Source organism: Triturus cristatus, chromosome 4_2 (genome assembly GCF_964204655.1).
Source record: "Triturus cristatus chromosome 4_2, aTriCri1.1, whole genome shotgun sequence".
NCBI classification, from domain to species: domain Eukaryota; kingdom Metazoa; phylum Chordata; class Amphibia; order Caudata; family Salamandridae; genus Triturus; species Triturus cristatus.
This window is the reverse complement of record NC_140586.1, coordinates 619,011,718-619,300,075: the sequence shown is the minus strand read 5'-3', so window position 1 is coordinate 619,300,075 and position 288,358 is coordinate 619,011,718. Positions and strand designations below refer to the sequence as shown.

The 288,358-nt window shown below is 46.2% G+C and overlaps 1 long non-coding RNA gene and 1 pseudogene across 1 annotated transcript; both read right to left on the bottom strand.

Annotated features, from left to right (window-relative positions):
• Positions 1-87,659: 87,659 nt before the first annotated feature.
• LOC146834756 (homeobox protein OTX1 pseudogene) lies at positions 87,660-88,756 on the bottom strand (annotated as a pseudogene).
• Positions 88,757-150,653: 61,897 nt separating this feature from the next.
• Positions 150,654-272,595, bottom strand: LOC146834755 (uncharacterized). The gene is made up of 3 exons (XR_014960334.1): positions 272,497-272,595; positions 150,899-150,947; positions 150,654-150,780 (listed from the first exon to the last, which is right to left on the bottom strand). It is a non-coding gene; the product is annotated as an uncharacterized LOC146834755 (long non-coding RNA).
• Between the last annotated feature and the right edge of the window lie 15,763 nt (positions 272,596-288,358).

Here is a 288,358-nt window from a genome sequence, read left to right as displayed (position 1 = left end):
CGAGCTAGTACGCTGCTGTGCCTCTACCTCTGCGAGCTACTACACTGCTCTTCATTTGGGAGCGGACGGCTCGTAGTTCTGCCTCTGTGAGTCGAGCGGACAGGCCACAGTTGTCCCTCTGCGAGCCTGGGTACGAACTGTTCATAAGGCACACTATATGAGCATTGAAAAGCCATTTTGTGATTCAGTCTGTCAGCTGGCATCTGTCCGAGGCATTTCTGAAAACATACCGGAGCTCTTTCTGTGAGAGATACCCCTTTCACGCTGCGTCTCCCCACATTAGCAGGTAACGCACCCTCTTCCCACATCACCGGCATACCCCTAACAACCTTCTTGGGCCCGGAAGTGTCCCTCTACAAACTATTAATAAAAAGATGCTTGTGAGGTTGGAGAAATAAGAATCTTAGTCATGTATAGATTTACATATAAAACATTTTATTAAAACAAAACAACAACAAATAAAACTATGTACAGCTGTGGAGTGTCATCGCTGGTCCATTTGTGATTCACAGCCTGAAAGACAAAAAGAAAGATAAGATGTTGTGTCATGCATCCAGCAAAGGAGATAGAGAGAGAGAAAGAGTGAGAGAGTGGAAGAGAGAGAGAGGAAGAGAGAAAGAGGGAGAGAGAGAGGAAGACAGAGAAAGAGAGATAGAGTAAGAGAGAGAAAGAGTAAGATACAAGGAAGAGAGAAAGAGAAACAGTGTGAGAGAGAGGAAGACAGAGAGAGAAAGAGTGAGAGAGAGAGAAAGAGTGAGAGAGAGGAAGAGAGAAAGAGTGAGCTACAAGGAAGAGAGAAACAGTGTGAGAGAGAGGAAGACAGAGAAAGAGAGAGAAAGAGAGAAAGAATAAGATATGAGGAAAAGAGAAAGAGAGAATCAGTGTGAGAGAGAGGAAGAGAGAGAGAAAGAGTGAGAGAGGAAGGGAGAAAGAGTGAGAGAGAGGAAGCCAGACAAAGAGAGAAAGAGTGAGGCAGAGAGGAAGGCAACGAGAGAAACAGTTTGAGAGAGAGGAAGAGAGAGAGATAAAGAGAGAAACAGTGTGATAGAGAGGAAGAGAGAGAGATAAAGAGAGAGAGAGGAAGAGAGATAGAGAAAGTGAGAGAAGGAGAGAGAGAGAGAGTGGGAGAGGAAGAGAGAAAGAAAGAATGAGAGAGAGAGGAAGAGACAGAGAAAGAGAGAAAGTGTGAGAGAGAGAAAGGAAGAGATGGAGGAGTGTTTACACTGGAGAAAATCTTTGCAGCTCTTCTTTGTGCCACCGGTGTGTCTCCAACCACGTGCCGGGACATAGTGCACCATCAAGTTTAGTGATCTGAAAGATAGTATAGATTTAGTTATTGCAGAGTACATACAACTGCACACGCGTAATTCTCTGTTTCAAGGAAGAGAGAAACAGAGAAACAGTGTGAGAGAGAGGAAGAGAGAGAGAGAAAGAGTGAGAGTGAGGCAGAGAGAAAGTGAAAGTGAAAGTGAGAGAGGAAGAGAGAAAGAGTGAGAGAGAGGAAGACAGACTAAGAGAGAAAGAGTGAGAGAGAGGAGGAGAAAGAGTGAGAGAAAAAGAGAGAAAGAGTAAGATACAAGGAAAATAGAAAGAGAGAAACAGTGTGAGAGAGAGGAAGAGAGAGAGATAAAGAGTGAGAGAGGGGGAGAGAGAGATAAAGAGTGAGAGAGAGGAAGAGAGAAAGAAAGAATGAGAGAGAGAGTAAGAGACAGAGAAAGAGAGAAAATCTTCGCAGCTCTTCTTTGTGCCACCGGTGTGTCTCCAACCACGTGCCAGGAGATAGTGCAGCCCTCAAATTTAGTGATCTGAAAGATAGTATAGAATTAGTAATTGCAGAGTACATACAACTGCACACACGTAATTCTCTGTTTCGCTAATGCACAGTGAGGCTGGTGCACCCCATCCACTCCCACTGCTCGGAGGTGTCTGTGCACTCTTGTGCGCCCAGACTGTTGCACAATATCCACTCGCACCGCCCAGAGGTGACTGCCCGCTGCTGTGGAAAGAAGTCTCTCTGCTCAACTTCTACCACCGGCGTGTGTGTAAGAGGGTTCACCACATGCCGAAGCAACTTTGTCATGCGTTCAGGATGGCCACGCATGGGGGGGCGTGGCTTGGCGCCCGCGAGTGATGGCGGCGTCCGTGTAAGCTCCGGAGCGGCACCGGGAGACTAACCGGTTCCTGCTTTCCATCCCTGGGGACGAGCGGATGAAAAAGCGTCGGAACATGCCCTGATCAAATTGGACGTCGGCTGAAGCCTCTTCGCGTCTCCGCAACGCTGAATTTGCCGATTGACAGCTCCCTCAGACTTCTCCTGATGCGGCGGCCATCTTAGCTCTGCAGATCAATGTGTGCCTTCCTGAGGTAACTGCTTCGTCAACTCGGGGCTACGAGCGCTCGATATTACACATTATTTGGGACCCGTTTTTCACTTTCCTGATTATTTTTCCTCTTCACATTGATTTCTGCAATGCCTACCTTCAATTTGGAGCGCCAGTCACACATACTGTATCTCAGTAATGTTCATTCATGAAGCGCCCTTCTCTCCCATGGTTATCGCTGAGCTTATTTTCCAGGCATGATATTTTCAACGCTCCATTAGGATCCCCTCATGCCTTCACCACGAGTGCGCACCTGGCTGTTTTTATATCACCAATACTATTAGCTGTTGCAGGCTTCTTTGATGTGCGTGAGAAGTCATTTCGCTTCATATCAGATCTATCCCTTATACCAGTCAGAATCGTTTTTGGTGAAGCACAGAGCATGTGCATTGTATTCAGTGCTCCCTGAGCAAAAAGGATCGTTTTTTGTGATTTTTAATTAATTTTAAAACTGTGTGATTTTCATGTTGTAAATGCACTCAGCATACCTCTGATACACTTGCACGCATTTTCGCCCATCTATCACGGCGCTAGCTGCCGTTAGAGCTTCAAACCGGGCTCAGGCTTCTCTGCACTCGGCGGCCATCTTGAGTGGGGGCTAGAGTGGTGGGAGCGCTCTAGTGTACCACATATAAGGAGCCCTGAAGCAGCGCTCGCGAGATCTATCCCTTATACCAGTCAGAATCGTTTTTGGTGAAGCACAGAGCATGTGCATTGTATTCAGTGCTCCCTGAGCAAAAAGGATCGTTTTTTGTGATTTTTAATTAATTTTAAAACTGTGTGATTTTCATGTTGTAAATGCACTCAGCATACCTCTGATACACTTGCACGCATTTTCGCCCATCTATCACGGCGCTAGCTGCCGTTAGAGCTTCAAACCGGGCTCAGGCTTCTCTGCACTCGGCGGCCATCTTGAGTGGGGGCTAGAGTGGTGGGAGTGCTCTAGTGTACCACATATTAGGAAACAGTGTTCCACCGCGCTAGCGGTCGCGTTTGCGGGGGCGCCGTCGCTGCGCCGGAGTCTCGCCTGAGTCAGCCCGTCTGCGCCCGTCAGCGTCCCGGAAGCGCTCGGGAACGTTTTCTGGTGGGTTCCTTTTAGCTCTTGGCTCGATGTACACTAGAGATGATCTTCTGTCTTACAATGTACACACTGCTTCATGTCAGCGAGCTATCCCCTACTCTGCTGGGGATATTACTAAGTGCCCCACGTGTGGGTGGATGCCGGACCCCACAATTCCCTGTCCTGGCAAGCTCCCTCTTTTAGGTACTAACTGCGCCTTGTTAAATACTAGGTCTCTTCCTCAGCACGCTCTCGACATATATAATCTCTTAACACAAGATGACATAGATTGTCTCTTTCTCACAGAAACATGGCTCGGTGAGGGCTCGGAACCTGATCTGGCTATTGCCATCCCTCCCTCATATGCTATTTTCCGTCGAGACAGATGCAAGGGAAGGGGAGGCGGAGTGGCACTTATCATTAAAAGGCACATTCCTTGTACCATCTTGTCGACGGATGATTTACCTGACTGTGAAATCCTTGCCTTCTCCCTGGCCCTATCCCCCCATCAATCCTGCCTGGGGCTTTTGCTTTATAGACCACCTGGCCCTCTTGGCTCTTTTACTGAGGATTTGCTATCGATCATCTCCACACTGAGTCTTAGAACAAAACACTGCCTAATACTCGGGGACTTTAACATCCACATGGATAAGGGCGAGGATCCTGAAGTGCAAAAATTTCTGGATATGACATCGTCGGTGGGACTGCATATGTATTTACAGTCCCCTACACATGAGAAGGGGCATATTTTAGATCAAATTTTTTCGACCGTTCCGGTGGTCCTTTCCTCCCTTGCCCCAGTTCTTTGGTCGGACCATTTCCTAGCGGATTTCACGCTAGGACATCAGCCTGTGGCCGCCCGCATTTCGCAGCGGCTCGCTGCTCGTAGTTCTAGAGCCTTCCACAAAGTCACCCCGACCATGATCACCCAGGCTTTAGATACCCATCCTTGTGTTTTTACGGGCAGACTGGAGGATGATGTGGTGTGTTTTCAGAATTGGCTCACTGCACGTTTGGAAGCCTTGGCACCATCTCGCCAGGTTAGATCTGAACTGGCACGAGCATCAGCCCCGTGGTTCTCTGCTGCCTTGGCGGCCAAGAGAAGGCACTGCAAGAGGCTGGAGAGAATTTGGAGGAGGCACTATGATACATCGGCTAAGCAGTCTTACAGAGCAGCAGTGAAAGAATATCACAGGGAGCTCGTTGCAGAGAAAAAATCCTATTTGGCCAGAAGGATCGAGGAAGCAGATAGCTCCTGCAAAGAGATCTTTAAGATTGTTAAAGAATTCATCTCTCCCTCCTGCTGCACTTCTGCATCTGCTTTCTCGGAACCTTGGATCATGGAGCTTGCAGTATTTTTTACTAATAAAATACGTACTATCCAGTCAGCGTTACAAGGAACCCAGATCATCTTGAGCAAAGGTTCAGAGGTCGATGGCCTTTCCAACCCCTGGTTATGCCCACCAGCTATGCATATGGATTCTGTGGGCCCTACCCTGCACTGTTTTCCCTCTTTAGAGCCTCAGGCCTCGCTTGACCTTTTGTCTAGCCTGAAATCTGGCTCTCCTCTGGACCCTTGCCCCGCCAAGTGTCTTGCGACCCTGGCACCTGCCCTTAATCCGATCATCAACCCTCTCATCAATGCATCTTTGAAGTCGGGCAAAGTCCCCTCCTCCTGGAAACAGGCCTTAGTTCTTCCCCTCATTAAAAAACCAAATGCAGATGCTAAACTGCATTCTAATTATAGGCCAATCTCGCTGCTTCCTGCCCTGGCCAAGATCACTGAAAAGTGTGTTCATACCACCCTTACCAACTTTGTAGAGGGCAACTCCCTTTTACATCAGTCACAGTCTGGATTTAGATCTAACCTGAGCACCGAGACCGCTCTTCTTGAGGTTACTGAGATTGTGAAGGAGACCCTCGATAGGGGTGGAAAGGCCCTGCTTATCATGCTTGATTTGTCGGCGGCCTTCGACACCGTCCCCCACGACCTCCTCCTAATTAGACTCTGGGAGATTGGGCTGCGGGGTACGGTGTTCGCATGGTTTCAGTCTTTTTTGGCCGATCGGACACAAACGATCTGGGCCCCCCCTTTCTCCGCCCGGATGCCGCAGCTTAAGGTAGGGGTCCCGCAGGGCTCCATACTGAGTCCTTCCCTCTTTAATATCTTCCTTACACCTCTTGCGGCACGGGTGGAGGAGCTAGGGGCCCAGATCATATCCTATGCGGATGACACACAGCTCCTGTTCACTTGTGACAGGGGCTGTGACTTCGATGGAGCAGCCATTCGGAAGTGTTTGGAGTTTGTGTTTGACTGGTTTGGGAAAAATGGCCTCAAATGCAACTCCGACAAATCCGAGATATTGTTCTTTGGCTGTCCTGCAGACCCACGTTGGAAGCTATGGTGGCCTTCGGCCATGTCTCCCCCTGCCAGCGATTCGGTTACAGCGAAGAACCTGGGTATGATGGTCGATAACACTCTTTCCTTTAAAACCCATGTTGCCGGCTTGACTGGGAAGTGCTTTGCCATCTTAAGGATGTTGCGCAAGTTTCTGCCCTATTTATCTTTGGAGCATAAGAAAATTACGGTGCAAGCATTAATTGGCTCGCGCCTAGACTACGCCAACATCCTTTACTTAGGTCTTCCTGAGTATCTGCTGACTCGTCTGCAGATAGTTCAAAATTCTGCAGCCAGGGCAATCTTCGGTTTAACTAGAAGATCTAGGGCCAGCAATCTCCTTGTCTCTCTGCATTGGTTGCCGATTCGTAAGCGTATCTTCTTCAAGACCCTAACTACAGCTTTTAGGGCGCTTCATAATTTCGGCGCTGAATATCTGCAGAGAAGGGTCAATTTCTATCTTCCATCTAGACCTCTGAGATCTGCTGCCCAGGCCAAGGCTATTGTTCCAACAGTGAAGCGTGCTCGCTGTGGAGGTCGCTCCTTTAGTTACCTTGCACCCCGCCTCTGGAACACATTGCCCTTGACGTTGCGGGTGTGCACCAATCTCTCGGTTTTTAGGAAACGACTTAAAACCTATCTGTTTGCTTTGTAATGCTGTTATGGTTAATTCTGGTTATGTTTTCTGCTATGGCTGTTTGTTTGCTGCTGGTATTTGGTGTGATGATCTTTAGCGCCGGGACGCTCTTTGGAGCAGCTGAGCGCTCTACAAAACAAACAGTAACATAACATAACATAACATATCCTGCCAATCTGCCTAAGAATATTCTGCGCAAGTGATGTTATCGACATTCTGTAATACAGTGCCTCACTAGCAGCATCCAGGCATCACCACAGTTGGTTCTTCTGTTTGAATATTGCGGAGTTGGTTGCTTTCTCTGCTTGACGTACTTGGCACCTGCGTACTCCTGATGCGCCTTCTCCTGAGCTCTCTTTGTTCCAGCTCTTTGTGACCTATAACAAGTCAACGTTTATACGGCTTTGTCATATGGGCAGACTCAAATCAATGTCGCATTCATCTCGCCCGCCCAAACCTCAGATTCTGAAGAACTCCAAGGTTTTTTCTGCTTTTTCACAATTGGAAGATTCTCTTAACTCGTCTGACTCTGCTACGCCAATGCATCCTTCCAGGCACTCGCCGGATAACTCTAAATCTAACACGAAGAGGCTTAAATCGGACTCCCTTTCACCTCCAAAGCACTCTGGTTCAGTGTCCATGGAATTGTTGTTAGAAGAAATAAGATCCTTACGTCCTTTCATGGAAGAGACAAACAGTAAGCTCCAAGTCCTCACGGACAATTGGTCGCAAATGGAGACGAGGGTCACATCAATCGAGAAATCCGTTCAGTCGTTCCAAGAAACTTCCTCTGTTGTCTCAAACCTGAAATCCCAAGTCTCGGATCTTCAACAACAAGTAGAGCAGTTGGAAAACAGAAACAGACGCAACAATCTTCGTATTTATGGCCTAGTTGAAGGACTTGAAGGGTCTGATCCAATTGCTTTCTTCAAGACGTTTCTTCCCAAGCTCCTCCATCTGCCACAAGACAAAGTTCTCAATATTCAGCGCGCTCACAGATTGGGTCGGCCACCTTCTTCTGCCTCCTCCTCACAGAGACCTAGAGGGGTCATCATCTACTTTTTGGAATATTTAGATCTCTTGATGGTTTTGACGGCGGCCAAATCCTCTCCGAATCTGTCCTGGTCTGGCTCATCCCTATTCTTTGCACAGGTCTATGCCAAAGCCACCGCCAACCGTCGCAAGGTTTTTTTGAGCCTGAGAGAAGATCTGCGCGCAATGGGGGCACGATATGGCCTTTATCACCCATGTTTATTCAAAGTTACATACAATAATAAGACTACAACCTATGAAGACCCTGTCCGTTTACAAAGCTTCATCAATGCGCACAAATCATCTACCATGGATGTCTCCGGACCATCATCCTCTGCTCCTGGTTGACTAGTGCCTATATGATTATTTGAAGGCGCTCTCTATCTCATTCTTGTTTCATGACCTTATTGGGTTGCAGTTGCTCCTAGTTTTTCTGATTATCTAAATATTCGCTAAGCCGATGTTCTATTGTTCTATTGTTCTATTGTTTATACATGATGATGTCTCTTGTTCTATTTGTTAGTTTTAGTTTGTCATAATCCCCTAATATGCTTTAATTTTTTGCTCTTCTTTTTCGTCTCACAGGAATTCTTTTCGTGTTCAATGGTGTCTCCCGGTCCCTGCTTCGTTGCTCGTGGATGTGCTGCCTCACCCATGTGGTTCCTTCCCTCCCCCACCCTTTCTCGCTCCCTTCCTCTGTAGGTATGTTTTTTCATTACTCCCTTAATTGTTTTCCCCGTGCATCCGCTATTCTTCCCCTATATTCCTTCCTATTCTTTCTTCCCTTGTTCCCATTTTTGTTCATTTGTATTCATTTTGTCTTCCTACTTCTGATTGGAACTTTTAGTATGTGTAAGCAATGCATCCTCTGTCTCTTTACATACATTTGTTTCTCAATTGTCTTCTTACTTTTGGCTTTCTGCTCAAATTTTTGTACTCCTTCCTCACACTTGTCCTTTCTCGACAACACAAATGCTCTTATTTGCCCTTTTTTCCTTCCTCTCTTCAATACTTTCACGCTACTTTCTCTTCTCTCTTTATATCTTTTTTTCTTTTCATGGGTTTTTTATTCATTACTCATATTTTTCACATTTTTTGTTAAAATATTACTTTTATGTCATTAAATATATTGTCATGGAATGTGAAGGGTATCAATTCTCCGATTAAGCGCCAAAGGATTTTGTCACACCTAGCCAAACTGAACGTTGATATCGCATTTCTCCAAGAAACGCATTTAACGGATATTGAATCTGTCAAACTTAAACGTGGTTGGGTGGGTGAACTCTTTTACTCGCAGGGTGACGGTAAGCGGAATGGTGTGGCAGTCCTTTGTCGTAAATCCCTCCCCTTTCAGGTTCTTACTCAAGAATCTGACGCTTTAGGCAGGTGGGTTTATGCCAAGCTATCACTCAGAGGTGTTCCAATCTCTCTCCTTAACGTGTATGGCCCAACCACGGGTGAACCTTCTTTCTGGTCCAATTTCTCCCTACTCCTAACTAAATTTATGGACCACAATTTTATTTTGGCGGGAGACTGTAACCAACCGTTGGATCCCTTTATTGATAGATCATCCAAGACCCCCTATACTCCTAACAAACCCCACAAGCTATTTAGTCATGCTATTTCACAACATAAGTTAGTAGATTCTTGGCGCCTATGTAATCCAAAATTGAGGGAATACACTTTCTATTCTCCTTGTCATCGCTCCCAATCACGCTTGGATTACATTTTTGTTTCCCACAATCTCACTCAATCGCTCTTACATTCCGAGATTGGTCCGATTTTGCTTTCAGATCATGCCCCTGTTCTCACAAGTGTTGATGTATTCCCTAAGATTGCTGGTCCCAGAAGGTGGCGCTTCAATAACTCCCTCCTTGCCGATTCCAAGTTTACAGCTGCATTCACCTCCTTTTCTGTCGATTTTTTTTTGACTAATGACGACGCCACCCTTCCAGAGCATACTATTTGGGACGCCTTTAAAGCAGCGGCACGTGACTTTATCATTAATTATGTCGCAAACAAACGTAAAACTGCTCGATGGCACACCAAAAACCTCCTTTCAGATATTAAGAGATTGGAACATACTTATTTCACATCCCACTCTGCTGATAGCTTGACGGCCCTTGTTGCAGCAAAAATGAAATTTAATGAGAAATCTACAGAAGATGCTTCCCTGTATTTGCTGAAGTCGACTGCTAAATTTTATGGGGGTAGGAACAAAGCGGGGAAACTCCTAGCTAACTACTTGAAGATTAAACATAACAAGTTAAATATTGAATCTATTTATGACCCTGATGATAATTTGAAACATGTGGATGCTGACATTCTTGCTGAGTTTTCACGTTTCTATGAGACTTTGTACACACCGGGGACTCAACCCTCTCCCAGCTCCCTTGTCCACTTTTTTTCTTCTATCCGCACACCCGCCAATTTCCCTCTTGACCTCTCCTCCTTAGAATCACACAAAAAGAATTGCTCACTGCTTTGCAATATCTCAAACTCAACAAGGCTCCTGGTCCAGACGGTTTTACCGTTGAATTTTACCTTCATTTTTCTAAGTTATTGATTCCACGATTGCATTCCCTTCTTCATACTTTTATTGCCCAAGGTGCTTCCTCAGGGACGTTTTCAGATGCCCATATTTGCTTGATACCCAAACCTGGGAAGGATGCTAAGTATTGCAAAAATTACAGGCCTATATCCTTAGTCAATATTGACTACAAGCTCTTTGCTAAGGCATTGGCGATTCGACTAGATCACCTTCTCCCTGATCTTCTGGGTGAAGAGCAGTCCGGATTTGTCAAAGGCCGACACATCACGGACAACACAAGACTCTTATTTAATATATTGTCAAAATCCTCCCGCTGTCAACACTCCCTTGCAGCAGTTGCCCTTGACGCTGAAAAAGCGTTTGATCGTGTTGAGTGGCGCTATCTTTTTCACACTCTCACTTGGTTTGGTTTTGGACCCAGATTCATTTCTTTGGTCTCCCTGCTGTACTCACACCCTAGAGCTGCAGTATTTGCAAACGGTCAAATCTCTTCTTATTTTGATTTAGGTAGGGGCGTCCGTCAGGGTTGCCCTCTTTCCCCCTTTCTTTTTAACCTTGCTTTAGAACCTTTTTTGTCCAAACTACGTCAGAACCCCGCTATACATGGCTTCCAGATTGCAGATTCTCAAATTAAACTCGCTGCTTACGCAGATGATATTTTACTCTTTCTTTCTAATCCTGCAGAATCCCTCCCCGCTTTCCTGGATGAAGTTCGAAATTATTCCTCCATCTCTGGATATAAGCTCAATCATGATAAATGTGAGATCCTACCCTTGACTAAATTTACTTTCAAACAAGATTTTACTGTCTCCCAATTTACTTGGTGTCCCTCCCATATTAAATATCTGGGATTGTACATCACTTCCTCCATTCCAGGCACTGTCTCTTTATGCATGTCCAAATGCGCACAAAAGATTGCGGACCTCACTGCAAGGTGGCATCCTTTATACCTGTCCTGGTGGGGTCGCCTGGAGACTATTAAAATGATGATTTCCCCCATTATTCTTTATACATTATCCAACATTCCAGTATCAATCCCATCGAGATTCTTTAAAAAATTTAACTCACTATTATCCTCATTTTTATGGAACTCAAAAAAATCCAGAATGTCTCTTGCCAGACTTATTCGCCCTGCCTCTGAAGGAGGTGTCAACTTCCCTGATTTTCCTGCTTATCAGAAGGCCTTTTTGTTACGTCAAGCCTCCCTCTGGCTGCAAGATCCCATCTCTCCCTGTCCTCTGTGGGTTAAGGTTGAGCGTAATCTCCTGTCTCCGTTTTCTTTTGCAGAATATCTTGCTTTCTCCCGCAAACCCTCTTCGCTTCCCACTCCTATTCACAAGCACACTCTTAAGCTCTTACTGTCTGCTACCCCTAATCCACCTCTGACCATTGACGATTTCCTCTCCTCCACCATCTGGCATAATAAATACCTTTTAATTCGTAATAAGCCCTTTTACTGGAAATCCTGGAGAGCCCGGGGTTTGATTTGGATCTCGCAACTCTTTTCCGGTCTCACCTTTCTCTCTTTTTCCGATATTTGTTCTTTTTTTGGTCTACCCTCATCCTTTTTCCCCAAATACCTTTTACTTAAAGCTGCTATTCTCGAGACCTATGAGCGGATATTGAACTCCCCGCCTCCCCTTGTTTCACGCGCCCCTAGCTCTCAGCTTCACTCTCTCCTTCGTAACACCCCCAAGGCATCTCTTATTTATAAATACCTTCACACGCATGAGCTGCCCAGACCCAAATCCAAGATAGAACATCAATGGGAATCAGATCTCGGAATAGATTGGCCGATATCTACATGGGATAAGGTTTGGGCAAAACTCCGTAAAACCTCCAGAGCAGCCTCCCTGACACAATCCTTATTTTTTATTTATAACAGATTACTCCTCACGCCTTCTACACTAAATAAGCGTTTTCCAAACACCCCAGATTTATGTTGGTCATGTGATACCCCTAATGCTACCTTACTCCATATGCTATTCCTTTGTAAACATGTGCATGACTTTTGGTTACAGGTGTGGGCTCAAATTAATGTTATTTTCCACACTTGTATTCCGTTTTCTCTCTCTCACCTCTTCTTAGGAAGCTTATCTTCTAGCTGGGATAATGTAGATATGAATGTCCGCATTGTTGACTTATTATTAGCTGTAGCTTTCCAACAAATTACTGTTAATTGGAAAAACACATCTAATGTTTCCCTCAAAGCATGGTGGTACAATGTTTGCCACAACCACAGACTTGATAATGCCTTTGTTTTTCCTGTTCAATTAGCAGCTAAACGTGCAGACCTATGGCTTCCCATTACGTTGTATTTAAATAATTGTACTGCCCGTTCTTTCCGTCCATTACTTGTTCAACAAGAAGTTCCTAAACCTCCGTGATACCCTTTTCACATTCAAGATTCACTAGCATATTGTTTTGTTTTTATTCCTTTAATGATTTGCTGTTTAACTTATAACGGTTATGCCTTTTATGATTCCTTCTCTAATGCCCATGATTACTGTTCCATTGTATTTTTCTTGCCTCTTACATTTTGCATTTGTTATTCCTTCCCCCCCCCTCTCCCTCTCCCTTCCCTCCCCTCCCCTCCTTTATTGCTGACATTTTGTATTGATTCTTCTCTTTTCATTCCTTAATAAAATCTTATTGAACTTAAAAAAAGGATGGCCACGCATCATCACAGATTTTTCGCGCGTTCAGCTTTGGTGGTGTTGGGGGGGTGAACGTCGATTCGTGATTCACAGCCTGTTAGATAAAAAGCAAGATAAGATTGTGCATCATGCGTCCATCAAAGGAGAGAGGAAGAGAGAGAGAAAGAAAGGAAGAGTGAGCAGAAAACAGAGAAAGAGAGAAACAGTGAGAAAGAGAGAGAGAGAAAAACAGAGAGGAACAGTGAGAAAGACAAAGAGAGAAAGAGAAACAGTGAGAGAGAGGAAGAGAGAGAGAAAGTGTGAGAAAGAGGAACAGAGAAACAGAGGAAAAGTGACAGAGAGAGAAACAGAGAGAGAGGAGAGAGAGAGAGAGAAAGAGCCAAACAGTTTAAGAGGAAGAGGGAGATAGAAAGAGCATGAGGGAGAGAAAGGAAGAGATGAGGAGAGACACTGAGTGCCCACACTGTGTATAAAACCATCACAGCTTACCTTTAAGCCACCGCTCTGTCTCAAACCACGTGCCGCGACCTAGTGGAACTCTCAAGCTCCCACATCTGAAAGATAGTACAGAATTAGTAATGGCATGGTTGGATTAGGATTCAAAATCTGCCCGGGCACGCTAAGTAAAAAAGTGGCCCACATTTGCATATTGCCTTTCCTCAAAACACTGCTTTGGCGAAATTTTATTTAAAAAAGGTGGGGTGGCAGAGATACAAAAAAATGTACAGACTAGTTTACACTGGTGACTTAAAAACAAGTGAGGCCACTTCCACTCAGACCCCCTGCCCTGCTAGGTATGCATACATTAATGGGCGGCCCTGCGAGAGAAAGAAAGTGACACCTCTGCCTGTTGCTAAACATGAGGTAATGACACCCATCTTCCTCCAGAAAGGCGATTCAGACACCCACTGGGCCGCTGGCTGTATCCAAAAAACAGCGACACTGCCCAAATCTTCCCCCCAGACTGCTCCAAAAAGCAGCCCACAGTTGGAACTCCGCACCGACTCCTCGGGCATTGCACCAGTGCCCGCGTTACCAATCTGATGCTGTGGCAGAGTATATACGAGTGCGTACACCTAAATCGCTATGCCGTCTTTCTGCATTCAGGCTGCTGTACCCCATCCACTCCCGCCGCCCAGAGGTATCTGCTCAACGCTGAGCAGCAAGGACTCACTGCTCACCTTTTCACTGTCATGGCACCCTCCACATCATGCAGCTCTATTCTGCAAGCTAATAGGTCTCACATTTGGTACTGAGTCTTGATAGCGCCATGGCAGAGGACATACTAGTGCACCTATCATCATCGCAGGTTGTACACCCGCTCAGTGCTTGCGGTGCTACTAACTCAGTGAGAAGTGAGGCCACGCACGTGGTGGTTGGCCCTCGCTGTTGGGCTCAGGTCTACACTGCGGTGCAGCAGAGCACACAAAACATCAAGTGTACGGACCACCGGGATGGGCCATCACTGTGGCGGCTTGACTGTGCTGGCTGCAGTGCGTGCATTGCGAGCAACTCTAAAATGGCGTAGAGCACGTGCACCCGGTCCATTTATTAGTAGGGTCATGTGTCCTGTGACGCCTGTGCTGGATGGGTGTGGTGTAGGTGTATACCAGCCGTGAGGGAGTGGCTGTAGCATCAGTGTTGCCAGATTGGGCTAGATCACGCACAATTGGGATATATTTTGCCAGTTGTGTGGTAACATTTTGGTTTGTGCTAGTTGCCAGATTATAAATATATATACAGCGCTCCAGCATAGTAATATGTTAAAGCGCTTTATTAGACAAATATTTACTTGGCTTCCTGCTGTAACATCAACTCCAATGCATTCACCGCCTGCTTGACGCTGTCCCTGCCCCTCCTTCCCTAAAGTAGCAATATTGGGCTACTTTGGGCTACTTTTTGGTTGGCTTCGGGCTATAGAAAGCTTAAAAATTCTGGATACAGGTGTCCGTGCTGGAGTGCTACTGGTTGAAAAAGCCAAAGTGTCACTCTGTGAGCCAAGTCCAACAATATGGCCAACATGGAAGGTATGGGGAATTACTGACCCTATATTCATCCATAGTTCCACACAAGAAAGATGGTGGACATGAGACATCTGTGTGGATATGAATGTTTATTGCACATTCAGTGGAGTGTTGCAGCTGTAGCAATACAGGGCCATAGAAAGTTGAAGTTTCAGTTTTTGGCACATGGAGGGCAGCCAATTAGAGACAAGCTCGTTGTCGGAGTTAGGCTGCGCCAACATATGTACTTATACAATCTCTGCGACGATCCTCACGCACTTATAAATTCACTATAAACTCTGCTTGCAGTACTTTAATGATGCAGTCTCTACGTACGTACTTGTACAATGACCGAGACAAAGTTACATAACTAAAGTTTTCCTGCACTGTCAAAGGTAAGATGGTTGCATGCGCTATCCATAGCACTATGTAATGTGGTAGGGCCAAGGGGCAGCATGTTGCATACATAATGAACACACAGACACAGATAGATAGTGGAACTGGGTACTGGCACGTGCGCTTGACTCCTTTATATTACCAGGGTCACATGGATGGATGCGTGTGGGGTGATTGTAAGCCAACCCTCCGGGAATCGTTGGTGCTGGCAACAAGTACAACAGTAATCATTGGATTAGACACAGAGATTCAATCAGAAAGGGTCAATGATTTGTGCTGCACTAAGGTACGGGTACCAAATATGAAATCATACAGAAAAGATTCTATCGTAAAGGGTTCATGACTTGTGATACACTGAGGTAGGACAGCAGATGTGAAATTATACACAAAATATTGTATCAGAAAGGGTGCATGAGGTGTGCTGCACTGAGATAGGGGCATCAGAAGCATTTAGCGTCTGCGCAGCCAGCGATGATGCGTGGTGTGGCCGAGCCACAGAATCGCAACTCGATGTGAATTGTGAGCCCTGCTATCGCTAGTGTACATCGAAGGCAGTAGTCAGCACAGACATCGAGGAATGTTTTTAGTCACTTCCTCTTGACAAAGTTTGAGGACAAAGAGTACAATTCTCTCTAATAAATAAATCAGGTTTCAATTTAAATTGTGAGCTCTGCTGACCGCAGTGTAGGTGTATGGAACAAAAGATGAAACATTTATGGAATACACTGAGGAAATCTTGGTTGTTCTGAGTACAGTTGTAAAGTACGGTATTCTGAAGCTAAGAATCTGAACTGGTTGTTCATCATATCGTCTACCTTTTTCAGTAGGGAAGAGCTGTGGAAAAGAACGAGCTTCCAAACCTGTTTCCCACACACTCATGGGAGTTTGTTTTGCTTTTTTCATCTGGAACAATTCAATAATATGTCCTATCAGTTCTTTTGAATGTAGAGGATGTATAGTATAATGTTCATAAATTTCTTCTTTTCTTGAATTGTCCACTTGAAATATGTGTTTCATCTTCTAAAGTCATTTCTTCTCCTTCTACATTTACAATTTTATAGTAAATATTGTTTTGCACCAGATATAATGTAGCCTTTTGGACTTTCGTGACATGTACTAACTCTTAGTTACATCAACGAGGACATTGTTCCATGTTGGAGGTGAAACAAAATTAGTGAACACCTACTCAACAGGAAAAGTGAAGAAATGGCAAAGAGGAGAGAGAGAGAATGTAGAGGGGAGGAAAAAGGTAAAGGGGAGGGAGGGGTGGAGGAGAAAAGAGGCAGAGAGAACTATCCCCAGTATCAAGGATCCAATCCCGAAGGCAGCCGCTGGCAGAGGGTAGGTGCTGAATGAGCCGGCCCCCGACGCAACCCAAATAGGGTGCGGGCAGCCAACGGCAATACCTAGGAAGCCCTCACTAACACTAACGAGGGTAACACAAGTTCGGTACGTTCTGAAGAGATCATTCTTAGACTCACACTGCTGATTAGGTCATTGCACCCCGCAGTTCTGTACCAAACACTACCTTTCTTTTACGCGGGTTACCCCTCCAATTCCTGGAACCCCCATCTGTATCGTGCACATCCCTTCACATAGCTAGGTCCTGAAGAAACGCCACTGACCTTCACAGGCTAAGCAGGCGTGAAACATGTCGACCTTTTTATGAGTCACATGAGCACCTTGCGCTCACTAGTGACTCCCTGACCTACCGGTCTTTTTACTTTACCAGGGTTCCAGTATCATTAAAATAGCGTATTTGCACACCCCTAGGTAATTTTATTCACACACTTTGCACGCACGCAACCATCTGTCTCTTGGATCCACCACCATTTTATCCCACACACTCGCACTCACCTATCGGCTTTTCTCTTTAAAAGACCTCCGATAAAGAGACCCTTCGGGGGACCGTCGGGCATTGCAGTGCCGGCCCGACGAGGAGCAATAAAAAGCCCGATGATGAAGCAAGACATCCTTCGCGGGGTGTGTGAGGGCCAACAAGAGGCTACATTGAGTCCTCCCCTTCGGGATTGGATCCTTGATACTGGGGATAGTTCTCTCTGCCTCTTTTCTCCTTCACCCCTCCCTCCCCTTTACCTTTTTCCTCCCCTCTACATTCTATCTCTCTCCTCTTTGCCATTTCTTCACTTTTCCTGTTGAGTAGGTGTTCACTAATTTTGTTTCACCTCCAACATGGAACAATGTCCTCGTTGATGTAATTATCATTGTTGGAGCACGGACATTGGACCATAACCAGCTCCTGGTCCCCCTCTCTTTTTTTGTTGATTTATGTACTAACTCTTGCCATATTTTCCGACTCTTTGTGGCTACACCATTAACAAGAATGACTACAGGTTCAGTATCATCTCTTTCTACACTAACAGTTTCAACATTTTTCTTAAAATCTAAAGGTAAATACACAACTCTTCCTTTTAAACCTCTTTATAGATCTGTTGAAGGCAGCTTACCTGTTTTAGGCTGCATATGAATTATAGCCTGAAAAGGGTGCACAGATAGTAGAAGGATGGCCTTATATATATTTAAATCTGTAAGTTTAGGAGGTATAACAACTAATTCTAAGTCATTATGGACAGCTCTAGCTGGCATTTTGTTTTGTTCTAATTTATTGTAACAATATTTACAAATACATTGTACAGTGCGTAACTTAAAACGAGCTTCCACAAACAGATAAGCAGGAAATTCTTTCTATTTATCATTGTTATCCTTTTCACTTTTCAAAAACACATCTATATTTCTATTTTGAATTTTATAATGCGTACATCGAGAACAAATACAAACATAATTGGGATTTTCAGCAAAAACTACTTTAAGCTTTGTTATTTCTTTTTCAAACTTCACATCAGTATTATCTTCCGTCTCTTCTTCAACACGTACACTTATCAAACTGTTATTTTCTGTACACTTCTCTTGACTAGCAAAGAAATGTAACTCTATATCGTCACAAACTTGTTTTATATCATTTATATTAAAACTTGATTTCGTAGACTTATTCAGATGATTCCTCTTGACTTCGAATATAAACTTGCAGATGTCTATCGATCCGAACATTCGTAGGATCCAATTTCTCGATGTGAAAGCATCTTCAAGCTGAAGCTGTACAATTTTTTGCTAAGTGTCTTCTCCTGTGAAATTTCTTCCCACATTTCTTTCAATTCTGTCTTCTCAGACTTGGTAATATATGACGTGACATAGCGAGAAACAGCAATTGAATTATCTGCAACATATTGTATGTCCATATTTGCATTCCAAATCTTCAAAATCACCGGAATGTAATCATTAATGTACTTCGTTTCTTCTGTTCTTTTTATATTACAAGTATTTTTGGGTGATTTTCGAGTGATAGTATGCCTCACTCCTGACATAAAACGGTTCACTCTTCCTTGCGATGACTTATGATGCACTGAGTTAGTAGTACCTTTGGCGATCAGCGTGTACGTATCCTGTGATGATGCGTGGTCCGGGAGGGCTGCACTCGGACCAATGTCTTTTGTCTATTGAATTCTGCCTCAATAAGGCCACGTGGCGATGACTTATGGTGTACTGAGCTAGTAGTTCCTTTGGCGCTCAGCGTGTACGAACCCTGCGATGATGCGTGGTCTGGGAGTGCTGCACTCGGACCAATGTCTTTTGTCTATTGAATTCTGCCTCAATAAGGCTACGTGGCAATGACTTATGGTGCACTGAGTTAGTAGTATCTTTGGCGCTCAGCGTGTACGTACCCTGCGATGATGCGTGGTCCAGGAGGGCCGCACTCGGACCAATGTCTTTTGTCTATTGAATTCTGCCTCAGTAAGGCCACGTGGCGATGACTTATGGTGCACTGAGTTAGTAGTACCTTTGGCGCTCAGCGTGTACGTACCCTGCGATGATGCGTGGTCCGGGAGGGCTGCACTCGGACCAATGTCTTTTGCCTATTGAATTCTGCCTCATTAAGGCCACGTAGCGATGACTTAAGGTGCACTGAGTTAGTAGTACCTTTGGTGCTCAGCGTGTACGTACCCTGCGATGATGCGTGGTCCGGGGGGCCGCACTCAGAGCAATGTCTTTTGTCTATTGAATTCTGCCTCAATAAGGCCATGTGGCAATGACTTATGGTGCACTGAGTTAGTAGTACCTTTGGCACTGAGCGTGTACGTACCCTGCGATGATGCGTGGTCCGGTGGGACCGCACTTGGACCAATGTCTTTTGTCTATTGAATTCTGCCTTAATAAGGCCACGTGGCGATGACTTATGGTGCACTGAGCTAGTAGTAACTTTAGTGCTCATCGTGTACGTACCCCGCGATGATGCATGGTCCGGGGGGGCCGCACTCGGAACAATGTCTTTTGTCTATTGAATTCTGCCTCAATAAGGCCACGTGGCGATGACTTATGGTGAACTGAGTTAGTAGTACCTTTGGCACTCATCGTGTATGTATCCTGCGATGATGCGTGGTAAGGGAGGCCACACTCAGACCAATGTTTTGAATTCTGCCTTAATAAGGCCACATGGTGATGACTTGTGGTGCACTGAGTTAGTGGCACCTGAAGCACTCAGCGTGTGCGCACCCTGCGATGATGCGTGGTCCGAGAGGGCCGCACTTGGAGCAATGTATCTTGCCTACTGGACTGCATCATCTGCAATCGCTACTCCATCTGAATTGTGATGCCTGCTGTCCGCAGTGTAGATCGAAGGCAGTAGTCTGTACAGACATAAGTCTGCGGTGCTGTGCCGCTGGGTTCGCAGGGGGCCTGTGTTGAGGAGACCCGCGGTCATGGCAGCAGCCCCGTGGCAGGGTGAGGCCCGCCGCTCTGGCAGACTCGTTGGTCTTCACAGTTCACAAGTGAACCACACCCAGAGCCCCGGCTTATTTATTCATACTCCTACGCTGGAGTGGCGTACGTTGGACTAGCCCACTGCACTTCCGCTTCCAGGGGAGGACGACACAGCTACATGTCCGGGGTTTCTTTCCCACTGCCTGAGGTAATATGGTTGCGTCTATTGTGCACAACACTACAAGCACCAGCAGTATATGTACAGATGGAGAGGTTTATTATCTGTATAGTGAGGTCGGTCCAGCACATCACCGCTACACTTGGTATTGTGTGCATTATTATTATTGATGGATGAGTTGCGTCATTCACACATATTTGCTTGCCGTATCTGCCAACATTCAAGTATTGTGTGGCTGAGGGACCATGCCGTTTTTGGAAGGTCTGCTGTTCTGTTCTGCGCTGCCTCGGGGGTAGTAGGGAGGGAGGTGGTCTGGGGGGACGTCCTGAGGCTGGTGGCAGTGAGTGTTGTGGCCTTTATGGGTGTTTGAGCTGCGTGATCAGTAGCTCTATGACATATGTTGCACTTCAGATGTGATTCTGGGCCGCAATCCCTTTCACATTGTTGGTAGTCGTCTTGGTTTACACCAGTAAAATGCAGATGTTAGATACCTACTGCAAACATGGCTTATTCCCTGTTTTTGGATCGCACCCCAGATTTGGCTGCTCATTGAAAATATCGGGAACTGGTGCTTTTGTGTTACTTTTTGCACGGGGACGTCTACTCTGTATATATTACCGTTAGTTGTTGTTCTCATTTGTACCGAATTTATTTTTGTGGAAGCTATTGCTGGAAAACTGGGGATATTGGCTGTTTTCACTAGGTTGACAATGAAGTGATAATTTAAAATCACTGAAAAAACTATAGGTTTCAGGTACGTTATAGTTACAAATTAGCATTTAAAAAACCTTTGAAATTCACTGAAAAAACCATAGGTTTCAGGGACGTTATAGTTAGTTGGACATTTTACTCATAGAAATTACGCCGTTATAGTTAGTTGAGCTAACTATAACTCGCGCCCCCACAATGCACTGCTGATGACGTCACATATTACATCATTCATGACATGGTCAGTGACATCACTGATGACATCTCAAATGACATCACTGATGACATCACTGATGACATCATCCACATGACAATCTGATGCACCTCTTCACAACCTAATATAACCTTTGATACACCCCCTGTAAAATACAGACTACCATTTTCAAAACCATCGACACACCAATACCAGTTACTACAAACGCACTCACTAATTCCTAGGTCTACAGACACATGCACCTATTCATCCATACAGCCATTCATACATGTAGTCACTGATCAATACAACACTATCATATGCCCTCATACACCTATACAAACACTCACACACCACCACTCATCCTAGTCAGTCATGCACTTTTCCTAGTCAGTCATGCAAAGAATCAATCACAGTTCTATTTACTCACCTACACAGTTATACACACACCACCTGATTTATTCATACAGATACTAACACATACTTACTCTCGTATTTCATTTCATTTCATTTATTCCACTTGTAACGCGCTCGGCTACTCAAGAGTGTCCCGGCGCGAACCGGAAGGGGGGAGAGAGACAATCAGGCAAAAAGGAATGTTTTAGGCTTTTTCTTAAAAGCTGCGAGCTCCTGGGTAAGGCGAAGATCAAGAGGGAGGGCATTCCAGGCCCTACTGGCTCTGACCACCAAAGAGCCACCTCCAATCCTCTGAAGTTTATAGCGAGGGACCAAAGCCAGACGGAGAGCTGACGAGCGCAATACCCTTGCAGGGGCATAAAAGGCAAAGTGCCTTTGAAGGTAGAGCGGGCCCTGCCCATGAAGAGCACGATGGGCCAGGACCAGAGATTTAAATTTGATCCTGGCCGCAATAGGTAACCAGTGTAGAGAGTACGAGTGAGCAGTGACGCTCGACCTAGATGAAATACCTAAGACTAGCCTGGCCGCCGTGTTCTGGACCACCTGCAGTTTCTTAATCATATAACCAGGTGACCCAGTAAACAAGGAATTGGCATAGTCTAGCCGGGAGAGAATCAGCGCACAGGTCACTGTTACTCTGGCTGCCTGCGGGATAAGCGGGAAAAAGTTCCTAAGGGTTTTAATAAGACCAAAGCAACAGCCGGCCGTTTTCTTGATATGAGTAGAAAACGAGAGATTCTTCTCAAACCAAACACCCAAGTTCTTGGTGGGCTGTCCTTCCGAGAAGGGAGGAGGAAGCTCCTGAGGCCACAGCTGTTGACGAAAGTCAGTTGGAAAAGCGCCAAAGAGCAATATCTCAGATTTCTGCTCATTACACTTGAGCTGAGCATCAGCCAGCCAAGCGAAGATGGAGCGTAGGCACTGTTGGGCGGCCAGGACAGAACTGGAGGCCCTATCCCACGTAAAGAGTAGCTGGGTGTCGTCAGCATAAGCCAGAACCTTGGCACCAAGATCTTCTGCTAGATGAATCAATGACGTGACATAAATATTAAAAAGCAAAGGGCTAAGGGCAGAGCCCTGCGGGACTCCCGTAGTGACCAAATGAAGGGAGGAATGAAACGGAGGGAGCCAGATCTGTTCAGCCCTTTCCTTAAGAAAAGACCTAAGCCAGCCCCACACGGCCCCAGAAACACCAATCTCAGTGAGACGGGTCATCAAAAGGTCGTGTGGGACCGTATCGAAGGCCGCCGAGAGGTCCAGTAGGATCAAGGCTGCTCTGCCCCAGCATCCAAACATGTTCGAACCGCCTCAACCACCTCAACTAGAACCGTCTCGGTGCAGTGGCCTGTCCGGAACCCCGATTGTGCTTGATGTAAAATACCCTCTGTCTCCACGAAATCCGACAGCTGTTTATGCACCACCTTCTCACAAACCTTAGCAATAGCTGGCAGGAGGGAGATGGGGCAATAATTGGCCGGATTAAGCGGGTCCAAGGAAGGTTTCTTCAGCAAAGGAAGAATCTTAGCCAGCTTCCAGACCTGAGGAACCGCCATAGACTGTAGGGAGAGGTTAATAATCAGATTAACCTCCAGGTAGATACTATCAGCTGCCTCTGCTAAGAGTCTGGCCGGGCATGTATCAGCAGGGGATCCCGATTTAATCCCTTTAAGAATTTTCAGAGTTTTTCCAAAGGGGAGACCGGGGTGAAAGTAGACAATGAGGTGGAAGGCGTAATCAGGTCATTCCGTGCGCCAGCCCGCGCACTACTGTCAGGGAAAAAGGATGCCTGAATGGCCAGGATTTTATCTCTGAAAAACCCAGACAGGGTATTGCACCAATCAAAGGAAGAGGGTGTAGCACTTTTCTGGGCCAGTGGAGAGGTAAAGCTCTGGACTATGGCAAAGATTTCTTTGGAATTATTCCTAGCCGCCTCAATGCGGACCGCATAGAACTGGCTTTTAGCCGCAAAAATGGCGTCATAATAAGATCTTTGCAAAGTTCGAAGTCTTGTTTTTGCCACAAGGCAGTAGTTACTCTTCCGCCATGCCCGCTCCAAAATTTTGGATTCATGTTTAAAAGCTTTAAGAGCCGGAGTAAACCAAGGTTTAGAAGGGGATGCTCTGGCCGGTCTGATGGGTCGACGGGAGGTAATTGAGTTCACTGCTTTGGACATCCAATCCATAAATCCAGACATACACTCCTCCAAGCCCCCGGACATTACCGGCCTGGTAGAATCTAAGGCATGAACAAGATCCTGGGGGTCAATTTTCCCCAGGACAGGCTTCGAGAAGCCGGGCACCCAGGCCTCTATCCTGGAGACTGTCCAGGAGAAGTACGAGATATAGTGATCCGATCACGTCAGAGGGAGAGGATCATCTACCAAGATGGGGAAGTTGGAGCAAATAGGGTCCAATAGATGACCAGCCTGATGAGTTGGCAGGCGGACAAGCTGGACAAGTTGAGCCGTAGCAAGGTTATCCAACATGTCCATCACCTCCCTCTCTTGAGGCATATCCAAATGAAAGTTCAGATCTCCCAGCACCAAGTAATGAGAGAACCTGACCGCCCTAGCAGTAAGGGCATCTCCCCAAGTTTGGAGAAAGGAACCAGAAGGGCCCGGTGGCCGATAAATCAGGGAGGCCCCAAGAGTGAAATGAGCTGATAGTGGGACACTAAAGTCCAGTGCCTCGCAGCCGGCCCAATCCTGGGAATCGCCCACAAAAAGATCTCAGCAATCTTTATAGATGACAGCAACACCTCCCCCTCTTGACCCTTTGCGATCCACTCTCAGGATCTTATAACCCATTGGGGTCGCCAACGCGACTTTGGGGGCAGCAGAAGAATCAAGCCAGGTCTCAGTAAGAAACAGCATATCCAAGGCCCCATCCTCCAGCAGCCCATGAACTTCCGCGTGATGTTGTTTTAATGAGCGGACATTAATAAGTGCAGCTGAAAGCTGCACCGAGTTAGCTCTCCCCTTAGGACAAGGGGTTGTATTAGAGGGAGAAGCACAGCCCAGCCCTAACTGGAAGCCACAAGACCTGCAGAATCCTAGAGGTATTGCTGTCACATCCCACAGATGAGGATGTCGACAGACCGCCACATCCAAGCCCCTAAGAGCGGCGCCAGAGTATACCTCACGGGCAGCAGTTACAGGGGAGAACAGAGATCGTGAGGCAGCCTTTCTGGCGCTGGTCGCTACCGGGGCACGGACGGGCGCAGACGGGCTTGCCTTAGGCGCGCCTTTGGCGCGCCAGCGGCGCGCCCACTGCGCGCGTCCGCTGCGCGTCCGTGCGACGCGCATTAAATGCATCCCGGTGAAGAACAACTAGCGCACTGACCTGCGCCAGTGGCAAGATGGCGTCGCGAGGGAAGGAAAAGCCCTCCAACCCTCGCCGGGAACAGCAGGCAATGAGGTAGGAAAAGAGGAGTGTGCAAATAAGCAATATAATTTTAAAATGCGGGTATGAGGAAATAGAATATAGCAGTAGGCAAGGAAATGTTAAAACTTCTCAATCAGTTAAAACATCACACCATAGAAAATAACACACAATCGCAGTACGTGTCTCAGCCCAGGTAAACCCCTTCAGGCGCTGCGCGTCCGTGCGACGCGCATTAAATGCGTCCCGGTGAAGAACAACTAGCGCGCTGACCTGCGCCAGTGGCAAGATGGCGTCGCGAGGGAAGGAAAAGCCCTCCAACCCTCGCCGGGAACAGCAGGCAATGAGGTAGGAAAAGAGGAGTGTGCAAATAAGCAATATAATTTTAAAATGCGGGTATGAGGAAATAGAATATAGCAGCAAGCAAGGAAATGTTAAAACTTGTCAATCAGTTAAAACATCACACCATAGAAAATAACACACAATCGCAGTACGTGTCCCAGCCCAGGTAAACCCCTTCAGGGGTTTACACTGTATACACTCATCCATAAAGCCACTCCCACAATCACTGACTCTCACATATAGTCACATACACTGCCTTTTACTTTTGTACTTACTTGGACATCTACCACTGAGACATCCAGTCACTCACCAACACATCCACACACACACTCATTCACGCATAGAATAGTTTCTACATGTACTCTTAAAGTCATACACCCAGTCAATCAACCACTCACACACAGTCACACAGCCCCCACCCAACCACACACACACTCAGACTCCCATAAATTACTCAGGCAACTAATCAATAACCCATATAGACACCCGTGGAGCTAATGACCAACTGATGCAGCAGGTTATACAACAACAGAAGACATTCACACAGTTTAGTCACTAACCCATGTATTCAGTAAGACACATTTAATCACTCATTTAAACAGTGAGTCACACAACTACTAAATCTACAACTAATAAATCCTCCATCCAGACACTTATACTTCCACTCATTCTTCAATACAGCTTGGTATCTATATAATACAAATTTAAATTTTAAAGAAAAGCACATTCACTGGATGATGTCATCAGTGATGTCATCAGTGATGTCACTGACCATGTCATGAATGATGTAATATGTGACGTCATTAGCAGTGCATTGCGGGAGTGCGAGTTATAGTTAGCTCAACTAACTATAATGGTGGAATTTCTATGGTTTAGTCTGAGTGAAATGTCCAACTAACTATAACGTCCCTGATACCTATGGTTTTTTCAGTGAATATATATATATATATATGACCCAAACACATATCAATGCAAATTAAAAATAAAATCAGTGCAAGACCAACAATCTTAAATTATCAATAAAAAATGAAAATATACATTTTTATAAATAATTTAATCTAAAAAAATAAAAATAATATTCACAATGCTAACTAAACAATCGTAGGGAAAATTTTGGACGTTGAAGTAGTCAAAATATACTTTTCCAACTCCAATGAAAGTAACAGTAGTGAAAGTGTTGGACTTTGGAGTGGTCAAATTTATATTCTCATTCCAATGTAAAAAGTTGGGAAATTATTAAATGTTGGGTGGGTCAAATTTCCAATCCTACCTCCAACATAAGCAAAAGCAGGGAACGTGTTGACTTTGTAGGGGCTAGATTTACTATTCCCACACCATTCTGAACAACAATAGGTATAGTGCTGGACTTTAGAAGTGTCACATTCACTATTCCTACTCCAACATAAGCAAGAGCAGTGAAGGTGTTTGACTTTTGCAGGAGTCATACTTACTATTCCCACTACAATCTCAGCAACAGCGGAAAACTGTTGGACTTTGCAAGCGTAACATTTTCTATTTCTACTCCAATGTAAGAAAAAGTATGGACATTCTTGGACTTTGGAGGGGTTAGATTTACTATTCCCACTCAAACCTTAGCAACAAAAGTGAAAGTGTTTGACTATGATGGAGTTAGATATACTATTATAACTATAATCTGAGCAACAGTAGAAAAAGTGTTGAATTTTGGAGGGATTAGATATACTATTCCAACTCCAATTTGAGCAACAGAATGGGACAATGTTGGACTTTGGAGGGGTCACATTTACTATTCCCACTCCAATGTCTGCAAAATAAGAGAAAGTGTTTAACTTTAGAGGGGTAGATATACTATTACCACTCCATTCTTAGCAAACAGTAGGGAAAGTGTTGAACTTTGAAGGGGTCAAATTTGCTATTCCCACTCCAATCTGAGAAACAGTAGGGAATGTGTTGAAGTTTCAAGGAGTTAGATATACTGTTCTCACTCCAATCTGAGCAACAGTAGGGGGTCAAAATGAATTAGAAATCAAATGAGTGGCAAATCAACAAAATCAAAATATAAATTATATATATATACATATATATATATATTACCTACTGGCGGTCGCCAGTAGGTAGTTATAGTTAGGACCCCTTTTCCATAGGAAATCCGCAACATTCTATTTTGAATAACTTTGGCGCCGGTCGATGAATCCTCGCGAATTTCTCAAAATAGGTGGGGCGCTACGCTCCGCTCCTACCCTGAAAGTCTCGGGGGGATTCGTCAAGCGGGGGCTGAGATAAAAGGGGGGTCCCAAAACGCGTTTTTCCCATGCATTTTTCCATAGGACCTTTAGAACGAGCTACAGCCCGAACGGCTGAACAGAATTACTAGAAATTTGGCAGAGAGGTAGTCCCTATGTCAAGGAAGTGCCTTTTGTAGGTTTGGTGTAAATCTGTTCAGTAGATTCTGAGAAAATAGCCTTTAAATCAATATATATATCTGAGCCCGCTTACGGTACGCTTACCGTACGCTTACCGTACGCGTACGGTGGCGTGCGCGAGCGCGATTCTGATTGGCTCTTAGATCTTAGTAAACATTCGAATCGGCCGAAACCAGGAAGCGGCGTCCGCCATTTTGTCTCTCGCACTGAGTGTTATTTATCAAACATGATGCCCAAAAACATGTTACGGGGCTGTTTTGACAACTCCCTCCCACATAGTCATGTTGAGGGAGTCCCCAAACATCCCCCAAGAGCAAAAACGGTTTTATTTTTTTTTCGGCAATTTCGCCGAGTACGCTTACCGTACGCTTACCGTAAGCGTATGGTAAAAAATAGAAATAAAAAAAACACTATCCACACCTACCCCACCCCCTGTGCTTTCGGTGGCCGTAGGCCACCAAATGCGCAGGGCTTATTACATCAGTAAAAAAACTATATTTTGGCAACATGAAATTATAAAATCGAAATAAAAAAAACACTATCCACATTGACCCCACCCCCTGTGCTTTTGGTGGCCGAAGGCCACCAAATGTACAGGGCTTATTAAAGTTGATAAAAACCGTGCACGGAACGCACTGCGTTAAGTGGGCGCGCACGCCTCGAATGGCGTAAAGTAACTTAGCATTTAAAAAACCGTACAAATTCACTGAAAAAACCATAGGTTTCACACACGTTATAGTTAGGAATTAGCATTTAAAAAACCTTGCAAATTCACTGAAAAAACCATAGGTTTCACACATGTTATAGTTAGCGGAAATTTTACTGATAAAAAACCAATGAAATTGCCCCGTTATAGTTAGTGCTGGCAACTATAACTCACGCGACCGCAATCTTCTGCTGATGACATATGTGTCTTTATAAAAAAAAATATTTGTAATATATGTATAGCTAAAAATGTATGGAAGAAGACATGGGCAAATAAGTGTCTAAATACAGTATTAGCATCAGCAGAGGATTGCGGTCGCGTGAGTTATAGTTGCCAGCACTAACTATAACGGGGCAATTTCATTGGTTTTTTATCAGTAAAATTTCCGCTAACTATAACATGTGTGAAACCTATGGTTTTTTCAGTGAATTTATATATATATATGTTGAAAGCACATAAAAAAATCTAATAAATATTGACAATTCTAACTAAACAATAGTAGGGAAATATTGGACATTGAAGGACTCAGATTTTCTATTCCAACACAAATGCAAGCAACAGTAAGGAAAGGGTTGGATTTTTGAGGAGTCACATTTACTATTCCCAAACCAATGTAAAAAAGTAGGGAATGTATTACACGTTAGATGGGGAAAATGTATTATCCTACCTCCAACGTAAGTGAAAGCAGGGAGCGTTTTGGACTTTGGAGGGGCTAGATTTACTATTTCTACTCCAATCTCAACAGCAGGAAAGATATTGTACTATACAAGGGTCACATTTACTATTCTCAATCCAATATAGGCAAAAAGCAGGGAAAGTGTTCAATTTAGGAGGAGTTAGATTTACTATTCCCACTACAATCTGAGCAACAGCATGAAAACTGTTGTACTTTGGTTCGGTTAAACTTAGTATACCCTATGAAATCTGAGCAACAGTAGGTAAAGTGTTGGCCTTTCCAGGGGTTAAAAATACAATTCTCACTCCAATCTGACCAACAGTAGGTAAAGTGTTGGACTCTGGAGGGGTTATATTTTCTAATGCCACTCCAACCTGAGCAACAGTTGGGAAAGTGTTGACTTTCACTGGGTTAGTCCAATCGGATCAATAGTCTGAAAAGTGTTGGCCTTTGGGGAGGTCACATTCACTATTCCCACTCCTACCTAAGCAAAATCAAGGAAAGTGTTTGACTTTGAAGGAGTTAGATTTACTAGTCCCACACCAATTGCAGCCAAAATAGGGAAAGTGGTGGACTTTGGCGGGGTTGGATATACAATTCCCACTCCAATCATAACAATGGTAGGGAAAGTGTTAGACTGTGGAGGGGTCAAATTTACTATTCCCACTTCAACGTAAGCAAAAGCAGGGAAAGTGTAGGACTATAGAGGGGTTACATTTACTATTCCCATCCAGTGGTGGAGGGTGTCATTTCAAAGTGGGGAGGCGTAAAATTTGGGGATCAATTTTATGTAGCAAGCGAGTCTGAGTAACATAATGAAATTAAAGGTGGTCCCAACCCTGAGAAAAGTATGAAAAAACATAGCAGCAAATGGAGCCTTTTACAACTAATTTTACTGAAGAAATTTGAGAGAAATGAAAAATGTATAGAGAGCAATTCGGAATGTGAAGACTTGAAATATTTAAAAAGAAAGATCACCCCATATCGTAGTGCATTAAATATGCTCTCCATTGTTTATGCATGCAAATTGCAACAAGTAAGGTTTTTATTCATCTTACCTGCACGCACTCTGTCTCTGCAATGCATCTGCTTGGTGATGTACTCGCATTAACAGATCATCACATCCAGTCCATCTTCACACTAGTCCCATCTCCATCAATCACCTTCTATTCCAGTTCAAACAAAGCCTCAACATCCATATCTTAATGTTTCATCGGACCCTAGCACCAATTACTCATTATTGCACCTTCACGTTGGGGCATGGTGCTTCATCACAGCCCGCCTTCACCTTCAGTGTCTGTGCAGTGTGGCCCAGTACATCAGTGGACAACATGTGAAGAAATAGGTACTTTGGCTGAAGACACAGCAGGGACTGCAGGTAGAGAATTGTGAACTGCACCCATCGCACTCTCCCATCGTCCTTCACTCCGGGCCCTAGCTATCCTTCTCAACTGAGGTCCGTGAATGTAAAGTGAGTTTGGGAAACGCGAACACCATAATCCTGTAATGTGGTAAAGACGTGTTGATCTGATTTAAAACTGTTCTATCCACACCCAGATGGGGTACCCCGCCACACACTGATAGAATTGGTGTGGACTGGGCTTTAGAACTCACTGCTGACAATAACTGAAGCCCATATACTAACAAACACAGAATGCTTTGTCAGCAATAATGCCAAACCAGCAGCTTTTCTTCCCTCTCCCCAGGAATCCCCACACTAGGCTGTTTACGAGTGGGAGCAGTGCTTTCAACTAACTGAGAAAGAAGAGGGCACTGCTGATGGTATAATTAGAGCTCGTCTCCACAAAAGGACCCGTTATTGTTCTTATTTAAGACCCCATTGAGACAATAAACAACATTAGAAACTCTATGAAGTTACACAGATTGAGGCCATCAACAAAACCATTCCGCGGTCCCAAGAACTCCTAAGCACAGGCCTGGATGGTCACAAAAGAAAGGCAGATCTGTTACCAGATACGCAGAGCAGAGTTCAGGCTAAAGCTGAAATTGCTATGGACGAAGGCTGACTAAGCGTGTGGGTTGAACAAAAGGCTCTAGCACCGCAGGTGCAGTGGATTTCGAAACGGATGGAAGCCATGCAGCTGGTGAAATCAGCTCTGACAGGATCCAGTTTTTGAGAAAGGACAGCTAATGTATGAATTATTGAACAACAGGCTTCCACCAAGAAAAAACCAGGGCTACTTAATTTATGACTGCAACATAAAGGTGGCAACAAGATCTTACACACACAAGCTCACAAACACGCACCCACACAGATTTAAACACACACATTGCTCCTGCGTCGTACTGTCATGCACACTGACACAAACTGTTCTGTTACATAAACTATCATGGCACCACACTATCATGTATGGTAAAATATGCATGACATCGTCATTGATTCTGTGTGTAACAGTGTGCATCACAGTACATGTGATAAGCAGTTTCATGAAGTAGATTTGGGGTGTGCACTGACGTGACAGGTGAACCGTCTCTAAAGGCTTGCTTTGCACACAGGTAACAATATGAAGGTACACCCAACAAGCCTTAAATTTCTCCAGGAATTGATTGAAAATCGTCAATTCAGCGGACAGTTATTACAATTCACCATGCTGAAGACAGCATTTCGAGGAGAAGGGCTTACCGTGATAACACTTTTTTTTCTGCTGGACTGGTATCGTAGCAATATAAAACCATTCTATAGTTTACATTTGTGGATGCATCTGGTGAAAATGATGGTGAAATTCTGACTGTGTGCATTTTTATCGCCAGAGGCAGTCTAAGCCGTCTTCTGCAGTGCAGTGCCTGCCGGTAGCAGCTAGCATTGATGGGTTGCTGTTGTGTTATGTCGGGACTCAGCCAGAGTAGGAGCCGGAGCGGATAACTCTGTGAACTTGGGAGCGGTTCAACAGCACCAGGTCACGCCCAGTCAAAGAGAAGTCATTTTTATTTATTAAAGAATCATTTTCACCAGATGCAACACCCTTTCCTAACTCATCACAGGGTGGGGTCACACCCTCGCACTGTAATGAGCTGGGAAAGGGTGGGGTGCCAAGGCTCTCCACACTCTGATTGATGTGGAGGCTTAGCGATACCGGGCTTGTTTTTCAAACGCCCAGGGCTAACTTTGCATCCACGCAATCAGGGGGTAAAGACTGGGCCCTAAAGCTAGGTCTTTGCCGAGCTGATAACCTCACAGGCTTCAGGGCTGAGAGGTTGTCGGCCCGGCAAAACACTTCGGCTTCTTGGGCCTGCCCGGGGAGCAGCAAGCTTTGGAGAGTCACGTGATCTTGGTGAAAGTGTTCACAAGTCAATATCAGCTTCACGTCGTCCAGCTGGTTTTGGTGAGTGGGGCAGACAGTGCCTGTTTAAAATAAAAGAAATAAAGGGGGGATTTTTCTTTAAAGCTTTTTAAAACTAACTGTTTAAAACATTATGAGCATCAGCAGCATTGTGAATGTAACGGGGACGGTGCCCCGATGTCCTCCCGCAGAAACCGCCACTGTTCCCAACCCAATTTCATCAAGAGTAGGGAAAGTGGTGGACTTTGGAGGGGTGAGATATACTATTCCTACTCAAATCTTATCAACCATATGGAATGTGTTGAACTTTGGAGGGGTCAAATTCAGGGCCGTACTGGCCGTATTGGGCACCGGGCATTTCCCCGGTGGGCCGGAAGGGTGGGGGATGTTTTTTGACTGGTGGGGCCGTTTTTTTTACTGGGGGCTGGTTTTGCTGCAATGCTGCAAAATGGACCCCTTGTAACAAAAGTGCAGCAGCAGTGGTCCCGCCAGCACCCCCCCCCCCAACCCCACCACCTCTGGGCCAGTTGGACATAATTACCAGGGCTGGTTTGCTAACCCAGTCCGGCCCTGATCAAATTTACGATTCCCACTCCAACGTATGCAAAAGCAGGGAAAGTGTTGCACTTTGGAGGAGTTTGATTTACTATTCCCACTACAATCTGAGCAACAGCAAGAAAACTGTTGAACTTTGGAACGGTCAAATACCCTCTTCTATCTGAGCAACAGTAGGGAAAGTGATGAACTTTCGAGTTAGACATACAATTCCCATGGCAATTTGAGTAAAGTAGGGAAAGCTTTGGACTCTGGAGGGTTATATTTACTATTCCCACTCCAATGTAAGCAAAAGCGGGGAAAGTGTTGGACTTTGGAGGGGTTAGGTTTACTCTTCCAACTTTAAAAAAAAACCATTTAACTATAAAACAAAATGAAAATATTTGAACATATTTAAAATAAAATATATATTCATTAAAGATAAAAATTAAATAAAAAGCAAAAATAAAAAAATTATATTACAAATAAAATGAAAAAATATATCTAATAATAAAAATATTTAAAATAAATACACTTCCATCTCTACTAAGTGGAAATCCCAACAAGCCATTGAAATAAATACAAACAATTGTAAAATTAAACATTATTAAATAGTGAAGGCCCGGGGGTGGGGTGGGCAGGGGCCCTGCTAGGGGCCCCTAAACTCGCTTTCCATCTGCTATTCCATGTCGGTCGGACCGTCATGAAAAGGCAGTGGGAAAGGGACATCGTAATCCTGATGGCAGTGCCTGTGCAGGCACCTCTGCAATTCAGGGATTACCTGTCTGACCACTGTCCTGACGGGATCTCCGATCCTGTCGGAGGCGGCAGTCTTTTCCCCTGTCTGCAGTGATCGGACCACCAGCATTGTAATCCGGCAGTTTGACCACAGCTCTGGATGTCGGTCCGTATGACATCGTAATCAGGCCCAATATTCTTACCTTCTATACTCTTTCCTACAAATTATTTGAGTTGACAATATTTTTTAAACAAATATTCTTGTACCACAATGTTTTTATCACAATATTTTGGTGTTCAACCCTTGGGCATCAGAGGAAAATAACACCAGCCCTCATGGCTGAGGCTAAGCAACCCCTTCTAGTCCAGTTGCCCCCAAACGCAATCTGTCATTGGTGAATATAGAACATTAGCATTCTACTGGTTCATTTGAACTCTGTGGTGAAGCTACAAGTAGAATTAACTCCTGCTGCTGCTGCTGTTTGGAGTCCATGTTTTACTCAGTATGTCAGATATTTTTCTCACATGGAAGGGGAAAATGTATGAATTTATGGAAATGTGTTCTCATTTTAGCTATTGGAGCACTAATTATAATTTTCATGTGAAAATCATGAGAGTAAACTGTTTTTCTCAAAGATGGTTAACTAAATACCGGAAACGTTCCTAATTGTTTACATGTTGTAATCATCTTGGAACTCATCACAAATCTTAAATTTGGTATATTACTAACATGAAATTATTTCTGCAATGGAGTAAAATCTGTTATTGCCCTTTCTGCATGATGTTTTTTGTGACCCTCAAAATCAGGAATTCACTATGGCAAATTTTGGCAGAACAAAATTAGTAGAACCTTGTCACTAAAACAAACCAACAGTTTTAATTCCTTTAACCTTCCACCCAAATAGTACCATGACGAAACACCATCTAACAAAATTATTGTGGGCTCTTAGGCGACTTCCGCCATATGTGGTGGGACTGCCCCTCCATTCAACCTTTCTGGAAGGAAATTCTGTCCCAGATCAAACAGATTCTGGGATACCTAATCCCAGACTTCCTAGACCATGTCCTATTGGGGGTGCGGGACCCCAGTCTGAAGCACCAAACTCAGGGGGACCGTTCCATTATGTGGCTATGCCTGGGGTGGCCAAAATGGCGGTAGCAGCTGCTTGGAAGAAACCGGAGGCCCCCTCCCTCACCCGATGGCATGCCGGACTATGCCCTCGAACAGATGACGGATATCATAGTGGATTCCCGCTGGGTTTTGATTATATCTAGGGTCCATTAGTGGGTTACCTGTTGGAAGGCTTGCCACTCTTTGCCTATGGCCACAGGCTAAGGGCCCTTCACCTCTTTCAAACATAATAGGTCGGGACCCGGTCAGGATCTCATCAGGAGCCCTGGCCCTCAGGGCTTTCACAATCTCCTCATGTGCAGCCCCTTCTTCTTCCCTTGGCTGGGAGTGGCATGCCCCTTCAGCCTTCCTGGCGTTGGACCCCGCCCGCTCCACGCTCTCCTCAAATATATTATGGTCATGTATATTGGGTTCCACAGGATTATTTAGTTGTTTTTCACATTGTTTATTTTGTTAGCTCTCGTTCGTATTGTCCCAGAGATATGTAAATTGTAAGATATTTACAATGTGATGATGGGAAATTTTTTCCTGAAAACGCTGAGAGTCATGCCAAGAAATTGTGGAAAAACTGTGTTTTGTCTTTAGATGTCTGATGATCTTGACCTCAGACAGAGCTCGCTTCAAAAGTTGTTAATCTTTGTAAAAACCAATAAAAAGATTTTGATAAAAAAAATAATAACAATGTGTAAGGGGAGATAATGTTAGGGTTCAGAGGTAGCTAGTGGAAAAGGAAGATAAGGGTAGGGTTTAGGGTTAGGTAGTGGTAAAGTGAGGTAAGGGTAAGTTTAGGGTTTAGGGTTGGGTAGTGGTAAAGGCAGGTATGCGTAATTTTAGGGTTTAGGGGTGGGTAGTGGTAAAGGGAGGTAAAGATAATTTTAGGGTTTAGGGCTGGTTAGTGGTAAAGGAAGGTTAGGGGTAAATTAAAAGCAGGGGTTCTTGGGGTTTTTGCCTAGAAAGTAAAAAATGTAATTTAATAATATCATCAGTGATGTCATTTCAGATGTCATCAGTGATGTCATCAGTGATGTCACTGACCATGTCATGAATGATGTAATATGTGACATCATCAGCAGTCTATTGCGGGCGCGCAAGTTATAGTTAGCTCAACTAACTATAACGGCGGAATTTCTATGGTTTTGTATGAGTGAAATGTCCAACTAACTATAACGTCCCTGAAACCTATGGTTTTTTCAGTGAATTTCAAAGGTTTTTGAAATGCTAATTTGTAACTATAACGTCCCTGAAACCTATGGTTTTTTTCAGTGAATTTCAAAGGTTTTTTAAATGCTAATTTGTAACTATAACGTACCTGAAACCTATGTTTTTTTCAGTGACTTTCAAAGGTTTTTTAAATGCTAATTTCTAATTATTTTCTTCTTTAAGCCATTTAGTTTTTTCAGTGATTTTAAATTATCACTTCATTGTCAACCTAGTGAAAACAGCCAATATCCCCAGTTTTCCAGCAATAGCTTCCACAAAAATAAATTCGGCACAAATGAGAACAACAACTAACAGTAATATATACAGAGTAGACGTCCCCGTGCAAAAATTAACACAAAAGCACCAGTTCCCGATATTTTCAACGAGCAGCCAAATCTGGGGTGCGATCCAAAAACAGGGAATAACCCACTTTTGCAGTAGGTATCTAACATCTGCATTTTACTGGTGTAAACCAGGACGCCTACATACAATCTGAAAGGGATTGCAGCCCAGAATCACTTCTGAAGTGCAACATATGTCATAGAAATACTGATCACGCAGCTGAAACACCCATGAAGGCCACAACACTCACTGCCACTAGCCTCAGGATGTCCCCCCGGACCACCCCCTCCCTACTACCACCGAGCCAGCACAGAACAGGACAGCGCACCTTCCAAAAATGGCATGGTCCCTCAGCCACACAATACTTGAATGTTGGCAGATATGGCAAGCAAATATGTGTAAAGGACGCAACTCATCCATCAATAATAATAATGCACACAATACCAAGTGTAGCGGTGATGTGGTGGACAGACCTCACTATACATATCATAAACCTCCCCATCTGTACATATACTGCTGGTGCTTGTAGTTTTGTGCACAATAGATGCAACCATGTTACCTCAGGCAATGGAGAAGATCTCGGACATGTAGCTGTGTTGTCCTCCCCTGGAAGCGGAAGCGCAGTGGGCTGGTCCAATGTACGCCACTCCAGCGTAGGAGTATGAATAAATAAGCCGGGGCTCTGGGGGTGGTTCACTTGTGAACTGTGAAGACCAACAAGTCTACCAGAGCGGCGGGCCTCACCCTGCCACGTGGCTGCGCCATGACCGCGGGTCTCGTCAACACAGGCCCCCTGCGAGCCCAGTGGCACTGCACCACAGACTTATGTCTGTACAGACTACTGCCTTCGATCTACATTGCGGACAGCAGGCATCACAATTCAGATGGAGTAGCGATTCTATGTCAGGACCGGAGGCTCCGATTATGCTTCTCATTTCATTACTCTAGAAGCTCAGCAGCCAATGAAAATACAATAACAAAATCACGTGACCAACCATAGAGTATCATGATATATAAGGACTCAGCACAACCATAGTGTCCTCTTTCTTTGCTGCTCCGCAGCCAGTTAAGTGCCCTTTACTTTACTTGTACTGGGGATATGTTTATCTGATGTATGGTGGTTTTCTATCAGATGCTTGCGCTTACGATCGCTATTTGAAAGTCTTTTGACTAATTATACCTGCGTGACTGATTTTAACCTGTGTTTTTTTCCCTGAATATTGAATTTGCCATGCAGTGTTGTTAATCGCTTATGTGCGCTCACCTTCGCTTATACGGTGCCCTTTGCTGCTCTGTTCGTGGCTATTTACCCTCAGCGCTGCGCAGTACTTCTCCGACTTCAAGCGGAGATTGCGGTTACTTTGTGGAGCGGGAGGTCCCGGGGAGCCAGGACGCGCGTCTGGGTGACGCGTGGTCCTCTTTCTATTTCCACGAGCCTCTGCCACCGCACATGCGCGGCGGCCATTTTTGCCTTGAAATACACTATCGGACATTTGATGAACGCCGAAGCAGCGTTTTCATGTTTCAGACCCTCGTGCTTTTACAATTTAAAGCAGAAAAGGCTTGTTTTTGCTCCCCTGATGCCCTATTTGTTTGCAAATACTCTGGGGCTGCACAATAACACGTAGGCTTTGCCTAGAGTGGGTATTAAGCAAGCTCTTCCTCCCTACACGTCAGAAATTGGTATTTTACATATCCTTAGTGGATAGACCATCAGAAATTGGTATTTTACACATCCTTAGTGGATAGACCCATTGGGTCTATAGAACAAGACCTCGTGGAAGCACTGGACACAGGTGTCCAGCATTCCGTACATTCGGCACTAGTAAGGGCAATTGCACCCCTCAAACGTCACCTTTGCACCTATGCCAAGCAGCAAAGCTGGCTCCCCTCTTCAGGCTGTTGTGCCAGACCTGGGGGTAAAGGAAAGGTGAACCCCCATGCTGCAGACTTTGCTAGATTAGCCAAATCAATGGCAGATCAGGAACGCGCTCTGAGATATCTCAGGACGATGATGACCAGGACACATCCTCGGACCCTTCCACTGACCAAGAGGAGGCTCCTCACCCTTCCAAAAAGGCAAGGAAGGAGAAACATGCGGAACTGCCCCCCTCCCCTAGAGTCCTCAATTTTTAGCCTGCTGACATCATCCACCCGAATTCTACTGCTTGGCTCCCACCCCAAGAGGTGGCAGATTATGTCCAGTCCCACCTACGCCAGGCGTTTGATAAAGAAATACGGGCAAGACTTCGATCTGAGTGCCCTAGGCCTGATCTGGCAGACAAAGTAGCAGAAACCCCCGAGATGGACCCCGAGATGCTAACCTACCTAAAGAAATATTCAAAGGACACAAGAAGGGCCTTGACAGCTCTTGGAGGTCCTGTCAGGACAAATTATTGGATATAGCTGGGCCCCTGACCAAAATTCTTGAGATTGGCTTTAGAGCCAAAGAGTCGTCTCTCACCATTGATCCTGACGAGTTAATTGGCTGGGCCCAGAGGGCGGTGTGCCAACTTGGCAATGCCAACTGTGCACTATAGACTGAACGACGCTGGTTCATTCTCTTGAAATTGGACCCCAAACTGGCCGAGCTGTCCACATCTGAATCGGGCCCACTAGCCCAGGGACTGTTATTTGGACAACCTTTCTTGAAAGAATTAACCAAGTTTGTGGCTACTTTCAGTGGGCTTGATAAGGCCCAAGGATCGCCCAAACGGGCATTCCGCCTGGTTTTTGGTAGGGCTGGATGCTTTCGTGGGTGCTCGTTCGGCCGGGGTTACGGTCAAGGCACCCCGCGTGGTCAGCAGAGAGGAGGATATCAGGACAACAAGACTTCCAATACCTCCTCCTTCTACCCCACTCGACGGTCCCGGAACAAATTCCGCAAAGGAAGATTTGGTGGCAATTCCAGTGGTCGACAAGATTCCGGAAACTCAGGTGAGCCTGATTCCTTGTTCTGAAGTGATTTTGGGGGGCAGAGTAGGGTGTTTTCTCAACAACTGGCGCTAGATCTCTCAAGATGCTTGGGTGTTAGAAACAGTGCAGGGGTACAGAATAGATTTCTACGACTTCCCATCCCAGGACGTGCATCCCACTCCGATGTCTTTTTCCCAACGAGATCAGAGCTTTATCTCAGCAGAAATCGAGTCCCTGCTTCGGAAAGGTGCCATAGCGATCTCTACTCTCCACCCTCGAGGTTTCCTCAGCAACGTCTTCCTTGTGGAGAAGAAAAGGGGTGGATCCAGACTGGTTTTAAACTTAAAAGATTTAATTTCCTGGATTCTTTACAGGCATTTCAAGACGGAAGCCATCCATCTTCTACGCGATCTCCTTCCGGAAGGGGACTGGATGGTCTGGCTCGACCTGAAAGATGCGTATTTGTGCATTCCCATTTTCGCCCCTCACCGCTGATTCCTACAGTTTCTGTGGAAAGGGATTTGTTACGAGTACAAGGTTCTCCCGTTTGGCCTAGCATCAGCACCATGGTGCTTTATGAAGCTTCTTCGACCAGTGGTAGAATCTCTCAGAGCCCGGGGTGTACGCCTCATCGTCTACCTAGACAACATCATTATCATGGCGACATCCCCTCAGCTAGTGGACTTGCACCTCAATTGGGCGATCAATCCATTACAGAATCTGGGGTTCATTGTGAATCCACAGAAGTCGATTCTATCTCCCACTCAATTGATCGAGTTCCTAGGCTTCTTAGTCAATTCCCTGACTTGTCAACTCTTACTGCCAATGCAGAAGATCAGAGCTATCATTCGAGAATTGAGAGCTACTTTTCATAAACAGACGGTACCTCTGAGGTCCTTAGCCCGATTAGTGGGCTTGCTGGCTTCGTCAATTCAGGCTATCTTCCCGGCCCCCTCCACTACCGGGCCCTTCAACGGCTCAAGATCCGCCATCTCCAAAAAGGCCTCAGTTACTCAGAACAAATTCCCCTCTCAAAGGAGGCGAGGCTAGAGATGATATGGTGGTTACACCACATGGAGGCCTGGAACGGCCGAGCTCTATTTGGATCAGCACCGGATGTCGTAATCGAATCCGATGCCAGCTTGTGGGGTTGGGGAGCCCATTGCGGCTAGTTGTCCACGGGTGGTCTTTGATCGCTGTAAGAACTATCCTTATATATCAACTGCCTGGAACTGTTGGCTGGCTACTTTGCGATCCGATGCTTGTCTCCCCAGAAGACAGATTGTTGTATCCTTCTTCGGATGGACAATATTTCGGCAGTACGCTATGTCAACAAACTGGGCGGTATGAAATCCCAAATGTTGGCATTCGGAACTGAATCTCAGTAGTGGCGGAATATCTTACAGGTTACAGTAACGAAGTGGCAGACTGGCACTCCTGCCATCTGCAAGATTTCAGCGACTGAATGCTGCTTCCCCAGGTATTTCAGACTCGTCTTTGTCGTCCCTGTCAGATAGACCTATTTGCATCCCGTCTCAACAGACAGGTACCCAAGTTTTTCAGTTGGAGCCCGGACCCGGAGGCTCTTGCCTCGGATGCATTCCTACAGGAGTGGCCGTCGACCTTGTGCTATGCATTTCCCCCATTCATGATGATTCCCAGGGTTTTAGCACGAACCAGATCTTATTGAGCGGAACTCATCCTGATCACTCCTTTATGGAGAGCACAAGCATGGTTCCCGGTCCTTCTGGGCATGGTTTGTGCAGTTCTTATTCTTCTCCCTTGGTTAGGGAACCTATTGCTGGACCCTCTACAGAACCCCCATCCATTAATGCTATCGGTTCAACTTCCTCTTGTAGCTTGGCGGGTTTCAGGGACAGATGGAAAGTCCCAAGCCTTTCACGAGAGCCTGACAGATTTATCAACGAACCTGGTCAGCCAACACCCATAAAAGATATGCTTCCTCTTGGAGAAGATTGTGTGATTGGTGCTCTCAATGGAAGATGGATCCCGCTAAGGCACATGTCTCTCTAGTTGTTAACTTTCTAGCTTCATTAGCGTCTTCGGGTTTAGAGTACAGAACAGTCAACAACTTTCGGTCCGCCATCTCGGCTGGTCATATACCCATGGATGGTAAGCCCATTGGGGAGCATCCGTTGGTGTGTAAACTGCTTAGAGGTGTACGGATGGTGAAGCCCCTGTGTCCCAAATACTCTCAGTTATGGGATGTCTCCATTGTCCTTAAGTTTCTGGAGGCTTGGTCTTCTAATAAGTATTTGTTCCGGAAACAGCTTTCAGCTAAACTAACGATGCTATTATGTCTAGTTTCATGTAAACGAGTTTCGGATGTACGAGCATTGGATTTGGCGGGGCGTAGGTTTTCTCCGGAAGGGGTGATCTTCGCCTTATTCAGAAGGACTAAATGTAATACTGCAACTATTTCATACCCAGCTTTTCCCAATAATCCTAAGTTGTGTGTAGTGCAATGTGTTAAAGACTATGAGGTAAGTACTGCAGAATTTCGTGCTGATATGCAAGGTCAATTATTGATTGCTCTGCAGAAGCCCTTTCGCCCAGTGACTCCAGCGACTTTGTCTCGATGGATGCGTTGGCTCATGGGTGAAGCGGGTATTGATACTTCCAAGTTTGGAGCGCATTCAGCTCGTGGTGCTATGGCCTCTAAGTCCTATTCAGCGGGGGTCAGTTTGTCAGACATTATGAACGCAGCTTACTGGTCTACTGAAAGTACATTTAAGGCTTTTTATTACAAACCTATTGTGGATGTGGCTTCTGTGGTGGTGGCTAAGCTTTGAACAAGCATAATCAGAGCCTGAGGTCCTGACATAGAATTATACATTTGTGAACATTCGTGACAAGAATTTTCAATTCTATTAAGGACACGGAGGCGAGGATTATCCCACCCAAAATCTGTGATGTATTATATGACATGTGATAGATCAATAATGATGTTTATACTGCATATGTCTTCTTTCTCCCACCCTTTATTCGGCATTGTTGATGTTTCGTCTTTTGATGATGGACTGCTATTACGGAGTACTCCTTTACTATTTCAGGTGCAGATAATAAGTAAAGCCTGATTACTCATGCAGCTGCTGCTGGAGTTATACAGTTCTTCGTGTTCCCACGCTGATGGAGTTCCTGGGCCGTGTCCCGGTTCGAAGGACAGGCCCGTTGGGCCTTCAAGTTTTGATGGTTTGGAGAAACTCATGTCCGCCGGTTTGTTTTCAAGAACAGATCGTGCATGGACTTAACTACTATGGTTACAAAGAAAGAGGACACTATGGTTGTGCTGAGTCCTTATATATCATGATACTCTATGGTTGGTCACGTGATTTTGTTTGTCAGGAATCCCCTCCCGCACATGGATTCCCTCCCATGATGCCACTTCCGTGAACCTGGTGCGCTTGGAGGAGAGCGGACTACAACTCCCAGAATGCCCTCCGGCAACAATTGCCTTATGCAACTCAAGAGTTCTGGTTACATAACACCAAGGGTAACGCCTAGTTTTCATGTTATGCAACTTAAGAGTTCTGGTTGCATAACACCAAGGGGAACGCCTAGTTTTCATGTTATGCAACTCAAGAGTTCTGGTTACATAACACCAAGGGTAACGCCTAGTTTTCATGTTATGCAACTCAAGAGTCATGGTTATACAACGCCGAGAGTACTACTTAAGGAGAAGATCACTGGGACTCGGCGCCGGATATTCTGATCTTTGCAGGAGTACCTGGTTGAGGTACACGGACCCGTTGGTGAGTTGAGTGGCGGAAGGAACATTCTAAGGAGCGGAGGAGAGGTGCTGGCGTGTGCTTCCTGCCCGTGTCCTGTCCCGTTCTGAGAGCCGTATTCAACGTCATTGGGCACAAGTCCCGTTGGTAGAGCCGAAGCTCCCAACGGCCTGACAATTTGGAGAAAACGAGGTTGGTGCGAGTCGAAGCTCCCAACCCTCGCTCCTTGGGTAAACACACGCTTATAGCTAAGACGTTATCCAGGAGGTGTTTCCGCGTCTTAGCCATCGACACTCGTAGGAGAACTGGGATAGGTAGAGCGGCTGCTCCCATCCATTCTCTGCACCACCTTGGGTATCATCACTTAAACCCGGATACAAGAGACGCACACCAGGAGGTGTTCCCAGCGTCTTTGTGTTGTGGCAGTACTCTGGGGGATACTGGTAGAGCGGCTGTTCCCAGGTGGTAGAGAGCCCGGCCGGGTGACTCCCACGTGCCCCCCCGTAGATTCCACAACCTTGGAACTACCCTTCACAGCGGTCGAGTGGCATTGTCGGCCACTGCTTAGCAATGTGCCCTCCGTTGGAGCATACCGGGTCCGGTGTGCATGCGGAGGACGGTTAGACGAGCTGTGAATGGGTATTGTACTTTAACTGGTGATTCCAGTACCGGTATTCTTTGTTGTCTGTAGTTGTTTATCTGTTTATTAAATCATCCTTAAACCTCCATTTCTCTGGTCCGTCGTCTGTTTGTCCCAACCCCGAGAAAGCCAGGACGTTACATTGTTATTGTATTTTCATTGGCTGCTGAGCTTCTAGAGTAAAGAATTGAGAAGCATAATCCTCGCCTCCGTGTCCTTAATAGAATTGAAAATTCTTGTCACGAATGTTCCCAAATTTTTAATTGCAGATGACACAGTCCAGTACGCAAGATTCATTGCTTCCAGTGCGGCCCTCTCGGACCACACATCATCGCAGGGTGCGCACACTCTGAGTGCTTCAGTTGCCACTAACTCAGTGCACTACAAGTCATCGCCACATGGCCTTATTAAGGCAGAATTCAAAAGACATTGGTCTGAGTGCGGCCCTCCCGGACCACGCATCATCGCAGGGTACGTACACGCTGAGCGCCAAAGATACTACTAACTCAGTGCACCATAAGTCATCGCCGCGTGGCCTTATTGAGGCAGAATTCAATAGACAAAAGACATTGCTCCGAGTGCGGCCCCCCCCGGACCAAGCATCATCACAGGGTATGTACACGCTGAAACACATATTTGAAGGGGACAACTCAAGAAAAGAAGAAATTTATGAACATTATACTATACATCCTCCGCATTCAAAAGAACTGATAGGACATACTATTGAATTGTTCAAGATGAAGAAGAAAAACAAACTCCCATGAGTGTGTGGGAAACAAGTTTGGAAGCTCGTTGTTTTCCACAGCTCTTCCCTACTGAAAAAGGCAGACGATATGATGAACGACCAGTTCAGATTCTAGCTTCAGAATACTGTACTTTACTACTGTACTCAGAACAACCAAGATTTCCTCAGTGTATTCCATAAATGTTTCATCTTTTGTTCCATACATCTACACTGCGGTTAGCAGAGCTCACTATTTAAATTGAAACATGATTTATTTATGAGAGAGAATTGTACTCTATGACCTCGAACTTTGTCAAGAAGAAGTAACTAAAAACATTCCTCGATGTCTGTGCTGACTACTGCCTTCGATGTACACTAGCGATAGCAGGGCTCACAATTCACATCGAGTTGCGATTCTGTGGCTCGCCCGCACCACGCATCATCGCTGGCTGCGCAGACACTAAATGCTTCTGATGCCCCTATCTCACTGCAGCACAACTCATGCATCCTTTCTGATACAATATTTTGTGTATAATTTCACATCTGCTTCCTACCTCAGTGTATCTATCACAAGACATGAACCCTTTACGATAGAATCTTTTCTGTATGATTTCATATCTGGCACCCGTACCTTAGTGCAGCACAAATAATTGACCCTTTATGATTGAATCTCTGTGTCTGATCCAATGATTACTGTTGTACTTGTTGCCAGCACCAACCATTCCCGGAGGGTTGGCTTACAATCACCCTACACGCATCCACCACAGACGTCACTGGACATGTGACCCTGGTAATAAAAAGGAGTCGAGCGCACATGCCCGTACCCAGTTCTACTCTCTGTCTGTGTCTGTGTGTTCATTATGTATGCAATATGCTGCCCTTAGGCCCTACCACATTACATAGTGCTCTGGACAGCGTATGCAACCATCTTACCTTTGACAGTGGGGGAAAACTTTAGTTATGTAACTTTGTGTGAGGATCATCGCAGTGATTGTATAAGTACATATGTTGGCGCCGACAATGAGTTTGTCTCTAATTGGCTGCCATCCATGTGCCAAAATCTGAAACTTCAACTTTCCATGGCCCTGTATTGCTACAGCTGCAACACTCCACTGAAAGTGCAATAAACATTCATATCCACACAGATGTCTCATGTCCACCATCTTTCTTGTGTAGAACTATGGATGAATATAGGGTCAGTAATTCCCCGTACCTTCCATGTTGGCCATATTGTTAGACTTAGCTCACAGAGTGAAACTTTGGCTTTTGCAACCCGGGTGACGGTAGCACTCCAACACGGACACCCGCCACAGCCACTCCCTCACGGCTGGTATACACCCACACCACACCACCCCCATCCAGCAGAGGCCTCACAGGACAGGTGACCCTACTAATAAAAAAGACTGTCGCACATGCTCTACGCCATTTTAGAGTTGCTCGCAACGCATGCACTGTGGCTGGCACAGTCACACCGCCACAGTGATGGCCCGTCCCGGTGGTCTGGACATTTGATGTTTTGTGTGCTCTGCTGCACCGCAGTGTAGGCCTGAGCCCAACAGCAAGGGCCTACCACCACGTGCGTGGCCTCACTTCTCACTGAGTTAGTACCACCACAAGCACTGAGCGGGTGTACAACCTGCGATGATGATAGGTGCACTAGTATGTCCTCTGCCATGGCGATATCAAGACTCAGTACCAAATGTGAGACCTATTAGCTTGCAGAACAGAGCTGCATGATGTGGAGGGTGCTGTGACTGTGAAAAGGTGAGCAGTGAGGCCTTGGTGCACAGCGTTGGGCAGATACCTCTGGGTGGCTGAAGTGTATGGGGTACAGCAGCCTGAATGCAGAAAGACAGCAGAGCGATTTAGGCGTACGCACTCATATATAGTCTACCACAGCGTTGGATTGGTAATGCGGTCACTGGTGCAATGCCTGAGGAGCTGGTGCCGAGTTCCAACTGTGAGCTGCTTTTTGGAGCAGTCTGGGGGGCAGATTTGGGCGGTGTCGCTGTTGTTTGGATACAGCCAGCGGCCTAGTGGGTGTCTGAATGGCCTTTCTGGAGGCAGATGGGCGTCATTACCTCACGTTTAGCAACATGCAGAGTTGTCACTTTCTTTCTCTCGCATGGCCGCCCATTGATGTATGCATACCTAGCAGGGCAGGGGGCCTGAGCAGAAGTGGCTTCACTTGTTTTTAAGTTATCTAACAGGCTGTGAATCACAAATCGACGTTCACCCCCCAACACCACCAAAGCTGAACGCGCGGAAAATCTGCGATGATGCGTGAACGAATGACAAAGTTGCTTCAGCACGTGGTGGACAGACAGACTTCTTTCCGCAGCAGCGGGCAGTCACCTTTGGGCAGTGGGAGTGGATAGTGTTCAGCAGTCTGGGCGCACAAGAGCGCACAGACACCTCTGAGCAGTGGGAGTGGATGGGGTGCACCAGCCTCATTGCGCATTAGCGAAACAGAGAATTATGCGTGTGCAGTTGTATGTCCTCTGCAATTACTAATTCTATACTATCTTTCAGATCACTAAACTTGAGGGCTGCACTATCTCCCCGCACATGGTTGGAGACACACCGGTGGCACAAAAGTGAGCTGCAAAGATTTAATCCAGTGTCAACACTTCCTCTCCATCTCTTCCTTTCTCTCTCTCACACTTTCTCTCTTTCTCTGTCTCTTACTCTCTCTCTCATTATTTCTTTCTCTCTTCCTCTCTCTCACTCTTTATCTCTCTCTCTTCCTCTCTCTCACACTGTTTCTCTCTTTCTATCTTCCTTGTATCTTTCTCTTTCTCTCTTTTTCTCTCACTCTTTCTCTCTTTGTCTGTCTTCCTCTCTCTCACTCTTTCTCTCTCACTTTCACTTTCTCTCTCTATCTTCCTCACTCTCACTCTTTCTCCCTCTCTCTTCCTCTCTCTCACACTGTTTCTCTCTTTCTCTCTTCCTTGAAACAGAGAATTACGCATGTGCAGTTGTGTGTACTCTGCGATAACTAAATCTATACTATCTTTCAGATCACTAAACTTGACGGTGCACTATGTCCCGGCACGTGTTTGGAGACTCACCGGTGGTAAAATGGTGAGCTGCAAAGATTTTCTCCAGTGTCAACAGTCCCTCTCCATCTCTTCCTTTCTCTCTCTCACACTTTCTCTCTTTCTCTGTCTCTTCCTCTCTCTCTCATTCTTTCTTTCTCTCTTCCTCTCTCTCTCCCTCTCACTTTCTCACTTTCTCTCTCTCTCTTCCTCTCTCTCTCTTTATCTCTCTCTCGTCCTCTCTCTCATACTGTTTCTCTCTTTATCTTTCTCTCTTTCTCTCTCTCACACTGTTTCTTTCGTTGTCTTCCTCTCTGTCTCACTCTTTCTCTCTTTGTCTGGCTTGCTCTCTCTCACTCTTTCTCTCTTCCTCTCTCACTCTTTCTCTCTCTCTCATCCTCTCTCACTCTTTCTCTCTCTTCCTCTCTCTCTCACTGATTCTCTCTTCCTCGTATCTCACTTTCTCTCTTTCTCTATCTTTCTCTCTCTTTCTCTGTCTTCCGCTCTCTCACACTGTTTCTCTCTTCCTTGTAGCTCACTCTTTCTCTCTTCCTCTCTCACTCTTTCTCTCTCCCTCTGTTCCTCTCTCTCACTCTTTCTTTCTCTGTCTTCCTCTCTCTCACACTGTTTCTCTTTCTCTCTTCCTTGTATCTTACTCTTTCGCTCTCTTACTCTATCTCTCTTTCTCTGTCTTCCTCTCTCTCTCACTCTTTCTCTCTTTCTCTGTCTTCCTTTCTCTCTCGCTCTTTCTCTCTTCCTCTTGCTCACTCTTTCTCTCTCTCTCTATCTCCTTTGCTGGACACATTACACACCATCTTATCTTTATTTTTGTCTTGCAGGCTGTGAATCACAAATGGACCAGCGATGACACGCCACGGCTTTACATAGTTTTATTTGTTTTTGTTTTGTTTTAATAAAATGTTTTATAAGTAAATCTATACATGACTAAGATTCTTATTTCTCCAACTTCACAAGCATCTTTTTATTAATAGTTCGTAGAGGGACACTTCCGGGTCCAAGAAGGTGGTTGGGGGTATGCTGTTGATGTGGGAAGAGTGTGCGTTACCTGATAATGTGGGGAGACGCAGCGTGAAAGGGGTATCTGTCACAGAAAAAGCTCTAGTATGTTTTCAGAAATGCCTCAGAAGCCAGCTGATGGACTGAATCACAAAATGGCTTTTCAATGCTCATATAGTGTGACTTATGAACTGTTCATACCCAGGCTCACAGAGGGACAATTGCGGCCCGTCCGCTCGACTCACTGAGGCAGAACTACGATCCGCTCCCAAAGGAACAGCAGCGTAGTAGCTCGCAGAGGTAGAGGCACAGCAGTGTACTAGCTCGCAAAGGTAGACAGCTGCGAGCTGACGGACTGGCTTGTAAAGGCATAGCTGCGAAGTGGTGATGTTGGGCACAGGGAGCGTGAAAGGGTTATCTTCCTACTGGTGTCCTGGAGTGGAAGTCGTGCTGCCTGGCGCTCACCTGTTTCTCCTTTATTGTTAATAAATCTTAAACCTTCACTGCGTCCAAATCATCATTACACAGAGCTCCGCTATATTAAATTGCCCCGGAACCTTTCTTTTATATTTTCACTCGATGCGAAGCACAAGATGGCTGCTAACAGTTCCTGGTTTGAAGTCTTAGCAGCCAATCAGAGGACACTTCCTGCTTTGAAGTGTTAGCAGCCAATCAGAGGCAAGCTCATGCTCAGGAGTTAGGCACCGACCAGATATATATATATATTTTTTTCCTTTAATATCTCAAAAACTACTGAACAGATTTACACCATTTCTACAAAACCGCGCTTTCTGGACAAGACCTTTCTCACTGCCAAATTTGGCAGCAGTTTGACCTGAAGCCTTGTCTAAAGTTTCCTATGGAAAATGTATTGAGACACCACGTTTGGACACCCCCCTTTTTTCTCAGCCCCCCCCTTGACCAATCACCCCTAAACTTTCAAGATAGGAGCTGATCAAAAAAGAGAAACTTTTTGGAAAATTTCATAAAGAATCATCAAACGACGCCAAAGTTATAAGCAGATGGAGGGCTCCAGGAGGGGGGCCGCGCAACCCCCCTCCCAACTCGAGTGAAGCCCCAAGATTGCGGGGACCCCAGCGGGCCCCCACCGTCCCAGTGAGCACCCGGTATTATTTTTTAAGAAATGCCCCCGGGACCTTGCCCACCCCGAGGTCTCATTAAAATAAAACACGGGAACCCGCGACCGCAGCGCGAATTGCGCCGATTTTTTATTTTTTTTAATGGTTTTTTGGGCCCTTGGGGTCCTTCTGGGACTTCCTGAGCAGGCCTAGGGGGTCAGGGTGTTTCTACCCTGCCCCCTTCTCTTGTTTTCTACCTTTGTTTCTCTGTTTTCTAGCGACTCGCTTCTACCGAGCCACAAGATGGCTGCCAACACTTCCTGGTTTGGAGTATTGGGAGCCAATCACAGTGATGCTTATGCACGGGACTTGGGCTCCGCCCAGATATCGAAACTCTTATTTTTCTAATCTCTCAGCAACTACTGAACGGATTTACACCATTTAAAAAACAAGTCGCTTTCTGACCCACGCACTACCTTTGTGCCAAATTTGGGGTAATTCCGTTCAGTAGTTTCAGCTGTAGCCTTGCACAACGTTTCCTATGGGAAATTGATTTTTTGACTCTTATTTTTTGAATTTCTCAAAAACTGCTGAACAGATTTACACCATTTAGGCCACAATCAGCAAGACCATGGAGCACACTCGGTTCAGATCAATACTTAAATTGCTTTATTGGCAGACGCGTTTTGTTGATTCTGCCTTCATCAATGCCATCATGATTAATGTTCTTTTAGCTTCAAATTTAAAAAGACATTGCTGTCCTTTTCCAATGGACAAGCAACCTGTCATGGTGGAAAGCGGACCAAGAGGTAATTTCTGCGTTGTTCGTGTCCGTGTCTGCCATCTTAGCCTGTTCTTTGTCGATATATATGTATCTATATAGGATATATATATATCTATAAAGGACAGAGTCCTGAATTACCGCTTCTGACAACAAAAACAGGTACGGACCACAGCGTGTAGCTTAAAAGTGAGTGCTTTATTGCAGTTTCAGCATGATGCATTTCGGCCGTGTTTCCACGGCCTTGATCACATATATATATATATTTATATTACCTACTGGCAGTCACCAGTAGGTAGTTATAGTTAGGACCTATTTTCCATAGGAAATCCGCAACATTCTATTTGGAATAACGGTGGCGCCGACTGACAAATCTTCGCAAAATTTTCCAAACTTTTGGCCAGCTCCGGTCCGCTCCTATCCTGAAAATTTCACGGCGATTTGTCAAGCGGGGGCCGAGAAAAAAGGGGGGTCCCAAAACGTGTTTTCCCCATGCATTTTCCCATAGGACCTGTTGACGCAGCTACAGCCCGAACTGCTGAACGGAATTACACCAAATTTGGCAAAGAGGTAGTCCTCAGTTCAGACTCGTACCTTTTGCTTAAATGGTGTAAATCCGTTCAGTAGTTCCTGAGAAATTTTGAGTTAAAAAGATAGATATATCTGGGCGGAGCCTAACCACACATCTCATCGTGAGATCTGATTGTCTGTCAGTACTTCATCCAAGAAGTGTTGGCAGCCATCTTGGGACCAATATACATGATAGCACCTCATTAAAAAGCATTGCAGTTCATAGAAGGTTTTAAGACTTTAGTTACATTACAAATCATTTGTTGATGGTACCATACTCATTTTAGGAATTGTGGTGTGTTCTACGGTGATTTTACCATGTGAAAAAGCCTTCTGCTTGAGAGAAAACTATTTTCTCATGCTTTTCCCACAGAGGTTTGGAAGGTGATCTATAAGCTAAACTGAGAGCATATTTTCTGTAATTTCACATTATCTTTCTTAGTCATGTGAGAATAAAGTCTGACATTCTCAGTAAAACATGTACATCCAACAAGGGAAGAGACTGTCAGTTGATTCCTTTGTGTTCTACTGCAGCTTCCCAGAGTGTTCTAAAGAACAACTAGAGCACTAACAGTCCTACTTATGACAAACGTATTGCACACCTAAAGCCATTTTGATTGGAATAAAGTGGTAACTCTTAAAACATTTAATTTAAAAAGGAACAAAATGAGGGGGTTCATTTTGCCATAGAAATGATGATTAGTGCTGCAGAAAGAAAAATTAGGGCACATTTTGAGTGACTTCTCAAATCCTCTTCTATTTCATTAAAAAAGTCGGACATGCAGACTGAAACATGCACTTTCAATACCAGCAGCAGACTTCCCTGGTGAGCAGTAGCTTTACTACAGTGATCTAATAAGCAACTAGAGTGCTAACATTCAGAATTTATGGCAAATGTGTGACACATCTGAATGTCTTCTTGATGGAACCAAAGTAAAAAACTGAAAGTATTTCCTACTGAGGAGACTGTTGTAAATGAGGAAATTAGGAAACTTCAAAAAAAATAAGTCTCCCAAGATGGCCACCAGAGACAAAAGAGCCCAAATGTAGTCCAAGTATAGCCCAATGACAGAATGTCCCAGAGTGTTTTAAAGAACAACTAGAGCGCTAACAGTCTTTCTTATGACAAAAGTATGGCACACCTGATGCCATCTTGATTGGAATAAAGTGGTAGCACTTAAAACATTGAATTTGCAAAGGAACAAAATGAAGGGGTTCATTTTGCCATAGAAAGTATGATTAGTGCTGCAGAAAGAAATATTAGGGCACATTTTGACTTCTCAAATCCTCTTCCATTTCATTAAAAAATTCTGACATGCAGACTGAAACATGCACTTTGAATACCAGCAGCAGACTTCCCTGGTGAGCAGTAGCTTTACTACAGTGATCTAATGAGCAACTAGAGTGCTACCATTCAGAATTTATGGAAAATGTGTGAAACATCACATCAGCCTTCTTGATGGAATCAAAGTAAACAAGCATTGAAAATGCAATAGGTCTCGCCCTCGTTTAAGTTAAAGCAATTCTGTTTGTAATTAGGTGGCTTTTTAGCTTTGCTTGTATTAGAGTTTTTCAAACTTTCATGTACATACCATGCATATGTATGCATATATGTATATGTATATGTTTGCATGCATTTATATTTATATAGATATGCAGATTATATTTATATGTTTATATATGTATATATATATATATATATACACATACATATATATATATAAATGCATATGCATATATATGCATATATATATGTGCATATGTGTGCATGTACAGAGTGGTAGAGAGGTAGAGGTGTATAGGTAAAGGTGTAGAGGTAGAGAGGTAGAGGTAGAGAGGTAGAGAGTAGTAGAGAGAGAGGTAGAGAGTAGAGAGCGAGTAATAGAGAGTAGAGAGTGAGTAGTAGAGAGTAGTAGAGAAAGTATCAGAGAGTGAGTAGTAGAGAGTAGTAGAGTGAGTAGTAGAGAGTGATTAGTAGAGAGTGAGTAGTAGAGAGTGAGTAGTAGAGAGTAGTAGAGAGTGAGTAGTAGAGTGAGTAGTAGAGAGTAGTGGAGAGTAGTAGAGAGTGAGTAGTAGAGAGTGAGTAGTAGAGAGTGAGTAGTAGAGAGTAGCAGAGAGTGAGTACTAGAGAGTAGTAGAGAGCGAGTAGCAGAGAGCGAGTAGTAGAGAGTGTGTAGTAGAGAGTGAGTAGTAGAGAGTAGTAGAGAGTGAGTAGTAGAGAGAAGTAGAAAGAGTAGTAGAGTAGTAGAGAGTGAGTAGTAGAGTGAGTAGTAGAGAGTAGTTGAGAGTGAGTAGTAGAGAATGAGTAGTGGAGAGTGAGCAGTAGAGAGTAGTAGAGAGTGAGTAGTAGAGAGTAGTAGAGTGAGTAGTAGAGAGTGAGTAGTAGAGAGAGAGTAGAAGAGCGTGAGTAGTAGAGAGTGAGTGGTAGAGAGTAGGAGAGAGTAGTAGAGTGAGTAGTAGAGAATAGTAGAGAGTGAGTAGTAGAGCGAGTAGTAGAGAGTAGTAGAGTAGTAGAGAGTGAGTAGTAGAGAGTGAATAGCAGAGAGAGTAGTAGAGAGTAGTAGAGTGAGTAGTAGAGAGTGAGTAGTAGAGAGAGAGTAGAAGAGCGTGAGTAGTAGAGAAGTAGAGAAGTAGAGAGTGAGTGGTAGAGAGTAGGAGAGAGTAGTAGAGTGAGTAGTAGAGAATAGTAGAGAGTGAGTAGTAGAGTGAGTAGTAGAGAGTAGTAGAGTAGTAGAGAGTGAGTAGTAGAGAGTGAATAGCAGAGAGAGTAGTAGAGAGTAGTAGAGTGAGTAGTAGAGAGTGAGTAGTAGAGAGAAAGTAGTAGAGAGTAGTAGAGAGTGAGTAGTAGAGTAGTAGAGAGTGAGTAGTAGAGAGTAGTAGAGAGCGAGTAGTAGAGAGTGAGTAGTTGAGAGTGAGTAGTAGAGAGCGAGTAGTTGAGAGCGAGTAGTAGAGAGTGAGTAGTAGAGAGTGAATAGTAGAGAGTAGCAGAGAGTGAGTACTAGAGAGTAGTAGAGAGCGAGTAGCAGAGAGCGAGTAGTAGAGAGTGTGTAGTAGAGAGTGAGTAGTAGAGAGTAGTAGAGAGTGAGTAGTAGAGAGAAGTAGAAAGAGTAGTAGAGTAGTAGAGAGTGAGTAGTAGAGTGAGTAGTAGAGAGTAGTTGAGAGTGAGTAGTAGAGAATGAGTAGTGGAGAGTGAGCAGTAGAGAGTAGTAGAGAGTGAGTAGTAGAGAGTAGTAGAGTGAGTAGTAGAGAGTGAGTAGTAGAGAGAGAGTAGAAGAGCGTGAGTAGTAGAGAGTGAGTGGTAGAGAGTAGTAGAGTGAGTAGTAGAGAATAGTAGAGAGTGAGTAGTAGAGCGAGTAGTAGAGAGTAGTAGAGTAGTAGAGAGTGAGTAGTAGAGAGTGAATAGCAGAGAGAGTAGTAGAGAGTAGTAGAGTGAGTAGTAGAGAGTGAGTAGTAGAGAGAGAGTAGAAGAGCGTGAGTAGTAGAGAAGTAGAGAAGTAGAGAGTGAGTGGTAGAGAGTAGGAGAGAGTAGTAGAGTGAGTAGTAGAGAATAGTAGAGAGTGAGTAGTAGAGTGAGTAGTAGAGAGTAGTAGAGTAGTAGAGAGTGAGTAGTAGAGAGTGAATAGCAGAGAGAGTAGTAGAGAGTAGTAGAGTGAGTAGTAGAGAGTGAGTAGTAGAGAGAAAGTAGTAGAGAGTAGTAGAGAGTGAGTAGTAGAGTAGTAGAGAGTGAGTAGTAGAGAGTAGTAGAGAGCGAGTAGTAGAGAGTGAGTAGTTGAGAGTGAGTAGTAGAGAGCGAGTAGTTGAGAGCGAGTAGTAGAGAGTGAGTAGTAGAGAGTGAATAGTAGAGAGTGAGTAGTAGAGAGTGAGTAGTAGAGAGAGAGTAGTAGAGAGTGAGTAGTAGAGAGTAGTAGAGTGAGTGGTAGAGAGTGAGTAGTATAGAGTAGTAGAGAGAGAGTAGTAGAGAGTGAGTAGTATAGAGACAGTAGTAGAGTAGTAGAGAGTGAGTGGTAGAGGGCAGCAGAGAGTAGTAGAGTGAGTAGTAGAGAGTAGTAGAGAGTGAATAGTAGAGAGTAGTAGAGAGAGTAGTAGAGAGTTTAGTAGAGAGTGAGTAGTAGAGAGTAGTAGCGAGTGAGTAGTAGAGAGTAGTAGAGAGTGAGTAGTAGAGAGTGAATGGTAGAACGTAGTAGAAAGTAGTAGAGAGTGAATAGTAGAGAGTGAGTACTAGAGAGAGTAGTAGCGAGTGAGTAGTAGAGAGTGAGTAGTAGAGAGTGAGTAGTAGAGAGTGAGTAGTAGAGAAAGAGTAGTAGAGAGTAGTAGAGAGTCAGTAGTAGAGTAGTAGAGAGTAGTCAGTCAGTGTCAGTCAGTGTCAGTCACTGTCAGTCAGTGTCAGTCAGTCAGTGTCAGTCAGTCAGTTAGTGTCAGTCAATCAGTGTCAGTCAGTGTCAGTCAATCAGTGTCAGTCAGTGTCAGTCAATCAGTGTCAGTCAGTGTCAGTCAGTGTCAATCAGTGTCAGTCAGTGCCAGTCAGTCAGTCAGTGTCAGTCAGTCAGTGTCAGTCAATCAGTGTCAGTCAGTGTCAGTCAATCTGTGTCAGTCAGTGTCAGTCAGTCAGTGTCAGTGAGTCAGTGTCAGCTAGAGCAGCTCTACTGACCTGGTTCTCTGGCTCTAAAGCAGCTCTGCTGAGCTGGTTCTTTCTCTCTAAAGCAGCTCTGCTGACCTGGTTTCTCTGGCTCTACAGCAGGTCTGCTGATCTGGTTCTCTGGCTCTAGAGCAGCTCTGCTGACCTAGTTCTTATGGTACAGAGCAGCTCTGCTGATCTTGTTCTCTGGTTCTGCTGACCTGGTTCTCTGGCTCTAAAGCTGCTCCGCTGACCCAGTTCTATGGCTCTGAAGCAGTTCTACTGACCTGGTTTCTCCGGCTCTGCAGCAGCTCTGCAGACCTGGTTCTCTGGCTCTAGAGCAGCTCTGTTGACCGGGTTCTTAGGCTCTAGAGCAGCTCTACTGACCTGGTTCTCTGGCTCTAAAGCAGCTCTGCTGACCTGGTTCTATGGCTCTAAAGCAGCTCTGCTGATTTGGTTCTCTGGCTCTAGAGTAGCTCTGCTGACCTGGTTCTCTGGCTCTAAAGCAGCTCTGCTAACCTGGTTCTCTGGCTCTAAAGCAGCTCTGCTGGCCTGGTTCTCTGGCTCTAAAGCAGCTCTGCTGACCTGGTGAGTAGTAGAGAGTAGTAGAGAGCGAGTAGTAGAGAGTGAGTAGTTGAGAGTGAGTAGTAGAGAGCGAGTAGTTGAGAGCGAGTAGTAGAGAGTGAGTAGTAGAAAGTGAATAGTAGAGAGTGAGTAGTAGAGAGTGAGTAGTAGAGAGAGAGTAGTAGAGAGTGAGTAGTAGAGAGTAGTAGAGTGAGTGGTAGAGAGTGAGTAGTATATAGTAGTAGAGAGAGAGTAGTAGAGAGTGAGTAGTATAGAGACAGTAGTAGAGTAGTAGAGAGTGAGTGGTAGAGGGCAGCAGAGAGTAGTAGAGTGTGTAGTAGAGAGTAGTAGAGAGTGAATAGTAGAGAGTAGTAGAGAGAGTAGTAGAGAGTTTAGTAGAGAGTGAGTAGTAGAGAGTAGTAGCGAGTGAGTAGTAGAGAGTAGTAGAGAGTGAGTAGTAGAGAGTGAGTGGTAGAACGTAGTAGAAAGTAGTAGAGAGTGAATAGTAGAGAGTGAGTACTAGAGAGAGTAGTAGCGAGTGAGTAGTAGAGAGTGAGTAGTAGAGAGTGAGTAGTAGAGAGTGAGTAGTAGAGAGAGAGTAGTAGAGAGTAGTAGAGAGTCAGTAGTAGAGTAGTAGAGAGTAGTCAGTCAGTGTCAGTCAGTGTCAGTCACTGTCAGTCAGTGTCAGTCAGTCAGTGTCAGTCAGTCAGTTAGTGTCAGTCAATCAGTGTCAGTCAGTGTCAGTCAATCAGTGTCAGTCAGTCAGTGTCAGTCAATCAGTGTCAGTCAGTGTCAATCAGTGTCAGTCAGTCAGTGTCAGTCAGTCAGTGTCAGTCAATCAGTGTCAGTCAGTGTCAGTCAATCTGTGTCAGTCAGTGTCAGTCAGTCAGTGTCAGTGAGTCAGTGTCAGCTAGAGCAGCTCTACTGACCTGGTTCTCTGGCTCTAAAGCAGCTCTGCTGACCTGGTTCTTTCTCTCTAAAGCAGCTCTGCTGACCTGGTTTCTCTGGCTCTACAGCAGGTCTGCTGATCTGGTTCTCTGGCTCTAGAGCAGCTCTGCTGACCTAGTTCTTATGGTACAGAGCAGCTCTGCTGATCTTGTTCTCTGGTTCTGCTGACCTGGTTCTCTGGCTCTAAAGCTGCTCCGCTGACCCAGTTCTATGGCTCTGAAGCAGTTCTACTGACCTGGTTTCTCCGGCTCTGCAGCAGCTCTGCAGACCTGGTTCTCTGGCTCTAGAGCAGCTCTGTTGACTGGGTTCTTAGGCTCTAGAGCAGCTCTACTGACCTGGTTCTCTGGCTCTAAAGCAGCTCTGCTGACCTGGTTCTATGGCTCTAAAGCAGCTCTGCTGATTTGGTTCTCTGGCTCTAGAGTAGCTCTGCTGACCTGGTTCTCTGGCTCTAAAGCAGCTCTGCTAACCTGGTTCTCTGGCTCTAAAGCAGCTCTGCTGGCCTGGTTCTCTGGCTCTAAAGCAGCTCTGCTGACCTGGTTCTCTCCCTCTAAAGCAGCTCTGCTGACCTGGTTTCTCTGGCTCTACAGCAGCTCTGCTGACCTGGTTTTCTGGCTCTAGAGCAGCTCTGCTGACCTAGTTCTTAGGCTCTAGAGCAGCTCTGCTGACCTGGTTCTCTGGCTCTACAGCAGCTCTGCTGACCTGGTTTTCTGCACTCATGATGCACGCACCCGACTTCGCAAAAATATATTTAAAAATAATATAAGTTTATTATAAGTACAAATATATTATTTTGATGAATATCTTACATAATCTCTTGCCTTAATATGTATATTAAAGACACATACATATCATTTTGGAACATACATTTTTTTGCGGGAGTCGCGCAAACAGCGCGCCTCAGCACGTATATGATGTCACGCGGGACCCGCAATCGCACAAACATCTCGTACCGTAATGCGCATGTGTCGCGAATGCGCGGGAGCAGGAGTTGCAGACTGGTCGCATACCAATCGCACATATCACGTGATATTAAGAGGCCGATTCCGATCCTGGATTTTTTTTTCCTGTATGACTCGTATCCGTATTATTTTAAGTACGAATCGTACAAGTCCCGTACAAATGGCGAAGTACGAGTCGTACGTGAAAAATACATACGAATTGCCTTGGGAAAAGTCTACGAGACGTCCCCGGACAGTTTGACATACAAATCATAAAACTGAAGTCCGAGCGCGCAAGTACGATCCGTACCGCCCGTCCGAAAACACAAGCGCATGGAAAAGGCCCCGTACGAAGCGAACTTTGTACGACCCCTACCCCGAGAACACTGGTGCCCGGGGTACGAGTTGTACGGTCCCCCAGGCACCCACCTCTCCTGCGTACGTCCGTACCGTACCCCCCACTACCCCGTACGTACGGACCGTACCCCCCACCCCCGTATGTACGGACCGTGCCCCCCAACCGCGTATGTCCACACCGTACCTCAGGCATACCCCCCACCTGTGTATGTCCGCACTGTACCCCAGGCGTACCCTCCACCTGCGTATGTATGGACCGTACCCCAGCCGTACCCCCACCCACGTATGTTCGCACCGTACCCCAGGCGTACCCCCCACCCGCGTATGTACGGACCGTACATACATCAGTGATGTCATCAGTGATGTCACTGACCATGTCATGAGTGATGCAATATGTGACATCATCAGCAGTGCCTTGCGGGCGCGTGAGTTATAGTTAGCAGAACTAACTATAACGGAGGAATTTCTATGGTTTTGTATGAGTGAAATGGGCAGCTAACTACAACAACCCTGAAATCTATGGTTTTTTCTGTGAATATATATATATATATATATATTATCTACTGGCGGTCGCCAGTAGATAGTTATAGTTAGGACCGTGTTTCCATAGGAAATCCGCAACATTCTATTTGGAATAACTTTGGCGCCGGTTGACGAATCCTCGCGAAATTTTCAAAATAGGTGGGGCGCTCCGCTCCGCTCCTACCCTGAAAGTCTCGGGGGGATTCGTCAAGCGGGCGCTGAGAAAAAAGGGGGGTCCCAAAACGCGTTTTCCCCATGCATTTTCCCATAGGACCTTTAGTCCGAGCTACAGCCCGAACGGCTGAACAGAATTACTTGAAATTTGGAAGAGAGGTAGTCCTCAGGTCAGAGATGTGCCTTTTGCAGGTCTGGTGTAAATCTGTTCAGTAGGTCCTGAGAAAATAGCATTTAAATCAATATATATATCTGTAAGCGCGCTCCGTGCGCTTACGGTAAGCTTACCGTACGCGTACGGTGCCGTGTGCGAGCTCAATTCTGATTGGTGGTTACATGACTGGAAACATTTGAATCGGTCGAAATCAGAAAGTGTCGGCCGCCATTTTCTGTCTCTCGCACTGAAAAACAAAGGTGGATAACGTGAAAAGGGGGCAACGGAGTGAGTTGCAGACCCCCTAGCGTTTGTCAGGGCGTCCACGACGGACCAAAAAGTACGAAAAATACATTTAATAATTTAAAAAGAAAATCGCGGAGTTCGCGTACGGTAAGCTTACCGTACGCGCACGGCAAAAAAAAAAGAAAAAAAACAAAAACAAATAACAATCACATTTATTAAATAAATTGAAGGACCTGCAAGGGAAAAAAAAATTGTTACTGTGTAAAAAAGGCGAGGCGCGCACGGTATGCACTGCGCAATGTGCGCGAAGCGCACCGTGCGCGCAGGGTGTGCGCACGGTGAAAAACCAGAAAAAAAAATTAAAAATAAATACATAACTTAGCATTTAAAAAACCGTACAAATTCACTGAAAAAACCATAGGTTTCACACACGTTATAGTTAGGAATTAGCATTTAAAAAACCTTGCAAATTCACTTAAAAAAACATAGGTTTCACACATGTTATAGTTAGCTGTACATTTCACTCGTAAAAAACCAATGAAATTCCACGTTATAGTTAGATCAGGTAACTATAACTTGCGCGACCGCAATCCACAATGTGTCATTTCAGATGTCATCATTGATGTGATGAGTGATGTCACTGACCATGTCATGAGTGATGTAATATGTGACGTCATCAGCAGTTTATTGTGGGCGCGCAAGTTATAGTTACCTGATCTAACTATAACGTGGAATTTCATTGGTTTTTTACGAGTGAAATGTACAGCTAACTATAACATGTGTGAAACCTATGGTTTTTTAAGTGAATATATATATATATATATATATATATATATATATATATATAGTCACTGAAAAAACCATAGGTTTCAGGGGCGTTATAGTTAGCTGGACTTTTCACTCGTACAAAACCATAGAATTTCCCCCGTTATAGTTAGTTCAGCTAACTATAACTCGCGCGCCCGCAATGCACTGCTGATGACGTCACATATTACATCACTCATGACAGGGTCAGTGACATCACTCATGACATCGCTGATGCCATCTCAAATGACATCACTGATGACATCATCTAGTGAATGTGTGTTTTTCTGAAAATACATATGTTTTATATATGTATATCTCTAGGTCGATGGAAGAATAAATGGGTATATAAGTGTCTAAATGGATGATTTGTTTTTGAAAAATTGATTGTATAACTGACTGATTAAGTGTATCTTAGTGAATACATGGCTTAGTGAGTAATGTTTAAATATGTAAATATCTGTATCAGTCTCTCACTTTGTGTATAAGTGGCTGCATGGGTTGGTGAGTAGCTACATGAGTGTCTATATAGGTTATTAGTTGGTTTTTTGAGTATCAGTATAAGTGTCTGATGTCTGTATGGTTCGGTGGGGGGTATTACGTAGTGCATAGGTGCATGAATGAGTGACTCACTGTTTGTATGTGTTGAAGACAGCATGTGTGCAGGACTGTATGGGTGGATGAGTGTGTGCATGGGTGTGTTAGTGAGTAAATGACTGTCTCAATAGTGTCTCTATGAGTAACTACATATGTTTTAAACTAGTATATGTGACTATTGGTGTATATAAGTGAGTATATGTCAGAGTGAGAGATTGAAAGAGTTCCTGTATGAATAAGTATGTGTTTCTATAAGTGATTGTTAAAAAGACTAAGTATGTGTAAGTTTCTGTAGAAGTAAGTGTGGTGGTGTGTGTATAACTGTATATGCAGGTAAACGGATGTTTGATTCTTTATTAGCATGAGTGACTATGTGTGTGAGTAACTTTATGGATGAGTGGCGTTGTGTAACAGGATGTATAGGTGTATGAGTACATATGATGAGTGAGTACATGTATGAGTGACTGTATAGGACTGTTGGTGAATGAGTGGATGTGGATCTTACAATTACTGAATAGGTTGTTGTAACTGGTATTGGTATGTCCATTGTTTTGAAAATTTTAATTTCTATTTTTGAATGTGTGTATCAAAGGTTCTATTAGGGGGAGAGGAGGTCTGCCACTCTATCACAAGGATGATGTCATCGGTGATGTCATCAGTGATGTCATGAGTGATGTCACTGACCATGTCATGAGTGATGTAATATGTGACGTCATCAGCAGTGCATTGCGGGCGCGCGAGTTATAGTTAGCTGAACTAACTATAACGGGGGAATTTCTATGGTTTTGTACGAGTGAAAAGTCCAGCTAACTATAACGCCCCTGAAACCTATGGTTTTTTCAGTGAATTTCTAAGGTTTTTTTAAAGCTAATTCCTAGCTATAACGTGCCTGAAAACTATGTTTTTTTCAGTGAATTTCAAAGGTTTTTTAAATGCTAATTTCTAGCTATGCCTACAGAGATAGGACATGTGAAGAAAGAAGGAAAAATGCACAGAAAAAAAAAAGAAATGCAGAAAGAAGCAACAGAAGTCCTCAAAGACTAAGAAAAGTGCAGGAAGAAGTATAACGTGCAGAAAGAACAAACAGAAGAGCAGAAACAAGCCTTGTTGCAAAATCATCCTGTACCCTCAACTTTTTCAGACGGATACTGGTGGTAACTGAGTCTGACTAACCAGTCCTAGAGCCAGTGCTATGTTAAAAGACACTCAGAATACAGTGAAAACACCTACATACACTAGGGCACACTATGTGTTGGGGTCCCCCTGTGATTAGCATGACCTCCTCTGTAAGCCCCTAGTATATAATAGGGCAGGGGATTAAAACTACCTCTTAAAACGCACCACAGGGCGTGTTTGAACACGTCACCTCATGCCCCATCCCCTCCCTTCCCCACTGTGTAAACACGCCCTGTAGCCGTTTTAAGTTGGGAGATTAAGTCCCCTTGAATCCTGAGGGTCCCTAGGGTCCAACTAGACCACTAGGTACCTCCAGTAAGTGCCACAGAGCTGTTAAAAAAGTGGCACGGCGTGCACCACCTCTCTGCAACGCAGAGCAGTGGTGCTTACTGGAAGCACCTGGTGGGCTAGTTGGACCCCAGGGTCCCTCAGGATTGAAAGGGAATTATTCCGCAACTTAAAAACGCGCCACAGGGCCTGTGGGCGTTCTGAGTTGAGAGATTAAGTCCCCTTGAATCCTAAGGGTCCCTAGGGTCAAACTAGCCCACTAGGTACCTCCAGTTAGTGCCACAGAGCTGCGTTGCATGGAGGTGTGAAAAGGGGCGTGGCCTCAGAACACCTGTCTGCAACGCAGCTCCCTGGTGCATACTGGAGATACCTGTTGGGCTAGTTGGCCCTCAGGGACCCTCAGTATTGAAGGGGAATTAATTCCTCAACTTACAACTGGCCAGGGGGCGAGTTTGCAGAGTGCTGCAAGGAGGGGGAGTGGCCTCCGGCGCGATGCCGGTCTTTTATTTATTTATTTTTAAGAAGGAGGGCTGTGTGGCCCCCTTTCTTTTTCTAATTTATTAGCCCTGGGGACCCCATCCCCCAGGGCCTGCACCCTAATTTTTTTTGTTGAAAAAAATTAATTTGGCCCTCCCAAGGCCTTAATCGGCCCCGGGGACCCCAACTCCCAGGTCATGGCCTTTTTTTAATTTTTTTATTCTTTAGGAGGTGGGCTGTGTTGCCCCCCTCCTCAGGCCACTTATGGCCCCGGGGACCCCATCCCCCGGGGCCGGCCTTTGTTTTTTATTTAAAAAAAGATATATATATTTATAGAAACACCTAGGACATGCTGGACAAACCGTATGTACCTATCACCATGACGATTTGCGTGATATTCATTAAAAGGCGACTATGCATACAATGAATCCACGTAGAATGTATTCACACCGCTAGTGAAGCTCTGACATGTCTGACACCCTACCATGCCTGATCCCGGCACCCCCGCTGGTGGGTACTCTCCAAGTAGACACCCTTGTCGTTTATTTATATAAACATGGGTAGCTATTGACGGGCACATTTAATACACATGCACACCAAGCCATTCAAGGGGATTCGACAAAAATTCGACCAAACTATGCAAGAAACCCCCTCACGGTTAATAAAACACACATCCACCGCCGGATGTGTAATACTTTTTATTTTACTCTCTGGAAAGGAGACAAACCTCACTTGAGAGTCACAGCGTGCTCCTGGCTGAGCCCAATGCTGTGTTACACCCACCAGTGCCCGCCGAGTGCCACACACCTCTGTGTTGTATTCCACCAGCTAGTGCGTATGCTCTGGCACTCTCTAGCCCATGTGCACTGTAACACCACCCCGTGAATATGTCATGCCACACTTGCCTTCGCACGGGATATATTGCCCAATCTGACGTGCCTTCCTCGATGCCTATGTTATAAAGCACAGCGCTATGCCATACATATTACAATCTGGGATCCATATCTTTGTCACAGTGCATATGCAATGTTACACTGCCCAGCACATATTTTATATTACAACTTTAGAGACTACTTAGGTTACACAACACTGCCCTGTGCATATTACACTCCAAGGCGCATATCACATAGCAAGCGCTAGTGCCTGTGCTATCTCGCTCTCTCCAATGAATCTGTCATTGCGCACAATGTATTGCATATTATATTTCACGCCCCGGTTCATCTTATATCACACTTTTTGGTGCATAGTTTATACCATATACTATATCTAGTTTTCATTTTCAATCGTGCTCTCAGGACTATGTTCTATATAACACTGCGTCCACCTACCCTTTTCACGGGCATTACATTTTGCGATGGGGGGAGGAGGGTCAGGGGATGTTTCTGCCAAGTGAGCCCGGAGTCACAGTCCCAAACGTCCTCTTCTTCCTGAATAAAAGTGAGATTATGCTGCATACTTGTTCATATTTTAAGTAGTTCGCACAGACACACATTTTAAAAACAATAAAGTTCCTAATACCCACCTTCTATGAACAGTTAGCTTGCTGCCCCATCCACCTCCTCCCTATCCTCTGTTGTCTGAATCCATGGACTAGCCTCCTACCTCCTGCCATGCATGGTCTGATGTGCTGCCACTGCCCTGCATTTAGCATGATGTACCAGTCCACTCATCCTGCCCTCCATTGCCCAATTCTATGGCCCATCATTGACCTCCTGCTTAGCCTCTGTGCTTTGCTTGCTGCCCCAATTCTCCTTCCCCCTGCCCTCCGATGTCTTTTTGCATGCCCCTGCTCCATCCTTTTTGACCACCATGTTCCATGGACCTGCCACTCCTATCTACTCTGAGTGTTTTGTTGAGCTGCCACTCCCCTACCACCTGCCTAGCATTGTCAGATGACTGTAACCTGTCCCTGCCACCTCCACCCTGCCTGTCCACATGTCATGCCCCTATCCCCTTCCTCCTGTCCTCCATGGTCCATTTTACTGCCACACCCTTCTGCCCTCCCTGGTCTGTTGTGCTGCAACTGCTCCTCCTGCCTGCCCCGCGCGGTCTGTTGTGAGGCCCCTTCCCCTGAACTCTCTTGTCTGTGCCCAGGTCCTGACCCTCCCTTTTATCCTCCATGGTCCTTTGTGCATGCCCCTGCACCCTCCTTCTTGCCCATCATAGCCATTGTGCTGCCACTAACCCTCCTGCTTGCCATGCATGGTCTTCTGTGCTGCCATTGTGGTACTTTGAAATTTGGGACCGCGTAGGAGGCAGGGCCCTAACCCTATCTATTCCGGTATTAGCGAACCGCGAATGGTCAATGCGGTATGTACAAGTGCTTTATAAAGCATTTCATTGATAAGTGCACTATGTATACGTTATTATACATTGACTACGTGGGTTCCATCTTAGAGCGGTGGCCATCTTATGGTTGCCCTCACATAGGCTACATATCATGAAGCAAATATGGGCCTTTAGAGCACATGTGCCTTCCTTTGACTTCTCTGTGACCTGGGCAGCTTGGCTCCGCTGCCCCAGGTCAGTCCGGTCTCACGAGCTCCCCGTCCTGCGGCCACCTGTGATTAGCATCAGGGCTTGACACACCATAAAGCCTTTTCATCCCACACGAGCCTCCAGCTAATCTCTTTCACACCTGACTCTTCCTGTTTTATGGCTTGTTTTCCAAACAGGAGATGTTTGTGTTTATTGGGGCCTGTTGATATCTGAGGTGGGATCTGAGCCTTGCTGGGTAAATAATTATGGGCTGGCTTAACTGGAATGTGGGATGGTCATCATGACTCTGCCTTTTCGTTTGTAATGTATACATGTGAATGACCATATCGTAAAACAAGGAATGTGTGCCTGAAGCATGATATTTTGTATTTAAGGAGAAGCCCGTTTCTGTAAGGTTAAGCAGTCTCCTGAGAACATACATGCTGTTGTACTTCTCGGATACCTGTAATTGGTCTGCAGCCAATAAACCGATCTTTGACTTCACCCAGAAGACTCTGTGTTTCTGTAGGTCTGAAACAGGAAGAACCCGAAGTCTTAGGGTGTGTTCCCCTGCACCGCTGGGCTTAAAATTCCCAGTACTTCACCATGGCCCCTCCCACCTTCCCTGTGTGGTCAGCTAGCTGCTCCTGACCCCCTCCCACCTTCCCTCCATGGTCTGTGTGTATGCCATCATAGTCTCACTGTTGCTCTCCATGGTGTGTCTTGTTTCTAGTGCCCATCCTGCCTGACCTCCATGGTCATCTTGCTGCTCCTGCCCTGCCCTCTTGCCCCCAGCCCTCTGTTTCCATGTGCAGACCCCTATTCCCTCCCACCTGGCTTGTCGGTTCCATTGTAATGCCCCTGATCCGTCCCTCCTGCCCTTTATGGTCTGTTATCCTGCAGCTTTCTCTCCTGTCTGTCCATTATGGTCAGCTGACTACCATTGCCTCTTTCCCCTCTGTTGTCTGTTGTCCATGTGCAAGGTCCTGTCCCCTCCCCATTGCTTTCCATGGATTGTTGTGCTGCACTCCCGTCCCGCATGCCCTGTGTGGTGTATTGTGCTGCTGCAAACCCTGATGCCTGCCCTGTAGGGTCAGTTTGGTGCACCTCTCAATGTCCCTCCTGTCCTCTTTTATCCGAGTCCATGTCCCTACCCAATTCCTCCTGCCCACCATGATCCAATGTACCACACTTGCGAACATTTTGAACTTGGTAAGAGGGAGATTTTGAAATAAAACTGGGGTATTGATTTTCCCCTTTGAGTTACATTGAAAAAGAGAAGATTGTAGACAGGAAACAGATCAAGTAAAGCCCATTTGAGCTTAAAAACATTGGACGTTTCCTGGCTGAAACGGGTCTGTTGGCATGTATGGTTGTATGACCACTGCCTCTTCCTTCTGCCCACAATGGTCTATTATATTGCCACAGCCTCTCTTGCCAGTCCTGTATTGTTGGGTTGTTGCCTCTGCCCCCCTTTCCACTGCCCTCCATAGTCTGTTGTGCTGCCACTGCCCTTCCTGCCTGCCTAGTGTGGTCAAATTGTTGCCTCTGCACTTTCCTACCTGCCTTCAATTTTCAGAGTCCGTGCCCCTGGCCTCTGCCTCTCAACAGTATCCCAATGAACAACTAGATTGCTAAAATTCTATATTTGTTACAAAAGTGTGGAATGCTTGACGTCATCTTGATGTAATCAAAACTGTAATGCCTAGAGCATTTCCTTTAGAAATTACATATATGAGAGGGTCTTATCTGCATCAAAATTATGGTTAGTGCTCTAAAAAACTAAAATGAGGACATATTTTCTGAGTTTTCAAGTAGCGACAAAGAACTTTTAAATGATTTGTAATCTTAGTTTTTTTATCCAGTTGACCACTTGATTAAATGTTGCATCCAAGGGGAGAGGGTGTGGTGTTACTTCCAGAGCTGCAGACTTTGCAACTGGGGAACCAGGTTGGAGTTTCTGCTTCAGCTCAACATTCTGTGATTCTGGTCAAATCACTTAATCTCCCCATGTCTACAACCAAAATGAATTTGATCTTGTGTGATATAATCAATGTTCATGTAAAGCACTCCAATACCTGACAAGTCTGCACTATATAAAACTGCAAATACACAAAAAATAAGTGTTTTGCACACTTCTGTCATTGGGCTACATTTGGGCTACATCTGGGTGATATTTGGGCTACATTTGGGCTCTTTTGTCTCTGGTGGCCATTTTAGGAGATTTATTTGTTAAGAAGTTTCCTAATTTCCTCATTTACTGCAGTCTCCTCAGTAGGAAATGCTTTCAGTTTTTTACTTTGATTCCATCAAGAAGGTATTCAGATATGTCACACATTTGCCATAAATTCTGAATGTTAGCACTCTAGTTGCTCATTAGATCACTGTAGTAAAGCTACTGCTCACCACAAAAGTCTGCTGCTGGTATTAAAAGTGCATGTTTCAGTCGGCATGTCAGAATGTTTTTATGAAATAAAAGAGGATTTCAGAAGTCAAAATGTGCCCTAGTTTTTCTTTCTGCAGCACTAATCATATTTATATGGCAAAATGAACCCCCTCATTTTGTTCCTTTGTAAATTAAATGTTTTAAGTGTTACCACTTTATTCCAATCAAGATGGCTTCAGGTGTGCCATACTTTTGTCATAAGTAAGACTGTTAGCGCTCTAGTTGTTCTTAAGAACACTCTGGGACATTCTGTCATTGGGCTATACTTGGGCTACATCTGGGTGATATTTGGGCTACATTTGGGCTCTTTTGTCTCTGGTGGCCATCTTGGGAGATTTATTTGTTATGAAGTTTCCTAATTTCCTCATTTACTGCAGTCTCCTCAGTAGGAAATACTTTCAGTTTTTTACTTTGATTCCATCAAGAAGGCATTCAGATGTGTCACACATTTTCCATAAATTCTGAATGTTAGCACTCTAGTTGCTCATTAGATCACTGTAGTAAAGCTACTGCTCACCAGGCAAGTCTGCTGCTGGTATTCAAAGTGCATGTTTCAGTCTGCATGTCAGAATGTTTTTATGAAATAAAAGAGGATTTCAGAAGTCAAAATGTGCCCTAGTTTTTCTTTCTGCAGCACTAATCATAATTTATATGGCAAAATGAACCCCCTCATTGTGTTCCTTTGTAAATTAAATGTTTTAAGTGTTACCACTTTATTCCAATCAAGATGGCTTCAGGTGTGCCATACTTTTGTCATAAGTAAGACTGTTAGCGCTCTAGTTGTTCTTTAGAGCACTCTGGGAAGCTGCAGTAGAACACAAAGGAATCAACTGACAGTCTCTGCCCTTGTTGGATGTACATGTTTTACTGAGAATGTCAGACTTCATTCTTACATGACTGAGAAAGATAATGTGAATTTACAGAAAATATGCTCTCAGTTTAGCTTATAGATCACCTTCCAAACCTCTGTGGGAAAAGTATGAGAAAATAGTTTTCTCTCAAACATGGTTCGTGATATCACAGCAGAAGGCTTTTTCACATGGTAAAATCACCTTAGAACACACCACAATTCCTAAAATGAGTATGGTACCATCAACAAATGATTTATAATGTAACTAAAGTCTTAAAACCTTCTATTAACTGCAATGCTTTTTAATGAGGTGCTATCATGTATATTGGTCCCAAGATGGCTGCCAACACTTCTTGGATGAAGTACTGACAGCCAATCAGATCTCACGATGAGATGTGTGGTTTGGCTCCGCCCAGATATGTATGTGATTTTACTTTTGATTTTCTCAGGAACTACTGAACAGATTGACACCATATATGCAAAAGGCACATGCTTGACCTGAGGACTACCTCTTTGCCAAATTTCAAGTAATTCTGTTCAGCTGTTCGGGCTGTACCTTGGACTAAAGGTCCCTATGGAAAATTGCATGGGGAAAACGCGTTTTGGGACCCCCCTTTTTTCTCAGCCCCCGCTTGAGGAATCCCCCCGAGACTTTCAGGGTAGGAGCGGAGCGGAGCGCCCCACCTATTTTGAAAAATTTGCGAGGATTCGTCAACCGGCGCCAAAGTTATTCCAAATAGAATGTTGCGGATTTCCTATGGAAACACGGTCCTAACTATAACTATCTAGTCATAAGAAAACAGAAAAACAGAAAACAGAAAAACAAAGGTGAAAAAAAAGAAAAAGGGGCAGGGGAGAAACACCCTGACCCCCTAGGCCTGCTCAGGGGGTCCCACAAGGACATCCAGGGCCAAAAAAAGCATTTTAAAAAAAATCTGCTGAATTCGCGCTGGGGTCGCGAATCCGGCTGAGAAAAAATATATATATATATGTATATCATGCAGATTTATCCGCAGGTCACAGTAAATAACCTGCACGTTTTCTGTTTGAACTTTAAGGAGGTTTGACCAGCCGAAATGACTAATGGTGGGTAACGACTTCCTCCTGCGGTAAATTTGACGGAACACGGTATTCTGGCCCATGCAAAAACATGGGTTCGCCATTGGTCGGGAACTCTGACGCACCCTGAATCAGAGACGCAAGTGCTCAGGATCTGCTGAAAGTTAGCTCGGGTATCTCCGGGACCAAGGCTCGCGGGGAAGTATTTTCCGTGATATGTGTATTATCCTGCCGGCAATAAAGCGCGTTGTCCTTGGTCATCGGATGTGGTCTCACCCGGATGTCCTCACAGACAGACTCCCCCAGGCCGACGAGTGCAAGGCCGTCCAGAGAGAGGTCTCCCTACCACCGACGCCCTCTCCTCCTCCTGAAGTGTCTCTTTAGTCACAACGGAGGAGGAAGAGAGCAGTGGGCGCTTCCAAGGGCCAACCTGGGGGGCGTCGAGGATCCCGGGCCACTATTATTAGCGGGCTTTAATGCATGTTTGTGCAACAACAAAGCACCCAAGAGAGTGTGACAACATGCAAGTACTGTGTGCTTTCAGTTTATTTATTCCACATAGGCGAAGGCCGTGCTAGGTGGCGCGGCATGGCCTTAGATGCAAGAAGATCGGTACCGTGCTGCAGGGAGGGGCGCAGTCTTTGCGATGGTGGTATGCGAGATGCAGGAAAAGGTGCAGTGCTGCAGTGGATGATGTGCGGGATGTACTACAGGGAGCGGTGCAGTGTTTCTGTCAAGGTGATATGCGTGCTGCAGGAAACTGCAGTGCTGCAGTGAAGGGTGTGCGGCACGTGCTGCAGGGAACTGTGCAGTTTCTGTGATGAAGGTAGTATGCGTGCTGCACGAAACGGTACACTGGAGGAGGTGGGAGATGCGCTACCGGAAGCGGTGCAGTGCTGCAGTTGAGGTGACAGGTGTGGTGCAGTGGAGGGACTGGTGCTGCAGGGAGGTGGGATGGGTGCTGCAGGAAGCGCTGCAGTGCTAGTAGCAGGTGTACAGAAGTGGAGGTGGGGTGCATGCTGCAGGAAGAGCTGCAGTGCTGGTAGCAGGTGTGCACCAGTGGAGGTGGGACACGTGCTGTAGGAAGCGGTGCAGTGCTGGTAGAGATGTGCAGCAGTGGAGGTGAGACGCGTGCTGTAGGAAGCAGTGCAGTGCTGGTAGGTGTGCAGCAGTGGAGGGGGAGCGCATGCTGCAGGAAGCGTTGCAGTGCAGGCGGCAGGACGCGTGCTGCAGGAAGCGGTGCAGTGCTGGTAGCCGGAGTGCAGCAGTGGAGGCGATGGGATGCGTGCTGCAGGAGGCGGTGCAGTGGAGGAGGTAGGGACTTGTGCAGTGAAGGTGACAGGTGTGCAGCGGGAAGCGGCAGTGCTACACAGGAAGAGTGAAAAGTTTGCAGCAGGGACCGCTGCAATATGGCTGTGGAGAAGGTGGACGCGTGCGGCAGGAAGCGGTGGTGTTGTGGTGAAGACTGCACAACCTGCCCAGGCGGTGATTTGATGAGGAGTTGCAGTGAGTTTGGGGGCAGAAGCAGTGCGCTGAACTAACTCAGGCTGTGGGGCTGCAGCAGGGAGGAGGCCTACAGGATAACTGCAGGAGCAGGACTGTGGTGCCGCGAGAGGAGGAGAGCCCCGTCCCCCTCACTCCCCAGCATGCTCTTCCGCTGGCTGCTGACTCTTGTTTGCTGCATGACTACAGGGGTGGGTGTCTAAACCGCAAGCGCTTTAATGATTCCGACTTCATAAAAAAAATACACAAACTTAAATAGGCAGGAAGCATAACTTTTTGTGACCTTTATTTTCCCGGACACCGGTTGGTCTTGCATGTGAGTGGCAGCTTGTGCTGAAATGGGGTGGGGGACAGCAGGCTGTCCTGGGACAAGCGTGCGCGGGGGCACACAGGGACATGTGGCACACACAGGCCTAAAGGGCGCACTTGCAGCGTACTGCCAAGGCTGCCCGGGGGGCCGCGCAGCGGCCCCTCAAAAGGGCGGCCACCTTAGTGCCACAGGAAGGCACTGGAGTCATCCTTCTAGTTTCCCTGGGCCAAGATCCAGGGAAAACTTCCAGCCGACCCCACATCTGGGGAGGGGGGGGGACAGGGGTACTTATGCTGTCCCCCGCCCAACGTGCAGCCTCTTGGTCCCTGCCGTCTCGCCTTTTCGGTCGTGCTGGGGACTGCTGTTGACCACGAGGTTAGTCGGCTTCCCCCTCCCCCCCTATTGGGGTCTCACCACCCGGGTTATGCCCGGGAGGGACTCCGTTTCACCCTGGAGTTAGCTCGGCCCCCGGGAGGTCCGCGTTGCTGGTACCGGTGGGATTTGAGGCAAAGGGAGGGGACGGGGGTCAAGGGGGGTTGAGTGCATGTGGGTCCCGAGGCAGCAGACACCCGGCCGTAGCCGAGGTCACGGCCTCCAACGCCGGGGTAATTTACTCCCTTACACGGCCACCCGAGTGGTTGTTCATTGGGGGGCAGCGAGGTAGTGGGGTCTGTCCTATTGGGCCCCCATGTGGCAGCCGTCGGACTGGCCTGGCCAGCTGGCGAGGGGGATCCCCTGGCGGGTTCCCCCAATGGGATAGAGAGCAGCCGACCCTCGGCATCCAAGTCTTGGGGTCCCCTGGGGTGTAGCTAGAGCCAGGTCGGGATTATCAGGGCCTGGGACTCCCGATGTGTGGGGGAGGGGTGAGAGTAGGTAGCACCGTTGCCCCTCCTCTTTCTAGGGTTTAATGGAGCTTGCGGGGGCTGCGGCAGACCTGCGAACCTCCACTGTCTGGGGCGCACGCTTTGGGAGCATGATCCCTTCCCTGCAGCACTGGGGAGCTGATGGCTTCGGCGGAGGGAGCCGGCCAAGGGGCCTTCGAATGCGGCGCCTCCGGCGGCTGGGCACCGTTTGGGAAGGGCATCAGGCACTAGAACCGCTTGGGCGTAGGTCTTCCCTATGCTGCCCACGACAGGCGACAATACCGGTTGGCAGGGCCGGCCCAGTTGTGGTCGCGGGTGCACTTACTGTCGATCAACATCAACCACGCACTTTCTGGGCAGTCATGGAGAAAAGTTCCTGGTTCGCCACCTCGCTCAGAGACCGGCAACATAGCCTCTGCAACATTGCCCGAGAACCTTCCGAATATCGTCGCACTGCCTGCAGTAATGGCTAAAGATCCGTGGTTCGTGCATTGGCGTGGTATGTAGAATGTGAGTGGCGGGTCTGCCATGGTTTAGAAGCTGGGGTTGCTACCGGTTTCAATATACAGCAGTTCTTGCAGGCAGGCTTTATGGAGTTCGACTCCCTTGTTGTTTAAACGGAGAGAACAAGATTTGCGCGGGAAGTAGGCGCTTTAGTATATCAAAAAATCAGTAGTAGAGTGGATCACTGGTCCTGGGAAACCAGGGTATTGCATGGTTAGTACTTTGTACTGTTTAAGAAACCCTCATTCACGTTTGGTTAAGGATCGGGATTAGCGGTATATCTTGATTCTCCGCTGGATTTGGTATTAACGTGATCGCATAATCATTGGGTTAATCCAATGCTTCCTCCACCCGGAGGCTTTTACCACTGGTAATCACAGTAGTGATCGTGAATAAAAAAAAAAAAAGGTGAGGTGATTGTGGTGAAGAGAAAAGTTGTTTAAAAATCTCGTAAAGCCAGTAGATTTCTTTATTAGTACTGGATTCGGGATAGGTTAAAAAGAGTTTTTTAGTTGTGCACGTATCCGACTTATTATGGTCAAGTGCACTTTTTAAAAATGTGTCCAAAAAAGGTCGACATGTTTCAGCCCTCGTCAGCCCCTAGGGGTCAAGTGGGCTTTCTTCAGGACCTGGTGCAAAACAGAGTGACCTTAACTACAGGCACCCTTGTGGATGTGCAGGAATATTATTTCCTTCTTGGTTGCACATTCATTCTGGTCTCCTTCGTTACAGGCCACAATGGGTACTCTAGGGGGGTCGCTTCACGCTCTCTTTGGCGTCGGTCTGTGACCTGTGCTGACTCTGCCTCCTAGGACCCGGTGAAGATTCTTAAATCACTCTTTTCACTGGTTCAGCATTGGCTTTTGTAACTGACTGGTCAAACTAACAACGCTTTGAAAAGAGAGAGGGGTCGGCAAACCATTGTCGAAGTCAGATGAGAAGCGCCCGGAAAACGTTTTAAAAACGTTTCATTTGAGCAGCTGTTTAGGGGGTGGGTACCGTATCTCTTGCTGTTCAGCGTGCAACATTTGTCATGTCTTCAGTAAAAGTGCCCCAGCAAAGATTGCTCGACATATTAATTATCCTCATATCCGGCATAAAAAATTATCCTCATATCCTTGAGTAGCTCACCTGTACCTCCGTGCTACATAAATGCGCTCTACATCGACCCCTGGCGCGTGACTGATAGGTTAACTCGGGCCGGTCTTGCAATAGAGATATCAGGGCCAGAGTGTGTCCAATTGTGAATTGAAGAGGAACAGAGTGTTTTCAATTCTACACAGACATGGTAGACTGATGCGGACTTTTAATTGCACTAGCAGCAGGCTTGTGGGCCACGTTTTGGGAACGACAAACGATTGTTAATTATGGGAAAGGTATAATCATTTTACAATGCTGCTAGTTTACTTAGGGTAGGAGTGGTGTGTTTACGTTAAATCCTACCCCATACATTCAACTATGCACAGATGCGACACAAGTCAGGAATGTTCTAGATTTAGCTCACATGGTAAGGAATGTTTTTTACATACATATGAGACAAAGTACGCATTGTTCTTCTTTAAATTTGGTGTTGTCATTCCTGTCAGCACTGCTGGACAGTGGAGTGCTGCACAGTGCTGGTTCAGCAGCAATAGCAGCCAACAATTATAATCGGGAAGTCGGTGCTTCCCCCCCAATAGCCAAAGGCAAATGCAGCATTGCAGCTTACAATGTAACGGGTAAAAACAATGTTCATGGCAGGTATGATGTACATGCTGCATCATAAGCAATATTGTCTGTCAGCGCGCCCATGTGAAACTTTGCAATATTATTTTCAATCTCAGTTGCTGCTGATTATCTTATGCAACTATCAACCATTGACAAAGTCAACAGCCCTGACGGGTCGGGTATGAAGTTCTTGCTGGATCATTTATCCGCATGCATGACAGAAACAGCAAAATACCAGTCTGGCGGCACATCACCTAGGCACAGAATAGCTCCCTCAAGCACAGGGGGACCCGGGTGCAAGTACTTAGGGGGTGTCACCAGGGGCGGATGTATGACGTTACAATGCATACATTTACAACGCATGCACTTACAACGCAATTTTTACATCGCAACATCCACTACAACGCATTCCATTACATCGCATGACACTACAATGCATTTTAAAAAACTACCTTTACAACGCATTCCATTACATCGCATACTACCTTTACAACGCATACCATTACAACGCATACTGTTACATTGCATTTAAGGTAAGTATTGGATAGTATAGGGGTAAAAATTACTATTCTAACTCCAGGGGGTGCAACAGTAGGGTAAGTGTTGGATAGTGTAGGGGTTAAAAATTACTATTCTAACTCCAATGGTATGCATTGTAATGGTATGCGTTGTAATGCCTGCGTTGTAGTGACATGCGATGTAGTGTCATGCGTTGTAATGGTATGCGTTGTAATGGTATGCGTTGTAGTGTCATGCGTTGTAAAGGATGTTCCGTTGTAATGCCTGCATTGTAAGTGTAGTGCGATGTAATAGTTGCGTTGTAAAGGTTGTTTCCCCCAGGGGCAGGTGTACACAAGTTTTTATGGTTGCAGAGACACAAGAGGGGACACTGGGTGCGTCACTCATGTGTGGTCACGGTGTGCAAGCACACACGAGGTGTCTCGGCCTGCAAAGCAAGGCACGTTTCCTGGTAAGAGGACCAGCTTTGTCCTAGGGGAGGCCTGGGTGCTTTCGGCACAGTTACCCACTCTGGGAACACTGGTCATTAATTTAGTGTTCCCGATTCCCCAAATAATGAGCATGGGTAGCGGGTGCAAAATGCTCCTACCCTGCACCCCGGTGATGTTTTTTGCGGTTTTGGAATCACTTGAGGGTGCCTTGTCCCTTGGGAGGCCACATGCGTTTCTCTTCACAGTCGGCGGTTAATTCGACTATAATATATGGTGTTGATGTTATGCCTGTCCTCTGGTTGCCAATCCCAGATTAATGCGATGGGGTGTGCGTTTCACATATGTGCAGGGTGCCATTGCTGAGATTGTCAACCGTGTCCTCTGGGCAGCACAGTGGGATTAGACTGGCTGTGCAGTCCTCATAGGTGAGGCGAGAGGTTTAATATGCTTTGGTCAGCACCCGCCTTGGGGGAATTTTGACATATTTCAGTGTCAGCAAAGATGTGGGCTCACCGTTAAAATGGTTTACCTTTCGTAATGAGCTTGGAGCCCGTGTCCGCGCTACAGAATCGATCAGGCATAATTAAGTTGCTGTCACGTCGCCCAGGTTCCTTTTGCTCATTTCCAGCCTTCTCTGGTTTCCTGCTTTAGTATATGGAAGACTGCAGGGTGAGGGGCTGGTAACCGTCCAACCCTGTCAACGGAGCCGCTGTGTTACGCACTTTCCGGCTGTGCAGTAACACCTTAAGGGTGTAAGGAAGGTCTGTGCTCCAAGGTCTCATAGGCAATGAGGGGGGCTCTGAGCGGCAGCCGGCTAGAAGGTGGTCGGCTTCACCGCCAGCGCAAGGATTGTACATCACCAGTCAGGCGTCATAATGGCTGTTGCTTTCCAGTTGGGCCCACGGCACATGCGCATGTGACCCTGTTTTAATCCGCTTCTGTTGGTTCAGCTGGATAGCCAATAGATGGGCTTGTTGTAGGTAGTGCTTCTTTTGTAGTTAATATAGGGATGCATGACATGTGCTCAGTATGGCATGTAACTGGAGCTCATGTTTTACGTTTCAACACCTTTGCGTTCACATACATTTACATTTGTATAATTGAGATGTTATTCTCAATGCGCGAGAGATTAACGCCATGAATGGTGATCAGTCAGGCTTTTCAGTGAGCGGAACACCTAGTAAAGGCGCGGTGTGCTGGTGGCCGGTCTGCTTGCCATAGTCATTGCCTGAGCAAGCTGTGTAGCCCTGCAGATTAGTTAACTCTTAAACAATCCTTGAAGCCTGCGCAGGGCTCCCTCTGCTCTGTTGGTGTCTTTTATATTAGCCGTGTGCTCCGGGGGCTCTTCACCGCTGTGTCCGGGATCAGGTGGAAGGTGTACACATCGCCTGCAGCACCTATGCTAAGCAAAGCTTTAAGCTTAAGTGTTGAGGGTGATTTAATGTTCCTGGGTCTTTCAGAAGGGCTTCATAGGGTAGGATGACCCAGCGGCAAGGAGCAGCTAGGGTGGTTTATGTGTGCTTTATCGACTATGAAGAAAGTATGCATCGTGGGGCCCGGCTCACAATAAAGTGGGCAAAGATCACACACACCATAGGTGTCGAGGTCTGCACCAATGCTAAAGGCCTTGGTGTCCCAGTTCACGTCTGAATCGGCTATGGCTTCAGATGCTGAAAGGATGTCCGTTGTTATTTATTCGAACGTTAAATGATTAGTTACTTGCGGTGTTATCCGCGGGTGTAGAGTGTGAGGCTCCTGTTTTCTTTCCACTGTGTCTGTTTGATGCGGGATGGTTGTTATGCGAGCACAGCTGTGCGGTGGGTCTTTCCTCGTAAGATTGGGGTTAGCCTGACTTTAATCTCCCTGTTTGTCACACATGGTTTTTATGCGGGGTGTCAACAAGCCCTGTGCCGAGAGGCGAATGGACGGCATATAGTTTTCTGATTGATTTGTTAGACCTGTTATTAGTATTATACACACCAGGTACTAGGAGGTATTGACATTTGTACTCAAATAATGGTACTCCAGGACACATGTCCCCCAATACACACATCTCCAGACAGGACTGCCCCTCCCTGCCCCCCCCCCCTTTTTTGAGCAAAGGGTAGTAAATACTTGATGGGGTGGCAGGCTTTTACAGACGTTTGTGGCAAGCTCGCTCATGATATGTTGATTCCGCAGAGTTTGGGGGCAGGTTACAGGCCGCATCTTGTCTCTGTGGGGTTGAAGTGTGGTCAGGTCAATTGACTGAGGAGAGCCATTATCGCTTGGTATAGCTGGGCATGAAGGAATGCCAGGCAAGATCCTAACGAAGGCAGGTAGTGGTACTTATCGTGTATTTGATGTTTGTCTCACTGGCAGGCCGCCATGCAAGGGGACCATGTACCTAGGTCACACATCGGGCAGTGCCAGATTAACAGGGACGATTTGTACTAGAATAAACAGGAGTGGTTCCCACCACTGTTGGTTAAATGGGATGCTGTCATACCTTCCTTTTCACTGGATCCCCTTAATCCAACACTCCTAATGTAAGCTGAGGATGCCTGTTGTTGCTGGCAGACCTGCTATTAGTTATTAAAAACACCAGGTACTTGGAATTATTCAGTTCTACTCAATTCATAGGTACTTACAGGACACACATTGTTCAAGACATACTCCTTTGGACAGGACTGCCCCATCTCGATCAAGGGGAAGTGAACATTATATGGGTTGGCAAACTTTTGCAAAACATTGGTGGTTAGCTCGCACACTGGGTGTTCTGGGAGTTTGGGGGCAGGTTAGCATGCATCATCTTGTCACTTCTGTCAGAGCCAGCAGACCCCTAAGGTTACAGCGCGCTCAATTACATTTCATGTGGGAGGAAGGTACAGGATGAAAGGTTGTGCTGAGTGAGGCTCAAATCCAAAGCGATTGTGGGCCCTTTCCGAGGGGCACATCTGGTTGGGCAGATGAAATTTTAAAGTACAACCAGGGATCGCCTTACTTTATGTCATATCATGCTTATTCGTTGTTTCCGCAGAGTTTGAGGGCGGGTTACCTGGCCCAAACTGGTGGGTTTGATGTTTGGTCGGGTCAATCGACCGAGTACAGCCAATTTTGCTGGGTATATCTGGGCAGGTAGGAAGGCCAGGCAAGATTTTAGAAAAAGCGCAAAGGCAGGTAGGGTACGTATGGGTTATGTGATGTATTTTTCACTGGCAGGGTGCCAGGCAGGGAGACATTGTACCTAGGTCACTTACTGGGGCGGGAGTGTGCCAGTGCCAAGTGGGTGAGGGTTGCCTGGTTAGGGCTGATATGGTGGGAGGGAGCACTAATACGGACAACCACAAGAGCACCTTTTGCAGTCACAGAAGGTTAATTTAATAATTTCATGGCATGGAACCAGTTGCTTCAGTTATACGCATTTTCCTTGGCAATTGTCAGCGAACATTCAGAAAGCAATGTTGGTGGTTAGCCTGTTGTCATGCCTTTCAGATGTGTTTTAGCTCAGGCAGGGCCAAGCATGGGTTAGATGCCTGATGTCTGCCCCGTGATACATGTTCACAGGCAGGTGGAGCGGCAGAACTTAGAGGGGCTTGGGTCCGACCTCTGGTTCAGGTGCAGATCCTGGTAGGTTCGCTTAGTATCCCGTCCTGGAGATTGTTGAAACAGGCACTTTTGATTTGAGTAACGATAACGTGTAATTTCTCCCGCCCTCCAGCCTTGGCTGGCAGCTATGCAGGTTGTGGAAGTTGCCTTCCAACTAGGGCAATATGGTCCATATGTTTGGGGGGAAACGCCTGGGTTAAACTCAATTGGGCTACAAAGTATTAGAAGAACCCTTGGCATTCCCAGCATTCAAAAAAGAGAGGTCTTTATACTTTGGTTCCTCTCTGGTTCACCCTGTCCTGTCTGCTCCCTGTAATACTAGCAGAAGTTTGGGGGAGGGCAAAGCTTCTCATAGGGTGGTGACTGACGGAATGCGATGGACATACTCCGACTAGTGCTAGACTCAGATAACTGAGTGAAAGAGGAAGTAAGGCGGGCTTGTCAACTCTTACCTCCACCCGCATGGGCTTTCCTGGCAGGAGTGGCTTGTCAAAGGTATGGCTCTTCAGCCAGGCAATGTTAACATTGAACCAACACCTAATTATTGGTTTAGGTCATATCAGTCAAAAATCCACGGGGAGTTTAGAATGGATGGGGGCACCTGTCCAGAAGGGGCATGCTGGCCTCCGGTCCTGTATGGGCTAAGACTTGTGTGGCTGGACCTGGCAGAGGCCCGGTATCAGCTTGTTGGAAGTAAAGAGGCCTACCTTGGTACTTCATGCAGCAGCACAGCTTGGTGCTAAGCCAGGATACCCAGGGATGTCATAGCGTTGGCCCCTGGAAGAACTACGGCGCCCCGTTAGTCCTACGGGCGGTTGTGGGTCTGAGCAACCGGGGGCTGCCAGTAACGCTCCGCCCACCTCTTTCGGGGGGGCGTGAGTAAGCGAGTGGACTGGTGGTCCACGGATGGGAGGGGTGGCCCCTCCCAAGATTTGGCATGCACCAATTGGCGACGGCCATGGTGTAATTTGGCTTATCAGACGGGCAGGCGGCATATGGGTTGGCCTGCCCTGGGATCGCCCGTAAGATAACCCACCATGTTGGCATATTGGTTATGCTAATAAACCTGCAGCAAATTTCTCCACTAAACAAGGTGTCGTGTGGTTTATTGATGTATTGTGATGTTGTCATGTGACTACAGTTGTCGATATTGGCACTATGCCAAGGCTGCCTGGGGGGCCGCGCAGAGGCCCCTCAATAGGGCAGCCGCCTTAGTGCCACAGGAAGGCACTGGAGTCGTCCTTCTAGTTTCCCTGGGCCAGGATCCAGGGAAGACTTCCAGCCGACCCAACTTCCAGGGAGGGGGGGACAGGGGTACTTATGCTGTCCCCCGCCCAACGTGCAGCCCCTTGGTCCTTGCTGTCTCGCCTTGCCCGCCCCTCCGCTTACCTGGCAGACGGCCAATATAAGGTTTTTGGGGGGGGGGGCATAATTTCTAACATATTGTTTTGTGTTGCAGGAGGAGTTACAGGGCGATCCAGAGTCTGCAGATTCCAAGGGGTACTTCATGCAGCAGCACAGCTTGGTGCTAAGCCAGGATACCCAGGGATATCTTAGCGTTGTCCCCTGGAAGAACTACGGTGCCCCGTTAGTCCTACGGGCAGTTGTGGGTCTGAGCTGCCAGGAACGCTCCGCCCACCTCTTTCAGGAGGGGGCGTGAGTAAGCGAGTGGACTGGTGGTCCACGGATGGGAGGGGTGGCCCCTCCCAAGATTTGGTATGCACCAATTGGCGACGGCCACGGTGTAATTTGGGTTATCAGACGGGCAGGCGGCATATAGGTTGGCCTGCCCTGGGATCGCCTGTAAGATAACCCACCATGTTGGCATATTGGTTATGCTAATAAACCTGCAGCAAATTTCTCCACAAAACAAGGTGTCGTGTGGTTTATTGATGTATTGTGATGTTGTTATGTGACTACAGTTGCCGATATTGGCACTAAGGCCTGGTGCGTGTATGGAGCACAACATTACTGGGGCGCGCCTAGACACTGGCCTCTTGTTTGCCTCAGCCACGTCACTCAAGTCTCATTTGCTAGGATTATCAAGGTCTCAAGATACCACAGAGGGCAATTCATCTTCCATGCCAAGGCGAACGGACACGTCCACCCCAGGCCATTCCTGAATGCTCGCGCACTCCGCCGGTGCAATAACCAGGAAATAGCTATTGTTCAGCGTAACGCAGCTATCCCAGATATGAAAAACCCCACAGACATATGTTTACCCACAGTGGGTTGCTTTCGGTTTACATAGCACCCATGGCTTCTTTCCGCAACTTCGCGGAGGACGAAGTGCGCCTCCAACGAAAGGAGGGTTGGAGCCAGCTCTAGACATCCAACTACCGTAGAGCACCTCTTTCCTGTTTCTCTGAGAAGCGCCGATAGTCCGACAATCAGAAGTACCGTAAACCCGCAAGAAGTGCCAGCATTCTCCAGTTTAAGTCACAGAAGTGCATGTGCCCTGCCCCGTTTTTTTTAAAACGGCCAAGCACCAACATACTGTTAGATGCGGCTCAGGACTGAGGCGAACCCCAACTGAAGATAAAAATCAGGTTTTAGGTATGCTTTGCAAGAGCCAAATTCAGAGCATGCTGCGTACTGTGCTTGCCGCCCGGAATGTTGTATAGAACTACCGCGGGCTGTGAGGCGCTGTGTTTATCTCTGCGCTGGGCCCTAATGAAAGCTTCTAAATAGCGGTGTGTACACAAGGATTTGGAGCCTGTGCTCATTGTGAATCACTGTGCTCTGGGATGGTTTACAGAACAAAGGAACGTCTAAGAGGAAGATCACCTGCCAACGTCATCCCAACATTCACTCAAAAACTGAACTCCAGTTGTCTCACAGAACGTATGCACCGTACGTAAACAAATGGGTGAATAGTTGTGACAGTCACAGCATGATTATATTTCTGTAAAGCATACAGTAGCTTTCCAAGGCCCCTTACTATGTAAGACTCAACCCAGTACTCATTTCTTGTCCCTCAGAAGGAGGTGAGGCCGGGGTGGGTACAGAGGGAATCCAATCTGTAATTCGAGATACTGCTCCCAGACACCTCACATCCTGGTGCTAGGCGGAAGTAAGTACGCAATCTCTGCAAAGAGTGCTCATCAAACCAGGAGGCAAAATGTTTACAGTTTCCACCGTGGGGGTTAATCATTCTATTTTAAAGTGCCCCAGAAGTAAGGCGGTGTAAGAACTCAGAGTTAAAGACAGTGCGAACTCACTGGATTCTAAACTTTTTTTTTTTTTTACATAAAGGGGCAAGAATGGTTCAGTTACAAAACAACCAAACGAAATGTGTCCCTACTGCACTGTGCGAGATCTTCGCTTCCCATATCTTTGCGAGTTAGGAGGTTACTTGGCTAAGTGCACTTTAAATTAATATTTTAAAATCTAACTTCCGTTTAGGGTGCATTTACAAGCATGTGGAAAAGTCTAGCAGTTGCAGCCAATGAATATTGATACAAAACAAACATTCTTTTTCTAGGGTAAAAAAAAGTAAATTTTTCTGTAGCACTCGTAACATAGAGCATGGAAAAATAAGGATGCGCCCAGGGCCGGACTGGGAACCAAAACCAGCCCTGGCAAAGTGCTCGGCCGCCCCCCCTTACCCCCCTGCCCCAGGGGTTGGGGGTGCCGCTGAGCTCTTTGCCAGGGTCAGTTTTCGGCCGATTTTGTTACAGGGCCGATTTTGCAGCACGGCCCTGTAACAAAAACGGCCCCCAGAGGCCCAAAACCGGCCCCCACCCATGCAGCGCACCGGGGGATTACCCGGTGCCCGCTACGGCCAGTCCGGCCCTGGATGCGCCTGAATTTGAAAGAATAAAAATCCTCAGAGCGCTGAAACTTTGACATCCATAAGTAAGAGTCGCCCACAGCTGAGACGTGAGAGGGTCTGCAGGGCTCTAGAGTGTATGCAACCCCTCAAATATGTACATTATATTTAGTTCGTCCATAGACGTTATTGTAATCTCGAGAACACATAGTGAATTGTTTCCCACAGCAAACCAGAAAGCAACAGGCCTGAGAGTGCCATGTTGTTACTACTCGTTGAAATAATGTTGCACACACAGCAGCTGGTTTAATAGATTGCCTTTTATTATACGGGTATGTAAATAGGGGGTTGCCTTACACTGGAACACATCACTGTAGAGGCTGCCATGGTTTTACGATTATAAAACACATTCTTGCCTTCTCCGTCCCCTTAAAGAAGGGCCTATGGCCAGCCCGGACCAGCAGCAAGTGCTCTTGGACTCTAGTCCGGTGAGGAGGAGAAGCAGGTCAGAAACACTAGTGCTTCGAAAAACATACAGGACGTAGGGAAACTGCAACCGGCCTTTTAAATCAATTGCATCCAACAACAGTCCTGAAACTGCACTACCCTTTAACAAACAGCTTGGTCCTTTTTGCCTAAATGAGTAGACACCTCCCCGCTTGAGTGCTATACAGCCTCCTTTAGACTTATTCATATTTTAACCTGTTCCAATAGAACTTGCTTTCTTTGTAATAAGTAATAAATACAAATCGGTGTTTTAAACCTTGTAGGATTACAAGATTAGGGGGCATATGTATGAAACTCCCGTTTTGCGAATCTCAAATTGCGAGATTTTGCGATTTGCAGTTTGAGATTAGCAAATCGGTATGTAAAAAAAGAAATCGCAAATGTTTAGCGATTTCTTAATAATCGCAAAAAATTCTCAGAAACATCATATGCGATTTCTTATTTGCGAAATTCGCAAATTAAGAAATCGCAGAAACGGGATTCTGCAATACAGGTGCAGCCTGATGACATCACAAACAGGAAGTGGGAGTGATTTCCTGCACCTGCTTACCTGAGCCACACCCAGAGGCTGTTTGGAGAGTGTGAGGAGGCATCCCAGGAGAGAACAAACCCCAATGGAGTCCAACAAACAACATGAGGGCAAGGAGGAAGAGAAGAGAAAGAGAAAGCACAAGTTTTCTGACAAGGAGCAGGAGGTCCTCATAGAGGAGATGGTTTGCAGCCATGAGCTCCTTTTTGGGAAAAAGGCACTGCGAGTCCCAGAAGCAAGGAAATGCAAAATCTGGCTGGACATTCAACAGAAGGTGAATGCTGTGGGTGTGACTAATCGCACTATCGAGAAATTGCGCAAGCGATGGTACGATATGCGGCAGAGGTCTAAGGAGAGGGTGGCAGCCAGACTAAAGGATGCAAACCAGACCGGGGAAGGACCATCCACAGCAGCACAGCCAACACCCCACGAGGAGCTTGTGGAGTCCACTCTCCTGCCTGAGAGCGTCGGTGGTGTGGCTGACATTGACAGCTCCGACCCTGCATCCCGCAGCCAAGGTAAGATGCATACAAAATCAATCTGCACTGATCCCCATCCCATGCACACTTCCCCAAATGCGCTAAATATCCTAACAAAATGTTATTCCAGTCCAAGTCTTACAGCACACCCAGCAATGAATCATTGAACTTGTAGTAATATGTCTGACAGTGTGTCCATGAGACATAGGAAATCTAATGCAACATGTGGGATGGGGATAAGTGAATGATACAGTGTCAGAAGTTAGCCGATACAAACAGTAGAAACTTTATTGAGTGCAAATTGCAGACAAAGACACAAACTCATGTAGTCCCCTTTACATCCACAGCACAATCCAGGGCATGTGATCACAGTGCAGAGGGAGAGGAGCCTGCACATCCTGAAGACTCCAGTGATGATACGGAGCACACACCAATCCTGCGCAGGAAGCGCACACATGTGCCCCCACTGCCTCCAATGGAGGATGACATACAGGCCACAGGGGAGGACAGTGACAGAAGAGAGGGGAGTCAGGGTGTGTCACACATGCCCAGTCAGGACACACCAAGGCCAAGCATTCCACCACAGGAAAGACGCAGGTCAAGGCCCAGGAGCAGCACTGCCACTGAAGTGGAGGACACCGTATTTTCTGGGCTGGAACACAGCATGCTGCAGGTACAGCGCCTGCAATGTAAATCATTGCGCTCAATTAATAGGCAGCTATGCCGTATCAACATAAATCAGCAAAACATGGGGGAGGGCATCATGGCCATGGGGGGTGCCATACGTGACCTGTGTGACACTCTGAGGCACAACCAAGCCGCCAGTGACAGGGCTGGCCGACGTGCCAATGCACGCCTGAACACATATACTAAGGCCGTGAACTGCCTCTGCACCACCACCAGCACTCTGACACGTAGAAGCGTTACAATGCAGGTTGAAATGTCGCACTGCTGTCAGGACATAGCAAAAGGGCTAGCACAGGTCACCAGTGCAGTGGAGCAGCTGCAGACGGCCAACTCAGGTGGCAGCGCTCTCATGGCCTCTGGCGAGAGTGAGGAAACCTCCAGTAGGAGCAGCATCACTCCTACATTGCCTGGAGTGATGCTGCTCCTACCGTTCGAGACAGGGTGCAGGACCCAGGAACACCATGGAGGGCACTCAGCCTGGACGCCAAACACCACCAATGCGTCACCGAAGGAGGTGAACTGTCTAGTGACAATTAATCAAAAAAGGGTGATGTAACCCAACAATGCATATTGCACATTTACTTGTGCCGTACCTGCACTGTGTGCATAACATGTGCTGGGTACAGCAACACTTAATGATTGTGAAGTGTGAATAAACACAGCACACATTAGAATCATTTTTTATCTCAAGTCATCATTACTCACCTAGAAGTAGTTTTGTGTGATCTCAGTCCGTCTCTGGCGTCCAGCAGCTGCCCCGACTCCTGATGCTGGTCTGCCAGGGGGAGCAGGGCAATCGTCATCCAATGTGTCTGTATCGGTCACATCAATTGTGGTGCGTTTCCTCATAGCCATGCTATGGAGCATTGCACAGCTTGCCACGATTTTACAGCAGGTCTCAGGGCTGTATTGCAGTGCGCCTCCACTTTTATGCAGGCACCGGAACCGGCTCTTAAGGATTCCAAACGTACGCTCAATGACACAGCGTGTAGATCTGTGTGCCCTGTTGTATCTCCTCTCACTTGCATAGGCTGGATCCAGATACGGGGTCAGGATGAAGTCCCACACTGCATAGGCACTGTTACCTGCAGGGATAGGTAAGTCAATGTCCACACCCTCCAGTGATGTAGTGGATGTATGGATGTGTGCCATGTATTTACCTAGCAGGTATCCCTCCCCAGACTCTCCAGCACTCAGACGTCTGTGTATTCCACTGTGTCTAAAGATGAAAGAGTCATGTGTACTGCCAGGGTATTTGGGTACAATGTCATTGATGATATACTTTGCGTTGCACACAATCTGTATATTGAGGGAATGGTAGCATTTACGGTTTCTGTAGACATATTCAGTTGCTGATGGGGGTGTGATGGCCACATGGGTCCCATCGATAAAGCCAATGACGTGGGGGAAACGTGCAATCTGGTAGAAGTCAAGTTTTGTTTGCTGTAATGCCTGTTGGGTGGTGGGGAAGTATATGTGATGTGATAGCCTCTGTACCATTGCATCTAGAAAGGCATGAAAGAAGCGCGAAAGCGCACTCTGTGACACCCCACCAACCTCCGCTATGACCCCTTGAAAACTCCCTGACGCCAGGAGGTGCAGGGAGCACAGGACCTGCACATGTGTGGGAATTGTTTGTGTCCTGCGTGTAGGGTGTTCCAAGTAGGGTTTCAGCTCCTCAATCAGGTCCAATATGGACTGTGGGTGCAGCCTGTACTTGTCATGGATGACCTCTTCAGTGTGCTGGAACAGAGTGATGCGCAGACTGAATATACGTTCCTGTCTCATTCTCCTCTGTGCAAGAGCCCGAATACGCAGCCTCCTGGCTATCACAAACAGTGCTGCCATTGTGGAAGGTTCTGTTGCATTGTGGGGTGGTTTAAGTACCTTGCACCTGTTTACCACCTGCATGCAATTGGTTGCGATTTCTTAATTTGCGAATTTCGTTATTTCGCAATTAGCGAGTTTTTCATACATTTGCTTGCGATTTCTTAATTTGCGATATCCTTTTTGCGAATTTCGCAAATTGAGAATATCGCAATTTAAGAAATCGCAAGCAACATCGCAATTTTGGAGTTTCGCAGCCTAAGAAATCGCTAATTTAGCGATATCTTATTTTGCACTAGGATTGTGTGTCATAAATATGAAATTGCGAATATTTAGTCGCAAACGCTGTGTTTTGCGATTCGCAGCGTTTGCGACTAAAATTTGGTTTCATACATATGCCCCTAGATCACTTTTGGTTTCGGTATAAGGAGAGGGATTTCGCCGATTTCTTAATTTGCGAATTTCGTTATTTCGCAATTAGCGAATTTTTCATACATTTGCTTGCGATTTCTTAGTTTGCGATATCCTTTTTGCGAATTTCGCAAATTGAGAATATCGCAATTTAAGAAATCGCAAGCAACATCGCAATTTTGGAGTTTTGCAGCCTAAGAAATCGCTAATTTAGCGATATCTTATTTTGCACTAGGATTGTGTGTCATAAATATGAAATTGCGAATATTTAGTCGCAAAGGCTGTGTTTTGCGATTCGCAGCGTTTGCGACTAAAATTTGGTTTCATACATATGCCCCTAGATCACTTTTGGTTTCGGTATAAGGAGAGGGATTTCGCCGATTTCCCAGATTCAAAGAGTAGACCATATTCTTTAAAAGTATGCACCCGATAAAATCAACTAAAATAGTGGCCCCTGGAATAGGCCTAAATTATTTACAAACTTCCAGCTGCTTCGGGCAGCAAGAGTATATGCAGTCCAACATCATATAGCTTCATAAGTGAACGTTTATCTATACAAGTTTGATGCAGGGTGAAAAGCCCAAGTGACATTCACCTCTTCTCCACATATATATATATATATTTATAGATTTAAGTTGCATGATCAAAGAGCATTTTGGGCAGAACCTGGGCAAGTGACCTGGCAAAGAAAAACAAAGGAGTCTTCATGTGTCATACATTCGGGGTCTTTTAAAAATTAAGACACAGGAGGCAGTCCTTATGGTAAGAACACCAGAGTCCATACCCCTAATACCTCATGTCGAATAAATAGTCATCTGAAAAATGTAATTGCAGGTAGTACACAGCTTCGAGAAAGATGGACTCAACGTACATTGTTGAAAGTTGATAAACGCCCAGACTCTGGAAAGTGAAGTTAACAATATCCACATTGAAGCATGTGCAAAAAAAGTTGTTTTTATAGGAATCATCCATATTGGTTGAAAATCATCCGTTTTCCTTGGGAACCTCAACAACACAGAAGCCAATTGCCCATGAGAAGAATAAAAGGGTACCAAGAGTCCATGGATCCCTACAAGACCTGAAACCTCCAGGAGGCCTGGTCTTTGTAGTCCAGGCAGTCTGGAGAGTTGAAGTTGTAATCCAGGCAGTCGGGGGAGTTGAAGGGCAGTCCCGAGCTGTAGCCCTGGTGATGGTGGTGGTGATGGTGGCTGGAGGACTGGCTGAGGTGGTGATGGTGGTGGGCCGGCATGGAGGCAGGCGCCATTGAGCTAAGCTGGTGGTGGTGCGAGTGCATGGGTGCCAGGTAGGAGCTGCAATCCAGTCCTCCGAAGTACAGCGAGGCAGCCGGAGGGTAGGCCTGGCTGTAGCCTGGTGCTTGGCCATAGGACATGCGGTAGGAGGCTGCAGCGGAGCCCGAGTGCTGCATACATGAACTCACTTGTTCCGGGGCAGCCGAGCCTGGGGAGATTGAGGCCGGGCTCCAGATGGATGACGAGGAGGTTGGCATGTTGCTGCTTCCTCCAAGGGCAGCCAAGCCCGGGTTGCTGAGAGCCGGATGCGTGTTGTTGGAAGCGCTGGAGCTCGAAGAGGACGATGAGGCGGAGCTGGCGGTGGCTGGTGGGGTGTACTAGCCATTGCTCTCCGAGCCTGAGCTCTCCCACGCCGGCGAGGCCTTCTTCTTGGCCGGGCGGCTCTTGGTGCCACTGCCGTTCTGTTGTTGCTGCTGTCGGCACTTGGCCCTGCGGTTCTTGAACCAGACCTGGAGGGGACACAAACACAGGGGTCAGGCAAGGACGGATTGTTCTGTAAAATTTCTCAAACACAGGCTCTTTAGCACAGCCGAGGGAGGCCCTTTGGAATTTGCTGAAAGATACCCCATTTATTCCCTCTGGGACAATGCATATATTTTCACTGCTCTGGAGAATGTGCCATTTTGGCAGGACACTGTCCCGAGGCCTGCTTAGACGTCTCCATATACAGAGCAGCACCCTTCAAGATGGCACCGGCCTAGCGAACAGAAGATGGCCGCTCCCTGCGAAAGTCAAGACTACTGGCTGGTCAGCCGGAAATGACGCCCAATCATCTTAGCTGCGCACCAAAGTCAAACATAGTTTACCCAATCGTAAGATTAGCACAGGCCCAACACCCACACATAGTAAGACATGCGTGTTTAACACTTCGGGCCTGGGTGAGGGGGGATGTATAATCGAACTCTGTCCGTTACACTTTAGGATGACATGTGGAGTCTGCTTTTTGTATAACGCCGAATAGGTTGTGCTGGGTTAAGTGAGAAGATGACTTCTGTGCATCGTTTCAAGTTCACACACCCACAGGGTCCAATATGAATAGTACATGGTTTTAAATGCATGAAAAAAAGTGTTGGGTTAGCGAACATTATGACTTCCGAGTTCTTTTTAACAGATGTAGGACAACCCTTGCATATTATTGGATGCACTCTAACACATCCCCACAATCGGTCCTGAATGATAAATAAGGTCAATTCATTAAAATTTTAAAAATCAATACTATTCTACTAAAGTCGGATACCGGGAAAAGGCGATCTCTCCTTGCCCCTACAACTTTGACTTCTGGGAATAAGCATTGCGCTTTAACATTTGGATCGAATGTAGTAAAACTAATTTTCATTTAACCTGTGGCAGAGAAAGGGGGGACTGCAAGAAATAATCCTTAAATATAGATAAAGCATAATACAAAAAAAGAGAAAAAAGTACTTGTTTGAGGTCTTTACTAGAAAACTATTTCAAGTCCTCGTTTTCTGCTCAGTAAAACAGAAAACTATCCTGTGTAAAAAAATCAATAATATATATATATATATATATATATATATATATATATATATATATTCACTGAGAAAAACCATAGGTTTCAGGGACGTTATAGTTAGAAATTAGCATTTAAAAACCTTTGAAATTCACTGAAAAAAACATAGATTTCAGGCATGTTATAGTTAGAAATTAGCATTTAAAAAACCTTAGAAATTCACTGAAAAAACCATAGGTTTCAGGATCGTTCAAGTTAGTTGTTCATTTCATTCGTACAAAACCATAGAAATTCCGGCGTTATAGTTAGTTCCCCTAACTATAACTCGCGCCCCCGCAATGCACTGCTGATGACGTCACATATTACATCATTCATGACATGGCCAGTGACATCACTGATGTCATCACTGATGGCATCTCAAATGACATCACTGATGACATCACCGATGACATCATCCAGTGACTGTGTGTTTCTAGAAAATTGAAATATGTTTTATAAATATGCCAAGGTGTATAGAAGAATGAATGGGTGTATAAGTGTCTGGATGGATGATTTAGTATGTGTGTGTCTTACTGAATGCATGTGTTAGTGACTGATACAGACATTCACACAGTTTAGTTTGTCAGTTTGTGTTTAAGCAGTTGCATGGGTTGGTGAGTAGCTAAATGAGGATCTATATGGGTTATTGATTGGTTGTCTGAGTATCTGTATGGGTTCCTGAGTGTCTGTGTGGGTGGGTGGGGGGTGTAACTCTGTGCATAGATGTGTGAGTGGATGATTCACTGGGTGTATCGGTTCAAGAGTGCATCTGTGAAGAGCTGTATGGGTGTGTGAGTGCGTGTATGGGTGTGTTGGTGAGTGAATGGATACCTCAGTGGTACATGTGTGAGTAACTGCATATGTGAAAGGCAGTATATCTGAGTGTTGGAGTGTATAAATGACTATATGTGAACAGTGAGTGATTGTGAGAGTGGCTGTATGGATTAGTGTGTGCCGGTATTAGTTATTGTATAAGAGTGTAAGTATGTGTTAGAATATGTTTAAATAACTGAGGTGGCGTGTGTATAACTGTACAGGTGAGTAAATAGGAGTGGGAATGATTCTTTGCATGACTGACTAGGTGTGTGAGTAACTCTATGAATGAGTGGTGGTGTGTGAGTGTCTGTATAGATATGTGAGTGTATATGATAATGACGTATTGATGGCTGACTGCGTGTTTGAGTGACTGTATGGGTGAATGAGTGGATGTGTGTGTAGACCTAGGAATTAGTGAGTGGGTATCTACTAACTGGTATTGGTGTGTTTATGGTTTCAAAAATGATAGTCTGTATTTTAGAGTGGGTGTATCAAGGGTTATATTAGGGTGTGATGAGGTGCATCAGATTTTCACATGGATGATGTCATCAGTGATGTCATTTGAGATGTCATCAGTGATGTCATCAGTGATGTCGCTGACCATGTCACGAAGGATGTAATATGTGATGTCATCAGCAGTGCATTGCGGGGGTTGCAAGTTATAGTTAGGTGAACTAACTATAACGCCGGAATTTCTATGGTTTTGTACGAATAAAATGGCCAACTAACTATAACGTTCCTGAAACCTATGGTTTTTTCAGTGAATTTTTAAGGTTTTCTTAAATGCTAATTTCTAACTATAACATGCCTGAAACCTATGCTCAAATATTGATTTGAAGGCAAGTAACAAACCGGAGAAAGAGGGGTGGTAGCTGAATTTCCCTTTTTTCTGTTCTGTGTCGTTTATATGCAGCCGGAATATGGCACTAATCCAAGTAAAGGCAGTGTATGCATTATTAGGACACAGTTGAAATCAGGTGAAGTTTTGCCGAAAACATCATCGGAGATACTAAGTTTTGTGAGATATTCTTTGAGGCATTATGGGTATCGTGGTCCGAATGATGGCGATGTATAACATGCAAACGCAGGAATGGAAAGATAAAGCTAGTAACATCTGATCTACAAAGGAATTATTTCGAAAAAGAACTTGAAATAATATTTACCATCCCTGCTGTGTGAAAAGATATGCATATAAGAGCATGTGTATAAATGGACTGCCTCTTTAAACAAAGTACATGGACATTAGTCCTTCTTCGATGTTTAAGTTACGTTTTTTAAAAAGCTAACGAATCCACCGCTGATCTGTGGCATATGATTAAGAGGTGTTGACCTCGAAACGCGTTATGCTGTTCCCTGCCATAAAATAAAGATTTTGAAGAAGCACGATGGTGTGGCCTGTTGCACGTAGTTCAATGGTACGTGTTTTCTGAGGAATGTTGTAGGTGTCTGACACACCTGTTACAGGCCCTGACCCGAAAGGCTGGAATGCTCCTCTTTGTCAGGAACTACGTTGTGGATTTTGTGAAAGGAGTGCCCGCCGGCTGAGATACTTGCTCGTGGAACTGGATGAATGGAAGGGCCACAATGAGAGGCCCGCCTCACCTGTGAGATGAACTTGCAATCAGCCAGGGTTTGCCAAAGGGATTTCCTCAAGCACGACGTGCTGCTCAAATATTGATTTGAAGGCAAGTAACAAACCGGAGAAAGAGGGGTGGTAGCTGAATTTCCCTTTTTTCTGTTCTGTGTCGTTTATATGCAGCCGGAATATGGCACTAATCCAAGTAAAGGCAGTGTATGCATTATTAGGACACAGTTGAAATCAGGTGAAGTTTTGCCGAAAACATCATCAGAGATACTAAGTTTTGTGAGATATTCTTTGAGGCATTATGGGTATCGTGGTCCAAATGATGGCGATGTATAACATGCAAACGCAGGAATGGAAAGATAAAGCTAGTAACATCTGATCTACAAAGGAATTACTTCGAAAAAGAACTTGAAATAATATTTACCATCCCTGCTGTGTGAAAAGATATGCATATAAGAACATGTGTATAAATGGACTGCCTCTTTAAACAAAGTACATGGACATTAGTCCTTCTTCGATGTTTAAGTTACGTTTTTAAAAAAGCTAACAAATCCACCGCTGATCTGTGGCATATGATTAAGAGGTGTTGACCTCGAAACGCGTTATGCTGTTCCCTGCCATAAAATAAAGATTTTGAAGAAGCACGATGGTGTGGCCTGTTGCACGTAGTTCAATGGTACGTGTTTTCTGAGGAATGTTGTAGGTGTCTGACACACCTGTTACAGGCCCTGACCCGAAAGGCTGGGATGCTCCTCTTTGTCAGGAACAACGTTGTGGATTTTGTGAAAGGAGTGCCCGCCGGCTGAGATACTAGCTCGTGGAACTGGATGAATGGAAGGGCCACAATGAGAGGCCCGCCTCACCTGTGAGATGAACTTGCAATCAGCCAGGGTTTGCCAAAGGGATTTCCTCAAGCACGACGTGCTGCTCAAATATTGATTTGAAGGCAAGTAACAAACCGGAGAAAGAGGGGTGGTAGCTGAATTTCCCTTTTTTCTGTTCTGTGTCGTTTATATGCAGCCGGAATATGGCACTAATCCAAGTAAAGGCAGTGTATGCATTATTAGGACACAGTTGAAATCAGGTGAAGTTTTGCCGAAAACATCATCGGAGATACTAAGTTTTGTGAGATATTCTTTGAGGCATTATGGGTATCGTGGTCCGAATGATGGCGATGTATAACATGCAAACGCAGGAATGGAAAGATAAAGCTAGTAACATCTGATCTACAAAGGAATTATTTCGAAAAAGAACTTGAAATAATATTTACCATCCCTGCTGTGTGAAAAGATATGCATATAAGAACATGTGTATAAATGGACTGCCTCTTTAAACAAAGTACATGGACATTAGTCCTTCTTCGATGTTTAAGTTACGTTTTTTAAAAAGCTAACAAATCCACCGCTGATCTGTGGCATATGATTAAGAGGTGTTGACCTCGAAACGCGTTATGCTGTTCCCTGCCATAAAATAAAGATTTTGAAGAAGCACGATGGTGTGGCCTGTTGCACGTAGTTCAATGGTACATGTTTTCTGAGGAATATATATATATATATATACATACATATATTGCAAACAATCATTCCTGAACCTCCTGGTATGGCATAAAGGAACGGAGCGAACTCCTCTTAGTGGCAATAGAAGTTAATTTTATTATCTCTCAACTGCCTGTCATAACGCGTTTCGGCCGGAACGTCGGCCTTGATTACACATGGTAGCGTTTGCGGAAAGGTTCTTTTTTTAAATTGCTAAACCCCGTGTCACATGATCAGTAGACATGGAAAACAGACTGAAAAACCTTTTACAATGCATGTAGATTGAAAGACATACTGGCGAATAGTGCACAATAGTAAAATCATAGTAAAAAAAGAGTGATTTCATTGTTAATAACTAGAGTTATATGGCAAATCACATGTGTTATTACAATAAATAAATAAATACGCATTTAAATATATATTATATAAATAAATGAATAAATAAATGGATGTATGTCGTCACAACGCACACTTTTACAATGCATGCACTTACAACGCATTTTTTACAACGCAACATCCACTACAACGCATTCCATTACATAGCATGACACTACAACGCATGTTTAAAAACTACCTTTACAACGCATTCCATTACATCGCATACTACCTTTACAACGCATACCATTACAACACATAATATTAAATTGCATTTAAGGTAAGTATTGGATAGTATAGGGGTAAAAATTGCTATTCTAACTCCAGGGGGTGCAACAGTAGGGTAAGTGTTGGATTGCGTTGTAATGGTATGCGTTGTAAAGGTAGTATGCGATGTAATGGAATGCGTTGTAAAGGTAGTTTTTAAACATGCGTTGTAGTGTCATGCGATGTAATGGAATGCGTTGTAGTGGATGTTGCGTTGTAAAAATTTTGTTGTAAGTGTAGTGCGTTGTAATAGTTGCGTTGTAAAGGTTGTTCACCTAAATAAATATATCCCTGTATAAATATAGTTATAAAACACATAAGTTGATCCGTAATAACAGCATAAATGCAGGATGGCTACTTGGATGTAATAAAAATGTACATAAATATTGGTGCATATATGTTAAATGCAACACATCTATTCAACACAGTAAAAAGTCTAAAATATAAATAAAAGTCTGCAAAAAGCTCCATGATAAAATTTCAGCTGACCACCTCCTAAATGTGCAAAAAATGCAATAATTGTATATGTTACGCTGCTAACATTAATAAATTCATGTTAGTGCGATATTTAAAGTGCTTAAAGATGTGCAAATGTGCCAATTTCTAAAAGAGATATTAAAAATATATACATATGCAGTAACCAATAATGAGTTATGTGGAGACTGCAGAAGTAGAAGGAGGTGTCCTCAAATGTGATAGACATAAAAATTCTGATCATGCCAATAATAAATGTATGGATGTGGAGTACACTGAATATATATTATAAATCATACCCAAGTAAATAAATATATACATATATATATGGTGAGAAAAACATCTGACGAATGTTACAATACAGAAAGTTGAGGAAGCAGAAGAGGCAGAGGCTACAGGTCAAGATACACTACAGGTAAGTGTGCATATATATATATATATATATACATATATATATCTCAAATCCTCCTTTCGTAGAACCAGCCGGTACTATCAAAAGACACGGACACATATATGCTGGTGCAAAATAAAGTGCTCGGTTTATATATATATAACCTACTGGCGATCACCAGTAGGTAGTTATAGTTAGGGCCTATTATGCATAGGAAAATCGTAACATTCTATTCCCAATAACTTTGGCACCGGTTGAAAAATCTTCGCACAGTTTTCAAAACTAATGGCCCGTTCCGGTCAGCTTCTATCCTGAAAGTGTGGGGGTAATTCGTCAAGCGGGGCCGAGAAAATAGGGGAGTCCCAAAACGCATTTTCCCCATGTTATTTCCCATAGGAAATTTTAGACAAGGCTACAGCCCGAACTGCTGAATGGAATTACACCACATTGTGCAAAAAGGTAGCCCTTGGTTCGGAAAGCGCCCTTTTTTTTAAAATGGTGTAAATCCGTTCAGCAGTTCCTGAGAAATTCAAAAAATAGTGGTGAAAAAATCATTTTCCCATAGGAAACTTTAGACACTGTTATAGCAAAAACTGCTGAACGGAATTACACAAAATTTGGCAAAAAGGCACTGCTTGGCTCAGAAAGCCACCTTTTTAAGAATGGTGTAAATCCGTTGAGTAGTTTTTGAGAAATGAAGAAATAAATATAGTGATATCTAGAGGCCCGGTGGATCCACGCACCCTGCGCGCACCCTGCATGCACCCTCCCGCTCACAAGCTTCATGTTGATTGGCTGTCAACACTCCAAACCAGGAAGTGTTGGCAGCCATTTTGTACCTCGGTAGAACAGAGGCAGAAGAAAACCGAAAAACAAATATGGAAATCAAGAAAAGGGGGCAGGGTAGAAACACCATGACCCCCTAGGTGTGCTTAGGGGGTCCCACAAGGACCCCCAGGGCAAAAAAAAGCATTGTTTTTGAAAAATTGGCCGAATACACGCTGGGTGCTCGGATCCAGCTGCAAAAATGAAAAAAACGAAGCTTTGTTATTAATTAGCCCCCGGGCGGGCCAGTTCCGAGGGCATGTGTAAATAGTATTTGCGGGAGCCCAGGGGGACCCCCACAGCCCCGGGGACCGCCACCCCCCGGGGCTTCTTTTTTGTCAAAAAAATGTGTAGGGGGCTCGTGCCCCCCCACACGCCCTGGGGACCGCCACCTCCCTGGGGCACTAAGATGTTAATATGGAGGTCCTTTAAGGACCCCGAGCCCTGGGTACAGATTTGGAGGGGGGCCGCGTGGCCCCCTCCTGGAGCCTGTGGTGGCCCTGGGGACTGCTACCCCCATGGGCCGGCTCCTGCAGTGTCCCGGGGTGCCCACCCCCGGGACACTGTTGTTTGCAATGACAGGTCGGGAGCCTCGCGGTTCACAACCTGTCATTGCAAACTGCTTTGCTTCAGTGAAGCGAGAGCAGGGAAACCTGCTCTCGCTTCAATGAAGCAAAGCAGATTGCTTTTCGTCATGGGGAGCTGCATGTTAGCAGCTCCCCACGTGGAAAAGCCATGCCGTCTCCCGTAGGACTCGGGGAGCCGCAGGGACCGTGGCGGCATTGGGGCTCCCTCCGCGGTCCTCAATATGTCATATGGGCCCGGGGTATGGGGTCCCCGGGGCGAATAGAAATTAATGGTAAAAGCCGTTATTTTTTTACGGAAAGATACAGAGTCGCGTATGTAGCGCAGCGCTCAGCGTGGCCTCTTGTGTGCACGCGAGGGGTACGCGACTCCTAGCACAAAAAGCTATGCCTGCTCCCGAAGGTCGCGGGAAGCCGGCGGGACCTTGGGGCATTGGGGCTCCACCCATAGTCCCCAACGTGTTATATGGGCCCCGGGGGATGGGATCCCCGGGGCGAATAGAAATTAATGGTAAGAGCCATGTTTTTTTTTTACAGGAAAATACAGAGTTGCGTACCTAGAGCGGCGCTCAGCCCGGCCCCTAGTGTGCATGCGAGGGGTATGTGACTCCTAGTGCGAAAAGCTATGCTGGCTCCCGAAGGTCGGAGGGAGTCGGCGGGACCGTGGGGGCATTGGTGCTCCCCCCAATGTGTTATATGGGCTCTGGGGGATGGGGTCCCCGGGGAAAATAGAAATTAATGGTAAGAGCCATGTTTTTTTTTACGGGAAAATACGGAGTCGCGTACCTAGCAGAGTCTTAAGTTGTTGACAAAGACTCTGTTTCCCTCATCTGTGAAATGTACACCATCTCTTCTGTATGTGCCATCCATATTAAAATGCAGATTGTTGTTGTATATGGACCCGCTACTATGGTCTCTGAGATAAGCAGAAACAGCTTTATTGACATTTTTTCTAGCTTTCTCAATCTGTAGACAAAATTGATTGGACCTGTTCCATTTCTGTCTTTGGCATATGTTAGAGTACACAAAGGCAGTTTGGGGGAAAACCAACATCAATTCTGCAAAGGTGTTCTTCATTAGCATTCCAGAACTAACCCAGTCAATGTGCCTAGGTCATTGCCACCACAGTGCACAATCATGAGGTTAGGTGGTTGGAGATGCAAATAGGATTTAACCAATGGCATTAATTGGTGCCACTTTAATCCTCTCTGTCCAATCCATTGAATGTCTACATTTTGCAAAACTAGGTCTTTGTCAATACCTCGGCTTTCAGCATACTTTTTGCACCAGAAAATATAGCTGTGTCCAATAATCCATACAGAAAGCATCTTGAAGGGATGTCTGTAGGTAATTAGAAGATGTCTGCAGCTGAGGTAGGCAGGTGAAAGAATAAAATCTATCTAAAATGGTGGACAAGATGCTGTTTTTAGGAAAGTAGAGATTTGATTGGCTGTTTATATTCAAATATAGGGTGCATTTTACTTTGTTTAGAAAGCATGCTTCTTATTGGTTGTTAAGAAATATTGGAAAGGTACAGCAGAAAGGATAAGGTCAAGCATTGCAAAGCCAACCACCCCTTCTATTGTCATTTGCAACATTGTGTGGTGAACTTGTGACCTGGCAGCTAAGTTGAATGTTGCATGACCTGTTGCTATGGAAACTGACATTAAGGACAAGGGGTGAAGATGTAAGTTGAAAAGCTTTATTCTCTATGACCAATGGAATTTCGTTTTTCAATTTGAAAAACACTGGGAAGCAATGCCATTTGTTGTTTATGTCTATATGTATGGAAAAATAGAGGGAATGTCTGCCAATACTGGTTCACCTTTGCAGAGTGTGTTGATCTACATTCTCTGTGTGAAAAAGAAATTCCTGAGTGAGTGTGTGAGATTTTTCATTCTCATATTTCTATTCATTCATATGTTTTAGGTTAATTTAAAAAAGATTTGACATTTTTATGAAACTGTGTTGTTTGATATATCTTATAAAATGCAGAGATGTATATTGGGATTATTTTTATTGTACTAGAAGTTTGCTTAAAACACAATATGTACAATTAAATATATATTTAAAGGCGGAAGCAGGATGGCGGCTGAGTGAGGAGTGAGGAGTGACAGCCGTTTGTGCTCTCCCGAGCGATGTAGCAGCAGTATGAGAAACAATGATACTCCTTTGATTCAAGGATGTGGGACCCCTTTGAACTTTATAGGATAAACAAAGGCTGTGTGGCAATTGAAACTAGAAGCAATACAAGCGATACATGCAACTTACTCAGCTGGGCTTCAGCGTTGGCCCGACAAAGCTTTGTGCTTTATTTCTTCCGGCCATAGCTTCAATCGCAGCCTGCGCCATGGGGCCAAAATCCACCGCAAAAAATAGAGGCACAGCAGAGCGTCTTGCCCCCCCGGCACCATCCTCGGAGATTGAGCTTGCCCCCTCGGTCCGCGGGCGTAGATTGAAGCCCAGCACCCGCACAGAGATTCCGGCTGACAGGAAGGGGAGGGGTGGGGGCGCTCAGCCCCAGCCACACCGGCCCTCTGTGTCGGTGCTCGAGCTACTCAGAGGCCAGGGGGCCGGTGTTCAAGGTGCCCAGGAGGGACTTCCAAACGGAAAGAGCAACTAAGAAGGCGGAGGAGGCAGTGCCCTAGAATTGCCTGGTAAGGAGCGGAGCAGGGACAAAGAGGGGCATGAAGAGCTGGCATTTAATATCCCGGAGCAGGCGGCTTATGGTACGGATGGCCATACTATTGAATCGCCTCAGCCTACTACTGGAGGGAACAGCCTACTGGAAGAAACTGCACTCTTAGCTCCTCGGATCAGTGCAATCCCCTCTGAGGATAGCCCCGAACTTGAACTTGGCTCAGTGGTCGGTAAGCAAAATTCTCATCCCGTCCAGGCTCAGGAGATCAGTCTGGGGAATCTGACGGTTTTGCCAGAAATTGGGGAAAATCTTAATTTTAAACCACCTGATCGGAAAATAGGGCTCCAGGGGGGGCAGACCGAATTAACATTGGATATCGTTCGGAGTACTCCCCCTCAGCTGCCTGATGTAGGGTTAAAGCACAAAGGGAGCTCCAGGGTTCGTCGGACCGCATGTCGGGATTGGGATAAAGATATAGACTCTGAAGCCAATTACTTTTTCTCATTATCAGATACAACTTGGTCAGGATTTGGATCAGACTCAGGTGGGGAAACCCTGTCTAGTGACGAGATGGCAATACAACATAAGGATAAGTCAGCCTCCGCCTCAGGCTCTGCAGCAACGGTTCGTTCATTGAATCTCTGCTCTAAGAGACTCGAGGGACCAAAACAGGCTACCCTGAGATGGGATTATGCACTCGCAGACCAACTGATGGGTGCTACTAAACCTAATTTTAATAATGAATTAGAAGCTGGGTTTAATCCAGCTCCTCCAACTTTGGATTCAATTATGCAGTGTGTGGTTGCACACCGTGAGGAATCTCGGATGGAAAGTAAGAGATCGCAGAATGCCTATCGTAAACTTCAAGGGGCAATCAGGAAAGTCGCAAGGACTTGTAAGGATATAAGTGATCGAATGGCTGATATCGAGTCTCGAACCGATGCCCTGGAATCAGAGGTCGCCGGTTTAAAAGGCCAAGTGGACGCACATGAGGCATGAATAGTGGATATTCAGTGGAAGTTGGAGGAGGGTGAGAATTATCAGCGAAGGAATAATCTGAGATTTTTGGGTATTCCGGAGGGAAAGGATGGGTCCGATCCACGCACTTATATGGCTCAGCTATTACAGGCCTCCTTGCCAGATTGGTTGGATGGGACTGGCAGAAGGAGGTACAAAGGGCACACCGGGTCCCTTTCACTACTCGCCAACCCGCTCGACCTGATGCTAAGCCTAGGGCGCTTCTGGTCTATTTTGGAAACTATCTATTGAGACAAAATGTTTTTGAAAGGGCAAGACCAGATGCTCAACTAAAAATAGAGGGGTTTGCGTTTTTTACTAGACCTGACTTCTGTCATGTCACTGTAGAGCGCCGGTGGCACCTACGCCAGATGATTAAGCCTTTTCAAGAAAAGGGGGCACAGGCCTTCCTTTTAAACCCCGCTCGACTAAAAGTAATCTGGAAGGACACTACAAGTTTTTTCACGTCAGAAATAAAGGCAAAGGAGTTTTTGGAAGCGGGGGGGAAGTTAAATATTAGGTGCAATTAATTATTGTATATTTAGTTCTTCTCTTTCTCCTCCCTTTTTTTTCTTTTTCTTTCTATTAAAAAGGTGGGATTCTCCTTTGGAAGGATAGAATTGTGATAGATAGGGTCATTTGGTCGTGGGGGGACAGTATCTTGGATAAATAGGGGGTATTATGATAGATAAGTTTATACATCACTTCGGGAGAGCACATTATTCATCCACTACAGACCTGCCAGGTCTTTTGCTTTCATTTACAGGGTTGGGGGAGGGGGGGGGTGGCTGTGGCGCAGAGGGGTAGGGAGTGGGGTGGGTAGGGAAGGGGGGTGTAAAAAAAACTCAGGGAAACCAGAAGAGAGGCGAAATCCGTGGGACACTGGGATGCGGGAATGTGTTAAGACACTGCACTGGTATCAAAAAAATTATTGGGATGGGTAGGTTGAGAAATTGTTCGTTGAACATAGGGGGGCTGAACGATGCCGGTAAAAGATATAGATCGGCTGAAGCTATTCGTTCATGGGGGGCAGATGTTATCTGCCAACAAGAGACTCATATACCTTGGCAGAAGAGAGGGATAAATACTATTCCCGGGTATATGCAGGCGATCTGTTCACAGCAGACAACCACAACAAGAGGTGTGGCTATTCACACTTCCAAACGGATGCCTTTGGCTGAGCGAACTTTAGCGGATAAATGGGGGAGATGGGCAATAGCCTTATTACCTTGTAGGGCAACATTATGCACAATTTATGGTTCTAACCTGGATGATCCAGATTTATGGGCCAAGTTAGAGCTCGAGCTAGCTGCCTGGCCTTCCACACTTATAATCTGTGGAGATTTTAATATCCACCTAGGCATGCAGGATATGTTTGGGGGAAAGTATGAGGGGAGGAAGCCACGAGTATTTAAGGCTCTTAAAGCTTTAGTAGGAAGTCATGGATTAGTAGACGTGTGGACCCGAAAGGAAGTCGGAGATGCTGGGTATACATATTTTTCCTGCCCTCATCGGAAATATGTTAGGCTTGATTATTTTTTTATTTCTGCTTCCCTTATAGAGCGAGCTAATATACGGAAATTTCCCAGGCTGCTATCAGATCATAACCCTTTGATGCTGGAAATAGAGCTTCAGGAACACCTGAATCGTCCTTTAAAATGGTCTTTTGATAGGAAACTCTTGGTAACCGAGGGATTTATAGATCATATCCGGAGCTGGACCAAGCAATTTTTTGAGGCAAATCGGTATAGTGCATCAAGGGAAATTGTTTGGGATACATTTAAAGCTTGCCTAAGGGGGGAGATTATTAGTTTTGCAGGGCATCTTAGGAAAGAGCAGAGGGTGGTTGTGCAACAACTTATGGCTGAACTCTCTAAGAACGAGGAATTACATTTGCAAATTATTGAAAATAAACAGATGGAGTCATTGAGTCTAATAGAATTAAAAGTGATAAGTGTTAAAGCTAAAATAAACGGTATATATAACAACAGGAATGCTAAACTATATCAAACACGGGCTAGGGATAACTATGAATATGGGGACATGACTGGGAGACATCTTGCACTAATATTGAAACAGAGGACAGCAGCAAACAATATTTCGAAGCTAAAGAAGCAGGATGGGAATATGGTAACTAAACCTCAGGATATTCTTCAAGCTTTTGCAGAATTTTATGGCGATGTGTATAAATCTGAGACTGATCCTCAAATAGTAGCTCGGCTGGGATCAGCTATTCCCCCTCCAATTATACAGGAATTGGAAAAAGATATATCATTAGTTGAAGTTATTGAGGCACTACAGATCATGGCGTCTGGTAAGGCTGCTGGCCCAGATGGAATTCCAATCTAAATTTATAAAGCCTTGCAGCCGGAGCTAGTACACATGTTACTGGACTTGTTCTTAGCAGTACAGTATCAGGGCAGTTCACCTCAGTCCTGGCAGGACACTAATATAATTATTTTTTTGAAAAAAGGCAAATTATCTGAAGACCCCGCTTCGTATAGACCAATCTCCCTTATAAATGTGGACGAGAAATTATATTCTAAAATCATAGCCCGTAGACTTGCTAAAATAATTGCCTCCCTGGTTAGTCCATGGCAGCATGGATTTATTCCTGCTCGGGGAACAACTGATCATGTTCGTCGGGTGATCTCATTATTCGACATTACCGAACAGACTGGGGGACAAATGTCCCTGATTTTATTGGATGCTCAGAAAGCTTTTGATCAGGTTGAGTGGGCCTTTTTATGGCAGATCTTATGCACCAATGGCTTTGGCCCTCGTATTCAGACAGCTATAAAGGCTATGTACCAGTGGCGGCTCCCCCATTTGGGCGTGGGGGCGTCGCCCCACTGCTTTCTCGCGGTGCGAGAAGGCAGAAACATAAACGGTAAAAACTACCATTTACGTTTCTGCCTTCTCGCATTGCTTGAAAGCAGAAGTGCCTCTGTGCCGGATTGGGGGCGGGCGGGTGGGCGGTCCGGCTCGAGGGCAGGGGGGGAGTGGCTTACCCACTGTTGTGGGTACTGATCGTTTGGCCGGCTCCAGGGCCGACCAAACGATCAGTACCCACAACAGTGGGTAAGCCACTCCCCCCCTGCCCTCGAGCAGGACCGCCCACTCTCTTGTTCTCTAGCCAGACAAAATGTCCCGGCTGGGGCGCTTTCCTGCAGCGCCTACAATCACGACGATTGGCTTGTGGTAGGAGAGGGAAGCTGGCTGCTTCCGCTTCCTGCAGACAGGAACACGCGTCGCGGACCCAGCTAAGCTGCCGCTGCACCAGTACAGTGTGACCGGCCAGCAGTGGCGGCTCCCCCATTTGGGCGTGGGGGCGTCGCCCCACTACTTTCTCGCGGTGCGAGAAGGCAGAAACAGAAACGGTAAAAACGACCATTTACGTTTCTGCCTTTTCGCATTGCGTGAAAGCAGAAGTGCCTCTGTGCCGGTTTGGGGGCGGGCGGGTGGGCGGTCCGGCTCGAGGGCAGGGGGGGAGTGGCTTACCCACTGTTGTGGGTACTGATTGTTTGGCCGGCTCCAGGGCCGACCAAACGATCAGTACCCACAACAGTGGGTAAGCCACTCCCCCCCTGCCCTCGAGCAGGAACGCCCACTCTCTTGTTCTCTAGCCAGACAAAATGTCCCGACTGGGGCGCTTTCCTGCAGCGCCTACAATCACGACGATTGGCTTGTGGTAGGAGAGGGAAGGTGGCTGCTTCCGCTTCCTGCAGACAGGCACACGCGTCGCGGACCCAGCTAAGCTGCCGCTGCACCAGTACAGCATGACCGGCCAGCAGCAGAGGTGGTACCAGGCACTCAGGTAAGTTTTACTGTCTTTAAATATTTTATTTACCACCCGCGACCACCCCCCAGCATCCACTGAGCCTGTCACCTCGAGAACGGGCTGGCTGGGTCAGTAGAACCTCAAAATTGTCTCATGTATGTTACTGCTCCTATTGAAACACAGTGCTTCTGCCAAAATAGATCTTTTTTCTTGAGTCTTGGTATCTTGAGATATATGCATAGAAATCGAATCTATTCCACCTCTTAATGTATAAAATGTAGGCCGGAGCTATTTAGTTTAAAATCCATTTCGTTTTCTGCGTTGCCTGTAGTTACTTTCCTAAAATGAAATGAAGCCCTTTAAAAATAAACGTGCTAAAATAATTGTCCTCTGGGGTAGAATTAGAAACCGAAGGAAATATTGTCCAGCAGAGGGTGCGACTTGGAAGTGTTCTGCAACTTCCCCAATAGTGTGTTCCTGGGTAAATCACTTTGGTATCTTTCTAAACGGATACATCTGTGAGCTGCTATGAGTGATTCAGTTCAAAGTTTGCGCTTTAGAGAAAACATCATCTCATAGATGGTTATTTACTGTGCTTATTTTATTGCAGATTTTATATAGCGCGAACTCGACCCGAAGGTATTGGAGCGCTTTACATGAGCACCGGTGACTGTGCTTAGAAACGATAGTGTGCTATGAAGCACTATATAAAATAGGGTTTCTATTATTATCACAATGAATGGTGAGCGCCAATATGGAAAGCTGAAATTGCCTCAGGCAATCGGTTTACGGAGCTGTATTTACCTACTTGCTAAGTCCAGTGACAGTGTTAAGCGGGTACTAAGTCAAGGCTGTCAAGGTTCGTAGATTACAGGGAGCTGGTTTTTCACGCTCCCTACTGCTTATAGCTGCCGCCCGGGAACAGGGCACACTAGAAGGACTCTTATTGGCAATTGAAGTGCTCTCGTGATTGGACTTATCCCGCATGTATGCTTTCGTGGGCTAGTATTAGCACAGGAGGCAGGTCGCTTTGAAAAGCTGTAAACTGCATGCATACATAGCTGCCAAGTTTCCAGTTTGCTTATGTGTGACATTTCCAGTGATTGGGTTTGCTTATCTGTGACATGTGTGAGACTTTGAGTGACCCTTTATTGTGAATTGAATAAAGCCCATTCTTACCATGAAATAAGATAAATATTGGGAAACTCTGGCTTTGCATATTAAAATGGTTTAGAAATTGCATTAAAACAGACCAGAACGCTGAGGGATCTTCTGAGGAAAACAAGAACAGACTGAAGATTCTTTATTGAAAAGCGGTTGCTGGAAGAAACTCGTTTTAGTGCTGACAGGCCATTTAGTAAAAGCGCGGGCACTCTTCTGGTAAAATACGCAAAGATTGTCCTCTATAAGGCATAAAAATTGGCAATTTCTTAAATGATAAATATTTCAATCGTATTGCTTTATTAACCTTCCTGCTTCCTCAAGTTTGCTTGAAAATGCACCATTTGTCCACTCTTTTGTTCAAAATTTTCTTGGGGGAGAACCCCTCGAACCCCTCTTAAGTTGTTCGTGCTTGCTCGGTTGCCATACTGCAGTACGGCAAAAAATGTACGCCCCACTGCTTTCAAATGTCACCAGCCACCACTGCTATGTACATACAACCCTACGCAAAAATTCAATTGATGGGGATGGAATCCGGGATAATTAAGATCTCACGTGGCACTAGACAAGGATGTCCGTGCTCCCCTATTCTTTTCGCCCTTTATATAGACCCATTAATTAGAGCAATGCTCAACGATCAGGCTATTAAACCTATAGTGGTTAGGGGATACAATACCAAAGTTTTAGCACATGCGGATGACATCGCAATAGTTACCCCTGATCCTAAGGCAGCTTTGGACCGAATTGAGGTTTTGGCAATGGAATTCGGTAGTCAATCTGGTTATAGGCTGAACACTGGAAAAACTAAGATTGTCTGCTCTAAAAATACACAGTTTCACGATGTATGGAGGTCCTCGGAGGCTACATACTTATGGATAAATAGAAATGCGGCGGTAGGGACGATCTGGGACATTAACTCTGTACAGCTGATAAATAAGATTAGTACTGATTTAAAGCGAATGGATAATTTACATATTTCCATTATAGGACGAGCTAATGTCATAAAGATTACTATGTTCCCTAATTTTTTTAATCTATTTAGATGTATCCCGCTGGAACCCTCAAAAGGGTTTTTTATAAAACTTTAAGGAATATTTTCACAGTTCATTTGGGGCTATAAAAAGATTAGAAGATCATAAAGCTGATGACTCCCCCACAAAACCGTGGGGGTTTGGCAATCCCCCATATGCTATATTATTTTTGGGCTGTAACTTTTCAGCAAATGATTAGCCTTTGTCGGCCTAAAATCACTACAGGAATTATTTCGGCAGACCAAAGTAGGGAGACTCCCCCCTCTATTTATGAGTTGGCTTTGGGGGACCTCGCTTCAGGTGTTTTATTAAGGCAACTTGAGGGGAGTTATTATAAAAAAAACTCGGTTCAAGATAGTTAGAACTGCTTGGAATGTATGGAATAAAGTAAGTAAACTCCTGAGAATCCCTAAGGTTCATAGGTATCTTTCTATATGGCGTTCGTCATTGTTCCCCTCTGTTCTCTATGATAAATTAGGTAAAAATTGGGAGCAGGCAGGAATCAATGTAGTAGGGGATTTATTTGATCAATCTGAGTTTAAATCTTTTGAAGAGCTTCAGATTCAATTCGGTGTAGATACTAAGACTTTTTTTTAAGTATTTACAATTCAGGGAGATAATCAAATTAGCAATGGCCCAAATAACTGAACTGGATAATATACCAATACTTGACTGGCTGGGGCATAGGCAGCCACGGGTTAAAGATCTATACTTAATTATGTTGAATGCCAATCAAGATGATATTGCCAGTTCAGAAAGTGTTTGGGCAGGGAAGCTGTTGGATCAAGATGTGGACTTGTGTAGGTCTCTTTACCTGTTGAAATTTTTTTTTATGGCAGCAAATCTAAAAGCTCAACATTTTAAAACTCTGTTTAGGCTCTATTATACCCCTGCAAAATTATTTAGTTGGGGGAAAAGGGAAACCGATCGGTGCCCTAGATGTGATCATGGCCCAGCAGATATGATTCACATGTTTTGCGGCTGTAATAAGCTTGGTACCCTGAAACAAAAAATAGATAATTTTCTTAATCAAGTTATAGGCAGATTAGCTCGATTAACTCCTACTCTGATTATAATTGGGATTGATGATAGTTTACAGATGCATTCCTCCCAAATATATTTTTGTTTTATGCTAACTGCCATTTTTCGTTTAATTATTGCAACTCATTGGAAGGATGCTGAACCACCTTCCTTTCAGGAATGGTATGCAAGGCTCTATCATGTTTTTAACCTAGAGAAGGCGCTTTATAAATGTAAAGGGAAAAGAGCTAAAAAAAGAGGTCTTCGGGTTTGGGGTCCGATAGGGGAAGCTGATGAGAATTAAAGTAATAGTCTGGCGCTGTAATGAAGCAGCTGTAAGTTCTGTTGTTTTCTACCCTTCCCTATGGGATATATGGATGTAACATGTAATTTGTGAAATTTGTAATGATTATTCGACGGAATAGATTGTGTCTTTTTTTTCTCTCTCTGTAACAAAGTATGTATTGGTTTTCCTGATTGAAATAATAATAAAAATATTAAAAAAAAAAAAAAAGGAAAGACATATAGATGCATACAACTCGCATATAGGCACAATTGCACACTTCTACAGCTTGCCAATTGGTGCCGTATGATCAGCTAGAGCTTTGTTTTCGGCCAGCAACATTTTGCATGTTGAGATTTTTAAGCAGATACTTAGATTGATAAAAACAAAACTACCACACCTGCAAAGGTTTGTTGGCTAAGAAGTCAAATCTTGCTGACTGTCACTTCACAAGTAAACCAATGCACTAATTCTACACATGGATAGTAAAAAAAAATATCACATTTAGGGGCAGATTTACTAACAATTTGTGTTGGGTTTGCCTCACAAAAGTGACCAAACTGATGCACACTGTTGATTTAGGATTTAGTTTCCAGCATAGAACTTTATTTGTGCAGGATAGTAGCCCTACAATAATGCAAAGTAGCACTAGCACTGCTTTGAAGTTCTCTGGGTCAAGGCAGCGTCCCATGGGTAGCACCTTGGCTTTAAAGTGCAACCACCGATAGGTTTTGACACAGTCCTATCTACTAAAAATGGTAGACATGGTTTTGCACCCAAAAAATAATGCCTCTTTGATGCAAGCGTTAATAAGGAGAAATGTTTTTGTTTCTACCAACTTTACCAGCAATGCATATGTGCTGTAATGTGCATAACAGTCTTTTAAATTAAAACTGTTAAAGTGTGAAAAAAAAAATATATATATATATATATATATATATATATATATTTAAGTGTGTTGGGAGATATAGTTAAATGAAGGCTCTTATTTACTATTAATTGGTTAAATATGTAGTAAGAAGGTGTAATTTCAAAAATATTCATATAAGGTGTATTTTATTAGGCATGAATATTTCTTCTGTGTAAAAAGGTATAGTTTAAAAATATTGCAATATTATAGATAGTGTGGTAAAATGAGGTACAATTGTGCTGTTTGTAAAATGATCATTAATAATTATGAATCTGTTATTAGTTGGTACAGTTTGTGCAGTTTAAAAACTCCTTATAAAAAAGTGTTCTTTATTACTCTTCTTCATTAAATCTGTTGAGAGGTACAGTTTGAGGAAGTTGCATATTTGTAGATTTAACGGACAATATGTAGCTGCAAAGAAAGTCAGTACATGTTATTCTTTCTGGTGTGTAGTAGTTGGTATGGCATAAGTCAGGCATTTGTTTACATTATATTTCTATTTGTATGAATTAATGAGAGGTATCTGATACATTAGAGGATTTCACACGTGGTGAGAATGTGATTTTATAAGTGTATGACAAGTGGTTCTATAATGTCTAATTTCGTAGTTAGTATATAAGTAAATATGCACAATCTATGCGGTACCTTTACCTCCAGCACACTAGTGGTTCACTCCTGTAAAAATCCATACAGTAGCCATGTAGATAAGCAATCACACTGTCAGTCCCTGTCCACTGCTCCTATCATCCTGACAGCACTATGTCTGCATCTACTCTCTGTGCTGAAACACAAGCACTTGAAAACTCACTCTCCTGTCAACTACCAGCACTGTCACTATGTAGTCACTGTCCATACACCTGTAGAATGCCTCAGGCATTAAGACACATAGTGCTACAGTGAAATGTGCGCAATGTATGCAGGCCTGTAACCCCCAGCAGACTTCTGATTGACCCTTTCAATAACCAGGTAGTAGTTATGCAGTGCCCCAACCAGCCTATCAGTCTCTGTCCACTCCTGCAATTATCCTGACAGAAGCATGTCCTTATCTAATCGCTGTGCCAACACACAAGCACTTAAAAACTCACTCTCCTGTCAACTACCAGCACTCTCACTATCTAGTCAGTCTCCATACACCTGTTGAATGCCTCAGGCATTAAGACACAACACAGTACTACAGTGAAATGTGCGCAATGTATGCAGGCCCCTAACCTCCAGCAGAGTACTGATTCACCCTTGCTATAAGCCAGGTGGTATTCAAGTAGTGCCCCAATTAGACTGTCACTCTCTATCCAGTCCTGCAATCATCCTGACAGAACCATGTCCTTATTTACTGTCTGTGCCAACATACAAACATTTAAAAACTCACTCTTCTGTCAACTCATAGCACTCTCACTATCTAGTCAGTGTCCATACACCATTTTGAATGCCTCAGGCATTAAAACACATGGTGCTACTGTGAAATGTGTGCAATGTATGCAGGCCTGTAATCCCCAGCAGACTATTTATTCACCCTTGTAATAAGCCACGTAGTATTCATGCAGTGTCCAATCAGAGTATCAGTCTCTGTCCACTCCTGCAATCACCCTAACAGAAGCATGTCCTTATTTAATTTCTGTGCCAACACAGAAGCAGTTAAAAACTCACCCTCCTGTCAACTACCAGCACTCTCAGTATCTAGTCACTGTGCATACACCGGTAGAATGTCTCAGGCATTAAGACACATAGTGATACAGTGAAATGTGCACAATGTATGTAGGCCTGTAACCCCAACATACTACTGATTCACCCTTGCAATAAGCCCAGTAGTATTTATGCAGTGCCCCAATTAGCCTATCAGTCTCTGTCCACTCCTGCAATTATCCTGATAGAAGCATGTCCTTATGTAATCACTGTGATAACACAGAAGCACCTATAAACTCTTCCTGCTGTCAACTACCACCATTTAAACTATCCACTCAGTATCCATGCACTTATAGAATGTCACAGGCATTAAGACACATAGTGGTACAGTGAAATGTGTGCAATGTATGCAGGCCATATTCACCTTTGCATTAACAAGGTAGTATTCATGCAGTGCCCCAATCAGCCTACCTGTCTCTGTCCTGTCCTGCAATTATCCTGACAGAAGCATGTCCTTATCTAATTGCTGTGCCAACCCAGAAGCACTTAAAAACTCACTTTTCTGTCAACTACCAGCGCTCTCACTATCTAGTCACTGACAATACACCTGTAGAATGCCTCAGGCATTAAGACACATAGTGCTACAGTTAAATATGTGCAATGTATACAGGCCCCTAACCCCCAGCAGAGTACTGATTCACCCTTGCTATAAGCCAGGTAGTATTCAAGTAGTGCCCCAATTGGACTGTCACTTTCTATCCAGTCCTGCAATTATCCTGACAGAACCATGTCCTTATTTGCTGTCTGTGCCAACACACAAGCAATTACAAACTCACTCTTCTGACAACTCACAGCACTCTCACTATCTAGTCAGTGCCCATACACCTGTAGAATGCCTCAGGCATTAAGACACATAGTGCTACAGTGAAATATGCGTAATGTATGCAGGCCTGTAACCTCCAGCAGACTTCTGATTCACCCTTACAATAACTAGATAGTATTCATGCAGTGACCCAATCAGCCTATCAGTCTCTGTCCAGTCCTAAAATTATCCTGACAGAAGCATGTCCTTATGTAATCGCTGTGCCAACACAGAAGCACTTAAAAACTCACTCTTCTGTCAACTACCAGCACTCTCCCCATCTAGTCAGTGTCCATATACCTGTAGAATGCCTCAGGCATTAAGACACATAGTGCTACAGTTAAATGTGTGCAATGTTTGCAGGCCCCTAACCCCCAACAGAGAACTGATTCACCCTTGTTATAAGCCAGGTAGTATTCAAGTAGTGCCCATATTACACTGTCTCTCTCTATCCAGTCCTGTAATTATCCTGACAGGACCATGTCCTTATTTACTGTCTGTGCCAACACACAAGCCCTTAAAACTCACCCTTCTGTCAACTCACAGCACTCTCAGTATCTAGTCAGTGTCCATACACCTTTTTGAATGCCTCAGGCATTAAAACACATGGTGATACTGTGAAATGTGTGCAATGTATGCAGGCCTGTAATCCCCAGAAGACTATTGATTCACCCTTGTAATAAGCCACGTAGTATTCATGCAGTGTCCAATCAGAGCATCAGTCTCTGTCCACTCCTGCAATCACCCTAACAGAAGCATGTCCTTATTTAATTTCTGTGCCAACACAGAAGCAGTTAAAAACTCACCCTCCTGTCAACTACCAGCACTCTCAGTATCTAGTCACTGTGCATACACCGGTAGAATGTCTCAGGCATTAAGACACATAGTGATACAGTGAAATGTGCACAATGTATGTAGGCTTGTAACCCCAACATACTACTGATTCACCCTTGCAATAAGCCCAGTAGTATTTATGCAGTGGCCCAATTAGCCCATCAGTCTCTGTCCACTCCTGCAATTATCCTGATAGAAGCATGTCCTTATGTAATCACTGTGATAACACAGAAGCACCTATAAACTCTTCCTGCTGTCAACTACCACCATTTAAACTATCCACTCAGTATCCATGCACTTATAGAATGTCACAGGCATTAAGACACATAGTGGTACAGTGAAATGTGTGCAATGTATGCAGGCCATATTCATCTTTGCAATAAAAAGGTAGTATTCATGCAGTGCCCCAATCAGCCTACCAGTCTCTATCATGTCCTGCAATTATCCTGACAGAAGCATGTCCTTATCTAATCGCTGTGCCAACACAGAAGCACTTAACAACTCACTCTTCTGTCAACTACCAGCGCTCTCACTATCTAGTCACTGTCCATACACCTGTAGAATGCCTCAGGCATTAAGACACATAGTGCTACAGTTAAATATGTGTAATGTATACAGGCCCCTAACCCCCAGCAGAGTACTGATTCACCCTTGCTATAAGCTAGGTAGTATTCAAGTAGTGCCTCAATTAGACTGTCACTTTCTATCCAGTCCTGCAATTATCCTGACAGAACCATGTCCTTATTTGCTGTCTGTGCCAACACAAAAGCACTTAAAAACTCACCCTTCTGTCAACTCACAGCACTCTCACTATCTAGTCAGTGTCCATACACCTGTACAATACCTCAGGCATTAAGACACATAGTGCTACAGTGAAATGTGCGCAATGTATGCAGGTCTGTAACCTCCAGCAGACTTCTGCTTCACCCTTGCAATAACTAGGTAGTATTCATGCAGTGCCTCAATCAGGCTATCAGTCTCTGTCCACTCCTGCAATTATCCTGACAGAAGCATGTCCTTATCTAATTGCTGTGTGTTAGACCTGTCAGCACTCTGGCAGTTCCCTCCCCATTTTTTTATTATTTTTGTCCCTTTTCCCCTTCTCATTTTTTTTTTCCTGTCTACCAAACTTTTGGGGTGCTGATGTAGAGGTTCTGGGCGCCTCTTCCTCATCACTTGAGGGAAAGGCACAAGGTGCTCCTCTGAGGAAAATAGATGAGGAAGGTGAGATTCACAAAATGGTGGCTCCAACTGTCACCTCAGCACCTGGGCCATGACTGTCATGAGAGGTTCCGGAACCTTCTGGGCTCCTCTGGCAAGTCAGGCCCAAGGTGATAAATAGAGGTGGCAGGAGGGCAGCCATTTTAGGGTAGGTGAGGACTGCGGAAGGTTCAGGAGTAAGGCGCCTGTGTGAGGAGGTGGTTGTACTTAAAGGGGAACGGACAGGTCCAAGGGTCTGCACAGAGTCCTAAACCTAGTAACACCACCCCTGACCTTGTGACCGGTCCCTGACTGCAGTCAGTGAGAAGGAAGAACAGCGTAATTCCGGGTTTGTCGCTAGAGGCAGGAGCTCAGGAAGGGGGTCTAGGATTGTTGCCCAGGACCAATTCATCCCGTGTACCTTCCTGACAGGAGTTGAAGAACCAGACTGGCCTCGGCGGTAACCCACCCCCCCTTTTTGTCCTTGGTTGTTGAGGAGTGGAACGCCGGCCGCAGCAAGAGGACTGGGCCATACTGTCCAACTTTCCCGGAGCCTTCCTGGTAGCGTAAAGTGCAGCGCCAGACCCCCCCCCCCTCACTACCCCGTAATCTAACCGTGTCGAGTCCCTACCTGAAACGGACCCCATCGCCATGGTCGAGTGGCCGGTGGTCCTCTGATTGGACTTGCGGTGCCCGTGGGCTGAAGAGGTGAGGGGCCGGGAGTCAGCGACTCCGTTGAAGCTCTGGCGAGAGTTACTTCAGGAAGCAGGCAGGAAGGGGAGGGGGCGGGCCCGGCCTGGAGGCCTCCGTCCTCTGATCACGTGAAGAGGGGCCGAAGCGCCGCCCTTCGCCGAGGAGAGTGAGGAAGTCTGCGCATTGTATTGGTGTTCGAGGGGGAGTACGAGGAACATCCAGGGCCCCAACTTAAGTTACCGCGACTGGCTGGTAGCGAAGCCGTAGCGGATGGAGGCACTGGTCCAACAGTTGTGGGGGGAAACCTGTGGAAGTTCCCGGATACTTGCCGTCCATAGGGGAAGGATTCCTCGCTAAAGAACAGACCCGTCTCTCATGGTGTGAGGGGACAGCAGCTCCAGTTCTGGCAGAACACCCGGAGCGGAGGACAACGAGACTGTACCGTAAGCTGGGCCTGGTGAAGAGGGGAGGGGGAAAGTGAGTTCTGTGAGGCCCACAGCTGAATTCAGGGTGCGTGTAAATATACCCATTAATGTTATTCTCTTGGAAGCCGAGACCCCAGGGAGACAAGCACAGACCTCGAGGAGATTAGCGCCTATGCAACCTTGTTATGAAATGTACTGCTTGAAATGTCATTAATCTTAGCTGCCAGGACTGTTACCATGGCTACAATGAAAAGCATTAGTAAATTGATATTTAATTAAGCTGCTGGTAGACATCCGAGGTGCTGTACATAGGCCCAGGGAAAGTAGTAGTGGGGTGCCAAGTTGGCAATAACATTCCCTGTGGAGAGGTCAAGTCATACCTAGAAATACCAGACTGAAATGTGACAGGGGATTAAGCTTTTGTTTTTGAAAACACTGATTGAAAAGTTTATCGTGCACTGTAAGACCTAATGTTGAAAACACTGATTGAAAAGTTTATCGTGCATTGTAAGACCTAATGTGCCTCAGGAAATAGAGGAACGTTCAAATGTAAATGAAAGGTAATGGTTCAGGTGGTAATGTCAAATTGAAAACTGGTTTTTGACCAGAAACAAAGGAGATAAAGCCTTGTAGTGAACCTTACACATAATTGGTGTAGTGTCCTTTTTGAGTGGGGCTGCGCAAGATTGTGAGCTGGGTAGGATGCAAGCATGAGAAGCCAAGTGAAGATGTAAGCCTGTTGACCTGAGCCAAGCTACCCCTAGGACATAGGTCCGACAGATTGGTGCTCAGCGGTGGGATCCTTATTCAGTGCTTGCATCCGCTTAGTTGCAGTTTTGCGCGCGTCACCACCTACACCTGATTGTTTTAACTGGAGTTTTCTCCAGATTGTTCCTGATTGGAGGTTTTCAAAATTGTCCTGTGTTATACTTCCTTCCTAGGGGAAGTCTTCCAGGGTGAAGTTCTCTTTGACTGTGTTGGGGTCCCCTCTGGTAGGATGGAGTTCGAGTTGGGTAGGCTGGAGGAATATACAGTGACCCAATTGAAGGAATTCTGCCAAGAGCGGGAGGTATTCTTTAAGCAGGGGGCGAAGAAAATAGAGCTCCAAGCAAGCTTAAGAGCCTGGGTTATGGCCCACCCTAGCGGGAAACGGGAGGAGGAACCAGGACTAGACCTCCTGGAAGAACCGGAAGTCCTTTTTCCCCCTGGGAGCGGCAATATGGACGTTGGGTCCATGGCCCCATCAAGAGTGGGTAGTAGCGCTTCAGGGGGGAGCCTGTCTTCTGCTGATCTAGTTGACCGGAGGGAGGAGAGGCAGTTCAGAATGGATCTGGCCCGGTTGGAAAAGGAGAGGGAGGAGAGGAGGTTTCTCCATGAGCTCCATTTAAAGGAGTTAGAGCTCAAAGCCCTTCAACTTGGAACCCCCAGCAGTCCTGATGGTGGCAGCATACCGAGAGAAATCCCGAGAGAGTCCAGGCCCTACCTGCCCAAATACGTAGTCGCCAGCTATGGTGTTGGGGATGACATTGTAAAATGGCTGGCTGCCTATGAGGTCTCTCTAAGAGCCCATGGGGTCCCCGAAGCTCAGTGGGGGGGTGGCCTATATAGGTATATGCCTCTGGTGGGGAGGGATGCCTTGTTAGCACTAGAACAGCCAGACCAGACCAGGTACCCGATCATGAAGGTAGCCCTAGTGAGGAAATTTAGGCTGACCCCTGAAAAATTCAGGCAGAGGTTTCGGGGCAGTCAGAAGTTGGCCACCCAGAATTGGGTGGACTTCTTGGACTATGCCAAGAAGGCCTTAGAGGGCTGGGTGCAGGGTAGTGAGGTCAAGGACTATGAGGGACTGTATAATTTAATTCTAAAGGAGCACCTCCTCGAGAAAAGTTTTCCGGAGCTGCGTCAGCACCTGGTGGACAGCAAGCTAACTAATCCAAGGAAGCTTGCAGAGGAGGCGGATATTTGGGCAAGTACCCGGGTATCCTCAAAAGGGACTGGAGGGAATTTCCAAGGGGCTGGACAGGGCGCCCCCCAGAAGAAAGAGGGGGGAGACAAAAAGAAGGAGTTCTTCAAAGGCCCCCAAAAGAGTTCACAAGGGAAGGGAGTAGGATTCCCTCCTAAGGTTGGCCCTCTCAAACCCCCTTATCCTGACCGTGGTCAGCAGCCTAGGGTTGTCCGATGTTATGAGTGTGGTGAGGTTGGGCATTATAAGGGGGATGCCAAGTGTCCCAAGAGACCACACCCTCCCATTGGAGGAAAAACCCCTGGGGTGGCGAGTGTAGTGCTCGGGGAGGAGTTGCCCCTAGATAAGGGAGGTGAGTGGGCAGGGCTAACCTTAGTGTCCTTAGGGGATTGTGAGATGGTTCCTAAGACCCAGGTGCCCTCGAATACTACTAAGTACAGGCAATGGGTCACCATCAATGCCCAGAGGGTGGAGGCTCTGAGAGACACAGGAGCCAGCATGACTATGGTAAGGAGTCAGCTGGTGTCCCCAGAGCAGGTGGTTCCCAATGTAGTCCACCCGGTTGTGATGGCTGACAACCGAGAGGGTCACTATCCGGTGGCCCAGATTCCCTTTGAGTGGGGAGGGGTTGCGGGTCCTCTACGAGTTGCGATAAGCCCTGCCATGCCGGTCGACTGCCTGTTGGGAAACGACCTTGAACACTCGGCGTGGAAGGAGGTTGAGTTCAGGGCCCACATGGAAATGTTGGGGACCCCTGAGTGGACGTGTGCCAACACTCGGTCCGTGACTGCCCGAAGAGGGGATTCACAGAGGTTGGAGCCTGGGACAAAGGCCCAACCAGCTGCCGGAAAGGGTAAACGGGGACGGGGGAAGCCTGCCCTGGCATCTGACCCTCCAAAGGTGGATGGGGCCACTGAAGTGGTCCCGGAGTCTACGGAGGGGGATGTAACTTCCCTGGAGGGCTTACCGACCCCTGCAGATTGGCAGGTGGAGGGAGGACCTACTAGGGAAGAGTTTTGTCGGGCCCAGAAGGAGTGCCCTACCCTTGAGGGTTTATGGCGGCAGGCCGAAGCCCAGGCAGCGGGTAACGATTCGGGGAACTTCCACATATATTGGGAAGATGGACTCGTGTATAGCGAACCCAAGGCTCCGGTGCATGGTTGATCCCGGGCCTTGGTGGTTCCCCAGCATTACCGAGCCTTCCTATTGGGACTGGCTCACGAAATACCCTTGGCAGGACACTTGGGACTTGTCCCTCATTTTTACTGGCCTCAGATGAGGATTACGCCCGATACTTTTTGTAGGACGTGTGTAACCTGCCAAGCTAGTGGGAAGACAGGGGTGAAGCTGAAGGCTCCCCTGGAACCACTGCCTGTCGTTGGTACCCCCTTTGAAAGGGTGGGCATCGACATTGTCGGGCCATTGGATCCACCAACGTCTGCCGGTCACAGGTTTATCCTGGTTCTGGTGGATCATGCCACACGGTACCCAGAGGCTATCCCTCTGAGGACCATTACTGCACCTGCAGTGGCACGGGCCCTTATGGGAATTTTTACCCGGATGGGATTCCCCAAGGAAGTGGTGTCGGACGGAGGTACCAATTTCATGTCAGCCTATATGCGGGCTATGTGGAAAGAGTGTGGAGTCACTTACCGGTTCTCCACTCCTTATCACCCCCAGACCAATGGTCTGGTGGAGAGGTTTAACAAAACCTTAAAGGGCATGATCCGGAGTCTGCCCGAGAGCCTGCGGAGGAAATGGGACGTCCTCCTACCTTGTTTGCTGTTTTCTTACAGGGAGGTACCACAGAAGGGAGTGGGCTTTAGCTCCTTCGAGCTGTTGTACGGGCACCCTGTGCGTGGACCCCTCAGCCTGGTGAAGGATGGATGGGAAAAGACTCCCAGAAAGCTTCCCCCGGATGTGGTGAGCTACATGCTGGCCTTTCGTAGCCAAATGGCTAGGTTGTGGAAGCAAGCTTCTGAAAACCTAGAAGCCAGCCAAACGGTCATGAAGGAATGGTATGACTGAAACGCTCACCCGGTGGAGCTGGAGCCTGGCCAGAAGGTGTGGGTGATGGAGCCTGGAGAGCTTAGCGCCCTCCAGGATCGCTGGTCCGGCCCCTTTGAGGTGGTTGAGAAGAAGGGCAAGGTTACCTACGTGGTAGATCTTAAGACCCCCAGGCAGCCCCATCGGGTGCTCCATGTCAACCACCTCAAGCCTCACCAAGAGAGACCCGAGGTCACGTTAATGATGGTGACTGATGGGTCAGAGGAAGAGGAAAGTGAACCTCTTCCCGATCTGTTTGCGTCCCAAGAGAAGGATGGGTCGGTGGAGGGAGTGATCCTTTCACCGTCCCTAACTCCTGAACAACGGAAGGACTGCCGCCAGGTACTGGAGCAGTTTGCGACCTTGTTCTCACTTATCCCGGGGAGGACTCATCTGTGTACCCATGATGTGGACACAGGGGACAGCCCACCTGTGAAGTTCAAGTCCTACCGACTGTCGGATAAAGTGAAGGCTAGCATCCATGGAGAAGTTACCAAGATGCTAGAGCTAGGAGTGATTGAGCCTTCAAGTAGTCCATGGTCCAGTCCGGTGGTACTGGTACCCAAAGCTGCCCCACCGGGCACTACCCCAGAACTCCGGTTCTGTGTGGATTACAGGGGACTGAATTCGGTGACAAAGACAGATGCTCATCCTATCCCGAGGGCGGATGAGCTCATTGACCGGTTGGGAGCTGCCCAATATCTCAGTACCTTTGACCTTACATCCGGGTACTGGCAGATTTCCCTGATGGATGGAGCCAAGGAAAGGTCAGCCTTCTCCACACCCGAGGGTCACTACCAGTTCTGTGTGATGCCCTTTGGGCTCAAGAACGCCCCTGCAACGTTCCAGCGATTGGTGAACCAGGTCCTCTCTGGAATGGAAGCCTTTTCAGCTGCGTACCTGGATGACATCGCTGTCTTCAGCCGCAGCTGGGAGGACCATTTGTGTCACCTTCAGGCTGTTCTTCAGGCTTTGCAGCAGGCAGGTCTGACGATCAAAGCCAGTAAGTGCCAGATCGGGCAGGGGTCGGTAGTGTATCTCGGTCACTTGGTGGGTCGGGGCAAGGTGCAACCCCTCCAGGCCAAGATCGAAACCATCATGGCCTGGGACCCCCCAAGACTCAGACAGAGGTCCGGGCCTTCTTGGGCCTCACTGGCTACTACCGACGCTTTGTCAAGGGATACGGTACGATCGTAGCCCCTTGACTGAGCTCACTTCCAAAAAGCACCCTTGACGGGTAATCTGGACCGAGGGATGTCAACAAGCCTTTGACACCTTGAAAAAGGCCATGTGTGCGGCACCTGTTCTCAGGGCCCCTGACTTTGCCAAGGAGTTCATTGTCCAGACAGACGCGTCGGAGCACGGTATCGGGGCAGTGTTGTCGCAACTCAATGACGAGGGTCTAGACCAACCGGTGGTTTTCCTGTCTAGGAGACTACTCCCCCGGGAACAGAGGTGGAGTGCAATTGAGAGGGAGGCTTTTGCGGTGGTGTGGGCTCTGAAGAAGCTGCGGCCATACCTGTTTGGCTCGCACTTCCTGGTTCAGACCGACCACCGGCCCCTCAGGTGGCTGATGCAAATGAGGGGCGAGAATCCCAAGTTATTGAGGTGGCCCATTTCCCTACAGGGGATGGACTTTAGGGTGGAACATCGCCCAGGAGTGGACCAGGCCAGTGCTGACGGTCCATCCAGGTATTTCCGCCTTAGTGAAGAGGACTCCCAAGGGGTTGGGTAGCTCTCCCCACTTTCAGCTGGGGGGGACGCGTGTTAGACCTGTCAGCCCTCTGGCAGTTCCCTCCCCATTTTTTTATTATTTTTGTCCCTTTTCCCCTTCTCATTTTTTTTTCCTGTCTACCAAACTTTTGGGGTGCTGATGTAGAGGTTCTGGGCGCCTCTTCCTCATCACTTGAGGGAAAGGCGCAAGGTGCTCCTCTGAGGAAAATAGATGAGGAAGGTGAGATTCACAAAATGGTGGCTCCAACTGTCACCTCAGCACCTGGGCCATGACTGTCATGAGAGGTTCCGGAACCTTCTGGGCTCCTCTGGCAAGTCAGGCCCAAGGTGATAAATAGAGGTGGCGGGAGGGCAGCCATTTTAGGTTAGGTGAGGACTGCGGAAGGTTCAGGAGTAAGGCGCCTGTGTGAGGAGGTGGTTGTACTTAAAGGGGAACGGACAGGTCCAAGGGTCTGCACAGAGTCCTAAACCTAGTGACACCACCCCTGACCTTGTGACCCGTCCCTGACTGCAGTCAGTGAGAAGGAAGAACAGCGTAATTCCGGGTTTGTCGCTAGAGGCAGGAGCTCAGGAAGGGGGTCTAGGATTGTTGCCCAGGACCAATTCATCCCGTGTACCTTCCTGACAGGAGTTGAAGAACCAGACTGGCCTCGGCGGTAACCCCCCCCCCCTTTTTGTCCTTGGTTGTTGAGGAGTGGAACGCCGGCCGCAGCAAGAGGACTGGGCCATACTGTCCAACTTTCCCGGAGCCTTCCTGGTAGCGTAAAGTGCAGCGCCAGACCCCCCCCCCTCACTACCCCGTAATCTAACCGTGTCGAGTCCCTACCTGAAACGGACCCCATCGCCATGGTCGAGTGGCCGGTGGTCCTCTGATTGGAATTGCGGTGCCCGTGGGCTGAAGAGGTGAGGGGCGGGAGTCAGCGACTCCGTTGAAGCTCTGGCGAGAGTTACTTCAGGAAGCAGGCAGGAAGGGGAGGGGGCGGGCCCGGCCTGGAGGCCTCCGTCCTCTGATCACGTGAAGAGGGGCCGAAGCGCCGCCCTTCGCCGAGGAGAGTGAGGAAGTCTGCGCATTGTATTGGTGTTCGAGGGGGAGTATGAGGAACATCCAGGGCCCCAACTTAAGGTACCGCGACTGGCTGGTAGTGAAGCCGTAGCGGAGGGAGGCACTGGTCCAACAGTTGTGGGGGGAAACCTGTGGAAGTTCCCGGATACTTGCCGTCCATAGGGGAAGGATTCCTCGCTAAAGAACAGACCCGTCTCTCATGGTGTGAGGGGACAGCAGCTCCAGTTCCGGCAGAACACCCGGAGCGGAGGACAATGAGACTGTACCGTAAGCTGGGCCTGGTGAAGAGGGGAGGGGGAAAGTGAGTTCTGTGAGGCCCACAGCTGAATTCAGGGTGCGTGTAAATATACCCGTTAATGTTATTCTCTTGGAAGCCGAGACCCCAGGGAGACAAGCACAGACCTCGAGGAGATTAGCGCCTATGCAACCTTGTTATGAAATGTACTGCTTGAAATGTCATTAATCTCTAGCTGCCAGGACTGTTACCATGGCTACAATGAAAAGCATTAGTAAATTGATATTTAATTAAGCTGCTGGGAGACATCCGAGGTGCTGTACATAGGCCCAGGGAAAGTAGTAGTGGGGTGCCAAGTTGGAAATAACATTCCCTGTGGAGAGGTCAAGTCATACCTAGAAATACCAGACTGAAATGTGACAGGGGGTTAAGCTTTTGTTTTTGAAAACACTGATTGAAAAGTTTATCGTGCACTGTAAGACCTAATGTTGAAAACACTGATTGAAAAGTTTATCGTGCATTGTAAGACCTAATGTGCCTCAGGAAATAGAGGAACGTTCAAATGTAAATGAAAGGTAATGGTTCAGGTGGTAATGTCAAATTGAAAACCATTAGGTATGTGTCCCCCCGCCCAGGCATCGCTCGTGGCAAAAAATCTGGGAGTGAAGGTTGACAATAATCTGTCACTGAGCTCACATATTCTTGGCCTGGTGGGTACCTGCTTCGGCATTCTTAAGATGCTCCGGAAGTTCCTGCCTCTACTTACAGAAGAGCATAGAAAGATCACTGTGCAAGCCTTAATAGGCTCCAGATTGGACTATGCGAACGTCCTTTATGTAGGTCTTCCGGAATATCTGGTTCAGCGGCTGCAGGTTGTGCAGAACTCCGCGGCCCGGGCTATTTTTGGTCTCCATAGGCGAGCGAGAGCTTCGGGTCTGGTGCGATCGCTTCATTGGTTACCCATCCGGAAGCGGATTATGTTTAAAGCACTGACCCTGGCGCATAAAGCACTATTTGGCGCCGGAGCAAAGTATCTACAGCGGAGACTGTCTTTCCACCGCCCAGCTAGATCTCTGCGGTCGGAATCTTTGTTTCTCGCGGTGATTCCCCGAGTGAGGAAGGCCCGCATTGGGGGTCGCTCTTTTAGTTTGAGGGCCCCTCAGTTGTAGAACTCTTTGCCTCTGGACCTACGGTCCTCCTCTTCTCTCCTTCTGTTTAGGAAGAGCCTTAAGACTTGGCTTTTTAACCTCTAGGGTGTCTCTGTCTTTTTTCTTCTGTCTGTCGTATGTTTTTTTTTTTGTTTTACTGAGCTGCCTCGATAAAGCGCCGGGACACTCCTCGGAGTAGCCGTGCGCTATAGAAATAAAGGTTTAACATAACATACCATAACATAACAAAACTGGTTTTTGACCAGAAACAAAGGAGATAAAGCCTTGTAGTGAACCTTACACATAATTGGTGTAGTGTCCTTTTTGAGTGGGGCTGCGCAAGATTGTGAGCTGGGTAGGATGCAAGCATGAGAAGCCAAGTGAAGATGTAAGCCTGTTGAACTGAGCCAAGCTACCCCTAGGACATAGGTCCAACACTGTGCCAACACAGAAGCACCAAAAACTCACTCTTCTGTCAACTACCAGCACTCTCACTATCTAGTCAGTGTCTATACACCTGTAGAATGCCTCAGGCATTGAGACACATAGTGCTACAGTTAAATGTGTGCAATGTTTGCGGGCCCTAACCCCCAACAGAGAACTGATTCACCCTTGCTATAAGCCAGGTAGTATTCAAGTAGTGCCCCAATTACACTGTCTCTCTCTATCCAGTCCTGTAATTATCCTGACAGGACCATGTCCTTATTTACTGTCTGTGCCAACACACAAGCCCTTAAAAACTCACTTTTCTGTCAACTCATAGCACTCTCAGTATCTAGTCAGTGTCCATACACCTTTTTGAATGCCTCAGGCATTAAAACACATGGTGATACTGTGAAATGTGTGCAATGTATGCAGGCCTGTAATCCCCAGCAGACTATTGATTCACCCTTGTAATAAGCCACGTAGTATTCATGCAGTGTCCAATCAGAGTATCAGTCTCTGTCCACTCCTGCAATCACCCTAACAGAAGCTTGTCCTTATTTAATTTCTGTGCCAACACAGAAGCAGTTAAAAACTCACCCTCCTGTCAACTACCAGCACTCTCAGTATCTAGTCACTGTGCATACACCGGTAGAATGTCTCAGGCATTAAGACACATAGTGATACAGTGAAATGTGCACAATGTATGTAGGCTTGTAACCCCAACATACTACTGATTCACCCTTGCAATAAGCCCAGTAGTATTTATGCAGTGGCCCAATTAGCCCATCAGTCTCTGTCCACTCCTGCAATTATCCTGATAGAAGAATGTCCTTATGTAATCACTGTGATAACACAGAAGCACCTATAAACTCGTCCTGCTGTCAACTACCAACATTTAAACTATCCACTCAGTATCCATGCACTTATAGAATGTCACAGGCATTAAGACACATAGTGGTACAGTGAAATGTGTGCAATGTATGCAGGCCATATTCACCTTTGCAATAACAAGGTAGTATTCATGCAGTGCCCCAATCAGCCTACCAGTCTCTGTCCTGTCCTGCAATTATCCTGACAGAAGCATGTCCTTATCTAATCGCTGTGCAACACAGAAGCACTTAAAAACTCACTCTTCTGTCAACTACCAGCGCTCTCACTATCTAGTCACTGTCCATACACCTGTAGAATGCCTCAGGCATTAAGACACATAGTGCTACAGTTAAATATGTGCGATGTATACAGGCCCCTAACCCCCAGCAGAGTACTGATTCACCCTTGCTATAAGCCAGGTAGTATTCAAGTAGTGCCCCAATTGGACTGTCACTTTCTATCCAGTCCTGCAATTATCCTGACAGAACCATGTCCTTATTTGCTGTCTGTGCCAACACACAAGCAATTACAAACTCACTCTTCTGACAACTCACAGCACTCTCACTATCTAGTCAGTGCCCATACACCTGTAGAATGCCTCAGGCATTAAGACGCATAGTGCTACAGTGAAATATGCGTAATGTATGCAGGCCTGTAACCTCCAGCAGACTTCTGATTCACCCTTACAATAACTAGGTAGTATTCATGCAGTGACCCAATCAGCCTATCAGTCTCTGTCCAGTCCTAAAATTATCCTGACAGAAGCATGTCCTTATGTAATCGCTGTGCCAACACAGAAGCACTTAAAAACTCACTCTTCTGTCAACTACCAGCACTCTCCCCATCTAGTCAGTGTCCATATACCTGTAGAATGCCTCAGGCATTAAGACACATAGTGCTACAGTTAAATGTGTGCAATGTTTGCAGGCCCCTAACCCCCAACAGAGAACTGATTCACCCTTGTTATAAGCCAGGTAGTATTCAAGTAGTGCCCCAATTAGACTGTCACTCTCTATCCAGGCCTGCAATCATCCTGACAGAACCATGTTCTTATTTACTGTCTGTGCCAACACAAAAGCACTTAAAAACTCACCCTTCTGTCAACTCACAGCACTCTCACTATCTAGTCAGTGTCCATACACCTGTACATACCTCAGGCATTAAGACACATAGTGCTACAGTGAAATGTGTGCAATGTATGCAGGTCTGTAACCTCCAGCAGACTTCTGATTCACCCTTGCAATAACTAGGTAGTATTCATGCAGTGCCTCAATCAGGCTATCAGTCTCTGTCCATTTCTGCAATTATCCTGACAGAAGCATGTCCTTATCTAATTGCTGTGCCAACACAGAAGCACCAAAAACTCACTCTTTTGTCAACTACCAGCACTCTCACTATCTAGTCAGTGTCTATACACCTGTAGAATGCCTCAGGCATTGAGACACATAGTGCTACAGTTAAATGTGTGCAATTATTGCGGGCCCTAACCCCCAACAGAGAACTGATTCACCCTTGCTATAAGCCAGGTAGTATTCAAGTAGTGCCCCAATTACACTGTCTCTCTCTATCCAGTCCTGTAATTATCCTGACAGGACCATGTCCTTATTTACTGTCTGTGCCAACACACAAGCCCTTAAAAACTCACTCTTCTGTCAACTCATAGCACTCTCAGTATCTAGTCAGTGTCCATACACCTTTTTGAATGCCGCAGGCATTAAGACACATGGTGCTACAGTGAAATGTGTGCAATGTATGCAGGCCTGTAATCCCCAGCAGACTACTGATTCACCCTTGCAATAAGCCACGTAGTATTCATGCAGTGTCCAATCAGAGTATCAGTCTCTGTCCACTCCTGCAATCATCCTAACAGAAGCATGTCCTTATCTAATTTCTGTGCCAACACAGAAGCAGTTAAAAACTCACCCTCCTGTCAACTACCAGCACTCTCAGTATCTAGTCACTGTGCATACACTGGTAGAATGTCTCAGGCATTAAGACACATAGTGGGGTAGTGAAATGTGTACAATGTATGTAGGCCTGTAACCCCAACATACTACTGATTCACCCTTGCAATAAGCTCAGTGCCATTTATGCAGTGCCCCAATCAGCCTATTAGTCTCTGTCCGCTCCTGCAATTATTCTGATAGAAGCATGTCCTTATGTAATCGCTGTTACAACACAGAAGCACTTATAAACTCTTCCTGCTGTCAACTACCACCATTTAAACTATCCACTCAGTACCCAAGCACTTATAGAATGTCACAGGCATTAAGACACATAGTGGTACAGTGAAACGTGTACAATGTATGCAGTCCTGTAATCCCCAGTAGACTTCTGATTCACCCTTGCAATAACTAGATAGTATTCATGCAGTGCTCCAATCAGCCTCTCAGTCTCTGTACAGTTCTGCAGTTATCCTGACAGAAGCATGTCCTTATCTAATCGCTGTGCCAATGCAGAAGCACTAAAAAAATCACTCTTCTGTCAACTACCAGCCCTCTCACTATCTAGTCACTGTCCATACACCTGTAGAATGCCTCTGGAATTAAGACACATAGTGCTACAGTTAAATGTGTGCAATGTCTGCAGGCAACTAACCCCCAGCAGAGAACTGATTCACCTTTGCTATAAGCCAGGTAGTATTCAAGTAGTGCCCCAATTGGACTGTCACTCTCTATCCAGTCCTGCACTTATCTTGACAGAACCATGTCCTTATTTACTGTCTGTGCCAACAAACAAGCACTGAAAAACTCACCCTTCTGTCAACTCATAGCACTCTCACTATCTAATCAGTGTCCATACACCTGTAGAATGCTTCAGGCATTACGACACATAGTGCTACAGTGAAATGTGCATAATGTATGCAGCCCTGTAACCTCCAGCAGACGTCTGATTCACCCTTGCAATAACTAGGTAGTATTCATGCAGTGCCCCAATCAGCCTATCAGTCTCTGTCCACTCCTGCAATTATCCTGACAGAAGCATGTTCTTATCTAATCGCTGTGCCAACACAGAAGCACTTAAAAACTCACTCTTCCGTCAACTACCAGCACTCTCACTATCTAGTCAGTGTCTGCACACCTGTAGATTGCCTCAGGCATTGAGACACATAGTGCTACAGTTACATGTGTGCAATGTATGCAGGCCCCTAACCCCCAACAGAGTACTAATTCACCCTTGCTATAAGCCAGATACTATTCAAGTAGTGCCTCAATGACACTGTCACTGTCTATCCAGTCCTGCAATTATCCTGACAGAACCATGTCCTTATTTCCTGTCTGTGCCAACACACAGCAACTTAAAAACTCACTCTTCTGTCAACTCATAGCACTCTCACTATCTAGTCAGTGTCCATACACCTTTTTGAATGCCTCAGGCATTAAGACACATGGTGCTACAGTGAAATGTGCGCAATGTATGCAGGCCTGTAATAACCAGCAGACTACTGATTCACCCTTGCAATAAGCCACGTAGTATTTATGCAGTGTCCAATCAGAGTATCAGTCTCTGTCCACTCCTGCAATCATCCTAACAGAAGCATGTCCTTTTCTAATTTATGTGCCAATACAGAAGCAGTTAAAAACTCACCCTCCTGTCAAGTACCAGAACTCTCAGTATCTAGTCACTGTGCATACACCGGTAGAATGTCTCAGGCATTAAGACACACAGTGGTACAGTGAAATGTGTACAATGTATGTAGGCCTGTAACCCCCAACATACTACTGGTTCACCCTTGCAATAAGCCCAGTAGTATTTATGCAGTGCCCCAATCAGCCTATCAGTCTTTGTCCACTCCTGCACTTATCCTGATAGAAGTATGTCCTTATGTAATCGCTGTGACAATACAGAAGCACTTATAAACTCTCCCTGCTATCAACTACCAACATTTAAACTATCCACTCAGTATCCATACACTTATAGAATGTCACAGGCATTAAGACACATAGTGGTATAGTGAAATGTGTGCAAAGTATGCAGGCCTGTAACCCCCAGCAGAGTATTGATTCACCCTCGCAATAACCATGTAGTATTCATGCAGTGCCCCAATCAGCCTATCAGTCTCTGTCCACTCCTGTTATAATCCTGACAGAACCATGTCCTTATCTAATCTCTGTGCCAACACACAAGCCCTTACAAACTCACCCTTTTGTGAACTTCAAGCAGTCTCACTATCAAATCACTGTCTATACACCTGTAGAATGTCTCTGTCATTAAGACACATAGTCCTATAGTGAAATGTGCGCAATGTATGTAGGCCTCTAATCCCCAGCAGACTACTGATTCACCCTTGCAATAAGCCAGGTAGTATTCATGCAGTGCTTCAATCAGCCTATCACTCTCTGTCTACTCCTGCAATCATCCTGACAGAAGCATGTCCTTATCTAATTTCTGTGCCAACACACAAGCACTTAAAAACTCACACTCCTATCAACTACCACAACTTTCACTATCTAGTCACTGTCCATACACTGGTAGAATGTCTCAGGCATTAAGACACATAGTGGAACAGTGAAATGTGTACAATGTATGCAGGCCTGTAATCCCCAGCAGACTATTGATTCACCCTTGTAATAAGCCACGTAGTATTCATGCAGTGTCCAATCAGAGTATCAGCCTCTGTCCACTCCTGCAATCACCCTAACAGAAGCATGTCCTTATTTAATTTCTGTGCCAACACAGAAGCAGTTAAAAACTCACCCTCCTGTCAACTACCAGCACTCTTAGTATCTAGTCACTGTGCATACACCGGTATAATGTCTCAGGCATTAAGACACATAGTGATACAGTGAAATGTGCACAATGTATGTAGGCCTGTAACCCCCAGCATACTATTGATTCACCCTTGCAATAAGCTCAGTAGTATTTATGCCTTGCCCCAATCAGCCTATCAGTCTCTGTCCACTCCTGCAATTATCCTCACAGAAGCATGTCTTTATCTAATCGCTGTTTCAACACACAAGCACTTAAAAACTCACCCTCCTGAGAACTACCAGCACTCTCACTATCTAGTTACTGTCCACACACCTGTAGAAAGCCTCAGGCATTAAGACACATACTGCTACAGTGAAATGTGTGCAATGTATGCAGGTCTGTAACCCCCAGCAGAGTACTGATTCACCCTTGCTATAAGCCAGGTAGTATTCTTGTAGTACTTCAATCAGCTTATCAGTCTCTGTCCACTCCTGCAATTATCCTGACAGAAGCATGTCCTTATCTAATCGCTGTTTGAACACACAAGCACCTAAAAAGTCAGCTTCCTGTCAACTACCAGCACTCTCAGTGTCTATACACCTGTAGAATGCCTCAGGCATTAAGACACATAATGGTACAGTGAAATGTGCGCAATGTATGCAGGCCTGTAACCCTCAGTAGACTACTGATTCACCCTTGCAATAAGCCAGGTAGTATTCATGCAGTGCCCCAATCAGCCTATCAGTTTCTGTCCACTCCTGCAATTATCCTGATAGAAGCATGTCCTTATCTAATCGCTGTGCCAACTCACAAGCACTTAAAAACTCACTCTTCAGTCAACTACGAGCACTCTCACTATCTTGTCAGTGTCTATACACCTGTAGAATGCCTCAGGCGTTAAGACACATAGTGGTACAGTGAAATGTGTGCAATGTATGCAGGCCCCTAACCCCCAGAAGAGTACTGATTCACCCTTGCAATAAGCCAGGCAGTGTTCATGCAGTGCCCCAATCAGACTGCGACCCTCTGTCTACTCCTGGAGTCATCCTAACAGAAGCATGTCATATCGATTCTCTGTGCCAACACACAAGCTCTTATAAACTCACCCTGCAGTCAACTACCAGCAGTGTAAATATCCAGTCACTATCCATGCACTTGTAGAGTGACTCAGGCATTAAGATAAGCAGTGCTACAGTGAAATGTACATAATCTATGTAGGCCTCTAACCCCTAGCTGTCTACTAAATCACCCTTGCAATAAGACAGGTAGTACTCATGTAGTGCCCCAATCAGCCTGCCATTCCCTGTCCACTCCTGCAATCATCTTAACAGAACTATGTCTTTATGTAATCACTGTACCAAAACCTTGGGATTTATAAATCCAGCATTCTCTTTTGTTGCAGTACTCTAATCATTCAGTCAGTATTTATGTACTTATGCAATGACCCTGGTAGTAATACCTCAATATTACAAAAACCTATCCAGTATTCATGCAGTCCTCTAAACACATAAACACTACTTATTTTGTCCTTCATTTTTCAAACTGCTACCTCTGTATTGCAGAAAATGGGTTGTGATTTCTAAACAAAGCATATAAATAATTTGTATGTAGAAGATATTTGTTTAATAATACAATAAATTATTTTATAGATTTATTTTAATAATATATATTTTTTCCAAAACAGATAGTGTTCATCATCATTACAAAAAAAATCACCTTGACTAAAAAAACAGAAAGAAGGAAACAACAAAAAAAGGAGTATTATTTCAAAAAAACACAACAGCAACATTTAGATGAAGAACAACATGTGGGAGAAAAAAAGAAATCTTGCGGTAAGAGAACCAAAGAATTTATTAAAAGACTTTCACAGCCTAGAAACAGTGTGCACAATGTGGAAAGTAGAAACTATGGCCCACATGCATCAAAGCAAAAACCAGTCGCAAACGGGCAGGTTCTCAGAATCTGCCCCTTTGCGACTGGGATTTTTGCATTTGGGATGCATCATCCCAAATGCAAAATTCGTAATTTAAGGAATCTCTAAATTGCGATTCCTTAAATTGCTATTGCATTTAAGGAATCCCAAATTGAGATTCCTTAAATGCAATGCATGAAAGTTAAAAAATTAGCGATTTCGCTAATAGGGGGAGCAAATTACCATGAAGTTGAACTTCATGGTAATTTGCAAAAACTTTGAAAAATGCACTAAAGTGCATTTTTCAAAGTTCCATTTTACACACACACATGCCCTTGGGGCATGTGTGTGCGCAAGATGTATTCATATGCAGATTTCAGGGGTGCAACAGGGTGTCTTTTTGACACCCTGGCACCCTTGAAATAGCATGAGCAATTTGCGAATCTCTAATTGAGATTAGCAAATTGAGAAAGTCTTCCCATTCATTCCTATGGGCCTCTAGGCCCATAGGAATCAATGGGGATGTATTCCTTAATTGCGACTCGCAATTTGCGACTAGCAATTAAGGAATGTTTAGAAATCGCTATTTTGTAAGCGATTTCTACATGCATAGCCTTTTGCTATTCCTTATGAGCGAATCCTTATTTTTCGCTATTAAGGAATCGAAAATGGCATTGTTGATGCATGTGCCAGAATGCCTCAATAAGAAAGAACAATAACAAGAAAAAAGGAGAAATTAATGGGAAATTAAATTTTCAAGAAAACATATATGGTAAAAGGAGAAATAATCAATTTACTGAAATAAGAAAAAGAATGTTTTATAATAGAGTTATCTTTAATTTGTTGAAAGATGTGAGGAAATATAAAAAAGATCAGCATTTTATAAAAGAAAAAACAGATTGAAACTATTGTTGAAAAGGCTTTTGAACTGAAAAGGAAATTATTCATTTTAGTATTAAATAGATTTCGATCATTAGATAAGCCAATATCTTTTATGAAGGCCAAAAGTAAAAGGAAGAGATTAATTAACAGAAGTAACTTTTGTGACTTTCTTGGGGTGAATGGAAACACAGTTCAAGTCCCGAGCCTTTTTTTAATGAAGAGAGTTATTTTCAAACCAATACATTGTTGAGTGCAGTTGATACCAGTGGTCATGCTTATGAGGTTAAAAACGGTTGCCCAATTGAAAAAGAAAAAATGGTTCCTAGAAATGTAGAGGAACTGGTAGCTGATGAAGTTCTAGGGAGACGTACTAAAGCCCCAGTGTATACTTGGGATTGTAGTAGCATATGCAGTATACGTCAGGAATCTATTGATATTTTTCGGAATTTCTTGCGAGTTTATAGTAAAAAAGAAGTCTTAAACAAAAGATTAAGATATTGCAAGGTCTAGATCCTTGCAGAGTGAGACAAAATACTGGTTTGCAAGGTGATTCTCTGGCTTGTCTTTCTAGAAAAGTATGTAAAAGTGTTTTTCATCATTTTAAAATGTTAGCAGTGCATCATTCTCAAATGCGGAAGTTAGTCAGAATCTTGTATTACGCAAAAAGTCCAGCAATATTTTTAAATGAATTAAACAGTGCACTTGTGCATGGGTCAGTATCAGATGTAAAAAAGGTTTGTGATGAAATAGAGTTTCGTTAATTTGGTCCTGAAGAAGAGAGTAGACAAAGTGAGACATTGATAGAAGTAGGCATTGAAGAAAACGTGGAAAAGATTACTACAGAGAAATTTGAAGAAGAAATTTCAAAGTTTAAGGTAATTTTGTGTGAAAGGCCAAATTATACATGTATTTGTTGTCGACAAACTCACTATAAGAATCAGACTAGGACTGTTGATCTGTATTTAAAAAGTGAAAAAGAAAATAATGATAAGTGGAAGGAATTTGCAACTTATTTGTTGGTAGAGGATTGCTTTGATTTGGGTACTAATCAACGTATTTGTAAATATTGTAATAACAAAATAGAGGATAATAAAATGCCAGGAAGAGCTTTGCATAATGATCTGGAGTTGGTAGATATTCCTCAAGAACTGATGGATTTAAACATGTATGAGTGTATTCTGATTCAATCTGTGCACCCGTTTCAGGCTATTGTTCGTATGGAGCCTAAAACAGGTAAATTGCCTCCCACAGATTTACAGAGAGGATTAAAAAGAAGAGTTGTATATTTACCTCTAGATTTAAAGAAAAATATTGAATTTATTGGTGTAGAGAAAGAAGAAAGTGAACCATTAATTATTCTAGTGAATGGTGTTCCTACTAAGAGTAAGAAAATCTGGCAGGAATTAGTGGATGTCAGAAAAGTGCAAAAGGCAACATTGTATCTTATAAAAACAATGATTTGTACAAAATTGTGTATGTTGAAGAAGAAGAAATACTTTTAGGAGACGATAGCGAAATGTCAAGTGGTCAGATTGAGAAAGTGGACATGGCAAAAACTGAAGAAATTTATGAACATTATAGTGTACATCCTTTACATTCTAAAGAAGTGTTGGGGAATACTATTGAATTATTCCAAATTAAGAAAGCGCAGGGGAATCCCTTAAGTGCTTGGGAAAGACTTTGGAAGCTCGTTGTTTTCCCCAGCTGTTCCCAACTGGAAAAGGTGGACGATATGACGAACGATTAATACAGATTCCTGCATCAGAATATCGGACAACAAGATTGTATGCAGAAGATCCTAGATTTCAACAATGTATCCCATATATATTTAATCTTTTGGTTGAGAGTGACTTGTCTGGACTTTCATATGCAGTCAACCATATATTAAAAACAGGAGTACATCTTTGAAATGTTTCTGCAAAGGAATTTATGGAAAAAGTACATCAGAGAGATGATCATTTGGAATCTCAACTGATTAATTTGATGGCATGTCAGAGTGGTACTAACGAGTATTGGTATCGTCGTCATGGAGAACTTAAATGCATGCTAAGGAATTTAGGAAATCCAACGTGGTTTCTTACCCTTAGCTGTGTCGAATACGCATGGGATGATTTGCTTCAATTTCTTCGAGAAGCAAATTCAAACATTTAAAACATTGAATTCAAGACTCCTGGAGAATTGTGTTCTTTGGATCCTGTTAATGTATGCAGATATTTCAATCATAGGTTTGAAGCTATGATGTCTTTTATCTGCAACAAAAAGAATCCTCCTCTTGGAGAAGTTATTGATTTTTTTGGGAGAAAGGAGTATCAAGCTAGAGGTGCTCCTCATATACATATGCTTCTATGGATCAAGGATGCACCCAAATTTGGAACTGATTCGGATGACACTATTTTATTGAAGATTATGTTACATGTGCTATACCTAAAAGAACAGAAGAAAACACCTTAAGGCAACAAGTGTTACGATTCCAAAGACATCGATGTGGGAAATGCTGTCGACGGAAATACAAGTCGAAGGAAAAGTTTTATACCAAATGTCGTTTTGGATTTCCACGTCCAGTAATATCCAAAGGAAGAGTGAACAGTTTCATGTCAGCGGTGTGACATACCATCACTAGAAAATCTCCACAAAATACGTACAATTTGAGAAGAAGTGAAGAATCGAAGTATATAAATGATTTTAATCCAGTTATTCTGTCACTGTGGAATGCTAATATGGATATACAGTATGTTGCGGATAATTCCATTGCTGTGGCTCGGTATGTAACATCATACATAACAAAATCAGAAAAGACGGAGTTGAAAGAAATGTGGGAAGAAATTTCCCACGAGAAGCGTCTCATTAAGAAATTGCATAACTTTAATTTGAAGGTGCTGGTACATCGAGAAATTGGATCGTACAAATGTTCGGATCGGTTATTGTCTGCAAGTTTATATTCAAAGTCAAGAGGAATTATTTGGGTTAGTCTAGGTCTTGCTACAACGCGAAATCGAGTACTTAAACCTATCCAGGAAATTGAATATTTAGCATTAAATGAACTGGAAAACACAGATAGAGTCAAAACAAACATGTTGGATACATACTATCCAAATAGAAGTCCTCATCTTGAGAACATATGTCTGTATGAAGTACTGCAATATTACAGTTTTAAGAGAAATACTACAGAGAATATAAATGAAGGAAAATATGTAGTGATTGGTTCAGAAGGATGTTCGGTGAAACATACTAAAGGAAATGTGTTTAATCACAGGAAACTGCCCTGTGATACTCCTGATAAAAGGGAATTTTACTATTTGGCACTTTTACAACTCTTCAAACCTTGGCGTACGGAACTGGAATTACTTGGAGATTTTGAGTGCTATGAAGATTCTTTCAATGCATGTAAAGATAGCATTGAATGCACCGTTTTTGCAAATTATCTCAAAATGTTGAATGAAGAAATTGATTAAGAAGCTACTACTGCAGCTGAGATTGTTAGAGACAGTTCTCAAGATAGTCAAAGTTCTGCTCCACTGAGTCAGGATCCTCTAGGACAACCAATTCTTGAAAATGAAGCAGCCATCGCCATGAGTGAAGTGGAAACAGCAATGCATCAAGCTCAAGAAGATATGATGGATTTGGGAATCTTAGAAGAACAACTAAATGTTGAACAGAAAGAAATATACCAGCAAGTGAAAGAACAGATCGACCATGGTTTTCTTCATGAAAAGAAAGAATGGAAATGCACATCATTTCAACCTATCCTAATGTATGTCAGTGGTCAAGCCTGGTACAGGAAAAAGTTTCTTAATGAAAGTTTTGACCAGTTATCTACAGAAAACAATGGACTCAGATTTGTCTTGTGTTGTAACTGCTCCAACTGGGTTGGCAGCACACAACATTAAAGGAATTACATTGCATCGTTTATTTATGCTACCTGTAGAGCTGAAAATAAATTGGAATGTCACAAGCTATCTGGAGAAGCTTGTTATGAAATTTCAAGAGTGCTAAAGAAAATGAAACTTCTAATTATTGATGAGGAGAGCATGGTCTCAAACTTAATGCTTGCCTTTGTGCATTTAAGAATGCAGCAAATATTAAAAACAGAATACGATGTATTATTTGGAGGAAAACATCTCATAGTTTTTGGTGATCTACTTCAACTCACTCCTGTAAAAGAACAACCAGTATTTAAAACACTTCAGCATGAAGACACCAGAAAGTCTTTGGGAAGCATTGGAAACATTAACATTTGGTCATATTTTGAATACAAAGAACTTACTAAAATACGAGACAGGCAAATGAAATAGATTATGGAACTATTCTTCAAGATATAAGAACTGGAGTATTGACAGAACATGGCAAACAAGCTTTGGAAAGTCGGCTACTTACTACCTTGTTTGCAAATGAAAATATAGTTCCTGAAAAAATATACAAGAAAATTGCAGAAACAAAATCTGTAATCTGCCGAATGCCGACACTACGAGAGTGTTCTATATTCAATGAAGAACTTTTAAAGCTTGAAAACGAACAAATAATAAAAATGGAAGCCACTGAGAAAATAGAGCATGAAGGAGTTACTATTATTTTAACAGAAAAATTACAAACAAAATTGGATTCTTTAGAAAAATCTATATCTAAAACTGCTGGTTTAGAAAAAAATGTATATGTATGTGTAAATTGTTGGGTCATTTTACGGCGTAATTTGAATGTGGAAAAAGGTTTAATAAATGGAGCAATGGGAAAAGTGGTTGAATTTGTCAATTATCAAAAAAGAGATGGGATTGAATCTTTAAAAATCAAATTTGATCAGATTGAAGAAGTAAAACGAATTGGTCATTGTTCTGCTCGTTTTTTGCTAGTTAAAGATTTGTATGTTCGTAGGAAACAGTTTCCTCTTTCCTTGGCATATGCAGTGACTATTCATAAGTCTCGAGGTTTAAGTGTAGTGCTTTGGTAAACATTGGGAGTACCATATTTAAAGAGGGTATGGCATGTGCTGCTTTGTCACGAGTCAGAACTTTATCTGGATTGTATTTGATTGATTTTGATGAGAGAAAGATTAGTGCATATTCAAATTGTATAAGAGAAACGGAGATATGAGAATATCTGTAGTGAAGTTAAAGAGAAGAAATGATCAAGATAATCTTGAGATTCCAAGCAAAAAGCACAAGGAGACTATTGAAGAGAATGTTGGATATCAATTAGAAAATAGTTCAGGTATCAACTGCTATGCAAATGTAGTGGTAAATGTTGTATTTTCTTTAGAATATCTGCAACAGCAAATTATGGAGCATCAAGAAAAACGTTTTTGTTTTTTATTGCATTCTATTTTTGAAAAATTGAAAACTGATAAAAGTAAAATCCAAAGTGTTTCTGATATTCAGAATCTTCTGGATATATGTAGTGGTTGTACGCAATTTACACAGAATGTGCAACAAGATGCTCAGGAATTTCTAATGTATATGCTTGCAGTAATGGAAGAGGAAGAAATAGAAATTGATAAACGATTTGGACTTCGTTATAAATAGGAACATCAATGTGAAAATTGAATATTTACTTCTACCACTAACATATACACTGAGAGATTCATATATTTGACAATACCGGACTGTAAAGCAATATGTTTAAAAAAATTAGTTAAAGCAGCAAATCAAAACATGAAGTGTAGCCAATGCAAATTAGAAATGTTATCAACATTATTTATAGAAAGATTTGGACAATATATAATTCTAATGATACAACGTTGTACAGCAGATGGAAGAAAATTGGAAACTTTAATTAAACATTTTGTAGCAAGTCAACTATCAATATCAGGAAGAACTTTTGTAGCAGTAGCAATTATTTTCCCCGATGGACCTTCAACAACATCTGGACATTACACAGTCTATTTAAAATGCAATAAAGGATGGACATATTGTAATGATGCTCATTTGGTTTTTAAACATCATTTGCCTAAGGAATTACCAAATTCATACCTAATATTTTTAAAGCCAAAGTTCTAACAACATAATTCGGCCTATTGGGAATATGTAAATATGTATTAATACCAATACTTTTGACAATTTCAGTATGAAGGATTTTAGTAATATCATTTGGCCTACAGGAAAGATATTAATAACAATTAAACCGTTTTTTAGAGATATTCTTTCAGAAAATATTCAAAATGACATCATTTATAGTATATGGAAATTATAAAGAATTGTTGATTGAGTTATTGTTTATCTTCTTTGATATTATATTGAGAAAATTCTGTTAGAAAGAAGCATTTTATATATACGAGAGTTGCATTATATACTATGTTATTCAGGATGTTATTTATATGCTATGTGGAGAGATAGTTGACTATGTTTAAAATATTTTTGACACAGATTTTTTTTTTTTAAACAATCTTATTGATTGTTGTTTTTTTGCCCGCTGTTATGTGATGAGTAACATTGAAATCAATATTAATAGTGAAATTCAATATATTCTGAGAACAGCAAAAAAGGCAAACTAAATAATTTATATAATGATAAAATGATGTTGTGTTGTAAAAATTATAAGATTATATATTATAACTTTATTTTTTCTTCTCTTTTACAGAACCTTATTCTAAATAAGCACAATGACTCAGTTATTAAGATACAAAGTGGTCCAGTCAAATGTGCACAATCTATGCAGGCCTCTAACCCCCAGCAGAGTAGGGATTCACCCTTGCTATAACCCAGGTAGTATTCATGCAGTGCCCCAATTAGATTGTCAGTCTCTGTCCACTCCTGCAATCATACTGTCAGAAGGATGTCCTTATCTAATCTCTGTGCCAACACAGAAGCACTTATAAAGTCAGTCTCTGTGCAGTCAACTACCAGCAGTGTAAGTATCCAGCCACTATGCATGCATTTGTAGAATGACTCAGGTATTAAGCCACGCAGTGCTACAATCAAATGTGCACAATCTATGCAGGCCTCTAACCCCCAGCAGAGTACTGATTCACCCTTGTAACAACCCAGGTAGTATTCATGAAGTACCCCAATTAGATTGTCAGTCTCTGTCCACTCCTGCAATCATACTGTCAGAAGGATGTCCTTATCTAATCTCTGTGCCAACACAGAAGCACTTATAAAGTCTCCGTGCAGGCAACTACCAGCAGTGTAAGTATCCAGCCACTATGCATGCATTTGTAGAATGACTCAGTTATTAAGACACGCAGTGCTACAATCAAATGTGCACAATCTATGCAGGCCTCTAACCCCCAGCAGAGTACTGATTCACCCTTGCTATAAGCCAGGTAGTATTCAAGTACTGCCCCAATCAGACTATCAGTCTCTGTCCACTCCTGCAATTATCCTGACAGAACTATATCTTTCTTTAATCTCTGTGCCAACATACAACAACTTATAAATGTACCTTACTGTTAACTACCAGCACTCTAACTATACCATCTAGGTATCCTCATGTGTATTTCATATGCTTCTCCATCACTTATCCACCACTATACATATCCTTTTACTCTGTCAATACCAACAGTATCTTCTTATCCTACACTCCGCCAATACCTCAGCATTCATAAATTGACCATGTATTGTACTTGCAGCACTGTAATCATTCCAGTTACTAGTAATATATTTATAGAGTGGCTTAGCTACTATTACAAGTACACCTCGTTTTTTCATCTTTCAATACATGCTGCATTCCACAGCACACATTGAAAGACAAAAATGCCTTTAGTGATATTTTTTGTGCAGTAAGGTATCCCTTCCTACACAAAAACAATCTCTCCACGACACAAACATCCTTGCACCATTTAAAAAAATATATATATATATTTTTATTAATTTTCAACACACCCAAACCCCCACATATAGGGCACATTGTCAGTGGGAGACATTTCCCTTGGTACATTGCCAAATTATATATTATTGACCATTTGAGTATCATCCTCATATCATGCCATGCTACAGATAACTATCCATCATCCTCATTTCCTGTTGACATTAACATCAGTATATACAATCGACTCAATGCTCTCAAACATGGTGCCCCCTACATGCTCTTGCCCCTCCCTCCCCTACCCCCTGACCCCATCCACCGGTGTGCTCCAAGTATTTTACCTAGAATAATCAGTCATCATCCTCGTGCTAGGGTGTGCGGACCTCTGAGCGTATGAAGGTCGCGCTCCCAGTTTCGTTAGCTCCGTTCCCGCTCCTTCTCCCCTGTAGCGCACCCAAATCTATCTATGCTCTGTGTACTCCTTCATTGTCCCCAGACGCCTCTAGGGAATCTGTATCCGAATCCGGCTCTGGGACCCTCAGCTGAGTAACCAATGCTTCCCATGCCCGTGCCGTTTCCATCGCTTTTTCATTATTCGCACTCCTGGCCTGTTGCAACCGAACCATACTCTCACTAGCCGCCCAGTTTATGAACTCCACCCTCCAGCGCGCTACTCTAGGGCCCTGCTTCGACTTCCACTGCCTTGTCAGCTCCCGTTTAGCCAATAGGAGCCCCAGGTCAATGAACTTACTCATTAGCTTAGTTTGCGCCGTGGGCGGAAACCAGTGCAGTATGCATGCCCCCATATCGGGCTCTATCTGACTATCTGTCACCCCACCCAGGACCTCAACCACCTCCTCCCAGTATGTGCCAAGCTGTGGGCAGCTCCACAGCATATGTCGTAAGTCCGCCGCCTTCCTATTGCACCTTGGACAACATGCTGAATCCACTTGAAAATATTTATTTATTTGCCCCGGGGTTAAATATGCCCTATGTATAATGTAAAAATGGATATGTTGGAACCTGGCGTTCCGCGTACCTTTCCATGCCCTTTCCACTATTTTAGCCCAGGTCGTCTCAGGGATGTCCTTCCCCAGATCTGCCTCCCATTTCTCACGCAACTGAGTCAGTGGCTGCAGTCCCTCCGTCACCATTCTCCTACCCAGACATGTTACTGCCTTTATTGTCCCCGCTGCCATTACCACATATTGACATGTCAGAGATATCTGTGGCTCCGAGAGCCCTTCACCCCAGTGTTTCTGAATCGCAGAGATCAGTGCAGCATGCAGTAAAAAGGCACCCCTATGTAAACCATACCTATCCTGTAATGCTTGAAAAGGCAAGAGGGCCCCCTCCTCATATAGGTCTTCAACCATTTGCAGCCCCATCTCCTCCCATTCTGCTAGCGCCGACCAGTCTCCGCCATGCGGTAAGGCCGTGCACATGCCCAGGGGAATCTCTGGAGCGTATGGGCGAATATTGCCGCTCCTGCACTTGCATCTATTCCAACACACTCTTAATGTTTTCTCCTCGATCCTCAATGATTCCACTCGCAGTCGCTGTCCAAGAACTATAAACGATAACACATGCCTCGGAAGCCAGCGGTGCCAGCGGTCCTCTGAGCCAACCGGACCCCTAAATTCCCGAGCCACCGCCTGTGTGAGCCACTGCAACTGGGCCGCTAAATAATACACCTCGAAGTCTGGGACTGCCCACCCTCCTTCCGCTCTAGGCCTCATCATCGTAGCCAGTGCGATTCGCCGCCTGCCACCCCCCCACAGAAATCCACCTACCATGGCTCTAAGTGTCTTAAACACCCCACCCGGGATCCAAATCGGCAGCGTCCTGAAATAATATAAGAGTCTAGGCAATGCCACCATTTTCAGTAGTGCTACTCTACGCGCCACTGATAGCGGCAAGGTACTCCAAAATGCCATACTCCCTTTGACCCCTCGCACTGCTCTATACACATTGCCCTCCAATAGGTCCGCCTGCTCATGGTATATGTTAGTCCCCAAGTATTGCAGGCAACAGGGCTCCCACCTTATTCTCTCCAGCCTAGTAGGGGGGGTCCATCACCCAGGCTGCCAGAAACAAGCAAGTCTTCTCCCAATTCACGCACAGCCCGATACCTCCCCAAATAACTGCAACAGTTCCGTCGCTCCCTTAAGCTCCTCGTCAGGACCGGCCAAAAACATCAGCAAGTCATCAGCGTAAAGCGAAATGTAATGTACTTCCCCACACATCTCCAGCCCAGCATAATGCCTCCCTGTTTAGCTTGCATCGCCATTGGTTCAATCGCCAATGCGAACAGGAGCGGTGACAACGAGCAGCCCTGACGCGTCGCACTTCCCACAGGGCAGGGAGGTGACACCATCGCCCCCGTTCGTACTCTGGCCGCCGCAGAGTCATACAGTATTCGGGCCCATCTCACAAATGCCTCCCCCAAACCCATCTTGCGCATCACCTGAAATAGATACTGCCACTCCAGGCTGTCAAACGCCTTTTCTATGTCCACTGATAGAATCACGGCAGTCGAAGTTGGAGCCTGATATTCCTCCAGTATTCACAACAGTCGTCTCACATTAATAGCCGTGTTGTGTTTAGGTATAAAACCCGATTGATCCCGATGCACCAACCTCGACATATGTGGGAGTAGACGGGAGACCAGGATCCTGCTCAGGATTTTGTAGTCGGTCGTCAACATTGAAAGCGGACGGTAAGCCTTCACATCCGTGGCCTCCCTCCCGGGTTTCAAGAGTGGGATGATAATAGCCTCCCTAGTCGTCTCAGGCAGCCTCCCTATTTTATGCGCTTCCTTATAAACCACCTGTAAACGCGGAGCCAGACATTCAACGTACTTGGCATAAAATTCTATGGGGATGCCATCCACCCCAGGCATCTTGTTGCGGGCCATGTGCTTAATCGCGCTCTTGATCTCTCCCACCGTAATCTCACTTCCCAGCACGTCTCCCTCGTCCTTACTCAAGCTCGGCAGAGCCACCTCTTTGAGATACTCCCCTATACTATCAGCACCCCTAGTCAGTTGAGTACTGTAGAGCTCAGCATAATATTCCAGGAACAATCTGTTTATCCCCGCCTGCGTATGCACCACCTCCCCCATGGGAGATGCCAAGCCCAATATCGTCGCTCCCCTGGGCACCGGGTTAGCCAACCATGCCAACAAAGCACTTGCTTTGTCTCCCTCCGCATGCATCCGTGCTCTATAATTCTTATGGTCGTAGGAGCGCAGTTTCTCCACCTGTACCGCCACTGCCTCTCTAGCCTCCAACACCTCAGTCCGCACCCCAGGCCACCTTGGTCGATCTCTCTCCGCTTCCCGCAATCGCCGTTCCGCTTTATCCAGGTCTGCCAATAATGTTTTCCTTACTCCCGCCACCTTACTAATGCAGATGCCCCTAACCACCACCTTAAACGCATCCCATTCAATTGATGCCGATGTCGCCGTCCCCTCGTTCTTTTCAAAGTATTGTGCAATACCCGCCCCCAACTCCTCGCTAAAAACCGGGTCCTCCAATGCCTCTGGTCTGAGCCGCCAAGTCGGTATAGGTGACCTCTCTTGGTTCCATCGCTTCCGCACTAATAGCGGGTTATGGTCTGAGATCGTTCTCGCTAAATTCTCGCTCCCTATCACCTTGGCGTTGACATCAGGTGTACCTAATATTGCGTCCAATCGCACATGCAGGTCATGGAGGCCAGAATAATAAGAGTGATCCCTCTCCTCCGCATGCTGGGCACGCCAAATGTCGACCAGTCCCCAATTAGCTTGCCATGCTCTCCTCGCCTTGGAGATCTTATGTACTGGGGCACTAGGAAGCGGAGGGTGGGATCTATCCCTAGCCACATCTTCTATGGAATTGAAATCTCCCCCCAATATTACCGCACCAGTTAAATAAGGTGCCAGGCTCCCTGACAATCTCTCAAAAAAGGAGGGTTGGCCAACGTTGGGAGCATACACACTGCACAGAGCCACTTCCACGCCATTTAGCCTCCCCATCACTGCTACAAACCGTTCTTCTGTGTCAATCAAGTGCTGCATTGGCTGAAAAGGGACACCTGCTCTGACCCACACCAGTGCGCCCCTGGCAAAGGCCGAGTAAGTTGTGTAAAATAATTGCCCCCTCCACCACTTCTTTAAAGCTGCCCCCTCAGAGCGACTGAGATGTGTTTCCTGTAAGAGCGCCACCTGCACCCCTCGTCTCACTAGGTAGGCATGCACTTTGTGTTGCCTGTGCATTGTGTGAAGCCCCCGCACATTCCATGTAATACATTTCAAATCATGTATCGACCCCATTTGTCCGACAATCCCCCCCTGCACACACCCTCCATCTAAGAGCACACCGGTGTCCCTAACTCCCCCCAACCACTGCCCAACCCTTCCCCAACTCCCTCCCCCCAGAACAGGCACTACAACGTTAGAACCCATCCAAACTACTGCTCAACTGCTCCCTCAATACCCTTAGGGAGCTACAGCCACACAAACTTATGGGAGGTATGCCCTTAGCTTCAGAGATTCGGACACCTAATAGGCCTCCAACCTGCGTCCGACCCCCGTAATAACGAACCAGCCCCCACAGGAGCCTCACATCAACACATCATCTTCCCCGAATTTTACACCACCCCCGCATTGCCCCCGGGCTGGAGCAAGCAGGCCCCCACCTGCTCAACACCCATCTAATCTCCTCCCAATCTTCCCCCAGTGATTGATTTACTGCCCTTTCCCATGTCCGGCCAGGGCCTACATCACCCATCCATTAGCTCATCCGCCGTCCCAGTGGTCACATGAGGCATTTGCAAGCGTCTGGCATCCGATTGTTCAGCGTCCTCTTCCAAGGACCCCCTTCGTGTCCGTCTTCGCTGGGGGTGACCCCCCTTCCACTTGAGAGATAGCCGAGACGGCCTGCAAAGCGGCCGCTCTCTCCCTGTCCGTTTGAGTCTCTGTCGGCTTCTGAGCCACTAATTGACGTCGCCGGTTACGCCTCAGTCTGCCCGGGCAAGGCCCCTCCGCCCCTACCCCAACTCCACTCCCCGCTTCTCCTATACCCACGTTATACCTCTCCAGCCAGTCCCAGGTCTCTTCTGGGCTGTCCTGGAAGGACATCTTGCCATCCACTGTGATCTTCAATCGGGCCGGATACACGAGAGAGTATTGGATACCCTCATCCCGGAGTGCTCTTTTCACTGCCACAAACGACATTCTGCGGCGCTGTACCTCAAGCGTATAATCCGGGAATAATGACATCCTACTGTTGTCCACTGTATATGGGCCCGCCAGCCTTGCCTTTTGCAACAGGAGATCCCTATCCTTGTAATGAAGCAGCCTGGCCATCACTGGCCTTGGCGGCCTCCCGGGTGCCAAGGGCCTGGCAGGTACTCTGTGAGCCCTCTCCAGCGTAAAGAATGACGACAATCCTTCCGGTGCGACAGTCCCTTGTAGCCACTCCTCCAGATAGTCCACCATGCTGGATCCTTCCACCCCTTCAGGTAGCCCCACCACCCGGATGTTGTTCCTTCGATTTCTCCCTTCGGCGTCCTCTGCCCGCCTCTCCAGAGTCCGCAGCCTACTTTGAAAATCTGTCATCGTCGCAGCCATCGACTTTTGAGCTGGTTCCAGGGCTCCTATGGCCGTCTCTGCTTGTTTCACCCTGTCGGCCAGTTTGGTGTGGTCTGCTCGGAGCAACCCCAAGCCCTGCGTCACATGTGCAATGTCCAGCTGCAGGGCCTCCCTGGTGTCTGTTATGGCCTTTAGTATTCGATCGACCTGTTGCTGGGGCAACCCCTCTGGCCGCTGCTGCTGACCCTCTCGCATTTCCCGAGAGGTGGTGTCCTCTTCCTGTTCCGCGGGCGCTCCCGCCTGCTTCCCTCTTGGTTTCCCCATGCTCCCTCCGATCACTAGTTCCGCAAATCCTCCAGGTGGTCGGCTATGCGTCACACCTCTCGGTGGGTCCTCACTAAGCGACCCCCCTCAGGTGGGTAAGCCATCCCTTCAGCGCTCTCCGCACTCTTCCCCTTCTATCGTCCCCACCTTTCTAGATGCCTGCTGCCCTGAATTCCAGATCCAGTTCCGCTCCGCCTGGGCCCCTCACCTGGTTCCACGACCGCTGCCCCTATTTCCACCCATCTCCTCCGTACCGATCCACCTCCAGCCAAGCACCTCTCCAGCCAGTTCCAGCCACCTGTGGCCGCTCTGTCATTGTCTCCTCCCCAGAGCTTGGGGCTATCTTCCCAGTGCTCACCAGTACCTCCTCCTCCGGGGCCTCCACAGTCCAGCTAATCAATCAGGAGAAGCACGGCCCCTCCCACGTTGCTCACTGACCTCCGGGGGGCCCAAGCCGTCCCCAGCTGCGCCGGCCTGTTCCCGCCGGTTGCCGCCAGACCACCAGTGCCGCCCTCAGGGAGAGAGTGGTGACATGGAGGGGATGGGCGCCGCCGCTCTCCTCACTCCTCTGACATCCGTGATTCCGCACCACCTGCCCTCTCACGTCACTGTCTCTGCGGCCGCGGCGCTCTTCTCTGGCTCCGCTCACAGCAACAGCCCCCTCATCGGCTGGTATGCTTCGCTCCCACCTCCATCTTGCGTCCTCACAGCCTCATAGCCCAGCCAATCGATCTAGAGGAGTGATGCCCCCTCCTTGTTGCTCGCCATCCTCCGGGGGCCCAAAGCGCCCCAAATCGCCCCCAAATGCGCCAGCTTAATCTCACTGGCCGCCAGTATGCCACCAGTGCTGCCCTCAGAACCAGTAAGATGGGGGAGGAAGGAGCGTCGTCACCCACCTCAATCCACTGCCAGCAGTGCTCCAGCTCCACCTACCCACACACTGCGCGATCTCCGAGGCCGCAATGCCCTCCTCGGATTCCACTCACAGCGGCAGCCTGACTGCATCATTAGTCGCTTCCGCCGCCATTTTGCGTCCCCACCGCCTCCAATGTCTTTTGTGCCCCAGGCGCTCCGCCATCCGACATCCCCTATTTGCTTCAGCGAGGTCAGTAAGGGCTTCCACTGGGGGGGTTCTTTCCTCGTTGGTGGCCCCTGCCCGTTATCTCAGGCTGCGTCGGTCCCGCAACCCGTCCGATCTCGGGTTTTCACGCCGCCATCTTGGGTCTGCTTCCCCAACTCAATCTTCTCTCGGCGGCGCCCCCGCCTACTCTGCTTTCATACCTGCTGTTCCTGGGTGCGAGTGCTTCAGGCTCCGCTCCCCTTCCCCCCGGGGGCTCGGGGGGCTCAGTTATTATTCCCAATCAGGATAAAAGACGGAGTCGGGCGCGGAGCTCTGCTCTCACACGTCCGTTCCCATCCGCCTCGTGGCCACACCCTCAAACATCCTTGCACCATGATGCAAGGGTGCCTGCAGAAGCACTTGGCAGCTGTTTGTGCGCCAGTGCAGGAAGAAGCTCAGAGTTGCGACATATTTATGTAAATATGTCACATCCCTGTGCTTCGGAAGTGGAGCAGCGCGGTGCAGCTAAAGAGCTTGCAGTGTCATGCTGCAGTACTTCCTTATAGATCTGCACTTATACCTTCACCATACACTACTAATGCATTCTTTCACTCAATCATGATCTACACATATATTCAACCAAACTTTCACACATTACCATGCAATTATAGTTCTTTCTTTCACCAGATAAGGTAGTTTTGATAAGAACTTTTCTTCTTTTTTCTTTTATATTTTTTTTTAATTTTTTTGAACAGTTTTGTATTTTTTTGGTGTTTCTTCAAAAAATGAACAAAAAAGAACGAATAAAACAGGAAACTTTTGGAATTATGTATCATTCCAAAAACCAAAAAAATTAACGATGATTCCGTTGCACAGCACAAACTGCATTTACTGACTGCTCACCGAAGCATATTCGTTTCTTGCACTTCACACAATGGGGGTCATTAGTATGGTGGGTGGACTTTGTCCGCACGCCATACCCCCGGGAAACAGGACCACCCGCAATGCATGCGGCGGTCCCGCAACTACAATTAGGATGCGCCCGCCACACTGGCGGGCGCATCCCGCATTTGTAACATTGCGGCAGGCGGTGCTGAAAGCACCGCCCGCCGCAATGCCACAAAAGCAGGTTGTGCCTTTCAATGCACAACGTGACAGGCACTGCGCGGTACTTGCCATGCTGTACATTGACATGCAGGGGGTACCATAGGTACCCCCCATGTGCACCCCCACCCCCCAGAATCCCTGGGGGCCTGCTACGGGCCCCCAATGTTGAAGACGGCATGTCCCCACCAGCATTCTAATATGGATGGCGGTGTCTACCAGACACCGCCACCATATTAACAGTTTTTCAGCCCGGTAGGCAATCGGATGGATTGCCTACTGGCGGAAAACCGGCGGACGGTCTTTCCGTCCGCCGGGGTCCCCCCGCCATAGTAATATGGCAGGGGGAGAATGGCATGCGGGCGGGAAAGAATGTCGGGCGATCCGCCCGACATTCTAATGGGCCTCAATGTTGTTCAAGAAACGCAAATTCTGGCCTAATGTCCGGTGCAGGTGTTGGTGAGGACGCTCCAGATGTAGTTACTGCAGCAGGTGAGGAGTTCATAGCTGCTCGCCCCATTTCCTCCCGAGCCAGGTTCAGAGGATGTATGGTTCTCAGATGTTTATACATTGTGGCAGTGCCGCAAGAATACTCCTTTTCACTACCTCTAGACAGGACTCGGTCACAAATTTTGCATTTGACCTTTGTTGAGTTCACTTTCTTCTGTTCTGGTGGATAAGTGAAGAATTTACATACAATAGACACCGGCCTCTGTGGCCGTGGTGTCTCTTCCAAAAATTCTTCTTCAGAAGGAACTTCCTCCTCCTGCTGCTGCTGTCCAGAGCCATTTTTTTTAAAACATCCAAAAAACAAGCAAAAAAGGGTTCTTGAAGGAAAAGAGATGTCTCTCTAAACAGGCTCCAACAAGAATGATTGAAATGGGTGGGGTCCTTCAATAGTTACAGTGGGAAATGTTATGAACCATACGAAGCACGCACCCGACGTGACTTCGCGAAAATATATTTAAAAGTGATATAACTTTATTATAAGTAGAAATATACTATTTTTATGAATACCTTAGATAATCTCTAGCCCTAATATGTATATTAAAGACACATACATATCATTTTAGAACATAAAACATTTTGCGGGAGTCGCGCACCCAGCGCTCCCCACATATGATGTCATGCAGGACCCGCCACCGCGCAAGCGTCGCGTACCCTAATGCGCATGTGTCGCGAATTAGCAGGAGCAGGAGTCACGCATCAGTTGCATACCTATCGCGCACAACACGTAATATTATACGTAGATCACGTCACTGGAAAACACGCACCCGTCGCACAACATACGCACAACATACGCGGATCCTCCACAATTTTTCCAATATGGTGGCTGTAATACGCACACCCATCACATTAGGTACGCTTAGGGTGCGCGACTCCAAAAATACTTTTTTTTAAAAAAAAGAAAATAATACAAATCTATTAAAATTTTAAAAAAAACAATTACAGTATATTTCAGTTTTAATTTAAAAAAAAAAGTTTTAAAACAATTTTCATAAAAGTATATAATATTGTTTAATAAATAATATATTTACAAATTAACATACGAGTATAACGTAACTGCATAACACGAACCCGTCACACTCCGTATGTGGATCTTGCATGACTTTTCCAAAATGGCGCCTTATATGCGCACCCACCGTGCTGGGTATGCTTTTGGTATATTAAACTAAAAAAAGAAAACAAAATAATTATACTATATTTTACTTTCAATTTTTTTTTTTTTTAAAAAGCAAATTTCAAAAACATATATAATATTGTTTAATAAATATTATATTTGAAAAAAAACAGTTTAAAAAGTCCAGAAATTCAGTACAAAAAACATAGGTAAAACTACTATTACACTTAAAAAATAGCATTTAAAAAAACCTTTGAAATTCACTGAAAAAACCATAGGTTTCAGGCACGTTATAGTTAGGAATTAGCCTTGAAAAAACCTTAGAAATTCACTGAAAAAAAAACCCATAGGTTTTTAGGGAAAGTTATAGTTAGCTGGACATTTCATAACTCCCGCCCCCGCAATGCACTGCTGATGACGTCACTTATTACATCACTCATGACATGGTCAGTGACATCACTGATGACATCACTGATGACATCTCAAATGCCATCACTGATGACATCACTGATGACATCATCCATGTCATAATTTCATGCATCTTCTCACACTCTAATATAACTTTTGATACACCCACTCTAAATGACTGCCATTCTCAAAACCATAGACACTCCAATACCAAAAATTACATACCCACTCACTGATTCTTAGGTCTACACACACATCTGCTCACTCACCTGTACAGTCACTCATACTTACGGTCACTCAGTACAGGACTATCATATGCATTGATACACCTATATAGACACACATCACCACTCATCCATAGAGGTACTCACATGCCTGGTCAGTCATGCAAATAATTAATCACACTCCCATTTACTCACCCATACAGTTATACACACACCACCTCACTTACTCAAACAAATACTAGCACATACTTACGGTCTTATACAATCACTGATACAAGCACACACTCATTCATACAGCCACTCTCACAAGCACACACTTTCACTTATAGCCATTTATATACACTAACACACATATATACTGCCTTTCACATATGTAGTTACTCACACATGTACCACTGAGATATACATTCACTCACACTAACACACTCATACATAAACTCACCCACCCATACAGTCCATCACAGATGCACTCTTGAAACCATGCACCTAGTAAATCACCCACTCACCACTCACACATCTATGCACAGAGTCACACACACCCCACCCACACAAACACTCAGGCACCCATACAGATACTCACACAGCTAATTAATAACTCATATAAACACTCATGTAGTAATTCACAAACCCATGCAGCCACTTACACACCAATAGACAGACGGATACAGAGATTCACACAGTTTAGTCACTAACCCATACATTCAGTAAGATATGTTTAATCACTCACTTATAGAGTCAGTGACACACCTAGTAAATAATCCATTCAGACACTTATACACCCACTCATTCTTCAATATGCCTTTCCCTATATATATTTAAACAGATTTAAAGTTTACAGAAACACCCAGTCACTGGATGATGTCATCAGTGATGTCACTGACCATGTCATGAGTAATGTAATACGTGACGTCATCAGCAGTGCATTGCGGGGGCGCGAGTTATAGTCAGCTGAACTAACTATAACGGGGGAATTTTACGGGTTTTGTACGAGTGAAATGTGCAGCTAACTAGAACTTGCTCTAAAACCTATGTTTTTTTCAGTGAATTTCTAAAGTTTTTTAAATGCTAATTCCTATCTATAACGTGCCTGAAACCTATGGTTTTTTCAGTGAATATATATATATCTATATATATATAGATATATATATATAGATATATATAAAGTGTAGGTCAACACTAGCAAACACTACTTAATTACAACAAACTGTGTGATCACATTTGCAAATACCTTCTTTCACTTTTGACTACCGTTTTTTAATTCATGTTTTGTCATACCCTAGACTTATATTTATATTTTTGCACTTTGTATAGGATTCGTGACAGTCTCGTTTTCGTATCCGGATTCTTGCACATTGTAATGATTTTAATTAATCCAACAATAAAGATTGATTCGATTTGATATGAGGTCAAACTTGTTACGAGAGCTTAGCTACAATTTATGTAAACCATTGTCACTGCTCACCCGAAACCGGATGTGCTGGCATAATCCCACGTTGGGTGAGAGTTTTGCTTCCTGTTCTCCTTCACGATTCCCTTTCCCTTTCCCTGGACGGCACAACAGTTCTTCCAAATGCTCCTCTGCAGTTCCAGCTCATTTCTTCATGAAAACCTCTCGTTTAGCCTCCTGTGATTAACGAGAGGAAAAAACAAATCCTTTAAAGATCGACATTATCTGAGAGACGGTAATCATGTTTTTTGCTACATCATATGATACAAGTATGATATACTTATCTGAGTTGCACCTTTCATGCTGAGTGGACTTTCAGTTCAAGTTCTGGAAGTGTTTCCTGGCTATAAAAATAGAACAAAGAATATTATCAGTATCCTAACGTTATAATGTACTAATGAAATCTTAGACTACATGATATTAGCTTCCTGATGTCTTTACTGCTGCCTTCAGTGCCGCCACAGAGACCGGGGACTACATTCCCCAAGTGCCCTAGCGCCAGGAGTCGCCAATGAAGTCCCAGATCGCCGGGGCACGCATAAAATCACTGGAAGGCTCCCGCAGTGCAGGAACCCTTAATGCTGCCTTCAGTGCCACCACGGAGACCGGGGCCTCCATTTCCCAAGTGCCCTAGCGCCAGGAGGTGCCAACGAAGTCCCAGAGCGCCTCTGAGTCCTGACAACGCATTCTCGTGGGCTTGTGACTCTACCGGGCAGCCAACAACAACCTGTTGTGTGCTCCCCACCCCAGGCATTTTCAGGAAGCTCTTCTTTTTCTTTGTGGCCTTCATCCCTGCAGCCCAGCATAGAACAAAAAAAATATCCTGAACCCTGGGTAACCATCCCCAACACGAACTACTGAGGAGTTCCACTGTGGCCATAACATCTTTAAAAGACTGAGTCATTTCCACTGCTACTAGCAAACATGGTAAAACGCACATGCATGGGGAAAAATCAATCTGAAGCCTTGCAACCTGCTCCCTCCTTACAACCAACCTCAATTGACAAAATGCTATAGAGGGCAATTGGCGCAGTTGCTACGGAAATTGAACTAATCGAAAGGCGCCTTTCATTGACCCTGGATTTAGCCCTACTTCCCACCATCCATGACCCTGCCAGCCCCCCTCTGCCTTAGCCATGGACTCACCAACAGACCACCCAAGGACATGCACAAAGGGCTGTGTAACATACACCATTGAGTTGCACCCGGAGGTTGCCGGCCCAAAAAAAGGGAAACAGACACTTGCCACAAACTCGGGACCCAAGCGGAAAAAACAAATGGAGATCAATGTAACAACCAGTGACTTGGGGGTAATTGGACCAGGAGCATTACCGCAAGTGAGCCTGGAGCAACCACCTTGGTTGTCTAACCTGGTGGTGGACCTTCAAGCTCAAATCAGGTCCATCGTGAAGGATGAACTTAATAATTTACTGGAACGGGTTGATAAACTATTGTCATTGGTTGACCTTTGGCTGGGCAAGGTAGAGTCAATTCGCATGGGGATTGAGTCAGCAAAAACCCCAGTTTCACAACCATCCTCTCTCTACTAGGCCAGAACCCCTAGCATCTAATACCTCGACCATCTCTACTAGGCCTAATCTAATTAATCAGGAGGTTGCTTATAAATGTTTGAGAAACCCATTGCCACAAAGAATAGACGCCAGCATTTATCCGCAAGGCGCCCCAACAAGGGACAGTGATAGGAAACACTCCTAGGCCACTTGTAGAAAGACCAAAAGCACCTGATCTCCAGCAACAAGGTCCAATCTATAGGGACAATTCAAGGGCAGCTACCCGCGAGGAACTCCCCGAAATTGAGACTGCCCTGCCATGCATTAATCTCCCCCCGGACTCAACTTCCTATGTTATCGTATCAACAGGAGTCCCAGAGTTGAACAGGGGGTGTAGGGAATCCCATTTTGAACTAAAAAATAAATGTATTTTCTGACTTGCTAAGAACATGCAATTTTCCTACAAAGACGCAAATGAAATTATACTGACACGTAGGGTAGGCTGGGTGGGATGGAGACCAAAAGATGTCCCTGGGTACTGTGTAGTGATAAATTTCAGAAACACACGGGTCATGGAAGCTCTCATAGACTGCAGTTACCAGAGGGAGAAGGGGGGCATAGGTTCCTTCCCCTTGGGATACTTCTTCCCCCCAGGGATTATGCCTCACAACATGAGAAGAGCAGGCCACGACTGGGGTGTGTGGAACCAAAATAAGTAATTTGCCAGTATGGATCAGGACATCCCAAGACCACTATTTTACAACCTTACTGTCTCAAATAGACACAGCCCACTAGCTCAGTAGACTGACTAGCATGTACTGGGCCCCTACTTGTGGGCCCCAGCTGTCAATTAGAGGTCCCAGGGGGACCAACGCAACAGGAGAAGCTTGTTCAGCGGAGAGGGTGTAGGAAGCAGAAAGGAGCACAGGTGATGGTCTACTTGGGCGGAGACATAGTTGCCAATAGTAGAAAACAGGAGAAGGCCCCCACCAGTCCCGATTGCATCAGCTATTCCGACAGGATTCACAGGTAACTAAAACCATCCAACCATTGGTAGTAAAGCCCCCTCCCGCCTCAGTTGGCGACCATGAATTAGGCATCGGCGCAAGTTCGACGGGGCGGGTGGGGACCATTGACCCACATCAGGCCCATATAATGGCCAGCATCACCCAACCAAACAATTCAGCTAATGAAGTGGACCCTTCAGGCCTGCAGTTACTATCCTGGAACATAGCAGGACTCACCTCCAAACTGGATAACCCAGATTGGGGGTTATTCATAGAACAACATGAGATCTGCATGTTCCAGGAAACCTAGGCTACGGCGGACACACACAGATTGGGCTATGCGTCATTCAGCATCTTAGCTACCCAGGGGAGCAGGGAAGACCATCTGGGGGACTGTGCATCAGGGTTGGCGTGCACTTGGGCTGTGAGGTTAAACAGGTAGAGACCTCATCACGAGGCATTTTTCTGACCTTCACCACAAAAACTAGAATTGCTCTGATCAATGTCTGTTCACGACTGGTCTGTTATGGCCAAGTTTCCCTCACCCTTGAACAATTGGCCACCTTTCTTCCAACAATCCCCGATAATTACTGGGTAATCATAGGTGGGGATTTTCACTGCCAGTTCGAACTTTTGAACGGCCTGGCCACAAGTATCTCCAGCGAGGAGGATTCACTGTGGGCCATTCCAGAGCCCAACATCTTGCCTATTCGTGCTTGGACCCCACTGGTACTACAGATGCATACACTCACACTGAGCTTTTCACTAAGGGCATGCAATCGCTGCTCAGCATCTGACAGCCCTGGCAAGTGCACCTTTAACAGACCAGGGCAGGCCTTGATCATAGATTACATCCTGGTAGACACCAAATGGTGGCACAGGGTCCTAGATTTTAAGATCACCCCTTGCCATGAGAGTGACCATAATGCTCTTGTTCTAGAGGTAATTTTACCACATGCCGGTAATACACCTAAAACAGCACCACCACCCAACCCTAGATTAACACTGGCCAATGGAGGGGGGAGAGTCCGCTGGGGGGAATTCTCCCAATCGCAGGAAAAGCTGGCCTCTTTATACCAACAATCCATCCCATTCCTTGTTGCTGCAAACCAACTCTCAGTGACCAATGGTACCCCAACTTCCCAAACTAGAATGTTTAACAACCATCAAGACCTACTCTCCATCTTGGCATCCTTCTTTTTACATTAGCAAAAGGTCAAGGCTGACTAGAAAACCACGACATACATGGTATAATGAATGCTGCAGTGCAGCCAAGTCAGTCCTTTTAGTTGCCATTAAAGCAAATGATAGGCCATCAACTAGGGAAGCAAGGGCAATTTATAAAACCACCATAGCGAAGGCAAAAAGCGGCTGGGAGTGTGAAAAATGGGATTCCCTCAGAAATGCATTAAACAACCATGACAAGAGGGCATTCTGGAACCTGATTAACACAGGATCCCTTGAAGGTAAACCAGCCATATCACCAAACATTGGGGAGGAAGTCTGGAGAGTCCACTTTGACTCCTTATATTTAATGGCAGATGATGAAGGCGGGCTTGCAGCTAAGAATCCCCCCTCCCCTGAGCCAAATCATCGAGACACCCCTCTGTTTTCCCTAAAGGAGATCACTGAAGCACTCGGCAAGATAATACCAGCTAAGGCGCCAGGCCTGGACAAGATCCCTGGGGATCTCTTCCGCTCTGAGCCTTCTGTCTGGGCCCCCTATTTGTGGTCCCTGTTCAATGCCATCCTCCAGGGTATGGCGTTTCCTACCACCTTGGCTGGGGCTGAAATTATTCCAATATTTAAAAAGGGTTCACCACTCATTCCCGCCAATTACCGCCCCATCAGCCTCCTAGATGTAATCCAGAAAATATTCGCACGTGCACTCTTGGGGTGGCTGGAGTCCTGGATAGAAGAGCACAATGTACTCACCCCTCTTCAAGCCGGGTTTAGGGCTAAGATCCCCACAATTGATCACATTTTCAGATTACAGCTCCTATTCTGGAAAACTGTGACGATAGAGGGTGGCAGCCTCTATCTTATATTTGTGGACCTTAAATCTGCGTGTGATCTTGTCCCGAGGGATAAACTTTGGGCAATATTATTGGACATGGGAGGCCCTGAGTACCTTTGCCACCAGATGAAACACCCACATCAGGGTAATTTTGCAAAAATCAGGTATGGAAAAAGTGGAGAACTCTCAGCTCCTTTCTCAGTAGAGAGAGGTGTACGCCAAGGCTGCGTCTTGGCTCCGACCCTTTTCTCCCTTTTTATTAATGGCCTAATCGAGTATTTGGCAGTTGGAAAGGATATTGATGTTCCTAGGCTAGCGAACTGCAAAATTCCTGCCATGATGTTCGCAGACTATACCCTCCTGCTCTCGAAATCCCCTATGGGCATACAAAGGGCACTTGATACTTTTAGTGTCTTCTGTAGAAACAGGGGTCTGGAGATCAATCTTCAAAAATCAAAGTATATGGTCTTTAATGCGAATAACAGAACTCGCCCAAACCCCTATTTATAAGGAAGGGCTCTAGAGAAGGTATCTATTTTTGAGTACTTGGGGATCACGCTTACTGATAAAATGGATTGGGGGGGGGGGCACAAATAAAGAAGGCAAGTCTGAAGCTGGCCCAGTCAGCGGGGTTATCTCAAAGGCATATAAAAGCTGCACCCATAAGGCGGTAGGCCCTGCGGCAGAACTCTATAAGGTACAGGCTAGGGGTGCCACGCTGTACGGAGCAGAAATATAGGGTCATAGTTCAACCGCCTCCCTATTGCACAGAGAGAACTCCTTTGCTAGGCAACTCCTGGGTCTCCTCTCTAGCTCCCCACTAACACCCCTCAGAATGGACCTAGGGATTAGACCTATTGCATACAAAGTAGCTCTCAGACCTCTTCTATTTTGGTGACACCTTTGGAGCACTCCCGAACAGGCTCCATACAGGGATGAGCTGAGAGAAGTTATGGGCCTTCAAGGTGCGGGAAAACTCCCATGGTTGGCATATATTAGGATTACCTGCCAGGCTCTGTGGAGGCGCAATTTGTGGAATACTGCAGAAGAAACCTGCCCTGTGACCCCTAGAAAGGTACTCCTAGAGACCTATAGAGAATATAAACTGGCCCAGCTATGGAGGGGGTCTATGCCTGGTCGTCTAACCCTTAGGTTTCTGGAAGTAAAAGCCCAATACAGCTTAGAACCGGTGTTAGACAATATTCAGCTGCTCCTTGCGAAGAAGCTATTCCTCCAATTCAGACATGGGGTGCTCCCGCTCCGATCATTTATCAACAAGTGGGCGGGCGCCCCCAGTCTGGTTTGCCCAGCATGCGAGAATGCAGAGGAAACTGAAATTCATGTGCTATTCTTCTGCCATGGGTATAGGAGGTCAAGGACTCGTTGCCTGCTACAGTTGTGCAGGTACCTGGAGTCCAGACACTGTTACGAGGTGTTTAGGTTACGTAAGTCCGACACCAATATGCCCATTGTATTTTCCATCTCGCGCTTTTTGTATTCTATGTGGTGTCCTCTTAGATCTATCTTAAAGAAGAGCTCATAGGGCAACTCCAGTTCACATCATGCCAATCGTGTCCTGTACTTTCCCTCTTAAAATTAATTAAACAAATTATTGTTCCCTATGCTTAGCACTATCTTAAACAATTAGTGTTTTATGACTTGCTGTTCTTCTTATATTGTCTTTTTTTACCTTTTCATACCAATTGTTGTAACAGTCTAGGCCTTTTTTCCTTGTAAACGCGCCAACCCCTGTCCCACCTGAGTCCTGTCTAGCATGCATGGCCCTACTTGCAATCTACAAACCTATTATAGACGAAGCTCTGAATGTACATCTTCCCGCACTCAGGAAGTGCAAGACAAGATGGAGGGCTCCGGGATTTAATGAATGTTTCTTAAATGTTTATGCCCACATTTTTATCCTGACATTGTCACTGTTTATTTTAATGAAATTCTCTTTTATACATCACAATTTGATACCGTGCTACCCAAAGCCATTCTTTTTGCCCCTCTTTAAGAGACCATATCTGAATGAAAATTATATTTTTGCTTAAAACCACCCGTGACCCCATTGTTCATGCACATGATTTTTACTTTGCGGCTAATGTAAAGGCCATACGCTGTGTGTATATTGTACAATCCTTTTTAGGCTGGCGGCAAGAGGAGTTGACCTCGCCAACCCAAAATCCCAGCTAGGAAACGTATATTTTTCCCCAAAGTACTATCTGGTCCTACATAGCCTAAAGGATATCGAAGCAATTTGTATGTAGTGTATTGTATTTATTTTACTTGTGCTTTTATGGCCCTAGTGTCCGAAATAAAGATCTTTGATACTGATACTGAAAACACTTGCTGACGTCATAGTGCGTACTGTGCTCGCACACTGAACACATTGTCCCGGCTGTTTATATTTTAAAGAGCTCTCATGTTCTAGTATGAACATAGGGCGCAAGAAGAGCCGGACAGGGACAAACGTAGGCCCAGAAACCAAGTTAAAACTGGCCCCCATTAGTGAAACAGATAAAAGTTTAAAAAGCGGCCCACTTTGTGAACCTTGGACGTTTTATACTTGTAAAGACAAGCTGTGTAGGTATTATGCAAGGTATAGCAGACTGCATGCATTTGTTCTTGCTACAGATAATGTGTATGGGAATATCCGAGACAAAAGTCAGTAAAAAACGGCCCACGAGACCATAAAACTGGCCCATAAACAGCCAGAAAACTGGCCCACACATTGACCTGTCAGGCTAGCCCTTTGGGCACTGCCTAATTGCCCAATAGGCAAATCCGACAATGGAGCAAGCATAATGTTTATTTATATGCAAATTTTGCAAGAATAGGCCAGCTTGTGCTTCCGTCAACAGCCAGGACAACAGGTTTGAGCAGGAAACTTTAATAAATGAGGCAACCACACTTCTAAAAACATAAAAAATGAAGCTCCGGGGTGGGTGGAAGAGAACCAGCCCGAGCATGCACGCACGCCTTTACAAACAAAACATGTATCAGATAAAAGTGAGCACTTCTTTTAGCTGTAAGCCGAGGGCATTCAAACATATTAATTAATAAAAGACTACGTGCAATGCAAGAGAAATCTTGACTGGTCTTAACAAAAATAACCAAGCAAATAAATACAAACAAGATTACGCAACGCTAGATAAAAATGTTGTTTTGGCTTATATTTCCCAGTTATCAGAAAATATAGTGAGTGTCAAACATAACCTTTGATATGTGACCCCAAGTGACTGTGGGGGGTGCGAAATGTTGCTCATCAAGAAAAAAAGGCTACTAAAACAGTAACACAAACCACAGATCCTGTGCGGAAAACATCTTCCAAGCAATTGATTTCATTGCATAGCGACAATATATTTGAGTACATTACCTGTCAGTTTAATAGTTCTCAATGAGCATTCCTGCTCTGGCAAGATCTATATGAGAGTCTTCATCAAGAGAAAAACAAACGTACACAAAACAAATAATGTCACCAAGTAATATTTAGCAGGCAACATGTATACATCCAGAACAGGGAAACATATCACCTGAGTCCAAAATAGACGGTACTTGTTAACTTAACCGGTACATCTTGTATTAGCTATTTTTTCAGAAAGCCATTTACTGAACAGCTACGAACTTTTTGTCTGGGGGACTATTTTTATGTCTATTTTGTTTTTCTGTCACTTCAGCGCATGTCTAGCTAGGCATCATTTTAGTTAATAATTAATTATGCCATAAGGATAACAATATTTAGTGGAAGCATAACTGGGTGAGTTCGGCCTTATGCTGTTTTGTGCTGGAAGTACCTGGGCCACCTCCGGGAAAGGTGCGTTAGACGCGTTCTCTCTTTATTGTTTGCTTACATCGCATTATTGTCAGGCAATATGTTGTTAATTTGAAAGGGTATGACCTCTACTAACGTAATAAAAACTATCTGGTTAGATCACATCACAGGTCTTAGAGAATCTCTGCTTAGCCAATAGGAACTATGGCACAAGAAGCAGGCAATCCCCAGAAAAGTACATATTAAGTTCAAGCAGTGCCAACTTTTTTTTTTTTTTCATTTCAAAATATCTTTATTGAAAAGTTTTATGAAACAAAAACATAGAAACAGTACAGGAGTTGGACTCAGGTCGCGGGCCCCCAATATCCATGACTGTGTTTCACCGGATCAGCGGATATTTGTCCACATTAGACGATCAACATACCAAAGATGCCCTCCCGAAGCTCCAACTCCCGGAGAGGGGGAGGAAAGGAAAAGAAGGAGAGAGAAAGGAGAGAGGGTGAGTGAAGAGACAAAGAAGAGGGGAAGAGAAGAACAGGAGAGATGTCCGGCGCCTCTAGCTACACAATAAAATACCGTGAAGCAACAACAAGTAACCATCTTAACAGTAACCTTGGTGTGATGACAATTTGCGACTTTTCTTCTAGAAAATAAAGTCATGGCGGCTTATGGGAAGCAAAGTAGTTATCCAGGGTAGACCAAATGTTCCTCGTGGGTGATTTCCAGGGCGACTGTTGTAGGACAATATTATCTGCTCCCCTGAGATGAATGACCCAGTTCATCCAGCACTTATACGAGACCTTGCTAGTGTCCTTCCAGTTGGTGAGTATCATTTTAACTGCAGAAATCAACAGTAGATCAAGGAGATCACGATCCCCCTCTGAATGCAAGTCCTCCTGTAAAAAAGCAGTTACTACGGATGACAAGGACCTGGGAAGAAGACAGTTAAATAATGTATACAAAAACAGATAAACTTTATCCCAGAAGGGTTTCACAATAGGGCAGTGTAGAATAAGGTGAGCCAAATCCCCTTTGTCTTGCTTACAATTCCAGCACATATCGTCATCCCGGATCCCCACGGAAAATAGCCTGGCTGGTGTCCAAAAGGCCTTGTGTAATAGCCAAAATTTCGTTTGGGAGAGGACTGGGGAAATCTTATTACGTGTGACTGATCTCCATATCTGGGGCCAGGCAGCGTCAGATAACTGAGTATTGGACAGATCGTTCCAGTAGCTTACCACCTTAGAATTGATATTGGATGATTTGGGGCGCAGGAGTCGGTAGATTTGGGAGACATGGTGACCAAGCCTATTAATTTTTGCTACAAAGTTGGGAAGCGAAGGGGAGCTGGGAGACATTCTGGATTTCGCAATGGCAGCCCTTACTTTCAGGAAATTATAGAATTCGATATCAGCCAAGTGGAAGCGGTTTTGGAGCTCCCTAAACGTCAGAGGATATGTGCCCTCCATCAATTGGTGTGGAAAAAAGATACCTCCTCTGCACCAAGAATCAAGGAGTAAAGGTTCGCCATTATAAAGGAACTTGGAGTTAAGCCAGAGTGACTCCATATCGGATCCCCTCATACTAACCTCCAAGGACCTGTCCACTTTTAAGAGAGCCAGTTTAGTGTTCCTAAAGATGGATCTGGAGTGGGTGGCAGTAAGGCGGTTGGCCGTGAGAACCGACAGAGGACGTATGTTCTGTAAGAGAGCCCTTTCTACCTCTAGCCACACCGGCGTATAGTGAGCAGGAGGAGAGACCCAGAGCAAACCCTGTCTCGCCAGGAAAGCATGTTGGTATAAACGAAAGTCTGCAAGGTTCACACCGCCCATAGACTTGTCAAGCCTCAGTTTACGGATGCCGATCCTGGCTTTTTTACCACGCCATAAAAAGGACGTTAGGAGAGTATCTAGTTTATGGTGAAAGGAGTCGGTAAGTAGCAGTGGCAACATACTGATGAGATAATTGACTAAAGGAGTTACCATCATCTTAATAGTCTCAATTCTTCCCCACCATGTGATAAATTTAGGGGACCAGGTTTCCAGGAGTGTTTTAATTTTCTGCAAGAGTACCTTCTCATTCTGATACAGGGTTTCCAAGACGTTATTACCAAATTCAATCCCCAGGTATTTGATGAAACTCGGTTGCCAAGCTAACCCAGAGTCCCCCAGTATGTTGCTAGTACAAAAAATGTTCAGTGGTTTAACCTCCGATTTATCTCTGTTAAGTTTGTAACCAGAGTGCAGAGAATACTCTGCAATCGTCTCCATTAGAGCAGTAATGGAGGAGTCTGGACGCTCTGTAACAATCAAGATGTCGTCCGCGTACGCAGCCAGTTTAACCCGGATGCCATTGATATCCACACCCGCAATATCCCTATTTAGTTTGATAGCCTGAAGAAGGGGTTCTAACGCTAGAAGGAAAAGTGATGGAGACAGAGGGCATCCCTGTCTGGTACCCTGATATAGGGGAAAGGGTTCCGAAAGAGCCCCATTGACAGCTATACGCCCAGTCGGTTTTAGGTAGAGTGACATAATCATTTTAATAAAGTCGTTACCCAGCTTAAAAGAGTGCAGACAGCGCTCCAAGAATGGCCAGGAGACTCTATCGAAGGCCTTCTCGGCATCTAATGTGATGGCAATCGAGGGCTCAGTTTTGGTTGCAGCGTTTTCTAGTACGTGGCATAACAGTCGTGTGTTATCATTAGATAAACGGTTACGGAGGAACCCCACCTGGGAGTTACTTATCAATTTGTGGAGGACCGAATTGAGTCTGACTGCGAGAATTTTGGCATAGATTTTGCAGTCAGCATTTATAAGCGATATTGGCCTATAGTTTTTTGGAAGAACCGGGTCCTTCCCCTCCTTGGGAATAACTACAATGTTTGCTTCAGTCATGGAGTCGGGTGTATGTCCAGAATCGGCCATATGGTTAAAAACCTGCAACATCACAGGACCTAGCTGGGTTAAGAAAGACTTATAAAAGGATGCCGTGAAGCCATCCGGCCCTGGGGCTTTATTTTCCTTCAAAGACCTGACCGTCTTATCCAGTTCCGAACTACTGATTTTCATTGCAAGCATGGCAGAGTCATCGTCTGAAAGGCATGGGAGATTAAGGTCACGGAGAAAGGCAGAGCACTTCTCAATGTCGAAAATCTGGTTATTTGAGTATAGGTCCTGATAGAATTGTTTGAAAGTGTCAAGAATGGCCTTGTGAGATGTGTGGGTCCGGTTATTAGCGTCCTTGATGGAAGAGATTACGTGTTGATTTTGTCTATGCTTGAGGTATGAAGCCAAGAGTTTCCCCGCCCTGTTGGCCTCGCAGAGATTCAGTGCTTTAAATTTATTAATCCACACCCACGCCCGTTCACTCAGTATCTTATTGTACTCATACTTCTTCTGTGTCAAAGTCAGGAGTAGATTGGAGTCATTCAAGGAGGCAATATGTGCGGACTCCAAGTCTCTAATTTCCCGTTCCAATTGAAGGAGTCCCTGGTTCAATCGTTTATTTATTTTAGTTTTTATCGCTATGATTGTACCCCGTATAGTGGCCTTAAGAGCGTCCCAGTGTGTGTTTATATCAGTGTCAGATACCTTATTGTGTTCCAGATATTCTGAGATGGCCTCCGTAATCCTTTTTTTATCTTCAGGGTCCGATAGGACATCATTGTTAAACCGCCACCGTTTGGGAGTTTGTTCTCTGTGGCTACCTGTCAGGGTCAGAGAGATGCATGAGTGGTCGGAAATCAATCGTGGAGCAATATTAGAGGAATCAATAAGGCTGGTGTATGCACCGGAGATAAGGATATAGTCGATCCTGGAATAAGAGTTGTGGGGGGGCGAATAGAAAGTATAATCCCTTGAATCTGGGTGTTGGAGTCTCCAGGGATCTTTAAGGTTAAATTTTGAGCAAATAGAGGTGAGCTCAGCATGCGCGCTTGTGGGGTGATATTGGCAAGTGGACTGTCTGTCAATTATCGGGTCCAGGGGAAGATTGAAATCGCCTGCCATTATTATCAAATCTTCTCGAGGGAGACCATCTAGCTTATCGGAGACGCCTGACCAAAAGGTGGGATCATCTGTGTTGGGCCCGTAAATATTGATCACGTGGAATACGTCTTCGCCCCTTCTCAAGTGAGTAAGCAAGAAACGGCCCTCATCATCGTGTTGGGAGGATTCTAGCGTGATGTTAGCAGATCTCGAGATTAAGGTTAAAACCCCTCGCTTCTTCTTAATTGCCGATGAGCATGCCAATTGCGAAATCCAGCTGCCCTTTACCAGATTACTGTCTACATCGGAGAGCTTAGTCTCCTGTAGGAGAACTATATCACTTTTGGTTTTGGCTAAGTACTCCAGAACCTTACGTCTCTTCACCGGGTGGTTAAGGCCCTTGACATTCAGGGAAGCTATCTTCAGATCATTCAGAAGGATCCCCTGCTTGTTATTGGTCATGAGTAATGTGTCTACATGGTGAATTCAACAAGTATGGATCGTAACATAAGAACAAATGTGAAGGTACTAATGACACCGGCGCAGGCCCAATGTAGACGCCAATATAAACATACAACCATGACTGTATTCCACATCTGGAGAACGGACATCCGCAACCCGAGCAAAGCATACAGTACATAGGCCACTTGTCATAACTATAGAGTAGGAGGCGCCAGGCAGAAAGAGGAGACAGGCGGAAGGAGAAAAGGGAAGAGAAAAGAAAACAACAGAAAAGTAGAAAGAGAGCAATTGAGGAAGCTACTGTGGAGACCAACAAAATGGTCGTATAAACATGGGCGCTCTCAACCCCATTTCCCCCCACACCCACCCATCCCACCCCACCCTCAAAACCTAGCATGTGAGAGGTGCGACGACAGAAGCGTCCACCCGCCCCCCAGGGGAAACAACATGTCGAAATATATACATAAACATAAGCATACCTTCCCAGTATCCCACTTTCAATGAGTCGTTGGTAAGAATGCAGCTCAAGTACAAATAACTATTGACATATCAGCATGGCAAATCCCACAAAGAAAGATCCATACCACCCATAGAACACAAATACCAAAAGAGCCAATATATCCCTTCGGACCGTCTAGATCAGGCAAGAGGAACAGAGGAGACAGTACATGCGTCACGCCGGGCCCGGTGAGGATTTTCTCTTGCTGGCCATAAGTTGCGACGAGTCCATGTCCTGAGTAGGAGGGCCTTCCAAGTAGGAGGCCAGAGCACCAGGGTCAGTGAAAAAGAGGTGTCTCCCCCCCTCGGTGATCTTGAACCTAGCTGGGCCTACAAAGGAGAACAGAATGCCTCTGGATTTTAGTTTGTCTCTCAAGCTTAGGAACCCCCTACGAGTGTCTACAGTAGGTTTCGAAAAATCTTGGGTGAAGATGATTTTGTTGCCCTTCCAGCTGAGGTTGTGATTTTTCCTGGCATGGGCAAGTAATGCTTCTACGTGGCGAAAACGGAGGGGCTTACAAATGATTGGGCGGACACCCTGCCTAGAGGAAGATTTGAATGCAGGGATTCTGTGTGCTCTGTCCAATTCAAAGGGCTGGTCGAACGATATGCCAGTGAACTTAGGAATCCAGTCTTCCAGAAAGGCTAAACAGGAGCCCAGAGGATCCTCTGAACCCTCCGGAATCCCAAGAATTCGAATATTGCCCCTACGATTGCGATCCTCCAACTCGGCCGTCTGTCTCAGGAGCATGGAAGATGTGTTCGAGAAGGCTTTCATCTCCTTACTTGATTTGGAAACAATGTCCTCGACATCACTGATTCTCTGTTCAGCAGCGGAAAGTCTGTTATTTACTGCGTTCATGTCTGCTCTGATGGCTGTTATCTCCAGTTGTATAGTGTCAGTAGTTTGTTTGGTCGACTTGGCTAAGTCATGGACGTCGGCCAGCTTTTTCAGAATTAGTTCCAAGGTGCTATTAATATCTGGTTTCATTTTGACAGGAGAGTCTGACTGAGAAGGTTCACCTTTGTTTCTCTTATGCACCAGTTTAGATTCGCGGTCAGCCATTCTGGAGGCCGTGGCAATAAGTGGAGGAGAAACTGTGTAGCTAGCTTGTGAACCCGGTCTGCGATATAGCAATATTGACAGTGTTGGCTATGTTGGCTATTTTGACAAAGGTGACTGTCGACTTCCAACAGCGTCGAGCACTGGAGAATAGAAAGGCTGATTTTGAGGAAGACGCATGCTATCCGTGAAACCTGCAGACCAAATGACCACAACTCTGCAGACGTTCAACCAGAGACAGAAGTGTTGGAGGGTAAGCTACCAAAAGGCCGTATGACGAAGCCTCTGAGGCAGCAGGAGCCTTAATGAGGTGGCCAACTACCCTTAGCAACAGGGCCAAAGTCGCACCCAGTCCGGTGACCCAATCCTACCCTCCGATGTAGTGTGATTGAGTCTCCCCCAGCGCGCATTGGACACGGGACCCAGCGCTGCAAAGGCCGACTCACAGGTCCTGCATTCCCCCAGTCTCCAGCCCAAGAGCATTTCCCAGCTCATGAATCCAGGAGTGGGAGCAGTTGGAGTCTACTTCCGTTGTTGTGGACTGCTGTCTGAAGCAAAACTGGACAGACAGACATCTATCGCGGTCTGGGGTAGACTGGCACCGGGGTCACACTGGCAATTCTGTGAGCAACCCACTCTATGGCAGGTTTTGTCAAGATAACATTGGCTGAGGTGGTAAAATCCATGCTAGGACTGCTTGTGGTTATTGGGTTCGCTCCGTCTCGTCGTCACATCCGCCGCCATTTTAAGGTCAGGCATGTCGACTAGAGACGATCCGCCGTAGAGACAAAGGCACCTATAAAATCGTGCCAGCAAGGCACCAGCAGTGAGAGCACACAGCCATACAGTCAAAGGAACAAGCAGGGTACTTGCGGCAGACCACGAGACTATGATCGAGGAGATTTCACTCGGTTCAGCGGGGAGGCGCCATCTTGTCTGCTTCCCCTCGGAATTCACCGCGAGGCAGGATGATCCACAACTCGCCAATGCAGGGACCGCGGCTGGCGTCAAAGGGCTCCTCTTGTGCCCGGCATCATGCGCGGCGGGATAAGCTCAACCTGAGCCACAAACAATCCCCACAGGATACGGGAAGGGCAGCATCTTCCCCCGGACCAACGGAGCGTCGGAATCAGGCGGCCATCCCGACTGCCGTCCAAGCCACGCCCCCCCCCAGTGCCAACTTTTTTAAAGTCAAGTCAAGAAAACAATAAAATAACATTCTTAAACTGATTTAAAAAAAACACACAGAGAAATTTAATGAGCAAAAAGCAAAATCATAAAGATATTTCTTTTAAAGTTTAATGGCAAAACACGCCTAAAAAGTAAAGTGCAATAGAAAAACATCAGTTCACAGGACACAACAATTCACAGTGACCAGAATCTAGGGGCCGATTAGGATGGCGGAAGTCCTGCCACCGCCAGCCGTGCGGTGGCAGACCCTCCGCCATCGGACGATGATTCCTTGTCTGCCAAATTAGGATGGCAGGAGGAATCGGACTGCGAGCGTGGCAGGTGCAAAGACCGCCCACCACGGATCTGCCACAGACAATCATTCCGATTGACTGGCGGAGTGGTCTGCATCTGTAAAATGATGGTGGTGCCTAGCAGGCACCGTCCCCCAAATTACGATGCTGGCTTCAGCCAGCCTTTTCCATGTCGGTGGAACCGCTATGGAAAGGCTGGCAACGGGCCCCCCTTGTGGTGGGGGAGGTGGTGGTGCACTGGGGGAGGGTACCCATGGTACCCCTCTGTATTTCCCTGCACTAAATAGCAGGCACCGTGTGGTGCCTACCATGTAGTGCAGGGAAACTCACTACATGTATTTTTAACATTGCGGCAGGTGCTGCAGCAGCACCCGCCGCAATGGTGAAGATGCAAGATGCGACTGCCACGGTGGTGGTTGCATCGTACTGCTACATGTGGGACCGCTGCCATACAGGCGGGTGGTCCCAGGAACCGCTACGATGGAGTGCGGACTCGGTCCGCCCACCATCGTAATCGACCCCCTAGTTACAATTTCAGTCCAACTGAACTGGAGGTGAGATACACCAAGCTGATTGTCTCAGTCAAAGTTTTTACTTATGATTTAGCCTTTGAAATGGAAGTCAAAAATCCTTCAGCAGATCAAGAGCAAAGACCAAGACCAGCGAGGGTCCTCCAAAGCTGGATATGTTCTTGTCAAACAGTTGCTAAAGTCATTGGTAGAGGTGACAAAAGCTCTCAGAAAGTCACTTTGTTGCTGAGATGGATTTGTGACTTGACCTGGATCAAAGGTAGTCACTTTTCCACTTTTTCACTTCTCAAACTCCTCTACTGGGTCAAGGCTGGAAGCTGTCTGGAGGCAGGGCTTCATGAGGCTGGATATCTTGTCTGCGAAGTTACGCTGACCTGATTTTAAGCATGGCAAAAAGCTCTGAGTGGGACAAAATTGTTTCTCTTGCTCGCCTTGGGTGGGACCTCCCTTGGCAAGCTGTCAAATGTGAGAAATTAGGGGCATATTATCAAGAAACCGGCGTTAAAATTATCGCCGCTTTAGCGGCAGAAAACTGCAGCTAAAGCGGCGATAATGGGCTTGATAATATGCCATTAAGAATTCCTATAGAAGCCCATGTTATGGTGTCAACATGGGCTTCTATTGAAATTCTCTGCGGTATTTTATCAAGCCCATTATCGCCGCTTAAGAGGCAGTTTTCTGCCGCTAAAACGGCGATAATTGTAACGCCGTGCTTGATAATATGCCCCTTCATAAGTATGATTATGGCCCCAACTGGTAAATTTATCTTGCACTAATTTCCCTAACAAAAATGTTTGGATTTTTGAGACGATCCTCAGGTTGGAAACTACGAACACTCTGATGTTAGTGGTGTTAGAAACACAGGGCGGATACAGGAGAAAAAGTGCCGGAGCAAGCTCCATCTTGAAGGTGTATGACTGCTTATATAAGATATTCAAACAAACGAAGGAGTGCCATATTGTGCAGGTACCTGGGTCACCGTTCTACTGTGCGTGGTTTAACAAATCAGGTTATCTATTTATATTTTCAGACATCTAACCATGATGCTTTGCAATCTTTGTGGGCGGAACACCAAGAACTTCATTTTGCTGATTTAGGATACAGCTTTGGTGTACTTGTGGTAAAGAAAATCTGTTGAATCAGAGACTTGCTGGTGGTCTGTTTGTGTTTCTAGATTTCACTTTGTTTTTAATGTTTCCATTCCTTGAGGATATATTCTTTGTGATGGACATTACTGATGGGAAAGAGTTGTGTTTTGAAGCAAAGGTGTCTCTGCCATTAACATGTCTCGCGTTCAAAGGAATACTTCGACTGGTTGAATCATTTTTGTGTTTTTAGTTTTGAAATGAACTGATTGATTGCCCAGAGATTTGATGCTATGTGTTAGACCTGGCATCATTGGCATGAGTCTCTCCTCCATTTTTTTCTGTTTGCCTCCTCTGTTTACGATGTTTTTGCTGGATTATTGCTTTGGGCACTGTGCCACTGCTGATCAGTGCCACAGTGCAAGTGCTCCCTATGTTAAATTGTTACATTGATTGGTGTTACCATGATTGGCTTGGTTGACTTACTGTTCAGACCCTAGTCTAGTGCACTGCGGGTGCCAAGGGCGTGTAAGTTAACTGCTGCTGGTGGGCTTGCAGCACGGGTTGTGCCACCCACAGAAGCAGCGTGTAAAATGTGTCTCAGGCCTGCCACCGCAGCGCCTGCGTGCAGTCCCTGACTGCCATGTCGACTTGGTAAGGAAACCTACTTACCAGTCTCTAAACCTTCCCTTTGCCACATTTCAGACACCTCTATGGTAAGCCCTAGGGCTGGGTGCATTGTGGGTAAAAGGTAGGTCATGCCCTGATGTGTGTGGCATGACCTAATAGTGAATTACAGCCATTTTCGTTTTTCACTATTGAAGGGCTACCTGCCTCCAATAGGCCAGACTGGGCAGACTGATTATTAACGCCATTATAATCTATCTGACTCAGGGAGCATGGTAGCAAGTCGAGTTTAGTATCCCTGAACTCAGAATTTAATAACACACCCTTTAGGATGGATGGTTTTTAAATTCTATGTTGAAAATAGCACTTTTAGAAAGTGGCTATTTTCTTGTCCAACTATCTACCGGTCTCTGCTGGGTTGGTGTGTGTGTCAGGGGCTGGGTGGCTCCAGAGGTCTGAGTGAGTCAGTGTGGGGTGAATGGGGCGTTTACACGTAGAGTGAGGGAAGAGTAGCCTGCCCTGCCTGACACAATACTGGCTCCGCCTCCTGCTGGGCGACTGATAGCCCTGCTCCTGCCAGTGACAATACTGGCTCCGCCTCCTGCTGGGCGGCTGAGGACTCTGCCCTGCTCAGTGAATAGGCCAGGTGCCTCTGCCTGGCAACACCCACGACAAACCTGAGCTGGTGGGAATCTCCCTGCTTGGACAAAGGGAACAAAGGGGAAATGGGGTATAAGAGAAGGACCCCTGAACCAAGAACTCAGATCACTTCTGACAAGGAAACCTGTACCAAGGACAAGAAGCCTGCTGATCTAAGGACTTGCCTCCCCTTTCTGCCAGAGTGCTGTTTTGCTGTGGAGGAACCTGAAAGCTGCTTCTTTATTTTTGCCAAGGAACAAGGAGAGAGGAACTTGGTGTGTACCCTCTGAACACTTGCTAGAAAATCTCCAAGGACTGGAAGAGTGCCAGTCTCCTGTTGAAGTCACAGGGCCAAAGGACTTCACCATCTACTGAATTGCTGAATTGCTGGAAAGTGTTGTTTCCAGTACACAAGGGAAAATCTGCAGTCTCGACGCCAGCAGCAACGCCAGTGAGCAGTGGGTATCGGCCCCGGCTCCAAGTGACCCCGTCTCGACGCCGGTATCGACGCCAGTGAGGAGTGAGTATCGGCTCTGCCTCCAAGCGACCCCGTCCCGACGCCGCTGCTGATCGCATCGACTCGACGCCCGTCTCGACGCCGTGAGCGCTGCTCCGGCCCGACATCCCTCGACGCCGCTGCGGATTGACCCGACTCCGAGGCACGATCGACGCCGACCTCGACGCCGACATCTCGACGCCGTGGATCATCGTTTTCTTCGTTTCTCAAGGTACTGTACTTGTGGGGTCTGTTGCGACTCCAGGCTTGACGTAGCGCTCCTCGCGGTCGACGCCGAACCTTGGGAATCTTGTAGACTCGACGTCGTGTGACTCCTGTGGGGGTTACATTGTTGCCAAAGAACTGTGCAGAAGAATACTTTGCTAAAGAACTATTTGCCAAGAAGAAACCTTACTTGAACTATTATTTTTCCTTCCGAAGAGTACTTATTAAGACTGTGGTATATTTTTGTCGTTATTTGGTCTTGTGCTAAGCCTTATATAAAAATACTATTTTTATAATAACTTTCTGTGTCGTGTCCATCTGTAGTGTATTCACTTTATTACTGTATGTGGTCATAAATGCTTAACACACTGCCTCTGAGATAAGCCTGTCTGCTCTGCCAAGCTACCAAGGGGGTAGCAGGGGTTATCTGAGTGTGTAATCCCCTTGCCCTGACTAGAGGTGGTTGGTCCCTATTTGTCAGAAGTGTATACCTCTGCCAACTAGAGACCGCCGGTTCTAACATTGGTGGTCAGCGGTGAGGATTTGAACTTTGCATTTATGACTCATGTGCAGTGATTAGTGTACGCTACATAGTGAAAGCAGACCATAACGCAGCCACAATCTGTTTTTGGTAGGATATTCTATTTTTGTTCTCCGCTTTCCTGGAGCTTATTTTCTTAAACATTGCCAGTTTTGACCATGGAGAATGCCGGAGCTGCTACACCTGTGGAGAATGTTGTGGGGGAATTCGATAAGGAGAAGATAGATTCCTACACGCTAAAAGATCTAAAAGGATTTTGCAAGCAGTTTAAAGTTCCTACCACAGGTGTCTCAAAGAAAGAGGGCTTCCTCAAAGCGCTGAAGGCCTGGTTAGAGGCCAGAAATCCCTCTGATCCGGTGGTGGTACCGGAAGAGGAAGAAGAAGAGGAAGAGGAAGAGCCCACAGGTGGGCCAGTGTCATCTCCAGGCAGTAGTGCGTCCTCTAGGAGCCTTTCCCCCGAGGAATTAGAAGACAGGGAGAAGGAGAGGGGGTACAAGTTAGAAATGGCAAAACTTAAATTAGGAGGGCAGTTGGAATTAGAGAATGCGAGAAGCAAGAGAGAAGCTGAAATGGAGAGCAAAAGATTAGATTTTGAGAGAGAGAAATTAGCGTTTGAACGTGAGAAGATGGTGAGGGAGATGGAGCTTAAAACTAAGAGTTTAGAGTTGAATCCCTCTGGTGGCAGCACTCCATCTGTGCCTGCAGAAAGTAGGTTTTATTTTCCTAAAGATGTGATCAAGGATTACAGTAAGAATGAAGATATTAGCCAATGGTTTAAAGCATATGAGTTAGCCTTGTTGGCCCACCGGGTCCCTGAGAAGGATTGGGGAACGGGGTTGTGGAGCCGCTTTACAAACGAGGGGAGAGATACCTTGTTGAACCTTCCTGCTGAGGATAGGATGTCTTATACTCATATGAAAGATGCTTTAATGCTGAGATATGGCTTAACTCCAGAAAAGTACAGACAAACCTTTAGAGAATGTAAGAAGTTGCCTGGTACTACGTGGGTTGAATATGTGTCTTTTTTCTGCAGAACCATGGATGGTTGGATAAAGGGTAGCAAGGTTGATAGTTATGATGCTCTTTATGATTTGTTCGCTTGGGAGCACTTGTCTAATAACTGTTTTCCAGAGCTACGCCAGCACCTTGTTGATAGCAAGCTATCTAACCCTAGAAAACTTGCTGAGGAGGCGGACCGCTGGGTCAGTACCAGGGTCCACAAGGGTCCAGTGGGAGACTCAGCCAAAGGTGGGCAGGGTCCCCAGCAGAAGAGTGGGGGGGACAGGGGTAAACAGAGGGAGTTTCAGAAAGGGCCCCAAAGTAGTCCCCAAGGGAACCAAGGGAAGGGTTCCCAGCCTCCCCCTGTAAAGAAGCCAGAGGCCCCGACAGGTAAACCTGTTCACAGGGGCCCCATGACCTGCTATGCCTGTAAGCAGGTGGGACACCGTTATTATGATCCCCAGTGTCCCATGAAGGATTCGAATGCACCGCCGCGTGCACCCCCTCGTCAGGTAGCGAGTGTAGCCCTGGGAGGGGATGAGATGGGTGCCCCCGGTGGGTGGGGTCCCGCAGAAATGTCCCTGGTCTCTTTAGGAGACGTGGAAATGGTCCCTCCAACCCCTCTGCCTAGTAACACTAAGAAATATAGGCAGTGGGTGACCATTAATGGCCATAGGGTGGAAGCTCTCAGAGACACCGGAGCGAGTGTGACAGCTGTCAAGTGTCACTTGGTGTCCAGAGAGCAGGTGGTCCCGCATGCATTCTACCCCGTTGTAGCTGCCGACAACTCACAGAGTCAGTGTGAGGTAGCTCAAGTTCCTTTTGAGTGGGGGGGGGTCTCGGGTACTCTTCAGGTTGCTGTGAGGCCCGCCATGCCTGTTGATTGTCTCTTGGGCAATGATTTGGAGGACTCCCCTTGGGCTAAGGTGGAGAGAAAAGCGCATCTGGAAATGTTGGGTCTGCCTGAGTGGGTCTGTGCGACCACCCGGTCCATGTCAGTCAGTAAGGGTGTTGATGGGGGCCCGGAGCCTGAAAGTATGGCCCAGGTCCCAACCGTGAAGAGAAGAGGCAGGGGGCGCGGGAAACCGTCCCCCATCGTTCCCGCGGTCCAGGAGGGAGCAGACCCTGAGGGGGATGCCCTGGAACCGACAGGAGAACAAGTGGCCGAACTGGGAGACCTGCCCGAGCTGACCCATTGGCAGCAGGATGGTGGTCCCTCCAGGGAGGAATTTTGTGCTGAACAGAAAGTGTGCCCTTCTCTTGTGGGTATGAGGCAGCAGGCCTCAGCCCAAACGACAGGTGATCAGTCAGGATCACATTGGGTCTACTGGGAGAACGACCTCCTGTATAGCGAGCCTAAGGCTGCTGAGCCTGGGTCAGCCCGTGTGCTGGTGGTACCCCAGCGCTTCAGAGCCTTCCTACTGGGGTTGGCTCATGACGTTCCGTTAGCTGGACATCTGGGGCAGGACAAGACCTATGACAGGCTTGTCACCCATTTTTATTGGCCTCAGATGAGAAGGGATTCAGATATCCATTGTAGGACCTGTCAAACTTGCCAGGCAAGTGGGAAAAGTGGGCGGAAGCAGAAGGCTCCCCTCCAACCTTTTCTCGTCGTCAGTACCCCCTTTGAGCGAGTGGGAATTGACATTGTGGGGCCACTGGACCCCAAGACAGCCATGGGCAACAGGTTTATCCTGGTCTTGGTGGACCATGCCACCCGGTACCCGGAAGCCATCCCTCTCCGAACAGTGACGGCCCCCGTGGTGGGACGGGCACTGATGGGTGTTTTCTCCCGCATGGGGTTCCCCAGAGAGGTGGTGTCAGACCGGGGCACCAACTTCATTTCGAATTATATGAAGTCGCTGTGGAAGGAGTGTGGGGTAACCTACAAGTTTACCACTCCTTACCACCCTCAAGGTAATGGGCTGGTGGAGAGATTCAACCGGACCCTAAAAGGCATGATCATGGGTCTTGAAGAACCAATGAGGCGTAAATGGGACGTCCTCTTGCCATGCCTGCTGTTTGCTTACCGTGAGGTGCCACAGAAGTCTCTAGGGTTCAGCCCCTTTGAGCTTTTGTATGGTCACCCGGTAAGAGGACCTTTGAGTCTGGTCAAAGAAGGCTGGGAGCAATCTCCCAGGAAACCTCCCCAGGATGTATATAGTTACATGCTGGCCTTTAGGAACCAGACTCGGCGCTTCAGAGAACTTGCTCAGGCAAATCTGGAGGCCAGCCAGGAAGAGATGAAGCGGTGGTACGATCAGAATGCCACTCTGGTTGAGCTTCAACCTGGTCAGAAAGTTTGGGTCATGGCCCCTGTGGAACCTTGTGCGCTCAAGGACAGGTGGACTGGACCGTTTGAGGTTGTGGAGAAGAAGAGCGATGTCACCTACTTGGTGGACTTGAAATCTCCCAGGAACCCCTTAAGGGTCCTGCATGTCAACCGGTTAAAGCCCCACTTAGAAAGGTCCGAAGTGGGCATGCTCCTTGCCACAGATGCTGGGATGGAGGAGGAGAGTGAGCCTCTTCCTGACCTCCTGTGTGCAAAAGAAAAAGATGGGTCAGTGGATGGTGTTGTCCTCTCTGACACACTGACCCCTGAGCAGCAGCAAGATTGTCGCCATCTGTTGGTACAATTCCCTGATCTGTTCTCCTTAATCCCTGGTGTCACTCAGTGGTGTGTCCATGATGTGGACACTGGGGACAGCACTCCTGTGAGGCACAAGGCCTACAGGGTGACTGAAAAGGTCAGAGCATATATCAAGGAGGAGGTCTCCAAGATGTTTGCCTTAGGGGTGGTTGAGTCCTCTAGCAGTCCTTGGGCCAGCCCAGTGGTCTTGGTCCCAAAGGCTGCAGCGCCCGGTGCTTCACCAGAACTTCGGTTCTGTGTGGATTACCGAGGACTCAATTCGGTCACCAAGACTGACGCGCACCCCATCCCCAGAGCTGATGAGCTCATCGATCGGTTGGGGGCTGCCCGGTACCTTAGTACGTTTGATCTAACGTCTGGGTACTGGCAGATCGCCTTGACTGATGGGGCAAAAGAGAGGTCTGCATTCTCCACACCATATGGGCACTACCAGTTCCGTGTGATGCCCTTTGGGATGAAGAATGCCCCTGCCACATTCCAGAGGTTGGTTAACCAGGTACTGGCCGGGCTGGAAGATTTCAGCGCCGCCTACCTGGACGATATAGCAGTGTTCAGCGCCAGCTGGGAGGAACACTTGCGCCACCTCCAGGAAGTGTTGTTGGCCCTGCGCAGAGCAGGCCTCACAATCAAGGCTAGTAAGTGCCAGATTGGGCAGGGTTCAGTGGTGTACTTGGGGCACCAAGTAGGGAGCGGCAAGGTGGCCCCCCTGCAACCCAAGATAGATACCATCCTGGCTTGGGAACCGCCCAAAACCCAGACTCAGGTGAGAGCCTTCTTGGGTCTCACGGGTTACTACAGGAGGTTTGTCAAGGGGTATGGCAACATTGTGCACCCCTTGACCTCGCTGACTTCCAGGAAGCAGCCGAGACTTGTGATCTGGACTGACGCCTGTCAGAACGCCTTTGACACCCTGAAAACTGCAATGTGTACAGCACCGGTCCTCCAGGCACCCGACTTTTCAAAAGAATTCATTGTCCAGACAGACGCTTCAGAGCATGGTGTGGGGGCTGTTCTAGCACAGATGAATGAGGAGGGCCGAGACTTACCTGTAGCCTTCATCAGCCGGAGGTTGCTTCCCAGGGAACAAAGGTGGAGTGCGATAGAGCGTGAGGCATTTGCTGTGGTCTGGGCGCTGAAGAAGCTAAGACCCTACCTGTTTGGGACTCACTTCCGGGTTCAGACAGACCACAGGCCCCTCAGATGGTTAATGCAGATGAGGGGTGAGAACCCAAAGCTGTTGAGGTGGTCCATTTCCCTACAGGGGATGGACTTTACGGTGGAACACCGCCCTGGTACAGATCACGCCAATGCTGATGGTCTGTCCAGATTTTTCCGCCTTAGTGATGAGGACTCCCTGGGTGAAGGGTAGTTCTCCCCACATTTCAGCTGGAGGGGACACGTGTTAGACCTGGCATCATTGGCATGAGTCTCTCCTCCATTTTTTTCTGTTTGCCTCCTCTGTTTACGATGTTTTTGCTGGATTATTGCTTTGGGCACTGTGCCACTGCTGATCAGTGCCACAGTGCAAGTGCTCCCTATGTTAAATTGTTACATTGATTGGTGTTACCATGATTGGCTTGGTTGACTTACTGTTCAGACCCTAGTCTAGTGCACTGCGGGTGCCAAGGGCGTGTAAGTTAACTGCTGCTGGTGGGCTTGCAGCACGGGTTGTGCCACCCACAGAAGCAGCGTGTAAAATGTGTCTCAGGCCTGCCACCGCAGCGCCTGCGTGCAGTCCCTGACTGCCATGTCGACTTGGTAAGGAAACCTACTTACCAGTCTCTAAACCTTCCCTTTGCCACATTTCAGACACCTCTATGGTAAGCCCTAGGGCTGGGTGCATTGTGGGTAAAAGGTAGGTCATGCCCTGATGTGTGTGGCATGACCTAATAGTGAATTACAGCCATTTTCGTTTTTCACTATTGAAGGGCTACCTGCCTCCAATAGGCCAGACTGGGCAGACTGATTATTAACGCCATTATAATCTATCTGACTCAGGGAGCATGGTAGCAAGTCGAGTTTAGTATCCCTGAACTCAGAATTTAATAACACACCCTTTAGGATGGATGGTTTTTAAATTCTATGTTGAAAATAGCACTTTTAGAAAGTGGCTATTTTCTTGTCCAACTATCTACCGGTCTCTGCTGGGTTGGTGTGTGTGTCAGGGGCTGGGTGGCTCCAGAGGTCTGAGTGAGTCAGTGTGGGGTGAATGGGGCGTTTACACGTAGAGTGAGGGAAGAGTAGCCTGCCCTGCCTGACACAATACTGGCTCCGCCTCCTGCTGGGCGACTGATAGCCCTGCTCCTGCCAGTGACAATACTGGCTCCGCCTCCTGCTGGGCGGCTGAGGACTCTGCCCTGCTCAGTGAATAGGCCAGGTGCCTCTGCCTGGCAACACCCACGACAAACCTGAGCTGGTGGGAATCTCCCTGCTTGGACAAAGGGAACAAAGGGGAAATGGGGTATAAGAGAAGGACCCCTGAACCAAGAACTCAGATCACTTCTGACAAGGAAACCTGTACCAAGGACAAGAAGCCTGCTGATCTAAGGACTTGCCTCCCCTTTCTGCCAGAGTGCTGTTTTGCTGTGGAGGAACCTGAAAGCTGCTTCTTTATTTTTGCCAAGGAACAAGGAGAGAGGAACTTGGTGTGTACCCTCTGAACACTTGCTAGAAAATCTCCAAGGACTGGAAGAGTGCCAGTCTCCTGTTGAAGTCACAGGGCCAAAGGACTTCACCATCTACTGAATTGCTGAATTGCTGGAAAGTGTTGTTTCCAGTACACAAGGGAAAATCTGCAGTCTCGACGCCAGCAGCAACGCCAGTGAGCAGTGGGTATCGGCCCCGGCTCCAAGTGACCCCGTCTCGACGCCGGTATCGACGCCAGTGAGGAGTGAGTATCGGCTCTGCCTCCAAGCGACCCCGTCCCGACGCCGCTGCTGATCGCATCGACTCGACGCCCGTCTCGACGCCGTGAGCGCTGCTCCGGCCCGACATCCCTCGACGCCGCTGCGGATTGACCCGACTCCGAGGCACGATCGACGCCGACCTCGACGCCGACATCTCGACGCCGTGGATCATCGTTTTCTTCGTTTCTCAAGGTACTGTACTTGTGGGGTCTGTTGCGACTCCAGGCTTGACGTAGCGCTCCTCGCGGTCGACGCCGAACCTTGGGAATCTTGTAGACTCGACGTCGTGTGACTCCTGTGGGGGTTACATTGTTGCCAAAGAACTGTGCAGAAGAATACTTTGCTAAAGAACTATTTGCCAAGAAGAAACCTTACTTGAACTATTATTTTTCCTTCCGAAGAGTACTTATTAAGACTGTGGTATATTTTTGTCGTTATTTGGTCTTGTGCTAAGCCTTATATAAAAATACTATTTTTATAATAACTTCTGTGTCGTGTCCATCTGTAGTGTATTCACTTTATTACTGTATGTGGTCATAAATGCTTAACACACTGCCTCTGAGATAAGCCTGTCTGCTCTGCCAAGCTACCAAGGGGGTAGCAGGGGTTATCTGAGTGTGTAATCCCCTTGCCCTGACTAGAGGTGGTTGGTCCCTATTTGTCGGAAGTGTATACCTCTGCCAACTAGAGACCGCCGGTTCTAACACTATGGATATGAACTTGTTAGTCTTATTAGAAAAGCAGATTAATATATTATAATAGATTCATAGATATTTTTGAGAAGACTATCCTTTTTGAACATTAAGGAGTAGTAGCTACTGTGTCAGAGTTTTTCTATTTTCTATGCAAGTATTTTCCCCGATAATTAGAGAGCAGACAACCAAGAGAGCAACTAGACAGATTGGTTAATACAAGATTGATCTATCTATCTATCTATCTATCTATCTATCTATCTATCTATCTATCTATCTATCTATCTATCTATCTATCTATCTATCTATCTATCTATCTATCTATCTATCTATCTATCTATCTATCTATCTATCTATCTATCTATCCGTCCATCCGTCCGTCCGTCTGTCTGTCTATCTATCTATCATATCGAGATGATGGTTCCTGTGGTGGTTTAGTTTATTTACAAAAAAACAACCCAATGCTATTCAGCATTGTTCGTGAGATATAAACACAGTTTTTTCACATAGCGTTTCCCTTTTTACTTTTCTAAGGTTCATGGGATATGTAGTTCATGTCTACCTAAAATGTTGTTGTGCTTTACATGATTATCTTAAACATAGCTCTGAATACATGATCACATATTTTATTCTCTTATACCAATTCATTGTCTGTGCTTGGTTGTTATTACTATCTTGTGATGATTGAAAATTATTTCATTAGCCCTAGTTTGTGTTTGAGCAATCTATTTTAACACTTGATGCAGCCCTCTGGTCCTCTGGTGTGTATGTATTTCTGTTGCCATGTGGTTTGTGTCTTTTTTCAATGTAATTCAGTATGCCCCCTGAATTGGTTAAATTCTTATTTATGTATTTCTTGGGTTAAATTGAGTTGAAAATGTTATGTTTTTAAAAAAAAAATTCATTTAATTGAGTCACTTGATGGATTCCATTTTTGTTCCACTGAGTGGTTATAAAAATGTCGATTGGAAGTCATCTTTTGTGTACACAGTTCCTTCCAAATGTACGTAAAATTCTTCATCCTGATTCAGACCAAGAAGAGTCATGGTTTTAAGTGAATTTATGTAGCTTGGCTCCATTTGGTGTTTTCTTTCTCAGTCTCTATCAGATTTTTGGATTTGATCTAACGCAAAGTATTTTAAGACTTCCTACTTGCTTTCATGACATTTTTCCGTTAAACTTGACACCCTTGGTGTGGTCTTTCCCCAAACGCTTTGTCTTCATCCCTCCTGTTTTCTGAATTTCCTTTTGTTTGCTTTAGGACTCTCTGCACTTTACCACTGCTAACCAGTGCTAAAGTGCTTGTGCTCCCTCCCTAAAACATTGTGCAAATGGCGTCTACCTGATTTGCATATTTAATTTGTTTACAAGTACTACATGCACCCTGTAAATTAAATGCTACTTATGAGTCTGCAGAACTCATTGTGCCACCAACCTAAGTAGCATTTTAAAACATGCCCCAGGCCTACCATTGCAGCCTGTTGTGCAGTTTTTAAACTGCCAATTCAAACTGGCAAGATAAACCTTTTACTTTAGAGATGGTAGAATACACACCAATTTCCTCTAAACGTTTTATGTTGATCTAAGGCAAAGTAGTGACGTGCGACCTTGGAGCGCACTTCGTCCGTTTGCGTGTTCATATGAGTCTAAAGTTGGGCCCTCGTCAGGTACCCCAATCCAAAATGCACAACCTAGAGGTAAATATGAGTTCAAACAATCAACAATCTTAATCCAGTTCCAATGTTTTTTCTTCGTTAATCCAAAATTATTAAACTCCATTTTAATTCACAAGTTCACAAATATGCCAAATCAGGCTTTTCTCACCAGTAGCTGGCAGTTCAACATTTCCCATAAATCAACACAGATAGTGTAGACCCAATGCATTTTGGGTAAACTGCCCTTCGTCTGGGGTAACTGTGATACAAAAAATCCTATCAAAACCAGCACTATCTGACACGTCATCAAAACATTGCTTTATGTCAGTTTAGTTACCACATGCATATCAAATGACTATTCGATGTTATGCAATAGACCCACAACCAAGAATGTATTGTGAATAGCAGTACTGCTGATAAATCAAATGTGTGTATAACAATTAAGGTTGAAATCTCTGAAATGCAGATAATCAAAATAAATTGATGCAACAAAAACGCATTTATCGAGTGTCACATGCTGTAACCCAAAATGTGTCCAAAGTCCTTAAAAAACATCCAGAAGACGTGGCTAATCTTAGAACCTGTGACAAAACCAAAACATTTAAGCTCCTAAACTGAAAGCTACACCGTAAATTGTGCACAAACCATACTCTGTGCCCCAGTACAGGTTTTGATAAGATTTTCTGCATCACAGTTACCCCTGACGAAGGGCAGTTTGCCTCAAATACATATGGTCTACACTATCTACGCTGATTTATGGTAATAGTGAACTACCAGCTGCTGTTGAGAAAAGCCTAATTTGGCATCTTTGTGAACTGGTGGATTAAAATGGAGTGATGACCGCCCACAACACAAGACCTGCTCTTTATGCTACAGCGACAGCCATCCACAATCCTCTCCCTGCGGCCTCTTCCACCTCGAACGGAACTCTTTGCACTGACTTTGAGAAGGTAACTTTTTCAGTGGGATTAACCTAGTCCATGTATTTGGCCCACACTCCATCACGGTGGACCTAAACTTTGTGACTTTCCCCTGGTCTAGCACAAATAGATGATCATGAGTGCTGCTTTGTGCTTTTAGGCTTTATATCTATTTAAAACTCTAAAACTGAATATTTCCGAACTATTGATTGAATATTTATTGTTCTAGTAACATTTTATTTATTAAAAGATTCCCTATTTGTGCCAAGGTAAAAAAAAAGTGTTTAGCGCAGGTTAAGTCAGTGACTTTTGTGGTTGTTGCTTGAGTAGGGTTTTCACTCCTTTAGCAATAACCCAGTTTCTTACATTTTCCATATGCTTGGCTACTGTCTAGCTTATATCATTAGTGTTATGGAATCCTTTTCTTGAGTAGGCAGGTAGAGCTTCCTACATGCTGCAAATCAGATACCAAACATACTGTTACAAATTTACTTTTGCATGTAATTTTCTGTTTCCTATTTCTAATTTGTCCTGAGACAATCTCTTGGTTAACACCTATTTTGTAAGGGTGCGAGGAACACGCAGAGTTTCACTCTGCGGAATTACATGGAGTTACATAAAACCTCTGTGAGACTCCGTGGAGATCCACCAGCTGGCAGAGTTCGCCATGTTGCGCTGCTCGTGCTGATTTTTAACGCCAGTAGCTTGTTCCACGAACAGTGCAAACTTCACTGCATGGTGCGCAAGAGAGCGCTGCATCTTTTTGCCACTCAAGTAGATTTTCTACTCGAGCGGTACCTTTCTCAACATGAACATGTGCAACCTGCATTGAGAAATTTCTCTGGGAGGCAGTCTAGCACCCAAAAATCATGCTAGGGGACACAAATTCTCACTTGTGCTTTGCAACTTAACTTTGGTGAGTCGCTCGTGAGAAAAAACTCCACTGGATTCAAGCTAGCCTGGCTGATGAAGAGTGTTACCCAGAAACCGATCCCAGAATGCTTGTTTACGGTCCAGGGAAGATCTGGCTTGGCAGTTGGGTCTGTCCTATTCCCATGAGGCACAGGGTCAAGACTGATTTGCATATGGCTGGGTCCGAACTGAGGTTGCGAATTGAGCTAAAGAACGATGATGAAATCAACCCAGATCTGTGACTGGAGGTGAGTGTCTGAAAAGTTCCAGCGCTCCGTCCATCTTCTCCTTGTGTTTGCTAGTGACAGAGCGTCTCTGCTCTGCGCTAGAGCTGCCCCTCTGTCTCTCTTTTTTGCATTTCTGCTTCTGCCTCTATCCTGCTCTCTTCCTCTCGATGATTCTGCCTTTATTCTGTATTCTCTTTTACTTTTTGCTTTTGCTTTCCTTTTTTGTCCTTGCTGCCCTTGCCCCTGCTATCACCCGCAGCCCCGCTCCCCTCCAGTGACCCTTTCTGCTCCTGGGTTTCCTGCCTCCCAGCAGTCCAGCCCCCCCCCACAGCACTACTTAATGGCGGCCACACTGCTGGGGAGCCAAAGCCAATCCCCTCCGTGCCGGACCGGACCTGGGCTTGGACTGCGCGCAACGCCAGGGACCCTGGTTCTTGAACCTTCCACCGCTACGATGGCAGCACCCTGTTTGCCCTAAGCTCAGGCCACCTGCCACCTTGCATAGCCAAAGAAGACCCATGGACCCTTCGCCTGCTGGAACTGCAGCCACACCTTCACCCACAACAGCACGCCAGCTTCTCTCACCACTCAGCCAACCAACAGCGCACCTCACTGACTCAACTGCATCCTTATCAATGTGCGATCCCTCAACAAACACACCCCAGAAATCTGGGACCTCCTCTTCCGACACCTCTTCCGACATCACCTCCTTCAAGGAAACCTGGGCCAACCCCTGTTCTAGACTAAACATCGTCATTGCCATCCCCGACAACTACAAAATCACCCGCAAGGACCACACCGACCAACAAGGAGGAGGAATTGCCATCATCCACAAGCACACTCTCTGACTGACCATACACTCAAATCACCCAACGACAACCATGGAACACCTCCAGTTCCACTTTCAGATACAGGCCAACCCCAACACCACCCTCCGTGGCACCCTCAACTACAGGCCCTTTATTGACGCCATCGTAGACCTCATCGCACCCGAGGCTCTTGCATCCACCGATTACATCCTACTCGGACACCTCAACTTTCACCTGGACATCCCCAGTGACCAGAACACTGTCTCACTGCTAGAGAACCTCAACAACATTGGGCTCAAGCAGCTAGTCACCTCACCAACCCACAGACTCGACCCTGTCTTCTCTGCTGGCAGGAACATCCCCCACAGCCTCACCACTGAATTCCTCTGGACAGACCACCATTGCGTGCATCTCTCCTTCGCCACACCCACCGTACACCACCGCCCTCATCGCTCCCCCATCACAGCTGGAACAAAGCCACGAAAGAACGTCTTGTCGATGTCCTCAGCACAACCACTCCACCAACACCAACAGATGTCAACACCACAGCGCGCGACCGTCACCGATGGATCTTTAACTGAGCCGACACTCTGGCACGCCTCAAGAAGACACCAGGCAAACAACACTCCAAGAAAGCCACCTGCAGACGACTTGAGAAGAGATGGAGGAACAACAAAACCCCGGAAACCGATGCGACATTCAAAACGGCTATCAACACGCACCACCTTCTCCTCGAAACCACAAAGAAAAGGACCCTCCAAGACAGAATCAACACCAAAGCGCACAACAGCAAAGAACTCTTCACCATCAACAAGGAGTTCACCAGGCCCTATAGCAAGACCACAGACGTTCCACCCTCCCAAGACCTCTGCAACAAGTGCAGCACCTTCCTCCACCACAAAATAAGGCAGATCTGCTACAGTTTCGACACCCAAGACCATACCACTACGCACGCCACCACCGCATGCAACCACACTTCACTCCAACAAGCCCAACTCAAAGGGACTCTGCTCGCCTCAGATGCCACACTCAAGACCATGAAGAGCATCCTATCAGGAGCCCCATCGGATCCTTGCCCCTTCCACATTTCCATAGGGCAGTCGCCTCCATCACCCCCCAGCTTCGCTGCACCATCAACTGCTCCATCAAAACTGCTACCTTCCCCGATGACTGGAAACACGCTAAGATCAACCACCTGCTAAAGAAGCCGTCCGCCGACCAGACAGACCTCAATTCAGACCCATCTCCTTGCTACCCTTCCCAGCCAAGGTCATGGAGAAGGCCATCAATGTCCAACTCTCCGAGTTCATCGAAGAGATCCACATCCTGGACACCTCTCAATCTGGCTTCTGAAGCAACCACGGCACTGAGATCACACTCCTCATCGCCACCGACGACATCTGCTCCCTCCTCGACCGGGGCCAAACTGCAGCCCTCATACCACAGGACCTCTCAGCCACCTTCAAGACCGTCTCCCACCACACCCTAATCACGAGACTCTATGACACTAACATCCACAACAAGGTACTGGACTGAATCCACTCCTTCCTCACAGGCCATACACAGCGAGTCAGACTACCCCCGTTCCTCTCAGAACCTACAGAGACTAGCTGAGGAGTACCCCAGAGTTCCTCCCTGAGCCCAACCCTCTTCAACGTCTACATGGCCCCCCTCACAGCCATTATCAGAGGCCATAGCCTCAACATCGTCTCCTACGCCGACGACACCCAGCTGATCCTTTCCCTCACCAATGAACCCACAGCTGCCAGAATCAACTTTCACAGCAGGATGAAGGCCGTTGCCTGCTGGATGAAAGAGAGCTGCCTCAATATCAACTCGGACAAGACCGTAGCAGTCATTCTGGAACCCACCCAATCAGCCTGGGATGACTCCTGGTGGCCCGCCGCACTGAGAACCCCTCTTACCCCTACGGACCACACACGCAACCTTGACATCACAATGAACCGCTAAATCAATGCAGTATCCTCATCCTGCTTCCACACGCTCAGCCTGCTTTGAAAGACATTCAGATAGATCCTCACAGAATCCAGAAAGATGGTCACCCACGCACGCACTCATCACCAGCAGACTCGACTACAGCAATGCACTCCACGCAGGTATCACCCAGAACCAACTCAGGAAATACAGAACGCTCAAAATACTGCAGCCAGACTGGTCCTCGATATCCCTCGCCGCGGCCACATCGCACAACACCTCCGACAACTCCAATGGCTCCAAGTCAACAAGAGAATTACCTTCAAGCTCCTCACACATGCCTGCAAAGCCCTTCACAACACAGGACCATCATATCTGAACCCCCGCCTCTCATTCCATTTACCCACCAGACAACTCCGTTCCACCCAACTCACCCTGGCCTCTGTCCCTGGGATCCACAATACCAGAACAGGAGGAAGATCTTTCTCCTACCTGGCCGCCTACACCTGGAACCTCAGGCAATTTGCGTCTTTAACCCAATTCAAGAAGGACCTCAAGACCTGGCTCTTCGAATGAACTTCACCACCCTGTGGGATCAGCAGCCCTCCCGCACAGCTCCTTTAGACCCTCACGGGTGAGTAACCACACTATACAAACCCCCTGATTGATTGATCATTTTTTACAAAAGCATATTCGCTCCTTCCCAGATCCATGCAGCCAGAGATGCATAGGAAAACATGCTGACTTATTTGATGAGAACTCAGAAAGAAAAAGGCTTTAGCTGACTTAAAACTAACAACCTTTTTTATTCCATAAGTTATAATGAAATAAAAAAGATAAGACTGCTTTCTGAAGTTGTGGCCTGCCAATTGCACACTATGGCAGACACATTCAAGTAAGGAGGAATTGCCATGAGTTTGGTCTACCATCAGAGCCAATAAACCATTTATTCTCATAACATTGGTGACGCAGTATCACTATTTTTAATTTGCATTTAATGATGTGCTAATGTACAACACGTATAATCATTTATCTACATATGTGTGTCGTGAGCCATGACATACATTAACACCCGTCTAGGAATGTTTTTTAAGAAAACCCATTGTAAGATTGCTGCTATGCACAGGTACGCATGCACAGGCATCATGGTGTAATTAAAAAAGCACTAGGAAAGCAGCAGTTTTACCTTTTGGAACCTAGACCTATTGACTTTGACAATGCTTGTTTACATGGTGTTGGATATTCGGTTGCTGTGACATAGCTTTTAGCTTGCTGGGAGATGTTTGAGAAGGAAGCTGAAATATTTTAGACATCATATGACAAGAACTTGTATGAAGTCGTAATAGCAGAATATGACATAATATATCACACACACACATATATATATATATATATATATATATATATATATCTATATATATTCGCAATTTCTTCCCGGAATGCGGGACCAACGTGGGCACTCCAGACAACATATCAATTTCGAAATTCTTTATTACAGCACGTCCGTCACTGACGCGTCTCAGCTGATCCCAGCCTTTCTCAAAGTGTGCGATATATATCATATTATGTAACGTAGCGTAAGATGAGATAACATAGCACAAAATGATCTGATATAACATAATGCTATCAATTATTTATAAATAAGGCTCCTAGTAAGAAACCTAGCCGCTGAAGCTGAGATTAATCTTCTTTCGTGAAATTTGTAAATGAAAACTGATATATTGTGAAACTTCTTTTGGCATGTGCTGGAATCATACACATCATAAAACATACAGACATGCAATACTTCACCCCAAAATATCAATCAGCATTTGTAGAGCTCTCACCTCTAGGGGTATCTGGGTGCTTAGGTGGTAGGTCTCTTTTGAAAAGCCAGGTTTTGAGGAAATGGCAGTAAGAGGGAAGAACAGAGGGCAGAAAAAGAAGTGAGCAGAAAAGGCAAGACAGAGAGCAGAAAAAAGAGCAGAAAGGCAGAACAGGGGGCAGGAAAAAGAGCAGGAAAAGCAAAACAGACCAGAAGAGGGCTAAACAGAGGGCAGAAAAGACCAAAACAGGGTATAGAAAAATGAGTAGAAAAGGCAAAACAGAGAAAGAAACGAACAGAGGAGGCACAAACAGGGGGCAGCTGGTAAACAGGCGGCAGGGGGTAGAACGGTCCCGGGGGGGGGGGGGGGCGGGGGCTGTCACAAGGTTGTGTTTAAAAGGGAGAGGTCTGTTGGCACCTTCTGTAGCAAAACATGTATTACTGGTTTACCTCTTGAAAAAAAGACACCGACATAATAACAGCTTTATGCAAACGCCTTGAGAAAAATGCTAGACAGCAATTGTCATTTCCGTTGACATTATTTATTTTCGAAAAGTTAAAATTATTACAAGGTTTGTTTTCCCTAATTCCTGCAGACAAAATGTACAACAGTGCCAGAAAAATATACAATTCGCAAGTTACAGGTTGGTTGTTAATTTGCTGACTGCTGGCGCCTTTTCAGACCACCCAGTCATGAACTTGTAAGTGATACTCCGGGGAGATTAGTGTGGTCTACGTGTTCCCCTGACAACATTCTGAAACCAAACAAGGCCTCACTAAATATATCATACAGTGTGCACATTCGATGAAGCATAAACAGGTACCTTCTCACGAACCCTACAACATATTATGTAATGCTGTTTACCCCTTTAGTTTAGACATATTTTAGAGCTAGACATCATAAAAACAGACCAAGAAGGCTAGCAGTCAACTCATTATTTCAATTTGCATTAATCTTATTACGTATTATTATTTATTTTTGCCTTGTGTCCCACCTACTAGGCTTTAAAAAATACTTTAAGAACTTTATCTACCTAAAAAGTGCTCATTTACTATCCTGTTCATTATATTACATTATATCAAATATATAGAAAATAGCAAAGTTATTTTGTATAATAGTCCATCTTAATTTACTATTTCTTAATTAAGGGACTAGTTCCCATTTATTAGTTGACTGTTTATTCCTCTTTTTGTTATCCAATCTATACTACGTTATTTGGTTTCATATAGTGCTTGTCTTCCAAATGGGAGTCGAAAAGACAGTCAGAATTATTGTGCGTATTATTTCATCTTTATATACTGAATAAGCCACTACTAGTACTCGTAATAGTGGACTGTTTATACCACTTTTTGTTATACAATCTATAATCCCTGTTATTTGATTTAATATGGTGTACGTCTTCCAAATGATAGTCGAAAAGACATCCAGAGGAAGAAAAAAGGATCGAGTTCCCCAAACCTCATTTGTACACAACAGACTGAACCATCCAGCTTATCCTACAGATTACTCTCATAGGGACTCGTTTGCATGGATACAAACATTAAATTGAAGCAAACATTGAAATATCTCCCCATCGCCCATGTGCACTGGACATAAAACCACTGGATTTCCCATCATCCGTTTGCACAGGAAGTGACACCACTGGATTTTTCACCATCCATCTGCACAGGAAGTGGCATATTTGGTTTATCTTCAACACTGTTTTTAAAAAAAGAAGTCAAGCAAGAGCACTTAATTTCCCATCACTCATCTGCACAGGAAGTTACATCACTGGATTCTCCATCATCCATCTGCACAGGAAGTGATATTACTGGTTTCCTGCCCACATCACTCTGCGCTTCTCTTCCATGTCAGGGCCTGCCTAATGCCGGCTACAGTATGGATAAGCAAGGGTGCGTAGCTGGTGCGCCAATGGTGCACCAAAGGTAAGCCTGTGTATGACTGGACCGCACCCAGCACCAGAAACCCTGGTTCTCCCTCCCCCCCATCTCTTCCCTTCTGTGCTCTTTTGTGCTTTCCATCCAGCCGCCGCTTGCTGCACTGTTGCCACACAGCACCGAAAAACAAAGAAGGAGCGTTCACATGGGCCTCCTGCAAGTTCTCATCCTATACTTCCGCAACAAAAGCTCCCCACTCGCTCACATTCACACAAACCAGCCACCCGCTCACATTCACACAGACCAAACACCAGAACACTGCATGCTGCAATCGCCTGCATGCTTTCCAACTGTTGCTTACTCACGAAATATCCCATGGAAATATGGGACCTACTGCACGATCACCCTCCAGGCCTGCTCTTACTCAAGGAAACATGGTTAAACCCAGGCTCTGTAGCAGTTATAACTACAGCCATTCCTGTCGGCTACAAACTTTTCAAGCAAGACTATCAGCACAAGCCTGGAGGTGGAGTCGTCGTCATATTCAAAGACACTATCAACTACGCCACCTACACGGACACCTCCACCAGCTATATGGAAGACCTTGCATTCAAGATACACATCACAGCCAACCTCTCCCTGGGTAGAACACTTGTATACAGACCACCAGGACCCCACACACATTTCGCCAGCAGGCATCACAGACTTTGTCACACCCTTCATCATCAATGCTAGCAGGTGCACCCCCTCAGGGATCTTAACTTTCACCTACAAGACCTCACCAACCCCAACTCTAAGGCTCTCCCAGAAAATATCACAAACATTGGCCTCACCCAGCCAGTTACCTCACCCACACACACATCACCAGATACCAATGTGACCTGATTTCCTCCTCAATCAGTAACATCACAGGATTGGAATAGAGAACAAGTTAAGACACTACAGATAAAGACATCTTCAAATCAGTTCTAAGTACTACCAACAGCAGATATGGACCAGCAAACGTTCAACTCTTGCAGATCTCGTCCACACCAGCACAAATAACAGCAAGGAAATTGATGTCATCATCTAAGATCTCTCTGCACCTCATGCCGTCCTCAGCAATATCACCCCCTCACAAGCCCTTTGCAACAAGATCTTCCAATTCTTCTGTAACAAAATCACCTCCATTAACAGCAATTGTGACCCTCAACCGGACCCTCTCACCATCGCAACTTATGGCCCATCATTACCACCATCGAAGTCGCTGCTACCAAGAAGGTCATTCACTTAGGGGTCTCACCTGACCCTTGCCCCCACCATGCCTTCATCAAAGGACTCCTACCGATCAGTGAAACACTGACACCCATCTTCAATGCTTCCACCAACTCAGCCACATTCCTGGACACCTGTGAACATGCCACTATCATTGCCTTGCTCAAGAACCCATCCACTGACACAGCCACAATTTCCAACTACAGACCCATCTTCCTCCTACCAAACCTGACAAAGGTCTTAGAAAATGAATCATCTTATGCCTCTCCAAACACCGACACCTTGATACCAAGCAGTTCTGATTTAGGTCCAACTACCATAAAGAAACAGCACTCATTGTCGCCACAGATGAAATCCGCATGACCCCTGACAGAGGAGACACAACAGCCCTCCTTCTCAACAGGCACCTTCACGAGATTGTCATCCAGTGACCCGCTCTCCACTGGATCTGCTTCTTTTTAACGGATAGATCACAAGCTGTCAGCCTAGCACCTTATTCCTAGGAAGGCAGAAAACTCATCGATGGAGTGCCTCAAGGTTCATCGCTCAGCCCCACTCTCTTTAACACACACATGATGCCTCTGGCCAATGTCATCCGCGCAGGCAGCATGTACATTCTTTCCTATGTTGATGACACGCAACTCATGTTCTTGCTCTCAGACATGACCTCCAACACCAGAAAGAAGTTCACCGCCTGCGTGCCTGAATTAGGTAACTGGATGAAAGCCAACGTTCTCAAGCTCAACAGCAACAAGTAGTGATCTCTAAAAAGAACACCTCACTATGGGACTCCAACTGGTGGCTGGCCGAACTCAAACCCATAACCAGCCTTGATACCAGGAACCTTGAAATAATCATCAATTGCAAACTGAACATGATCTCCCAAGTCAATGCTGCCACTGTATCACAGACTTTGAAGATGCAGAGGAAGATCTTCAAAAAGATCCCAAGCAACACTAGAAAAACTGTCACTCATGCCCTAGTCACCAGTAAATTGGACTATGTGAACACTCTCTACGCCGGGATCACCAATCAACTCAATAGAAGACAACAAAGCATCCAGCACTCGACAGCCAGACTCATTCTCAACCTCCCACGCAGACCGCACATCACACTACACCACACCTCAGGGAGCTCCATTGGCTCCCGATACACAAACATGCTCATTTCAACTGCTCATACACACACATTCAATGCACTACACAAATTAGAGCCCAGCTCCTTGAACAGTTGTATCTTCTTCCATCAACCATCCAGTCACCTCTGCTCCCATACATGCAATGTATAAACAGAACCAGATCAGGAGGACAGTCGTTTTCTTAATTCCCTCATAAAGACTGAACGGTCTCCCACTCCACATCGGAGCCTCTTCCGCTCTTCTTGAATTCTGCAGGAAATTGAAGACTTTGCTTTTCAATTAACCACCATAAGTAGGCAGCCGTGGCTTGTGCAGGTAAGAGCGGTGGGGCCAGGTTTGGGGAGGGATCTGACAGACGTCCATGAGGGAAAATTAAATAAATAATACATTTCCCCTCGTCGCCATCTCTCGAAATCTCCCCCACACGGGCTCACCGCTCACCGCTTTTACCTGCACCGGCCACGGCTGCAGGCAGGGCTAGCCATAAACACCTGCTCAGTGCCAGGATATCCTTGCGGGTGATAGCACGCTTTACAAATCCACACAACTTTACATAGCAAGTATATGTTATCTAACTCCTGAACACCTAATTGATGATTTTGTGTGTTAGCTAGTCGCTGTCGTGCACGGCTCCCGATCTGGGGTCCATTAACTCACGTGGGAATCTTTAATGTATTTTCATGTTTCAGCGCTTCATTTATTTAAGTAGTTCTGTTGTGGGCTGTTATGTTTTCTAGACTAAGAGTTTCATTAAAAATGATACTCATGCAGGGATATGTAATTTTATTTCCATGTACGAGATGGCACAGTTAAGAATATGTTTGGTTACACGGAAACTTTACGTTCATGTTATTTATTGGCTTATTTGACACCTTTTTTATTCATTTGTTGTTGAATGTTTAATTGATCTAGTAGCAGTTCAAATGTATCTTCCGTCTTCTGTGTCCATCTTGAACTCTATGTGCCTCAAGTTGAACTCTAAATGTGTAGTACTTTTTCAACTCTTGCAGAGGAAATTGATCCTGACTTTGCGGTGGAAGAAATGTATAACTATTGGAATATTTGCTTTTTTCATGCTTTCCTTCAGTTTTTGGCATTTTGGAAATGTTTCTATCCTCAGTGATCATTCATGCGAGACAGCCCTTATTGTTTGTGCACCCAGACTGGTTGCAGCTTTGTTGTGGCCTTTCTATGGAAACCTGGGCTTATTCAGACATGCTTCTCAGCAGTCAGTGCCGCCATTGGTCAGGCCCCGCCTCCTGGATGACTAATTCTGATTTACCTGGATGTCAATCTGCACTCATGCCTTCCTCTGAATGCCAGAGGGCTCGTTTAACTCGCTTGGCATGTCCACGCCCTTATGATCTACACTCCACGCTTGAATTTATTTCTGCTCAGGGGACTTGTTCTGTCAATTTTATTCTTCTGCTAGCACCTGGGCTCTGACCAGTGCTCTGTGCACTCATGCATATTTTGCACATCCTGTGTTTGTGTCTTATCCTTTGAGTTTCCTTCGACACCCTGAAACAGCTTTCTCCCTAATTTGCTCTTCCAATACGGTGTTCGGTCCATGTTTGAGGTCAGGTTATACCTAGTTGAAGGCTCTGATGTGATCTATCCTTTCAGATCATACGTGTACTATACTGAGAAATAATAGTATTCCAAAACTGTCACATCACCTTTCTTCCAATTTGCTCCACCTTAATGGTATCAAAGCTGGTTTGAAACTATAAGTCTTGTGCCCTTATTGGAGATACCTCACCCTTTCGTGCAATTACAACTTATGCAGCGCACCCCACTTGCCTAACTGCCGTCGGATCACAGATGCACAGTACCTACTGTCCATCTACGACCCTGGAAGCTTTAAACCTGCCACAGTGACGGAAACCAAGATTCCCAGTTCCCTGCTTAGCTGCAGTACACCTTCAGTGGGTCCGCTAGGAGATACCCCAAACCGCATTGGTCATGCAAACCTTGAATACACAATTTCCACTGGGCAACCCAGGAAGTAAACGTGCCCTTCAAGATACATCTACCCCAGCGCTGACTAACACGAATTTGGGACACAGGTTGCAGCAGGTGCCCCTTCCAGTCTCAGGTTCTAACCCATAGAAGGATAACCCAGAGGGCAGACAAGTCTGTGGGAACCAGACGGGAACATTCAATGCAAATGTTAAATGTTGTATACTTGTAAAGCGCACAGCTGCCCCAGCAAAGGGGCGTCCCGGTGCTGTATACCGCTGGGGAACCCATCCTGGCTTTCCCTGTGAGATGGTCCCTACTGGGCATCTCCAAGGTGAAGACAAGCATCCCCGGCGCTGATGGGGCCGTAAGTGGAGATTAAGCAAGCTATTGCCCAGAGTTGCTGAGTGAGATCCATGGCTAGAGTAGGCACCGAAGCGAGAATTATCGAGTCCGCTGACCTTGGCCCAAGACCCTGCCGCGTCGGGAATCGAACCCTGGTCCCGGACTGACCTCTGCTTCCGGGTCTGCCGCCTCTAACCAGTGAGCCACACCACTCCACTAATACCTGCCCTTTCCTGAATATTGAGAATGCAGGATGGTCAATAATACCCTGTCGCAATTTGGCTCCAACTTAGTGTTTACCAAACTTTTTTGCACCGCTGCACACTTGTTAGATGACAACTACACCACCCGCCTGCTGCCCTGGCTAAAGCGCGGGTGAATATGTCTTAGCTGAAGCGACCTGAAACCTGCCCTTGGTTGCAGAGGAATGCCCCCCAGTGTATATCTGGACCTGTTTCTATATGGTGCCAGCAGATGTTCCTCATAAAGGACATAGCTTTGGTTTGGTGCTAAGCTCAGTGTGCTGCTGGCAGGTATTTTGCGGCTTCTGACATTGCCTCCAGATATATAATACAAGACCACACTCCACCTACACCTACAACACGCCATTACCAAATGGCTTAACAATGCTTGTTAGTTGTATAAGATAACTGAAGCCACAATTCTGGCTTCGCTGCGTAGCATATTGAAAATGCTTCCATTCTGAAATGGTAGGACTGTCACCTTTATGTGTTGAACAATGCATTAAATGTCTCCCTTCAATGAATAGCAAGCTCAACCATGGCTTGTGCAGCAGGGACTGCGTCGCTATACAACCGATGTTACACTTAATAACGTGGCATGTAGGTAGTGTCATGTTAATGTTCCCTGCCTGACAACCCACAGAGTGCTTTGAGAACAGCCTACACCGTGTAAAGTTGTGCCTTCAAACATTCCAAGCCGCACCCTAGACCAAGGGGCGTTGCGCAGTGCCCACTACTCCTCACCGTGAGACCCTTCCTTGCACACAGTAAGAATTGAATCGCAGGTCAATGTCGCGTCCGGTTGATTCTGCCTTACACTAACGAAGTGTGGGAATGGGGGCCCTCCTATGATGACGAGGCTGTAGGCAAATCTGCCCGCGCAAGAACCGTCTGCAGGGAAACATATTCCCCAGTGATGGAGCGTTTTGTAAAAATCCGGTATATGTTACCCACACGCTGCTACTTATGTACCGCTGACCGCCCTTACTTAGATTGAGAGAATGCTTAAAGCTTCCTGAGGACTTTAGCCTTACTGCTCCAACCGAGTTTGGCCCCAAATTTGGGACACCCTCAGTAGTAACCATGCCCTTCTGGTGCTATCCCTAGCAGGATAACCCAGGGGCCAGACCAGTCTGCAGAAACCATGAGGGAACAATATGTGCAAATACATGCCCTTTCTTGAATATTGGGGATGCCAAATGATCTATAATACCTTGCCACCACTACGCCCGGTTTTCGCCCACCTTACTGTGCCCTGCTGTGAGCAATTAGATACCCCACCTATCTCTTCCTTATGAAAACCGGCCAAAGCACAATGCCCGGGCAGTGCGTGTGCCCATTGAAACACCCCCAGCTCTGTGTAGTACAAACCCCAATGCACTGTGTGCCAGTTTGTACATATCATTCTGGGGTGACTAAGCCCTAATGTGCTCCTTACCCTGGTGATCCCCAGTACGAGGGTACAGACTGATGACCAAGTGCTGCGCCAGCCAATAAACATGTTGACATGTGTGTAAAACCCAGCCGTAGCCTAATGAAACCACTAGAAGCAGTTAAACAGGGAAATGTAAAGACCACTGGAGTCCATCCACGCCCTGCGTACTGCCGCCACAGCCAGACAGGTCACCTGCGCGCATGCCAGGTGCCGAAACCAGAATGCAGCATCCCCGTTTGCAAACGGAAGGAGGCACACTCCCCACGTTGGAGACAAAGTTGACCATGTTATACTGTGAAAGAGGCATGTGCGGCACTCTAATGAGACAAAGTAACTGCAAAACAGAGCCTGTCCGTAACTATTGTCTATACTGGGACAAAAGATGAACCGCGATATTCTCACTGGTCAAGTCTGTGATGTCATATTTGCTACCTCTGGCATATTCTCTTAAATTGCTATATGACTGACACCGCACTCTCATCCTATGCTTTGTGTGATCTTGGCCCACTTTAGTGTGAGCAGTGCCCCGCGAAGTAAAGTTGGCTTCATGATCGATCATGCCCAAGTAAACCCCCCCTCCCACCAAGTTGGGTTACACAGTACATAGTAAGTGTGCAGTAGTATAGTTACACTCCTGAGGCCTCCATGCCCCTGCACTTGCGGCGCTAATGAAAACTTTGTCATTTTGGCTGTGTCAACGTTGTTGCCTGCGCCATCCTCCCTTCTTACTACCACACAATTAGGTGCTATGGATGAATGAGAAGCGCCTCCTAGGCAGACCTCAAAATGCCACTCGCTGAGTCTACCCATGAGGCAACAATGAACTCGATAAGTTTAAACAACTGATGCAAGCAGGTGTCCCGGGTTCTACTACCGTAGCCAATTTAGTGGCCAGAAGAGTGTGTTCCAACACTGTGACTAGCTAGGGCACCACAGCTGTACTGCACGGCGACGACTCTACCTGGTGAAGTCAGCGCTGTGCTTCCGAGAGGAAACCGTCACTTTGGCACAAGATGTACAAACCTATTATCCGTTAAAACCAAAAGTAACAATACTCGAAGAGCAAAGGCGAACGATTTCAACGTTGGCAAATATCAACACCTGTGCAAACAATGTACAACTAGCTGGGTGACCCCTTTCTTTACCTTTTCCAAAGCGACTTACACCAGGTACGAGTTATATCACCGGTCACGTGTTATCCTCCTGTACTTAATTTCACAAACCTTGGACTGGACACTAGGGCGAACCAAGGGGTGGTAAAGAGGACACTGCATCATCCTTGCCCAGATGAGCACTGGTTGCACCATCAACCTCCGTCTTTTAAAATAAGTGATCCTTCTGGTTGGCAATGCAAACGTTTCTGCGGAGGACAAAACAAGTTAGTACCCTTACACCCGTTTCACCTTTACTAACTTTAAATAGAGCTCTTCTAGAGCAAAAGCACTTAAAACACCATTGCCCATTTCGTAATGGTGAAAGTCACCTGTGGTCGTGGGCTGTGACCTTATTACACTGAAAATGCAGCAATGCGCCAACATTACACTGCCTTCCTCGGGTGTGGCTAACGTAATTAAGGGTATGGCGTAACTAAAAAGAGAAAGGCCAGTGGGTGGGGGAGGCCTATATACTGTCCCTCGCGCCCCGGAAATGACGCACCCTGCGCGCCGCAGCACCCTATCTGCCAGAGTAGGGGGAGTCCTCCCTGAGGGGTCCCCAAACCGAGAAGAGGGGGGGTGGGCTGGTGCCTCGCTGGCACTAGAGGCCCGCCCTCCTTAGGGCACCCTGTGGGCGCCTTGGGCAGCCGCATTCCCTTCGGGTATAATGTGCACCCAGGGAAGCCATCTCCTCGCCCCTTATAGTGCACTTTACTCTCAGAGAAGGAGCCCTGAAAACTGAATTGGACCCATTTTGAGAACCTAAAAACCTTTTCAAGCGCAAGAGTCATGCGTCTTGAAGGAGCCATGTCCTCGTTGCATGTAGCACTTTCGAAGAACAATTAATTTAAGCCTAAACTTGGGAACCGGGAGACCTACCTTGCAAAAGGCTTATCAAGTTTTAAAGTACATGAGATAGACAGCAGACAACCCTTTCTTTATTTCAACTTCCTGGCTTAAAATCTGTGCAGCATGCCACACAAACTATGACGTAAGCATTGTTATGATTGAATTCAATATAATCAAAATAAGAGGCAGTATATTATTATTCTCACATATCGATGCAGATCTGTGGAGTTGGGAAACGTATAATGGGGAGAGAAGGGGGGGGGGGATAAAAAGCACCCAGAGCTCCTTGTCGGCACCTGAGAGTACCTGCGCTTGTCTGAGACCAAGGACCCTTCTGTTGATGTAAATCAGCGGCACCTCACATGAGGAGTTGAAGAACTTCCCTCGGATGTTTTGTTTTTAATAAATTGAATGACTGTGTACATGTGTGAGTATCCTAAAGAGAAGAGTTGCTTTCCCTCGCCGACGATTGAAAAGTCCCTGCTGAATACAATAAATCCGAGGGAAGTTCTTCTACTCCCTATGTGAGGTGACGCTGATTCACATCGACAGCAGGGTCCTTGGTCTCAGACAGTTGAGGGGTGGAGGACAAGGGACGGAATATAGCCAGCCTACCTCTGTATCTTATTAAGGATCAGATGCACGTTTGAAATATCGGCATATACTTACTGAACAGGTTAATGTTTATATTTTAACCAGAGACGGCGTCTCATCGAGTGTTATTCACCGCTCTTATGAAAAACACGTAGGAGAGGAGAAGATATATATGCTTTTGTCCTGAAGAAGGTGGTTCCATTCGTCTTAACCCACCGAAAAGCGTCAATGCCTTGTTTATTGTTAAATTTGTACTACACATAACTACATTCTGACAAAGAACTGGTTTCTGGCTGCATGTTGGTTCTATTTACTTTTCCGAACTAACATCTTGATGATAAATGCTATTGTCTTTTCAGAGTCCTTTCTGATTTTTATATTATCAAATCTGTCTGACTTATGTTTTTTAGACTTTTTAATACTTAATATGATGAACATGTGATTGAAGGCTTTTTATTAAATTGAGTTTATAAGTGTTTCGATATCCTGCAAATCTGTGCTTCCATTGGGTTAGGTTCTGCGAATGTGAGTGGATGTGGAGTCGTTGTAAGATAAGTGCATCTAAAGGGAATTATACATTTGACATTTAAGAGATTACATACATGACAGAATGAAAAAAAGTGAAAGCACAGATAATAGAAAGGCGAGGGTGGATGTAGCAGGGACACCTTTTGATGGGGAAAGGTTTACAATGATAGCTTTCTGGCTTCCTCATCACTTCAGGAAGTGGGTCTCCTTACTTTAAGACAATTGAAAATTGCCTGCTCATCTACATACTCCTCGTTCGAGACCTAACTTGTGAGGCGTTTCTGCCTCCGACAAAGATTTCATCGCCAGGGATTGTAGATCCCTTCAGCTTAAGCTGTCTTCTATCTCTATGATAGAAGTATAACGCTCCCCCCACCCATCTTCCTGTATTTTTTCTCTGTCCCCGCTGTACACAGGTAAGCCACACTGTGTCTATTATATTTATGACATTTCTGTACTTTTCCATTGTATGATGCTACTTCTTTGTCACTGTGTGCGAAGGGTTCGTTCACTGTGGCCGGGACACTCCCCATCTCTGTGTTAAGCCTGAGATGGGGAGCTCATGGACTAACTGCACTGTCCGTCAGACTGTTGAGGAGCTGAAGTTACAACGTCAGAAGGCAGGAATGGTGTTGGATGTACGTGCCGTCCTGAAAGGCTGCACACTCTCTTGTTGGGCTGCGAGGTCTCGCAGGAGAGAGACTTCATTGCCAAGCAATAACGAATTCTTTGAAATGTGGCCATAATGGAGGGGAGAAAGCACTCTAACAAGGAGCATGATTTGGAGCTGCCTCCTGAGGAGGAAGTGGAGGAGGTGCTCCAGATTTCTTGGTCTGAGCTACAAGATCTGATTAAGGAAGCAGTTGATTCAGCCATGGAGGAATCATCCTCTGCAAAATGGCAAACACTGGATATGGCTGATAAGGACATTGACTTAGAACACAAGGGAAAATACAATTCAAAGTTCTCAATTGAAGGATCTTTTGTCCCACATTAGAGATGTCCTGAGATTTGGTCAAAAATGCCAACTGGAGGAGGCTTTTTCCCCCAGTATAGTGCTATTGGCTGTAATGCATTGCCATTTCATGAAGTGATTAGGTGTGTCCTTCCAAGGAGTGGAAGGAATCCTGATAAACAGTCAATTCACAGTTTTTTAAATGAAAGATATATGTTGTAGAACTTTGGGGAACCCTTCCCTCAGACCCCAAAGGTGAACACTGTTTTGGCAACTATGGTTTCCACCTCACGTCTGGCATCTGTAGATTCAATATTGTCTGATTTAGTCGTTAAAAAGGTTGAAGTTCTATTAGAAGGTCCTAGGCTGCAGCCAGTTTTTCTATTTGAGCCATTACTTATGCTGCCTATACCTCACAGTCTTTGCTAAAGGATTTTCAGGCTTGGTATGATGTACTGCAGACTGATGAAGATTATTCTCAGATTCTGGCTAATATGGAGTTACTCTCCCACTTTTTATCGAGACATTACATTTGATAGTTTGTGGGCAGCTTCCTCTATGGCATAGGTTTCAATTACTGGCCAGAGGTTGTTGTGGATGACATTGTGAAAGTTCAAGGTTAGCCAACGTTCCCTGGTAATGAAGCTTCCCTTCAAAGGCCAGAAAGTTTTGGTCCTGAACTGGACCAGCTCATACAAAAAGCAGCAACGGTAGAGACAATTTTTAAACCTTTTCAAGTGTCTGTGGACAGGAAGTCTTTTGTACAATGGAAACTGGCTCATGGCCCCTGCTGACAAATGTCCCTTTTGAGACCAGGCCTGGGGTCGGAGCACTGAGTTTACTGGTAAAAGCCGACCAAACTTCCAATCTGGCAAAGAATAGCCATCCAAATGCCTATCACAGGGTTGGAGCATGCCTGCACTATTTTTTGAACGGCTGGCGGGCTTACATTTTGGACAAATGGTTCCTACAGATCATCAGCCATTGCTATCAGATTCCCTTTTGGGGACCTCCTCCCCGGAATAAGTCCCTTACTACCCAATTGCCAAGAGACACATTAAAAAGACAGTCCATGATTCAAAGGGTGCGGGCACATTTGGACAAAGGAGCAATAGTTCCAGTGCATTCTGTTCAAATCCGGAAGGGGCTTTACTCCCTTCTGTTTTTGGGTCTAAAACACGATGGTCGACTTCGGCAAGTTCTCGTTCTCAAGACTCTAAACAAAGAATTGGTGGTGGAAGGTTTGAAGATGGTTTCAGTTCAGTCTATTCTTCCTTGGTGGCACTAAACGACTACCTTGTCACGTTGGATCTTCAAGATGCAAACTTCCATGTGCCCATCCATCTGATAAGTCAGAAGTATCTCCAGTTTGCTGTTGGTGGTCAGTACTTCCAGTTCCAGGTCTAGCCTTTTGGTCTGGCAACATCTTCAAGGATCTTTACCAAGGATTTGGCACCTATGGTGGTGCTTTTTCACTTGCAGTGTATTTCTGTTTTCCCATACCTTAATGACTGGCTGTTATCTGCTCCTACTCTTTTTAAGGCTCAGGAAGACATCGAGCTGGTTCTTCGTACTCTGCAGGAGTTGGGATTTCTCATCAACTTTCCAAAATCCCAGTTGGAATCACCCCAAATCAAGTTGTTCATTGGAGTCCAATTTAACACTGTATGGGTGTTGGCTCATCTGTCTACACAGAAGGTGAAGGAGATTCAGAACTCATTGGCTTACCTTCTGGGACAGAGCTCCATGTCAGCAAGAGCATGGCTGAAAGTTCAAGGCTTGATGACAGCCTTTATAGCGGTGGTTCTTTAGGCACAATTTTACCTCAACCCTTTAGTGAATCATGTTCTTTGCTTTTGGAGACCCAGCTCTCGCGACTATGACCATTTGATTCCAGTGACACCTGCAGGACAGGGAGAATTTGGGTTGGTAGCAGTCGTAGGCGAATCTGTCATGTGGCATGCCATTCAGTTCCCCCCCCTCCTGTGCATCTCACAACACTTATCAGCGTGTGGGGCTGGGAGTCGGTGCTCAAGGATCAGGAAGGGAAAGGTGCCTGGACAGTTTGCGAAGCAAGTCTTTCCTCCATTTTGAAGGAATGTCAGTAATATGGCAGGCCCTAATTCTCTCCTCAGTTGGTGGGGCAGAATGCAGTTGTTCGTATAGACAACCAGGTCTCTAGGGGTTATCTGAACCAACGGGGTGGGACCAAGAGCAGGTGTCGGTATTTCATTGCAGCTCAAATCTTTTCCTGGGCAGATGCTTATCTTCTAACTCTGTCTGCTGTTTATCTGCAGGGTTCTCTCAATGTCTGACTATCTAAGCAGGAACATGCAGTCTACAGTGTTGTATTATGTTAGACCTGGCACCATTGGCGTGGGTATCCCCTGCATTTTTTTCCTTGATCTCCTGTGTTTTTGCTGTGTGTTGGACTCCGTTTTGCTGGTCTAGATGCTTTGGGCAATTTTCTACTGCTGTTCAGTGCCAAAGTGCAAGTGCTCCCTTTGTAAATTGTTGTTATGGATTGGTGTTTCAATGATCAGCTGATTTGATTTACTAGTCAGTCCCCAGTACAGTGCACTGTGTGTGACCGTGGCCTGTAAATCGAATGCTGCTAGTGTGCTTGCAGCACTGATTGTGCCACCCTCATAAGCTGCTTGTAAATGTAACTCTGGTCTGCCACTGCAGAGCCTGTGTGCAGTCTGGTACTGCCATGTCAACCTGGCAAGTGCACCCACTTGCTAGGCCCTAACCTTCCCTTTTCATACATGGTGGTCACACCTAAGGTAGGCCCAAGGTTCCCCTGTGGGCAGGGTGCAGTGTATGTGAAAGGTAGGACATGCCCTGATGCGTGTGGCATGTCCTGAAAGTGAATTACTGCCAATTTCGTTTTTCACTATTGCAGGGCTACCTGTTCCCAAATGACAGAATGGGGAGTTTGCTTATAACATCTTATGAACATAACTACCCCTGGGAACAAGGTAGTAAAATAAAGTCTAGTGTGCCTGAACTCAGAATGTTAAAATGCATCTTTTAGTGAGGGTGATTTTCACGTTCTGTGTTTCAAAATACCACTTTTAGAAAGTAGGTATTTTCCCCATTTCTAACATATTACATCTCATAAACTGAGTTGAGTCGGGTATGTGCTGTGTCCCAGACTCCATTGATAAATCTGTTTGCGTCTCCACACAATGCGATGCTTCCTCTTTTTTGCTCCAAGACTCTTGCTCCCCAGGTACGGGGGAGCGATGCCCTCTGAGTTCCTTGGCCCAATGGGATTCTCTATGTGTTCCCTTCCATTCCACTTTTCCCGAGGGTGCTACAGAAGATTTGGGAGGAGAGGGCCAATGTCATTTTGATTGCTCCTTTTGACCGAAGAGACAATGATTTCCTCTGCTGTTGTCCCTCTCCAAAAGGGTCTATCTTTCTCTGTGTCTTCATCCTTCCACAGTGCAGTTACCCTCTCTTTTAGAGACACACTTCTGTTATCTTTGACTGACAGCTTGCATTGTGAAAGGTCAGGGCTGATGAGTCTTGGATGTTCTATGGTTGTTGCTGTCTACATTCAAGGCTCTTGTGAACCTTCTACCTTGAAATCATACAAACAACACTGGATCACTTTTCAAAGGTGGTGTGTCTCTAAGAATTTGAATCCCCTGACCTTGAATAGCTTTTCTATCCTAGCCTTTTTGAGAGATGGTTTCTTGAAGGGGCTGGCTCCCTCCACTTTTTGTACTCACTGGGCAGCCGTTAGGACTTTTCATATGCATTGTTTTTTTTTCTAAGTTTCCCCTCTGGTTTCTAGGCTTCTGAAGAGCTTCAGATTTAAGAGGCTAGTTTTGACTAAATCTGTTCCTTCTTGGTATTTGTCTATTGTTCTTAGAGGTCTCCAATTTGGTTCCCTTTGAACCCTTAGAGTTCTTTCTACTGTCTTCTAACCGGTTGAGTGAACTAGGGGCACTTCTTTCCACTATCCTTGTGGGTTTTTTTACTGACAAATTAGTGCTCCGGCTAGATCCCACTTTTATTCCAAAGTCTCCTCTTACCACTTGAATCAGGAGATTATCCTACCAGTTTTTCTCTCTGATATGAAGGTAGTTCCATCTACCCTGTATGTTGATTGGGCACTGTCTTTATATTTGTCAGGACCAAGGACTTTTGTAAGTCCATGTGTTTGTTTGTCTCGTTTATGGCTGTGAATCAGAGTACCATGGTTTCTTTCCAGACTATAGGCAGTTGGGTTTGGTAGGCTATCAATTTTACTACATCCAACATCCAAGGTTGTTCCTCCCGGGCAGTTGCGGCTTCCTGGATTAAGGCAGGGGGTTCTTCCATTCAGGAGATCTGTTGTGCGGTACTTGGTCTTCCCAGCTGAGTTTTGTCCGTCATTATCGTCTTGATTTGTCAGGTGCTGAACGTTCTTTTGGGACTTCTGTTTTACAAACTGCAATGAAGTAAATGTTGTTTTTCAATAAAGGCATTTGTATCCAATTTTGTGTGAGTGTACTTCTTGCTTGATAACTCCTCACAGGTTAGGATTGGGATGAGGCGGATGTAGATGAGGGGCTAATGGCCCTATTACCTACTGGTAGACCTCATTAACCCAAATCAAAATCCTCCTCGTCCCAGTCCACATCCCTCCCTCCTGTCCTCTTGTGCACCTCCACAATTTTCTCGGACTTGATATATTACAAGGATGGGCGGGGGAGGAGCTTTATACTTCTATCATAGAGATAGAAGACAGCTTAAGCTAAAAAGATCCTCGATCCCTAGCGTGGAAATCTCTATCGGAAGTGGAAACGACTCACAAGTTAGGACTGGGACAAAGAGCATTCCGATTCGGGGTAATGAAGATTGCTGATAAGTAATAATCCCTATGCCTAGCCCTTGGCACTGTTGTGAAGGCTATTACCGCTAGAAAGATTGTGATTCTTTCTTTCATGATTACTGAAATTGACTCATTTGGTCATAATCAATTAATGTCTGTAGCATTATTACGAGAAAAATATCAACGTCCCCAGTGCTATATTTTCTGGTGATTTAGGATGAAGCATCAGCCTTGGTAATCTGATGGTCCTGTCAAAATCACTGGTCAAGTAAAAAAGAAGAGTGTCCAACTATACAGCTTCTATTGATACGTGTAGTAGACATAAAAAGCCGAGGAATTTATGGTGTGATGGTGGCCCTCTTTCTTTATGTAACCTCGCCAAGTAACAAGTGGTCAGTAACTCCTTTATATAAATGGTTTTATTTATTTCAGGTAATGTATTTTAGAAGAATTCTAAGAAATGTATATAAAAGTCCTAATGCAGGTCAGTGAGAAATGTTTACACCTACGGTAATGCCATGGATACCTTCGTAGATTGTTCATGATTTTTTGGATACTGGAAAATTAAATCTAGTTTGAATCTTACAATATTCAAGTTTCACTCCCTGGTACTCTAGTTACAATAGACCATAAGTAGAAAAACATAGATTTTTCACTATTGGTTTACAGATGATATTTTATTAATCAGGCATAACTCTTTTAGATGATGTTTGTTAAGGCTGTAGAGGATTTAAGACATTATAGTGTATGAATACACAAAGTACAAAGCTAGTGCAATAGTTGTTTTCCATTTCTTTTCCAGCTCTGATGCTTGACAGATTGTGTGTTCCTTTCAGATTTAGGTTAGTGGCCAAGATGTGTCTTTTACTTGGCGAAGGAGTACCCGAATCAAGAGCAACTGTTTATAAGCACACACAGAGCAGAGGTGGATTGACAGCACAGTAAGCAAGAAAAGATATTGGATTGCTCACCAGATGCTCATCTGTTGATTGTGAACTTCATCTTTTTGCTGTCTCCTAATTGCATCTGTTTTTCAACGGTCCCCATGATTTGCACACAGTAGCAGTCAAAATATTAATTTAGCCTTTAACCAATGGAAACAGGTACCTTGGAGGCCGAGAAGACAAATTGACCTGTCTCAGCAAATATGAAAACAAATGGGCATGACTCAGTAACTATGCCATTTTTCTCATACCTCAACTAAATTATGCATGTATGCTTGTGGTATTTCTATAGCGCGAACCTAGCCACAAGCTAGTGGGGGCACTACATTTATGCCGCTAATAGGCAGTCACCTTAATTTGAAATCGTTTCAAGGACTTGTGAAGGTTATTGGGAGACTGCTTGATGTCACTGAGAGCTGAACAGGAGGTCTTTGTAAACTGCAAAGTTTGGGAAAGTCAAATTCTCAGAGGTGGCATTAAAAACCGCACTCAAAATGGGGAAAGACGTATGAATGAATAAGCTTCTAAGGGAACGCCCAGCACTAGCGAGGGTCTCAGACAACGGGGATCCTACACTTCCCTGCAAAGAAACAGGAAGTCAGACCACTGTACTGTGTATTGTCGGTGAACCCTCTCTTCATTGAAGACACAACACAGATAAACAAAACACAGACTCGCCCTGACTACAATCTGACGTCACTGGAGCAAGGAATAAGATTTCCTTGGCACACAGGATATGTTATTAGGCAGGAGGCAGCTGCCTTGCCACTATCCATCCAAAAACCACTATGAAGGCTTTGTCCTAAGGCTGAGCTCTTTCTCTCTTGCCTTTTCATCAATGGTTATAACTGACATCTCTTCCGGGTAATCTTGTCTCTGGGAAGGTGTTTGTTGAGTTAACTTTCTTAGGTCTAGCCAGTATTCTGGTGTTATCTCCTGCAAGAAGCATGTATGGCGGTCAGTTTCTGGACAATAGACAGAGGATTGGACCTGGTACCTCCCAGAGTCTCATACATACTTATGGTGTGTAAATCGGGAGGACTATTCAAGCCAGCCCTTTCGTAAACATCACCATTTCGTGAACTCCTGTTCATAGCATACTTCCTGCTTTACTCACTGGTCCTACCAACAACCCTGCAGTGGCTACAGCCCTTCTCCTGTAACTGTCTTGTTCACTGATTCTGCCTCTGGTTGTTCTGGGTGGATGGGTGATGAAAAACCAGGCTTTCCGTTTTTTACATTCTTGCAGGTGCGGGAGGGTGGATGATGATGGAGCACTGTAGATCAGTGTGGTCTCTGACCATTTGAGAACACGTGCATAGATTTAGGTAACAGAAAGGGGTATCATCTGACAATAGTGCAGTAAGTGCCTTCATTTATGAAACCAGAAGATGGTGTCTCCCTGACACCAGTGCTGACTAAATACTAGTAACTTGTGTATGTATGATGTTACAACGCCAACTATTACAACGCATGCCTTTACAACACGGGTTTACAGTGCAAATTCCATCACAACGCACACAATTCCAACGCATGTTCCATTACAACAAAAATTACTATTAAAACACCGCCGAATGCTTACCTCAGGGAAGATGCTGGTCAGTGAAGGATATGCGTTGTAATGTTGTGCGTTGTAATGGCATGCGTTGCAATGAATTGTGCTGTATTGACCACGTTGTAAAGGCATTACATTGTAATGCCTGCATTGTAATGGATGTTTCCCGTAGTTTGACAATAATACGACTCATAGTAAATAAAGATACACCAGGTGTAAAGATCTGTACTGTCACTTTTAAATGTTGCCACTTCACTTAAGATTTACACGAAGAGTGAACTCCGAAGCAGTGATCACGTTGAAAACAAAATAGTGATTGAACAATAACTGTAGCACCAATAAGATCACTCAAACATTTTATGCATGAATGAACTTAAGTAGCCCATTTAAATACTATCAGAGAAACATCAGTTTGGGCTGGATCACTTATTTAATGTTAAAGGGGTATTCCCCTTGCTTTACTTCTAAACCGAGCACGTACTCAAGATGTATTGTAGACAGTATCATACAGACAGTGCTTGAATCAGAGCTCGTGCGAAAAGAAGACTCCAGTAAAAAATATTTTCACATATATACAAATGAGCACAGACATGTTCGAGGTGCATCTGTCTATTGTAAAATAGTGCTTCAAGGCATTTAACCCGGCTTGTTAGCAATAATAACCAGCATTTGATATTGCCATGAAATATGCAGAAACATAACCCACAGGGCTGGTTTCAGCATTAGGTCACGTGGTCTGAAGGAGGTAATTATGTTGTCTTCGGTTACTACATGTACATTTCTCTCCGCCCCCAAAATGGCTCCCACATCCGTGTGGTGACCTTTTCCCTGAGAACAAACGGTGGTGGGGGTGGCATTCTGTCATATACAGTCTCTCTGAAGATAGACCCCCAAACTGGGGTGTCAGCCTTAGGGATAACATAATTAATACTTTCACATGTTGTGAGTTTCTTATTGGTGTGTGGGCGGCATTTTAGCATGTTTTTGATTTAGGACCGCATGGTTTCTCATGATGGACCCAGACCGAAAGTACATCAGTGAAAATGTCAGACTCCTCGACTCCTCAGGATCAGAACGATGCTCATTATGGTCCACCTCTCGATAGCTTCAAGTCTGAGGGCTATTATAGAGCAGATCAGTGAAGCGATTGAGCGAGGGAAGGAAAGGGAGGGAACAGCGGGGAAGGAGACCTGAAAAGACATAAAAGACAACTCCATTATTGTTCTGTTGTCCCCACCACACTCTGCCCTTCCCCCTTGTGTGAGTGCCAGTACTAAGAGTAACCACCTGGAAAGAAAAAGAAGGATATTTGTGGTTCCAAAGGTGTCAGTCACTCTCTTCACCCCAAGAACCAGAGGCAGGCAAGACAAGGCCTCGTCTTAATCAAGAACACACACATGTATCACTACAATGGAGAAGACAGTGTTAATTTCAGACAGGCACTGTGAGCTGGGCCACCCTCCCCTCTCTATGCGTGACCCCTCCTCTCCATGTAACATACCCAGATTGGTATCTGGTAGAATGCCGCAGAGGTTGTATGAGATCGTCTCATCTCATCCACAGTCCCCTGCTAGGAATACACAATCGTAAAACCATAGTTTAGTTATTTCTCCTCCTTGGAGACCATATATTTCCAAGCACACTGGTAAACGTAGGAGTAACAAATAATACAAAGGCAGTCTTGGTTCACTACTGGTGAACAATTTGTGTTTGACCCACACAATCCTGCTGTGTTCGAGGAGGCGATTAATATGCCCAGGCACCGGTATTCCTGCTACTTGTAAGAGCCGACATAGGTGTGGCTCGCCAAAGAGGAGGAACACCAGGTGCTATAACTGAAAAGGTTATGCCCAATAAACAATATTGCTCATGCGTGCTCACGAGTTTTTGCTGCACATCTTTGCTTACTTGAGTCCAAAAAGCTTCCCCCATAAACGTCTCAAACCTAGATGGGCCATTCAGGAACTGGGATGGTGCACTGCACCCTTACCATACAATCATGAGCCTGCCACTTGAATGCGTAACCGGCTTCGTCTCACTGGTCCTTCTAAGTGAAGCGCGATACCCGCACTGCTGCACCAGAGGGTTCCGCCAACCACCACAGGGGAACAAGGAACGGAGGTACCTGCAACACGAGTCAGCTCCGCAAACAAAATAATTGGCAATGCCGCTAGGGCGGAAGTGCTCTATGAAGCCTTCCGCGACTGCGCGCGCATGCCTAGCTGCCGCTAACGCTCATGGGACGTGTAGTCCCAGAGCGGTTTTGCGCGGCTAACGGGGCAATACAAAGCCGTTTCTTCACGTAGCTGCGCAGAAACAAGACAGGGCCACGCAACTCTGACAGTACATCCCCCTTTATGTGGAGTCCTGTCGTGTTAGTGGCAGTGGATGTTTCCTATGGAAAGCGGCAAGCAACCGAGGAGCATGTATGGCGCTTGCGGGTTCCCAGGAATTGTCGTCTGGCCCGTACCCCTTCCAAGCTAATAGATAGCACCTGTTTCTGCCTCTTGTTTTGGTATCTAGGATTTTTGTGACCTCGTATTCTCTCTCATTGTTTACCCAAACGGGGTTCGTTTTTTTCTTAATGGGTGTGACAGAGGGTTTTAAAAGCGATACATGGAATACGGGATGTATGCGCATAGAAGCTGGCAGGGCTAGTTTCACGGCCACAGGATTCAGAAGCTTAACGACTTTGTAGGGTCCTATAAACTTAGGGTTGAACATCGAATGTTTTTTAAAGTGTATGTTCTTTGTGGATAACCACACCAGATCCCCTGTCCTGTAGACCGGACCTACTCTGCGATGTTTGTCAGCCCCCTGTTTGTATTTCCTTTTGGCTATTTGTAGCTGGGTTTAGGTTCTCTTTAGCGTATCTTGAATGTGCTTTACCCTGTTGCGTACCTCAGGCATGTCTTTACCCACGCTTGGATGCAATAAAGGAAGGAATCTGGGGTGAAACCTGTATGTGTTATAAAAAGGGGCGGTTTTTGTGTAACTGTGTATGGCGCTATTATAAGCCACTTCTGCCACCCACAAACGCTCTACCCATGCTTCAGTTGTGGAATCTACATAACACCTCAGATATTGTTTGAGGGTTTGATTGACCCTTTCGGTCTGCCCGTCTGTTTGGAGATGGAAGCTCATAGATAGAGCCACCTGAATCTGTAGGGCGGAACACCATACCTTCCAAAACTGTGCGGTGAATTGCGTTCCCCTATCGGATACAATCCAACATGGAAGGCCATGTAGTCTGACTATATGGAGCAACAGCAGTTTTGCTAGTTGTCCTACCGTGGGTACATGATGACAAGCAACGAAATGCCCCATTTTTGTGAGATAATCAACCACTACCATAACCGTGTCATAGCCCTGGTCTTTCAGTAGTCCTACAATAAAGTCAATGGAAATGTGCTCCCAAGGAACCGTGTGTATGGGTAAGGGTTGGAGCAACCCTTGGGGTCTGGTGTGGTCTGTTTTCATTTGAGTGCACGTGTCGCACTCTTTTATCCATTGAGCGACGTCCTTTCGAACACTAGGCCACCAGAACTGTCGTCCAACCCGCTCTAAGGTCTTGTATAACCCGTTATGTCCAGAACTAGGTATGTCATGGTACCAACTAAACACCTGTTTCTGCAAGGCTTTCGTGGGTATCGACATCATATGTCCTTTCAGAAAGATGCCTTGTTTTCCCTTCCACTCCCTGTGGAATCTCAGCCACGTTCTCCATTTGCATGTCCGGCTTCCTCTTGCTACTTTCTGTAAGAAGTCGCTGGTTTGTATTGCACAAACCACTTTTTGAGGGGGAATGATGGCGGGTTCTGCTCGTTCTTCTTCTTCTCTACTCGATTCCTGTCTGGTGAGAGCATCTGCCTTCTTGTTCTCCTTACCTGGTCGGTATGTAACCACGAAATCGAATTCCTCAAAGAAGAGCATCGAGCGTAGCTGTCCCGGTGTTAGGTGCCGGGCAGAGCGCATAAACTGCAAATTCCTATGATCGGTGTAAACCGTTACCCTTTCTTAGACTCCTAACAGGAAATGACGCCACTCGGTAAATGCTTCCTTGATCGCCAGCAACTCCTTCTCGGCGATGGTGTAGTTTTTCTCCGCCTTGTTCAGCTTCCGGGACAGAAAAGCTATGGGATGTAACTGTCCCGTGGTGTCGTTTCTTTGAGACAAGACCGCCCCGATGGCTGCCTCGGAGGTGTCGGCTTCTACTATGTATGGTTTCTCTGGAATGGGATGCGCCAATACGGGTGCAGTTATAAAGGTGGTTTTTAGCTCATCAAAGGCGAGTTGGGCTTCTTCAGACCACTGAAACTTAGTATCCTTCCGCAATAGCTTGGTTATAGGAGTCACTGTCCTGGAGAACTGGCTGATGAATCTCCTGTAGAAGTTGGCGAATCTCAAGAAGCACTGTACGTCCCGGACGTTCTGTGGCTACGGCCATTCCTGTACTGCTTGTACCTTCCTCTCAGCCATCACCTGCCCCCTCGGTGTAAGCATGACTCCCAGGAATTCTACGACATCCACGTGGAATTCGCACTTACTAAGTTTACAGTATAGTTTGTTGTTTCGTAACGCCTGTAAGACCGTGCTAACGTGTTGAACATGCTGTTCTTTGGACGACGAGTAGACCAGAATATCGTCGATATAAACGGCGACGTATTTATCCATAAATTCTCGTAGCACTTAGTTAAGGAGAAACTGAAATGCCGCAGGGGCGTTGCAAAGACCGAAGGGCATCACCCGATATTCGTACCGCCCGTATCTTGTCTTGAAGGCGGTCTTCCATTCATCTCTGGCCCTCATCCTCACAAGGTGGTAGGCTCCTTTCAGATCTAGCTTGGTGTAGATTACTGCCTTCTTGACCGGTTCTAATAGGACCGGGATTAATGGAAGAGGGTACCGGTTCTTAATCGTTATGTCGTTCAACGCCCTGAAATCGATGCACGCACGGAGCTCTCCATTGGCTTTCGGTATAAAAAACAGAGGTGAGGCAGCAGGTGACTTGGAGGGGCGTATAAACCTCAATCCCAGGTATTTGTCCAAGTAAAGCCTCAGATGCTCCTTCTCCTTTTCCATAAGGGCGTATATCCGTCCGCAGGGCACTACAGCTCCCGCAACAAGATCGATCTGACAGTCATACTATCGGTGGGGTGGCAGGGTCTCAGCTTGTACTTTGTTGAATACGTCACGGAATCCGGAGTATTGTTTGGGTAAGACTGTGTCTTTCTCTGTGGCCGTCGCAATCCAATGTTTCGATGACAGGGCCTGTGAAGGCGGTACTGTCCGGCTGAAACAATGGCTGTTGCAATACTCTGACTCGAAACTAATGGTTTTGTTTACCCAACTAATTTGTGGGTTGTGTTTCTGTAACCACGGGATACCCAGGATAATCCCGTGTTGGGGAGAGTGTATTACGTTGAATTCTAAGACTTCTTCATGGTGCAGGTTGCACCTGACTTCCAACTCGTCCGAGATGTAACCAATGGATCCGGAGTCCAAAGTACGCCCATCCACGGCTATCACGGTTTCTGTTACTGTTTTCTTCAAAAGGCATATACCCATCCTTAGGGCTACTGATTCATCCATAAACATACCCGTTGCTCCAGAATCCACCAAAGCCTGAAACACTTTCCATTCTTCTCCTATTCGGATTTCGATCGTAACATAAAAAAACCGATTCATGTCCTCAGCACACAAGGAGGGCAGATATGTCGCGCTCAAGGGTTTCCCTCCGGTATCTCTCGAGCGGCCTAGTTTTCCGAAGTTTACTTGTTATAGGGGTTTACCTCCTTTCCACCTCTTTCCAGGGTGTTCTGGGGTTTTTGTAAGCCGTTCCTAACAAAATGCCCCCGTTTCCCACAATAGAGACACAGCCCATTCTTCCTTCTTGAGTCTCTTTCTTCGGGGTTTAGCTGTGCACGCACTGTTCCTATCTCCATGGGTTCGGCGTAACTACGAGGAGGTTCCCTGGTACTGAAACGTTTGTTCCGTAGGGTTACGCGTTCCTTCTTTCGTGTGTCGTTCTTCCTGTCGCCCAGTCGGTGTTCTCACTTCAACGTTAAGTTGATGAGCTCAGTACACGACATCGGCTGGGGGTCGATCTGAGTGATGATATCCTTCAGCTCGTCTCTCAATCCTTGGTAATAAATAGCGAACTGTTTGTCTTCTGGCCATTTGGTTTCAGCCACCAGTCGCCTAAACATGGTGAGATATACCACTAATTCCTTATTGCCTTGTCGTAGTTGAAGCAATTCTCGGTCTGCAGAGAGGGTGTGGGACCTGCGGTCGAAGATGTTCTCGAATTCCTCTCTGAACGAGTCCCAATCATAGAGGAGGGGGGTCGTCTCTCTGTACTAACGGGACAGCCCACAGAGCTGCATCAGCGGGCAAATATGAGATAAGGAATGACACTCTTGCTTGATTGGTGGCGAACGCCTTGGCTTTACAGTTAAAGTGCAGCATGACCTGTGTCAGGAACACTTGTATTTTAGTAGCATCTCCATAGAACCTTTCTGGGGGCGCGAGTGGGATTGGCATGGGTACCTCTACAGTGATAGGGTGTGACTGAAACAGTGAAGACCCCCCTGCATCGAAAGGGTTACTTTGTAAGCGTTCTACCTTGGCCTGTAAATTCGCGGTTTCTACTCTGGAGGCCGCCAAATCCTGCTGAACTACCTGTAAAGCAGCCACCACGTCCTCAAGGGTAGCCATACCTAAGCAGGGTATTCGATCGGGAGGAGTTAAATCCGTGGGCCCATTATTCTGTCAGACTCCTCGACACCTCAGGATCGGAACCATGCTCATTATGGCCCACCTCTCGATAGCTTCAAGTCTGAGGGCTATATAGCGCAGATCAGTGAAGCGATCGAGCGAGGGAAGGAAAGGGAGGGAACAGCGGGAAAGGAGACCTGAAAAGACTCCGTTATTGTTCTATTGTCCCCACCACTCTCTGCCCTTACCCCTTGTGTGCGTGCCAGTACTAAGAGTAACCACCTGTAATGAAAAAGAAGGATATTTTGTGGTTCCAAAGGTGTCAGTCACGCTCTTCACCCCAAGAACCAGAGGCAGGCAAGACAAGGCCTTGTCTTAATCAAGAACACACAAATGTATCACTACAATGGAGAAGACAGCGTTAATTTCAGACAGGCACTGTGAGCTGGGCCCCCCCCCTCTCTATGCGTTACCCCTCCTCTCCATGTAACATATCCAGATTGGTATCTGGTAGAATGTCGCAGAGGTTATATGAGATCATCTCATCTCATCCACAGTCCCCTGCTAGGAATACACAATCGTAAAAACATAATTTAGTTATTTCTCCTCCTTGGAGACCATATATTTCAAAGCACACTGGTAAACGTATGAGTAACAAATAATACAAAGGCAGTCTTGGTTCACTACTGGTGAACAATTTATGTTTGACCCACACGATCCTGCTGTGTTCGAGGAGGCGATTAATATGCCCAGGCACTGGTATTCCTGCTACTCGCAAGAGCCGACATACGTGTGGCTCGCCAACGAGGAGGAACACCAGGTGCTATAACTGAAAAGGTTATGCCCAATAAACAATATTGCTCATGCGTGCTCACGAGTTTTTGCTGCACATCTTTGCTTACTTGAGTCCAAAAAGCTTCCCCCATAAACGTCTCAAACCTAGATGGGCCGTTCAGGAATTGGGATGTTGCACTGCACCCTTACCATACAATCATGAGCCTGCCACTTGAACGCATAACCGGCTTCGTCTCACCGGTCCTTCTAAGTGAAGCGCGATACCCGCGCTGCTGCACCGGAGGGCTCTGTCAGCCACCACAGGGGAACAAGGAACGGGAACGGAGGTACCTGCAGCACGAGTCAGCTCCGCAAACAAAATAATCAGCAATGCCGCCAGGGCGGAAGTGCTCTATGAAGCCTTCCGCGACTGCGAGCGCATGCCTAGCTGCCGCTAACGCTCATGGGACGTGTAGTTCCAGAGCTGTTTTGCGCGGCTAACTGGACAATACTAAGCCATTTCTTCACGTAGCTGCGCAGAAACAAGACAGGGCCACGCAACTCTGACAGAAAATGGCGCTGGAGAGGCCATCTTTAATTCAGTGGCTCCTCCTCCAGCTGGTGGCAACTGTGCTTTGGGGAACTGTGTTAACTCCTGCAGTCTGACTGAGAAAGGAGAACCGAGAGGAGGGCAGATGGGATGTCCATCTTTTTTGTGAGATGTCCCGGTATCGTCATCCTCTAAATAACACGCATAGTATAGTTTTTGCATTGTCAAGTTAACCACATATTTTCCAGATTCCACATTGTCCAGCAAAGTGCAAAAGAAACACTTTTAATACTGCTTAATAAAGCAAACGTTTCTTTCTCAGTATGCATATTTAAATAGGGACAATACAGCTGTTACTAGGTTTGTTAGTGAGAAAGTATTAATGAGATCAAGGGTACCTATGTATTCTTAAAGTTTCAGAGTATAAAGGTCTGGGGGTTGTGACTGATATTGAGTTAATGCTACTATAGTTACATACAGACATTTATGGTTGATTTCTTGTCATGGCAGACCGGAGCCACAAATGGAGTCTGGTTTATGAGATGAGTCCTGCTTGTCGTCCAGCTTTGCAACAAATTGGTGCGCTGAGTGAGAAGTTGGCATGGAAGATAAAGCCTGCCGAGGCAGATAAATGCATGTGCCCTCTTATAGGGATATTTATTTGTTTACACTAACCAGGAGTGACTTTGTGGTACTACCCATGGCTGAACCAATACTATGGAGTTCTGTTTTGATACATTCAGTTTGGAATGTCGAACCTACTACCTTACGTCACTATGATCTCAACTTGAAAATTGAAATTTGTCCTGTTTGTGTCTAGATGTGGTGCATTCTTGCACAAATATGTGCTCTGGTTAGAAGCCATAGCTCTCTATCATGCATTGCACTTCTCATGAAATCATACAACAAGAGTAATGACGTGTCAGATGACGCTATTGATCACTAGTGATGTGATTAGGGGTATCAGGATCCTACTAAACCCATTTATGACTGACATTTACCATATTAATGGGGCACTCAGTTTCCTTGCTTTCTATATGGCCTTGGCACCCTTGTTACACCACTGGGTTCCTCAGGACTAGGCACAGTGAGGCTCTTTATCTAGTGTGATTGTAAGGCGCTATAATTATGCCACCTAACCAATGCTACCTGATGATTCCACATCACCAAGGACGCACTGCTCCAGTTCTTTGTCTGCATTAAAAAAAAACATGTAATTCTGGGACTTGTAGTCTTCATTCTCCTCAAGTGCTCCAGCGGAACTGCTACAATGAAGATTGGTAAGAGAAAAGCCATGGAATAGAGCACTCAGTCTGTTGTTAACATCAATCAAGGATGAACAGGCATAGGAACTTGTCTGTCCAAATTCAAAAGATTCAAACACCACATCATTTGATGGTTGAAATCCTCTATCACAGTGATCTCAGCATTGAAGTTCTTGGAGGCTGGATTCCAAAACCATAGAACATGAAGCAACAGTGGGTCCAGATGGAGATGGGACCAAAGGATCCCAAACAAAGCAACTCTCTAGAAGAACAAGAAGCACCATCAGTGTCTGCAAGGAATTTAAAAATAATTACAAAAACTAAACACGTCAACCAATCCACTAGTCATGCGTACATTGAACATGCAGTAATTGTCTCGCTATGCAGAATCCTGCCAACGGAGTTACAATAGTCTTTGAACCAATCTGATTCTCTTGTTTCTGAGGCACAGAGACCCATCTGATAGCTTGCTCTTATGTAGAGAATTAGCTGAAAGTGCTCTAGAATTGTTTTTTTGTAATTGCTCATGAACCCAAACCTTTTCTAAGTCTCCTGTACTTGTTGGACTTCCAGTAACAGGGCCTATCTGGAGTGACAGACAATGAATATCATCCAGATAAGGATAAAACTAAATGTTCTTCCCATGCAGAGGAGCAATAATAGGGCCAACATCTTTGTAAAATACGCTGGGGGATCCCTTCAATCCAAATGGAAGGACCTGAACCTGCTAAAGATCCTCCCCACTACAAAGCTCAAAAATCTCTAATGACCCTGTCTGATAGGAAGGTGTAGGAAAGCATCCTGAAGGCCTACCGAAGTTGAAAGATTCCTTTCTCTGCAAATGGAATCGCCCGCTGCTAGGAATTAATTTTGAAGTGAATGGTTCTCAAAACACAATGATTTCCATTAGATCTATAATCAAACAGAACTCTTCTAAAGTCGTTATCATCAAAAAGAAGAAAATAAACTTGAGGACCAACCCTGACCCTGTTACAGCTGTGGTGCTGAGAGTATTGCTCTTTTATGCTCCAGGATCAAAATAAACAAACCTCCCCTCTTTTTCAAATCTCTTGGAGTATGGCAAAAATGATACTGAGATGCACCCTTCAAAGCCAGAAAAAAGATCTGTATGATCCATCTGTCTCCGATCTCCTTCATCCACAATGTCTGGAACAAAAAAAGTATTTTGCACACCAGAAGAGAAGACCCCAGGCAATGATCATAGTCAGGAATGCTGATTCAATGTCTGATGTTGGGAGGACTTAGAATCATTCCTGATGTCCTTGGCGGAAAGTAGCTTATCTCACAAGCAGGCTCCATTTTTGTGTGAAATTATAATGACAAAACGTTCTTATTTCTACAGTATTTCTTAGATTGAAACGTGAGAGGCTGCATGAGTTTCCTGCTTTTAAGGGATTTACAAATAGAATTCCTCAATTTCTCCCCAAAAAGCTTATTACCAGAAAACAGCATCTTTAACAAACAAGCCTTCTGAGGTGAATCTACTTTCAAATTTTATACGCCTTTTGACCGCCATATACTCCTAGCCGACATAGCTGCTGCATTTAAAACACCACAGGGCATATTATCAAGAACGGCGTTAAAATTGTCGCCGCTTTAGCAGCAGGAAACTGCCGCTAAAGCGGCGATAATGGGCTTGATAATATGCCCTTGTGAATTCCAATAGAAGCCCATGTTGTGGTGTGAACATAGGCTTCTATTCGCATTCTCAGGGGCATATTAACAAGCCCATTATCGCCGCTTTAGCGGCAGTTTCCTGTCGCTAAAGTGGCGATAATTTTAACTCCGTTCTTGATAATATGCCCCCACACTTTATGTCACAGAAATTATTTAGCTTAGGATTCTGGCTGCTAAAAGGTTAGACACCTCATCGCCCTGCGGAATAGCAGTAGATTAAGAGTAAAATCTTTCATCAGGGATCAAATGCATAAACGGAATAGATGCTGGCCCTGGTTGCTAGATTTATTCTCAAAAAAGCTCTCTTCAGAGAAGTCTCCGCCCTCCTATCAACTGAATTTGATAAAGAAATAGCTTCCGAAAAAAGCTCTGCTAATTGCCCAGTACGGTTAAAAACAACAGTATCCATGTCGTTCTTTTGGGGAACATCAACCTCTCCATTTTCTAAGGGTTATAACCTTCCCATATATCTGGGTACCGAATCCTTTCCCGGGTCACTCCATTCTCTCTTGAATAACCTATATACTGCAGAGTTAATATAGACCTTAAGAACAATAGGCTTTTTAAATTGCCCAAAGCACAGATCACTGGAAGGAGGTATCATCTAAAACAAAGATTTAGATGAGAGAAAGCATAAGACAGTATTTTTGGGACCAGTTCAATATTTTGCCAATAGGTTGGTTCTAGTGGGTCGCAAATCAACCTACCTCATGAATATTAATGAGTTAGGTTCCAATTTGTGTCCAGTAGTAATTGCAGCCATCACAGGGACGGTGGCCTGCTGGGGTCAGCAGACCACCATGTCTGTGATTAATTTTAAATAAAGAAATTATTTTTCCAAATGCAGCTAATTTTCCATAAAGGAAAACGAGATGTGTTCAAGAAAAAAAATATTTTTTCACCATTCTGGAAGGTGTAGGGGTGCCTTGGGGGGAAAAGAAATACATTCACTAATAGGGCCCATGCAGTGCCGCATATCCTTTTCAGAGGAGGAGCCAGCTCCCATCATGGCCACTCGGAGCTACTGCTCTGTTGCGAACCCTCCTACAGCCCCCAGAACGGCGATTTCCACTGCTTTTCTTCACCACCCGCTAGTAAGTTTCTGTAACCGGATCATAGGCGGCTCACACGGAGACCAATTCCGCCTTTCTCCGAGCGATCTCCGCAGATATATTTGCCACGACCTCCCTCCCACTGAATCAACCAAGATGGTGCCCGGGGAGTTTTGAGCAAGTGCCTGATGCCAATTGAAGCGTGCTTTGATGCCACCAAACTCCGTTCCAACCAGCCATCATTGCCCCCCTCCCTCGGTCCACACCTTGATTGTGCCTGCTGACTCCACTGAGATGATTCCGCTGCCTTGTGCGATCTCGCTCTGCTTACAAGGTACGGTTGCGGCTGGAGAGGGAGGGGCACACGGGCGCGACCTGCAGTTGGTCCCTGAGACCCACAACGGACACGCTTCAAAGGCGGTGAGTGGAGGAGCGGTAAACTGCCACATGCGACCCCAATGTGGCTTCAGAGGACCTGCTGGCGCCTAAACTAATCCCCTATAAAACTCAGCAAATACTGTTAAATCGAAAATCGACGAGCCTGACCCCAAAATGGCGCTCTCCAAGGTAGTCCTACCGGAAGGGAAGATGTCCCATTAGACAAGTGGGTCCGCCGTTCTACTAGGAAAATTGGCTCAGCTGAGTAATCAAACCAATGAAATAGAGACAATCCCGGCTACAGAGTCATGGAGATCAATAGATTCAACTTGCCTGACTATAAGATGGCAGCCAAGCTACACACCCTTGCCTATCCTGCCACTCTTGCCATCTCCACTCGCCCGTCACTACACTCAAGGCCTTCGGTCTCTTCCTGATCCTCACTCCTATCTGGCAGAGTCCGAACCACATGACCGACTCCCGGTGGCGCTGCTCTGACAGCTATAGAGGAGACTGGCTCTGGCACACCGCTACGGCTGTCACCTACCCAGCCGGACTTCGGATATATTGTTGCAGGGATTCTGCACATACACAGAACTATGCACAGGAAACCAGGACTTTGGTGTATTGTGGTGTACCACAAACACGCCTCAGTGCCCAGAACCCCTATCCGGCTAGCTATAATATCCCATTCATTCTCTGTACTACAGCAGACCTACCAATGATTGGATATCCAAGACCATGTGACTCAGGGCCTCTCAGACTTTGTGGGAACAAGACACTCTTTCGCTTAGATACTCATGTTTGTTCACAATGTGAGTAACCAGAGACACTGTATAGTCTAAAATGTTTATTTCAACTAACAAGCTCTGTAATGCAGTACACGTGCTAGCATTAACAAAGAAATGCATAAAAACAATATAATCAGCATGGTTACAATTCCATATATTATGAACGGGGACAGCATATTATAATGACAGTGGATGAAGCCTTATAGCGCTTTACCACCCTCCCCGTGCTACAAGCTATGTCTATTGTATAAGTGGAAGACCTCTGGGCTTGGACAGCAGAACCCTCTACCTCAGGTCTTAGATGATAGGATTTACATCCCCGGACAAGCATAGCTGTTTCTCTGGAAAGGTTTTCTCTCAAGTCTTGTTAACTTGAATCTCGTGCCATATTAAAAACACCCGAAAAGTCAGTTGCGCAGCTGTGTTCCATGTTATGTCTATATTTGTGTGGGGACGGACCAAAGCCGATTAACCAGTGAAGTTGTTTTCTATCCTTGAACATGATGTATAGACTAGAAAACAGAGCACAACCGGAACAGTGAAAGGCAGACAGTTCCCATGTGAAGCAGCATGAGCAGAGGTGTTTACGAGACCCAAGGCATGTAGTGTTGTGTGCATAAGCGGCAGGATGGCGGTGATGCAGAGCACGAACTAATGCTAACTTAGCAACGTCCGCTGGCACCCTTAAACTTCACGACAATATGTCTCGTCTCTTTCTCCGCGGCTGTCTCCTTCCCATGGACTCCCAGCCCTCCCTGGCCTTTTGGATCTTCATGTTCGCTAATAACTCCTGTATTGAATGTGTGATCATTCTGTTATTATTGTGAATGTTTTTGCAACTTTTAACTCACTGTTTCCCTTATATCAAGCACTCTGATACCTCCGGGTCTAGCCAACGCTATATAAAACTCAAGTAAATAAATAAATATACATATTTACAAAAATGCTTAATCCGACAGGCCAAAGCACAGTGGACGTTGCTCGGTGCAAGTGCACACTAAAAAAACACACAGGTAGGAATTTAAGTTATTGTACTACCCTTTATTAGTTGAAGAGGTTTGCGATACTTGTAAATAAAATTAAGTTGCTTGGGAAGGTTGCTTGGTGCCAGGCAGGGCCTCATAGTGCATGCGAGGAATGGAATGAGGATGGAAACGGAGAGGGGGCTCTTAGCTCGTGAACAAGGCTGCAGCAGTGCAAGACGCTGGCAGCCTGCCAGTTACAGTTGGCTCTCTTGTTCCTGTCGCTGGGCTGCACTTGGGTTGCCTCGGACTTTGGCGGGGTCATTTTAGATCAGCAGACTGTCATTTCGCAGGCACCGGTGGAGAAGTTCAGCCTTGATTTTGTTTACTCAGAACTACAAGAACTCGCTGCCAATTGTACTTACGGTCAAGGCCCAGGGGCACGAGTTATTTATTCAGTGTTTCTTAACTCTCATGACGCATAAGAGTCACAAAGTCTGAATTAATGTCCGGGGCCACAGTTACTCCATGGGGATTAGTCATACTCGTGGCATCCAGGAGAAGCACAAACCGTAATAAATGAAAATCGAATGGCTAAAAACTACTTGTGCAAGACAAATGAAAGGGTTTCTAAAAAGGTCAGACCGAGGTCTGTAGTAAAAGGGTGCATTCATTGCAAAATCGTATTTAATCGTGGACTGCATTAAACTTTCTAAACATATTTTTATTAGTAAGAAGATACTTAGAAGAATATGAAGGATGCATTACACCTCATGTACCACCGTAAATACAAATGTCATAATTCAAAACTAAAGGATACCACATTTGTCTGCACAGATGCCTCATGTGGTCATTTCAAAAGCAAAAACCTTTTGGACTGAATGTTATTTCTAAAGGGTTCAACTCTTAAAGAAGTAAGAAGTAATTACAATGCAATAGGTCTCGCAACTGTGAGTTTTGGAGCTATTGGCATTGCAAATGGCAGTGCTTTAAAAATAAATAAAAGGCCTTGTTATTTACAATACCAAAAGCAACACCTATTGCATTGTATAGCGTAGTGTCCGTGAAGACGGCGCCGCGCTTATTAAAGTTAAAAAAAAAAGAAAAAGAGTGTGGTTTCCCTGAAGCGAGCGCCGCGCTAATGAATATAGTTAATTAAAAAAGCATTTTTCAACTGATTTAATGCCTTATGAAGTTAAGCACAATTGAGGGGAGGGGCGGTGAGGGGAAAAATAAATAAACAAGCCACGGCAAGTTGGGGAATATGGAATTGGATGGCAGGGGTTAACTTAAACTAGGTACAGAGCAAGAAACAACTCTTCCACCTGAAGCATAGATACAGGGCTTCGTTGGCCATGCCAGGAGCAACCCTTTTGTCTACAAAGCACAACGCCTTCCCTGTGACAAGAAGCTTTACACATCTACCTACAGCGAACGCTCACACATTTCAGTAATGGATGGATCTAGACAATGAGTCAATGTGATGAAACCAATGGTATGTACCGTATACACACATTTCTGCAAAGGGGCAAAACGCACAGAGATGTTTTAATGGGATTGGATTGGAAGCGGTGTCCTGAATCTGGTATACACATAAACATGCATGCGTCAGAGGCATTATAGCGCTAAGCAATCACAACAGAAAGGTACATATGACCTGTAGCGCGCAGACTCACAAACACCTGCAGTGTGGTGTGCATTAACCCTTGGAGCTGTCATTGCTAAATTCTAACCTTTTGATCAGTGTACGCACAGCACAGAAAACAACAGGGGCATTTCCTGTCGAGCTCTAATGGGTGGGAGCACGTATCCTGCAGAAAAGAAAGATGTAAAGCAGGGACGTTAACTCACCCACTTCACATACTGAGAGTGGCACCCTTGACCCGCTGGGCATAGCTAGCTCTCCGCAGCAGGAATATTAACCCGCCAAGCTTTCTTACTGAGACTGGAACCCGTGACTCTCGGTTACACTTATTTGGCAAATGAGTGCTCTACCCCTCCCCTCCCCGTACTGTGTGTGAACCGGGGCGAGGGATGTCTGCAGCAGGAGCGTTGACCCATTGATCTGCCTCGTCGGAAACACGGTCCCCCAGTATCTCACGCCTGCAGCTGAGGCTTGCCCCGGCCTTGCCGCTTCCTCCCTCCCTGGTTTATGGCCGCAGAAGCCGTCAGTGAAACACAACCTGGTATTTTAATCTCAGCCCCTCAGCAGAGGAAACAGGCAGTGACTCCTCTACGTCCAGATTTACAAAAAGGGGGCACCGCACAAGGGCACGCAGCGTGGAGGCAATAACTAAAAACACACTGTGACACAAAACATACAACGGGTACCCGGAGCAACCTCTGCGCACCACACCCCGCCGCCCCCTCTGAAACAAACCCATTACTCACCTTCTCAAGTTCTGCACTTAATCCAAAAGCCCCCCTGTCCTTAACTGTACACGCGGCTCTGTGAATGCACCTCTACCGGGGCATGCTGCACCAATCCGGGTCCTAGGAAGCAGCCAGCATGGATAGCCGCCCGGTGCATTGCGTAACAGAGACAGTAGTGAGGTGCGGGAGACGGGCCACACCGATGAGCAGATACAAAACTAGACAAAGTGCCGCAGGCAAATTTCTATAATGAGGTTTTATCTTGATGCGCTTTATTTAACCCTAGTGCCCTGGTTGAGTTAGGTGATGACCAACAGCAGACACTGGTAGAAGGCCTAGCTTATGTGGCACCATCACTCACTGAGAAAGCTTTGCTGGTGTGGGGATGTGAAATTGCGCCCCTACACGCCGTTTCAATAGCTCTTTGAGGGAAGCCGAGAGACCAGAAGGAGCAGCACAGGATTAGGGCACATGGACGCCTCTCTGCTGATGTCTAGCTCTGCTTTCACAGTACATGTTGTCTTGTGCCAACGGTCTGGAGACAAGGACGGTTAGAATCCGGGGCATCTGTTGCAGATTATCATTTCTTGTTTGTATGGTTCATTTTTCCCATGTTATCAGATGGTGGCTTAGAAGACTGTAAACAGCTGTGTGTTCTTCCCATAGCTCTGCCAAGGCACCTTGATGAGGTCTTACATGACTTTTGCTATTCCTATATATGCCAGCATTTAAGAACAGGAAGGTGGGAGATTTTATAAAGTAATTGGGGGAAATATATTTCCCCTGTTGACTTCTATCAAAGCAGAGGCCAATTGAGGCGGGAGACAGCTAAAATGGAGCCATTTTTTTGTGTGCAGTTTTATATAGCGCCAACTTGATCCGAAGGTCTCAGAGCACTTTGCATGAGCACCAGTTACATTGCATTTGTTTTTTAGGCACGGAAAGATTAAGTGATTTGCCCAGAATCACAGAATGCTTGAGCCTCCCGCGAGACTCGAACCGGGTTCCCCAGCTTCATGGTCTAGCCGTTAAGCCACATTCTTTCCTAAAAACCCACGAGTCTCCAGCTGAAGCAGGTCTATTGGCATGTCTTACGGGGGGGCATGTCTTCCTACCCTGTAATCGGAGCACAGCGGTGCCGATGGAACACACATGAATTCCAGCATTCTGACACCTGAACGCTGCTCTTCCAAGACACCTCAATCCGCTTTTGCTTCTGCTATTTCTGCTCTGAAACCTACACCCCAACTGTTCGATTACTAAAACAACTCTAACCTGCTGCAACAAGCTGTCTGTTCTAGTACTTAACTGTACACGCGGCTCTGTGAATGCACCTCTACCGGGGCCTGCTGCACCAATCCGGGTCCTAGGAAGCAGCCAGCACGGATAGCCGCCCGGTGCATTGTGTAACAGGGACAGTAATGAGGTGCGGGAGATGGGCCACACCGATGAGCAGATACAAAACTAGACAACGGAATGAAGGGGTCAGCCACAGGGTCACAGCAGGATGAGGAACGGCCTGTCCGCAATATCCTTCTGGAGGTTGCACTGCAGTATATTATCTGCTGCTCGGTGCGGTGGCTACCCTGCAGGCCTCGGCACACCGGCTCCCAGTCTCAGCTGAGAGCTGTGGAGGAGCTTGTTAAAGAGAAACATACCAGACGCATGTAGTAATATAGTGTTTTAATGTAGCGCCCCTTACCTCACATTGACAGTGTCTCAGCTCTGTAAACAGATACTATTTGTCACTTAAAAAGTGCTTAATGTAAGGCCCCAGGAATGTGGACTCGGAGCAATAACAAGTGGGAGAGGAGGGGAAAGTGCTCGGAACAGGCGCCCTCAGAAAGCCTGTGCGCCGCGGCTCGTCTGCTTCACAGCTGTTGTGAAGACTGTTCTTATCTGCTTGTTAAATAAACAAGCAGATAAGTCTTTACGACAGACGGGAAGCAGGCGAGCCAGTCCGGGTGGGCCGGCCAAAAAAGCGAAAAGGAGGCACCCCGGAAACCTTATTTCCAATGGCAGCGCACCGTTTAACAAAAGCGGTGATGCCAGCCAATGGGGAAAAGGGGCGGGGCTTCAAGCCCTTTTCAGAAAGTACTCAACTGCAATAAATCTCCCCGAGCGAGTTACGCATGTGCGCAGCAACGCTAGGCGAGACCTAAATACATAGGGATCCGCAGAACTAAAAAATACCATCTTAAAAGGGACCGTACGCAACCCGTATACACCTACAGACATATGAACAACATAGACACTAAAACTTCATGCATGAGAAATTGGACATTATTAAAAACTACCTACTCTGTGCTATTCCCTTCAAGCTCCAGGATGGAGAGTTTAGCAGCTCCTAGATTCCAGGTAAGCAAAAGTATGTGGGGGCAATATTTCACATGTTAGATTAATTTGAATAGACACCTACTGTAGCCAGTTAGGTGACAGTGCACATGGGAATGATATTTTTTTAAATCAATTCCAGCAGTGACACCTAATAAAACCAGACCAAAAGTGTACCAGGGCACATGCAAAAAAATAATAGTGTGGGTGGTCATTTGGGATTGACCGTATTGTGCATCCAGAAAGTGTGCTAAAACATGACCTGCTTTTCATGCGGTGGAACATAACAATAAAGAGGGCAATCGTGACATGACGATAAAATAGTAGAAGCAAGTACAAAAACTTGTACAACACTTGCGAGAAGAATACTAAAGGAGATAAAGGGCCATATGTATGAAAACATTTTCCCATGGAGACAGAATGGGTAAAACCCTTTGATACATTCGGCCCTGAGTCCCAAAGGACCCTCATTAACTCATGGTTGCCTTTCTTTTTCCCCACTCAACCGCTATGCCTTTGCCATATCAGCAATGTCAAACACTCGATTCATTGATGTATGTACTAAAAGTGCACCTGTGAAATAAGGTCTCCATTCTGAGACTCTGAAGAGGTGCTCAGTGATAAGCCAGAGTGGAGAACTACTGTTTCTTTGCCACCTACATGAAAACATCAGGCAGACTACTCTGACCTTCAAATAACCTCCTGAAGAGGGTCCTGCAACCATCTCTTTAGAGATATTGGTGTTTACATTAACAAGCCTTTCTTGGAAATCCTTCATTCTGGATTTCCTTAAAAATATGCAGCCAATAATATGGACTTGTAGATGCGAGGAGGTGACAAGCAAGTTTAAAAGCTTTTTTGTTTCCCTTAAATCGTATGTTCATACTAGGAAACAGGATGTCAAAGGTATTGGAGCTCTCTGCAAGACCACATTCTTTTAAGGTTTTTTTTTAAGGGAAGGGTAAAATAAGTGATTTTGCCAAAAATCACAACCTGTTGAGCCGACGCCGAGACTCCAACCAGGTTCTCCGGTTCCAAAGTCGGAAACTGTAGGCACTGTAGGCGAAAGCTAAAGCAAGCACTGGCATAGCCAATAGGTCTCGCCTTTGGGACCTTATAAGTGTTTAGCCAGAGATATTGTCTTTGCCAATGTCTTTAAGCTATGTTGTAGAGAAGTGTGACTGCTGTGCAGCATTCTGAAAAGTTATAATGAAAAAGTGTCAGAAGCATTTTTCTTTCCTTATACATGACCCAGAAGGCATTATGTACAACTGAATGAACATATTAAAAAAAGTATTTACAATAAAAAATGTCTTCTGTTTCCTTTTGTCCTTGCAATGCTGGCAACTTGTTTCTGCTTGTTCCAATGGTTGTTTGTTATAGCTTTTTTTTTGGGGGGGGGCATAAACAACGGGCGGGTGAAGGTTGGGAAATGCTGTATTACAACACTAGCAGTGGACAGACACTAGGGGAGAAGAGGTGGTGCTGAGTGATGGTGAGGTGGTGGTGTACTGGTGCCGAGGTGATGCAGAGTGATACTGACGTGGTGCTGAGTGATGGTGAGGTGGTGGTTTACTGGTGCAGAGGTGACGCTAAGTGATACTGATGTGGTGCTGAGTGATGCCGTGGTGATGCTGACTGATGCTGTGGTGCTGAGTCATGCGGAGATGGTGGTGCTTCACTGGTGCTCAGGGGGTGCCGAGCTGGTGCTCCGGAGTACTGAGTGATGCTGAGCTGATACTGAGGTGGTGCTCCACCGATGCAGAGGTGGTGCTGTGCTAATGCTGAAGTGGTGCTGCGTTGGTGCTAAATTGCTACTGAGGTCGGGCTGCGCTGCTGGTGGTGTACTGATGTGGAGGTGGTGTTATGCAGATGCAGTGTTTTGCTGATGCAGAGAAAGTACTGCGCTGTTGCTGAGGTGGTGCTGCACTGGTGCTGAGGTGGTGCTGCGCTGGTGGTGCAGTGATGAATGAGGGTGTGGTGCTGTGCCAATATGGTGCTGTGCTGATGTGGTGCTCAGTGATGCTGAGGTGATGCTGAGTGAAGGTTTGGTGGAGCGCAGGTGAGGCTCAGTTGGTGCTGCCCTGGTGCACTGATGCTGAAGTGGTGCTGTGCTGATACTGAGGTGGGGCTGTGTTTATGATGAGCGATTCTGTGGAGATGCTGCGCTGGTGCTGAGGTGGTGCTGAATGATGCTGTGGTGGTGCTGAGTGATGCTGTGGTAGCACTGAGTGATGCTTTGGTGACACTGAGTGATGCTGAGGTGGCACTGAGTGATGCTGTGGTAGCACTGAGTGATGCTGTGGTGACACTGAGTGATGCTGAGGTGGCGCTGAGTGATGCTGTGGTGGCACTGAGTGATTGCCTTGGTGGCACGGAGTGATGCTGTTGTGGCACTGAGTGATGCTGAGGTGGCGCTGAGTGATGCTGAGGTGGCACTGAGTGATGCTGTGGTAACACTGAGTGATGCTGAGGTGACGCTGACTGATGCTGAGATGGTGCTGAGTGATGCTGTTGTGACGCTGACTAATGTTGTGGTAGCGCTGAGTGATGCTGTTGTGGCGCTGAGTGATGTTGTGGTGGCACTGAGTCATGCTGAGGTGGCGCTGAGTGATGCTGTGGCAGTGCTGTGCTGAAGTGATGCTGAGGTGGTGCTGAATGAAACTCAGGTCCTGCTGAGTGATGCTAAGGTGGTGGTGTACTGGTGCAGAGGCCATGCTGAGTGATACTTATGTGGTGCTGAGTGATGCCGAGGTCGTGCTGACTGATGCTGTGATGCTGAGTCATGCGGCGGTGGTGATGCTGCACTGGTGCTCAGGGGGTGCAAAGCTGGTGCTCAGGTGTACTGAGTGATGCTGAGTTGGTGATGTGCTGAGGTGATGCTGAGGTTGTGCTGCACGGATGCTGAGGTGGTGCTGTGCTGATGCTGAAGTGTTGCTGCGTTGATGCTTAATTGCTGCTGAGGTGGGGCTGCGCTGTTGATAATGCACTGATGTGGAGGTGGTGTTATGCTGATGCAGTGTTATGCTGATGCAGAGAAAGTACTGCGCTGGTGCTGAAGTGGTGCTGCACTGGTGCTGCATTGGTGGTGCACTGATTAATGAGGAGGTGTTGCTGTGCTGATATGGTGCTGTGCTGATGTGGTGCTGAGTGATGCTGATGTGGTGCCGAGGTGGTGCTGTGTAATGCTGAGAAGGTGCTGAATGATGATGTGGTGGCGCTGAGTAATGTTGTGGTGGCACCGAGTGATGCTGAGTTGTCATTTTTGTTGTCTCAATGCAGACAGCCCAACTTTCTGTTGTACACAGTATTGTACACCCATCTAGGCCCAAGCGGGTCCGCAAACCCACGTCCAGGGACAGATCCGCTGCCACCACCCAGAAGCAGAGCAGTTCAGGCCCCCAAGGAGGTCGTTAGAGTGCTGGGTGCTCCCACGCCCCTGGGGCCACTCACCCCGTTGGACAGTACCACGGCCCAAGGTAACCACGCCACTAGGGTTGAGCTTGCCAAACTCATGGACACTATGAACAGTTTCATGTCTCAGCTTCAAGCAGGTTCTGTCTCCACCAGCCCGCGCATTTGTGCCCCAGTGGGGGTACTAAGGAAGGAGCCACATCAGCAGCATCAAGAGTATGGGCAGGAGGTGTGGGTGAGCCAGGGGGGAAGGTTAGAGCAACTCCAACAGTGGGTATTCCTCCTACACTTACTTCTGGGGGACTTACCACAGCGCCAACTCCCGTCTCGCTCCCTCCCCTAGCGGCCAGCCCGAGTACTATGCCAGGCAATACAAGTTCGGGGGCCGCAGCTGTTTTGTCTTCCCTCATGCCCGCTCCCTTGCCCACCTTGGTCCAACAAGTCAGGCTGCTCTCACGGCCGCTCCCCTGCCCACCTTGGTCCAACAAGTGAGGACTGCAAGAGGGAATATGGAGGAGGGATTTTGTGGACATTTTTACCCTGCTGATGCTGGGACAAGAGGGGCTTGACGCCAGGAAAATGGGGGCAAAGGAAGATGACAAAAAAGTAAAATACCAGCTTTGGCCGGAGAAGAACATAGCTAACTGGCTAGAGGCCTTCTCCATCCTAGCATCTGTGACTATGGAGAAATTTCCGGAACAGGGACCAGGGTTGGTGCAATACTCCAGGACCATACATAACGAGGTCATGAGGTGGGGTGGAAATGGATGGTTGAACTATGACAGGGAATTCAGGAGGAAGATGTCTCAGTGCCCGGAGACCAAAAAGAGGTCCAGCTTTAGATGGACCATATGGGTTCCCGTTCACAGCAGAGTGTAGGCCCCCAGGGAAATACACAGGGGGGACAATCGTCTTCCAGGGGGTCATTTTCAACAAGCGCAAGGGGCAAACAGTCTTTTCGTGGGGCACGTAGGGGAGGGAGACAGAGGGGAGGTTTCAAGAGGCCCCCCCTGGGTACATGCCGCCTTTTTAACAATGGATCTTGCTCCTGGGGTAAGACGTGAAAGTTCCTGCATGCGTTTAACACATGTGGCGGGCCCCACACAGCGGTTTCCTGCCATACCAAGCAGGATAGGCAGCCAGCCTTCTGAGTTTCTCTTTTTGACCTGTTTGTGATTTATTTGTTCTCAATGTCTAAGTTGCTTGGGTGACTCACACTGGCATGTATGGCTAGGGGCTGGTATGTGGTGGCTGCTGCCCCTCTTTAAGAGACGACACTGGAACTGCTGAGGCACATGCACCCGACTCCCGGGCAGGTTGCAGTTGGTACATTTCTTGACTGTGGGGATGTCTAGCTGGCTAGGCCAGACACGGATCAGTGACTCGCATGTGTTTATATACTTCTGTGTGTAATGTATCCTGCCGAACCATGTATTCTTTATTCACTATACCTTTTGAAAAAAGCAATAAAAACAGATTTGCAAAAAAAAAAGGATAGGCAGCCAGCCGACAAAGGCAGGCAATAAAGTTAAGGCAGAAATACAAGAGATATCAAGATCTCTCCCTCCCCCACTCCCCACCTGCCTTCTCCCCGCAGCCAGTTCAACTTCACACAGGCTCTTCTCCAAAGGCCCTTCCCCTGTCAGCCTGGCCAACATCATGCCTCTTCTTAGACGGTGCCCTAACGCAACAGATAGCCGCACACTGCTTTTGGGGTTCAATGAAGGCTTTAAGATCCCCTACATGGGCCCCCTGGGCAGGAGAGAGGCCGACAACCTCAGATCTGCGAGAGAGCATCCGGAGGTAGTTAGGGCAAAGGTAGAGAAGGAGAGGGCTTTGGGCAGGGTGGCGGGTCCATTTCTGCAACCCCCACTGGACAACTTTGTAGTCTCTCCCCTGGGGGTGGTGCCCAAGAAGGACCCAGGGGCCTTTAGACTGATTCACCACCTCTCTTACCCAGAAGGGTCATCAGTTAACCATGGGCTACAGGAGGGCATCTGCTCTGTGTCTTATTGTACTCTGGACGTAGCATTGGACCTAGTCAGGAGGGCAGGCAGAGGGGCCTGATTAGCAAAAGCAGACATCGAATCGGCGTTTTGCTTGCTACCAGTCCACCCGAGCAGCCATCACCTGCTGGGTTTCAGGCTAGAGGGCAGGTACTTTTTTGACAGATGCATGCCCATGGGCTGCGCGGTGTCATGTGCATATTTTGAGGCGTTCAGTTGCTTCCTGCAATGGGCCCTCCAGGATACCTACGGGGTTGTAGGGGTGACCCATTATCTAGATGACTTCCTGTTCATTGGGAGTGAGGGCACGCAGGACTGTAAGCAAGCCCTTGAGGATTTTTAACAGCTGGCCAGTCACTTGGGGTCCCCCTTGCACCAGATAAAACGGTGGGTCCAGCACAGGTTTTAACTTTTCTAGGGATAGAGCTAGACACCATCGCAGGGGAATCCAGATTGCCTACAGACAAGGTACGCGACCTCGCACAACACATTCAGTCTGTGGTTGCGCAGGGCAGGGCCACCCTGGAATGCATTCAAGGGCTCTTAGGGAAACTGAACTTTGCAGCGAGGGTCATACCAGCTGGAAGAGTGTTTGGCAGAAGGTTGGCCAGGGCCACCACCAGGATCTTAAGAAAGCACCACATGGTCAAGCTAAGCAAAGGCATGAGACTGGACCTGGCCATGTGGGCGGATTTCTTGGCCAACTTTAACAGTTCAGTAATTTGGAGGGCTCCCTGGGCAGGCAGCTCAGACCTAGCCCTACACACAAATGCATCAGGCAGGGAAGGATTCGGGGCCATCCTAGACAGGGAATGGTGTGCTGAGAAATGGCCCAGTGCCTGGCACAAGAAAAGGATCACGACCAACATCACAGTGTTGGAGTTGTTCCCCATTGTGGTGGCTTTCCATTTATGGCCTACAATACTGGCGGCCAAAAGGGTCCTTTTCTGGTCTGACAATCTAGCGGTAGTGCAGGCCATCAATTCCCAGTCAGCGAGTTGTCCCCTGGTTCTGTGCCTCTTGAGGGAGTTGGTGCGGGCTTGTCTTTACAAGAATGTTGAATGCAGGGCGCGACACATTCAGGGTATGCAGAACACAGCGGCTGATCCTCTCTCTCTCGTTTTCAGTGGCACCGGTTACGGGAGGCATGGCCGAGAGCGAGAGATGAGGGGACACCTTTCCCAGCACACCTGTGGTTCCTGTTGAAGTAGAAAAACGAATGAGGGGCCTGGGCAAGTTATCCCTAGCGCCGGGGACTAACAAGAGATATAAATCCTGTGTGCAAAAATCCTGTTCAGTGACGGGCCCATGGGATGGAGGTGAACTATCTTTAGCAACCAGAGTGCAGTCCTTCATATTGTGGGCTAAAGACAATGGGAAGAGTCATTCTTGGATATCGGGCCACCTTGCAGCAATCAGCCACCACGCTAGACTCAAGGGGCAGTCAGATCCAACTAGATCTTTTGTGATCAGAGCGGCATTAAAGGGGTGGGCCAGGAGTGAACCTAAGGCACCGGACAACAGGTCCCCTATAGACTTCGAGACACTCAAGGGGATGCTAGATTGGATGCACAAGGCCACTCACTCAGAGTTTGAGGCAGCATTGTTTGCTGCCGCGTTCAGCTTCAGCCTGGCTTTCTTTGGGGCACTTTGAATTAGTGAGTTGGTGGCCAGAGCGAAGAATGATAAGTCTGGGGTGGCTCTGCACTGGCAGGATGTGGTTCTCTCTGTGGATTCCCTCAAAGTAACACTACGAAGGTCTAACACCGATCAGAGCGGCAAGGGCAGGGTGTTCTGGCTGCACAGTTTGGGGGAGGGCAGTTATTGCCCAGTCAGGCTGTTCTCCACCCGGCAGCAGACGCTTACCTTTTCATACACGCAGACAGCACGCCCCTTACTAAGTACCAGGTGGAACACATCATGCATGCGTGCCTGGCGCTATCTGGTAACAAGGACCCTAGCAAGCATTTCTGCAGCCACTCCTTCCGCATAGGGGCAGCAACTACAGCATTTAAGGAAGGCTTGCCAGCAGAGGGTATCAAACAAGTGGGGCGCTGGCACCCCACTGTTTCAAAAGATACATACGTCCATGAGCTCACAAACTTTATGGGCCTTTCTACAGTCAGGTCATGGCGAGTGATGGTGGCATGGTGTATTTTAAGTTTCTGTTTAAAATTATGTATGGCCATGAGCCTCGTTATTTGGTTTGCCCGCAGGAACCTGGTTTTCCGGGTACTGGCGGGAGTGTGGTGTTAGTGTAATTTTAATGTTTCATTATGGCGTGCTGTGTTGGTAATAAACGTTTTGCAACATCACATTTCTTTATTTACCAGGAACAAAGGTCTGGGTGATTGGCCATTCTGGCGTCAGCAGATTGGCACAGAGGGCTGCGAGCAGGAAGTAGAGGCATGGCTTTTCAAACACTGAGATAACTTGGCTGGGGTACCCGGGCATGCAATGGAATGGGTTGTTGGACAAACTTCAGCAGAGACTGGGGCGAGTGACCAGTCTCCCCAACGTGCTGGTTATTCACCTGGGGGGCAACGACCTGATGGCACTGGGCAAAAGGACATTGCTTCAAAACATGAAAGCCACTATTTGAAAATTAAGTAATCAGTTAGGGACTTGTGAACTGTGGTGGTCGGAGATCACCCCACGGCTCCTGCGGCAGGGAGCACGATATGGGGAGGCAATGGAGGCTACGCGCAGGAGCGTCAATTGCGCGATGCGTAAATTCACCAAACAAATGGGGTTTGGATTCATAAGGCATGGTTTGCTTCATGCTAAATCCACAGGGTGTTTCCAGGACGATGGGATACATCTCTCCAGAATAGGCATGGACTTGTTCCTCCTGGACCTAGGGGAGGCCCTGGAAATAGCGGGATGTAAATAGGAGCGCAGGCCTTGGTGGGGGGCCCTGGCTGCGACGGTCGCCACACCCAGGGCTGTGGCGGAGTTACATGGCGATCCAGAGGCGGAAAGGTACTCAGGGGTACCCTCTTCAGGAGCACAAAGGGTGCTGAGGCCGAATATCCCCAGGAAGTCTGTGCGGTGGACCCTGGGGTGCGACGGTGCCCCATCTGTCCTAAGGGCGGTTGGAAACCTGTACAACCGGGGGTCGCTTGAACGCTCCGCCCCTTGTAGGGGGGGCGTGAGTTATATGGTGGACCAATGTTTCACCGGAATTGGGAGAGGCTATCCCCTCACCACAACCGCTAAGCACCGATTGGCTAAGACCACGATGCAAGTTGGCCCATCAGGTGGTAGGCCACGAAGGGCGGCTTGCCTTTGGATCGCCTGTAAGATAACCCACCAGGTTGGCATATTTGGTATGCTAATAAACCTGCAGCAATTTTCTCCACCAAAAAAGTTGTCTTGTCTGCTTATTTATGCTACCTGTACGTTGCTGCGGGAGGGCTGGTGAGTGTGGCCGATATTGGCACTATGCGGGCTGACCGACAAAGTCCCCACAGGGGACCCTCATAAGAGGGCAGCCCCTTTAGTGCCACTGTTGCAGGGATTCTTCTCATGCACAGAACTATGCGCAGGAAACCAGGACCTCAGTGAATTGTGGTGTACCAAAAACTCACCTGAGAACACCAGAACCCCTATCCGACCAGCATCAGTGTCCCATTCGTTATCCGTATTTATCTCGGCGGTCCCAATGTATAGACAACTCAGAACAAGCGACTTAGTGTATTCTCAGGAATGGTGGGAATCAGAAATACCTGTTCGTTATTATTCTCATATTAATCCACAACAAGAGTAAACAGTGACACGGTAAAGTTTAAAGAGTTTATTTATAAACCTTGTGTCCTAAGATGCAGTACTTTGGATAACATAAGCAGACAAATGATTAAAATCAAGACCATCAGCATAGTTACAATACCATAGAAAATGAAAGGAGAAATCATAATATAATGACAGTGGAATACAGCCACCTTCCTTTCGCTAGTAAACTAATATTATTATTAGACTAATAGAAGGTCTCTAGGCTTGAATGGGGAACCCCATACCATAAAGATCAGATTAGTGGAATCACATCACAGGATCAGGTATACTCTGCTCCTGGGAAAGCTCTTCTTCCGAATGTGTGAATCAAGCATGCAGCCTGTAATATTAAAAGCGCTCGACTCTCAGGTATTTGCAGCTGTGTGCGTGTTATGGCTAAATAGTGGGCCGATCAACCTGAACCCAAAAACATGCACCGTCTAGAGACCCAGACTGTTTCTTTACACAATGTTCAGACCAAGGTCGCAGCTCACGGCTAGGGATGTGAACAACAGACAGTTCTCATGTGAAGAAAAGGCGAACAAGCATTTCTCAAATAATAACATGTAACTATAGTGTCGTGTGCAAAAGCAGAAAAAGTGGCAAGATGGCTTTCTAACATCTAACGCGGTTATGCTAACTTAGCAATGTACGTATATAAATTGCAGCCCTCACTACACCCCCCTTGATCGGACCACTAACTAATAGGGGTACAATTAAGGAACGCAGAGTTCAAGTTCGATATAACGGAACTAAGAGCACAAATTGGAAATCCATATAAATGCAGTGGAGGTTCGAAGAGAAGAAAAAAAACCATAAAAAGGGGAAACAAAATTATCGATGGATGTCGAATAAAAAGGTAAGAGTTTGTGTAAAGGAATGTTGGACGACACCCAAGTTAATCCATCAACGTATAAGCACAGTAAGTAGCAATGGCTTCCAAGAGGAAATCATTGGAACGTCCTGCAAAATTGTCTGCCATCCAGTTCAGCAAGGGGAATGAACACACATGTTCTTCGACAACTGGAGCCTCTAGTACCATCAGAGGACAACTGGCGTGTTCTTCAAGATAACTTCTTGCCAGGAAGTCATCCGCAGCCGCACCGATGTCCCAATTCCCTAGGACTCCATGTGCCGCTCCACAGGCCATAATCCTGACACCAGAACAGTCCAACTCATGAGCCACTAAGGGACTCATTAGTTGGTCATAATCCGGGGCGGGAGACACCGAGTTTGATAAGCACAAATCCAGAGCCCATTGGAACGGACACTCTAGGCAATGAAAGACAGGTTGCACGCATGTAAAGTAGGGAAACCGGAAGGACAATCCATAGGCTAAGCTCAGCTCAAGGTTGCCAGTGGTAGTGTTCCATAGTATTCAAGCATCCGGTTACGAAGATGGAGCAGCCGGGACAGGCTGTCGTGTGACACAAATTGTGCAGCCATTGCATGGTAAGCAGACCAACAACAGCACCCCAGCCACGAGGGCGAGAATCAACGGTAGACCTCCAAAGACGCTGGAAAAAATAGAATAAAAAAATGCCGGGATCACACCAAAAATAGTTTGGAAGGAGGTCACGAGGCCAGAGCCCACAGTTTTAAAAAAATGTGCCAGGCCACTTGCTGACGAGGCATTAAAGATAGTCTGAATCAGGGCGCCAAAATGCAGTGGGAGATCAGTATTCAAAAGCGCTTGCACCTCGGTGCGCATGTTTGCTACGTGAAGGACAAATGTTTCCTGGGACGAAGTCAATGCGACTTCTTTTTGAGACAATAGAGCCCTTATTCTGCTCATCTTGTTGAACTCTGCTATCAAGGTTGGAATGGAAGGCCAGATGGATACATCGAGACGTCCATGCGGGGGCGGGAAAAGGACGTTGTTACAGCAGACTACTCTCTGTGATACAGTCACTATGTAGGGAATTCCCACTAACATCCCACAGCAAGCTTCATTATTTAATAGCAAATAACTACCGTTAGCCAGCAGCGTAAATGACGGTGTTATGACTGGCACTGGAATCCCTTTCAGGACGCAAGCTAAATTAGGAGCATGCACATTACATGCACCATGCAATTGAATGTGCCAACACACCACAGAGTGATCCGGAGTGGAAGTGCATTCTTCACCTTTTAAGTAAACCTCTTTACCATCTCTCACGCACCTGTACGTAAATGGGAGTGCCCAAACTTCATGCAGGAAGGCAGTACCTAGTTGTTCATATCTGCCTAGCGCATAATGTTTCATGCAAGAACTGAACTTAAACAGGGGAAATGGTAATGTGATTAACCCGTGGATAAGCCACACAGCGGAGTTTAACTCGGCAACAGAGAAAGGCAAAGGTTCTAACTTTTCAATGTACAGCAATGAGTATGTTGCATCTTTCATGGACATGAACTGTTGTTTTGCAGACAAATTAAAAGGAAGGAACAAAGATGAAGTATTCATGTAGTCCCAAGGGACTTTCCCAGCCTTTAACGTTTGCAATGTCCATGCAAATTGCATTATAGAACGCAATTGATTTGACCATGATATAAAACAGACACATCATTCTGCACAATGTCAACCACAGATGAAACAATATTATCTAACGTGTAAATTCTGGAAAAAAGGGTATTAATGCTATTATCTATAACAGCCAATACTTTTTCCATATTGGCTTGATCAATAGCCCGTAACCTGGACGCAGCTTCAATTTGTGATAGCTTCCAAACTTTGTTATAAACAGCTTATACCCATCTTTTGGACCTGCCACCCGCAGGACCCTTGACAAAATCATTTAAATCTATTTTGTCATGTAATTGTGATAAATGAAGTTTAACAGATGCTAAGGTGGAATGTTGCAGCCAAGATTGGCATAACTTCCCTACAGAGTAGGTAGTTACAGTATGAGAAGATTCAAAACGGGGGTCTACACAAATCTGCGTATACCTCGGATTTAAATCCAGAAAACGATGTTGACAGGAATCTGAGCTTGTTTGCCATATTAACCATCCGTCCGTTTTAATTTGGAAATATTGAAGGAAGTGTTAGAAACGTATGACTGCAACGCATCAAGGGACAGATCTGCATGATTACCCCAATTAGGATAAGCACCCAGATCCGGAGTAGAGGGAGAATTTAATTTTTTAGAAGTAGCCAATCCAAAGCAGGTGGTCTGAAAAATTGATGAATTCAAAAACAACATATGGTTCGGGATGAGGCAGGCACGATGCAAAGCTTCTGTTCCTTGTACCTGCCACGGTTTAGAACCCCAAACCGATTTAAGATCGATAGTTGCTTTCCACAGATCATAACCTCTAATTGCCAAATCATCCATAATGGATTTGGAATATAACAATTTTGTGTGAGTCAGCCTAACTTTCGAGGCAGACTCAGCGGCCACTTTAAAGTAAAAGGAGGCAGGATTTGAAACACTGAAATCAGAAAAATATGTGAATTTGTTCACTAACGTGGTGGAGCTGCCCAGCCTAGGCGCTGGACAGTGTTCCCATTGCGTGTAATTTACAAAATTTCTAAACGTATTGGCTTTGTGAAGGAAATGATTGCCATAATGTTGATAGCAAAACTGCTCATCATAATTAGCAGTATCTAAATACAAATCCTCAACATCAAACGCAGCATAATATTTCAAATCAGAAAATAGTGCTTCTATGGCTTGAACATCCCAATCATCTGAGCGTATGCTTTGCTTAACTACGAAAAAATACCACCACAAATCCAATGGACATGAACAAAAAAATAGATATGAACACCAGCCAAATGTGAGTCCAAGGGGGAATTAAAAAATGTCTTTTAAACCAGACAGCAAAAATTGAAACTTTTGACGGGGTATTAGAAGTCATTGAGTTAGTGTCAAAGGAGAAGCGTGACTGGTTAATTGCGGTGGATTGTAAAACAGGCAATGGTACATCTGCAGAATAAGCATACGCAGTATCTTCAGGTAGACCACCAGCCGGTAGTAGCAACAAAGGATGAGTAACTGTATGCATCTCGATGGCAACATCAGACAAGGTGGTAGAAGCTGGAGTCAAAACAGAGTTTCTCAGCATCGCAGGGCAAGAAACCGTTGGAGTCATACTAAGAAGAATCGGCCACTCGCTGTAGCTTGACATTGTCAATAGAGATGTACCTGTTATCCTTGCGACCAGGAAGTGGAGGTAAAATGACTGTTCGTGTACCCTGCACGCCAAGCACTGGAACCGGTGCACGATAAGAGGGGCCGAACTCCTTCTTGTTCTCCACCTTCTCACGGACCAGATCACCAACTCGAGGTAGCCAGCCGACTACCGGAATCTGAAGCGCAGCATCAGATGTGGAGGGCACATGTTCCTTCGCTAGACTGTCTCTGGCTTCTTATTATTAAGTGCACGTTGGACGTTATACAGATGGGCTAGCCAGTTCCGGCCAGTGCCTAAAACCCTAGCTGTCAAAGATTGCTTTAAGTCACGGTTCATCTGCTCCACTACACTATTACCCTCAGGTCGGTAGGGAGACGAAAATTTGACTTGGACCCCCAAATTTCTCATAGCTTCTTTGTACGCCTTAGAGGCGAACGCAGGGCCCTGATCAGAATGAAAGGTATCACACGCAAAATTCCCACAAAGACACGCAAATCCTTGATGACAGTACGTCACAATCAAGAACATAAGCCCGAGCCTGATTATATAAGCCGCACCACCAGTAACGTTGTTGTAACAGAGAAACAGTAGCTGCAACTCCGGCGTGGGCAGAGGCCAGGCCTTCGTGAGCTGCTGTTATCAACGATGGTCTGCAGTCCGCGTTGGGAAACAATCAGTCACCAACGTCGTTAATCCTCACCAATGGGACTTTATCAGGACTTAAGTGATAATGGTAACGAGAAGGGAACCCTCTCGGGTAATTACTTCCCGTTTCTGTCACAGCAATAGCTGCCAAAATGTCATCATCAATCTTACTTTTGGATCTTGTAACTGCTGCTACTAGATATGTTGCCACTGCTGTTTTTGCTGCTTCGTCAGCTAAGCTGTTGCCGACAGCGTGGACACCAACTTGTTGGTGACCGAGAGTGTGAATAACATTCACGAGAGGCAGATGTTCTTAAAGTTCTACCACTCGAACCCAAAGCATTTTATGCTTAATTGTGCTACCGTTGGAATCACGGTATTCATTTTGAGACCAAAAATGTAGATTGTCATTGTAAGATTGAACACAATAAAACGAGTCACTTACTATAAGAGTAGTGACCCGAGGATCAGCAAACTCCAGTGCAAGCACCAGAGCACGGAGCTCTGCCAACTGTGCGGTACAATCACCCAATGTCTGTGTATGCACAACATCAGATTGGAATTCACCATTCACGAAAGTACCCACCACAATTGCGCAGGCCGCTGAATAGGCATGCTTCGATCCAGTCGCCGGTTGCGCAGAACCGTCAGTGTAAATGACACAATGGTAATCTTCGAGCGGGCGCAAAGACAGAGGAGCTGGATGAACAAATTCATACTGTAAGTACTCCTGAGTCTGTAATGAGGCGTCAAAGATATAGGTGACGTCGGGTGATGTCAAGGAAGTGGCCCATTGTATCCACCGAGGATGCAAAGCTTTAGAATTTGGTACACTCGCTTTGGTCACTGCCTCAAGGGCAGGATATGGTGTGACAACCAACATGCGTTTTCCTTGCGACAGCGTTCGTTCTTTGAGAATCGCCATCTGTACTGCCGTAAGAACTTTCTCGACAGAGGAAAAACGCATTTCAGTCGAAGTGTACAGGTGTGATTTGTAGGCAATGGGGACGGTATCGCCCTCATTGAACATTAAGTACGTGAAACCCACTGCGCCTGGCACAATTCTTATTACCAGGTTAGTGCGGTTATCACGCGTCAGTAAGTATTTGAAGCAAGAAGATCAGCTTGCAGTAATTGCAAAATAGCTGAATGCTCCGGCAGCCAGCATGATTTTGAAAAAGTAGGTTGTACTAAGGCATAAAGCGGCTTGATACGCTGGGCATAGTCAGGAATGTATGTACCACCGAAATTCAGAAAGCCCAGCATAGACTGTAATTTCTTCAGTGTTGTAGGAGCACGCAGGCATGCGCACTTCTCCAGGAAGTCCGGAGCTAATCCTCGACCTTCATTGTTGAGTTCGTATCCCAAGAACAACACTGTATATTTTGCAATGTGAGACTTCGCAAAATTGAATTTGTAACCGAAGTCTGCGAACATGACTATAATGCGATCAACGCGACACAGATGTGGCCACAACTCGTCGTCTGTGAGATAGATATCAACATACGAGTACGCATCCGGGTCAATGCTCTCTAACATAGAGACTACACGTGCGGCAAAGACGCCAGGGCTGTTTTTATAGCCCATGGCTAGTCTTGTAAACTGTTTTTGTTTGCCGCCTGAAGTAAACGCTGTCCACTGACTGCCAATAGAGGACAGGTTATGGCTGTTAAAGCCATTGGAAATGTCAAGTGTGGTTTTAAACCTTTTTCGCACGAGACCAACTGTGAGTATTTTGTACCGCACATGTCCGGCAATGAGAATTTAAATGCCGGTAATCCAAAACCAGGCGGTACGACCCATCAGGCTTCGTCACAGTGAATAAAGGATTATTCATTGGTGACACGCATGTTTCAATAACACCTTGATATTCCAATTGTTCAAGGATTACCGCGACATGAGGTCTAGCTTCGCGACGCATGGGATATTGGTGTTGTGGCTGGGGCATAGACCGTATTGGAATCTCATGGCTGGGGGACAATTTATCCCAGCCCACCTGAGTACGATACAAAGCCGGTGCAAGCACCAGAGCCCACTCCTCAGCGAACCTTTTAGCTTGGTCCTTTGGCACTGTGTGCGCAAAGGACGGGAGGATTACCTCCTCCCCTCTAGGAGCTTCTAAAATGAAAGCCGGGGGCCAGTCAGCCTCCGCTAGGAGGATGTCATAAGAAGAGGTCAGATTATCCCAAAAAATCCCTTGAATTGTACGTTGTATGTCACCTTCAATTAGGAGGACTATGTTATATAGTCTGTCAGGGGGAGCCACTCTAGTGTCAGCAGTTTCTACGGTAATTCACGTATCAGTTGCTGTCGCCTCCAGATATGGACGCAGTGCTTGACGCACTATTGTAACCTCCGCCGCGCTGTCGAGCAGCGTTAGGGCCCATGTCAGGTTTCCGAAGCTGCGTTCTCAATATCTGTGGCATACTTCGCTGTCAGTGCAGCAACTTTATTCTTCTGAAACGGGGGACGTTGACGTGCAATCTCGTCTTGCTTGCCTTTACCGTCAGCCTGACGGGGTTGGTCACGACCTTGTTGTGCACCTCGACCTTTGCCACGGTCTCCGCCACCGGACTGTGAGGTCGATGTTTCCTGTGAAGAACGAGGAGAGCGTTGAAATCTATCAGGCGACTTAATACTAGTACGATCGCGCAAATCATAAGTGCGTTCGCTAGTCTGCTGTACGGGAGACGCAGGACGAGACCCCTGTTTCTGTTGCTGCTTTCCCTGTTTCTTTGCTCTCCAACTCTGTTTAGGAAAAGCTGGACGATCGTCTTTACTAGACAAACTCACCTCAGTTTGTTGTATCAAGTCAAGAATGATTACAGTTGGTTTAACTCCCAAACTACTGCGGGCAATATTTTAATAAGCTTCCGCAATAAGTTTAGGTAACTCTTTGGGCTTATCGAGTTCAGCGACGCGGGCTAAGCCATTTGCCACTTGGAATTGCACCGCATCTCCCTTGAGATTACCAAGGACGAGGGGGGCAATGACATTGAATACTCCGACAAGCCTCATTCCCAACTCTACAGCCGCCTCCGGTCCGTGCTGATCTTGAACACGTTTAATGACGGAGGGCAGCACGGCCATAGACGGAGTGCCGAAGCACTTCGAGTAGACCGCGGCAAAGATCTTTCCCCAGTTGTCACAATCTGACACATCAGGGATAATATCTTTCGGCAAACTAATGGGGAGAATTCTGTGTTTCTCCACCTCCGTAGAGTGTGGAAACACTGCTTCCAGCTGGTCAAATTTCTCGGCAAGCCAATAAGGAAAATCATCCTTATTCTGGGGGCGCTTGCCCATCACCGAATTAACTATGACGGGACTAATAACAACCGCCGGGTGACCAGCCGGTAGTCCCGCAACAGCAGGACCCACCTGCACATTACGTGAAAAGTATTGCACCAAAGCCCTATATCCTGAAATAAGGGTTGTATGGAGCGTACGCAGCTCATCCACCGCAATAGTCAAATAGCGGGTGTGAGGCGTAAATCCGGCAAGCACCGGCCATGTGGCCCCAGGAATTGACAAAGGGCCCATTCTAGCGGGTGCAACTGTATGGGAAAGGGGGCCATTAAACCAAATGCTGTGCTGCCAGGGTGAAAGGGGGATCTCTAGAGTCCGATATGGTGTATAATTGGCTGGGACCCGCGTGTGAGTATACAAGTGAAACATTTTATCATCCGCATTCCCTGCTGGCAGTGTCACCCAAGAGAAGAACAACTCATAAGGATGGGTTCCATCAGCACTCACCACAAAAATAACAGCCATCCCATCGTCCAGCACTCCGTACGTCGTCAAATGACGTCGCAGAGGTGTACTGCTATGTGCTGCAATTTCAACCGCCATAAGGACATACAAAAGATCAACAACAAGTTTAATCAGTAGCACAAGGGTTCAGAAAATAGAGGAAACCTTTTTAATGATCAAGCTTGAAAGAACCTATCAGGTGAGTAACAGGTAGGTCAAAATCCGTCACTCCCGTTATCCGGAAACAAGAGTGAGGGAGTCGTGGACTAATATAAGCACTACTAAGGCGTTTCAAATCAATAGACCAAACGATAGGTGCGCCATGTTGCAGGGATTCTGCTCATGCACAGAACTATGCGCAGGAAACCAGGACCTCAGTGAATTGTGGTGTACCAAAAACTCACCTCAGAACCCAGAACCCCTATCCGACCAGCATCAGTGTCCCATTCGTTATCCGTATTTATCTCGGCGGTCCCAATGTATAGACAACCCAGAACAAGCGACTTAGTGTATTATCAGGAATGGTGGGAATCAGAAATACCCGTTCGTTATTATTCTCATATCAGTCCACAACAAGAGTAAACAGTGACACAGCAAAGTTTAAAGAGTTTATTTATAAACCTCGTGTCCTAAGATGCAGTACTTTGGCTAACATAAGCAGACAAATGATTAAAATCAAAACCATCAGCATAGTTACAATACTATAGAAAATGAAAGGAGAAATCATAATATAATGGCAGTGGAATACAGCCACCTTCCTTTCGCTAGTAAACTAATATTATTATTAGACTAATAGAAGGTCTCTAGGCTTGAATGGGGAACCCCATACCGTAAAGATCAGCTTAGTGGAATCACATCACAGGATCAGGTATACTCTGCTCCTGGGAAAGCTCTTCTTCCGAATGTGTGAATCAAGCATGCAGCCTGCAATATTAAAAGCGCTCGACTCTCAGGTATTTGCAGCTGTGTGCGTGTTATGGCTAAATAGTGGGCCGATCACCCTGAACCCAAAAATATGCACCGTCTAGCGACCCAGACTGTTTCTTTACACAATGTTCAGACCAAGGTCGCAGCTCACGGCTATGGATGTGAATAACAGACAGTTCTCATGTGAAGAAAAGGCGAGCAAGCATTTCTCAAATAATAACATGTAACTGTAGTGTCGTGTGCAAAAGCAGCAAAAGTGGCAAGATGGCTTTCTAACATCTAACGCGGTTATGCTAACTTAGCAATGTACGTATATAAATTGCAGCCCTCACTACACCACAAGATGGCACACTGGGCAGCCTAGTGTTTTGGCCTGAGACCCCTGTTGGGGTTCCGCGCATCACTTCCAGCCGGGGTGGGGTTCAGGGAGAGGTATATAGTCCTCCCCGCCCCCCTGGCGGCCTCTTTGTCCCCTCGCCCTGACGTTGACTCCCTCCCTACCGCTTACCTGGCGTATCAGGGTGAGGGGAGGAAGGATGTTCTAATCTTTTTATTTGTGTTGCAGGCGGAGTTACATGGCGATCCAGAGGCGGAAAGGTACTCAGGGGTACCCTCTTCAGGAGCACAAAGGGGCTATCCTCTCACCACAACCGCTAAGCACTGATTGGCTAAGACCACAATGCAAGTTGGCCCATCAGGTGGTAGGCCGCGAGGGGCGGCTTGCCTTTGGATCGCCTGTAAGATAACCGACCATGTTGGCATATTTGGTATGCTAATAAACCTTCAGCAATTTTCTCCACCAAAAAAGTTGTCTTGTCTGCTTATTTATGCTACCTGTATGTTGCTGCGGGAGGGCTGGTGAGTGTGGCCGATATTGGCACTATATCCAATACTAGAAAGAGCCAGTCCTTCCTCGTGATTAGATGGCTTTCTTGTCAATTTCATTTCTCTGCATTTCATTGGTACCTTTCCTCTCTACTCTATATATGTTACTCTCCTTGGGCAGAGTTTGTTTACTTTGCTTTTGATTAGCTCGGGTGTATCCTACTACTTCTGAAATCATCGATCTATTTTTTGTTTTGTTTGTTCATTCGTTGTTTTGAACTGTAATGAAGTACATGTGTTGCTCATGACAGTGTACGTGTGATCTTCCCCTTACCCCCCTGACTTACCCCATCTCTCCTTCACACCCTTCGCCCTGATGTGCCTCAGTGGTGCACCGTGCACTGTATGGCAGCGTTGGTGATTTACTGGTTGTTGTATTTACAGTGTGTGCCCTCCCTTTGCTGATGCTCCTGTCTCACGCCAGGTGCTGTATGGGGGATGGGGATGCCTTGGATGTTATCCGCCTGCACTATTTGAGCCTCTATAGTGGTAACCGCTCTGGGCTTTGCCAGAGCTAAAGTCTTATAAACTCCTCACACATGAGCAGAGCCAATAGCAGCATCCAACCATGTTAAAACTAGAAAAAACATTGTTTTCTACATTTTAAAGATGGCTGCTTTCATGACGCAATAGATGTTGCATATCACAAGGTGGGGAAGGTAAAGAAAACAAATGTTCTCATTATTTTCTTTACTTTTAACATGGACAATCGGGTATTGGCAAAGTCCATTTAGTCGTTTGCTCAACATTGGCAAAGGGAGACCGATTGGCTTTGACAATGCTTTTTTTAAATTTCACTTCTACTACATATCGTCGGACATGGGGCTCAAGGCTATTGTTAATTCAATAGAGCGCTCAAAATTCCCAAGTCACTTCCTAGTAAGACACTAAATAAATAAATAAATATGAACTGCGCTATACTGTTCAAGACAGTGCTGTTCGGCTGCATGTATGCCGCATGTTTTGCCTAACCTTGCCGCATACTGTACTCAATTCTGCCATATAATCGCACACTTCGCTGCTGTGTAATTTCAGTGTTCCTGAATTAATTCATGCATGAAAATAAACAAATGAAAAATTAAACAAATGTGAAAAGTTTAAGAGGTTTTCTATCTCAAGCGACAAATGGTAGTAAAAGAGCCAAATCAGACTGCCTTTAGAGACAGTTTTTTTGGCTAAAATCAGCTCATACTTTCAGCAATCACAGTTTGATGGCAATATATCTCTGTGTGTGGTAGTGGCAGGCTTTGCCGTTCATTATTTCAGAGTCGATAAAATGAACCGTATTGAATTGAGCATTAGAAACGCACATTTGCATTAACATGAAAAAAATAAAGTCTACTTCAGGCACCGGGTCAAAAGTAAGATATAATTATTTTATTTAGTAACTTTTCTTCAGAGACCATCAGTTCACACTTACCCAATGTACTTTAGTTGTGTATTTATTTTATTTTATTTTCGGTCATCATTGATGCTTTTGGGTGCCATTAGTTTAGCAATTTGCACTTGAGCTGCGCAGTAAGAGTTATGAAACGTGGGGTGTGACCGGATGTCGACACTTGCAAGGACGTCACACAGAGCAAGGCCTTGCGACTATCATCACCCACTGCATTAAAGACAGTGGCAGCGCCCACCCGGGGGCTCCGGGCTGTACTGGCATCACTGTCCACCCCTTCATTGTGAACAGCTGCTTCCTGTCAGGGCTGCGTCTCACATCTGAGGCGGTGCAGGCCTGACAGCGCAATGAATTTGCGCTGGTAACAGAAAGGCAAAATTAAGTACCATACTGCAGGTATGAACTACGTCTGCGTGTGCACTGATGCTCTCTCCCGTGGCACTACTCCAGGGGAGTGAACATTTCAATAAAGGTGGGACATGCACTCACTAGTAGACGTTTGCAGGCTACCATTGTTAAAATGAAAGACACACAAGCCAATCCAAAGTGTGGGAGGAGGCAGACCCCACACCGGACAGACAACAGATCGGCGTAAAGCCAAGTACTGTAGGCTCGACCTAAAAAGGAAGGGAAATGTGTGAAACCGATCACAAAAGAGGAATGCAAGATCTATTGGCTTTGTCAATGTTTTTTAGAACGTTTCACATCATTGCTGGCAGCAGTGAAACATGGCTTAAAGTCAAGAAAAACAAGCATTGGCATAGCCAATAGGTCTCGCCTTTGGGAGCTTATAAGTGTTTAGCCATGCAACAGTTGCATAACTAAATACTTATAAGGTCCCAAAAGCAAGACCTATTGGCTATTCCAAGCGGCTGTGCGGCCGGGAAAGTGATCGCGATCAAACATCAAAGCGGCCGCGTGGCCGCGAAAGTGAAAGTAATCGCGGTCAAGCGCAGGGCGCACGCCCGCTCACATGCACTGTAGTTCTAGGCTGGCCTGGTAGCACTTTTTGGAGCCCTCTCAATAAGTCTCACCAGACCAGCGCATGCGCTGGGTCAGGCGAGACCTAAAAACTAGCGACATGACCTGGTCACCGAAAAACACCCGAGGGACACTGCATTATCTTTGAAGAAAGCTCTGCTTGAATATTTGTAGGATCATTTCTTAACTTCACCATCTGCACAAATGAGGAGACTGGAGTGGCATCGAGAAACTGACTGCAAAAGGACCTCAATGTGTGCCGTTGACTTGGTTACTTCCAGACACACGTCTGTTCTGCTCTCAACTCACTGTTTTGTTGCCCAAATGTATTGCAATTGCTATCAGCTGCTTTCACATTCTGCCCGAGCGTGTCCAGGTTAATGACAGAATTGCGGATGACATTTGTAAGCCTCCTTAGTGTACTTTCTTGTTTCAGCCATAACAAAAAACAAAATGGCAGCTTGTAATAGGGCCTCTGACATAGCCACAAGCACCCCTGCTTCACACGCACCTGAAACAAAAGGTTTTAACTGCATCCGGTTATTTTGCTTTTCGAACAATATGTACACACATCACATACATACTGCACTAAAAAACAGAGCTATTCTCTCAGTCAGCAAAGCTCACAACTAGTGCACGAGCCAGCATTCCAGACCTCTGACTAAACCACTCGTGGCCAACGATGGATAAACATAGTTGCGGAGCAAAACTTTTTTGTAGGACGATGACCACACTGACATCTCAGATGTAAACAAGTGCGACATTCACTCCCTCGGTAGTGACGGAGTTGAGCTCTTTGCAGAAAGATGACACCATGACCTTTCAAATGTAAACATGGGCAACACCACAATCTGTGCACACCTACAAAAGGAGATGGACAAGTAGATGGCACTAACATTTCAGATGTAAATATGTGTAACCCCACAGCCCGTGCAAAGTAACCGAGTACAGATCCTTGCAGAAAGATGACCCCCTGATATTTCATTTGTAAACTCGAGCAACTCCCCAATTCCTGTATATAGTCTAGAAGAGCTGGCTGCATAAAGATGACGTCACCAGTATTTAGATAAGAGCGTGTGCAATCCGTGCATAGTGACTGAGAAGAGCTATCAGCAGAGGTGCCCACACCAGTATTCAGATGAAACGTGTACAAAACCACGAGTGAACTCTGTGCAGGAACAGGACACTAACATCCCAGGTGTAAATATGTACAGCAACACAATCTTTGTACAGGGACCGGAGCTCTCAGCAGAAAGATGACTGCACATGCATTCCGGATGTCAAAATAGGGAACCCCACACTGCATGCATAATGGCAGAGAAGACCTTCAGAACGATGACTACAATAACATTTCAGATGCAGACGTGCAGCCCTGCTATACCTGCACAGCAGCAGAGCGGTACTGCAGGGATGGCCACACCGTAAATGGCAGACCCAATGACCATGTAATGCCCAATAAACAGGCTTTGAATCTAGAACTTGCAGTTAAACAAAGATGTTAACCGCATGTGCTCAACCCACCGGGCTTAGTGCCAATATCGGCAACAATCACCACCCCGCCCCGCCCCGCCCCTTCTACAGCAATGTTAGAGAAATAACCAGACACGACAGCTTTTGTGTGGAAAAAAATATTGCTGCAGGTTTATTAGCATTACAACAATGCCAAGATTGGTGGTTTAGTTTACGGGCGATCCTCCGGCAGGCAGCCCCTCACCGCCTGCCACCTGATGGGCCAAATTAAACCGGGGCATTGCCCAACGTTGTTTGCCATATTAGGGGGAGGGAAAACAACTCCCCCCGTGGGACAACAGCCCACCCCCTTTGCTCACGCCCCTAGAGGGGCGGAGCCTGCCAGCCAACCCCCGGTTGCTCAGGTCAACAACCGCCCGTGGGACTAACGGGCGCCGTCGCTCCTCCAGGGTCCAACCGGAGGACCTCCCTGTGGATATTTGGCCTTTGCACCCTTGTTGTGCTCCTGCATAGGGTACCCATATGTCCCTTACAGCCGCTGGATCGCCCTGTAACTCCGCCACAGATCTGGGTGTGGCCACCGTCACCCCAGAGCCCCCCACCATATCCCTTACTTACACCCTGCTGACCTTAAAGCCTCCTCCAGGTCCAGTAAGAATAGGTCCATGCCCACTCTGGACAAGTGTACCCCATCATTCTCCCAACACCCAGTGGCCTTGGTGTGCAGTAACCTATGACGTATGAAGCCAAAACCCCTTTGCCCGGTGAAGCTTCTCATGGCGCTGTTGATCTTCCTGCGAGAGACCTCCATGGCCTCTCCTGAACGCGCACCCTGCCACACCAACCGTGGTGTTATCTCTGACCACAAGATCTCACAGGTCCCCAGCTGGCTGCTCAACTTGCACATTATTGCTGATAAATGGCTCGCTATCCAAGGGTGGCTCTTCCCTTCGTCTCTGGCCCAAATAACAAACTTCTGCACCATGCACTGTAGAGATGCTTTCTCCCCGTCCCAGGTTCCAGTTACTGCACAAAACTTTGCCACACACGCACAGTAGCGCTTACTGGTCCCTGGCGCCAGGGACAGCTCGCCCAGTCCCCTCAGTCGCCTTACAACTTCAGCAGGAACCAGAAGTGAGGCGGGAAAGGTGTCATGTTCTCTCTCGCTCTCGGCCACGCCTCCCAGAACCGGCGCCACTGAAAACGAGAGAGAGCGTCAGCTGCAATGTTCTGATCCCCTTGGATGTGTCGCGCCCTGCATTCTACATTGTTGGTTAGGCAAACTCGTACCAGCTCCCTCAGCAAACACAAAACTAGGGGACAAGTCGCCGACTGTGAATTGATGGCCTGGACCACAGCCATGTTGTCCGACCAGAAAACTACCTTTCGTGCTGAAGGAACTGTTGGCCAAAGATGCAGAGCTAACACTGTAGGAAACAGTTCAAGGACTGTAATGCGGGTCGTGATTTTCTTTTTGTGCCAAGCATTGGGCCATTTCTGCGCGCACCACTCCCTGTCTAGGATCACCCCAAAACCTTCTCTACCTGACGCATCTGTATAAAGTGCAAGATCAGTGCTCTCAGCCCAGGGCGCCCTCCATATCACTGAGCCGTTAAAACTTTCCAGAAAAGTGGCCCACATGGAAAGGTCCTCCTTCATACCTTTACTTAGCTTAATCACGTGGTGTTTCTTCTTTACCTTTGCCGTTGCCCTTGCTAGCCTATGTGCAAACACTCTACTGGCCGGTATAACCCTGGCTGCAAAGTTAAGTTTCCCCAGCAAGCTTTGAATACAACCCAGGGATATCTTGTCCTGACCTGATAAAAACTGAATCTGGTTGGCTAAGTCCTGGACTTTGTCAAGTGGCAACCTGGATTCCCCTTTGATGGTGTCAAGTTCAATCCCTAGGAAAGTTAGTACCTGAGCCTCCCTGCAATCCTGAGTGCCCTCACCTCCTATGAAAAGAAAGTCATCAAGGTAGTGCGTAACGCCTACCACCCCGTACCTAACTTGCAGTGCCCACTGAAGGAAAGTGCTGAATGCTTCAAAATAGGCACAGGATACTGCGCAACCCATGGGCATGCATCTGTCATAAAAGTATCTGTCATCCAGCCTGAAACCTAGCAGGTGTTGGCTGCTCAGGTGGACTGGCAGCAAGCGAAAGGCCGATTTGATATCCGCTTTTGCCAACCACGCCCCCTTGCCCGCCCTCCTGACTAAGTCCAGTGCTACATCCAGAGTACAATACGTGACAGAGCAAGAACCCACCTCAAGCCCATGGTTGACAGTTTCTCCCTCAGGGTAGGACAAATGATGGATGAGTCTGAATGACCCTGGCTCCTTCTTGGGCACCACTCCCAGAGGAGAAACGACAAAATTCTCCAACGGTGGCCCCTGAAAAGGTCCCGCCAGCCTGCCCATAGCCCTCTCCTTTTCCACCTTAGCCCTCACTACTGCTGGATGTTCCCTTGCTGACTTAAGATTGTCTGCCTCCCGACTCCCCAGTGTGCCCACATAGGGAATCCGGAAGCCTTCGCTGAAGCCTAGCAGCAGTAGCAGGCCATCCTGCTTGTTGGGATACTGTCTCAGGAGAGGAGAGATGTTGGCCAGGCTGACTGGTGAAGGACCCTTGACTACCTGCCCGGTAACTGTGGTGGAGTCCCAAGGGAAGGGGGGTATAGCTGGGGGAGCAAGGGAGTCAGAAGTGTGCTGTTGCTGGGAGAGGGGAGGCTTGTGACTTTGTGATTGGTTTTGCTTAGGTCCTCAACTATCTTGCTTGCCCTTTGTGGCAGGCAATTTCTCCTGTTGAGTGTGACACTTGACCGCAGGGTGTGATCCACCACAAGAGTTGCATGCGTGCTGGAATTTGCACGTTTTGCCCCAAGAACATGACCCCTTGTTGAACAATCGGCATGTCCCTGGGGTAATCTTCCTACCACCTCTCTGGCCACCCTTTCTGAACCCCCCCCGAAATGTCTGTTTAAAACCATGAGATTCCCAACGGAAGGAACCTTTACCGGTCCCCCGGTCTGTATCTGCCTTGCCTTGCATCTCAGTGGAATGGTGTGCATGGGAACCCATGTGGTCTAGCCAAAGCTGGACCTCCTTCTGGTCCCAAGACATTTCCGGGCACATGGACATCTTCTTCCTGAATTCTCGGCCGTAATTCAACCATCCACTTCCACCCCACTTCAATGCCTCCTTGTGTCTTAACCTACCATACTGCAGGAGCCCCTGCGGTACCTCAGGTGGTTTCTCTATGATAACTGCCGACAGAATCGAGAAAGCCTCAAGCCAATTTTCTATGTTCTTCTCAGGCCATGTCTGAAACTTTACCTTTTTGTCCTCTTCCTTTACCCCCGCTTTCCTGGCGTCTATGCCATCCTAGCCAAGTAATAACAGTGAGAATATGACTATCAGATCGCGCCTCCAAATAGCTTCCTTGGCCGCCTGAGGCATTTGCCATGCCGGGGAGCAACAGCCAGAGAGCAGTGGTGCTGCCGAAACTAACTGTGCGGGGGCAGGAGGCTTGCACCCTTGCGGTGGAGATACCAATGCTGGCACAGGACTAGGAAGGGACCCTGCAGTGAGATCGCTCGTTCCCGAAAGGGGACTACCACTAACAGTACTGGTGGGCGGTAACGGCCCCCCTTTGCGGCCGGGGTGTCCATGCCTGTGCTAGCTGTCTTCGTGCTCGGTGGGCTGACTGTAGTGGGTGTACATACTTCCCCCCCCAATGCCCCAGCCTGATTCGGCGTAACTTGGTTAATCTCCCCTGTTGAAACCAGGGGCGCAATAGCAGGGGCCACAAGAGGTGTTTGGAGGCCGCAACCCTGGTGACCCCAGGCTGCCGCAGCCACCCGTGCCCCCCCTGTATCTAAGCCTGGCTTGCACACCACCTGGGGTGAGCTGGACCCAGGATGACCTGCTCTGACCTCTGCCATGAAATCCCTCAACTGTCCAAGATCTTACCCAGGTCTTCCTGGGTGGCGAAATTCGCTGCGGCTGGCACGCTGTCTGGAGAGATGGATGGAACCATGTGCGGGGAAGCAATCGGCTGCGAACCAGTGTCTCTAGTCGCAGGCGGAGCCCTGGTCTTGGGTGGTGGCGGATCCGCCGGGAAGTCTTTAGTCGTAGGCTTGCGTGCTCGCTTAGGCCTAGAAGAACCAGACTCCAAAATGTGCTCTTGCTCGGGAATAGGAGTGTCGATGCCAATCCCAGAGTCTTCCGGGTCCCTTGCATTCAAGAGAGCCGTGGCCCTTGCCAAGCCTTTGGTCTTGGCTATCAAGATAAAAGATGCCCACTGAGCCTCCTGGGACGTTTTGGGCAAGGAGTCTTCGACCTGGGACGTCTGCGTGAATAGGGGGGGGGAACCCTGGCCTTCCATGCCGCCTCTCTGGCCCAACCGACACCACCTCTGAGGAGACAAAATAGGAATCAGCAAAACCACCCTTGCATTCCCCTTTCTCTCCGTAGGACCTGCATGGCTTGGATCACCTGCAGTTCAGCTCCCCTCCCCTCTTTATACTCACATGCTTAGAATAATCCGGTGGACCTTTTTCCGTTTGTGCCCTTAATTCGGATTCCGTGTGTGCTCTGAGTGCGGGGATGAAGAGAAGCAGGTTAACATGCGCCCCTGGGTTAAAACCGGAGTCATCCCCCGCAAGTGACCTGCCCCCCTTGCAGTGTTCGACCCCCCTAAATAGCCAATTTTGCCTGCCTGTCTCCCCCCTCATTATCACCCTGTCCATACCTGTCCTTGATTCCTGTCAACGCTTCACTGCGTAGTGCCTCTCTGACACTCTGACCGGATCTGAAATTATAATCAAAACATTAAAACACTCTCTGCGTTATTGTGCCGCGGTCCTTGCGATCCAGTCCGGTTTTCACTTGGCACCCCTTTCCAAACTTCCTGATTCCTGGTCTGCCCAGGCCGTGACGTTTGGCGCCATGCTTGTCGCTCTCTTGAGAGTGCTGAAATGCAAACCAACAGAAATTAACATACCTAACTGTTGGACAGAACCTTGTCACATTCCCTTTTTGTAGAGGAAAACAACTGTACCCCTCATGCATGGGAGACAAACAAAGTTTTTTAGTTGTTTTTTTTAAATATTTGCACCCACTTGTCTCTTGCCAGATGTCCTATGTATCCATGGTATTGGCCATTCCTGCACAATAGCCCTGACGTCAAGAATAAATATTGTTCCTGCCAATGTAGCAGGAATAATCTTTATACGTGTAAAACATGTACACATGACATTAGAACATCACATTTCCTAACATTGCCCCAACTAATGTACATATGCCAATGTCAAAGCTGCCCACAGTTTGCTCCTAACTGACCCTTGCTTCTCCTCTAGAGGGCCCTCTAACACCTATGGTCGAGCCCACACACATTAAAAGTAAGTGCTTATCAGTTAAAACACTCCATTTCCCACATATCTTGGACTATGAGAGCAGCCTCGCATACTCAACAGGATCTCCTGTTTTTTGTTTTTTTTTGCATATTTATATTGCGCGAACTCGATCCGAAAGTATTAAGCGCTTTACATAGCACATTAATTACATTACACATTCAGGCACGGGGAGATTCAGTGCATTGCCCAGAAATAGCAGGATGTGGACGCGACCTCGAGCCTCGATCTTGGTTTCATGCTCCAGAGGCGGCAGCAAAGGTATAAGCTTACAAGCATTGTAATTACATACACATTCTGGCACGGGGAGATTCAGTGCTTTGCCCAGAATCAGAAGGATGTGGACGCGCCCTCGAGGCTCGATCCCTGGTTACATGCCCCCGAGGCGGCAACCTAGGTATAGCGTTTAATTAGCACCGTAAATATATTACACGTTCCGGGACGGGGAGATTCATAGATGTGCCCAGAATCATAAGGATGTGGACGCGACCTCGAGGCTTGATCCCTGGATTCATGCCCCAGAGGCGGCAATGTAGGTATAGCGTTTAATTAGCACCGTAAATATATTGCACGTTCCGGCATGGGGAGATTCATAGATGTGCCCAGAATCATAAGGATGTGGACGCGACCTCAAGGCTCGATCCCAGGATTCCTGCCCCAGGGGTGGCAGCGAAGCCCCACCCACAGAAATACCGGGCAGGTGCTCCCGCTGCATGCCTGCCCCATGCCGCCCCCACTGTACACATGGCCACAAAGAGAAAGACAGCGGCCACATCCGCCGGATCCCACCGAGCAGAGCTGCGCTCCCTGGTGAGTTCGTTGTGGCAGAATGGAATAGGATGAGAATAGGGGACGCTCCTCGGTGAGTCCGTTGTGGCAGGGTGGAATGGAAAGGGAATGAGGGGATCGAAAGTCCACTGTCGTGCGACCATCGCTCCGAACCCCCGCAGAAAGGCTGGGCGCCTGGAGCAGCACCCGGGACCCACAAGGCCTCCCCCATTCCCCGCACACGGCTAAAAGACCCGCGCGGCGGAGTCCGCCCCCCCGCAAGGCCACACGTGCCCCAGTACATCCGCAGACCCACCCCAAGCGAGCCCGGGACACACGGGAGTGCCGTGTCCCGGTCCCGACTAGGAAAGATTAAAAATATATCTTATCGCAAACCCCGCTCCCCCCCACGAGCCCCGGAGAAACCCCATCCCCGAGACCCAGTTCCGCCGCCCCCGCCCCTCAGCCGCGACCCCCGAACCAAACACACGCACAACACCATGCAGGGCGGGGGGGGGGGGCAGAGCAGCCCCAGGCCAAAACTAACCTCGTGAATTGCAGCAGCCCACTGCGGCGGTCATCCAAGGCGTCAGGGTCGCGGGAAAGAGAGCGCCAGTCAGTGTGTCTTGTTTTCGCCTGTCAGATTCCATCTGACAGCGGTGAGTTTTTGGATACCGAGGCGATAGCCTCATTACTCCACATTCATTTTTGAGTTTTTTAGTCGCTGTTTCGGTTGTCTTATTGATGTGACGCTTTGTCACAGTTGAGGTTGGATCACAAGGTCAGCGCTGTGAAAGGCCGCAGGTTGCGGTCAATATGGTTTGCGGAAGTGTCAGCAAGTTTAGTCGCAGAGTCTAGTATTCGTCTGCCAAATGTCTTCTGGCGGTGATGAGCTTTTGATGGCTGCCGCGGCGGTTGCCTTCTGACAGTGATGAATTTTGGGTACCTGCCGAGGCGATTTGCCCTCAGGCAGTGATGGGTTTTTGGATGCTGTGTTGTTGTTTCAGTTTCACAAGTTTAGCGCTTCGATGGGCCTCGGGTAGCGGTCGAATGGGTTTGTAGAAATGTCTGCAAGTTTCCTGATCAGTGGGTTATCTTTTTGATCCAGTCCTTTGTAGAATGTCCTGTTGAGTTTGCGGAGATGGTCGTCCAACATCTCAACGCCTAGGTCTCTGTGGAGGTCTGCTGTTCTTGTGAAGAGTGGAGCACCTGCTGCAATCCGTAAGGCCCTGCTCTGTAGTCTCTGCAGGTCTTGCCGAAGCTGCGGGCGGCAGCCACTCCAAACTGGTGCAGCGTACGTCATGGTTGGCCGGATTATTGCGGTGATTACTCACACCTTGCTCTGCAAGGGCATCGACTTGGTCTTCAGGAGTGGGTATAGGGCAGACAGTTTTGTTGCTGCTTTCTGGCAGGTCTTCTCTATGTGGTTTCTCCATGTGAGTTTAGAGTCCAGAGTCACCCCCAGGTAGGAGCTGCTGTTTTCCCATTTGATCTCATCCCCATTGAGGAGGATCGCTGGGTGTTTTCTGTTCAGCTTCCTGGTGAATAGTGTTGCTGTGGTTTTGCTAGTGTTCAGGGTGATCTGCCAGTCGCTGTACCATTCGGAGAGTCTGCTGAGTGATGCCTCAAGGTTCTTAGCCACTTCCTGTTCGCTGAAGGATTGGGAGATGACTGCTGCATCATCGGCGTAGAGAGCCAGATCTGTCTTCTTTAGGTCCGTGGGGATGTCGTTTGTGAATATGTTAAAGAGGAATGGTCCTAGGATTGATCCCTGGGGCACTCCAGCGAGGATTGGGCGTGGCGTTGAGCATTCGTCTCGTACCGCCACGTGGAAGGTCCGTTTTGACAGGTAGCTAGACAGCAGTTTAATCAGGTAGCTTGGAAACTTGAGCTTGATAAGTTTGCAAAGCAGTCCCTCGTGCCATACTCGGTCGAATGCTTTGGCTACATCCAGAAAGACTATTCCAGTGGACTTGTTGATGTTAAATCCATGGCTGATGATGTCCACAACTCTGAGGAGTTGGTGATTTGTCGAGTGGTCTTTCCGGAACCCAAACTGTTCTTTGGCGAGGAGGTTTTCGCTTGTCACAAAGTCCACAAGGCGGGCAAGGATAACTTTTTCGAAGAGCTTTGATAGGCCAGATAGCAGACTTATAGGGCGGTAATTTGCAGGATCTCGTAATGGTTTCCCAGCCTTGGGGAATACGATGACTCTTGCTTCTTTCCAGGCATTAGGGAAATACTGGTGCTGCATGCAGGCGTTGAATATCTCAGCAAGGTGATCCACTGCAGCGTCTGGGAGCATCTTGATGGCTTGGTTGGCTATTCTGTCCTTTCCAGGTGCCTTGCCGTTTTTTAGTGTCTTTACCAGGGCCGATAACTCGCCTGTGGAGCATTCCTCAATGTTTGCAGCTTCGGTTTCTGGTGGGTGCTCCCGGTGGTGCTTAGCGACCTCTTGCTCAACTTCTGCTGCCAGTTTGCTAGCCTGGTTAGGCCTGAAGGATGCCTCCAGCGTGTCAGCAAAGACCTCAGCCTTGTCCCTGTTGCTGCATGCCAGGTGAGTCTTCCCTTGTATCGGTGGGTTTGGGTCCTTCTTTCCCGTCAAACGTCGGGTCATTTTCCAGAGAGAGTTGTCCGAGTCCTTTAAGTTAGCCGTAGCTGCTTCCCACTTTTCACCTCTGTGCTGGCTTATTTGCATCTTCAGCTGTCTTGTCAGCTCGTTGTATTTCTTCAGCAGGTCGGGGGTGCGATTCCTTTGCCACTCTCTCCGGGCTCTGTTCTTGTCAGCAATCGACTGCTTGATGCCCTTCGGGAGGTCGTAGATAGAGCAGCGTTGGGGTTTCTGCTCAGGAACGCTACGCTCGATGGCAGTGTGGACTGCAGCTGTGAAGTGGTGAACCGCCTGGTCAATGTCTTCAATGCAGCGTAGGGGACCAGGGGCCAGTGTCTCCTCCAGGCTGCTCTTGTAGAGGCTCCAGTCTGCCTTCTTGTAGTTGTGTCTGGTGCCCTGTTGCTGGTCTTCAAGCACGTCGCCAACTGTGATCAACACTGGGTTGTGGTCGGACGTCAGTGCAGTTAGGGTTTCCAACTCCATAGACTGGGAGAGATTCTTCATGACGACGATGTCCAGAACGTCCGGTTTATGCAGTGCAGGGCCTGGGTAGTGTGTTGGTTGAGTTGGGCCAGCCACTACAAAGTCCTCCTTCTTTGAGTGGGCAAGTAGAGCGTGTCCTTTGCTGTTTGCCACGCGAGAGTTTCAGCACTGGTGCTTGGCATTTAGGTCTCCGCCAATTAATGTTGGGATGCGGGGATCCAATAAAGCATCCAAGTCCTTTGGGCTTAGCTTGCCTGGGGGTGAGTAGGCGGCAATCAGCCGTAGGGGGCCTGCAGATGTCTGGATCTGTATGCCAGTTGCTTCAACGCTCCCCACTGGTGGTAGTGAGATCTCGTGGTGCCTCACTTTTGTGCTGACAATCACCGCTGTTCCTCCGCCCTTGGCTCCGGTGGTGCGATCTGTGCGGTACACCCTGTGGTTTGCTAAGTTGAGCTTCTGGCTTCCTTGGAGATGGGTCTCGGAGATAAGCGCTATGCTCACGTCCATGGTTTCCATCAGGTGCAGGAGTTCTGCAGTTTTCTTCTGAATGCTGTTAGCATTCCACATCAAGAAGAGGGAGTTTCTTTTAGATTTTGCTGCCATTGTGTGTGTTTTCTTTGCCGTGGAAAAGTCCGGCGATGAGAGTCGCCACCATTGTCAACACAGGGTGGATGTTCATGTCTGCGATTGTTTTCGCAATCTTCGTGATGAGTTCCTGCCAGTTGATGGCTGAGGCTATGTCACAGGATGGTGCTGGGGCAGTTGGTGGTGGTGGTGTTGTTGTTGGTGGTGGCGGTGGTGGGCTGTCCTGTTTGGGTCCTGTTACTTCTGCGTATGTTCTTCCATCCACACGCGCGTCGTTATGGCTGTTGGTTGGGTTGCCAGTTGGGGTCCTGTGTGCCAATGCGGGTTTGGAGCTCTTCCTTTGTCCCTGGTCTGTCGCAGCTGAGTGTGGGGAAGTCTTTTGTGGTTGGGTTGGTTTGCGCGGTCCATCCTTCTTTGCCTTCTGCAGGTAGGGACAGCCGCGGTAGCTTGCTGGGTGGGGTCCTGTGCAGTTAGCACATATTGCTGGTTCGGTTTCACGGTTCCTAGTGCATTGGTGAGAGGTGTGCTCGCCTCCACAGCGTACGCACTTTGGCTTCTGGTGGCAGAAAACAGAGGTATGCCCCAAGCGCTGGCAGTTGTAGCACATGACCGGTCCTCGTTTCCCTCTAGGTGCTTCTGTGGTGACAGTGCAACTGCAGAGCCGTGTGACTGGTGAGAGGTCTGCTGGCTTCCCATCCTTGCTTGCCGACAGGGTTACCACAAAGAGGGGAAACTTCTTATTCTTGTCCGCTGGAGAGACGATCTGCGTTATATTTTTCACTGGGAGTCCAAGTTCCGCTAAGTCCTCAGTGATGTGCCCAAGGGATGCGTTTGCTGGGAGCCCGCATATTACAAAGCGCTGAGCTTTTGCAGTGGTCAGTGAGAAGGTGTGGTACTCCATTTTCTGGACTGTAAGCATGTTGGTCACGCTCCTGTAGTCGTCCGGTGTGGTGAGCATGATCTTGGCGTGGTCCTGCCGGGGCTTGATTGTGAAGGGGGAGACGCAGTGTTCGACCAGTAGCTCCACGAGGTCCTTGTGGGTGGCCAAGTTCTTCAGGATGATGGGAGGGATCCGTTGTCGCTTTGTGGGGCCTGAAGAGGTCCCGGGATCAGATGCCGTGTTGTCCTGGGGATGGGCGTCATTGTCCTGGGTACTCTGGAGAACCAGGTAGCGGTTTGAGGTTGGAATCGTGTTGTGTGTGGGGGGTGCGCGGGCAACCTTTGATGCTTTTTCTGGCGAGTTAGGGCAAGATTCGCGTCCTCTCTTTGCCTTGATCTTCCATTCCATGTCGTCTTCGGTGTTGTCTGGTTGAGCCGTGACGTCGGACTCCATGGTTGGTGCTGCTTGGTGGGGGGAGCTAGAGGGCAAGGGCCGAGCTTTTGGGGTTCAGCCGCACAGGGTATGGACTCTCTGTCCTGGGAGAGAGGGCGGAGCGGGTCGGACCGCGTGTCTCCCGCCGAGAATCGGGGCGCGAAAGGGTTTCAAGCAATCACGCAGGGTGCATTAATGATGAGTCTCAGTTCAAAATTAATTAATCAAGCATAGCGCCTAGCTGGTAAAATGCAATCTGAGTAAAAATCAATCAAGCAGGGCACATAGATGATATATTGCAATCTGGATATGAATCAATCAGACAGAGCACGTAAATTGCAATGTGAATGTTAAATCAGTCAAGCAGAGCGCATAAATGATAAAATGCAGTCAGGGTAAGAATCAATCAATCAGAGCGCATAGGTGATAATTACAATCTGAATAAAAAATCAATCAGGCAGAGCACATAAATTGCAGTCTGAAAGTAAAATCAGTCAGGCAGAGCGCATAAATGAGAACTCGCAATCTGAAGAAATCTGAATAAAAATAAGTCAAACAGAGAGCATCAACAATGCATTGTAATCAGATTATAAAAAAGAAAATCAATCTGCCGCAGTTTAAGCAAGCAATTTAAGCAAAAAACGACATACAGGATAAGTAAATCAAGAAAGCAGGGCCAATCTATCACTAAGGATAGAAAATGGCGCTTACCAGGTCGACTTGCTGGCTGGCTGCTAAGCAGGAGTCACGGGGGTCAGTCCTCAGGCCTTCTCTGCAGCTGGGAGCGTCGCTGGTGCAGAAATCACCGGAGATCCGATCCACCGATTCCGCCGATGCAGGGGATCCGCGGCCCGATCGTCACTGAGCTGGCGCTGGCAAGATGGCCTCGAGGAGCGTCGGATCATCGTCGTCGCAAGCGCAGGCACAGGTTACATCCGGTCATGGTCATCAAATGAAAATCAACTGTCGTCATGAATCCGTCCGTCTGTCTGTCGAATCGTCGTCATGTCTGTCCTCAAAATCGAGAGCGCCAGGTGGGCCGGGTAGGTATAAATACCCCGCTCCCCCCGCCTCCTATCCCCGGAAGTGACGATACCCTACTGGACCCTAGGGGTCCCAACAACTGGGCGGCTGCTTCCTGTGCCTTCTTGTGGCACTAAGGCGGCCGCCCTCTTATGGGGTCTCCTGCGTGGACCCCGGGCAGCTGGCAGTCTTACTTTTTGTGGCGTTAAAGCTCTACAAGTACTCAAAACAACATGGCATATACCAGTGCATTTATACACTCACCCACAGCGTTCCAAAGTTGCACCTCTGCCGTTCTTAGGCAGAGCACACAGCGCAGTCCTCGCTGTGCAATATAACGCCTCCACATCCCAACACCTGGGATTAGCTGTACAGTGCGTTTATGGGACACTGATACAGCTGCTTCATCTATGAATATACTCTGAATAACCATTACTGAATGCGGTTGTCTCTTGGGGGTGAGACATGCATGGGAACATGCAAGCGCTTTAGAGCTGCATAGGTGCCTATTCTGTATTGGGGGTCTGTCTAGAGGCTCCATGGTAGGGAAGAGTTGTGGCGCCGTGGCCAGGGCGACTGACTCCAGAATCTGGGGATCACGGTTCAATCCCCGGCACCGGCAGCAGATTAGCCCAGCACCATGTGACTCTGGGCAATAATCTTCCAGACGGCCCCCAGCGCCTAGAGACCCTTACGGGTGATTGTTCGCACTTTACTAATGTGGATTATTATTATTATTAGGGGAGTCTGTGTCCCATCGGATGACAGAAGTGCACTAAGCATGCCCAAATATACAATGCAGGTGGACGTGGTAAACAACTGTCTGCACTACAGGTACTGTGGTGACCAGAGACCACTGATGTCCCCTCAATCCATGAAAAGTTCTTACAAACATTATTGGTGAACTGTGCGTGCAGGGGCTTAGCTATGTAAAGACCAGCTTAGAAATGGCACAATACATGCCGTGAAAAATTGACAAGCCTGCTTCAAATTGGAAAAAACGAAACTGAATTATTTTGAGAACGACTGCTTGTTGTTCTACCTGTAGGTTTTGACAAATCTGGATTAGAGGACAAGGGGTTACAGTGATTCAAAGACGTTTGCCCAAGATCACACCAGTAGTGTATGCTAGACATCAGTACAGGTTTCTGGTCAATCAGCCTGCCATTCACACATTCTTCTGTCTCTACATTTACAGTAAAGGGCATGGAAAGTATCTAAGTTACCTAATATTCGGTAAGCAGGTGACATGCTTATAACCCAAATTTGAGCAGCGGCTCGATTTATCGACCTCAGTAGAATAAACCTTGCAGTGCCTTCCTGTCCGTCCGCTGGACTGTCGGACGCTATTGCCACATGCACTTCGGCATCAGGGTAGTGGGCAAAGAGGGCACCCAGTGGGCAGTGAGAGGTATATGTAACTCACCCCCCCCCCTACCCGGAAGTGACGCAGCACACCAGACCCCTGAGGGTCCTAAACACTGGGAGGCTGCCTCCTGTGCCATCTTGTGGCACTAAGGCGGCCGCCCTCTTATCGGGTCTCCTTCGTGGACCCCGGGCAGCCTGCATACTGCTAATAACATCAAGAAACATGCTGACCACTAATGCCAAAATGGTGCCACTCTTCCTCACCACTTTTGGTGAAAGGGATACTCCCGCTGCAGAATGCTCTAATTCGCCAGTAATCATAGGTGAGAGCCCCACCTATGCCAAGCAACCCTTAATAACAGGAAGGAACCATCACTCATGTTATACATGCACGTCTCAGGCACCACCTATGCTGGCCCTCACTTACCAGCAATAGTGAAAGGTGTGCTCATAGTAAAGCCCCACCACATCCCTCACGTTATCGAGGTAATCCGAACAAATGCCACACAAGGCATGGATCAGCATCTTTGAACACTAGCACTGTTAGCGCACTAAGGGCCAGATGTAGCAAGCGAAATAGCGATCGCAAACGCTGAAATTCGCAGAATATCAGCATTTGCGATCGCAATTTAGCTGTGTGCTATGTAGGTAGGCAAATACCTACTTGCAAAATAAGGAATCGCAAAAATTGCGATTCCTCATTTTGCGCAATCATTTAGAGAAGCGCAATTTGCAATTCCCTAAATGCTATGCTAATAGACATCACAAATTGCGATAATGCCTTAAGGAATCGCAAATTACCACCAACTTCAAGTTGGTGGTAAGTTGCGATTTCCTTTAAAAAAGCACTTTTTTGCTTTTTTCAAAGTACCATGTGCGCCACATGTGCACACATGCACAATTCAGGGGTGCAACAGGGTGTCCTTTTGGAACCCTTGCACCCTTGAAATTGCGCATGCAATTTGCGAGTACCTACTGGGTACTCGCAAATTGCGTGCGCAATTCCCATTCAGTCCTTTGGGCCTCTTGGCCCATAGGAATGAATGGGAAGCCATTCCTTATTTGCGACTTGCAATTGGCGAGTCGCAAATAAGGAATGTGTAGGAATCGCAAACATTATTGCGATTCCTACCTACCTGGCATTTTGCGAGTCCTTAATAGCGATTCCCTAAAAATCGCTATTAAGGACTCTCTAAACTGCTTTTACTTACATCTGACCCTAAATGCAGTTCAATGCAGTCCTTTACCGCTTTTTACACCACTTTAGAATCTCCTGTTTGTATTTCTTTAGTGTCCTGTTAACACGCTCATGGCGTAAGTTTCACTGTTTAGGAAGGTATTTCAAAGCTTGTGGGAAAGGACCCGGAAAGAGAAAACAGGCCTGCCAAGTTAGGGCATCCATTGCGAGAATGGCGTTTACAAGGCTTTCACGTCAGCTGGGGCAAATAAATTGGTAAAACCACTAGACAACATGCTATGATAGAGCGCTAATAGGAATAAATGAATAAAGGAGCGTATGAGCTGAGTATATATTCTTGTCAAGTGAACAGCACTGGTTTATTTAGGAAGGGCGACCTCCTATATAAACCATTACAGAATTCGGCTGCCCAGATTTTGCATTGTCTTCCAAACCATCATTCTGCCCGACCTGCCTTGAGTACTCTTCATTGGCTCCGGGTGGCAGAGAGGGTCTAATTTAAATCACTCTGCAGCATCCATAGGGTAGTCCATGGTAAAGGGCCTGCAATCATTCAACCCTTGGTGGCGCCCTACTCTCCTGGCAGAACTCTGCGTTCTTCCAATGCACATTTGGGCACAGTGCTCTTAGTCCAAAGTGCAAAATATGGAGGTTGCTCCTTTGCTTTCAATGCGGCTAAACTCTGGAACAGCTTTCCGGACTCACTGCGATCGGAAAATAAGGAACTTCGGGGCATATCATCAAGGGCAATATCGCCGCTTTAGCGGCATTTGTTGCCGCTAAAGCAGCGATATTTCTATCGCCCTATCAGCAAGCTGTTAGCGACAGTTTACTGGCAATAGCGCCCCTTGTCATCATGCCTCCCATCACATCACTAATGAGATGCAAAGGAGGCGTGCCTGACAAGACTCCCTTGGGAAAATATCGCTAACCCAGCTTCGTCATATTGACAACGAGGGTTAGCGATATTTAAATTCACGTGAAGTATGCCTTAACGCAGGAATTTAACGTCTGTTAAATTCCTGACTAAGGCATGCCTAACATGGGGGGTGGATTGTGTGGCTAAGACCACAGGCCCTATCATCTAGGATATCGTCGTTTTCCACCATGGAAAACGACGATATCCCCAGTATCTCTGAAATTTTTATCGCCTCGACGATGCGCGTTGTTGATAACGGGCTAACCGGGCGATAAATTCCAGAGATAGCCGGCGATAAATATGTAAGCGCTAAGCGCACTTTGTGTGACATTTATCACCGGACCTTGATAATATGCCCCTTCCTTTTGCAGATTATTAAGGACAGCTCATATTAGTTTCCTCGATCAGTCATGTGTTGCACTATCTGCGCTGGGATGCGTAAGGGTAACTAAGTGCTCTATAAGTGCTACAAAGAATAGAATAGAATAGAATAGAATAGAATAGAATAGAATAGACCGGCCAAGGAGTGAGAGGAGGGCGGGAGTGCAGATGGCGTGTTCTCTCCTAAACAAAGAAATTAGACAAAAGTGGATAAATACGAGCACTTGGACCATGGGATACTGATAAGAGAAACACATGAAGGACAATAAAACCATGAAGAACAATAGAAGCGGAGGAAAAGTAAGTGGAAAGCACACAGGCAAATGTAAGCCCCTTTTTTAGATTTATTTTAAATACAATAGATTTCACAAGCACATCAGAAATGCCCTGTAGGTGAAACCTAAAAAGTACAACTACATTGTTTTCAAGCAGAGAGCTTATTATTGTTTGAGAACCACTCATCACCACAAGCTGACAGAAGAGTGTAACCAGTTTAAAAAAACTTAAAGAGGGTAACTGATCCCACACGGAGAGACAAGAGAGTACTATCCTCCAAATATGTAAGGAAAGCTATTCGAAACAGTTCTGTTCCTCAATTAATGGTATTAAGTGTGGGAAGGACTCAAGTGATGTTAAAATGTGCTGGCCAGGACTTTATAAAAACACAAAACTCTGCTGTATGTCAAATAATTTGGAAGTCTGGTCTGGTATTCAGCTGGCCAAATCAGAATGCCTTCCTCAGCAGGAAACTTGTTGCTCAGCTAATAAGAGATGCTCAGCCTGGGGGTGCACTGGACCCAAATGGTCTACCTACTTGCATGTTTAAGGCGGATCCTGAATTCTCTTTGAATTGGCAATTGATTATTTTGGCATCTGGGAAAATAAAGTACAGGTGTTTAAGGAATTTGAACTTGTTAGGAACATTGGTTGTACTGATATTCTGGACTAATTGTACAACACTTTATATATATAAATGACTACTTCTGCACAGATCATTGCTCCTTCAGGATTTAGCTACACAAGGCAAGATAATGCTGTTAATCCTAATGTGCCACTTTACCAGAAATGTCACCCGGATTCGCAGAGAGGGTCAAATGCAAAATGGTGATATGCCATTAATTTAGCACTTGCACTATTATTAGGGGCACAGCAATACTATATGTGAAAGACGCGTAGAGATAGCAGAGAATAGTGACAGAACAAAACCCCTCAGCTTCTTACTTAGTCTCCCTCGTTATTTTTTACTAAAAGTTCTTAAAAATGTGTCCAATTCATTAGGAATATTCCTTGACATCCATGGGTCATAAAAACTAGTAGAATGGGGCACATTTGCTTAAAAAATACATATGTGTTGCATAGCTTGGAAAAATCTTCAAGTGCACATCGTTTGCAAGAGGCAGAAATCTAAATGTCAGATGTCCTACTGGATTGTATCGTTTGTATGCTACGAGGTTTAATCAAATGCAAAAGGAGGTGTGATGCACTGTCTCTGAATGATCTTGCTTTGGGCTAGTCTCTTGCAGCCAGGCCAGCTGTCCAATGAGATCCAAAGGGGGAAGCAGGGATCCTACAAATGCCACACAAACTAATTTCACCCACCAACCATGGTATCTGTCAAACTATGAAATTCTTCTGTCTGGATCAAAAGTGGAGTTTTTTTAAAAGATATAGAACACATTGGTTGTGTGTTTAGAATGTTCTGCGATGGATCCTTGAGTTTTTTACACAACCATAAAAATGCTAATTAAAAGTGATGCTGTTTACCTCGGATAGTATCGCTGGCGGAATCACAATTAAATTAACAGTTAATTTGGGGAGAAAGGGATATCTTGAACAAGGAGATGCTAACTATTAGTAACTAGGGAAAATATTACAATCTGCATAGGTGCTTTCTAAACAATTGTCCTCTTCAACCTTCTGAAGCGACCTAGGTATTGTAATGTGGATGTAACTTTGAAGTGCATGTCCCACTAAGTTTAAGTTTCACTCCATTTCTGGTAATAAGAGTCACGTGAGCTTGGTCCAAATGTTTTGTAAAAAACAAATACTTTATATCACAGAAAAACTTCAAGTTTAGGTCATGATATGGTATTCTATCTGCATTTAACATCAATTTATTATGCATGTTGTGTGAGCTTCATCAGTATTCGGCCGTTTTCTAGTAGTTTTAACTTAATGGTACTCACTTTTTCCCTCACTCCAGGGCTAGGACCTTTGAAGTTAATTGCCAAAGCTATTTGCAACTTTAAGTTCAACTTACATACAGAGATGGATTGATTTCTTTCTTTTAACCATATTTCTATATTAAGTCTCCAAGCTTAAGAACAAGTCTACCTTACTAGAACGAAATATTGACGACAGAGGCATAACGCAAAATCATGTGGCCATCCTGCAAAATGTGATGAGGACCCCTCGCGAGTCTCCCTGACTCAAAGATATTCATTGGGCTAGGGTTGATTGGGGCTGCTCTTGAAGGCTTGGAGGCCACCTGGTGGGTTAGGGCCCCCCCACCGCTGCAGGGGCCTGCGTAATGCCCAGGAAGAATACGCTGCAAACTAAAGGTGGGCGAGCCACTAAACGCTTGTGCCAGGCTCGAGCCTGAAGCCTGACTTTGGCTCGGCTCGAGGTCCTGTTAGAACCTCGAGCCCATAACGAGCTGAAATTCCATATGGTTCTGCCAGCCATGCTCCCTCCAACCATGGCCAGTGCTACTGACTTTGGAAGTGGGGAACCAGGTTTTAGGATTTGGCATCCACTCAAAATCCTGTGATTCTGGGAAACTCCCTTAATCCCCCTTGTGCCTATAAATACTTGATCTGACCTTGTGTAATGTAACTGGTGCTCACATAAAGTGCTTCAATACCTTTGGGTCGAATTTGCGCTAAATCAAAAATGCAAAAAAATGCACAACGAGCTAAATACAAAGTGATAACATAAAAAAGGAACCACAAATTAATACCCATTTAGTGGCTAACATGTACATGGTGAAAGCAGATTACCTGGATAAATTTCAGCTTGCTCGCTTAAATTGTGCGATTTTAGGCAAATTTTTATTTCATCAAAACTCTTTCTTGTTCATTAGAGTATAAAAGCACTTTCAAATATGCAAACTCACAATATCAGTTGTATAAAAACCTATTGTGTTTGATCTAATAGACTATGATGTTGCTCTATAGTAATCTGGGCCTCCCACAGGGTTTACATAACAACTCTCTTGTCTCTTTGTTCACTTAACTTTTAATATGCACTTCTCAGTGCAGTGCTATAATGTGACATATTAATGTCAAAGCTTCCACATATTAAAGAAATACTCTTTTCCGAATTCTGAAAACACTTTATCATATCTTACATGATGTTTGTTGTATAATTTACACACAAAACATTTTCAGGGCTCGGCTCCTGCACAGGCTCTAAGAGCCAAGCCACACTTTTGTCTCGGCTCTGTCTTGTCTCTCCCTGTTAATTTGTTGGTTTGCCCACCTATACTGGTAGCCTGGGTCAGCTCCAGGTAAACGTGTACTACAAATGCATCTAAACATGATACTGTGGTCCAGAAAACATTTGGTTCATTTTGAGAAATACTTATTATTATGAGTTGAGCTAAAATGGGAATAAACCAGACGTTAAAATCAAATATTTATTCAACAGTTTGCTTTAATTAATCTGAATGTGACAAAAATGTTTGACAATGCTCTGTGAAAAATGTTTTTTCAATGCTTTTCCTTGCGGAATCGTTTTTACCCTGCTCCGACACTAGGCCTTGAGACTCTCATGGGTGAGTAGCCGTGCTATACAAACTCCTGATTGAGTGACTAGGGGACATATTTGCTCTGTCAGGAGAAATAGCGTACCATACCTAATAAAATAAAAGGCATCTCTATTAATGAAACTTATTTTTGCAGAATATTCTTGATCAAGTAGACTTTCTTTTAAATATCTTAGGGTATTTGTTAAGAAGGCAATCATTTTATTTTTTGTTAACAGCGTACTGCTATGTAGGTGCGTACCAGTGCTTAATTTGTGCCGGTGCTTTCCAGTGCTTAGCACGGCACTTACTTCTCAGGGCCGGGTCTACACGCATCTGCAACCCTTTACGACTGCACAACACGTCACATTTTACCTGATGTTAGCTTACTAACTCGGCGCAGACTGCTGTTCTATCTTCTCGGTCTCCCGAGTCACAGTGAGTGCTTCGTTGCGACTTGTGAGCCGGCCGGAGACTGCATTTAGCAAAGATTAATGCATAATTTCAGTCTGCGCATTGATCATCATCATAAATGTGATCATTGTGATGGCGGCTCTTCCTTTGCTCAGTGTTGCCGGTGGTGGGCGGGAGTGAGACACTTATTGGGCTGGGCCTAGGCTAGAAATGGTTGTGCGCACAGATTTTTTTCCAATTGCCACGCCCCCGGCGCACACCCGTACCCCACGAGTCATCCGCCCGACCACTTTGAGTGCAGGCAGTGCAACAGTAGCACCAGGCGGAAAGGCAGTGTTCGGCAGCCCTGGCCGACCACGAGCGTAACCGTAAGTAGTACGTACGCCTCTCAGCAGACATCATGCCATGCATTGCATGCTCATTCCCAAACTAAACGCATGCTACTTTTTTTTTTGTTTGTTTTGTTTAAGTGTGGTGGCGTGTCGGGCACTGCCACCGCTATAGCTCCTGCTCCATCTCCATCAACAAGAGATTCGATGACGCACTGTGCCTGGCCTGCTCCGGCCCATGGTAGAATGTACACTTAAACGAAATACATTTATTTATATCAGAATAGGGCAGGCCGGGCTTAAGTTGTTAAAGCAGGCTCTGCCCCTTGACGTATCACGATATACGGCCGGCGGTCGGCCGGGTTTAAAGTTAAATGCCCTGCCCGGCCCCTGCCTTGTTTGAACTTGTGTCCTCCTCCCGGCCTCGATGCTTAACGGTGGCACCGCTTTTACTGGCTTAAAAGTGGATAAATAATGCCATGAAAAGCAGGATGTTATGTAGGGCAGGCAGCGCGGCGTGCACAGATTTGTTTTCCGATTGCCAAGCCCTGGCACACCCGCACCCCCCGTGACGAGCTATCATCAGCCCGACGACGTTGAGGTTGTGGGCAGGCCAGGCAGGCAGCAGCAGCACCAGGCAGGCTCCTATAAACCAGTCGAGCAGCTATTACCACCTGAATGCAAAGAAAGGATCGTAATCATGATCAGGGGCGGCCTTAACACCCTAAGCACTGCTTTCAGGAAAAACAGACGTGACTAAAGGTCAGGTACTGGGGATTTATTCCCCATAAATAATTCCCAAAATTCAGATCGGGAAAGTCTACATAGTTAATCTCTTAAGCATGGAGGTAATGTCATACTCAAGAGAGCATCCTGAGAGGGAAATTGCACGTCACTTAATGCAAGTTTCAAAAGCCATTTCTACCTCCCTTAAAACACGAATGAATGTCCGACTCTTACTAGAGAGATGTCACATTTGATTATGTTTCTGGATACCGATTGGATTACAGTTGAGTCTTTCATTCCTGCTAGGCACAGGGTGGAGTAAATTATGCTGCTTCTTGTGGGGTATTTATTACACGTTGGTTGATTTTGTGTTTTAAATGTTGCACCAAGAAAAAGCAGTCAGAATGACGCTTTCACATGGAAAATTCTAGATTATACGCTATATACATATGGGTTGATGAGGTTACTTTTTTGAAGGATTTTTATGTTGCACCCAGTGAAGGGATCTTCAATTATGGCACGAAAAAGGCAAATGTACTTTCTCAAAGAGAACATATGAGGTGATTTTGGATGATGTGACCCGACCTCCGAGAGTGTTGAACTTAGTTAAAAGACTGGGAACATAAGGACCTGTAACAGTTAATCAAGGTGTCAAAAAGAGTCACTCACAGTGGGCACTTTATCCTCTTAAAATCTTAGCGTTTTATCATTATGTGGAGTAATTTGAATTACAATTTGAATTAAAATATATTGCCACATATGGAGCACATCTTCCAAATAGCCACTGTTTTTCAAAAAACGTACTGTTCTTGACAGTATTTTCTGGTTCACACAGAATGACAAGTGAAAAATTAGCCGAACGTTAAAATGCAATTTTTTTAAGATTATGATTGACAGCGCTGTACCTCTAGAACAGGGAGACACTTTTTCACTTTTGATCTTCATAACCCCTCACAGTACCCCTAGGACCTATTATAATCTTGGGCATAGTGACAGTCTGGATGTATACCTGCTGAAATGCCCTGCTTGTTTACCCTGAAAAGAAAGGTATTGGAACTTTCCTGGTCACATGGCAGGGAATTGTATGAAAAATATGGATTACAGCTCTGTGTTGTAAAACCTAATGGTTCTGTTTAACCCTGGTGCAGAACCCATGGCTTAATTTTCATTCCAAGGCACATTTGCCTTCTCTAAATGTAGGTTGCTTTGCTTTGCCCTGGGCCAAACCTGCAGGCCTACCTAGCTATATAGTGTAATAAATAAGGCAGTGCCCCGGACGCCCGGCCCACCACGAGTATAAATAACTAAGTAATACGAAGCAGGTCATTCCATGCCCAGAGCCAAACCAACGCTGCTTTTTGTTTGTTTGAGCGTGGTGGCGTTTAATCTAATTTAATCGGCACATAAAGCACTGGAATTGTCCCTTTTCAATGCATTTGTGATTTTAGCTAATTTTTTCAAAAAATTGTGCTTTAAATGCACTTTTGATTTAATCTTTTTCAAAATGTTCACAGGGCAGGGGAACCTTCTATCAAAACCTTACTATGAGGAAGGCGCTCTTGCTAAAATTCATCTGACTTTTCACAGAGCCAGTTGAGGATGTGGGTGGAGCCAGAGAAAAGTAGGTGTGGCCTCCGACAAACATTTGAGCACCTGCACTTCATATTTTACAAATTAAGCACTGGTGCCTACTGCGTACACATATAGCACGTACTGCCAGATTATAGTCGCTTCGGAGTGTCTAACGGCTTCAGGAGATATGGGTACTTTTATCAACACATGCAGCAACATGGGTGAGTGCCCTCGCTTCTTGTGGGAAAGTTTCTTGCAAAGTAACCCCAAGTCTTGAGTATTATTTTCGAACCAGTTCAGAGGAGGTGTCTCTGCAAGCCTCCTTTAAAATATTTCTGAAACCTTCCAGAAACGTAATGGCAGCATTCTCATGATGCTATGATAATCTATGCAGAACCTTCCTAAAACACTGTGCATCCGCATAGATGTGAAACTGCAGTGGTCTGCAGCCAAACACCCGACATTTATGTTTCTCTCGGGAAAGCAAAGTGTTTTTTTCTGGGCGTTTAACTGCTTCTCATTCCATGCCATTGCACGCATTCTGGTGGGCATGTAATGGCAGGATTTAACGGCAGAGAGGGCACCCCTGCAGGGGCCTCCGTCAGTTTCATAACAAAACTTAAAGGGGGGCCCTCTGTAATATATGCTGATTGGGCCCCACCACATGGCTCCCCACTCAAAGAAATCCAGTAAATATACATAATTGTTGTATGAGATATAGTCTAGATATGTGATTGCTCGTAGTGAAACCAGCAGCCCTAACTTGTATTTATTATATTTATAGTTTGTTTTCAGGTACAAAAATCAGAAAAGTAAATATTTACTGGAAAATGATTTTAAAAAGTCAGATTTAAAACACATTACATCTTTAACCACAACATACCACTTGAATAGGAACACAATTCTTTACCAAACATAGAGCCCAAAAAACACAACATTTTGGATTCCCAGTCCCTGCAATTCACAAAAATATAAGGTTTGCAACCACAAAAGGCTTTTTAATATGCACTAAATCCATTTTGCCATTCAGTAAACTCTTTCCGAATTGCAAAATGACCTTACTAACTTGTTCCAAATCACAACAAGCATTTGCAATGCAATAGGTCTCGCAGTTACACAAGTTTAAGCTATTGGCATTGTCAATGACAATGCCTTTTATTTATGTTTTAAAAACGAAAACAAAAATAAAAGGCATTGTTATTTGCAATGTCAATAGCTGAAACTCGCGTAAATGCGAAACCTATTGCATTGCAAATGCCACTGTAAATTCTTGACTACACAGTAGTTTTTTTGCAACAAGACAAATTGTGGTGTCTGGTAGGCTCAGTCTGAATTTTTTTTTTTTAAGTGTATGTGTGTGTCGTTGAATATTACAAAACGTGAGTTGTCAATTCAAAGTGAAAACTATACAGAATCTAATAACAGTAGTTAAGATAGCTATGCTTCCTCGACTCCTTCCCAACGATGCTGTAGGTAATTTTTCTTTTCCAGGTGTCTTTTGTTGATTGTAAGTGGAAGGGAGACATTCACAAGCTGTATCACTATCAGCATATTTTTGCAGCTTCATTAATCTTGGTTTATAAATGGTGAAGTCGTACAAAAATATATAGAAAGATAGAGAGATTCTTGAACAGTCATCTATGGAGTTGACTTCACCTTATTATTTACCTTTAATCCGATGGCAGCAACTCACAGGCGATTATGTCCTCGAGATGTTTCCTCCACTGCCTCAAAGAGTAAGGATAGCACTTGTGAAGAATAGCACTGTGTAAAAGAAAACACAGCCTTTAAACAGGGTCTGTATGCGTGATGAGGGGGCGTGGAAAAGTTCAGCAGCGGCGGCTAACAGCATGATCTTACCTGGCGGTATTAAGCAGGGGGTGCCTGGTGCCCACTAGCTTCCGGACCTGCATGGCGATGTTGCTAAGCTCGTCGCTGAGCAGGCAACATAGACTCATGAAAGAGGTCAGGTAGCCCACAAACTTTTCGGCGTCTGACACCACTTTACTCCAGTCGTAAGAGGAGCCCTGGGATCCAGAGAAAAAACAGGCTGCAGCGACCTGTCAACCCTAGGAATAGCCCAGGCCGGAGCAAGCTAAGCCGAGACATGGCCATAACGACCGAAGCTGCAGCTGATAGAATGTCACCGCTCCTCTCCTCGGATCAGTGTTGTGGTGCCGCTGTGGATATTGGCGTCTTTGAAAAGTGAAAGTTGGCTAATGGCTCCGCTGCAGATTCAATCTCGCTTTTGTCTGCTCTCAGCTGACTTTCTCTGTCGGAAAGGGGGTTTATTCCTCCTGTTCGGGATGACCCTGTTTAATGTCACAGACTGGGCAAGGAACACAGCAGGGTCACTGCTCCAAATCCTAGAGATGCATATCAGAGGAAACTCAGGTGCCTGCCATGGGAGCCGCCATCTTGGGAGAAGCGAAATACGGCAGTGTTGCAAAACAAAGAGAGCAGCCGAAAAGAAACTGACAGGTCTCTGCAAGCGTAGCGGAAGCGTTAGTTTCAAGTCATTTTGGGTCACACGCTTTATCGTCCCACTCACTCTGGGCTTCACTCTCGTCAGCTTTGCGCTGCTCTCTGTCCTTTGTATATTCTAGTATGGATTGGGCAAGATAGTATTAGTGCCCAACTTTGTATGTTTTTGTTCCCTATGACAGAATCTCGATTTTCTACCCTAGTGTCTAGTGCACAAAGCTTTCAGCCAGTTGTAGGTTTTCATCCAACAGCGCTGTTAACACTTGGATTTTTAAGCAAACGCGGGAGGGAGGGAGAAAGGGAGCGACCACGTGTGCATATCTCTTGTCCTGTAGCGGCATTTAATGGAAGCAAACGCGTGCATATCTCTTGTCCTGCATGCGTGCAGACAGAAGGGAGGGAGGGAGCGATCGCGCGTGCATATCTCTTGTCCTGTAGCGGCATTTAATGGAAGCAAACGCGTGCATATCTCTTGTCCTGCGTGAGCGCAGACAGGGAGGGAGGGAGAGAGGGAGCAACCGAGCCGTGTGGTACTGTTGAACTATGCTTAAAATGGCCACTGAGACTCCATTTCGTGTTGCCATGTTCTCGGCAACCTGGTGAAGGATTGCTTTTTATGTCCCTGTTAGAACTTGCTTAACCCTCCTCGCTCCTTGCGGTTGAGCTGATGCCAGAAGCTGCTTGTGTACCTCGCCCCCCCCGGTTGTGTCAGAGACTAAGCCACATCCTGTCCACTGTTGGTAACTCAGCCTCTTACACCAACAGCTGTGCTCCGTGACCACGCCATCTGGGCGCTGAAGCAAGAGGCTGTGTACATTGTGCAATCAGAGACAGACGCTCTCTGGCCACGATTACGCCACTTGAGACTGATGAGGAACTTATTGGATGTGTAAAGCGTGTGGCTAGTGCTATAATTATGTTTGCGCTGGGGATTGATGCAGCAGTCTCCGTAGAATTGCCTTTGTACCATTCTGGGACCCTGTCTTTAGCTCGAGCTAATAAAGTAATTTACTTTCCTCCACAGCTAAGTTGTCCTGGTCTTTTTTGGTAATACACGAGTAATCAAGGTGAACCCGTAGATTCTAGGTGTCCCCTGCACAGCTGGCTTTGACCCTCCAGTCGGGAGGGGTCTCCAAAAGCTGGTCATACAATTGGCGCCCAAAAGTGGGGCGTCTTCGGTGGTCGCCATCGAGCCTGGTGGCCGTGAGGGGTCCGTGATCGAATTCCAAGGGAGGCACGCCACTACATCGGCTGAAAATTGTCCTTGTGGGCCCGAGGTTTCCGATTGCGTGATTCCTCCCTCCTAGGGGCTATCCGACTGCGGCCCTGACTGACGCCCCAGTTCCGGTTCCTAATTTTTGGAGATCGAGACCTTTGTGACACTTGCCGTGCGAGGAAAGATTAACGGTCAGGTAAGAGTGGGAGTGACCCACTTCTCTGGTGAATTATATTTGGTTTGGGGTATTGTTCGACTTTTGCAAAAGCCGAAGCCAAGGGGTATTTACAGTCATATGCTGTAACTGTTCAATTGTACCCTTTGATGTTTGAAACCAGGATACGCATCTAGAGATGCCTGGATTTAGTAAATTTCGGAAATGGTGTTGTTGTTGTTGTGCACAGGACTCCGCATTTTAGGAATCTTGTCCGATTCCTTCCTTGGGGACCCCTAATCATGAAGTCGGTGTTAAACATGGTATTGCCCGATTGTGTTTTTCTCACTCTGGCACAAGTATACAAAGGGTAATGCTGAGTTACAATGGCTAATGCATGGTAGTTTTGAATGTCCTGTATTAGACAATCTGGAGGAGAAATCGTTTCAAAGAAAAGTTAGACCTGCGATGTTTGATTCCTTTCGGGTTTGGCGCAAGGAGATCAAGCAGAAGGAAATCAAACTCAAAAAGAGTGAAGCTAAAACAATGCGCATGAGTGTGATTCAGAAGGCCCAGAATCATGATGATCAGAAAATAGAAGAGGGTATAGTAATACATGATAGATTACATCGAATGCAGACAGACGGATGTTATGTTACCAAGAAGGTCCCCGAAAAGGCCCGGGATAAAGAGGATGACCCTCTCATGTCCTCCATGTTGGACACCCCTCCACCTTATGCTCCCACCATGTATCTGGCCCTTGATCCCGCACAATTGGCCCTTGCTGCCGCTCCAGTTGTTGCCCCTGCCCATGCCCTGGTTCATCCGATTCCACAGCCACTCGTTCCCAATGCCCGACTGTTCAAGCCACTATACCGGTGCAGGTCCACCCTTCCCCTTCCCTTGTTGCTCCTTCCACTGGTCCCGTGCCGGTCCAACCCAATGTGCCTTTAACTCCCGTCACAACTAATCCGTTTATTGTTGACAGTCATCTGACACCTTCCCCCAGTGCAGTGCTATTAGCAAATGCTTGGTCAGTGGTCCGTGATTATATCCCTTATGTAACTCCGCATAGACCACCCACTCAACAGGCTCGCATGTGGATGGGGAATGGCACTATGCACACCGCTCAGGATATATGGATGACGATGGATCAGTGGACGTGCATCCAACAGATTGATACTTTTTGTGATATGTGTGACATACTGACCCAAATGTGGGAAGATTTTGTAGAATCAAGTCCACCCCTGCATCTGTCTGACCTCCGCAATAAGGTTGCGAAAAGGGACATTCAGGGACCCGCACTATTCTGCGATCTGGTCACGTTAGTAGCCCTCAGGGACTCTTTACCTGATGTCATGCTGAATAAGGGTTTTCCAATGAGGGAGGTACAGCCTGTTTGGAGGGACCGCGTTGCCGGCGTGGGTGACCAACCTGACATACCGGCGTGTTTTTGGCAAATGCGGGTCCATGTCCCTTGGAAAAGGTCTGATGTCCTCCAGCTTAAAAGCCAATTGCCTGACCCGTGTAAAAATCCAGCAGGTTATTACAAGGAATTGACTCAGACCTTTCAGTCTTGCGTGATGACTTTAGCAGATATCGATATGTTAATGGGACAGGTAGTAGCGACTGAAATATGGTCTAAAATACGTCATAATGATCAGGCAGTATTTGGCCACACTTAGCAACAACTTGGGGAGTCCAACAGATCTCGAACTGGCGGTGAGAAACCTGATCCCATGATCTTGGCCCTTCCGGCCCATATACTTACCGCCATGAAAAAGATGTTAACACCTCACCGTATAAATTGTGATAAATTAGCTTCTTGCAGGCAAAAGAAAGATGAAAGTGTCTCAGACTTTTTCACACGATTTGAAAGCACGTTCACCGACTATAGTGGACAGGATATGACTTCAGAGGAGGGACAGCGACTGTTTGTGGATACATTTGTGTCCAATTTGTTACCAGAACTTGGGACTAAGCTCAAAATGGCGGAAAGTGCCTGGCCCATTTCCACCCCGGCTGGCATTTTGACAATGACCAAGTATTATGAGAATAGGGAGAATGAAGAGCGAGAAAAAACAGATAAGAAAACTAAAGATCTAAAAACAAAGGTATTACTCCAACAGGCATACCCGACCCAGACCCAAAACAGGGGTGCCCCGAAGTTTCAACCAGTTGCTCAGAAACCTGCCCCTGTGACTCCTCACCCTTCGCTGGGGTCCAATCAGTGCGCTTATTGTCGCCTGGAGGGTCATTGGCGCAATGAGTGTTCCTTGTTGGTCCAGAACCACTCTGCACAGGGCAACGGCCCCAGAGAGGATGAGGACGAGGCGGATTTAGAACACAGTCACAGGACAGGCGCCCCCTCATGCACAAGAATAGATTTGATGCAGCCAATTATGAAGATCGCAATTATTTTACTGAGGATTATGAGCCCGAAGAAGGGACGGGGTTTCTGTCCCACTAGGATTGCCAAGGACAAGGAAAGGGACCCGTGCCTAGTCCTGTTGACTAGAAGGGACCATAGGTTCACGTTACAACACTGGGTTCTACAGAACCATTCTTGGTCGACACTGGTGCAACCAAAAGTTCTATTGCTAGGTCTAAAGTCCCCGGGGTCCTTTTGTCTGGCGCAAATACATTTCTGTGGGGTTTTCTGGTACCCCAGTGTTTAGCCCCGTCTCACAACCACTGGAACTAACAATAGGACCCTACACGGTTGATTCCCCTTTGGTTTTGACTTCCACATGTGGAGAAAATTTGTTGGGTTTAGATCTATTGAAAAGATTACATGCCACCATATACTATTCTCCTGATGGTGTTTACATCACTATGGGCCCCCTTACCACACACCCAGTATATTTAGCCTCCTCAGATCCCCTACCCCAGGAACTTCAAAATGTCCCTCCCACCCTTTGGGCCCAAGATGATACTGATGTAGGCCTTTTGTCCATACCCCCCTTTTCTGTTACCCTAAAAGAAAATGCTCACCTTCTCCAACTTCCCCAATACAAAATACCCAAAGAAGGGGAGAGGGCATTACTCCAGATCATTTCTGAACTTGTTGACAAGGGCGTGGTTGAAGAGACAAGAGGCAATGTGTGTAACAGCCCAATTTTGCCTGTCCTCAAACGCACCGACCCTTCCAAGCCCCCGTTTATCGTTTTGTCATTGATTTACGCTAAATAAATAAAATAGTAGTTCCCCAGTTTCCTGTGATCCCAGATATCACTGCCTTACTCACTATGATCCCCCCGTCATCATGTTTCTTTTCTGTCATTGATTTGAAGAATGCCTTCTTTAGCATACCCGTTGATGAACAGAGTAGGGATCTTTTCGGATTCTCAATGGCAGGTCGTAGTTTCCGGTTCTGTAGAGCTCCACAAGGATATACAGAGAGCCCTTCCATTTATAGTCAGGCCCTCGAGGGCCAACTTGATTCCCTGTCCCTACCTCAAGGTACCGCATTACTCCAGTACGTTGATGATTTGCTTATAGCAGCAGACACCGAGGCATTATATAAAGAAGCTACGATGAAATTGCTCCTGCATATGGCACAGTTCAATCACAAAGTTTCCCTATCCAAGCTACAATATTGTCGACATGAGGTTACCTACTTAGGTCATCTCTTGTCGAAGGAGGGACGCTGCCTCACCCCTGAACGAAGACAGACTATCAGTAAAATGCCCCCACCAAAAATGCAGAAAGAGGTCCGTGCTTTCATTGGTATCACCTCCTACTGCCGCCAATGGATACCCAATTTTTCTCTACTCATTAAACCTTTGTTGGCCCTCACACTTAAAGATGTTCCCCACCGCTTCCTTGGACAAATGAGTGCCAGCGTGCATTTGAAAAACTGAAAACCGCCTTGTGTTCAGCCCTGGTGCTAGGCACCCCTAGTTATCAGAAGCCCTTCACTCTTTTCGTACATGAGCATGATGGTTGTGCATTGTCAGTGTTAACACAGCGTTTCAGTGACAGACGATGCCCCTGTGCATATTTTTCTGCAGTTCTAGATCCCGTGGCACGCGCGTTGCCCAGTTGCTTGAGAGCAGCAGTCGCAGCTACCATATCCATTCGCCAATCTGCTGGTCTGGTTCTTGATACTACGCTTACAGTTATGGTTCCTCACGCAGTTGATACTTTATTGAATAGGACAAAAACTCAACACCTTACTAGTGCACGTTTGTCCGGATATGAGTTGACTCTCTTAGCCAGTCATATCACCATCCGCCGCTGCACTACACTGAATCCAGCCACATTGTTACCCTCTGTTGATGGTAACACTAGTTCTGATCCACCTGATTGTGTCCTCCGGACGAAGGAAGAGACTAAAAGCCTTGTAGACTTGACTGACACACCCCTCACTGATCCTGATGGTACCCTGTATGTGGATGGTTCTTGTTTCAAACTTCCTGATGGAAGCACAACTGCCGCCTATTTTATCACCACATTACAGACAGTGGTGGAGAGTGAGAGGATACCTTACCAATCAGCACAGGCCGCTGAGTTAGTGGCGCTGATAAGAGCGTGTGAATTGAGTGTGGGGATGGCCGTCAACATCTACACCGACAGCCAGTATGCTTTCGGAGTGGCCCATAATTTTGGGCGACTGTGGGCTGAGAGGGGATTTTTTACTTCCCATGGTACTAAGATACAACATGGTCAACTGGTCAGCAGACTGCTAGAAGCATTGACCCTTCCTTCCAAGATAGCTGTGGTTAAATGTAGCGCCCACAAGAAAGTAGCAGATGACATATGAAGAGGGAATGCATTTGCTGATCAGACTGCAAAGGAAGCAGCAAAAAATGTCTCCACCCGTATGTATGTAGCTGGCCTCTCAAATTGGGTACCGGAGGGAGAGATGCATGAGGACACTCTTGAAAATGTGAAGGAAATACAGGCGGAGGCAACTAGAGAGGAAAAGGCTCTCTGGGAAGAGCAAACAGGCCAGTTAGATGAGAATGGCTGATGGACGGATGTGTCTGAACAACAGAGGTGGTTAATACCCGATGCCTATGTTTTGCCAGTTGTCACTATGGCTCATGGCCCAGCTCATATTAGTGCAAAAGGTATTTGCAAATTGCTAGCTCCGGTATGGCAAAACAAGCACATCCCAAGGTATGCTGAGAGGCTAGTCAGGAATTGCATGATTTGTTTGATGCATAACCCAGGTAAGGGCACACTAACACCTGCTGGGAATTTTGCGCTCCATCTTGCCCCTTCGAGGTACTCCAAATAGATTATATTCAGATGGAAAGATGCAATAACCTCCGATATGTCCTGGTGGTTGTGTGTGCCTTTAGTAAGTGGATTGAGGCATACCCCCTTAAGGACAACACTGCTATCAGCACTGCTAAGATCCGGTTGAAGGAATTATTTCCCAGATTCGGAATGCCCAGAATTATCTGAAGCGACAACGGAAGTCACTTTACAGGAGAAATAATGAAGAAAGTGTGTGTAGGGATGGGGATCAAACAGAAGTTCCATGCCGCCAATCACCCCCAGTCAGCGGGTCTGGTTGAACACCACAATGGGACATTGAAATTAAAATTGGCTAAAATACAGGCTGACACAGGACTGTCTTGGCCGGACGCCCTACCCCTTGCCCTTTTATCCACTAGAGCCACAGCACATTCCCGAACCGGACTATCTCCTTATGAAATAGTGTTTGGTTGACCAGCTAATGTTTGGGGAGTGCCCCACCCAAAGAAATATTCTGATATCGAATACCCATTGTTGATTGATTACTTACATGAAATGACCACTAACCTGCGTCTTATTCATCGTCAGGTACAGGACATCCTGCCACCCAAACCCGAGGTCCCTGGCCACACCATCCAGCCAGGTGATTGGGTCTTCATCCGCAACTTCCAGAGGACCAAGAACCTGGAGCCGAGGTGGAAAGCGTCCCAGCAAGTGTTGTTGGCTACCAGGTCTGCAGTGAAAGTGGTAGGAAGAAAGAATTGGGTACACGCGACGCACTGCAAACGAGTGCCTGGGAGACGACGAATGTGAACAAGTCCCACGCTTTGTACCCTTCAGTGACGCTAACATTGCTCGAGCTTCATCTGAGCGAGAGGACGATGACATCCTGCAAGCTGCTGTTCCTCCGCGTTTGAGGCTGCGGGACACTCAACAGCCGGAACCGTTGTTTCCTGATCAAACAACGCCCGGATCCACCAGGTACAACCTTCGACCCAGAAAAGAGGACTGAAGAGACAAAGGTCTCTGCCCTCTACCTCACCTGGCCTGACGCTCGCTGCAGGGCTGTGATATTTGCCGGCGGATATATCCGACCGGTACCGGTGCAGCGGACCAGAGTGTGTCAATAGGACTGCTAGAATCACTGTCCAGTGAAGCAACCAACAATCACAGGCAGCAACTAGGGAAGACCGGGTGAGGCATGACGGTGACAAACATGAACGCTGAAAGCTTAAAGGACAGGAAAATGAAGAAGAGAAAGTACATAAAGATAATACATGGCCAGTACACAATCTGTCTACTTGTACTCATAATTATTTCACTTGTACTGGCCTGCCTCGGGTGGATAACACATGCTGCCCTTGCAGCACCTGAGTCTCCTACCTCTACAGAATCGCCTCATCAGCATGTGTCATTGCCCCCCACGTGCAAACAAGAAGGGCAGAATTTTATAACAATACTTTCATTCAGATGTTACACCAGCACCAGCTTGTGGTGAATACAACGAACTGTTGGGTATGTGGGTTGCTGCCCCATGCTGCAGGCACAGGGATGCCCCTGATTCCCGCTCCCTTTTCTCGAGCCGGTTCAGCCTACGGGTAGTTTACGGTATTCTTTGACGCCTTCTATTCAGATAACCCATCTACGCGATCCCCAGGGAAAAACTGTAGCAAGCAAGCATTCACCCACATTTTGGTTACGGAGTGGCCAAATATTAATAGGACTTCACCCGAAAAGGATGAATATGAGAACAACCACGGGTCTTTCTATCCACTGAGCCTCACCGGCAGTGGAGGAGACGACGGCTGCCGCCCCTCAGGGACCTCCCTGTCTACCCACATTCTGGACGATTCTGCATCGAGAGCAGTGGAACAGTATGGGTGGGGGAGAGTGACTGTGCCTACACGCTTCAGCTTAATGGCTCGACTCGCAGAGCTCTGGTGACCTTACTCAATGCCTATTTTGTATGCGGTAGCAAGGCCTACACCTGGCTGCCCAAGTCATGGGCTGGCACCTGTTATATCGCTTGGTTGCTTCCCCCAACTTACTTTGCTAAAGGGTTCCTCCCCTTTTGGAGCCCTATGGTCAATAGTCGCAATATTCAACACCTTACAAGAGTGGTAGAGGCCACCATCAACGTGACTGCCGATGCTCTCAGTAACATCACTGCTGAACTTCAAGCAGACTGCCTCATGACTTTGCAGAACCGGATGGTTCTTGACATGATCCTAGCGGACCGTTGAGGAGTCTGTAAATTGATCAGAACTAGCTGCTGTGTATATATACCTGATAATGCACCGACAGTTTATCAAGCAATCCAGAAGCTCCATAAGATTGTTTCCGACACCCATCAGGATGAGGGTTCATGGTCCCTAACCGGTTGGTTTTGGGGCCTGGTCTCTCAGTGGGGATGGAAGATATTGATTTTGTTGCCATCATTGCAGCTGCATTCTTTTCTTGCTGCCTCTGTGTTCAATGTATGCCTGCACTATGTGGCCTCTGTGCCACCTCTTTAACACCCAAGCCAGTAAATTCACACCACCAGAATGCCATGATGATGCTTGAGAAGGAGGTCCAGAATATGATGGACATTGACCTAGGTGATGACTGAAAGTTGCCTCTTTATGTCAAAAGGAGGGACTGTTGAACTATGCTTAAAATGGCCACTGAGACTCCATTTTGTGTTGCCATGTTCTCAGCAACCTGGTGAAGGATTGCTTTCTTTGTCCCTGTTAGAACTTGCTTAACCCTCCTCGCTCCTTGCGATTGAGCCGATTCCAGAAGCTGCTTGTGTACCTCGCCCCTGCCCGGTGGTGACAGAGACTCAGCCACATCCTGTCCACTGTTGGTAACTCAGCCTCTTACACCAACAGCTGTGCTCCGTGACCACGCCATCTGGGCACTGAAACAAGAGGCTGAGTACATTGTGCAATCAGAGACAGACGCTCTCTGGCCACGATTACGCCACTTGAGACTGATGAGGAACTTGTTGTATGTGTAAAGGGTGTGGCTAGTGCTATAATTATGTGTGCGCTGCGGAGTGAAGCAGCAGTCTCCGTAGAATTGTCTTTGTACCATTCTGGGACCCTGTCCTTAGCTCGAGCTAATAAAGTAATTTACTTTTCTCCACAGCTAAGTTGTCCTGGTCTCTTTTAGTAATACAAGAGTAATCAAGGTGAACCCGTAGATTCTAGGTGTCCCCTGCACCGCTGGCTTTGACCCTCCAGTCGGGAGGGGTCTCCAAAAGCCGGTTCTACAGTACGCGTGCACATCTCCTGTCCCCCGTATGCGCACATCTGCTGTCTCTTCTGCTAAGCCATCAGACGTACATGTGCACATGTCCTGTCTTCCACACGCGTGCACATGTCCTGTCCCCCTTCGGCCAAGAAACCGACAACAATAGATCTCACCAAGGCGAGCAACGCATGTGCTGCGTCGCTAGGCGAGGCCTAAAAAAGAGGGTGTGTGACAGGAGCATCCTCTCCGAATTGTGGTTTCCTACACTATGTGTCAGTAGTTTTTGCCTGTAATTATGGCAGCAAAGTATTGATAGAAAGAAAGTGGTAACCCAATCGTAAAGGGAAAGCTGTCCGTAATGGCCAGTTACCCCTTTGGGTATTGTGGCTGGCAGCTTAAGGGAAGACCACTGAATATCCCCACAAATTCTTCTCAATTGAAAACAATCTTCTTTAAGGACCACTAGTTGCTTTAAAAAAATTCATTTTAGGAATGTAAACATGGGGATGGTGGTCAGCTGTTCCTTCCAAGCCACCATGTCTGTGTTTGTAGCCAATCACAGGGGGTCGCAAATACTAAACTGCCTAATTTGGTACCCTTGAATCAGTAACACTTGGGTAAGAGGTGTACATCCCAAAGAGCAGTCTGTGCTCAGCAGGGTACACACATATCTCACACACATATCTCTGCAGCATGTGCATTAAAACAATTATTTAACCTCACGCTTCCTCCAACCCTAACAGCCTTTCAGAGGCAACTGGGTGTCACAGTGAGATTAATAATCTCCTTGAATTGGGGACTCTAAGCAGAATCATGACCGTGGGGAATCTTACTGTAGCGATGTTCTCTAGCACTACTAAATGAAAACTACTTGAGTGGCATTTATCAACAAAAAAGCCTATACTGCACAGCAGGAAGTACATGCATCCAAAACATATTTTTCCTTTACCAGAGTAGTTTAACTCGAGATAAGCCTCTCCCGTAAGGAAACTTTGAGGGGCTGCTGGGATCCCTGTATTGTAATTTGTCAACATTAATGTATATCCTCCGACATCACTTTGTGCAAAAGTACGCAAAAACATCAGCTGACTGAAGTTCATTTGTGTTTTTTGCAGGATGCCAGAGGTATTTTTATAACTCACTTTGATCAATTAACACTGTCCTAAACTTAACAAGAATCAAAGTAAATTTTGAGAAAGCTGAGGACTTCCCCTGAGAGTTTGTTTTTGGAAAACAGGTGAAAATATGTGCATTTTAAAGCAAAGTAGGTGAGAATGGTAAGCATATTTTTTGGCTCAGACAAATTGGTCCAGACATGATAGTTTTAAAGACAACTTTATTAAGGTGACTAGATAGAGGTTCCTCCAAACTGCTTTGTAAAGCAGCGATAACATGCTAATTAAGGAAGAGTGGCTTACCTCTCGGTGAAGATGGCTGCGTCTTCATAAGGCTCTGGAGGTCAGCGCGGAGATCAGTGGTGCGATGGTGGCTCCCTCGTCTAATTTCCAGCTGTGTGGCCCCTTTTGCGTAGGGCATGCACAGAGGTTGCATTTTTTTTTACTTTTTAGGTTGCGAGGGGGCCCACAAATAAGGATGAAGCGTCTTCTCTTTCTCCTTCATAGCCAGCCACCATTTTACCCATGAGAGGAACCAGCCTGTTCGTTGAGGACATTATTTTGGCAAGCTCCTCCCTTGAAGGCTGTTCTTATTCTTTAAAAGTAATGGCTATATTGGAATTTTTCTATTCTCTTAAAGGCATTGTTTCCTGCAAGGATTGTCTCTTTACTTCATGGACTTTTTGACAACCAGTTTTAAATGACATTGCTGTTTCTTTTCCAAGCTGATGACGGAATTGGATTACTGCGTCAACATTAACAGGTTTCTAGCTTACTGAATGTTAGACTTGGGGGTCTCTAGTTGGCACAGGTATGCACTTGTGGCAAATAGGGACCCTCGCCTCCAGTCAGGGTAAGGGGGTACACTCCTAAAATAACCCCTGCTCACCCCATTGGTAGCTTGGCACGAGCAGACAGGCTTATCTCAGAGGCAGTGTGTAAAGCATTTGTGAACACATGCAGTAATCCAGTGACAACACTACAGATGGATACCATACAGGTTTTATATAAAAAATAAGTATTCTTTATATAGATTTATCACAAGACCATAAACGACAAAAATCCACAATACTGTTACTTAAAAATGGTAGTAGTTAGCTTAATTCTTTTTAGTTCTTAAATGCAACACTTTAAGTCAATGTACCTTTTAGATACGACACGCAGGGCAATGAAAGTGTTGCAACGATGTTGAGGCGATAAAAGTTTGGTGCAAAGAAATAAAGATGTGAAGATCTTCCTGATGTGGCTCGGTTCTCCGATGTTGCAAGAGATCTCGGTTTGGCGGCGACACTTTTCTCCAGCGATGCGAGACGCTTCCGCTCGATGCGATACCCTTGTTCAGAGATGCGACGGCAGCAGCTCCGACGGTGGCACGCTTCTCCGTGGATGCGAGGCGCTTTTCTTGATGCGGTGCAATGCGACAGATACAGTGGCGTCATTCAAGATGCGACAGTAGCGGCTGCGACGGCGACACGCTTCTTCCTCAATGCGAGACTCTTCTCTTGATGCAATGCAATGCGTCAGCTACGATGGCGACACGCTTCTTCGGTGTTGCGGGGCGCTTCTCGTGATGCGGTGCAATGCGACAGCTACAGCGCCGACACCCTCGTTCAGTGATGCGACGGCAGCGTCTGCGACGGCGACACGCTTCTTCTCCATGAGTCGCACTTCCAGCTCCTTGCGACACGCAGTCCCTCAGAAGGTCCAAAACAGCAGCAGGCACTTCAAAAGAACTCTGGGGAGTTGGTGGTTGAAGTCTATTGTCCCTGAGACTTCAGCAGGAGGCAAGATCTTTTCCAAGCCCTTGGAGATCCTTCACAAGTTGAGCAAAAGTACACACAAAGTTCCTTTCTCCTCTCTTTGACAGTAGGCAACTCCTGCAGGCCAATCCCCCAGTTTCAGGGATAGTCTCTCCTCAGTTTCTTCTTGGTTCTTCTCCTCAGCAAAGGTTTCTTCTTGTTTCCCAAAGTGATCTAAAGTTCTTGGGTTTGGGTCCCAATATGTATCATAAGATTCTCTTTGTTCTCTCAAGGTAGAGAGGCCTTTGCCTAGTCCAAACCAGTTCTGGTCAGTCCTGGAGCACTTTGTTTACATGACTCCTTCTTTCCTTTCAGAGTGCAGGGCAGAGACATCAGACGCAACACAGGAGGTGGAGCCAGCATTGTGGAGGGAAAGCACAGCCCTATTCAGGTCCCAGGTGCAATTCCTCCCACCCATCTACATGGAGATCTCTCTATTCAGCCCTATGCTGACTCACACTGTCTCTGGGAATTACCCAGCCCCCGTCACTCAAACTCCAGACAAGGAATACACAGCCCAGCAGAGGCAGGTTTGAATGGTTAGACAAGAAAATGCCTACTTTCTAAAAGTGGCATTTTCAAACACACAATGTTAAAACCAACTTCACTAAAAGATGTATTTTATCATTCTGAGTTCAGGCATTCTGAATTCGAATTTCTACCACGTTCCCTGAGTCAGTTAGGATTATAAGATGTAATAATCAAACTGCCCATTCTGGCCTATGGAGAGCAGGTAGCCTTGAAATAGTGAAAACCGAAAATGGCTATAATTCACTAATAGAACATGCCACACACACCAGGGCATGTCCTACCTTATACTTACAATGCACCCTGCCCTTGGGCCTACCATAGGGGTGTCTGAGATGAAGAAAAGGGAAGGGTTAGGGACTGGCAAGTGGGTGCACTTGCCCAGTCAGCATGGCAGTACCAGACTGCACACAGGCTCTGCAATGGCAAGCCTTAGACACACTTTTACAGGCTGCTTCTGTGGGTGGCAAAACCAGTGCTGCAAGCCCACCAGCAGCATTTGGATTACTAGCCCTGGGCACTCCTGGTGCACTGTACTAGGGTCTGACAGGTAAACCAAATCAGCCAATCATGGAATCACTAATCCATACATTAATTTACAATGGGGAGAGCATATGCACTTTAGCACTTTTCAGCAGTGGTAAAGTGCCCAGAGTCATAAAACAGCCAACAACAGGTCAGAAAAAATATAGGAGGAAGGCAAAAAGTTCAGGGATGACCCTGCAAAAAGGGCCAAGTCCAACACTGAACATTTGTTGTGGAGACTTTCTTTTTACGCTATGCTTTTCTTTTCCTTTTTTCATGAATGGCATGCTCATTTTGAAGTCTCTAACTGCTGCATCAGTTGTCGGCATATTTGTGGAAAAGTATTAATTTCCTCACATTGGATTTGTATTTTAGTCATATTTTTTGGGTGACTTTATTACATGGGCAGGTCTTCCCCCTCTAAGAGAACATGAGGCGTCATACTCTACTTCTTAGAGTATACCGATTTAATGCAGGTTATTTCGGCTGCGCGTCTCCTTAAGGAAATCACGTGGTTTGGTAATGTCTAATATTTTTCTCAAGATTATGTCAAAGCCACAGCAGACAGAAGAAGAGACTTTCTGAGCATGAGACCTGTTACTCATAATAACAAAAGAATGACATAGGAGGATCCTTCTCGTTTGTGGGACTTTCTTACGTCCTGCAGAGCTGATGTGATGGACGTCATCCCCTCAGTATCTACAAAATAACAGATTTTAGTTGTTAAGCTTAGTTGTTGCTAGCATTGTTTTTTAGAATTTACTATGCTATTTTTGATGCTGATGCGTTTTCTTTTTCAGTATAATTACCTAATACATTGTTTTTTCTCTGATTAATATTTTAAAATGTTCTTTTTTATCCTGCAGGTGATGTCTATTTGTCGTGGATACCTTCATTCCCCATTATTTGTCGTGTCTCCTCCCTTTCCATGTCATGTTACTCCCTCTGTACCGGGCATGATGTCTTACTCGTGTGGTCCCTCCCACACATTCATAAGGTTTTTGTTAGGTATGTTATTCTTATTGTTTGTCTGCTTACTCAGTTCATGTTACATTAATTTTTGATGTATTCTCTTGCTTTCCTCGTCGTCTTTTGTTTCCTTTTTTCCCTTTTTTTCTTCTTTTATATCTTTTCGTTTCTCTCTTATCTTACATTTTCTAAGTTATCTTATTCTCTGTAATACATTCTCTCTCCTTTCTCTTCTCAGACTTAGCTATGCTCTTTTACAATCAAGGTCTGATTGTTTTTTAAATTTTGCTCACAA